General features: G+C 43.3%; 1 protein-coding gene and 1 long non-coding RNA gene across 4 annotated transcripts; one reads left to right on the top strand and one right to left on the bottom strand.

Moving 5' to 3' along the window:
• Window positions 1–80,506: 80,506 nt before the first annotated feature.
• FGD5 (FYVE, RhoGEF and PH domain containing 5) lies at window positions 80,507–232,616 on the top strand. 3 transcript variants are annotated; one of them, XM_084633330.1, is made up of 22 exons: window positions 80,507–80,713; window positions 95,990–98,996; window positions 116,053–116,136; window positions 148,962–149,091; window positions 161,287–161,345; window positions 161,460–161,490; window positions 180,230–180,381; window positions 182,692–182,848; window positions 188,274–188,358; window positions 192,143–192,193; window positions 194,292–194,350; window positions 202,570–202,641; window positions 204,230–204,298; window positions 211,490–211,573; window positions 212,703–212,782; window positions 221,245–221,344; window positions 222,761–222,898; window positions 224,819–224,921; window positions 226,181–226,311; window positions 228,470–228,598; window positions 231,001–231,149; window positions 232,112–232,616. In XM_084633330.1, the coding sequence occupies exons 1-22, from the start codon at window positions 80,701–80,703 to the stop codon at window positions 232,146–232,148; spliced, it is 4,920 nt and encodes a 1,639-aa protein (XP_084489456.1). In that variant the 5' UTR covers window positions 80,507–80,700; the 3' UTR covers window positions 232,149–232,616. The 3 variants fall into 3 exon arrangements, with proteins under 3 accessions (XP_084489456.1, XP_084489455.1, XP_084489457.1); XM_084633329.1 differs by having other exon boundaries at window positions 188,271–188,358; XM_084633331.1 differs by lacking the exon at window positions 116,053–116,136 and having other exon boundaries at window positions 80,508–80,713; window positions 188,271–188,358.
• Window positions 149,145–161,436, bottom strand: LOC311523407. Its single transcript, XR_014712330.1, has 5 exons — window positions 161,311–161,436; window positions 160,337–160,373; window positions 152,567–152,672; window positions 151,489–151,607; window positions 149,145–150,785 (listed from the first exon to the last, which is right to left on the bottom strand). It is a non-coding gene; the product is annotated as an uncharacterized lncRNA (long non-coding RNA).
• Window positions 232,617–237,634: the final 5,018 nt, after the last annotated feature.

Genomic DNA, 237,634 nt, shown 5'->3' with positions numbered 1-237,634 from the left:
CACTGCCGTCGGAAATGCGATAGCAGCTTAGGTAGGCATACCAGAACAGGCACAAAGACACAGCAGCACAGATCCCTGGGCGGGCTAGGAATTTGAGAGCTTGCTAAGGGTTATACAGCCTGCCCGGAAGCCCACACTGACATGTTTTCACTGCTATTGGAACTCATCCTAGCTAGATTGAAGCTAGCACAGGTTGCCTACATGTGCTGCAATCACATAGAATCATAGAATCGTAGAATATCAGGGTTGGAAGGGACCTCAGGAGGTCATCTAGTCCAACCCCCTGCTCAAGGCAGGACCAATCCCCAATTAAATCATCCCAGCCAGGGCTTTGTCAAGCCTGACCTTAAAAACTTCTAGGGAAGGAGATTCTACCACCCCCCTAGGTAACGCATTCCAGTGTTTCACCACCCTCCTAGTGAAAAAGTTTTTCCTAATATCCAACCTAAACCTCCCCCACTGCAACTTGAGACCATTACTCCTTGTACTGTCATCTGCTACCACTGAGAATAGTCTAGAACCATCCTCTCTGGAACCACCTCTCAGGTAGTTGAAAGCAGCTATCAAATCCCCCCTCATTCTTCTCTTCTGCAGACTAAACAATCCCAGTTCCCTCAGCCTCTCCTCATAAGTATGTGTTCCAGACCCCTAATAATTTTTGTTGCCCTTCGCTGGACTCGTTCCAATTTATCCACATCCTTCTTGTAGTGTGGGGCCCAAAACTGGACACAGTACTCCAGATGAGGCCTCACCAATGTCGAATAGAGGGGGACGATCACGTCCCTCGATCTGCTCGCTATGCCCCTACTTATACATCCCAAAATGCTGTTGGCCTTCTTGGCAACAAGGGCACACTGCTGACTCATATCCAGCTTCTTGTCCACTGTCACCCCTAGGACCTTTTCCGCAGAAATGCTGCCTAGCCATTCGGTCCCTAGTCTGTAGCTGTGCATTGGGTTCTTCCGTCCTAAGTGCAGGACCCTGCACTTATCCTTATTGAACCTCATCAGATTTCTTTTGGCCCAATCCTCCAATTTGTCTAGGTCCCTCTGTATCCTATCCCTGTCCTCCAGCGTATCTACCACTCCTCCCAGTTTAGTATCATCCGCAAATTTGCTAAGAGTGCAATCCACACCATCCTCCAGATAATTTATGAAGATATTGAACAAAACCGGCCCCAGGACCGACCCCTGGGGCACTCCACTTGACACCGGCTGCCAACTAGACATGGAGCCATTGATCACTACCCTTTGAGCCCAACAATCTAGCCAACTTTCTACCCACCGTATAGTGCATTCATCCAGCTCATACTTCTTTAACTTGCTGACAAGAATACTGTGGGAGACCGTGTCAAAAGCTTTGCTAAAGTCAAGAAACAATACATCCACTGCTTTCCCTTCATCCACAGAACCAGTAATCTCATCATAGAAGGAGATTAGATTAGTCAGGCATGACCTTCCCTTGGTGAATCCATGCTGACTGTTCCTGATCACTTTCCTCTCATGTAAGTGCTTCAGGATTGATTCTTTGAGGACCTGCTCCATGATTTTTCTGGGGACTGAGGTGAGGCTGACTGGCCTGTAGTTTCCAGGATCCTTCTTCTTCCCTTCCTAAATCTACAACTGCCATACAGATGTGCCTTACATTTGCTAGAAAAATGAAAACAGCTGTTCAGTTGATTTGCTGGGTATGTATGCAACAGAAAAGGGGGAAATCAATGGTGCTTTTATTTTTGCAAAACCCAAGGCAGTGCAGATCTCAGTCCAATTTGATCTGATCTCCCAGATTTGAAGGATTAATTGTTCTGGATTTCCCTGTTTCCAGTGTAGAGCAAAGATTAGAAAAGCCAGGGAAGGGTTTTTCTAACATGAAATGAAGCGCTGGAAGCAGTCATGCAAATCTCATAATATAAATTGTAGCCAACCGTATTATTATAGCACGATTACAAAAAACAAACAAATATTCCACCTCAAACCATAACAAAAACAACATTAATTCTGAAGTCAGGTTATTTCATTTGGAGGTTTGCGCTAATGCATGAAACAATTAATTGCTCTGTCTGTCTAATGATAATCACATCAAGGCTCTTTTATTTTTCATCACCCATAAACATTGTAACAACGGGCACAAGATCCTTCCAGGCCTCAGCCACACTTCACGCCTAGTGACATCTTATAGCACATTTCAAAAATTCATACAGTACATACGACAAGAGGGGAAATTAATCAGTGACACGTCTTTGGTTTATGAGTCACAGTGGTTCTTCTGATCGTATGGGAAATGCGAAGCAAAGGTGGAATTGCTCATATCTAACAAAAGCAATGGTTAATATTCATAACCATCTGGGCAAAATACACACTATCTGATTGCTTTGCAGGAAATAAACTCCACGCTCAAATCTTTTGATCTGCATTTGGAGTATTTTTTCTCTCCTTCCCCAGCAATGTTATGATGCTCGCTAACAGAAACAAAGCCCCCAAGGTCATCTCCATATGTGAGAATAAATGTTGAGATCATCTACTGGCTCCTCTTCCTCTAGCTGAGACTGGGTGCCGCCCCCACAGCCCACTGCTGGTTTTGATTGTGTTTACAAGTAGTAGCGCTATGTCACTCAATGGCTACTATATAGTTTAAGGTCACCATAGAGAAGCCAGATGAAAAGTCCATCCTCTACTGGGCTTATAAATATTATTACTGGCCAATTTCAGAGTGCCCTGCATCCAAGGATCTCAAAGTGCTTTCCAAACAAGACTAAATTAAGTCTTACAGCTCCCCCCACCTCTATCGAGAGAGAGAGATTTTTATTCCCATTTCACAGATAGGAAAGCTGAGGCACAGAGGTCCTGCCAACAGTCACACAGGAAGTCTATGGAAGAGCCAGGGGCCTGATCATATAACCTTTATCCACTTGAGTAGTCCTATTGATTGCTCAGTGGAACTAAACACCCTAGCAAGGAAGATAAGTGTGAGTAAGGGTTGCAGAACTGGGCCTCACATGTTCTGAAACCCACTCCTGCACTTTAACCTGACCACCTTCCCATCCACCATTGATTAGCCGTCTGTATCTGGATTTACTTCCCATAAGGTAGTATTTGCCTTCTTGAGATGAGTTACCACACATCTCATTATTGCCATGAGCAGGGTGAAGCTCGGCAAGGACTGAGACCATTAAAAAGAGAGTATAACGCAATGGTGGGAAACCGTTCTGGTTCACAGATAGTGTTGCACATTGGTTATTGGGAGCTTTGAATAAATACACTAATTTGCAGCATATAGGGAAAGAAGTTGCAGGTCCACCAAGTACAAGCAGTAGAGCTGGATGTCACCATCAAATGGACTAAACTCTTGCAAACAGTCCATCCCCACCCACTTGCAATGGATCTTGTGTGAAACCTGGGATAGATTCTTCAAGGAGAAGGCTCTATTTTTTAAACATGATAAGTGCAAAATGATATAACCTATTCCTGTCTTCTGACATAGAAATTAAGATGACCAAGAAACTGAAAATTACATAGTAGTACTGAAACTACTTAGGGACTTTGTGTATCAATCTCAAGTCATCTCCTGGACATACAATGGTCAAGGTAATAACCATAGCAGTTTTGCATTTGATAACTAGGTAATGTCACAGAGGTTCAGCATCTGACTCCAGACCATCTTTCAGCAATCACCCACCTCAGTTTGCCCTATCTATTAATTACAATGCATGATGGAATGTCATGTCACTGGAAAATAATAAGTAATTCATTTAGAAAATAATATCCACATTCTCTCTGTTCCTCCATTTCTGCCAATTCCAGTGTGTGTCTCCAGTGGGTGGGGCACTGGACTGGAGCTCAAAAGCACTAGGAACTATTCCCAGCTCTGCCATTGGCCTGCTGGATGACCTGTAGCAAGTCACATCACCTGTGTGCCTCAGTTTCTCCCTCTTTTGAAAAGTGCTTGGAGATCAATGGATGAAAAGCATCATGCAAGAACTAGGTATTATTTATTATGTTTTCCCAGCTCTTGCCATCCTCACCAAGGGTTAAAGTGCTCAGCCCTGGCTCTGCTTCATATGGAGCATTTAAAACAACCAAGGTGTCAGCATGTTTCTCTATCTGTTGATAATCACCTCATCTCCCAGTAGATCAGGCGGTAGGAAATGAAACAGCCCCAACAGCAGCAGTATATATATAATGATGATGAAGGCCACATGAAATTGGCTGTGAGGTGTCTGTGAATTTTAATGACTCCTGGTCCTTCACCCTTTCATTCCGCAAAGGCTATTGCTTTTCCTAGATCTTATTTTTTGGGGCCGTACTGGCAGATCATTGTAAAGTGCATCTTGGTGGAGGACGCTTTTGCAGCTAAGCCAGTTTAGTTGGTTAACAATAGCTGTCAAATCTAATGTCCTAGAGGGATTAGGCTACAGTTTCGAGAAGAGTAAAATACTTATGTCTCCAGCCTCCTCTGCTAGGCAAGATCAAAGCGACATGGGGATTTCTTGGTTGGGGCAGGGAGAGGTCTTCAGTGAGGACTGGGATAGTGAAGTAGCAAACTGCATAATTCTCTCTTCCTGCTGAGTTTTTTGTGCCATTTTTTTTTCTTGCTCAAAAATCTCCTTTGTACATTCTTAACACGATGCATCTTTCCTCAGTGAACATAGCTGCTGCATTATCCCCCTCATAAATATCAGATCAGAAATGAAAGGCTCAAGATGTCTTGCAGAAGCTGCAGCACATTGCAGGGGCAAAATCTAGGCTGACCCTTTCCTGCTGGAAGATAAAACAGAGCAACAAATCAGTGAAAAATTTAAGCTGCTATAATAATTCTAGGAGCTGTGGCAGGAGTTCCCTTTAACTTGATGTCATGTGTGTGTATTTCTGAGCCAGAAGTCCAAACTTTCATATGTGACTCAATTCTCTCCTTTCATTTTGTTTTTTAAGAACCTGACCAATGTTGGGACACAAAGGTGGAGGGTGTGGTGAAAAATTCTGTAGGGAGTAGATCTGGTACATATCTCCAGGGACTGAGGAGGGTCAAGTATGACGCATTGCCTGAGTAGCACTCGGTGGGACCAATCACGTGTCCTTGAAGTCACACCTGTCAGGTCACCTAGTTTAAAGGGCCGAGTTTACCTGCAGCCCACAGAAATCCAATATACACTGACATTTTTCTTGTCATTTTTTTAATAAATAAGAAGCTTTGGCAATTTCTGTAGAACTTTTCAAGTTATCAGTATGCTTCCTGGCCCTTAGTTAATAGAGCCTCACAACATCCTGCAAGATAGAACTTCTGGTTTCTATCCCTGCCTTTGAAACTCACTTGCTCTATAATACTGGGCAAGTCACATGGACCAAAATTCTCAAAAGCAGGGGGTGCTTTGGGGCATTGTGGCAGGGCAGGGGTAAAACCCCTTGAATGCCCTGCCAAAATGCTGGCTAAGCCCTGCTTTCTGGTAGGGAAGCCAGGTGCAGGGGCCCAGGCAGCCAGCAGAGAGCCTAGCTGCAGGCCCTAACAAGGGCCAGCTCACAGCAATGACTTGAGCTGAGTCCCAGCAGCTGGGCTGAGGAAGGGAAGGGCTATAAAATCCCTAGAGAAAGCTCAGTCAGGAGGCTAGCCTGGGAGGGGATACGAGGCTTACAGCTCTGTCTCCTCACCAAAGGCAAGGAGCCTCACGGGCCAGGAGACCCTAGGAAGGGTCTAATGGGGAAAGCTTTTGGGGGAATAAAAAGGTCTACACGGTTGCACTGTAAATAAAGACACAAGGGTGAAGCACCAAAGAAGGTGTTGGGACTCTTTATTTGGCCAGCCGGCACAGGCATGAGGAAGTGGAAGCCTGTGCGGACCCTGTGACAGGCATCCATTCCGAGACACCTTGGAGTCTAACTTGGGCACTCAAAAATGGAGATACCCCAGATCAGTAGACATTTGTGAAACTTTGGGGTTTAGCATCTCTATGCCTCAGTTTGCCCAGCTGCAAAACAGGTATAATGTCTATCTCACAAGGGTGTGGTGAGGTTTAATTAGTATTTTTAAAATGCTTTGACATCTTCAGACCTAGGTGCTGCATACATGAAAAGTGTTATTAATGTGTGATCTGAGCTCAGAGAGCCATATAAACCATTTGAGAGATGAAAATAGCATCCACATTAGGGCATATTCTTTGAAGGGATAAACACAACCAGGATGAGGACAGGACTGGAATCACAGCTTTTGACAGGCATATTGAATTCCTTGGCATAACAGCATGCTTATGAATATGAAATTCCACATCGGGGCGGGACCTTCACATTACTGGGTAAGGAGTCACAAGAAGTGGGCCTTATTATGCAAACATTTCCACCTTAGTTGCACAGTTAGTGCAGTGTAATTAGAGCTTTCTTATGTGTCGACAATTGTTCCAAATTCATTAACATCCTGGATCATCCTCCAAAGGTTAGAAGACTATTGATTTGAGATCTATTTTCTGAAAGATGGATGCCTCCAGCCCAGGCGAAGGCTACAGAGAGTAAGCAAGATGCACCTTTGACATGCCCTACGAAAATCAACTTTGCAACAAACAAGCTGTCCTCCAACAAAGTATCATTCTACACTTGTATTTGTTATAACCACGTTATTATGCCAGTCTTCAAACAGCAGCATCCTGAATCTGGCTTTGGCTCTGTCCTTCCCCTCTCTTTGAGGCTGTCTCTAGTTCCCTGCTGCTGACCCCCCTTCCCCTGACATCAGGACATCCACAGGGACACTGTGGGACTGTACCTGACTCTTGTGCATGCCACTTTCCCCTATTGCTGTCCCTGCCTCTCCTGAAGCCTGGGAAACCATCCTTGGCACATTCCTACGCAGTTAGCATTGTGTGCTACTGTGCATGCCATAGTGTCATGTCTAATGGTAGCTGAATAGCGCAAAAGTAAATGTGATACAAATCTGTGCATCCTTTAGGGAACCCAGGGAGGGAATGTAGATTCCACTGTGGAATGCATCCCAAAAGTACAAGGGATGGCCATGGGATTAGAACTCAGAAGGCCATGGCGTATCCGGCAGATAGACTGCATGAGAGAGGGTAAGGAAGAAGATAAGAAACTAGCAAGCTGCTGGAAGAGAAACATGTTTGTGAGTTTCCTTGAATGAAGAATCCAGTTTCGTTCTGTTGACTGCTCATTCACTTCAGTCAAAACATGAAGCAGGGTGAGATGCTCAGCTGATGCCAATAGTTCCTCTCCATTGGAGCCATGCCAGTTTACACCAGGTGGGGGTGTAGCCTTTAGTCTCCTCCCCCGCACTTTGCTAGGCAGTGGCCCCATCCTGGTGCCCTGGTTTCCCGGAAGAGGATAACTTCTTCACAAAGATGCTGCAGAAATGAGTAAATAGAATTGATTCAATTTCTACAAAAGCTGCCTTGGGAATCATTGGCGTGGCTGATGATCAACTCCACAAGAACTCTGACCTATATTAAGTCTAATGCAGGAAGTAGAAATCTATAGTCCACAATGCTGGATTTGCTATTCATTCTTATTGACAACCCTGTCCTGGAGCAAACAAAGCTTTCATCCTACTTAGGGTTCTACTCAGGGGAGAATGATGCAAAAGGTCCCATCTGTTTTACCCTATTATTCTTGCATGCGCACTGCCCTCTCCCCAGAATCCTCATGGTTGGGAACCTGCTACATACACCATATATCACCTGTGTGGCAGGAAATTTACAATGTAAATTAACTCATCAGTCAGTTTGGTTTCCTGGACAAAGAGGTGTAAGACACATAGCAACATCCAGGTCAGACAAGCTCAGCACAGCTGCCACCACGTCAGCTAGGCAGAGGCTCACTTGTGGCTTGGCCATCTGGTAGAGTTGCTCTCAATAGTTTGTGAAGGTCCTGGTTCAAGTCTCAGCAGCAGTAACATGTCGGATGGACACATGGTAAAGTGTGATCACCAAATATAGGGCTGTTAATTGTCTATGTCTCTTCTAGTGTCTCACCCACTGGTGACCAAAAAAACCGAATATCTCTATATATGGTGTGAGTAGCGAGGAGACTCTGCCTGTGAGTGGTGAGAGGCCATGCTCCCTATTTAGCAATGAGAAGAGTACATATCTGTAACACCCATTGAGAGCTGTGATATTTCCTTTCCCCCCTGGTTTGGTCCTTCCCCATTAGAAAAGCACTGAGTGGTTTTTCCTGTCCTGTTTCTCACTGAGCATAAGCCAACATGGCTTTATTTCCATACAGTCTCACCTTCTAGGATGTCTTCTACATAGCTCTGAGAATCAGGCTCATTAATAGGTTCATGTTCCCTGCACAGAGTAAACTCTGTGAATGGCTCCAGCTTTGAGGCAAGATTCTCCATCACCGCAGAGAGAAGCAAGTGGGCTAGTCACCATGCAAAATGGCTGAATTGGCATAACAGAAGGAGAAAATCGGGACAAGTCCCTGAAGCATGGAAAGCTGAGCTACTGTACCACTGTATTATTTCCTCCCTCTCCTCCACTCCAACAGTGTGCTGTTCACTGATTATCCATTCAGCGGCTGCCTTCCAACCCAGAGCTGGCTGCATTTCAGTGGTGTATATGTGATATACAGCTGGTGAAGTGCCATGGGAAATGTAGGGATAGAAAGTGCTCTATAAATGTAGGATGTATTATTAATTAATTATTTGTTATTACTACCATCACCTCTGTGCATCTGAAAGCCAAGGGTAGAAGAGAGTAGCATAGCAAGACAAAGGAATAAGTGCCTTTGGTGATTGTGATTGTTAGCAAGAAAGATGGATGCAAACCCACATCCTGGATCTGAAACTCCCCACCCAAAACTTTGAAGTTGAGAGCTGAGGCCCATCTCAAGTTAAAGGTTAACCAATAGCATCAGCAATGGAGGGGGAATTAAATGAATACAAGCTTCGGATTGCACTCCAGGGCCCTCATGAATGTCTCTTTTGATATGGGAACTGAATCTGTGCATACACCCAATCAGCCCCAGTGTGGATGGGTTTTTTGGCATCTCCGAACCACAACAGCAGAAGGGAGAGGAAAGAAAAGAAAACCACCAGCGAGGGAGAATCCCGGTTTATTTCTGCACCACTACCACTATGTGCCAGTGGTTCATGCTCATTCAAATTTTGTAGGAGGCTGTGTGTGTTCTGGTTGAAGACAGCATCTGGTCAGTGTGTATGTTAGCGGCGGTGCGGGAGGGCTGGCGATCACCCAATAGATCCAGAGAAGTAAGCAGTTATGCAGCAAATGACCTTTCCAGGGACAGCTCAGAAGGAAGTTAACTATTCAGCTACTGAATTTTTTATGCCTCGGCCAGAGTCTGCACAGGGCAAAATTATTACAAAGAAACCCAATAAGAGCACTCGATGCAAAGCTCAAGGGTGCCTCTGGCTCTCTCCCTCAATGCCCCGCCTTCCCTGTCCCAGCCTTGCAATCTCTGAAGTAGCCCCACTAGGCCGCAAGATGCCTGCACATGGGGCTACTGTTTCTAGGATGACACAAGCCTCGCAAGAGCACGAGTGAATATTTAAAGATAAATTTAAAGGCTGTTTGCCGAAAGCTACTGTTCACACAGTTCTCCCCTCCATGCAAACAGCTCATTCAGACAAACTAATTACAGAGAACACTTCAATCTCTCTGGTCATGCAATTACAGACATGAAGGTCGCTATCTTAAAACAAAAAAACTTCAAATCCAGACTCCAGTGAGAAACTGCTGAATTGGAATTCATTTGCAAATTGGATACTATTAATTTAGGCTTAAATAGATACTGGGAGTGGCTAAGTCATTATGCAAGGTAGCCTATTTCCCCTTGTTTTTTCCTAACCCCCCCCCCCCCCCCCCGGCGTTCTGGTTAAACTTGAAGTTATGCTGGAAATGGCCATGATTATCATACACATTGTAAGGAGAGTGGTCAGTTTGGATGAGCTATTACCAGCAGCAGAGTGAGTTGGGAGGGGGGTGAGAAAACCTGGATTTGTGCTGGAAATGGCCCATCTTGATTATCATGCACATTGTAGGGAGAGTGGTCAGTTTGGATGAACTATTACCAGCAGGAGAGTGAGTTTGTGTGTGTATGGGGTGGGGGGTGAGAAAACCTGGATTTGTGATGGAAATGGCCCACCTTGATTATCATACACATTGTAAAGAGAGTGGTCACTTTGGATGAGCTATTACCAGCAGGAGAGTGAGTTTGTGTGTGTGTGGGGGGGGGGGGGCGGAGGGTGAGAAAACCTGGATTTGTGCTGGAAATGGCCCAGCTTGATTATCATACACATTGTAAGGAGAGTGATCACTTTAGATAAGCTATTACCAGCAGGAGAGTGGGGTGGGAGGAGGTATTGTTTCATGGTCTCTGTGTATATAATGTCTTCTGCAGTTTCCACGGTATGCATCCGATGAAGTGAGCTGTAGCTCACGAAAGCTTATGCTCAAATAAATTGGTTAGTCTCTAAGGTGCCACAAGTCCTCCTTTTCTTTTTGTAATTACAGCCATGTTAGCTTTTTATCACTCAGATGTGGTACTTAAAAATGCAGACAAACCTAACTTAAAGCATGTCATAAATCCACCCAGACAGAGAGTCAAGGCTGTGAAAAAATGGCTTTGCTGATGCATGAAATATCAACTGTAAATGAGCTAGTTTGTAGCTGATGTTAGTGTCGGCTTTTACGTGGACGAGGACATGGAGGAAAGCCAATAATACACACCTCACTGTGAGCTAGGTGGGAGCCAGAAGATTTGATGTCTTTTGGAAGAAGAACCGGGATTTAATTTAAAGACTGCTAGGCAGTTTTTGTGAAGAAGCAATTACACAAGCCTCAGTAATTCATGGCAATGCAGATATTTATTTCCATTCTTGTTGTTCTGGGAGGAAGGGAAGAGTTGTTTGTTTTTCTTACAATCCTATGATTTAAAAAAAAATATATTTTTTTGCAAATGGCTCTGAAATATTGCATCTTGGCAGGGGGTTAGACTAGAGGACTCTTGCGGTCCATTCTAACCCTATGATTCTATAATATTGCTTTAACAAATAGAACTGCAGTTGCACCAGCTCAAGCTGTGAACTCATCCAGACTCAAACTCACACTCACACAGGGCGTCTTGTGGTCCATACAGAAACTGCTCTGCCAGGTGAGCAAGAAGGAACCCTCTCTCTGGCTGAGCAGATAGTAGCCATGCAGTGCTGGCAGTTGCTCTTGGTACAATGTCATTTTACATGTGATCAAAGTTTATTGACATTTGGTGAATAACTATAAACAGGAACAAATCCTTATTCAATGAACAGTTGTGAGTTAAGTTATAGTTATACTAAGGAATTCAATATGCCGGTGATAAACTGTGATTCCAGTATTGAGACACGTATTGCAGATGCAAACACTCCTGCACTCAAGAATGTTCAAAATGTAAAGCGGGATCAGTATCTATATTTTGCAAATGACCCTTTATCTTTATAATTGACCAAAAACCCATCATCTGAACAGCCCTCTAGAGCTGGGATTAAAATGAGAAAGTCCTGGACCCTGATCCTGTGTGCTGCCCACACTTAACTTGATATACAAATACTAAAGAGAGTTTTCCTTATAGCAGAAGTTATGTCCTGCAGTAATAAAGTGTCACATTTCTTCAGGGGAAAGATGATGCCACAACTCAAAAGAGCTTGTGTCTGGCCTTGTTAGTATAGGTCAGAATTCTTTTTTCACCAGTTGAGGTGCAATAATTGTAGGAATCCAGACCCTGGAAGTACTGTCACTTTCAAATCATTGATCAAAAAATAATCTGATTTAATGGACTCTGCGGGAACTTTTATCTAGATTTTGCTTTACTTAAATATTTTGATCCTTTAATCATGTTGAATCTTGTGGGCTTTACATCCTCATTCTATGTAGTCTGCTGACTGTCGACTAGTAAAAGGCTAATAAAGAGGAGCTTTGTCCCCAGCAGCACTGTGCAGACATGCTCCTCATTACATTGCTTTTTCACCACCGTCTAGTTGCTGGAAGGACAAAAGCTGTGCTGAAATGCCTTCACGCACTGGGAAGTCCTGGTACCAGTGTCACTTTGCAGAACCTTTAAGAGGCACCTACTTATTTCTTAATGAACTCAGGAAATTTCCAAAAGATGACCAGATCTGCCTGGTACAACTGCCTGGTAGCTGATGGTTCATGCTGCTTAACTGGCATCCAGAGAGTCAAACATAGCGATAGAGAAACTCCCATTTATAGACAAAACTGTACAGTTTCAAGTACTATCTCTCCATCTATATATCAGTCTATAATATTTGTAACCCACTGTTCACTGTAGTATCAGTTACTAGACTGCCATAGGTTCGTATTTTGATCCGTTTGGATAGAGTGAAATAATACAAATTAAGAACATAATAGCTCAATAATTAACATTCTTGCTCCTGAGGAATTGCCTGATACATTTTACTTAATAGCTAAGGCATGTGAAAAGGCAAAGGTTAGTTTTTGCTGCTTTAATACATCAAAAATGGCGCTTACTGAATCTTTTTGTTTAAAAACGTTTGTATCTGAAGAGACACATTGGCCTAGAGCCTACTCTCAGTTACTCTGGTGTAATCTGGAGTCAAACCACTGAGCTCAATGAATCCAGCTCACTCAGTGTGGGCCTCACGGTACCCTACCACAAGAAAGAAGCAGTTTACTTTGTGGAGTTTCCTTCAAATTCTTCCTTGGAGGGATGTGGACAGCTGTGGTTATAGAGGGAGACCCACCAGACTCTAGGGCTGTTCTTGGGCCTCCACCTTGGCTGGTTCCCCCCTGCATCTCTCCCCTGGCCCTGAGAACATGGCCCTAATGGAAGCTTGCTTCCAACGCTCCTTCTGCCAGTCACTGCCTTTGGAATTCCACTTCAACGCAGGGCGTGGGGAGGAGGGGCTCCCAGTTCAGAGAAGACTCCACAAGAAAGTTAATGAAACCTTTGGCAAGATTTTTTTACTTCAGTGTTCTCTGCCAAGTTGGTGGGGGAACAATTCAGATCCCACACACAGCCAGCCCACCCCCAATCCCAGTCTCTCCCAACATGTGGAGTCCCAGGCTTGTGGAGGGTCACAAGCAGCATCTATGACTGATGGGGACAATGCCATGGGGACAGATGAACTCCTCCTGCATCTGGAAGGGATGAGATCAGCATGTGGAGGTTCCTCTCTGCGTCCAGAGCTCGAAGATACAGTCCTCTCCCCATACCCAATCATTAGGGTCCTACCAAATTCATGACCATGAAAAACATGTCTCCCCCCGTGAAATCTGTATAGTATAGGGTAAAAAGCACACAAAAGACCAGATTTCATGGGGAAGACCAGCCTTTCTCAAATTGGGGTCCTGACCCAAAAGAGAGTTGCTGGGGGTCACAAGGTTATTTTAGGGGGGGTCGCAGTATTGCCACCCTTACTCCCCAGCTGCCCCGCTCAAAGGCAGCAGTGCAGAAGGAAGGCTAACAGTATCACAACCCCCACTACAATAACCTTGAGACCCCCCCCCCCACAACTCCTTTTTGAGTCAGGACCTCTACAGTTACAACACCATGAAATTTCAGATTTAAATAGAAATCATGAAATTTACTATTTTTAAAATCCTATGGTCACGAAATTGACTAAAATGGACCCTGAATTTGGTAGGGCCCTACCAATCATTATTTGGTCCTGATCCAATGCCCATTGACCTCTATAAGTGTCTTTCCATTGACTTCATCAGGCACTCGATCCGGATCTAAACCTGTAAACCCTTCCAGGCAGGGACCGATCATTTTCAATATGTCGGCAAATTGCCTTCCATACCTATGGTGCAATCATCATCATCATCATCATGCACTATGATTGCTATGATTCCTTGACCAATGCAAACTGAAAGGGCTGAGCTAGCAAACCCAGAAATCTATGCTTTGATACTGGAGACAGTTGCTGACTCTGCATTATGAATAGGTAGGAATGAGACTGTAAAAGACCTTTATGTAAACAGACGGGGCAAATGAGGAGTATGAAATGTAATTGTCATTTCTAAGTGTGTGATTTGCATAGTGATTAAACAATAGACATTCTGGGAGGGCTTACTAAATAAATGTCAATTACCAGGATATACCATCCTTGGCTAATTTGCAAAGCAAAAGGAATTCATTTGTCCTGCTATGCAAAATGATAGCAGGATTTATGTTACTGTCTGGTGCACTAGCAGCCTTCCCAGAAACACTAAGCGACCTTTACAGTCTGAGTTACGTTGGAATTTATTGACGATACACGGCATAGCAGACACTCCTCTACAAAGTGCCTTTATTAAATGTGCCTTATGGTAGAAGCTGGCATTGGAGGAGGAATAGTTTGGTTGTCACAAGCTAAGAAAAATTGTCTGTTCAGGAAGGGGCCCTGAGGAAGGAGATTAGCTTAAGAAAAATAATTGGGGATAATGGAGGAAATATTGGGAATAGAGAAAAGTAATGATACAAGAAGGATCATCCAGCATTGAAATGCAGGGACCCCTGAGGTGGAACACAGAAGATGTTTAACACTGCACATAGGACAGGAAGTGAAGAAGAATACTGTATCCAATGGAAATGGCAAGGGGGAAGGGAATTAGGCATAATTAGGTGAAAATTTGGACAAGAGACTGTCATTAACATGCCAATCTTTGCAGAACCCGCAGTGAGATCTTTAATGGCCCCAGGCTGTCAGCGGCTTGGCTATAAATTGTATCTAATACTTGGCCCCTCCAGCAGCAGTGTGCTCTGGGGCATTACTCAAGTATTGACTTAGAAATAGCCCACCTATGGAACTGCCAAGACTGTACAAAAAATTCAAGCCATAGGATTTTGGAGGCTCTTAATTTAACCTCAACCATTATTTTCCTTACGCAGGATTTCTTTGCATTTGCAAAAAGGTTTTGGTCCTGCGTTTAAAAAAATTATGTATCATAATGGCCACTTTTCTGGGAATGCCACCAGTTAGGCTTGTAAGAAAGCGATTTTAATTTTCCAGACTCAAGGCATTCACAACTGCATCCAGATTTTTGGATGCTTATTTGAACTGAACCTTGGGAGGTTCACATATCACTAATCTGAGCAAGCCCATAGTAAGTAGGTTGCATCACCAAAGTAACACCTCTTTGGTCCTAAGTATCACATGGAACATTTAAGAGACTCATCAGGTTTGGATCTGACTTCTTTTAGAGAAGAGCCTGTCACCACATACTCAGATACCCCCAAATCTGAACAATTGAACTTTGTGAACTTTTGGGAATCAAATCTGCTTCCAGATCTAATTTTCCAGCTGGTTCCCATCTTCATAATGAGTCAAGATAAAACCCTTGATGCAAACCCCCCACAAACTCAGATTTGGATCTGGAATTTTTAGCTTTGCCTGCATCTATGAACACAGCTCTGCCTCTTTAATTCATATTCATTTTGATCTCTCGGAGCAAAGCACAACATTATGTGGAGGCCTCTTCAATCTTGTAGATTTCTGGGAATTTCATTCAAACTTTTCAGATTTATTTACAATGCCCCTTTATTATTTATAATGCTTGGCTATATTATTATTGTCTTTCAAGGCCTTCAGCCATTATTCAAAGGCATAAACACATTCATATGTCAATGCTAACCCATTACATGATGAAAACTGAGTTCAGCTCACAGGGAACAAACTAACTGCTACTGGCCCTGACTATTAAAAGTCTCTCCTTCATTAGAGAATGTTCAAGGAAAGTTTATATTTTATGCTCTAGGCTACATGACTTTTCCCCTGCAAGAAAGGACAAATGAAAATTGCTGTTTGTTATGTAAAGCAAGGAAAGATCCACATCTATGTTCAGGATCAGCACATTGGGCTGACTGAAGAAGAGCCCTCACATAATTCACCCCACGATTAAAATGAAAACCAGTGCATGCATGGGTGACCATCTGGGGGACTGTGGCTAGTTCCAGGTAGGTGGCCAGCCTGATACTGAGCTATAGTAACAATATGGGACCAGACCATAGGGCCACAAACTTTTAAGGTCTGTGAAATCCAGATCAAGCTCCACATTTTGTTGCTTGAACCCAACTCAGAACTAACGGTTCTCAGTAATCTGGAACACAGTGGAACACACAAGAAGCCAAATTCTGCCCTAGCTAATATGTGCATTACCCCATTGCCACTAATGGTGTTACATTGTTGTAACAGGGTAAAATGGATCCCTGATTTTTCTAAGACCTGGAACACTGTCTAATTCTTGCCACTAATGATGAGTGTTAAAGCCAAACAAAGTATCTTTTCACCAAGCCTCCCAAACTCACAGGGCATTTCAAGGTCATTCACTGACTAATTCTGGGTGGTGTAAAACTCATGGTCTGACTTCTCTCCTTCTGCTTTCCTTCCCAGCCAGCAACCTTTGGTCATTGCTGGTAGCTCCTGGATTTGAACTGGAATCCTATGCCCGACGGGCTCTGAGTTGTATGATCACTCCGTTTTCTCTGTGCTATACTTCCTGCTCTAATCCTTCCAACCCAGACTGCATACTACTTTTCTATTTCTTCCCATCCCTTTGCTAATCTTTTGCACAGAAACATTGTGGGTCCACACGTTTATCCTCATTACATTAGGAGTTTGGTACAGGCAGGCAGCTGGCCAATTAAACTGAGCAGTGGCTTAAATGCTGGCTGTAAAAACTGCCACAGTCATTATTTAGTTTATCAGTTTTATTGGGTCACATGTGTTTAGTTGAGGGTCAAAAATCATAAACCCCCTCTACTTAATATGCCAACTAATCATCGCAAGTGTTACAGTATGAGAAGAAAATTAAAACAAGCTGATGATAATTTTTATGGCCTCCTCTGTCACATCTGTGGCTAAAATAAATCACCCAAATAAAGGCTTTAATTCCATGGTAGTGCACGCAGCAGTTTATCGAGTTTATGGCTGACGGTTAAGCTTTGCAAAAGCACTGCAGTATTTCAGGGCTACAAGGAAGGAAGTGCTGAGTGCAGACTGTTTGCAAGGAGTGATAATAGGATAATAAATTACTGCAAGGTAAAGAAACTCTCAGCTCCATAGACTTATCGCTCTTATTTATGAAGCAACAATATCTTCATACGTGGTGTAATAAGTTGTCAACAATGCCCGGCTGGTGTTGAGAGATGCATAGATGCAGGACACTGCTTGGTGCTTAGGGGATGGGGTTTGGGCTTGTTCCAATCAGTGTGACTGCGGTGTTCCCTGTCTCTATTTCTTTGAGTCCTCATTTGATGGTACGGGCTGAGTAGGTAACCCATACTGAAATTCAAGGATGCAGTTCCAGAGCTTTTGAGACTGCCAGAGGGGCACTGGGGAGGTTCCACTGGAGGAGAAGACAGTCTATCGCTTGGGTCACCAACAAAGGGGGAGTGACTAGTGATTCCACATTTGTCCAGGTGAAGTCTAAATGGTGTTCTTCACAGTCTGAAGGGTTCGAACTTAAGAGGAGTGCCCAGAGCCCTGGATCTGAACCCATTAGACTTGGAGAAAGGTAATTCACACCTGGCTTCTATCTGTCTAATCAGCTGACTCTCTGCATAACATACCTTCTTTATACAGCCTATACTGGTAATGTTCCCAAACCAGAATCCCAAATCCAAATACTGTTGAGCTAGAGACAAGGGCAGATCTGGGTCTGAATTTCATAGCAGGGGCTCAGCTTCGCTTAACATACGAGTGATCACAGTGCAGTCTGAAGAATTTTGCCCTATCTCCTCAAGGGCCAAATCCGGTTCCTACTGAAGTCAATGGAGACACTCCCATTGAGCTAGTGGGAGTTGGATCCTACATTATTGGGGTGCATATCAGCATGGGGCTGCACACCCCAGTATGGTATCAGGGACTTGGCCTTTAAGGGCCGAGTTTCCGAGACAGAGCCTGCGTGGAAGGCTATGAAGCGCTAGTTGCTGGTATGCCCAGGCATTTGTACCCAGGCAGGCACAGAATACAGCACAGCTCTTGCAAGCACCTTAAGTGCTGAGTGATCACTGAACCCCGCATCCAAGATGTCTTGTTTTGTTCGATTGTACCACCGCTCAACATCATGTGAAAAATGTAAGATAAAATTCACTTCTATTAAAAACTCACTGTTCAATAGAGGTTAAAATGGTTGTAACTTTGGTGTTTGCAGAGTTGTTGTAACTGTTGTCCGCAGGATATTATAGACACAGGGTGGGTGAGGTCATATCTTTTATTGGATCAACTTCTGCTGGGGAAAGAGTCACCAGCAGAAGTTGGTCCAATAAAAGATATGACCTCACCCACCTTGTCTCTCTATTACACTGCGAACATCAAATCTACAACCATTATAACCTTCAGGAGCTGAAGAAGAGCTTTGTGTAGAAGAAGAGCTCAAAAACTTTTCTCTTCCATCAACAGAATTTGCTCCCCTCACCCTTGTTGTCTCTGTCGATTTTATGACTTTATGCTTTTATATCCAGACACAATTTTGCAAAACAGGTGGCTCATGGGGAGGTGCCACAGTGGCCTTTGATGGAACAAAATCTGGCCAGCTGTGACTTAACTTTTAATTGCCTTGTTTCTACTAGCATATGTGATTATCCTCTATATGATCAGAGTAGGAACTGGGGTAGATCAGGTAGCAGACAAATTCTTGCGTATGCCACCTAGCCACATTCCTTCGCATGTGTATCAAAATTGTCACCACTTGAAATTCCTCAAAGCTCACAAGTCTGTGGGAGTCTCTTTTTCTCGCTTCTTCCAGGTAGATCATAAGTGAACCCAGTGGAGCAGGACGAATGCACCTTCCTGGGCACTATCTGTGTTTGGGGCATGGGTTATGTGTTTCAATTAATTTCAGTTCAACACGCTTGCTTTTATTCCCCCTGGTGCCAGCAGATGATGTGCAAAGGGCTGTGGTAGGCTGGAATCACTAATTAAACTTCCTCTCTCATTTAGAAGACAGAAACTCCCTGTGAGGCAATTGTGCTTAACAGGCAGGGGGAAAAATACATTACGGCAGATCAATAAGTAAAATGTTCTCCTTCTTTTCTGCCAGCTTTGCTGCTTTTCCAATCCCTATTTAAACAAGTCACTTTCTATTACCCAGGGATAAAGAATGTGAGAGAAGTAGGGACTTTGCTTACATCCTGTACAGAGGTGCAGGATAAACTTGTGAATAGACATTGGACTGGTGTCTGGGAGCCCTTCCTGTGGGACCATAGACACGTCACTTAGAAGCGCTGCACCTTAGTTTCCCATCGATAAAATCTCCCAACCTCTCGGGGGGCGGAGCTCAGATAAAATGGTGAAGGAGGCAAGGTGCACACCCGTCCATCTCATCTATACACTCTCCCGTTTGGACTATGAGGCCACTACAAGTTTACCAAAAAGTTGAGCTCAGTGAACATGGGGGCAGGGCGGGGGGGGGGGGGTGTCAATTCTGACATGTTTTCAGCCCCCCCCCAGTCTCTAAGTGCCAGTAATTTATCTGCGACTCATTCACTGGGTGGGAGCCACTGGCTCTGGCATGCACTGGCTTCAGATTGCAGGCATTATTCACATTTATTATTCAAGAAGGCATATGTAAATTTCAGAAGGGGAATGTATGGGGAGACAAATGTTTGTGAACAGTGCCTGCCTCCAACACCAGCACGGGTCTGGCTGGAAGACGACGGGTTTGCACAGGGTGCAAGTGCCGCAGACTCTCTGCACTTTTATCTCATTAATACTGTCTTGCACTTTACAATCTACAAGCCCCATTCCCCCCTCCAGGGATTATTCCCACCTGGGCAGGGCAAATTTCTCAGGGTTTGCTTTTAATTCTTCCATGAATGGGGAAAGGAGATGTAGTTTTCTCTTCCCTTCACTTCATCCCAGGGCAGTGACAGGGAGTCAACCTCCCTCACTGCCCTGCAGACCTCAGGGGATCTGGTATGGGCAAGAGGCATCTGCAAGGAGGCAGCTTACCTCCACATTGCTGCCTGGCTCCTTCAGATCCCTGAGGCCCCAGCACAGCCCCTGCCCTCAGGGACAGAGGGTGCACCATGGCACAGAGGGAAGAGCAATGTAAGTTAGTGCAGAGTTAGGACTTGATTGTGCTCTCATTCTATGTTCATGTAAGTCAGAGGAAGTCCAAGGCAGCCTGGCCAAGTGACACCAGTGTAAAGCTTTTGTGGGCTGAGAATCAGACCTGAGTCTGCCATAACTTATTCTGCTTTTCCCTGCATGTTTACAGATGGGGAGAATCCATCAGACACCACACCCCCTCATACCCTCTCTTGACAGAGCAAGAAGCAATGGTCTCAAGTAGCAGTGGGGGAGGTCTAGATTGGATATTAGGAAACACTATTTCACTAGGAGAGTGGTGATGCACTGCAATAGATTACCTAGGGAGGTGGTGGAATCTCCATTCTTAGAGGTTTTTAAGGCCCTGGCAGGGATGATTTAGTTGGTGTTAGTCCTGCTTTGAGCAGGGGATTGGACTAGATGACCTCCTGAAGTCTCTTCCAACCCTAATATTCTCTGATTCTATATATGAGACCTCCTAAAATTGCCTCTCTGTTGTCTCTCTATGTGGTCTTGAACAAGAGGCAACATGAACTAAGGACTGAATAAAATATTTGCAATGAAATTTGAAAACCTTGACATTTGGGATTTTTGTGTTTTGTTTCCATTTTGCGAAACTGACAACCTCAGGGAAAAGTGTGAAATGCTGAGATTTTTCAGTCCAAAACAGGCCCATTTCCAAGTGAAAATGAGCCAGTTCTCATACCAAAATGGTCCTGGTTTTGAGAGAAATCTTCAAAATTCAATGCTGATGAAATTCCATCCTAATGCTGAAACACGGGAAAGTTTCAAGAGTGGCAAAACTGAGGAGGCACCAAATGAAACGATGAATATTGTGAAAGAACAAACGGCTATTTTCAGACCTGAAAAAGACTGAAAGGGATGCTGGAATGGCAACCTTACCTAATATGTAACATGCTGCTGATCAAGCATTTTTCTCTACTGACTTCTTTTTTTCATATCTCTGTACTTGCCTCTGTACCTGCTAAGGCCCAAATATGGGGTGCAAGGCAGGACAAACACCCCAAACAGAGGAAACAAAAAAATATCTCACGCAGGAAATTTACAATGCTGTGCGATTCCTACCATTGGTGTGGACAGCTCCTTCTAGAACCTCAGCTCCATGATTCTTTCTGTCCGATATAAACAATTTCCAGCATTAAAACTGAGGAGAAACCACATCTGTGCAGAAGCTAGGAACAGTTGGGACTGAAAAGGGGACATTTGAGAGGTAAGCCTGCACTTGTCCTTTTCTTTAATTACTAGCCTTGCACTTTGCAATGTCACCTTAACTCAGACCCGTTAATAATACTAGTCTTGTGTACTAAAGGAGAAAAAAATGCTCAGCTATCGAGTGCTGAGAACAGCACCCCCCCGTGGCCATGCTTTGCTATACATAGTGCTGAAGGCTAATGAAAGATGTGGTAGCATATTGAATTGGCTGTGTGAGTGGCAAGAACACGCTGCGTTTAGTCTGCATCTTTAATGCATTGACTAGAAAGATATTTTGAGTACACAGAGCCAGCACACTCCATTATCCGTTTTATTTTTTGATCAATATGATCACTCTATTAGTCTATTGGAAAAGACGGCTCATTGACGTAGATTTCAGAACCCATCACGTGAGTCGGGCTCTATCTACAAGGTGATCAGCCTTGACTGTGCAGGTCTGTGGTACAGAAAGCAGTGGTGGAAAGTTGCCGAATGACCTACACTGTGACACTGCAAAACCACAGCTCAGTGGAAGACTGAGCATCCGAGCAAAGCAAAGGGGGTGGGGCGTAGTATCTTCCAAGTCTTCAGAATTCTGGATCTATAAGCTGTGCAGCCACCACCAAAAATTGTCCATAAATATTCACACTCTGTCCATGTTTGTGCCCCTTTCATGTGTGCTTCCCATGAGCATTCAAGTGACCAGCTCACAAAAAGCTAGCACTTCGGAGTACTTGTGAAAAGAACGGTTTGGAAAACATTGATATTTTGAAATTTTCCCACACATACAAAATTAATTTGGGATCAGTCAAAATGTTTTTCTTCTTTTTAAAATATTTTACATAAAATACATTTAAAAATGAAGGTTGTTTCAAAAGGAAAAAAATCTAAATTTTCATGGTTCAGACAATGTCAAAATGTTACATTTAGACATTTTCAAAACTTTTTCCCCAGTGCTTTTCTCAGCAAAGTGTTGTTGAACTCTATACAATTTCACAAAAAGAATTCATTTTTGTTGAATGGTATTTTCCAATAGAAAACTCTTTCAACAATTTTTTTCCTGCCAGCTCTCCTTTTGAATGGGATTCTGGTTAACAAGGCATGAGGAGAAACCCCACAATAGAGTCCTGGTACAGAAGCCATTAGATGACAAGGATCGTAGCACTAAGTTCACACAATAACACACAGCTGGCTTTGTGTGGGCAACTGTGATGAGACAGTTACATATCTGGAATATGCTTTCTGGGCTGTGATGCTGCTTGACAAGACAGAGGGGTGTGTGGGTTTTTGGAACACTGTTCCAGAGCCTTGGCACACAGGCAATTAAATGAGGATCTTAACCTTTGCAGCTAGGACAGCACGTGTGTGTGCAATTATTTTCTGTGCATCTAACTAATACATTTTACACCAGCGGAATTTTTCTAGGGATGATGTCTCTTCAGTCCAAAGCAGTGTGGCACAGACAGGAAAAGTTTTTAAAATGTCTAATTATCCATAACCCTGTTTATCTTCCCCCTTTTCCTGAGAGATTCAAGGGCCCAATGGCTGATTAAAACAGTTATGCTCATCCAGTCAGGGATATAAAACAGCTAACCATAAAACCTAGGGAGCATGAGGAAGAGGCAGAAATGGAATCCCGTTCTCCTGGCCCCAATCTTTGACTTAACTAGGAGACCATCCATCTTCCCCTCCCATGGTGTACCTCATTATTTAGCTCATAAATTCATTATTTACACTGTAATCTCTTTGGGTCAGGGCACTCGTCTAGAAAGCCCCATGCTCAGCAACGCCACTAAATAAATAAAAGAGTAATCACGCTAACCAATGCTATCACCATGGAGGACACTTCCTAGTGCTCTCTGCTGACCTAAGGCACACGCTTCTATTCCTTTATTAGGCCTCCTGGGAGAGCGAGAGGGTTTAGAAGCGTCGTTAATATTCATCTTCCTCTGATATGATTTGGTTTCAGAGCCTCCATGGGAACCAGACAGATTAGAATAATAAAATAATAGCAAATTGCCCGCGGCAGAATTTGTATATAAAGTCTCTCTAATACATTCAGTCTCTGGACAGCAACAAGAACATGATAACTGAATTATACTTTTAACGAGATTTCAACGATTGATGAAACAAATACTGCCTTAAAAAGAAAAAAGGATTCCCTCCTCCTAGCCATGTCTGAACTGTCAAGCGGGGACATCTTCATGAATTAGTCATTGTATTTATGTATTGCCTCTCTCACGCTCTCATAATTCCCATTTGCTGTGAAACAGCCCAACCCAGCTTATTTTGTCCAGGCATTATTAAAATTACTATTACCATTGCAAATGCTTCCAGGGGAGATAGTATTAATAACAGTCTGTTCCATCAGATCCTGTCAGTTCCCAGGGTGATTAATATTCCTGTCTGCAAGAAGCATTATATCGTTTAGAGAGAGCATATTGCTTGGCTGGTAGGCCATTCTTCATCGGCTGTGATAAGTGCATTGTGAGCTGCCATTATTGCATTACTGTTTACACAGCTTGAGATGCCTCATAAAGCAGTTAGGAATGAGACCAAATGCAGATAGATTCAGATCTGCAAAATGAGAAAACCCATCACAGTTATTGTCGCTTGGACTGTTTGGCTCCCCTTCCCCCTGTAATTGTCATGTGTGTTTTATCTTTCCTCTTATGTTTGGTGAGTAGGACACATGAATTCCCAAGAACATGAACAGTGAAGGAATTCTTACAGAACACAAGTGGCTAAAGGCAGCCTGCAAACTATGTAGTTCCACAAGACAGACTGCAGCTACCCTACACTGATGCCAGCCTGTAGCTCACAGTGACTACAGGTCCTAGTATACAAGGTTCCATTGTGATTCAAGTTATCTCCATTCAAGCATTTGGCATATGTTGGCTCAGGTTAGCTGAAATCCTGCTTTTATTTATGTGAGAGGCATCCAAACTTTGAGTCAGCTGGGATTCCTGAAGACTGTCTCTTATTTGTATAATAAAGTAGGTTTCAATAGTCCTCATCTTCAATCAACAGGTATGGCCCACAGATACTATAGGGCCCACCATATAACACTCCACCCAGAGATATAGAAAAGACCAAGGATAATGCACTCTGTTCTCTTTTGTATAAATTACGTATAGCCCTCAGGTTCCATAGCAAGTTGCCAGAGCAGTCCTCGTCTGGGTAAAGTCTGAAGGCTCCTGCCATAAATGAACTAGGTTCTGACTGCCTTAGGCACTTGGTTTTCCTGTCTGGCCTAACGCAAATCCCCAGGAATGTTCATCTTCACAATGTTAAAGCCATCTGATACCTTCAGTGCTTAGGCTGCAGATTATGTAGATGGACTCACCCCTTGAGTGGTTGCCTCGAGAGATCTTTACAGAGTCAGTCAAACCCCGTTAACATCACAAGGCTGGACAGGAAGGGCTACATGGAGTCTGGGAAGCTGGCCAGATTGTCTTTGTCTTGAAAACAGCATGGAGAAATGGGGATGGATCCAATATTTAAGTTAGGTGAGAGCATCTTCAGTGACTGAAGTCTCCACAGCACCTTTTGTTCAGAAGAGAAAGGGATGGATGCAGCAGCCACCGATGCATACAGCAGAGGACTAATTAATTGCCGTTTTCAGCTATACCTTTCTACCCATATAGACAAACAGGAATGCAAACGAGCTAACTTCCCACCTAGCCCTAGAACAAAGTAGGAGAAAGGAATAGGCCACCACCATTTCAGTGACCTCCAGGGTAAGTAGGAGGGTCCAGGAATTGGAGAGAGAGAGTTTATGACAGGGGTAGGGAGATCTGAGTGAGCGTTGTCAGCCTCTCTCTGTGTAATCCATGCCAGAATGTGGCACTCTGTCCCTCTCTAATGGTGGCTGGGCCACATTGAGCTCAATGAGCCCGCTAGTGCCTGGACCGACAGACACTGCTCTTTTAGCTCAAGCAGTAGAAGCCTGTGTGCTAAAATCCCAAGATCCCAAGTTCAATCTCTCTTGCCAACGACCCACTCTGAACTGAGCCATGGATTCAGCGTTCCACCTGTTAGGGAACCTCGGGACTATCAGGTTTGAGGTTCAAAGTTAGTATTTCCCATGGCACTGCTAGGAGTGGGTTGGGGCAGAGGGATAGCCAATCTGTCTTCCCTTACGTCTTTCCTTTTGTCTCGTAGGGACAGCCAAGGTGCCTTTATGAAATGTTTTCACAGCTCTCTGCTGCTGTAACCGTAACCGTACATTCCAAGTTGCAGCCTGGAGCACATTTTTATAACTAAATTATAAACTCTTGCAAAACAGAGTTTACAATGGAAATGCTGACAGACCTTTAAACCCAAGCAGATGCTACTCAGTGCTGCTCGAACACCCCATAAAGATTAAAAACTGTATCTCCAGCTCTGATGGGCCATTCACTGGGACAGGCCATCCACCAACTGGCACACAGAGAGGATTCCAAAGAAAGTACCGTAGACAATACAGAGCTCTAGAGACAACTAGGGGGTAAATTGTAGCTACAATGTCACAGCCCCTGTGCCAGGAAGGGAGCACTCTATCGGTACATGACCCCAGCGTAAGCGCCCAGAGTCACTGGGCCTGACTTGGGGGCATCTGAGGGGAAGCATGGGCCAAAGCAGCCCTGCTACCTGCTTTGAGAAGGTGTAGCATATAGTTCCCTAGCCTGCACACCTTAGCTCCACTGCCTGGTGCAAAGGAACAGCCATAGCCATAGCCCAGCCTCCTCTGCAAGGGGTTCAAAGGCTGGGATTGTGACTAGTGCCCAGGAGCACAAAGCTGGGAAAACCCACACTCCCTCTCTCACCCATGCAGGTTTAAGCACAATCTAGCCCTTAATGTTTGGGCAGGTATATCCATTAGGAAAGAGATTTTGTTAAGACGTAAGTTGCTTGTACATTTCCCTGATAAATCATTTTATTTGCATTCCTCTGTGTGCTGTCTCCATCAGGTCACAACCTGAACATCTGACTCAGGGACCACAAATCCTTACTTCCGAACTATTCACCTCGCCAGAGCACACCCACAGGAACCAAACATGTTGAATCTCTGGCACACAAACACACACACGCACAATGAATCACTCTGTTCAATTTCTGTGCCTCCCGGCCAATGCACAATGAAACCAGACTCTAAAATGATCCTTACAATTTCTCTAACTAGAGAAAACATTGCTGGTATCCCCAGCATTATTATAATAGATACCAATCCCATCTGACTCGCAATCCTGATGTATAGTATCAGAGGGGTAGCCATGTTAGTCTGGATCTGTAAACGTGGCAAAGAGTCCTGTGGCACCTTATAGACTAACAGATGTATTAGAGCATAAGCTTTCGTGGGTGAATATCTACTTCGTCGGATGCATGTCGTGGAAATTTCCAGAGGCAGGTATAAATATGCAATCAAGAATCAGGCTAGGGATAACAAGGTTAGTTCAATCAGGGAGGGTGAGGCCCTCTTCTAGCAGTTGAGCTGTGAACACTAAGGGAGGAGAAACTGCTTTTGCAGTTGGCGAGCCATTCACAGTCTTTGTTTAATCCTGAGCTGATGGTGTCCAATTTGCAAATGAACAGAAGCTCAGCAGTTTCTCTTTGAAGTCTGGTCCTGAAGTTTTTTTGCTGCAGGATGGCCACCTTTACATCTGCTATTGTGTGTCCAGGGAGGTTCTACTACAGGTTGTTGTATTGTATTGCCAAGACAAAAACCTGTAGGAGAACACTTCAGACTTCAAAGAGAAACTGCTGAGCTTCAGTTCATTTGCAAATTTGACACCATCAGCTCAGGATTAAACAATAGCAGACTGTGAACAGCTCGCCAACTACAAAAGCAGTTTCTCCTCCCTTGGTGTTCACCCCTCAAATGCTAGAAGAGGGCCTCATACTCCCTGATTGAACCAACCTCGTTATCCCTAGCCTGATTCTTGCTTGCATATTTATACCTGCCTCTGGAAATTTCCACGACATGCATCCACAGAAGTGGGTATTCACCCACGAAAGCTTATGCTCCAATACATCTGTTAGTCTATAAGGTGCCACAATCCTGATGTAGGAATGTGTTATGGGTGTGTTTCTAGTGTAGCTGCACAGGGCGTTCCTTCTGATATCCAGTAAATATCAACATCTAGAATACATTTTAGGACACACAAATTTCTACTATCAGTGGGTTTCAAGTGAAACAGCTTAATTTGGCTGTGGACTTCCAGAAATAGAATTGCCACTGCTCAGAAAGAGTGGATGGGAGCTGGAAATGTACATCGTTGCTGCTGAGACACACATGCATTCATCTTCCCTCGCTGACGCTTATAGCTTACTAATATACGCATAGCCTTGGCAGTCATGATAATTATGTTCAAGCTGGTAATTTGTGAGCATAACATACCATTGCGCCCACTGGTTTATATAGTGCATGGCCCTGACATTCAGAAAAATGGGAGCACAGTTGCATGCTCAAAAGTGCACTCAAATTATGTGCAAGCAGCTGAGCTGTGGGCCACTGGCACATGCAATGACCTTGCTTGCATGCTTTGGCTTTTCTGAACATTCAATTCTGAAAATCTGGGACTGGTTTTTTTTAATGGTTGAGAGCTATATGTGGCATAGTGAGTTAACAAAATATTTTGCCCTTCTATGGCATTGCCATCCAAGAGTTCCAATGCACTTTGCAAACCTTCTTAAGCCTTCCAGGCCCTTTGTGAGACTGTCGGTGTTAGTCCCATTTTACAGATGAGGAAACTGAGACACAGAGCTGGTTCCATAGTCAGACAGGAAATCAGTGGCAAAGCTAGAATAGAACCTACCTCTTCCACCCTGTGTTTTAACCAGTAATCCCTGCACAAGCCCTGCACATCTAGAGAGCTGTGCTCCAAGTGTAGATCTCAAATGACAATAATTGGTCTACATTTGTACACATCACAAAACCACCATATTTTTCGAGACAGTCTGAAGTCTCTATTCACCCCAGATTAGAGCAGTCGGGGTGCTGTAGGTCAGAATGGAGAAACACTGACAAAGCTGGGTGTGGGGTCGGTTTGGGCGGGAAGGCTGCGCTGCAGGTCAGAGTTGAGGTGCATTGGCAGAATGAAGTGCAGGATGTTTTCACAGCTCAGCTCCACTCCATGCTATTAATTCCTCATTTTTGGAAATATGAAAATGACAGATTCAGGGACAAATCCCGAAGTCCTTGTTCAGGCAAAACTCATACAAGACCAAACTCTGATTGCAACCCCATTAAGTCTCTGGGAATTACAAATCTCAGGTGTTGACCCATTGACTTTAAGGGGAGTTTTGCCTGGGTGAGGCCCTCAGTATGTGGCCTTTAGAAAGTGTTTTCAGGAGCAAGTGCTGGGGTCGGGGGTATATTTCCACGACATGCCCGCCCATGTCTGCAGGTATGTTGTGCTGAGAGGGTTGGGAACAGACGCAGGGAAGATTAAAGGCAATAAGGTCAAAAAGAGGGGGTGTTGGAATATTTAGTACAAATAACGAGGATTTCCTTGCTGGTAATGGACAGTGTAGGAGTGACCGGCTGCCTGTAAATTAAACAACGGCTGCTGAAGTGTGCTCATGTGGGTTCAGATGGGAGATATGATAGGTATGGCAGCTTGCCAATGCCAGGGATTTACAGCAGAGTGCTGTTGAAGAAACTATGCTTTATTGTGAGATTGTTACATTGCCCCATCACTTGATGGCTGTATGGTATTTCAACCTGGCAATAGACCCCAGTGTTTGGAGCCTTATTTGATTGAACAACTTACTCTGTGCCTTTGTAATCACCTTAGTGCCTGGTCTAGCCTAAAACAATGGTACTCTGGAGTGTAGTTGACTTCCACAGCTGCCTGTTAAATCACCTGTACAGGGAACTCTCTTAGCAAAGGTATCTGGACATTTGGACCTTGGTAATGGAGTTGCTGCTCTGTAATTATTGTGATAGGCTACTCCATGTGGTGAGACCACAGCACAGGGCATCTGGAAGGTAGATTCACTAGCGTGCTGTGTTCATGCTTAGCGTGCTGCATACCATAGATGGCATCCCCCCAAAGTACATTAAATCTGTTTATTAAGCAAGCAATCCACATGGTAACTGAATTTCAATTTGTTGGCCTTGCTAATGCAGGACTGCTTACTGATAGGGCCAAAATGCAACTGGTTTATGTACTTGATCTAATCAGGCTCTCCCTTTCTGTTCCTTCTTGTCATTTTAAGCTTTCAGGTGCCCTGTAGAAAATTGGTCTAGTGCCGGGAAAGCACCTTGTACTCTCTCTACCACCTTTTTCTGGCCAACTTTGCCTTTCTGTAACAGACTAGGACGTCTGGTCGTGAAAGTGGAATAATAGTGTATCTTCATCAGTCACAAATAACTGTCCTCAGCAGTCCCTGGTCACTGCCCTGAGCACTTCTTATGATGGATGGTCCTGAACCAAACCCCTAAATCTTAGTGACCACAGACTTCAGGGAGGTTCAGCTTTGGCTCTGAACTTTGTAGCTGGTTTCTACATTGGGCTAAAACAAGGCCTTCTCAGCCCTCCACTAGTTATTAGCCTGATGCGCACAGGCCAATGATCTGCGGTTTTATAGCTATACTAGTAATCCGCTATCAGTACTGTCTGTAAAGAAAAACTCATGAAGTGTCTGCTTATCAGGCAATCTATATCTCTGACAGCTTAGGCCAGGGTGGTATATGACTTGTCAAGAAGGAGGCAATGACAGGCACACAGAAATCTATCTCTCCAAAGATAACCACTGGCAAAGCTAGTGACTATAGAGGCACATAGGAGCAAAAGTCACACTTTGTGGCTGTGCGGAAGCAACAGCATCTGAGTACCTGGCGGTGTGTCAAGGTGACATTTAAGTTGCCATTCACAAATAAACCCACTGGTTGTCACCTGGGGAACCCTTTCGCCTTTAGACAAAGAACAGAGGCTCCCCTTTCATTCCTTGAAAAAGGGCAGAAAGCATTTTGCTGCTTGCATGGTTAAAAGGAATCTGATGTCATATTTGGGGGACGGGAAGCAATGGCTGTATTTTTAATTCGCAGGTCCTTGGATGTCACTAATATCCACAATGGGAAACTAGAAGACAGAGCATGTGCCTTTGAGGGCCTTTAAATCATCACATTTAATTTTGCCATGGTATTTGCAGCATTCCTGGTGCTTAGAACGGGGATGCCAGAAGAAATGTCAAGACTGCCACTAGTAATTGCCAAGCTCTTAGTAGTGCTCGACGTAGCTATGCTGCGTTGATGACAGAAATAAGAAAAGGCTAAGATACGACTATGTTACCAGTGGAGCTCCCTATTTAAGCAACAGGGATACATTCAGCCCTGGTGTAAGCAGATGGAACTAATACGAATTCCTTCACTTTGGTGCCCAGTGGAAATGCAGATGGCTTGTTCTACTCCACTGCCTTCACAATGCAATAATTGATCCTTTGTGGTTGCTAATATGCTTTAATAATAACCTTTCTTATCCCTCTTTTTCTGAAGGAAACTTCCCTGAGGATCACTAGTGCAGTTTATTTGAGCATAGAGAACTAATGGGGTAAAAGCTAGGCTAGTGATGTGGAGTCTTAATGGTTTCCAAAGTGTCCTATTAAGTGTCCATAGAATGACTTTGTTTTGCAAGCGCACTTCTTCAGCTGAGCGCTGCTAACAGCACAAGAAATGCATCTACCAAATGTGACACTGTAATAAAATTCCGAAACTATTGCTAAGGCCGCGTGATAGTTTGCATACACTTTTCACTTTGACTTTTTGGAGTCTTCACTAGAGCTGGGCAAATAACTGATTTTTTAGTTCGCTGGCAGTTATGAAAAAAAATCAGTTTGGCTTGAATGAAACATTTGGTTTTGAGTAGAGCTAGCTTCACAGGCTACAACAAGAGGAGACGCCCATGCAAACACACCTTTAAATCCTGTGGTTAGGGCACACATTTGCAATACGGGAGACCCGAGTTCAAATTCCCTTTCTGGAGCAGGGACTTGAACCAAGGACCCTGCCCTACCCACCAGGTTATAGAGTGCTCTGGGGTGAGGTGCTCTCATTCTATCCACTTTGCTGACCTGTTACTGGATCTAAAGGATCATTTTACCTAATCTGAACTAGAGATTCTGAGTTGCATAGAAAGTTTAGGGTGGAGAGAACCACCTATCTTCCAAAATGCATCCTCATGCTCTTAGCAGGTAATCCTACCTATATCAATACAGTATACCCTGAAATACTCGGGGGGAGTCTGGCAAATCACCATTTTCTTAAGCACCTTTGCATTAACTGCTTCTGCTACTCCTTGGACAGATTGTTCCAAACTCCAGTAACCAGCTGAGAGTAAAAGCTCTTCCTGACATCTAGCCTAAGCCTTCTCCTCCTCAAGTTTCCAGTCATGACCATGTGTGATGCTCTCTCTCTCTCTGAAAGCTGGCAAAGTCTTTTCCTTAATCCTTATATAACCTCTGACGGTATTTACTGATGTAAGACTTTGTTATATCTCTCCTCTCTGTCTCCAAAAGCTGTTATGTTGGAGTCAATACCTACACAGAGGTGGATACAATGGAAAGTTTCTGGGGCAACTGAAATGAACTAAGTGTTTCCTAAGCAAATCTCTTCAGTAGTTGAGCAGCTATGTAGTTTCGATTAACTATTCACTCACCTGGTTCAAAAACCAGATACTTTTAACAGCTATCGGTGAACATGTGAGAAACAAACCAACCCCACTCATATGAGTTCTGCAGTCAGGCTGCAGTTTCACATATAATATCTTGTTTCTCAACCTGTAGGTCACAACCCAAAATAGGGTCGGCAGAAAGTGTCAAAGGGTTGGGAGTGGGAAGGAGAGGAGCCAGGTCCTACCCTCTGGGGGAATGGGATGCCCTGGGAGGCAGTATAATGACCACCCTGCACACACCCCGCAGTGGCGACTCCAGCTGAACAGGGCTGGCTGGGCTTGGCTCCCCACTTCAAGCACTGAGACCTTGTGCGCCTGATCACAGTGGGCTCCTCTGTCATGATGATGGGGGCAGGCCAGGCCAAATTTGTGAGAGAGATCTTGCAACCTGGCAGATGATATTGTGACCTGGCTAGCCCTGGGTGGTGCTGCAACCCAGTGTGACAGATCATAGTGCCCGCAGCAGGTAGCCAGGCCCATGGCACCAGTGCTACAGGAGCCACCCCTGTGGAGTGAGTGTGGGACTGGTTCTGTAATAGCCCCTACCCAGGGCCTCCCACATGACCCTTTAACACATTCTGACAGGCCACAAGGCCTGGAGCTTGGCTCAGCCAGCCCTGCAGGAGCTACCACTATGGTAGACATGGTGTACTTATTTATTACTTATGTTAATGGGTATATTATATTGTGATGCTCTGTACCTTGGGGGAACACCTAGCACCTCCATGTTCATCCTTGTAAGATGATTGTGTGGTATCCAATGCAAAATTTGTCATGTTGGGTGTCTTCGGAAGGTTCATGAAGCACTGAGCATTGTTATTATAGTGATATTATAGTAATTGTTGTTACTGTAATGTTATTGGTTATAATTTCATGTGTATAGTTATGAGGCTGAAAATGTATCTTCATGGCTTAAAATAAGCCCAGACAAAAACTCTCCAAGAGCAGAGAGGCAGTTCACACCTCATCAGGGCATGTATGGGACAAACCCAGCCCAGCCTCTCAGGAACAAAGGACGCTGGCCTAGGTAGCAACAAAAGGATCTGTTAGACTCTCGAATGAGTCACCCCCTCTTCCTTTGGTCAGTTTGGGACTGCGATGAGGTAATGCTCACCTGACTCTGAAAGAGGGGGGACAAAGCCAAGAGGAAAGAAAGAACATGATAAAAGGGAGAGATGCTCTTCCTCTCTCTTCCACCTAAATGTACAGACACCACCACCACACCAAGCGACTGAAGCGCTGATCAAAGGGGAGAGCCTGGCTGAAGGGCAACCTGCCAGCCAGTGGTGAGAAGCATCTAAGTTTGTAAGGGCACTGAAAGTGTCAAGATCAGTTTAGAATGTGTTTTGCTTTTATTTCATTTGCCCAAATCTGACTTGTTATGCTTTGACTTATAATTACTTAAAATTTATCTTTGTGGTTAATAAATCTGTTTGTTTATTCTACCTGAAGCAGTGCGTTTGGTTTGAAGCGTGTCAGAGTCTCCCCTTGGGATAACAAGCCTGGTACGTATCAATTTCTTTGCTAAATTGACGAACTCATATAAGCTTGCAGCGTCCAGCAAGCATATCTGGACACTGCAAGACGGAGGTTCCTAGGGTTTTGTCTGGGACCAGAGATATTGGCTAGTGTCATTCAGTTGCAAGTAGCTGGGAGCAGCTTACATGCCAGAGGCTTTGTGTGAATAGCCCAGAAGTGGGGGTTCTCACAGCAGAGCAGGGTAAGCCTGGCTCCCAGAGTCAAGGATTGGAGTGATCTAGCAGATCACCGGTCCGGATAACACCAGCAGGGAACGTCATATATATATCGTAGGTAAGAAATAGAAAGCTAGATTTTTTTTTTGCCTGGGTCACCACAGGCCATCCAGGTTTACAGATGGGTCCCAAAAAGGTTGAGTACCACTGCTCTGGCTATTTTCCCCCACCACTACAGCATATAATATATAACATATATAATAATAATAGCAATAATAACATATATAACATATATAATAATAATAGCAATAATAATAACATTCTACACATTTACTTAATACCTTGCATTTGAAGGTTCCCCAAAGTGCTTTACAAACTAATTTTGCACACTGCCCAGGAATCTCTTCATTTACCACTGAAATACAGCAGCTTTTTAACAAAGTGCTGTCACGTGATGGTTCAGGGACTTCAGGACAGCAAGTGCATAAGGTTGTTGTAGCCAATTAAAGGTGCAGGGGCACTGTTTGCTATGTGGAAAGTAATTACCTGAATGATGTTTGGGCAGGGCATGGGGGTTAACATATGAGAGTTGACTGAACTCTTGTTTTGAGTAGGCAATACCCGGAGGGATGAGCTGGAGTGCCAATGAGAAGCGCAGCCAGGAAAGTAACTCAAATACTTTCCTGAGGGACTGTTTTTTTTCTTTAAATGAACACCCTATCCTAAATTCTGAATTACTGAAGGACAATCTCTGTATAACTTTTTTCATGAGTAATGTACCCGAATACATGGATGCTAAATATCTAAACTGTATTCTTAAATTCATTCACCTAAGTTTGGGTTATCGCTGATTATATGTATCTTAATGACTTTAAAAACAAACTTTGTATTTGTGGATAATCTAAGCACTATACTCAGATGTACAGACACTCTTTTAACAACCTATATATTATATATGTACTTTTAATATTAGCATTAATAAATTTTTTAATCTATTATGAATCTAGGCTCCTGTTTTGGTTAGTCAATCATTCATGGATTGAGCTGGGTTTTTTTAATGTTTTCATTACTCTTAAATACAGTTGCAATTAATAAGTTTCAGTTTATGTGTTATTTGTGAGCTGATTGCTTACACTGTTCAGTACTGATGTGATCTAATTGGCAGGGGTGGAGTGATAGTGGTATCTAAGTCACATGGTTTTTTTCAGCTCTCTGATTGGATGGTTGAAATTTTTTTTAAAAGGAGAACAATGAACTTTATTACAAAACTTTAAACAATTTGTGCTAAAATCCATGAAGCTTCAAGATCCACAAACATTTTCCCAGCTATCCACCAGTCATGAATGACCAAGAACATCCTCACAATGTTCACAACATCCTCACAAACCACAGTGACCCAAACTTGGCACCTTGATTCACAAAGTTTTCATGTAGCAGTTGTTTAATTACTAAAACAGTTATAGTGAGTACCCGTCCTCTTATAAAAAAAGTAATGGGACCTTTCATGACCACAAGTCATGAGGTGTGGACAGGACATTGACTTTATATTTCAATGGTGAAGAGGTTAGAATTTGTTAAGCCAGATACCTATTGGGTAAAAAGTAAAAATTGAACAAATGCCCTTTATATAAATATTTAGAAGTCAAGGTGGTGCTCTATAATCTGAAAAAGAATAGAAAGACTTTGCAAGATACACGGCTTCACACTTTGACTTTCAAGGAGTACCTTAGTAAGGCCTCCCTGAAAATAAAGACAAGAAACAACCTTATCAGCAAATTAGCTGGTTCCCTGGGGAACCAATGCACAGACACTAAGGGTATGACTAAACTACAATAAGACACCCACAGCTGGCCCATGTCCCCTTACTCAGGCTACAGGGCTACAAAATTACTATGTACACATCTTGGCTCCAGCTGGAGCCCAGGCTTTGGGAACCTGTACTGCTCACTCCAAGCCTTCCCTGCTATTTCCCTGAACCTATTCCTGCCAAACCCTTTTATCTTGAGCCCTATCTGAGGGCCAACATCCTCAGATTCTCTCTGCAATCCCAGCCATGTAACTTCAGCCAGCCATAAACTCTGTCTGGTTGTTGGGCTTCTTTGGCTGGAGAGGCACACCCTTCTTCACTCTGATCCCAGCCAGGGATTGAACTGCTAAGGCCAGGCAGCTCCATTTATCTGGGCCAGAAAGGCCCTGATTGGCTGTTGCTAGCCCCTCTAGCCCTTGGATGACTAGGTCTCTGTGGTTTCCAAAATGGTTGCTCTGGAGCAACCTCTCTAGGGAAGCTTGGGAGGACTCACATTCACTGCTTATTTCCTTCCACCTTGTTGCTTCTGGGATGGGGGTGGGGTGTAGTAGGACCATGGAGCCTCCTGTAGGGAGCCACAGAGGCTACGTACACCCCTTCACACCTTCCCTCAGCTACCGAGTGGTTAAGACAGTTAGGCCATATCTACACTACTCCAGCTGTGCCATTGTAGGACTGTAATACAGACGCTTCCTACATCAGTGGAAGGAGTTTTCCATTCAGTGTAGTTAATCCACCTTTCCAAGTACCAATAGCTAGGTCAACAGAAGAATTCTTCCATCAGCCTAGGTGCATCTACAGTGGGGGTTAGGTCGACCTAACTACATCACAGAGGGAGCAAAAATTTTTACAGCCTTGAGTTAGGTCAGTCTAATTTATAGGTGTAGATGAACAATAACATGCTTGACTTGATCATCTATGTAGATGCAATCACTATATATATATACACACACACAAACACCTCTGTCAAATTTCTTTCTACTAAAAAGGAGGTCCAACAATCATCTTTACCATCTTCACATAGACACCTTCTCCCTCAGTAACACCCCTCAATATAAGGTCTCAGTGGAAGAGGGCAGCAATCTATTTTGTGTACAGCAAGGCAGGAGGTATCATTGAGCCAAGGTGATAGCTGCTTACTATTGTTTATATGGCAATGATGAGCATGTCATATTAACAGCATAGAAGAATACAAGCTCCCTATCCCAAGGAGCTTGCAGTCTAAATTAAATATCTAACCTAAAAGGTAATAATATACAAGGTAGGCAGACAAGGAGCAAAGAGTAAAAAGGAGAATGGAATACTGCCTACAGAAGAGATCAAGGACATTAGATCATCAGAGTTGTTTTGTTTAATATATTGCATGTTCATTAATATATGAACCTGGTCCAAGGGCAGAGCAGGAGTGGATAGTGCAGGAATGGAGATTAACAGTGGAATGTTGCCCAAAAGATATACCTTTGGAGGAGGGACGGCAGACAATTTAGTGTATAGTCCTTGGTAGGCTGTGATCTAACCCAGTGGTTCCCAAACTTGTTCCGCTGCTTGTGCAGGGAAAGCCCATGGCGGGCCGGGCCAGTTTGTTTACCTTCTGCATCCACAAGTTTGGCCGATCACAGCTCCCAGTGGCTGCGGTTCGCTGCTCCAGGCCAATGGGAGCTGCTGGAAGCGGCGCGGGCCAAGGGACGTACTGGCCGCCACTTCCAGCAGCTCCCATTGGCCTGGAGCAGCGAACCGCGGCCACTGGGAGCCGCGATCAGCCAAACCTGCGAATGAGGCAGGTAAACAAACCGGCCCGCCGAGGGCTTTCACTGCACAACATTTGTTTCCCTGAGGAACAAGTCTGGGAACAACTGATCTAACCCAATGTGGATATATCATCAGTTCTAAAACTTGGGAAATCCACTAGACACCAAGTGATCCCCATTCCCAGAAGTATCTTTAAATGTCCACAGTGAAATTCAACTCAAACTCATAGATAGATTCATACATATTTAGGTCAGAAGGGACCATTATGATCATCTAGTCTGACCTCCTGCACAATGCAGGCCATAGATTTTCACCCACCACTCCTGCAAAAAACCTCACACCTATATCTGTGCTATTGAAGTCCTCAAATCGTAGTTTAAAGACTTCAAGGAGCAGAGAATCCTCCAGCAAGTGACCCGTGCCCCATGCTACAGAGGAAGGCGATGGTGTCTTCTTGGTCACTTAAAACAGTATTGGTTTTCTTCTTCTTCAGACAGAGGTATTATCATAGAGTGTAAGGCCTGAATTTTCACCTCTCTTAGAATAGTCTATTACAATCTGATAGAGTGATAGAGTGTCCTTCAGGCCATAAAGATTGTGTGTATGTGTGTGTGTGTACACCATATAAAATCAGCTTTTTCAGAGACACACAAGAATATCATCTATTTTCTTAAACTTCTGGGTGTAAGCATTTTTGCTTTAGAACCTCTGGGCTGTATGGCCAGCTGCTGAGGTTTTGGTTGGTTGGTTTTTATGTAGGGATGTATGACTGAAAACCTGCTCCCAATGCCCCAGTCTCTGACCTTTTGCTGAAATGGATCATTTCATATATTTTACAATCTATCTGTTTATCCAAGTAAAGCATTCACTTTGCACTCATTACCATAGTGTCTAAGTCCCTTCCAGAAATCATTAAACACATTGTATAAAGTCCTTCATATAATCTAATATAGTTTCCTCCTTAATTTCCCGGAAGTAAGCACCTGGAAACTAATGCAAAGGATTCTGAGAGACAGCATGCATTTGAATTTGAGGCTGTGAAATGAAAAAAGAAGAGGAAACTTATTTAGATCAAGGGCTGTGATGTCAATTTTATCCTCTTCCTTACTCTGTTTGAATAAAATGCAATGTGTTTTATATCTGTTTTTAAAAGCCATTGGCTCTCTCTGTAAACCTCCTTTTGCCCTGTAATTGTAATGATGTGCTTTTGCAGTTGGCTTGCTAAGGTCAGTAAATGTAACCAGTAAAATAGCTGCTTTGCCCAAGACTTGATTTAATTAGCTCCAAGGAGCCAGTTTGTGAGGCTGAAAATGTAGCAAAATTCCATTCAGGTGCTAGTTTGAATAAATTACTCCAATCATTGAAGTTGGCATGCCAAGGAATGCCAAGGGATGCCAAGGAATTCCCAGCTGCACAATGACACATACACACTCTTCTGGCACCTGAAAGCAAGAGCTTGCTCCTGGGTAGCTGCTTGTTGCATTGGCAGGGCAACAACATCCATCCATCTCAATTTCACAAGACACTGCTGATTACAAACACAGATTTTCTCATTCCAGACAGTCGCCAGCTAATTTTAGTGTCCCCAAAATTGTGGCCATCATGAAGGCAACGTTGGGAGACCCCTGTTGCCTCACCACAAAAATTTACTCCTTGCTTCCTCGGAGTTCTCTTACTCCAAGGGGGCTGTAATAGCTCGTATCGCTTCCAGCTGTAGTTATTAGCTCCTTCTAACATTCTATTGGGCATGAGTAATCCACAATTAAATTCGAGGCGCAAAATCTACTGATCATTCACCTCCAGGAGGTTGCACGATATTTGACTGGCAACAGCTCAGTGTGGAAAGCAATTTCAGTTTAATGGGAACTAATTATATAGGAGAAAAATCAATTTCCACAAAGCCCGTGTGTGTGTGTGTGTATTTCAAATCCTTGCAGCACCTCCCATCTTCTAGTCTTCTAGCAGTAGGAAACACTTCTGTAATGAGCTGCTCCTTTTCCGGCTGCACACTCTGATAACACGCAGGGGGAAGTGGCAAGGCTAAGATACCATTATCTAAAGGGAGCGCAGTCAAGTGGCAAGGTAGAGGAAGTGATGGAGGCAGTAGGATAACTGGACTATGGAGAAAGGCCTTGAGCGGAAACAGAGATGCCTTGAAGGACCAAAGGGGACTTACAGGAGTGGCATTGAGTAGAGAGAGAAGCCAAACTGCATTAGAGAGGGGAAAAAGGCTCACAACCAGAGCGTGGGAGGAAAAGGGAGATGTTACCACCTGCAGAGATGGAGAGAAAGGTCCAACTGGAACGTATCAGACCCAGCAAGACACATTTTTGCTAAGATAGGATCTATGGGCCCGATCTGCAGGTGGAGTAAATCAACATCTTTCCATTGATGTTAATGCCACAACCAGTTGAGGATCTGATCCTATATATTTGCTTTCAGATATTTTTGCTTTTCATTCCATATAATGGTGATTATTCTCCTGTTTAGTAAGAAATAAACACTTGGTGATGCACTGAGGAATTTCCAGTTGCAGTCAGAGTTTTGGGGATTACTTTAAAGTAATCCAGACTGAAGAAATAAAGTCTCCTCCCTCCCCTCTACACACACACACACACACACAGCTCTAGGTGAATGCAGTCCATACTTTATGACACTGGACATCCAACACTTGAAACTCACCAGATGCCCAACGGCTGCACTTGACTTGAGTTGTGTCTGAGTGTTCCTGTAGATTGGAGATGAAACTGAGGTGCAAAATCTGGATCTGGATTTTGAATACCCCCTAGTTCAGGAGTGTTTGGATCCAGGGTTCTGGTTCAACCCATTATAGAAAGAAGAGCGTCCTGCACAATTCGAATCCAGATCTCAGATCAGATTCCAAAACTCCCTTCTTTCAAGTGAGTTCAGGTCCAGGGTCTAGGTTTGGGGCCATCTCTGTGGAAGATTAGATAGAGATTATAAATACAATCCTCCTATTTACTTTCATATTGTTTAAGAATTTCTACTGGGAGGAGGGGTAGAGGAGAAAAGGAAACTTTTCAAAAGCTTTTTCAGAATGTTTCCCCCCTTTTCTGACCAGATCTGATTTGCCCATACTTATATTTTCTTTAATAGATAGCTAGGAATTGCTACTTTTGCAGCAAGAAACTCCTGCATTTGATCTGCTGTGTTGCCACCATGAACATACAGAAAGAGGACAGCTCTTCAGAACACTGTGCCCATCCTTTTGGGCTCAGATTATTCACACACAGAGTGTGTGGCATTCAGTGGCAAATGATTTCCCATTTCTCTTCCCTAGTTTCTGGAAAGCGTCTCTTCTTCATCAAAAATTAGATCTCTGTTGCCAGACAGCAGCTCTCTTCCCATGGCACAGTATGCCTTCAGTTCCAGCAAATCCCCGCTCACTAGGCTGATGATGGTTTCCTGGAGTCTCCCCTGGCAATGGTATCAGGCCATTGTGCTGTTGTATTGCTAATTGATACATAATACATGTACCTTGTCTCACATGGGGGCACTTTCAAGCGATGTTTTTTTTCACCGTGTTGTTTCCGTTTATTGTAGCTCTGGAGAAGAGCTAAGCCATAAAAACTGGAAACAGGCCCCGGCTACAAAGCTCAAACCCAAAGAGTGAAAATGTTTGGATTCCGGTGTCAGTCTGTGCCCATTTCTAATAAAAACATGTCTTTCGGACAGTAGCAGTGTGCACACTTCAAAAGCTGTTCATACAAATGAAATCCTAAGTGATAGTCCACCTAATTAGCATATATGCAAAGTGACCTGCAAGTTCAGAGAATGAGTCACAGCCATATCTCTGGCCTTAAACCCATACACACCCACAAGCCCCATGGAAAAACCTGCCCACTAATAATAAACACTTTGGATTTCTACAACTTCTTTATATCTGAGAAGCTCTAAGCATTTTATTAACGTTTATTAAGCAAGCCTCAACACCTCTCTTATATACGTATTATCTCTGTTGTAAAGCTGACTCCACAGCCCAGAGAGATTAAGTTACTTGCTTGAAGTCACACAAGTCAGTGGCAGAACTGGGAATGGCCCGATAAATGCTGGCTCTCAGTCCCAAGCTGCAGCCACTAGGCCACATTTCCTCCTAGAAGGTTAGTAATTAACCATTTTCTGAAGTCCTCTGAACTGCAGTGGCTGCTGCTGGTATTAACCTGCTAGCCAGGTCTTGACTCTGCAGCAGTAGCAGCACCTACGCCTAGTCAGCGAGAGAGAAAGGACTCCACTTCCAGATACACCAGGCCACCCTGACAGCATCAGAGCAATTCAAGCAAGAGAAGTTAAGCACCCAATGTCCAATGGAACAGACGGCACAGGAGGAAGGGATAGAGAAAGGCAGGAGTGAGAATGCCACCCACCTGCCTCAACATGTGGAAAACTTGAGGGAACCAGTGGTGACTGCAATAGCCCCGTAGGAAGTCGGAGGTGAGCATTCAGTTAGTTGAAGCCCCAATTTTCCACCAAAAAAGAGTTTCAATGGAAAATTTTCAACTGGCCCTAGAAGACATAGATGGAATAGTGGTCTGGCCACTGCTATAATCCTCTGTTTCTCTGTGGAACATCAAACCCACAAAGTTCACCACTGGTGGTAAAATTCACTCTCTCTCACACCCACCCTCAAGACAATTCATTGAAAAGCCAGCAGCAAAAAGTGGCTGAATAACTAGTCTCTAGATCTGAGAACCAGGCACATGCTCTCCCTGTGTGTTGAAGGAGAAAGATACATAGCCACAAGCCTCCTGCGGAAGAGAGGAAATTGCAGAAAAGGTTAACAGACAAGAAGAATGATACCCATACCCATCCTGTATGATACTGTGCATCCTACTGACTTTTAGTGGGGAGTGAAAGTATTCTGGACCTTGCAGACCTAGAAGACCGAAAGACCCCAGCAACTAATGGGTCTTTATAAACCGACGATGTCTCTTATCTCATAGTCTGGCCTTGTGACATGATTATAAAAAGCAAAATCTGGCTTACACCCTCATTTTCCACTGCCCTAAATGCTTCCATTGTTTGAGAAGGACCAGCTTGCAGAAACCTTTAAAGAGGAACATGTTTGAAGGGTGAATTCCCTCTCCTCACTAAACTGTGTGAAGCAGGAGCCTTCCTACAATGGATCACCCTTGCTACAAGTCCTACAAGTGCCACAACAGCGAGCTCTCAAGTTAGTCAAGAAACATGAAATGCTTTTAACAGAGCAGTCAGGAAGCTGGTGAGCAACCCAAACACTGTTGCTGGGGAAAATACATTCCAGACCTTCACACATCTGGATTTTGCAGCTGACAAGGTCACCTTGTGTGCAGGGATTCTGGCAAGATGCTTCGGAAGTGCACTGCTATCTTTAAAAGGTCAAGCTGCATGCAGCATGGTCAAATCAAAATAGAAAATGCAAATGGAGAGAACTGTAGCAAACGGGAACATTTAATTGTTTCTGCTTCTGCACGGCTCCTATATTTAGACCTTCTTGCCAAAGTGTTGAGTGGAAAAGACAGTTTTTGAATCTTAGTTGTAAACATTAATCTCACTTAAGAGCTTTTTTTATTTTATTTTTTTAAAATTGTGTTCCACAGAAACATGACTCACGTCTCACACAATACATGCAAACGAGCGTGTGCACACACACACACATACACACACACACACACAGAGCAATTTTTATTCTAGGCTGAAATTCATTTTCTTTTTCATTTTAAAGCTATTTTTGTAGCTTTTTTTGCCCCTACAAACATTGTTCTGCAAAATCGAAGATTATTACTGCATACATTTCCCAATAATAATCATAGTAGCATTTGGGTGCTCTACAGCTCAATGACACTTGCAAGTCCCGTGAACTCCAATGCACTTGCAAGTCCCATTAACTCAGTATCCCTTAGGATCAGGCCCTTAACTAGCAAACCGAACTCAATGAGAGCTTGCACATGTTGGCAGACGGTATCACCTTGGTGTTAGCAGAACAATTGACTCTAATACAATAACCAATGTATTAGACAATCAATTGACCAATTCAGTTTAATTCAATGAACTGAGGTTGACTATGTGACACTCAAAATTATTCAATTATAGAAGCACTGAGCTGAAAGGGGATGCAAGATCAGACACGGGGACAAATTAATTCCTGGTGTAACTTCACTGAAGCCATTGGAGTTACACCAAGGATGAATGTGTCTTATTATAACAGATGAGCCAACTATTGCTTTGGCTAAGGGTCACCTGGTGAGTCAGTCAGACCCTCGGGGTAGCAAAATGAATTTATCTTTACATTCTTTCTATTGTATTTCAGTAATGAGAAGGGAGGTTTATGGGGGACTTCTGCAAAGAGCAGGGTTGATATTATTACCCAATGTAGCAATGTCAATTACTCTTGAATCCACAGACCTTAGGGCAGGTGCCCTGGCCCATCTTTTGTCACAGGAATACTAGTAGCGTTACATAGTACTGGGAATGGCTCAGCAAATCTCTCCATCTTAATGCAGAAGGTGATCAGAGTCAGAGCCTTTTGTATAAATTTCCCCACTCCCTATCTGTTTTTCTGCGCTGCCCCTTATTCACAGAATCCATTCCACCTTATGGTCCACCAACACACCACTTCTCCTTCTGCGTTGCCCACAAGAATGAGTCAATAACAACAATGACATAAATAAAACATCCAAGTCAAGGCTGCCTCTGGGCTTCCCCTCACCTCCTGTCTGCTCTGCGTCTGTCTTGGGTAGACTGTAAACTCTGTGGGGCAGAAGCTGTCTGTTTTTCATGTGCTCTACAGTGCTGAGCACATTGAGGGTGCGTGCTTAACAAATACTAGTAGAAACTCCAGCTAAGAGCTCCTTAATGCACAGACTATGTCCACTAGTGTGCATGTAAAATGTCCAGGTGGATCTTGATCCTGATTAGGGTTTTTGGGTGCTAAAGCTCACTGAGTAATTTCACAGAAGGCACCTTTATACTACTGATTAGTGTTACTATGGATTACACTGTCCTTGGTTTCTTGTACACATAACAATACTGCTTTTTATACTATGTTTGTAACAGAGTAGATTATTTGTTCGATTAATCTAGATTATGCATAGGCAATTAGGGATTTAGATATGATAAGGATGAGGCAGACAGACATTTTCCTTGACAGACGATAATCCTTGAAAATGAAATATCCATTCTGTGTTTAAGTGATTAAAGAAAATTAAGAAAAGGGCTAATTATTATCAATAGATTAAGTACATTCCCGCTGATCCTATCTGCCCATCAAGCCATCATTGACTGGCTGGTTTCTTATAGGCCTGTGGCAGACGTGGGTCTTGAAGAGGGCTATAAAGGAGAAGAAAGTAATGACCCTGGGGATCGGTTCAGGACTAAGTACAGAGCCCTGGCCATGAGGGCCCTGCATGATGACTTTGGGCATTTAGGGATGGAGAGGACCCTGGAACTTATTCGTAGTAGGTTCTATTGGCCCCGAATGGCTGAAGATGTTCGCAGGAAATGTGAGACTTGCGCTCGATGTGTTCAAAGGAAAACTCTGCCCACGAGGGCTGCATATCTCAAGAACATCACCAGCAACAAACCTTTGGAGTTGGTATGCATTGATTTCTTGTCTGTAGAGGTAGACAAGAGGAATGTTGGAAACATTCTAGTAGTGACTGACCATTTTACACGGTATGCACAAGCATATCCCACACGTGATCAGAGGGCCACCACCGTTGCTCGAGTATTGTGGGACAAATATTTCTCAGTCTATGGATTCCCGGCTCGGATACACTCTGATCAGGGGCGGGATTTTGAGAGTCACCTTCTGAAAGAGGTGCTGAAGATATCAGGAATTAAAAAGTCTAGGACAACGCCTTATCACCCCCAAGGTGATCCTCAGCCAGAGAGGTTCAATCGAACCCTATTAGATATGTTGGGAACTTTGCGACCAGAGCAGAAGGCAACCTGGAGCCAGCATGTCGCATTTCTGGTGCATGCCTACAATGCCACAAAGAACGATGCTACGGGAGTCACCCCATATCTCTTGATGTTTGGGCGAGAACCAAGATTACCCATAGACTTGTGCTTTGGTGTATCAGAGGATGGAGATAGCTATGAAACTCATCAGCAATATGTATCCCGACTAAGAGAAAAGCTGCGGGATGCTTATCGCTTAGCTACCGCTGCGGCTCGGAAGAACGCAGACCGCAACAAACATCGATATGATGCTAGAGTGCGTTCGCAGGAGCTCCAGCCGGGGGACAGAGTCCTGCTGCGAAATTTGGGTATTGCTGGCAAACACAAGATAGCTGACAGATGGAAGGCAATACCTTACCTGGTGATGGAAAAGCTGGGAGATCTGCCGGTCTACAAGATCAAACCTGAAGACGGTCCAGGGCAAATAAAGACGGTGCATAGAAACCTTTTGCTCCCTGTGGGGGAATTGGTAAGCACCCCTTGTGAGATGGGCCACGGCAGGGCCGCCGGGCAGAATAGAGGTGCTAGACCAAAGCCGCCATCCAACACAGACAGTGGGCCCCCTGCAGCTAACTTACCCCTATTCTGCACATCTGAGAGTGAGTCTGAGGAGGAAGACACAACCCTGGTGTATCCTGGGATGGAGACAAGATTTCAGTCTCGATCAGCTGAACCAAACGAGAGTTTTCCCTCTTCCGCCCTAAACCCAATGGCGGAACTATTTAGGCCCCTTTCTGATACCCCGGTGCTGCTGATGAGACCCCCCTGTGATGACACACACAGGTTATTGGACAATGGGGACAGACAGGTAGAGGATGTCCTGGGCACCTTGGACCCTCCAGCGTTAGAACTAGGAGTGCAGGGGCCTACGCCAGTAGCCGAGGGACCCTCCAGGGAAGCCTCTCCATCCGTCACTCAAGAGGATGTTCCCCCTACCTCGGCAACAGAGATTCTCAATAGACGAGACAGGGTGATAAGACCAGTGAAACAGTTAACTTATGATGCACCTGGGGTGACTAGTGAGGAGCCAATACATTTAGCACACAGGCTTGTGGAAGCTAAAGTGGGCTTCCTGAGGCCCTTTGGAGGAAACCAATGAGTTGGTATAAAGGGAGTGTGATTTGTCGGGACGACAAAGTCTCGGCTGGGGGGAGGATGTAAGCAGTGTCAGGATGAGCTCCACCCTGACATCTGGTGGTGAGGTGTGGCAAGTTGTGGAAAAGAACTTCAGGGGCCGATCTCATTTGCATAGGCACACCCACCACGCCTAGAATGAGACCATAGCTGCCCAAATGGTCACTTTGGCTGCTGTGGGATCCCCAGTGTCTCTGTTATTGGGGCAGGAAGAATAAATTGTTATTACCCTGATTATGGGAACTGTGCTTGGAACTGTACGTGGCCTTTTGTTATGATGGAGGGATTCACCATCAACTAAGTAGCACTCGCTAGGCAAGGGTCATGGGTTCCAAAACTGTGTGAATGGAGAGAGGCTGGGGACAAGTATTAATACTTGGTGGCATGGGCCCCTTGGTGAGGGCCTTACATGCTGATTGCACTTCCTCCTCTCTCCACTGTGGAATATCAGAGCTAATTTTGATTTCATTAGAAGTCTAGTTATAGGCTGCTGAGCTCACTTTGGGCTGACAGTGCACCAGCACTGGGACTCCCCTACTATAAGCTGAATTCACCTAAGAGCTGAAATCACTGAGTGTTGTGTTAAGTAGTGGGGGAGCCTGAAGATATATTGTGGAGCAGTTTGCGGGACGGCTGGTGAAGCAGTTCGATGCGGAGCAGTGTGTGGATGGCAGGAGCTGCTTGTGGGCCGTGGAGCTGAGCGAAGGAGTTCGTGGGGTGGCTGGCGCAGCGGAGCGCAGCTGAGCGAAGGAGTTCGTGGGGCGGCTGGTGGAGTGGAGTGCAGCTGAGCGAAGGAGTTCGTGGGGCGGCTGGCGGAGTGGAGCGCTGCTATGGAGCTATGGGGCGGTCAGCTTCAGATCACGTAAGGTGCCTCTTACCCCCGTCCCATTTCCACCCAGGTTGGGAGGTAAAGCTCCGCCGATAAACTTTCGAACTCTGGGGCTGCCCTGACCAGGGACAGAGACTTTTGGGGCATTGGACTTTTGGGACTTTGGGTGATTTGGGGTTGCTGGACTCAAGAACCAAAGGGAAAAGGGCGTGCCCCAATTTGCCTGGGGTGGGTTTTTTGCTCATGGGTTGTGTTATGAATCCTGTTGGTGGTGCTTCCCCAACATAATGCCACATTGTTTCTCTCTGTTATTAAAAGACTTTTGCTACACTCAGACTATGTGCTTGCGAGAGGGGAAGTATTGCCTCTTGGAGGCGCCCAGCGGGGGTGGTATATATTGGTCCCAGGTCACTGGGTGGGGGCTCGAGCCGGTTTGCATTGTGTTATTGGAATGGATCCCCTAGATATTGAACCCGGCCCTTGTTGCTGCCAACTCTGATGGGCAGAAGGGTTACATAAGAAAAGGGCTAATTATTATCAATAGATTAAGTACATTCCCGCTGATCCTATCTGCCCATCAAGCCATCATTGACTGGCTGGTTTCTTATAGGCCTGTGGCAGACGTGGGTCTTGAAGAGGGCTATAAAGGAGAAGAAAGTAATGACCCTGGGGATCGGTTCAGGACTGGCATTCCATGTTAGGAGCAGGAGGAGATCATGTGGAGCTGTTTGGAAGGGAAACTGCAGGGCAGATGGGACTTGCAGGTGGAGTTGAAGATGCAGGGGGGCTGTGTGATAACAGACAAGCAGAGCTGTGAAGGATCATGAAGGTGAGGACCAGAAGGTTGAATTGGGTGTGATGAAACAGGGAAATATGGAGGAAGTCAAAGGGGCAAGGAGTAGTTTGGCCAGAATGGCAAGTAAGGAAGATGATTATCAACTGTGTTTTGTATGGAGCAGAGAGGGGTGATGTGGGTGTCAGTGAATCTGGAGAGGAAAAGGTTACAGAAATCAAGAAAGAAGATGTTGAGGGTCTGGAGAAGAATTTTGGAAAGAACATACAGATCTTAGAAAAGTCATGGAGGAAGAAGTTATCCTGTATAGTCAAATTATCAGTTCCCCTGTGGCACTTACAGATTTCCCAGGATCTTGTTTACCCTTCTAATTTCTATTTGGTGGCGTTATTGTCAAAGCGCTTTCGAAAGCCATGTAAATTTAGTAGCAGGAAAAAAGTTTGTTGAGTGTAGAATCCACCCCTGTTGCTCCAAAACAATCAGAGACAGGAAAAAGTAATCAAAGGGGAGTTTAATGAGTTATAGAGCCATTGTTTACTGGGGAGGGCTGAAAGACTGAAGCCCAAGCCTGCAGGACCTCCATGACCCTGCACTGCCTCTTGGTGGCAAAATATTTGCTTGAAATTCCATCAAAACAAACACAATGTGTATGTCTGAAGGCCAAGAGGGGAAAAAAATTGAGAAAAATAGTGGAAATTCCCTAAGTCTCTGAATGTACTGGAGGCTGTTCCTGAAAAACAAGGAGGTAAACAGCAGCTGTATTTACATGTTGAGCTTAGAGTGGGCAGTTTCTTTTTCAACAAATGTGAAGGTGCAGGCTTTATCTGACTAGCACCTCCAAAAATATTTGTAAACCTTTGTTCCTCTCACCTATTAGCAAACCTAACCCACTTGGGGTGTCAACAGGGGGGCAGAGAGAGAGTGTGTGTGTGTGTGTGTTCTGAATCAGGAAGTAAAGAAAAACACTGGTAGTAATCCAGAGTCTGTCATGTGTGCAACAGTTCCAGCTGGGAGCTTGCCCACAACCTTTCTTTGATCTGGAAAGCCCAGGTTCCCTCTACTATAGCTCAAGAAGGACATTTGGGGGTTCAGCAGCTTTGTTAGTTTGTGAAACAAATCACCCCAAGACAAGACTCATAGTCAAAGTGGAAGCGTCAATCAGTCTAGAGCAAGTTCTTGTGGAGAGGTTCTGAGAATAGGAAATTCATTTTCTTAGGAAATAAATGTATGAAAGGCTTTTTTTGGTTCTTTTGTTCAGTACCACAGCAATTCCCTCTGAGGCATATCAACAGTTACTGCTAAATGGTAATATTTACCCAAAGGAGAAACAGGAAAATTTCCATGATGGAATAGAGCAAAGGTTCATTTGATCAAGAATCATGCGTCTTTCAGTGGAGAGTGCCAAATGCTTTTGGGTAAGATATATCAACACCAACAGCACCCCATGATGCATTTCATTTTGGATGTAAGGATTTCTTCCTGAACCCCGAAGTCATGATAAATCTATGTCCAGAAGAATAAAGATTCAGTAATCTTTGCCAGAAATACTGCAGATGCTATGTCTAGTCCTTAAACTTACAAATATATTTGACACAATAATTTCCTGAAAGAAAAGGAGTACTTGTGGCACCTTAGAGACTAACCAATTTATTTGAGCATGAGCTTTCGTGAGCTACAGCTCACTTCATCGGATGCATACCATGGAAACTGCAGCAGACTTTATATACACACAGAGAATATAAAACAATACCTCCTCCCACCCCACTGTCCTGCTGGTAATAGCTTATCTAAAGTGATCATCAGGTTGGGCCATTTCCAGCACAAATCCAGGTTTTCTCACCCTCCACCCCCCCACACAAATTCACTCTCCTGCTGGTGATAGCCCATCCAAAGTGACAACTCTTTACACAATGTGCATGACAATCAAGTTGGGCTATTTCCTGCACAAATCCAGGTTTTCTCACATCCCCCCCACCCCCATACACACACAAACTCACTCTCCTGCTGGTAATAGCTCATCCAAACTGACCACTCTTCAAGTTTAAATCCAAGTTAAACCAGAACATCGGGGGGGGGGGGTAGGAAAAAACAAGAGGAAACAGGCTACCTTGCATAATGACTTAGCCACTCCCAGTCTCTATTTAAGCCTAAATTAATAGTATCCAATTTGCAAATGAATTCCAATTCAGCAGTTTCTCGCTGGAGTCTGGATTTGAAGTTTTTTTGTTTTAAGATAGCGACCTTCATGTCTGTGATTGCGTGACCAGAGAGATCCAAAATACCTCTGAACAGCATACTAATCCACAGAGGTCTCCCTACCAACACTACAGAAAGAGGGATTCTAGGTGGACTCCTCCTGAAGGTCGAAACAGCAGACTGGACTTCTACATAGAGTGCTTCCGCCGACGTGCACGGGCTGAAATTGTGGAAAAGCAGCATCACTTGCCCCATAACCTCAGCCATGCGGAACGCAATGCCATCCACAGCCTCAGAAACAACTCTGACATCATAATCAAAAAGGCTGACAAAGGAGGTGCTGTTGTCATCATGAATAGGTCGGAATATGAACAAGAGGCTGCTCGGCAGCTCTCCAACACGAGTTTCTACAAGCCATTACCCTCTGATCCCACTGAGAGTTACCAAAAGCAACTACAGCATTTGCTCAAGAAACTTCCTGAAAAAGCACAAGATCAAATCCGCACAGACACACCCCTGGAACCCCGACCTGGGATATTCTATCTACTACCCAAGATCCATAAACCTGGAAATCCTGGGCGCCCCATCATCTCAGGCATTGGCACCCTGACAGCAGGATTGTCTGGCTATGTAGACTCCCTCCTCAGGCCCTACGCTACCAGCACTCCCAGCTACCTTCGAGACACCACTGACTTCCTGAGGAAACTTCAATCCATCGGTGATCTTCCTGATAACACCATCCTGGCCACTATGGATGTAGAAGCCCTCTACGCCAACATTCCACATAAAGATGGACTACAAGCCGTCAAGAACACTATCCCCGATAATGTCACGGCTAACCTGGTGGCTGAACTTTGTGACTTTGTCCTTAGCCATAACTACTTCACATTTGGGGACAATGTATACCTTCAGATCAGCGGCACTGCTATGGGTACCCGCATGGCCCCACAGTATGCCAACATTTTTATGGCTGATTTAGAACAACGCTTCCTCAGCTCTCGTCCCCTAAAGCCCCTACTCTACTTGCGCTATATTGATGACATCTTCATCATCTGGACCCATGGAAAAGAAGCCCTTGAGGAATTCCACCATGATTTCAACAATTTCCATCCCACCACCAACCTCAGCCTGGTCCAGTCCACACAAGAGATCCACTTCCTGGACACTACAGTGCTAATAAACAATGGTCACATAAACACCACCCTATACCGGAAACCTACTGACCGCTATTCCTACCTGCATGCCTCCAGCTTTCACCCTGACCACACCACACGATCCATCGTCTACAGCCAAGCTCTGCAATACAACCGCATTTGCTCCAACCCCTCAGACAGAGACAAACACCTACAAGATCTCTGTCAAGCTTTCTTACAACTACAATACCCACCTGCAGAAGTGAAGAAACAGATTGATAGAGCCAGAAGAGTTCCCAGAAGTTACCTACTACAGGACAGGCCTAACAAAGAAAATAACAGAACGCCACTAGCCGTCACCTTCAGCCCCCAACTAAAACCCCTCCAACACATTATTAAGGATCTACAACCTATCCTAAAGGATGACCCAACACTCTCACAAATCTTGGGAGACAGGCCAGTCCTTGCCTACAGACAGCCCCGCAACCTGAAGCAAATACTCACCAACAACCACATACCACACAACAGAACCACTAACCCAGGAACTTATCCTTGCAACAAAGCCCGTTGCCAATTGTGCCCACATATCTATTCAGGGGACACCATCACAGGGCCTAATAACATCAGCCACACTATCAGAGGCTCGTTCACCTGCACATCCACCAATGTGATATATGCCATCATGTGCCAGCAATGCCCCTCTGCCATGTACATTGGTCAAACTGGACAGTCTCTACGTAAAAGAATAAATGGACACAAATCAGATGTCAAGAATTATAACATTCATAAGCCAGTCGGAGAACACTTCAATCTCTCTGGTCACGCAATCACAGACATGAAGGTCGCTATCTTAAAACAAAAAAACTTCAAATCCAGACTCCAGCGAGAAACTGCTGAATTGGAATTCATTTGCAAATTGGATACTATTAATTTAGGCTTAAATAGAGACTGGGAGTGGCTAAGTCATTATGCAAGGTAGCCTGTTTCCTCTTGTTTTTTCCTACCCCCCCCCCCCCGATGTTCTGGTTTAACTTGGATTTAAACTTGAAGAGTGGTCAGTTTGGATGAGCTATTACCAGCAGGAGAGTGAGTTTGTGTGTGTATGGGGGTGGGGGGGATGTGAGAAAACCTGGATTTGTGCAGGAAATAGCCCAACTTGATTGTCATGCACATTGTGTAAAGAGTTGTCACTTTGGATGGGCTATCACCAGCAGGAGAGTGAATTTGTGTGGGGGGGTGGAGGGTGAGAAAACCTGGATTTGTGCTGGAAATGGCCCACCTGATGATCACTTTAGATAAGCTATTACCAGCAGGACAGTGGGGTGGGAGGAGGTATTGTTTCATATTCTCTGTGTATATATAAAGCCTGCTGCAGTTTCCACGATATGCATCTGATGAAGTGAGCTGTAGCTCACGAAAGCTTATGCTCTAATAAATTGGTTAGTCTCTAAGGTGCCACAAGTACTCCTTTTCTTTTTGCAAATACAGACTAACACGGCTGTTACTCTGAATAATTTCCTGCAGCAGCGAGTTCCACATATTAATAATACATTCCCTATTAATTCCATTTTCTCCTATGGGAAATCCAGTTCAAGGTACATGATCTGAGGAGTAATAACATTGGTTGTTTTGTTGTCACTAATACAAACTTAATTACATGCTAGAGTTAGTTAGAAATAAACTTGAGACAGGAGATGTCAATATTTTATTGAGAACTCTCTGTAAGCTCTCTCTCAAAGCCACTCCACCCTGCACTTGAAGGCAAAGACTAAATATTATATTTGTGCTGTGTGTGTTAAAGAGCCTGATCCTGGATCTTCAAAAGAAACTATCACAGAAGTAAGTAGGAGCGCTTCACATTGAAGGCTGGACAGATTGAGCTTCTAGCCTTTATTGCAGCCTGCAGGACCTACCATACAAATGCAGACCATTGTTCTATCCTGTCCCATATCCTGCCTACAGAGTGGCCAGTGCCTGATGAAAGCTAAATCTTCTACCCACAGTTGCACAATTGTGCAAAGCTTTATCAAAGGGAAAGGGGAGAATCAATTCTTTGCACATTTGATCATTTATGCCCTGAAGCATGTGGGGTTATCCTTTGTGTTCCAAGCTGTATCTAGCTTCCTTAGTTCTATGTAGCTAGATGTCTCTATCATGCCTCCTTATATCTGGTCCTTCTGAAAATCCTGTTTGACAAATGGTGCAACTAGCGACTCAACAGGATAGCTGATTTTAATATTCTACTGAACTGCTCCAACTGCATGAGAGCCTCCCTCTACAGTTAGCACAGCTGCATTTTTAATACAATATATTGATTTTATACAAATTTGAGCTGGGATTCTGCTGACGGGGCATTCTCAGCGACCGGAATTCTCGTTTGCAACAAATGATTATAGAAATCCTTTTTGATCAAAATTCAGACAGGGAGAGGAAAAAAGAACAATGGATTTACTGGGACACAACAAATAAATAGGCCTGCTGCCTCTGCTGCCACAGCATGATCGTGGTTTTCTTCGTGTGTTCTCTAAGAAGGCATGTTATAAGGACCCATTGCATTTGCCCAACATCACAACCAACAGGCAGGTTTACGAGGGTAGCTCTCTGCAGAATTAGACCAGTGTATGTTGCAGAGCTAATGCAATGATCAGTTAATGGCGTAGCATTAGTCAGCACTAATGAGAATCGATGAAAACAAAGGTGCCAGAGTGGGAGAAAAGTCAATGGGGACAAAGATAACAAAGAATGTTAAAATGTTTGCAGAAGAAGTGCCCTGTTTAAACCACAGTAGACCTGCTATTAAAGAAGCTAGCTCAGAGAACTATTAAAGACCCAGTGAGTTGAGCGGGCTAGTGATTACACTGGCAGCATGAGAGCAGATGGATTATGGCATAAAATCACAGAATCACAGGGTTCGAAGATACCACAAGGGTCACCTAATCTAACCCGCTGCCAGGATAGGCAGGATTTGTTGTGCCTAAACCATCCAAGCCAGATGGCTATCCAGCCTCCTTTTGAAAACCTCCAGTGAAGGAGCTTCCACAACCTCCCTAGGCCGTCTGTTCCATTGTCCTACTGTTCTTACCATTAGGAATTTTTTTCTGAGATTTAATCTAAATCTGCTATTCTACAGTTTGAACCCACTGCTTCTTGTCCTGCCCTCTGTGGCCAGAGAAGACAACTTTTCTCCATCTTTTTTATGCAGCCTTTCAAGTATTTTAAGACCGCCATCAAGTCCCCTCTTAATCTCCTCTTTTCAAACTAAACATACCCAGTTCCTTCAGAAATGGCTTGCATTCCATCCCTGTGATCAGCTTCGACTTGCTTATTCTTACCATAAGCATAGCAGTGGAAAAAATAATATTTTGCTTGCCCATCAAATTAATTTTCTCACCCCAAATCCTATTCATGTTCAATATAGCATGGCTGGACATCCATGGAGCTTTGCTAATTTATCTTAACTGAGCATATCATCCCACATCTATATTGATTATTCCAATTATTCCATTTGCAATGGTGCTGCCTGTGCATGGATTTAGGATATTAACACCTGGACTGAGACCACCAAACAGTTAGCAAAGATTATACTTTTGCTCACTGCTGACCACGTAGTGGTCTAGAAGTGAAGAGCTTCCTATCCCCTGATCCATCCAGTTTCCTTGCAAATGTAAATTCTTTCAGTAACCATCTAGGAAGAAAGCCTTCCTTTGGCATATATAACTCCAGCTGGCTTTATTTTACTAACAACCTCTAAACACTGTAGTTATTGCAATAAATAAAGAGTCAGCTGAAAGAGATATATCTTCATACTGTCCATTAATGGCAATAGGGATGAAAGCCAGCAGCTCAAGTGGTGAAGGGAGGAGATGCATGCTAGTTTTTATAGACTTTGTGAATTATGGGAACTGGGAATTGCATTTGCCACAACATTTGCAATGTTAACTCTAACTTAGCTCTAAATGTTATTATCCCCATTGATCTTCTACATCAGACAGAACTCCAAGCTGGCCCATATCTTTTTATTTAGCCATACAATTGCTATAATGTATTACTAATAAACTTGCTTTCCTGGATCACTACAATGGTGCAGGTACCTATACATTATCTTGGTTTGCCTGTACGAAACCTATATTTTGCTATATAATATAAGAGGATTATTTGCTGGAGTACCTCATCATAAATGGGCATGGTATTTCCAGGCAAATATATGGTCATGTCACACTCACATGTGTAATTCCATCAGCAAGGGAATTTGCATGAGAACAAGAGTGTAGAATCAAGGTCCAAGTTTAACAGAGTATTTAGTGACGGAACACACCTGCAAGATCAGGAACATAGATTTTCAAAAGCCTCCATTTCTGGGAGTCCATTTTGAGACATTTGGGTCTGCTGAACTTTCACAGCCTCACTGTCTTCAACTAGAATATCACATGCTCAGCACCACCAAAAATCGAGCACAAAGGGTTTCAGGTTGGACTCCACAAAATTAAAGCACCCATCGTCAGTGATTGTATTTGAAACTTCACATCGACTATCTATAATACATACACATATGAATCTGAGTCACTATTACTTTACACCAGTGCAAAGTGCATGTAAAACACTACCGAGAAAGCTATACACTAGTGTAAATAACTACAAAAGGTACAGGACAATGGAAACTCAGCCCCATATAGCTGTATACATACATAAAGTAATCCACACATCTGCTACCTACAAATATGTACCTATATACTGTAATGTTTTTGATTAATACTTAAGCTATTAAAAGTTTACCTAAATATATACAGCATGTCCAGTGTAAACAAGCTAACGTTACTATGAGAATCTTAACTCTTGTATTGCAGATGTTTTGGGTCTGTCTAATTCTGCTCTCAGTTCTGCCAGTTAAAATCCAGGATAATTCCAATGAAGCCTGTGGATTTACTCCAGATATACACTGGTGTGAATGAAAGCAGAAGCTGGGAATTTCTGTTTAAATATGTAAAGTTAAGTCTCATGAACACGGGGCTTTTTTCGCATTTACAAGTCATCACAAGCACTCATATGGTTGTCAGTATGGAAAGCGCCAGCATATTGCAAAATATTTACAAATGAGATGTGGGTCATAAAGGTAATCTCTAGGGCGGAAGAAGGGGTTGGGGGGCTTTTTGTTTGTTTTTTGTTGTGGGGTTTTTTTTTTAAGCTCTCAGAAAAAGTAGCTGTAATTTCCTTTCTTGGTGAAGGAAAACATGTTTTGCCTTGTCTTATGTCTGTAAGAAGAATTGGATTAGGGGAATAAAAACCTAAAGGTAAAAGGCGTGATTACCCCCTGCACTTTTCCTAGTTGCTCTTTTAGAATTCTGGTGTAAAAATGAGGAAGTAAAAGGCTCAGACTGACTGCAAAACTGTTTTCCTGTTTTCCTTTGAGACTCCATCTGTAGAAATATTTATAAGTTGTTGGGAAAACACCAAAAAAACTAAAAAGTCAAAAACAAAAGTGCCCCCTTTCTCTGAAAAACAGAGGATGTTTGAAATATTTGCGATGAAAACATGTTTTTCAGTTGCTGTTTTTTCTGTTTCTTGTCCATTAGAGGTTGCTGAAGTCGCTTGGCCTGCCTCTCGACTGGTTTTCCCAGGCTGAAATATTATTAACCCCACAATAGATTGGGTTGTTCTCACCAGACATGTCTTCACCCTCTAGGTATGTCTACAGCACAGTGCAGCTCCGGTCGACATACACACTCTAGCTTCCACTGAGCTGGCATTGCTAAAGACAGCAGGGTCGATGTGGTGGTGTGGGCATCAGTGGAAGCTGTACCAGTGTGCTGGGACTCCTAGGTACATACTCATGTTGCTAGCCCTGGCTGAAGTGAAACCTGTGCAGCTGCCTATCCATGGCTATTTGTAGCCATACTATTGCAAATAAAGATAGCACAGGCATGATAGAAATAGTGCCTAGGAGCAGCTCCAGCCATGGACCAGGTAAGTACTGTGCAAACACAGAACAGTTATGCCAGGGATGTTAAGAATCCCTTTGATGCCCCTGTATGGTCCACCCAGATCTTGGGTCTAGGTGTGCAACAGAAAGTGTGCATGCCCCATAAAGCCAGTGGACAAGCACTGAAAGGGGCTAGGTGAAGCCTTAGCTACACTCAAAACCTCCCTCTGCATGAGCTGGTCAGCTCAGCTGAGAAGGCAGATGGAGTGCTATACTTCCCTGTTGCCCCAAGCCAGCAGCAAATTATTAGACGTACACTCCCAGAGCAAGGGGAAAGCAAGACATGAATGGTTCCTCAGAGGTGTCTTTCTGGGCCACACTGCCTCCCAAGGAGGGGTGCAGTTTACCCATCACCCTTTGACCAGGGTTGTGCCAGGCGTGATCTAGCCCATGGTAAAAAGCCATCCAAGAGCTTTTATTAATGTATGCATTAATTTATTACATGCCTATCCCACAGTATGTGAGTGAAAACATGGCAGCTGATAGAACAAAACACTACACAAAATGGACACTAAATGAAGCCATTCCCCACTCCCCACCAACCGATATTAACACACACACAAGTGACTGAAAAGCCATATTGAATGGATGTATCTTGCACCATTCTCTAAAAGTTGCTGAACTTAAGACTTCATAGTCTGCCAGAGGGAATGAACTCCAGAGCTAAGAGTCATGTTTCCGTTATGAGAGCATCATGCTGTCCAGCCCCAAAAGTCCTGTCCCTGAAACAAATCACAACTTCTATGCTGGGGCAAAGAGAGATGAGCTGGGAGAGAATTATAATGGATTGCTTTTAAGGAAGTGGAAAAGAAGGCTAAGGGCCAGATTCATTTAGGATACTTCAGATCTATATGGATGTGATTAAGTTCGGAGTCTGGTTCTAAATAATAAACAGTAGGTAACATGACTACTTTGTAGGGGGCTGGACTTATGGAAAACCTGGGTCAAAATCAGAGGTGATGTGTATGTGGGGATAAATGAGGCCTAAGGATATTTATCATTTATATGCTGGGGTGGGGGTTGTAATCAGAAAAAAATAATTAGCAAAAGGGTGTGAGATGGCATAAGGTGCAATAAACCCCCCACATACACACTGGAATGTATACCTATTTCCAGCTCCTCACCATGTAAATTACATCTACTCAGACTCCCTTCTAACTACTTGACACTCACATGCCAATCCTCCCTCCATGTGGGGACAGCTAGGCACTCTGGATGGTGCTAGCCAGTTTGTGAGTGGAGCCAACAAGAACTATGGAGGTCTCAGTATCTTTCAGGTTTTACTTTTATATAAATAAAACTAATTATGATGTCTGGCTTGGAACATTCTGTTGCAGCATGAGCAAAGCAACCTGACAGTTCATGAGAGTCAGAGAGCAAAACTGGTTGGGAACTGACTGTACGAAACCAACTACTTTATTTTCAGCAGCGAAGCAAAGAGCAAAACCAATGAACACTCAGCACTAATGCAGAAAATATATTTTAAAACATTTGCCCATTTTTAATAATCTCAAGGGTTATGACATGAAGGAGAAATGTGTCTGGATTTAACCTGAGCTGCCAAATTCAGTATAAAGACATATGTAGACACTCCCAGTGACTTTATTAATTAATATCAATGGCAGTCTGATTTGCATATCCAAGGAAAGAATCTGAACCAATGTGTTTTAACAAAGGACCGAGCATTTATAGGGCTTATACAATATGCAATATCTGAACTTGACTGGGGCCTCTGAAGGGACCCAGATTATGAATATTAAATAATAATAATGATGATACAATAATTAATGAGCAAAACAGATTTGACTAAAATAAGAATCATCCCAAATCAAATTTTCTTTTGAGGTTTAAAATGGCTGCATTTCAATGGTAGTTAAAGCCATTCATTCATATTATTACAGCAAACTGATGTCCACTTAGTTAGTCACAGCATTGTATACCATGTGCTGTATACCATGGGAATTCAGAGCTGCTGGATTAATTAAAAAAAAAGTGAATATCAGCTCTTCCTGCTTCAAGAGCACAGATCCTTAGTGACTGCCCTAACGGGGCTATGACACAGTAGATTAATTAAGACTCTCCTGAAAAGGGTGGTGGTGTGCATACACACTAGACCGTTCATTACACTATCCTGTCTACACAGATTCTAAAGTGCTTTCGGAATCCTTTAGACTAAGAAGTATGGTACAGATGCAAAGTATAATTATCACCAGTACTACATATGGATGAAATGCAATTTGATCCTGTGCCAAAGTAGCAATTTACAGGTGGTTTCTTCAGAAACTCAACACCTGACCATCCTTTTTCAGGAGGCTGTTGTTTCTGATTTTGAAACCATGGGTGTTCTGGGTATTTCCACGTTAGTTTAAGAGGGTTGGGATTATCTCAAATTCCATCTCCTTTGTTTTCCTTTATAAATTGATGATCAGGGAGACTATTCCCTGCTTCGCTGCACGCTGTTGATCAGCAGCTTGGCTAATGGCAGCTCTCAGCATCTGGTATGGTTTTTGTCTTGGAAAAGAGCAACACAAAGTAGGAGCCACTTTCCTACCGCACCCCGCTGCCCAAGTAAGAGTCTTAAAAAATGTGCTCTCCTTATGTTGGGAAAGTTGTTTCTGACACCAAAGAAAACAAAAATTTTGAATGTTCCCTAAAGAGAGCTCAGTGTTACCCTCCAAATTGGACTTAAACTCTCCTTCCTGGTGCCCTGAAAAAGGAATTTGGAACAATGTTCTTTTCTTCTTTTCCCACTCTATTTCCTAAGTGTCCATTATGCTGAAATTGCAGCTGTTCTCGAGACTTTGTAGAGCGCTTCACTATGGAACAGAGAAGGCCTCTTAGAAATGTGGAGAGCTTTCAGGGCTTAAATCTCCGAGGACTGCCATGCCCAGAATCCTAATGACTTCAATAAAAAGATGTGTAGAGCACTAGAAGAGATAAAAAGAAACCAGTGTATCTGCTGGCTGGAATTATCTGGAGGTAATAGGCCAAATCCACTCCTTGTTTAGGCTGGCTCCTTCCTGCTATCTCCCTTTTGCTGAGCCACCAGTAAAAGTTGGCAGAGATGTCCAGGGAGGGGTCATGGCTAACAACGCCGGGACATACACTGATTCAGTGCATCCACTCAGCGCTCTCCTGCAGAGGAAACTGAAGCTATCCTGTGCTGGCATAACCCCAAGGGATGGCAGTGAAAACACTGCCTGCCTCAGGCTGAGCAAATCCCCCCTGGAAGTGAAAATCCTGGTTTTTCTGAGGTGCGGACATTAAACAAAGCCCCCTGACTTCCAGGGGAGTTGGCAGGTACTTGGCAGTTCTGAAAATCAGCCCGTAAAGGGTGAAGCTCAGAACACTCAAACACACTGCTGTCACCAGGTAGCTCATACTGAGGGAGGATGCAGAGAGAGGAGACACCAGCCCCATTATTAGACTCAATTAATTATATTAATGGGTATCTGAAAAGAGGAAATAAAGAGAACCCCAAAGTGGCGCAGGCACATCAATATCACATTGATTTGTCATATCCCTGCTTGTAAATTGAAACACTTAAGCAAATTAAATGGCCTCTAACAATGTTCCTTGATTTAATGGCATCCCCTTTTTTCCAGTTACATTTGGTGTGGAACCTCTGGCTCAAGATTAGAAAGCAATAAATAATTAAACCGCAGGATGAATGATGATAGTTTCTCTCCGGGTTTCTTCCACTCCCTCGTATTCAGATCCCTTAGGCTTGTTTCCTCTCAATTCGTCCACTAACTCACCTCTTCTTCTCTGGGGTGGAAGGAGAAACCTGGGATTGAGAGTGTAAAGGTGGGGAGCACGGTGGGTAGGTGGTTTCTCAGGCTGATCCTGAACTAATCATAGGCGTTAGGGATGGGGAAAGGAACATGTGAGTTCATCTAGTTGACCTCCCCGCCAGCTGGCATTGGTACCGCTGGCCTTTGCCGGTTAGGTCACTTGTACAGTAGAGTATTTATACCACCAATCTACTTGACCATATTCTTTCACCTTGGCCTGAACCTGAGCAGCCTCAAGCAAATCCCCCATTAGGGGCACCACACACATAAAATCACACAGTACATCGCATCACCCTGAGCAGACAGACCACCCAGCAACTAATGAGATGACCTGGACTAAGCCATCTGAGCCCCAGGAAGATAAATAACAACGCACACCACTGCAGATGGCCTTTCAAGACAATCAGAACATATTGGGTCATTTTAATAACAGTTCAGCTTTGAAAGGCTGCAGCATTTTGGAAAAACTTCTTGTGAAATGCTCCGTGAGGCAATATCATTCCGTATGGAACAAGCCCACCTCACTCTGCTCGTGCTCCAGAGGAGGAGCTTATCAGAGGCGCAGAGAGCGCGGTTGGTTCCGTGCAATAGGTTTCATTTCCTCTGTGTTGTTTACCCTGCAAACCCAGATCAATGCTCAGATGCTTTAATTAATGATCAATGCCCTAGAGCAATCTGAAAAAACTATCACAGAGTGCAGTGAGGAGTGAGTCAACATTCTTGGAATGCCTCACGCCCTTCCTCAGAAGCGCACCCACTTGAAGTGCATTGGGCTGCGTTGCAACACAGCAATATATTAACCCACATGCAACCAAGAAAGCACAGGGTTGGGTCTAAACACACTGGAATCAAAAACAAATGGTCTTGCTGATAAGGACAGGAGAATCATATAAGATGAAATAAACACAGATATGAATCATCAGCCAGAGCTCACAATAAAGCCAAAATTAATATTTTGGGGTTCAGAATTGTGGAGCCAACTTTTCTTTTTTGTTTCATACTTCTGGGTCCTGGCAGGACTGGAAGCAGATTGGAAATACCAAATGAAAGGCAGTTCTTGCAGTATTTCCAGCTTACTCTGAAATATGGGGTATAGATCTGTAACTGTTATGGCTCTTTTCTGAGTACTGCTCTTTAAATTTCTAAGGAATAAGCCTGCCTGCATGCTATGAGGCCCTCTATTTTAGACAAGTTTCATTTTCAAGATGGCTACTCTTATGGAATAAGTCACACATACTCTGATAGAACAAATGTAATGTCTCTAGTTTTTCTTCTCTCATTGCTTTCCTTAATTTAAATTCAAAGTCATTCATACTAAAAGGGCATATTTGCTTCTGTGTATATGGAAGATGCATCCGATGAAGTGAGCTGTAGCTCACGAAAGCTCATGCTCAAATAAATTGGTTAGTCTCTAAGGTGCCACAAATACTCCTTTTCTTTTTGTTTTACTTGTTTGTTCCCTACTCATACTTTGTCTACCCATGTTTCAGATTTATCTGATCTGTGTGTCTTTAAAGGAAATGTGTTATACAGCTAGGTGGGTAAAATTTTCTATTCAAATGTGACCGTTTATATTAATCTGAAATTACCAAATTTAATCCATATCCAAATTTTGACCAACCTCTAATAGATATGGTAGATGTAGATATAGCCTCAGACCCTGATCCTTTAAAGACACATATACTTATCTTTATGCGTGTGTACAAATTTTTGCAGGATTAGGGGCCTACAATTTTCAAAAGTTGCTAGTGATTTTTTTGAATGCCCAATTTAAGAGTTCTTAAAAGGGTCTGATTTTCTTAGGGCAGGTGCTCGAAGTCTGAAGCATCAGATATATTTAATTATATTGACAACATATAAATGTATAGTATATGGCCGAGTCACTTTTGAAAATGTAGACTGCGCAATAAATATGCAAAAATCTTCACAGATTGTGACTATATTGCTATTCAATATTATATCTTGCCCATAAGGTTTGATGTACAGCATTATAAAATTATTTCCAGAGATATTTGGGTCAGCACTTAGACACTAAGGTGAAAGGTGTCTTTAAAATGCTTCATATAGTTAACTAGGATAGTCATTCTCTAATCAGCCTCCAGCAAATTGAATGATGCAGCAAATTATATAGAAAAGGACGTTGCGCAGTGATGATGAGATAGGGACTACACAGTAAAGGCTCGTTCCACCCTTCAGGGCAGGATTGTGGTTTAAATTATTACCTCCTACGGTATCCGTAATGGCACCCCAGTGGTTAATAGGAGTCCTCTTTGTCCAGCAGTTGCTAGGGGAACAGTTCCTGGACTTCAGGAAGCAGGGAGAGCAGTTTCCTGTTTTGAAGAAGGTTTAAGGACTGTTTTCCTCCAATCAGACAGCAGCTGCCTGAGCAGGAAATGGAGAACACAGCTGCCAACACCAGTTTGGGTTTTTTAACTGTTATACTAGGCAAAGTTTACAACACCTACACCCAGCCCCATAAGATAAGCGGGGTACTGAGTTAAGGGGAGGACTTGCTGTGGAAGGAGGCCTGGTCTGAGAATGACACTGGATGAAGACCAAAACAAATCCAAATGCTCCAAGGAAGTGGGCGTTTAGTTTCCTCCGTCTACGTACCTCACACACGGTACATCACACCCATTGTATAGCCACGATAAAAGTGCTACAGGAGCTAGCAGGAGTTCAGATAACTGCATCTGACTCAAAACAAGTGTGATTGCCATCAGTGTAGTCACTTTCTCTCTTGTAAACGATTCCTCCCCAAGAAGGACTTGTGTATGGTGAGGACTTGTGTATGTGTCTGTGTATGTGCCAAATGCAGGAAACAAAACAATTACTCTAGATGCATTCCTTTCTCTTTAAGATCAAGTTAAGTGCACATTTGTTTGCCCCCAAAATTAAAGTTCAGCTCCTGGCCCCACTGAAGTTAAAGATCCTGTTGATTTCAGTTGTAACAAGATTCAGCTCTTACGACTCAGGGCCTGTTTTTCACTTATATCCGTTTTATACGTATGTAATGCTGTTCCCTTCACTGGTGGCATTCCTGATTTTCACCAGGTCACATTTAGTAGTGTCTGAGGCTCAGTTCTGCATTCCTTCAGCGCGCAAAACTCCACGGGAGTCTATAAAAAATTAGTCCTTCTCATTGTTGTTTATATAGCATACACAGGGCGCCAGCTAGGGAGTGCAAGGTTTGTGTAGCGTTGTGGGTTTGCAGGAAGTGCAAGACCAAGGCCTGAGTAAGTGCAAGTAAGCAGAGTTATAAAGGACGCAATGCTCCAGTTACTTTACGAACACTGAGTAAATACACACACACAGTTCTGAAGTGTGGAATCCTTAAGTCCCATTTAGTAGAGACAATCTGTGGGATACATCCTGAAGCCCTTGCTCAAGCTAAACTCTCAATGATTTCAATGGGAGTTTTGCCTGGATACGAATGTAGTAAAACCTGAACAAAGACTTGAGAATTTGGCCTTGTGGAAGCTATGAAGGCAAGAACACCTCCATGACTTCTAGTCAGAGCTCAGCAATGACTTGGTCATGAGTCCCCTGCATGGGGCTGTGCATAGATGTGTTGCCCCAGGGGCAGAGTGAGAAGCAGATTATGTTCAGTCACCACTTGCCTGGGATGATCCCTATACCTGGAGCATGGTAGGTCTCCCAAGGAAGATGTGCTAACTGGGGTGGGGGGAGAGCAGAGCCCAGGTTCCACCCATTCCTGGGGTGGTCCCACAGAGATGACCCTTCCTCCTTGCACAGCTACACATAGTAGGGGTAACTGGTTCAAATGACTAAAGGGCACCTTACACATCAGTACTCTGCTGTGTAGGCACATAAAACAGACCACAGTCTGGCCCTTAATAAAATCCCTTATGTTAAAAAAACCTGCCACAATCTAGAGTAATAATACAATAATCTGAAGTAATCTTATTTGAAGTTTCCATGTTTTGCACCATTAGTGCAAAATATTGCTGTAATTTTTTTTTAAATAAGGTGCCAAAGATCCTGAGAGTGGAGTATAGAGCTGAGAACTTTAATGTTAAAATGGAATGAAACCATATAATGGTTTCAATTATTGTATTTATTTTTTGCAAGTTGTTCCTCGTATAACTTCCCAGGAGTGATGTACCTGCGTGTTTGAATCCTGATATTCAAATTGTACTGTTAAATGTCTTAACCCTAATTTGGGATATTGCAGATTATATACTATATGCATATTAAGACTTTTTAAACCAAACTTGCTACTTTTGGATAATGTAAGCATTATGCCCAGATATGCTCACCCATTGCTGGGTTTTGGAGTAAAGACCCCAATCTTACCCAATTACCATGTTTGCAATTCATCAGTTACTTTAGTAAGTGCAGGTACAGTCAAGGACATGTCTGGTGACTCAGCTGTCAGCCCTTTTGTGCATGGTGAGTACTCTTTGCCAATGTGGAAGTCTGCTAAGAAATTCAAAAGGGAGAAAACCAGTTTTCTGAGAACTAATGCTTACATCCTTCTAGGCTTCCCTGCAGTGCTAATTGTCTTTATATTTCAAACTTCCTTAGAAATCTAGTGACCTCCTAGGGTATGTCTATAAAGCCATTAAACAACTGTGGTTGGCCCACATTCACTGATTTGGTCTTACAGGGTTAAGGTGAAGAGGCTGTTTAACTGGAGCATAGACATTCGGGCTCAAGCTGGAACCCAAGCTCAGGGATCCACATGGGGAGAGGGGGTGCGGAGGGAAGATACCAAAGCTCAGGCTCCAGTCCAAACCCAGACATTTACACCACAATTTTACAGCCCTGCAGCCCAAAGTCTTCTGACATGGGCTGGCCTCGGTTGTTTAATTGCTGTGCAGGTATACCCACACTGTTTACAACAAACTCCCTTTGCACCTAATAGCATGGTTTCATTGTTATTCATGAGTAACTGGTCATCATAATTCTGTTTACAAAAGAATTTAAAAAGCCTACAACAAATCAAAATAACTAACTGCCAAGATGCATGTGGAATCACCAAAGAAAATTCATCATCTTGTCATTGTAACCCTCTTCTTCCTCTCTCCCTACCCAGTTCCTTTGTGTACGGCTTCACTTGTCTTTTCTTGTCTTTGTTTAGAATGTGACTGAGAATGTGACTTATTTGTCTGTTGAGCTCCTAGCTCTCATCTTGGGTAGAAGGAGAAGAGTCTAAAACAGAACAAAGGCACTGAGTAAGCTGTCTATAATGAAAAGCATGTTGACTCACAGGGGGAAAAAAGATGAATTTTGCATTCAAGAATTGAAGTATTGAAAAGAATTTCACTGAGCTGAGGAACTAACTCCGTTACCTTCAGCAAAAACAAGCACAGAATATCTGATAAAACACAGCGGTAACTCAGGACTGTCTTTCTAAATAGTCTTTGGCATGACTGCAGAAAGTCAATGATCTCAGCTCAACACCCAAGTGACTTAGAATGATTCTTTGGCAGGTATTTGCATTAATTTATTTCTTTCAGTAAAATAAGGGATCAATCACCTGATTTCAGTCAGTCCAAGTGTAACTAAGTGCCCTGCGAGCCTCAACTCTACCTACACATAAACAAAGTTCTGCTAATGAACCACAGTCCTGAACTGCAACATCCCACCTGGTATTTCAATCCTAGGTCACGTGTGCATTCCTCCCAACACTCCTCAAATCTTAATACAGAGCATCCCTTGCTATTGGTCTCCTGGATCCCTATGAAACTCTGCCAATGCCGCTCAGTCCTGATTTACAACACTCCCTTCTATTCTGGTTTTGAGCCTCTTATGAAAAGAAAGACTTTTGTGGAGTAGGGAAGAGGGCTGGAGAGGTTTACATCCTCCCCCCGCCCCCCCCCCACACACACCCAATTCATCTGATAACAAAAAAGGAACAGTAGCAACTGCCGTGAAATAAGAAAAAATATAAAGGTAATGTCAGTATCAAGCCATGTTAATCATTCCACACAAAACTGTTTTCCATTTGTCCACTGCTTTATGTTGGGAGAAAATTTAGGGAAAAGGAACCAAAGCCAAGAACAAGAAGAAACAAGGGATAGGAAATGAGGGAAAGATGACACATCAAACATTGTAGGGCAGACAAAATACCAGGAACACACAGAAGTTGTCATCATGCAGCAATGACATCAACTTACAACTGTCTCCAGCATTGTCATAAAAACAAAGATATGTCCTGAAACACAAAGTCACCAGCTGTTGTGGCCTCAGGGGAATTACTATATGCAGCTGGCCAAAGTCACCCAAACTTTTAACGTATGTTTTATCTCCAGTCATTCAGAATGAAAGTGATCATTATTCTTATAGTAGTGCCTAGGGACTCCAGCTGAGATCAGGGCCCCATACAGACATAAAATATGAAACAGACCTTTTCTCAAAGAATTTACCATTAAGTAGACAAAACAGACAAAGGGTTGGGTGCAGGGGAAGGATTCTCACAGCAACCTCCCCTTGATCAAAAGGTTTTTCCTTTTGCAGATTCTGTAGCAGGATGTCTGCACAGGGAGGCCATGCCGTATATTCCCAGATAGCCTTCTTCAGCCTCCATGGATATAGATTTACTCAATCAGATGATGAACTACACTAATATCATGAGCTGACATATCCAATATTTAGTCTTCTGGGTGATCTGTATGGTGGATGGGAAAATGAGGAAGTGTGTCAAGATTTACATTCAGTAGGTGCCTATAGGACCCTGTGATTCATGTATTATAAGCCATTTAGGAATGTGCAAGATGGAGAACACACCTGAATGTTTTCTAACAGCCTCTTTTTAAGAGATGACATACTGACTTGTACAGTGAATAGCAACAGGCTTTTGGATTATCACTCTTTTGAGGAAAGAGTTCTTTAAACTGTTTCTGAACCCTGCATTTTTCTTCTGTTTCAAAAACTCAACTGTGAGTGAATTAACACGCTAGAGTCAGATTCATCACAAAGGTTGATATAGGTTTAAACTCTCATTTATTACAGTTTGAATACTACAGCAGCACCTCTAGGAGGTGCCATTAACATCCATGTCTCCCACTGGCACTTTATATGATATATTCTACCAATAAAATCAAATCTGAGTAACGTGGTTCCATAAAAAGTGTGATCACATTCACCCAGTGATGTATGAATGCCATTCAGAGCTGGCCAGAAAACAACAATTCCATTTTGCAGCAATTTTCAAAGTTTTAATTTTGCATTGGAATGAAAACAAAACCTCTCAAAAGATTTTCCAAATTGGAATTGCATTAAAATGTATGGTTTTGGATTGCAGAGATCAGGGTTTTGATTTGGGTCTCTCTCTTTTTCTCTGGAAATGACCAAAGAGTCCGTCATGGACTTCAGAAACCATCCCACTGAAATGGATATGTATCTGCAAAATGTTTTGGCTTTGACAAAAAAAGTTTCATCAAAAAATGTTCCAACCAGCTCTAGTGACATTTATTCAGCTTATTTTGAATTTATGAAATGCATCCATCAGTTATCCCTGAACAATTAAAATATCAAAGTGCAATATTTAATAAATTGGTCGATACCAGCCTAATGGATTCACCTCACAAATTAACCCATTTATATAACCCAATTGCCCCTTTAAGGAAAAACCTGAAAGATTAAATGCACCTTACAATGTACCCTAAAGATCAACAGACTCGGGCTTGTCAGGACACTGATGGAAGTAAATGTCAAAGTCAAGAGCTCCTCCCACTGATTACACCCAATGCGTAGATTTTCCAGTTGATGGATTGTTAATAAGCATGCCCCCAAATGATCTGAAATAGTATGATGCATGGCTGCACTTACAGAGAAAGTTTCATAGGCAGCCAGGACCTGATCCATGCAGAGATTTATAGAACAATGTTAGTTTCTTAAATTGCACCCAGAAGGAAGGAGGACGTTCAGTGTTGTCTTTGGAGAATTCATTGTATTATCAGTCCAGTGCCACTGAGTTTATTTTGGCCTTTTCTATGGCTGTTTACACCCTAACAGTGGAAAGGATGCTATTGGATGTAGCCCCATCTCAAAAAAGATATATTGGAATTGGAAAAGGTTCAGAAAAGGGCAACAAAAATGATTAGGGTATGGAACGGATTCTGTATGAGGAGAGATTAATAAGACAGGGACTTTTCAGCCTGGAAAAGAGACGGCTCAGGGGAGATATGATTGAGGTCTATAAAATCATGACTGGTGTAGAGAAAGTAGATAAGGAAGTGTTACTTACTACTTCTCATAACACAAAAACTAGGGGTCACCAAATGAAATTAATAGGCAGCAGGTTTAAAACAAATAAAAGGAAGTATTTCTTCACACAATGCATAGTCAACCTGTGGAACTCCTTGCCAGAGGATGTTGTGAAGGCCGAGACCATAACAGGGTTAAAAAAAGAACTAGATAAATTCATGGAGGATAGATCCATCAATAGCTATTAGCCAGGATGGGCCGGAATGGTGTCCCTAGCCTCTGTTTGCCAGAAGCTGGGAATGAGCGACAGGGGATGGATCACTTGATGATTACCTGTTCTGTTCATTCCCTCTGGGGCACCTGGCACTGGACACTGTCAGAAGACAGCATACTGGGCTAGATGGACCTTTGGTCTGACCCAGTAGGGCCATTCTTATGTTCTTTAATGAAGTGCAAGCATCAGGGTGAAAGACAATGAAAAATGCCATGTGAGTCTGCTTATAATGAAATAGACCTCGTCCTAAGTGACCCCATCTGTAATAGCACAGAGGAGCTTTAAAAATAGCAATTAGGAAGCATAGTTAGGGTAGTATGATGGATGAAGGTCCTGGAACTTCATTAAAATGGCAAGAACAGTGGTAGTCTATGATAATGTGACAATGGTAGAAAATAACAGAACTCCACATTGCTATAGAGCCCTGATCCAGCAGAGTACTTGAGCATGTGAGTAACCTTGCTGAAGTAAATAAGACTGCTCATATGTTTAAAGTTAAGTATTTGTTCAACTGCTTGGCTGGTTTGAGGCCTGTGAGCCTAAAACATTGATTTAATAAATTTAAAGCTAGTCAGACTTACCAAAAGGACCCTTAGATTACAGAGTGCTTTAATAGAATTTTAGATTATTAAACCGAAAATTATTATAAAAATCTCATTTAGTTTCCACTGTTACTTCATTTGTTTACCTTTTGCATTGCTTTCCCTTGGGCAATGAAAATGGATTAGTCAATTTCACCTTTGTTTCTAGTCTGTTTCTAGTCAATTTCACCTCAGGTACCCACTAACACCAGGCTAGAATGGCTGGATTACAAATCCTGCAGGGGAATGTTTACTACTACTTTTCACACACCCACACACACCCACACACCATCTCTTTTCATTGTAATTTAAGGGGGGAAAGTAAAAAAAAGGTTTTTGGTGGTTTTAAAAGCTTTTTATGACCCATTGTTGTTCCTTGAACATGTTCTTATTACAGTCCTTTTATTTTTAACAGGAAAAGCTAATCCAGTTAATTCTCTTCTACTCTTCTGCATTTGCTTGTTGATATGGGGCCAAAAAAATAAATAAACACACAGACAAATGTAAGCAGTTTTATGGTTCTTATTTGCATTTAGCTATAAAGCTCTTAAATCTTTTCATTGTCTTTGGTATAGGTAATTATACCCTAGATTATCTTTTAAACTGACAATAAAAAGACTGTGGGCCTTTTGCTTGCTGCAACAGTTTCAGATCTTTTAAGGTGGCAACCGCTACATAGAGTATTTTTTCCCCTCCTAAATTGTAGCCCGATTTCCCATTGAATTGAGTTCTTTGATTCAAGCCTTAGATTGAACTGATCAAAAATAAATTCTTTGGTAAATTAGTAAATACTGCATTACCTATTAGTAGCAATTTTAACTCAATATGAACCAACAGGGATCCAAGTTCAAAAACAACTGGATTGATTGCTACCCAAGAGCCCAGTCTATGGGGTTCTGAGTGCCTTCTGTGAGATGCCCAGGGTCCTGGAGCTCTCACAGTAGTGCATGAAAGTTGAGGACATTCAGCACCTTGTTCAAAGCACTCAGCATCTCCAAGGATCAGCTTTCAAAGGCGCTGTTAAATAAGGCCTATGTTCAGCAAAGCTCTAAGGCATGCGTCAGTTTAAGCATGGGAAGAATCATATTGTATTAAAGTTAAGCATATGCTTAAATGCTTTGCTGGATTGGGGTCAAAGTGCTGAGCACCTTCTGGAACTGAGTCCCAAAGTATTTCATGCAATTTAAGCACATGCTTGACTGCAGAGAGATTTAACAACTTGCTTAAGTGTTCCTCTGAATCAGTCCTAGACCACTGAGCCTTATTCTCCGTTGTCTTGCACCTTTCGTAGTCATTTACATCGGTGCAAATTGGGTGTAAACCACTACCATTCTGATGTGGTAGCATTTTACACCCACTTTTCACTGGTGTAAAATAACAACCTAGGTGTCAGGGCATCAAAGAACCAGACCTATTGCTTTTATAATAGGAAACACTGTTTTCTGTCTAAAGCGAAAAAGCGGAAGAGAGGAGTTCCTTGTTCAGCATTAGAAGAAAGCAGGTCTTTCTGTTTTGCTTTATAATTGTCACACAGCATCTTCCCTCCTAATGTAATGTAAGTTAATGTAAGTTAAATTAAAATATATGAGAGAAACTGACATATTAGTGAGATGGAACCTGACTTTGTATTATAAGTCTCTTATTCTGCACTCTACTCTTGCAAAAACAGGCAAACACACCTATTGTTTGAAGCGAGCTGGACTGTATGTTCATCTTTTCTTATAAAAAGAAAAACATATATTTTTGTAACTTTTAAAATTGTTTCTTCTCTCACTGTTATTTAGAATTAGCCCCCAAGAAGCTTGAAATTAATGTGTTGATTCTTATTGGATTCCAGTGGGTGCTGTGCGGCATAGCAGAACAGATGTCTTGAGCTCCAGAGACATCTGGTAATATCCATTTCCATTCAGAGTCCAGGGCCCTGACCAATCCCCCCCCGCAATAAAGGAATACGTACCCCAAAATCTCTCAAATGTCAGCAGGCAAAGGTTTGTCCAGTGGGAGCTCTACGAGTAGCTAAAAAACAAGGAGAACAGAGACCATTCACCCCCTGAGCAAGATGGCTGCTCCTGAGGGCACTGTGTCTATGATGGCCATGCTGGAGAAAGTTGCTGCAGACACAGTAGATATCAAGGCCACAATACAACTGGCTGTTACCTTGATTTACTCTTTTCTGCAAGCACTGACAGATGGGTGAATGAATCAGAAGAAAGAATATAATGGGGGGAAGATCAGGTACAAGGGCTCTCTGCCCAGGTGCAGAGAAGCCTCACAAACTTAGCTTCTCTTAAATCAAAAGTAGCAGACCTTGAGGGAAGGTCTCGACACAATAATCTGAGAATTATAGGAGTATGTGAAGGAACAAAGGAAGATAACCCTCTATAATTAGTTCACCAGATCCTTTCAGAAGTGCTTAGTCTGCCAAATTATTTTAAATTTGATTTAGAGAGAGCTCCTAGATCCCTGGCTCCTAACCCAGCCTCAAATGCCAAACCTTGTGCACTGATTGTCAATTTTTTTAAGATTTACTGTAAAAGGAAAAAATAATGCAATAATGTTTTGGGGGATGCCACAAAATAAGATAATGATTTTTCAAGACTTTGCAAAGTATGTGATTAAACTGAGATCAGCCTTTAAATGATCAAGGAAACTTGCCAAGCTGCAAGGGCTCAAATATTTTATAAAGTTTCCAGGTGAGGGAGTGCATCTGGTCCAAAAGCCACAAGATGCAGAATGTTTTTTAAATAGCCTATTTTTTAAATAGCTTCAGTACCTGTTCTGTTTTATACCAAGTTTATTTCCCAGTTGTTATGTCTGCCCCATCTGCACTGATGAAGTTAGCCAGTTACTGTTACTAACTTACTTACAGATTTAGGTTATCTCTGGTGCTCCAAGCTTATACTTTATTAACTTTGGGGACATGCAGATCAATTCTCATCAAATGGCAACTTACTGAAATTTTATCAGTGACATATGATGAACCTGAATATTAGCCTTAGAGACAGAAAAGCCGCTTGATAGCGTGGGCTGGATATGTAGGGTATATGGGTATATGTTTCATACCCTACAAGAATTTGGATTTTGACTTGTATTTAGCTCCTAATCCAATGGTTATAGTCTCACTTATCCTTTTGCATTACAATCAACAATGTGACCTGGGATACCTCCAGCATCTTCTGGGCACCAGGCAAGGATGCCTGTTGTCTCCATCACTTTTTGATTTGGCTCTAGAGCCCCGGCAATAGCTATCCAGACATCTGAGGCATTCAACTTGGTTCCATGGAGCACGAACTGATGTTGTGTGCAGACACCCTTTTGTGCATATGTCATAAATATAAAGGGAAGGGTAAACCCCTTTGAAATCCCTCCTGGCCAGGGGAAAGCTCCTCTCACCTGTAAAGGGTTAAGAAGCTAAAGGTAACCTCGCTGGCACCTGACCAAAATGACCAATGAGGAGACAAGATACTTTCAAAAGCTGGGAGGAGGGAGAGAAACAAAGGGTCTGTGTCTGTCTGTAGTCGTCTTGGCCGGGGATAGACCAGGAATGGAGTCTTAGAACTTTTAGTAAGTAATCTAGCTAGGTATGTGTTCGATTATGATTTCTTTAAATGGCTGAGAAAAGAATTGTGCTGAATAGAATAACTATTTCTGTCTGTGTATCTTTTTTGTAACTTAAGGTTTTGCCTAGAGGGGTTCTCTATGTTTTTGAATCTAATTACCCTGTAAGATATCTACCATCCTGATTTTACAGGGGGGATTTCTTTATTTCTATTTACTTCTATTTTTTATTAAAAGTCTTCTTGTAAAACACTGAATGCTTTTTCATTGTTCTCAGATCCAAGGGTTTGGGTCTGTGGTCACCTATGCAGATTGGTGAGGCTTTTTATCCAACATTTCCCAGGAAAGGGGGGGTGCAAGTGTTGGGAGGATTGTTCATTGTTCTTAAGATCCAAGGGTCTGGATCTGTAGTCACCTAAGCAAATTGGTGAGGCTTTTTACCAAACCTTGTCCAGGAAGTGGGGTGCAAGGTTTTGGGAAGTATTTTGGGGGGAAGGACGCGTCCAAACAGCTCTTCCCCAGTAACCAGTATTAGTTTGGTGGTGGTAGCGGCCAGTCCAAGGATAACGGGTGTAATATTTGTACCTTGGGGAAGTTTTGACCTAAGCTGGTAAAGACAAGCTTAGGAGGTTTTTCATGCAGGTCCCCACATCTGTACCCTAGAGTTCAGAGTGGGGGAGGAACCTTGACAGCATACGCAAACCAGAAGCCACTATTCCAACCCTCCTATTGCTCATTCAAAAATTCAGAACAATATCTGGTTACAAAATACATTAGAAAAAATTGACAGGTTTCAGAGTAGCAGCCGTGTTAGTCTGTATTCGCAAAAAGAAAAGGAGTACTTGTGGCACCTTAGAGACTAACCAATTTATTTGAGCATGAGCTTTCGTTGGAAATCTCCCATTGTCATGTAGTGGGGCTTCTTCTTAATGTGATTTCCATAGGCAAACTGATGCAAATAAGTCCCTAGGTATATAAGTATCAAGAAACATTAATAAACTAGTGAAGATAAACTCAGATCCTATATTCTCTCAAATAACTAGCGATACAAATAGGTGGCAGTATATGTGTGTGTGTATATCTCTCTCTCTCTCTCTCCCTCTGTCTTAATTTAGAAAATGTAACATTATAAGAGCCTTTCTGTGCGGCCCTGGTCAATGTCCACGCCTAGCACTTAAAAAACACACCAGCTCCCTGTAGTCAAGGGACTTACAAAATTACTATTATGGTTTTATCATGTCACAAATGTCAAATTGGTTCCAGCATGCTAACGCTCTTATTCCCACATGGGTGGGAATTGAACGGGTATTAATGCGTCCAATCCCCCTGTGGGTCTGCTTGGTTCCTATTTTTCTCCATCAGACAAAAAGAAGGTGCCTACAGTGGTGGCTGCGCAAAGGGTCTGGGTACCAGTTTCATTCTCACCACCATGAAAAAGCACCTAACTGGAGTAACGCAGCCTTGTAAATTTGGAAACAGCCTGATTTGGAAGAACTGACTGAGCAACAGCCTCATATGGCTTTCCCAGTTAGTCAGGGATAAGGGCTTTGTTTCTTTTCTCACGCTGACGCAGTGATTCTCAACCCATTTACCACTGTGGGCCGCATATGTGTTATGTGGGCCGCATGCACACAATATATACACTACCTGTATGGCCCTGAGGATGTCATATGGGCTGCAACGGTGTGCTGATTGGGCCCCTGAACGTGGCCCGCGGGCCGTGGGTTGAGAACCGCTGCACTAAAGCAATGACATGACCTTCCACCCTCAGTGGAGAGGCAGTACTTACAACTAAAACACTTGCTAACGTTATCAATTTGGTCCAGATGCCCTAGGATTGCCAGAGGGAAATTTGGAAATGCTTCATAAACTCCCCGGGCCCGTGTCCACTATGTATACTTCTCTAAGGAAGAGGACCTCCATTTGTCTGGAGTTCTTTGTGAAAATGTGGGAAGGGGAGTTATCCCAGCCCTTAAAAGAACTCCAGTGGCAGAGCATATTGTGGAATGTTAAAAACACGTCTGCCGATCTCAAGTTATACCTCATCCAGCAAAAGATTCTACTGAAAATGCAGTGGACGCTACAGAGGTTGTGCGAGACAGAGGCCCCGTCCTCTGGTGTTTGTTGGCGCTGCAGTAAAGAAAAAGGAACCCTGATGTATGTGCTGTGGGGCTGTCCAACAGTCAGACAGCTGTGGAAAGAGGTGGACACAGGGCTGAAAGTTGTGCGTGGCTTCAGCCATGGCAATACATGGAGAGGGGGGAATGTGGGGTCAGGTGCCGCTCCAGGTTGCTGCTCGGCCTGCCAGTGCAGTCTGGGGAGAGAGGCTCTGTCCTTCTTCTGCTGGACCTGCTCCCCAACACCCTCAGCCCATCCCTGTCAGCCGGGCATGGGCAGGGAGCCGAAGGAGTGGAATTAGTCACTTCTCCCTCCGGCTGCTCTGGGTTGATGCTGGGGAGGTGGCAGTGGCAGGGGCCACTGCCTGGGCCCAGCTGCTGGGGATGGGGATCGTGCGAGCAGGAGGCCACTCTCCCCTCTGGCACATTTCTAGCTCACTCATTCCTTGTCCCCAGCAGCCGAGACCTGGCATGGAGCAGGCCACTGCTACCACCTCCCCAGCCAGGCTGTCTCAGGCAGATGCTATGCTGCACAGAGCAATGACCTGGAGCAGCGGCCTTCAGCTGTGTGAGAAGTGGCTTCATTCCACTCCCCACCCAGGCCTGGCTGCCAGGGAGAGTGGCTGAGCATGCCGGGGCTGAGGCACAGAGGGAGAAGGACAGAGCCCTCCCTGCGCCCCAGCAGGTAACATTGGTTGGGGAGAGTGTAGCAGCCCCAGCCTGGGCACAGGGCAGGGGATCGCTGGGCCGAGGAGACATGTGGAGCAGTCATGTGTCCTCCCCTTTAGATTGTGCCCCACAAATATAGGGAGGCACAAGTCATCTATGGTCAGCAATCAAACCTCAGCTGAAAATTATACCCTGGTTTATGTACCTACTACACCGGGTTTACCCCACCACAAAGACTTTGGTGCTTGAGGGCCCCAATGATGCCCCAATGATTTTACAAAAATAGACGAGTACGCTTATGCCCAGAATAGAGCAGCAGTATTCCGACCTGTCTGCATTCTCAGCAAAAGAAAGAACAGCTTATCAATGTAGAGAGCAATTATGTAATTCAGAGAAATTTGGACCCTGTTCCTTGATACATTTGAATAAAGAATGCAGGGATAGCTCAAATAAAGCCAAACTTCCCATTCCATCTGATCTCTCCGCTTTTCCCTCTTCCCACCTTTCTAGTCCCGAACTTCCTATTGGTGCTTATTTGTGTATGTCTTTTATTGCTGTTGTTGTTACCCTCACCCCAACATATTGTGGCTGTGCAAAATTGCCTGATTTTGTACTATCCGGTCTTACAGCTTTGACAAGTTGTAAAGTTGTGTAATTGCATAACTTTCTTGGATATCCTGAGAAGTGTGTGGTATCTCGTAACATAGACAAGCTGTAAGTCATTTATCTTTTTGTATGTCATTATTTGTTTATGAAAAGTAATAAATTAATCACCTCCTCCCCCACCCGCCCTCCAAAAGAAATCTGTAGTCACTTTTAACCTGGACAGGATCCTTTCAGATTCTAAAAAACAGGGCTTTGTGGCTGGAGGACATGTTTGGTGGCCCTCTTGAACCAACTGCAGAGTTAAAACAGATTGAAGAGACTCATATGTATGTGAGAAATATCCAATCTGGCTCCACAAACAGAGGAGAGGGGAAAAGCTCAATCACGCTGTCCATGAAAAGACTGTTGAGATTTGGGACACAGATCTGTGAATTTTCCTGGCTTCTTTTTACCCTGTAGAAAACTGCAAATCATTATGTGTGAAGAGAACTTTGGACAAGCTGTGTTGGAGAAGCTTCTATGAGACCTGGTGATCTCACATTTGTGACACTAATCATTCTATTAACTTTGCAATACTGTTCAAATAAAATATCTGTCAAATATTTTCTTTCTAGCTCTAGTTAGGAAACCCTTTGCTGCTCAGAATTAGTTATGCACAGTATAACCACACCCAAGCTTGCTTCAGTGGACATCTCCTATAAAAACAGGATAAGAAAAACTCCATTAGTGTGTTACAATATGTAGAAACTGCCTGTTTCCCTTTGAACAAGTTCCCTTTGCTTGAATACTGGAAAAATAATAATGAGCACAGCTCCTAAATTTACTAAAAATATGCCAAACAAATGAAATCTGATAAGCAAGCTAATGACATGAATTCATCTTGATTTGGACTAAATCTGCTGCAAAACATTTGGTTGACATTGCTCAATATTAAGAAACTTTTTTTTAAAGAGCTGATCAGGAACCAGTTATTTTTCCCATGAAACATTTTGAGAAGAACACTTTCTTATTTGTTTTCAGCAAAAATTTTCAGTCACTGAAAACCTAAAGAAATTTGGTGCTCGTTTTCCATTTTTTCCAACAAAAAAACCACTTTTTCACAAAAGTTGAGCTTTTTAATTATATTTGTTATTGAATCAAAAAGTCATTTTCCTTCAAAAATGTGTTTTAGTTGACATTTCTCAAATCATTTCTGCTTTGAATACCTAATAACTGCAGTCTCTGGCTGTCCATCACGTCCCTGACCTTAATTTCCATGCCCAGTTTCTTGTTATGTAGGTTCATATTTAGAATTTTTCTGACATTTTTAGTTTCTTGCAAAAATGCCAAACCTTCTGTTCTGTAACCCACCTGAGTGCTACTTGAAAAGCAAGTATTAAATTTGCTCTTTTTCAGATTCCATATTATGCCCTAGATGATCAGGCACTTTGGATTCACACAAACTGGTGGTTCCGGAAACATTTCTTAGATTGATTTGATTTGACTAAGTGGATTAGGGCCTGATCTGGTCAGATGCCATAGTGATGAATGCAATGCAGGAACAGATTAGCCACAGTGGCTGAGAAGCAGCCAACACAAATCTAGTCCTCTTTTGCTCCTCAGATTAGTGAATTTGCTTCCGTTACCTGTACCTCTTTAGAATGAAATCTATTTAATATCAGTCACAAGGAAACAACAGTGAAGAAGGCTTTTGAACGTCTTTGGTCGCTCTCTTTTCAGCTGTGTCTTATAAATTGGCAGATAATGACGATGTTTGTTATTAGATGCTTTATAATAAAATCAACATGAAACAATGCTCCATGAAATAAAGCTTACCTTTATTAATGCTACTTGTCTTTTAACATAAACCACCAAACACAAATAATCCTTTCGGTGCATAAAATATTTATGTCACTTGTAAGCTATCCTGGGGCCAGGTATTCGGGAGCTTCTCACTTTCTAATCTTACATCTGAATATTCTGCTGCTCAGTAAAATCAAGTTAGACCCAGCCGTCTTGGGGACCAAACAGATTGCTCTGTGATGCACGAGTGCAGAGACCCGTAGGTGTGAACGGGGCTGTAGACTATAGCAAACATCTGCACACCAAACCCCTTGGCTCATGGAGTTGCAGCCTATAATGATCCTACCTTTACAAGGGGAACAAGAGCCCAGCGTTTCCTCTCTTATTCCGCCCCCTCCTCCTCCCCCCCCCCCATAAATTCATAATAGTGAGTTTGCCAAATTAGGGGATGGAGTGGAGGGGGGGAGATCTCTCACCTTTGGAGAATGGACATTTTCTAGCCTCCCGGATTTATTTTTGAAATTCCTGAGCACAGTGGGGAACCACACCAAGGTCTTGAAGCTTTGGACTGAAGCTAAGAGCACACAAGAACAGCGGGCCTGAGCTGACAGCACTGACTCGCACGAGTAATCCTTACTCTCCCGAGTAAAGACGGCAGGATCAGGGCTCTATTTCGCACAGTCTACTGCAAGCCGCACAACCATTGAGCGGGGGGGGGAGACGGGTTCCTTTTCTGGGTCAGCCCCGGCGTGTTTCGAGCCAGAAGGTAGACACACCTTTGGTGGGAAGGGAGGAAGGAAGAAGAAGGAGAATTTCTGTCTCCCCAGTTATTTCTGCGCAGAAAAGGCTGATCACAGAGACCAAGGCAGGGCTAGCTAAAAAGAGGGGGAGAACAGAAGGAGACAAGGCAAACCTTTCCTTTAACTTGCTTTCTCCCTCCTCCCCGCCGTGTCGGGGCAGGGGCTGCTTTTGTGCAAGGAGAGGCACTCCTCTCTAGTCTTCACGCCCTTTCACTTGCCCGTTGTCCACACACTCTACCTGTGGCTACCGATCGTTTCATACAGACACTCCAGTGCCTTTGGTCCCCTCTGCAGGGACTTGCCGGGCGGGAAGCGGGCGGAGAGAGCTAACCCCGGCCACGCCGGGCAGAAAGGCTCTGCTCTCGGCTCCGGGGGACTGGTGCGAGCTGCCCTGCCTGCCCGCGGGGGGAAGGCACATCCCGGGCTCGTCTGTGAAACAATCAGTGCTTTGCAACGCTCGTTCAATCCTCTGCGGCTGCAGGATCTGGGGACGAAACGGTCCCGAGTGTCTCCTGAGAGCCGGTTTCCCTGGACTTTCAGCTCCACGCACAAACTTCCACATTCATCATTTCTTTTTCCAAACGCTACCAGGGGAGGAGAAGCCTCTCTCCCCATTCCCCTCCCCCCACTGCTTGTGCAAGCCCCATTCACACTCCTTGAGCTTATGCAAGATCCTGAAGTGTGTGTGTGGGGGGGGGGGGACATAAAGGGGGTGAGGGAGAGAACAGCTGCTGTCCCTTTAAATCTGTTTGTTTGGCATCCGTGCCCCCCTCCCTTGTTTCACTGCAGCTTTCAATCCCTGAGCGAGCCAAAGGGCTTCCTCTGCAGGAAAGGAAGGGAAATGCCAGTGAGGAGGAGGCGGTGGCGAGCCCTGGCCAGTGCGCTGCGATCAGGGAGGGCCCCTACAAGCTCCCTGCAACCAGTCTGCCTTGCCAGGCTAAGCATGGGGCAGGACGAGGGCTGCCAGCGGCAGTGATCGCCCCTCCTGAGCCGACACCCTCCCCACGCAACCCCCCCCCCTCTCCCCAGCCAAAGAGGCTCCGGCCACTGCTGACTACTTATCCCCTCCCTTCTCAGCCCCGTGGGCTGGCCACACCGACCCCCCGCTCCAACTTCGTCCCTGGCTGCCGGGGGTTAAGGAGGTGCGACCGACCCAGGCGCGCAGGACCATGATCTGAGGGCGTGAGACCTGAAAGTTGGGGGAGATGAGCAACGCAGGTGAGTGCCGGCTCCTGGGGGCCTGATTTGGGAAGCGGGTGGGGAAAGTCTGGGGCGGCGAAGGGCTCGCTCCCGGGGAGAGCGGCGGAAACTGACCCACGGGTGCACTGGTGCTGTAGCCTGGCGGAGGCTCCTGGAGACATCAGCGATCTCCTCTCTCTCGCCAACACAAGTTGCTCGGATAAGAGATTATTACCTGGCCCGCCTTGTCTCTCTGAAGTTGAGTGCCCCTCTTGTGTAACCGGGCTGTGCGCAGCCTGGTCCTGAGCAACTAAAGGGGAGAGCGGCGCCTTCCCCCTCTCACCTCTCTCTCTTTCCTTTTCTTTTGCCCTTCACCCCCATTTCTTTCTTGGGTTCGTTTATTCTCTGCCAAATCCGAAGCCAGGGAAAGGGGCTGGTGGCGGGGAGAGGCACGCCTTGGCTTCCACTCCGGAATAATGGCACGGTCCTGATCTGGTCAAGATGCGGTTTATAAAGGGTGCCTAGGTCCAGTGAAACCTGCAACACAGTGCTTGGGGCTTCAGGGGCCAGAGGTGGCGAACCAGTTTGTACAGTGGGGGTGCTGAGAACCATTGAATCCTGTAAACCCTGGGTACCAGGGAAAGCACTTCAAGCCAGCGGAGGCGGCACCCCCCCCCCCCCAGACTTCTAGCACCTATGTCAGGGACTAGAAAAGTGAGTGGTTTGGAGGTAGGTTTTATTAATCACTAGAAGGGAACTGCCGGACACAGGGAGAGAGAGAGCGAGCTAAAGGCGCTGTATGTTGGGGGGGTGGATGGGTGATGTGAGAAACTCTTAGGCCGGCTGGCAAGTTGACACATGGATGCTGGAGCCCTAAGGGGTGTTTTAGCTCCTGGCTGATTTGGTGGCAACTTGGAGATGCCCAACTTTTCACCCCCTCCCTGCCCCGTTTGCTCCTCGGCGCGAAGCCGGGCTGGGAGAGGCGAGGAGCGGGGCTTTACTGCGGAGTTTGTTACCCCGATCCTGTCTGTCTGCGGTTTATTTTGCGGTTGACTTTGTGAACAGATTTGCGGTTTGGGGTAACGGGGGGGGGGCGGTGCCTTTCTCTTCTCCCTCGGCGGCGAAGTGCTGGCTGCCGGGGCGTGGGGAGGCTGGGCATATGTGAAACAAACGAGACAGTTTTAACCTGCAAAATCACAGCGTCATTTGCCACACGCATCGATTTCCCACCTAGAACGCACCCGGTGCGAGCAAAGGACGCTCCCGAACTCTGCGCCTCAGAGCGGGCAGATTTTTAGACCCACTAGAGAGTCATTTATTGTCCCACGCGAGTTTTCACCGCCTGTCTCTGGCCTTTTCTCCCCTCCATTCTCCTGCCCTGAGTTCCCAAATGCCAGGTCCTAAAGAGACCCTTGCCGGTAGAGGGCACAAGCATTATTACACGGGTTGAACCCGGCGGAATCTCTTTGCCCAGCGTTGGGGGACAGATTTCAAAATTGCTCCTCTCCCCTTGAGAACGAAGAGGTCGGATTTTGAGAAGTTCTCGGGACCTAGCAGCTCCCATTCAGAATAACAGGAGCTACCGGGTGCTGCTTAGAGGTGGCGAAAAGGGGAGTGTTTACTGTGAACATTTTGGAAAGACAACTTTTTTTAAAAGGGCAGAAATTTCCCCCCTTTTTTGGCCACACTTTTTTTGTTATTGAGTTTTCCCCTCTATTGGTCTTCCTTTTCCCCCCTACTGGGGGGGGGAGGATACTAACCTCCAAATGTTTAAAAATAAAAAATGTTTTGTTTTTCATTGAACGATAGGAATGTTTTGGCCAAAATGAAAATGTCTTAGGGACCCTTTTGTTTCTTGGGGGGGGGGGCCGCGGAAGAGGGGGAGTTGATGAAAAATTGCAATCAGCTCTAATGGTGAGCTCTCTGGAAAATACAATGCCACAGCCGGTGGCTTGGTGGAGTAGAAATAGGTCCCCTGCCCCAACCCCCCAACTCTTCCATTTAGTTTCATTCCCCCAGACGATGAAGACTATTCAGTGCCCTGCTTGAGATGACGCATCATGGAGCCCAGAGGTTTTCCTGCCATAGTCACACTCACTTTCAGACCCACGTGTGTTGGGAACTGTGAATCAGTGTTTACCAAACTAAAGGCTCTCTCGACAGGTGGGTGGGGTGGGGTTGTATCCTCTTTGCCCACTCAAAAAGTAACATTTTAATTATTTTTTCCTAACCCTCCCTGGCCAGCTTGGACTCCTTTCTGCTTTGTGCCAAAGAAACTTATTCCAAGTGTAGCCATCTGGTAGAGAGTGGCTTTTTGGCGTTGGTTTAAAAACTTCATCTTGACATAATTTAATACACAGGGACTCCAGCCTGATCCCAGTCTCAGAACAATGTGTACTGTCAGCACTATCAGGCTTGTTTCTTTATAAGACCATAAGTTTTATTTGCAATAATTGTTATTTGATCCACAGCAACATAAAGAATGTATCCATCAGTGTGAAGCACAACTCTCCATTGAATTCAGAGGAGAGTTTTGCTTATTAATTGATGCAATATATTGTCCATGTGCTCCATTATTTATATGACAGTAGCAATTCGTGGACCCATCCAAGATCAGAGTGCCATGGTGCTAGGCACTGTACTATGCATATTAGGGCATTGTAAATTCTTTGGAGGCATAGACTATCTTCATAGACAAGGGAGAAAGGAAATATGATTATCCCCATAGATGAGAAGTTAAGGCAGACCAAGATTAAGTGACTTGTTCAAGGTCACAAAGGAAGTCCATGGAGGAGCCAAAAATTGGAACCAGCTCGCCTCAGATCCAATCCAATCCTTAACCACAAGACCATCCTTCCTCTAATTATTCAATTGCTTGAAATTGTGGCACACAAAAGGAAAATTGCAATTAACACTGCCAGTTGTTAAAAAATGTAAACCACCTGGTATCATTTTAAAAATGGTTATCGAATATAATAAACATGAAACTACTTTAAGAAATCTGCAGGAAGCTACCATCATACCTGCTCTTTAAACTGAAGCCATATCCTACTGCCATAGACTTTCATGAAACACTCCTATTGATTTCAATGGGACCTCAGCATGTGAAATGATAGGAGGGTATAAGCTCTCTATTTTTGCAGACAGGGCTTCCTGTTGGGAAGTAACTGTAAAATTGTAGCATTCGTTGAGGCACCAGAGCCATTTCACAGTTATTGGGATATTAAACTAATGGCATATATTAAGTTTTGATCATTTGGATGTTGTATGTATATTTTTTTCTAGATATCCAGTCTAAGCCCACAATCCTGCAAATATCCTCAGGTGCATAACTTTTCAACCCATTGAAGCAATGAGACCACTCACATGAGTAAAGTTCCATACATGTTTAAGGATCAGAGCTTTTGGTATTAGAATTAATCATTTCCCTTTAAAAGCAGGCTTTCCACTCAGTTTGGTACACATGGAATTTAGGTTGTATCTTTCCCCAGTAATGCTTCTCTGTAGGATGGTATATGATTGTATTATAGTTATGAATGGTGGCCATGAAGTTCTATAGTAAGAGAAAGTTGGAACCTACTGATGTGATATCCCAAAGTCATAAACCATTGATCCTATCTCAGAATGACAGAGTCCAATAATTGTATTAGAATGCATTTTATCTTTGCAGAGTGGTATCTGCTCTGAAACCCTGGGTGCTAACATTCCAATTAAAATCATTTAAAAAGACAAAATGCATAAGAGAATTATGGCCTTTTTCTGAAAATTCAGTTCTGCCACTTAAATGGGTATTCAGGAGACCTTATTTCAAAACCAGTCAGGTAGGGCCTGATCTAAGCCCATGGAAGTCTGCTGAATTCCGACAGACCCTTAAAGCACAGACGCTAATAAGTGTGAGTAAAAATTCTGAATGACTTAGGATTCTCAGTCCCACTGAAAATTTTACCTCTAGGCTCCTAAATCATTTAGGTTCTTTTGAAAACCCCATCCTATGTCACTTTCACTTATTTCAAATGGTTTGAAACACACAGTGCGGGAACCATATATCATAAATATAAAACAACAAAAGATCTGCAGTCAGCGGTGTGAAATTAATGACATCTTGGAGTTATTTACTGTACATCCTGGAGTCCTGGTGATGACAACTCCAGTGGTTTATAACACAAGTGGAGTCCCCTCAATAGAATTACACTTTCCTTGTAAATCACTCTAGCTCATCTAATTTCATCTCGGTAACATATCAGAGCAGGTTCCATAGCATATGCTACGTATTTATCTAAAGTCTGAATGATGGTAAAATGGCTTATCTACGAAGGACTATTAAACACTGGTTTATTGGCTGGTTAGGGTAGCCTGCAGAAGGATAATTGCCATTTTGGACCTAGCGCTTCAGAGTGGAGATGAAATAAATGAGGTTTAGGACTCTGCTCTCCGATTACTTTATACACCACATAGCACACAGCATTACTGGGGGGTTGACAATAGGCTGACCAGCTGAGAAGCTAACTCTGATTTTAGAACGTTAATAGTTTGCTGTCCCCCCCACCCCCTGCATATTCAGGATGACCTTTGTGTGTGTTATTTCAATAGCAGGTTCAGTCTGGGCTCCACCATTCTCACTGCCAAACAAAGTCTTCTTAAGCTGTGTGCACGCCATGCTCATAATTCAGATACCCGCCAGTTAGCTAACTGGACAGAGATACAGGAACAGAACATTTCTATGGAAGCATTATTCTGAGTGAGAGCATCACTTTACCATACGCACATGGGGCCAAATTCATTCCTGGTTTTGCTCCATTAAAAGCAAATGGAGGTAAGCCAGGGATGTTGTTAGCCCCTTAATACAATCCATTATTGGTAGAAACCTTTTCTTCAGTTGTGATCACAGCTGTATAACTGAGGAGCTTGATCAATCCACCAGTAAACACAGGTATGAGGAGCAAATTACAGCTGTGCAGTTGAGCATTTTGGCTGGTTTTGGTAACTCCAGAGGGAAGGAGCAGACCAGAGAAAGAACGTGCCCAGTGATTAGGACACCCCTATTAGTTCTATGGCCAGCTGGAGAGTAGGAAAAGACACATCCATTCTGCCTTTCATGCTAATGGATAGTACTCTGAGGTTTCCAAGCTAGGCTTTGGGACCTGTCTGTAGTCCGACGTTTTATTCAGGTCCAGAATGTTATGATGTGACAGATTCAAAGCATGGCCCAGTTTTCATTGCTCCACCATAGCGTAGAGAAAATAAAGGAATGAGTCCATGTCATTACTTCTTTCACCCTGCATTTGGGGAGTGATTGACTATGCTCAGATTTCCACTGTGTGAAGCTAGCAAAGAATGCTTTGACTATGTCAGCCCTCTCTTTGCATCCTTCTACTGGCTCCGCCTTCTCCAACACATCAAACAGGAGTTATTTGTTTTCATTTTCAAGGCCCTCCATTGCCTATCCCACCCTACCCATCATCTCTCATTCACTATTAAGATGTTAGGTCCCTCCTCTGTTAGGCCGCTGGTGTCAGGCTCCGTTGCCCACTTGTTAAATTTTCAAACAAACACCTTTGTGCTTTTTCCCATGCTTGGCCCTCACACTTGGGCCCTGCAAACATCCTCAAAGCTACCTCACTATCCTTCAAATCCCTGCTTCAGACTCTCCTCTTCCACGATGCCTACACAAACCGTGACAACAGTTAGACCACTAGTCAACTCATACCATCGCCTATCAAACTGAATATTGTATCATTGTTTCCTTGTACTCCCCCATCTGTCTGTGTCTCTTGTCTTAGATTTAGATTGTAAGCTCTCTGGGCCACAGACTGCCTTTTTGTTCTGTGTTTGTACGCACCTAGGACAAATGGGATCCTGGTCCATGCTTGGGGCGTCCTACGTACAATGGTCATACAAATAAATAAATAATAATCGTGCTGAGAGATAAGAGAATATTTCAGCAACGTGAACATGCAGAGAGTCTGAATTGCCTAGAAGGCTGGTCCTCACACTGTTTCTTCATTTCCTTCCCTGAATCCTCTGTATTCCTTACAGCAGTTACAGTGTTTGGCTACAAGAGATGAAAATGAGTTTGCTTTGGATGATTCTGGCCCCTCCATTCAGTTTATATTTGTGCTACTTATTCCCTGTCCCTCTGGGAAGGGATTTGTTCATGTGGAAGCTGCCCAGGTCACAAGCCTGATTTAATTCTTTGAAAAGATTACAGGTTTGGTTTGTAAAGGTAACTGAGTAGATATAACATACTTAGACTTCTGTAAGGCATTTGACTCAGTACCACCTGACATTCTGATTTAAAAATTAGCACTCTACAATATCGCTAAAGCACGCATTGAATGGATTAGGAACTGGCTCACTGATGGATCTCAAAGTAGTCGTCCATGGGAAATCATCACTGAATGGGGATGCGTCTAGTAGGGTTCTGCGAGGATCAGTATTGTGCCTGACGCTATTTGACATTTTCATCCGGCAGAAAATATAAAATCATTGCTGGTCAAATTTATGGATGACACAAAGATTGGCGGAGTGGTAAATAATGATGCGATCAGGGCAGTCATACAGAGAGCTCTGAACCACTTGGTAAGCCAGGCCCATTCAAACAAAATGAGTTTTAATACAGCCAAGTGCAAAGCTATACATCTAGTAGCGATGAATGCTTGCTGTACCGACATAATTGGGGACTGTGTCTTGGAAAGCAATGACTCTGAAAAGGATTTAAGTTTAATAGTGGACAAGCAGCTCAACATGAGCTCCCAAGTTCACTGCTGTGGGGAAGAGGGCTAATGAAATCCTTGGTTGTATAAACAGGGGAGTAATGAATAGGAGCATGGGGGTGATTTTGCCTCTGTATATGGCAGGGATTGGCAACTTTTCAGAAGTGGTGTGCCGAGTCTTCATTTATTCACTCTAATTTAAGGTTTCGTGGGCCAGTAATACATGTTAACGTTTTTAGAAGGTCTCTTTCTATATATATATAACTAAACAATTGTTGTATGTAAAGTAAATAAGGTTTTTAAAGCTTAATTTAAAATTAAATTAAAATGCAGAGCCCCCTGGACCGGTGGCCAGGACCTGGGCAGTGTGAGTACCACTGAAAATCCACTCGCGTGCCGCCTTTGGCACGCATGCCATAGGTTGCCTACCCCGGTATATGGCATTGGTGAGACTGATCCTGGAATACAGTTCTGGTGTCCTCATTTTTAAAAAGCTGTTGAAAAATTAGAGAGTGCAGAAAAGATCCACAAAAATGATTCAAGGACTGGAGAAAATGCCTTATAATTGACAGCTACCTGATTACAGTGTATAAGCATCTTCCTGGGGAGAAACTACCTGGTACTAAAGAGCTATTTAATCTAGTGGGAAAAGGTGTAACAAGAACCAATAGCTGGAAGCTGAAGCCAGACAAATTAAAGTTGGACATCGGGCACCCATTTTTAATAGTGAGAGTGATTAACCACTGGAACAGAACACAAAGGGGCATGGTGGATTCTCCATCTCTTGTTCAGATCAAGACTGGATGCCTCTCTGGAAAGTATGCTTTCGTCAAACACACGTTATTGGGCTCAATACAGGAATAAGTGGATAAAATTTCGTGGCCTGTGATAAACAGGAGGTCAGACTAGATGTTCTAATGCTCCCTTCTGGCCTTAAACTTTGTGAATCAATGAACTATGCAGTTTGGACTGTCTTCCTCTGTGCTAACTATCTCTCCAGTTGTAGGTTGTCTGAATATTTGCTCATGATTGAGTTTATGCCAAAGAAACATCCAACACAAAAGGAGGAGCCACTAAACAGGCTACACAGAGGTGCTGGAATTTCTGTGGTACACAAAAAGCCTTTTGGAACTCTAAACGACTCCTGAACGGAATCCTAGCTACCAACAACCTGGACTGTTGCTAACAACATCTTGAAGACTCATAGAATCATAGAATATCAGGGTTGGAAGGGACCCCTGAAGGTCATCTAGTCCAACCCCCTGCTCAAAGCAGGACCAATTCCCAGTTAAATCATCCCAGCCAGGGCTTTGTCAAGCCTGACCTTAAAAACCTCTAAGGAAGGAGATTCTACCACCTCCCTAGGTAACGCATTCCAGTGTTTCACCACCCTCCTAGTGAAAAAGTTTTTCCTAATATCCAATCTAAACCTCCCCCACTGCAACTTGAGACCATTACTCCTCGTTCTGTCATCTGCTACCATTGAGAACAGTCTAGAGCTATCCTCTTTGGAACCCCCTTTCAGGTAGTTGAAAGCAGCTATCAAATCCCCCCTCATTCTTCTCTTCTGCAGGCTAAACAATCCCAGCTCCCTCAGCCTCTCCTCATAACTCATGTGTTCTAGACCCCTAATCATTTTTGTTGCCCTTCGCTGGACTCTCTCCAATTTATCCACATCCTTCTTGTAGTATGGGGCCCAAAACTGGACACAGTACTCCAGATGAGGCCTCACCAATGTCGAATTGAGGGGAACGATCACGTCCCTCGATCTGCTCGCTATGCCCCTACTTATACATCCCAAAATGCCATTGGCCTTCTTGGCAACAAGGGCACACTGCTGACTCATATCCAGCTTCTCGTCCACTGTCACCCCTAGGTCCTTTTCCGCAGAACTGCTGCCTAGCCATTCGGTCCCTAGTCTGTAGCGGTGCATGGGGTTCTTCCGTCCTAAGTGCAGGACCCTGCACTTATCCTTATTGAACCATCAGATTTCTTTTGGCCCAATCCTCCAATTTGTCTAGGTCCTTCTGTATCCTATCCCTCCCCTCCAGCGTATCTACCTCTCCTCCCAGTTTAGTATCATCCGCAAATTTGCTGAGAGTGCAATCCACACCATCCTCCAGATCATTTATGAAGATATTGAACAAAACCGGCCCCAGGACCGGCCTCATGGATGCTTCACCCTTGTAGCCAAAGCAGCACTACAGACCACAGCTCAGAACATTGACTAGAACATATTTACAAACATGCCTGCTTTGCTTGAAATATCAGCATTCAACTAGATGTTCAAACCAAGTCCACCAAGTCCCTGATGGCTTTACTTAAACCTTCAATAAATACAAAACCATATTAATTTTGACGAATGACCAGGTTTGGAGAATATTAGTAAACGGACATTTTGCAATGTTTCAGGTGATAACAGCTGCATATTGAAGAGCACTTTCCCTCTCTTTTCTTGCCTTCAAGCTCCAGCACAAAAGATATCTAAAGGGGCTCATGAGCAAATCTATGTATCATTAAAAGGACCTTTAGGATGATGGCAGTGTGGTTTGGATGCCATTACAGGACGGGTAATGAGCTGCCGTTCACTCCCTGATGACTCAGCTGGTGGTCAGGGATTGCCATTTAATGTGCATTGTGAAAGGGATGCAGCCCTGCTGGAATTCATGCTCACCAAGAGGAAGGTAGTCAAGGAGAGGAGGAAGCAGTGGCTAACTAGGAAGCTTCAAACAATAAGGGGAGGAGAAGACTAAAAGAGCATCTGGTCCCAAACAGCTTCCCTTAGGCACAGGGTGTTTCTCTCTCCTGAACACAAAGATTCACAACTTGAAATAAACATGCCATATTTATTATTTATAAACAAGCACATTTCTTATGGGGTGGTGTTATTTTTGCCCTTTAATAAGTTATGTTAGAATCTTCTTAAGTCCAACGGAAGCAGAAGCAAACATACCCAAAGTGAAATTGCCCTGATCATCAAAGGCTCATAGGGATCCATTGTGCTGGGACAGATTTGCTTTTATTTCATGATTTAAAAAAAAAAGAAAAGAAAAATAAACATTTGTATATAAAAAAGAAGTAAACAAACAATTTCACAAGCTCTGTGAAGGGCAAGAGCAACATGGTGAGCAGTTATAACAGAAAGAGGAAGCATCCTGAAGTGAACAAAGGCTGGCACAGTGGGAAAATTAGGCCACTGATCGCTAATTCATACCAGCAAGCTACTGTGAACAAGGCTACATACAGACTGTACCAGTCATACCACTGAAGGGCTGTTCTGGTAATCACTAAATCCACACAATTTTTTAAACAATTGAAGTTTGTGTATATGAAAATTATTTGAGAATAACTAAATACTCCTTAAATACTTTACATAAAATGATGCACATAGAGTTGGAGAAAATTTGGGACCTATGTATGTACTTCTAGAAATGCATTTTTTAAAAATGCAGGAGATGGATAGATAGAAAAATCCTGGTTCCCTGGCCAGATTCAAATACATTCTGTCCCACTTCATTTTCAGCTGGATACAGTATTCGTTACTTCCTGTGCAGAAACGATGCATGGAATGGTTGCTTTGTTATTTCATTCCAAAAAATTTTTAAAGTGCTTTGGAGTGAACAGCTGTATATAAAATTTAAGACATTATTAGTCCTACAACCTGATTAGTAGCAGCAGAAGATGGTGTGGAGAGGAAGAAAACAACTGTATTGGAGACTGTGAGATTATATAGCTTTCTCTTCTTACTGCACACCTGCTTTAAGCCTCTCTTATTTCCCTCCATTCCCCCATACATTGGTATTTCTCTTCAAATCCACTGAGGAAAGATATCTCCTTCAATGTGTGTGCTTTGTACTTGGCCTTGAATGTCTAGCTCCTTCAGAACAACTGGGCACACAGTTGACTGCTACCTTTTGAGCCGCAGACATCTCAAATGAAAACTAAGGAGGTAGAGGACCGGAAGAAAGGTCTCAGGAACAGTTGAGAGGCAGAGAAGTTGTCTCTCTCTTGTTTTTTGAGCTGTCATCTCTCACTCTGCACCCAAGTCCCCAGCCCAGCTAATGATGGAGGAGCAATCAAGATGAACAGTGATTTCCTCTGTCTGCTGATGGACCTTCAACATGCTGGTATTCTCCAGAGACCATTTGATTTGTGGAAAGAAAAAGTTCTCTGGAAGTATTAATGGAATCACTCGTGTCGCAGATTCCTAAAGTGAACAAAGTGATCACCATTTAGCTGAAATAATCCAGTCAGTGGATATTTATTTTTACAGACTCATTTAAAGATACCACTTGCCAGTTGCAGAACATGTTGATTTAATTCATTTCTGGAGCTTGAAGAGGTAAGCACCAGCAGGATGCTATACTCTGACTACTAAGCAGAGGAGCATCTCTGATGCAGATACTGAAGACAAAGATGGAAATAACAGAAGCCCAGCTCCCTTTGTCCTCAGAACTGTCTGATTTGGTCTTAAGGAATCTTCATAGAGATTGGACACTGGAAGCTACAAATACTACAATAAATTATCTGATAAGGATGTGCTCATATTGTCATTTTACCTTTGCTACATGTGATATTTCTAGAGCTAACATATATGTTATCAGAGCATTGTTATACATTTAGCTGCACTTTGTGGCATGTTAAAAGTACATGAAATGCCCAACGTTGATAGTTAAGTGAGATTAGACTTTCTTTCTTTCCTTCTTAGCATCCAGTAACTGTACTCTTCCTCCCTTATCGTGCGTGGTTTTAGTGGTGAGTGCCTTTGCAGCTTGCTCAACTGAAGCAAGTTGAATGTGTTGAATGACCTCCAGTAGTTGCCCATGCAGAATGCAGGGGTTCCTCATCTTCCTTTTACTCAACCATCAGAGACCTTGCCCCTTACATTTGCATTTTCCCCAATTAAAAGCCAATGTAAAGAGCTGCCAGAAGAAGCTATTTGCATTGTACAAGTTTGATTAGTCCTACAAGATTCAGGATCTATGCTACATATTCCTGAGTGCCATCTAGTGGCACCTTATCTATTAACTATTTACCTATATACAGTTATAGAGCACTCCTGTAACATCCACCCAGTTCATCTTAAAGTAGCCAGAACTATTGGCAGTCTAGACCCTGCTGCTGTACACATGACTTCTAGATAGGATTTCTCCTCTATCTTCCTGATCAGGAGATGTGTGTCTGATGACCTTCAGCAGCAGCAGTTTTGTTTGAACAGGGTTTCCTCCTTGGGAAATAGGAAACTAGATAGGACACATCATTAGATAATGTACTGTAATAATTTTTCATTGGCTTCTGTGAGATTGGGATGGATGACCTAATGAACAAATTTATTCTAATTTTAATTTCTATGAGGCATATTCTGAAATCCTTTGCTCAGTTTTAACTCAGTTCTTAAATCCCACTGGCTTCAAGATGTGGCTTTATGATTCTGTGAAGATTGTTTTCTGAGTAAAACAAAGAATGCAAATCTACAGCATCAACCCGCATATTAGAAGCAATTGCATCAAGGGTAGGAATTTCAGAAAAACCCTCCAGTCATGTCTCTGAAAATCCAATAAGCCAAATATACCTTTTAGCCAATAACAATATTTACTTATGCATGTGTCTCAGCATTTTCATTTATTTATTTTAAAAAACAGAAACTTGGTTGCAGACATTGGGGAGTAGTGCCATATAAAATCTTACTTGTGAGCAAAACATTATTTTGTTGAATGGAGTTATCAGTGTATTCTGAGTTAGTAAATCATACAACTTTTGATTGAAAATGAGGTACCAGGGAGGCTATGGTATAAGGAGCCTTTCCGTTCCAGGCTGTTGGGTCAAATCCAGGCCAGGATGGTTGTGAGGTAAAGTTGTCACCATCTGTTGGCTATTCAGTGGCCCAGGTTGGGGTCTCAAGTCCAGTAGCAGAGGGCAGGTATGTCTACATCACGGGGATGATGACCGTCACCACACCTGGCACATATTGACCACCTTATTTGCTGTCACAGGGGAGCAGTGTGAATGGGAACAGATGCTCTCCTACCCTCTCCCTCACTGAGGTGGCTCCTCCATTACAGAAATGAGGCATCTTGCCAGGACTATATAGCAACTTTCACTAATGCTCTCCATGCTAAACCTGTTCCAGGGATGAACAGGGCATCTGTAAAAAGAAAAAGAGTACTTGTGGCACCTTAGAGACTAACAAATTAATTAGAGCATAAGCTTTCGTGGGCTACAGCTCACTCCATCTGTAAGTCTCTGGCTTGTGTTCCTGACATGTCCACATACTGGCATTAATGATATATCTGCTGTTCATTAACAGACTTGAACCACCATCCTTGAGTCACTTTATTCTGGTGCTTATCTAGATGACCAGCATAGTTAAATGCAGACCTAGAGAGTGCAAGAAACTGAAATTTCACCTCAGAAGACTGCAGTATGAGTGATACTGTAGAAAACTTCCAGAAAAATCACATAGCTTGCCACAAATTGTATCAAAGAGACCTAATGCTTTGTAGCCTACATAGGCCATTAACACTAATATAGAAAAAGTCTTGGTGAATCCAAAATATTGCAGGATAATATTTGACAATTTTAATATTGCAGCCCTGCAGTTTTGCTTCTGAATATCTTTGGGTTTGGTGGGAATCCCAATAGAAAGATAATTTTAATCAGGATGGTTTTCTTGGCTCTGATTAAGGTGTTTCAAAATAATGCTTTTAACATTCTAAAAATCATCACCAAAAGATTGCATTTGGTAAAACTTCTTTTGTCACAAAATGTTGCAAGTGTCCATGAAATGCTTGAGGTGCAGGGTGTTACGAAACTGCAGTACATTGCTAACTTGCTGGGCAGTTCCACAAGGGACGGCAGCTTTAAGCTCTGGTGCTAGGAAAAGGAATCAGTGCAGCTGCTAGTTACACTGGCCATGAACCCTGGCATGGTCAATGGCACCCATCTGGGGGCTCTGATACACAAATTCAGGCCCCACCCAAAAAGAGACTGGAGGTTGCAGACACCCTGAACTGCTCCAACCCCTCTCTGAATAAAGAAAAGGATTACTTGTGGCACCTTAGAGACTAACCAACTTTCTGTCACCAGGGATACATGTGTATATGCTGGAATGAATACAGCCTAACAATGGGCTTTTAAAGTACCAATAGGACCTTAGTACTGGACAAATTTTCCCTCCAGATAAGGAACTAGTAAATTAAATTGTTTGAGAAAGGTGATTGGACAGCTCATATGAATGGTGATGAGATATTGAGCCTTTCATCTCAACCTCACTGCTTCATGCCTTGCCCAGGTCATCTGATGGCTATTCTGTGGCCTGCATGACCTGAACTGAGGGTCTGTCTAGTTTGTAGTGGATGAGTCTCTACATCACAAAACTCACCACAAATTGGCATTAAATGGCTCTCTTGTTGGCAGTGTACCACCTGAGGGCTGAATGTACAGGGATAATTAAATACCACCTCACCCTATAGGTGGGTGGCCAGGAAAGCCCAGGTTGACATAATGGAGTCAATGTTGGTGGTGTGGAAAAAGCTTGCAGTCTCCTATGCTCTTCTTCAGCTAAAACATGGCTTTCAGTTTCCAGGGCCATCCATGTTCAACTTTTAGGAGTACCAAAATGTACTCTAAATAAAAGAGAATTGCTTGCCAAGTGGGATTGTCGTTTACGTTGTTGTTGTGTCTTCTGAACAGTGAAGCAACTGAAGAAGTTATACATTTTGAAAACTGAACTTAAGTTGACACCAATTACCTCTCCTCATTTTAGGGTACAAGGATTTCATTCAGTGTGTTGTAGCTCAGCTACATAATTAATGTAAAGACTTAACCAAGCCTTCAGAAATTCTTTTCGCCCTGGGTGAATAAATTAGTTGACCAGCAAGTAACATATCATTGAGTTTTTCATTATCAGTCACCATAGTAAAAGTGGGAGAATAGATTTTGTGCTTTGGGCTGGTAAACATTCATGTCAGTTTTACAAGTCTGAATTAACCATTTAAATTGCTGGCAGAACAAACTGAGTGTTGGATTTGTTTTGCAGTCTACAATACAGATTAAAACATTGCTACAAATTGCTTGCACTGCATTTTTATGGATTAAAACTAGAACTGGTCAAAATTTTTCTGTTGAAAGACTGTTTTATGATGGAACTGGGTGTTCCAATAAAGATTTCTAAGTGTCTTCTTTCCACTGAAACTTTTGATTTTTAATTGAAAATCTGAACATAAAAAACTGAAAACATTTGGTCAAAACCCCAAAATTTCATTTTGGGAATATTGAAACATTGTTTCAACATTTCTGATTGAAATGAAAAATTTTGACATTCCTGTATTGATAGGTTTCTGTTTGGCTCAGTCTGATATTAAGCTGTGTCCGCCTAAGTGGCCACAGTGCTTCATGGGAGTTGTAGTTCAGTGCTTCCTGCCACCATTCTCCTCTATGGCCCAGCTGCACTACAATTCTAGTCAAAATTACTATAAACAAATTGCAGTGGATTCTCTGGTGGCTTCACTGCCACTATATTTCTATTAAACCAGTGAATAGATATTTGTTGAAACCAGGATGGCAAACTGCTAATATGGCTTTTTTGTTGTTTCTTTTCCAGACTTCACAAAACCACCACTAGCACCAAAACCAAAGATTATCAGTCATCTTTCTTCCGTGGCTGTCTCCAAATTTCCTTCTTCATTGTCAAGGCCTGATATTCTTCATAATCCAAACTCTATGTCTAGGGGTCCAAAACCACCCATTGCTCCCAAGCCAAAACTCTCAGCTGACACCGAGGGCAGATCCAGTGTTTATACCAACAATAACTTAAATAAATTCACAAATGGAAAACTGATATGTCCTGATGGAGAGCTGTATGAAGTAAATCAATGCAACATTGAGTGCTTAGAATCTGAGGCTGGTGATGAATACATCGTAGTTCCTGAAGCTCAGCTGACTGATAAAGACTGTGATGACTTTGAACATGCACATGACCAGTGTTTAGAGTCATCACCAGAGAATGAGGTCTTAGAAACTCCAGAAGCAGCAGGGGAGGTAGAGGATCACAGCATAGCTGATGAAGAGGAGATCTGTAATCCAGAAATAACTGAAGCCAAGGACAATGACTGTTCAGATGCTGTGGAACATGTGGAACTGGAGTCAGATGGATCAACAGAAATGAGAGACTGTGACAGGTCTGAAGCACTTAGTCAAGTGTCTTCAGGAGCCCCTGAAGTAGAAGATGTTGCTTCTAAGAATATGGATGAAGAAATGGACTGTGTAGATGATCCGAAAAACTATTTCAAAGGTGAGGCTGAGGAAACGTTTAATAACCTCGATCTGGTAAAGGACAATAATGAGTATAACCTGGAAAACTGTAAGATTTTGAATGGAGATGAGGACTTGACGGGCAATATCTGTGAAGACATTATTCTAACACATTTACCTGTAGATGATGAGCCAACACCAGAAGAGAATGATGAACTGCCCCAAACTTTAGAAGATGAGCTATCAAATGATGACACGGAAGTGAGTCCAGCAAATAATGGTGACCTGGATGATAATGCAGAGTTTGTATTGAGTACAGAAACGGAATTAGTAAATTATGATTGTGCAAATGCCGATGATGTTGATGAAGAAGAAACAGACATTGGGTTAGGACTGAAAGAAAATGAACCTGATGCAGAAGAGGATTTGGGAGGTTCCATCAATGAAGCTGCAGCTGAAGAAGAGGAAGTAGGTCCAGATAGCGACAAAGAAACAAATGTGGAAAGGGAAGACTATATAGATGATGGGTACCAAACCATTGAGATGAAGAGTGAGGAGGAAACATCAGAGACAACATGTGAGCCTAGAGAAGACTCTGAAAAAGAGGAAGAAGTGGTGAAGGCAGAAAATATAGATGATAGTTGTCAAATTGTTCCTTTTGAGAGTGAATGCAATGAAGAGGTCATTGACTCACCCCAAGAAAACTTAGATGAGAATTTGCAACTGGAAAGGACTTTGAGTAATGATAGCCAGCTCTCTAGCCCTCAAACTGTTAGTGAGCCAGAGCTGGAAGTGGAATCTAAACCAAATGTGTTTGTTGAAGATTGTGGTGACAATGAATGTGTCTTGGGAGAATCTGAATCAGATGAACAAGTGTTTGAAGGCAACAAGGTCCGTCATAGTAGCTTTGAAGAAAGCTCCCCAAATCCATCCGAACAAGCATCAATTGAGGATAAATACCATACAGCGGAAGAATTAGCTAGATGTGATCACAGTAAATTTAAAGCAGACTGTGCTAGTGAACATGAGTCTAGTGAGTATTTAGAAGTCCCTGAAGCAGTTGTTGTACATGAGGAAGGAGAAACAACCAGTGATTCTCTAGATGATCCTTATGTGATGCCCTCAGAGAATGCAATCCCTCATGTTAGAGAAGTGGTGCAGACTGAATTAGAAGATATTCCATGTGATTACAGCATAAGAGAAGAACTAATTGTAGACACTGAAAACAACCTGCTATCCATTGATCGAAAAAGTATGGTCACTAGAACAAGGTCACTCTCTGGGAAAGTGCCTGGCTATGTGCCAGAAACTGTTCCAGAAGAAACTGGACCAGAAACGGATGTACAGTCCTCAAATGATGATTCTATGACTGAATATTTAACCAATAACTTAGTGCCATTGGAAGGAAAACCAATGGAAATCAATAGGGCCTTACCAGCCACATCAAGACGCTTTATTTTATACCCACGGTCTTACTCGGTAGAAGGGAGAGATATGCCAGTCTCTGTTTACAGAGAAACCGATGGCTCTACATTGGATGACAATAGAATAAAGAGGACAGAAGACAACCTCTCTTTGCCCTGTGTAATTGGTTCTTCAGGTAGCTTTTCGCAGAGGAATCACCTTTCATCAAGTGGTGTGTCCACCCCATCCTCAGTTGTTGATATACCACCTCCTTTTGAACTAGCCTGTATCACCAAAAAGCCAATCACTAAAAGTTCCCCCTCACTTTTAATAGAGAATGAATCTCCTGATAAGTACACTAAGAAAAAGAAATCATCTTTTAAGAGGTTCCTCACCCTAAAATTCAAGAAGAAGACAGAAAATAAGGTCCATGTGGATGTTAATGTTTCCTCTTCAAGGTCCTCTTCAGAGTCTAGCTATCACGGGCCTTCTAGGATTATGGAACTGGACAGAAGGAGCTTGAGTAGTTCACCTCAGCTAAAGTCCCATCCTGGGAAGCTGCGAGCTTCTGAGTCTCCCTCTACTGTTCTTTTCTACAAGGATGGTAAAAGAAAAGGGACACCCAAAACCTTTAGCAGGAGTGTGTCAAGAGTGGAGTCCTTTGAGGATCGATCCAGACCTCCTTTCATGCCACTTCCCTTAACTAAACCTAGGTCTATTTCGTTCCCTAATGCTGATACTTCTGACTATGAGAACATTCCAGCTGTGAGCTCTGATTATGAAAATATACAAATTCCGCCTCGAAGACCAACTAGAGCAGGAACTTTTACAGAATTTTTTGAAGATCCCAGTAGGGCATTGTCTGCTGCTAATGAGAATGACGGCTATGTGGATATGAGCAGCTTCACAACCTTTGAGAACAAGCAGCAAACCACAGACCAGGAAACAGAAAGGTACTGTAGTAAATTATTATGTAAGACCTGCTAGCCTTGACCAATCAAGACTTCCTCTGTTAGGTGTCATAGGCAGATCCTCCGTTTTGCTTGGCTTATTCTCCTTGTTCAGGCAATGCTTTCAAGAAAGAGTTTGGAAGAATACAAGATAAACCATTATCAGTGAAAAGAGACTAAATTAAGATGTATTGAAACTCTTTTTGTAAACACATACTAACAAACCCAGTGGAATTGGATGATCATATCTGGGTAGAGGACATAAGTCAAACAAAGTGCATTTAAAAATAATCATTTTACTCTGGTGGACCTATTTTTTTTATGAGCAATATTTCTGAATTCTTGTTTGAATGGAATTTATTACAGATACAAACTATCTTACTGGGTCCTGGAATCTCGGCTTTCATTTCATCATTCTTGCCAATTTCCATATGCAACATTGTGTACTTAATTTATCCTTCAAAGTACAGCAATTAAATATGGACCCAAAAATGCCAAGCAAACCAGGACCTAATCTGAACAGTCTATTAATTTATTAAATTGCTTAAAAATCTTTCATTATGGAGTTTTGGCAGCTTCTGACTTCTGAATGAATTACATAAATGTTTTTTCTGAAACTGCATGTGTTGCATTTTGTGATTTTTCAGCTTCACTTTAACTATTTGTTCTGGTGCAACTCTATTTGGGACCGTTTGTCTTCTCCTTGATATGCCACTATAACCTCCCTATTTCATTTTATAATCATATCATAGCTTGAAGCCAATGGGGTGAGATTAGTGTAAAGGAGAAGGGAATTTAGCCCACTGCTTCCAGTTAGAACAGCTAACAGGGAAACAAAGGAAAGGCACCTGAATGAAAAATCTGGGGTAAGTTACATGAATTAAAGTCTTCCAGCCACATTTTAAATGCATCTTTTGTTCTTTCCCACCTGAGCTGTTTCACACTCATGTTTCACTTTTTCATGAAATGTGTGTTTTCAAATATCCTCCTCCTATGCATTTTGCATAGGGCAGGAAATCAAAATATTAATTGCTTGGGGAAGCTCACATTAGTCAGATCTCACTAATGGTCCACTGTCATTTTCCTTTCAGCAGCTCTGTTTCCATTGAGAAAACTCACATTTGCTTTGAAACTGGGCCATTTGTTTGTATCAGAGACATACCACCCATTTTGGGTTGTTCTTTAAGGTAAAAATATTGAACTATGTAAATTGTTATGACTTAGACATATGGGGAAAAGCCAATCAGAACTGGTTCAAGGAAGTCTCGAGGTCAAGGTTTGAACATGGTATTTCAGGTTGTTTGTTGTGTATGCTGTTTCTGCTGCTAAGGGAAAAATGAAAATTGGGCATTCCTAAATAACCCCTTTCTTGGCAGAAGGCTGTTTGGGGAGCAGAGATGTGCATGTTACTAACAAGTTTTTATTGAGCTTCATTCATGTATTCAATGCTGTACAAAACAGAAAAAGACCATGCACAAAATGGATTATCAAAATGGATAAACAATATAGTTCTGTTCTAATCCAGCGCATTATGTAACTGAATAGTCTAATCTCAAAATAGGGTAATTGTACATAGTGTGTGTGTGTGTGTGTACTAACTATATATATATATATATATATATATATATATACACATATACACACACACACATATATATAGTTAGTATATTTATTGTTAAAATGGTGCTTCTTAAAACGGACTTCAAGGGCCCTAACTTTAGAGTATGGAATCATAGGAGAAGTAACCCTGCCACAGAAAGCCTCATGATGATATTAACTTAAAATTCCTGGCCTACTTTTATTATGATGCTTTTTTTACTCATCTGAGACCCTGACTGCTTTGAAACAGCACATATGTAACACATATGGCACCTCACTATATTCACCTAGTGTTGGTAGCTAGCATCTGTCTGTATATTGGTGAAAGGCTACATAGTTGATGAATGAACCAGTGCAAATCTTCATTAAAGTTTCAATGAACAGAATTTGAAAAGGATATAGAATTATAATGATCCAGAAACCACCACGTTCTGAATGCTTGTGATTGGGTGGGGGGCATTGAAACTGACAGATGAGAAGATTCACTTTTTAATTTTCATACGTAAAAGAAAAGCCATATGGAGTAGATTTAAACCAATAATTTTTAATTAAATGCAATCAAATTTCTAGAAAGAGCTCAATAATGCAAGTCTGCTAGAAATACATCTTATCTTACAATTACCATTGCTAGGCTAGTGTTTGCAATATTGTCCCCTGATGGGCAGTTACTGTAGATCCCCCAAATTTAGCTATGTGGTATGCATAATTAAAATCCGATTCAGAAATGCAACAATAAAGATGGTCATTAGCAGGCTGCGCTGTGGGGAAAAGAGTTAGCCGTATGTGGAACCAGTCTTTAGGCCCCTCAAAACTCCTTAACCATGAACCCTTCCTGATTTGGGCAGCCAAGAAATGTAAATTTCAGCTTTCACTTAATTGTTTAGAAAGGAAGAGTCTATCCCTTTTCTTTTGCAGAGATGGCCCTGAAAATGTAAATGGATGTAAAACGACTGCTAGCATTGAAAGGAACAAACAGCTGGGCTCCACATCTGCAGTAGGAAGCTGCTCTGGCCTAAGCATCCCCTTGCCACCTACACACACATTTTGGGCTAGATCACTGATGCTAATAGAGCTATGCCTATTTACAACTAGCGGAAGATAGGGCCTGTTAAGGAAAACGAATTAATTACATTTGGGGTGTATCCCAAAGAACCATTTCATTTGCCCTCCCCAGAACCCTTAGTCCGCCTACACCATGTGGCGTGATAATGGTCAAAAAGAAGCTGTTATTTTGGGGAAGGGAAACAGGCGCAGCAAACACTTGTTTCATAGGCTGTCTCTGGTCACAAAACTTCAGGAGAAATAGAAGGGCGCCTTTTCCACAGTTTTTAGAGTGATGGCAGGAAAATGATGCAGTTAAGCATCTGCCAGAACTGCATTTCTATCATAACCTTCCTGTTACCTTGGTTTATCACTTGGCTCCAAGAAATTTGCTAGGCCCAAATAGTCCTTTCTGTTTCTCTGCTCAAAAAGTTAGAGGGAAGCAAAAGGAAGATAGCAGCAGCCCCACACAGTGTGCTCTCACCTGGGAGTTCAGACTTCCTGGGAGGGGATGAGCTGGGAAGACACTCCTGTCCCTCCTGGGCATTGTCCACCCAAAAGTCCACAGGGTTCCCATCCACAATGGTGATCCATTCTGCACACAGTGAGCCATAGTCAGAGGACTCAGGGTAGCCAGCAGCAGGGACTATATGGGATGGGAGTCCTGATGTTGTGGTGCTAAGTGGTCCGAGGAGTGATGTGGAGACCCTGTGCCTCTGTGCAGATGGTCCAAGGCCCACGGCATTTCCCAGTAGGTCTCACAATATATGAGGGTTTAGAAGGTCAAGCACCAATCCTCTGATGGGACAGTTTGGAATAAAGTCCAGGTTTCCTTTCCACAGATGTCTTTATGGAAGTGGACAATCTGGGCATCCATTTGCTCAGCTAGTGGCACGTGAGCTGTAGCTCACGAAAGCTTCTGCTCAAATAACTTTGTTAGTCTCTAAGGTGCCACAAGTACTCCTGTTCCTATTCTTCTCTCAGTGAACATATGCATCCCTCTCACATACATGGTGTCGGGAGCCCACAGAGTTTGAGCCTGGGAGCAAATCTATCTACAGATCTTTAGGAGAAAGATGGGGCCACAGGATGGTTTACATGAATAAGGCAAGTGGGATTTGGCCTTTGATTTGCCTGATCCAGACTGGGCATTCGCTCAGTGATCAGTGAGCAACATGGCTGAGCTAAAATCTGAAACATTTAAACTGGATACGATATTTAACATTGCCAAGCACCCACAACCCATGTGCAGTCACCGCCTGGGAAAGAAATTTCACGTGGATTTTCCCCACAAATACTGACTGCACATACATGCTGTATTTGTGCCACAATAAGTACAGATACAAGGGCTCTGTCAGCTCAAGTAGATCCAAAAATCTAAAATGTATAAAGTGCCAGATTCCAGAGTTCCACGCTAGATAGTGCTGTTAAGGTCTACCCAGCACTTAAATTACATTAAAAAAACCCAGATCTAAGTTACATTGGAACAATTGGTTTTAACAGCTAAAAAGAACATGTCGTTTTTAATTTCCTCAACACTTGTTCACTTCCATGGGAGATTCCCCCGACACACACACGCTTTTTTTTTTTTTAAATTATAAAGTGGATTTAGTGGCGGTGACAGGTACAGGACTGATAGCCCTGCAGAGTTAAGTCCTCTAGCAAGAGACATAGGACACAATGGGCAGTGGAAAGGCACATATGCCCCACTCCACGAGGATAGGAATAGGGATCAACAATGGGGTGAGAGAGTACTTTAATCTCCAGAATATGTTTATTCCTCTGTCTTCATGATGAATCTACCAACAGAGGGTCTAACCAACCAGTGCCACTAGTGATGGTGGCTTTGTGGTACAGACACTTGCCGCTAGGAAGTGGACTGAAACCATCATCTCCATTTCACATAGGTCACCAAAGAGCTATCAAATGGTACAAACAAATGGTTAGTCACTGCTGTCTGGGGGAAGATTCAAACCCACGAGCTAGGGGTGATAGACTCCAGATCTCATTGGTGAGGCCCCAAACCATCCTATCACCTTTTTCCCCTTTCCCTTTTGAAAGGAACACTAAAAAGGCTTAAAGAAAAGTCACACAAAAATATACTTAGAAGGTGAAATTCACTCCATTGAAGAGGGCCTGGTTAACAGCCTGTGTACCTTAAAATGCATTTAAAATAGGGGAGATTAATCAAAGCCACAGTGGTGAATTTCACCCAAGCATTCAGCATTCAAAACCTAGTTCTGACCAGTAATCGGGAAGCTGTATCCTCAGCTCTCTGTGTTGTTCCTTGAAATTGCCAGCACATATGTTATATAAGATAAAAATCACTCTCACTTCGGAGACTGAGTACGATGTCCAAGTGCAGTATGCTAAGGCTAAAGTGCAGGTAGAGAGATAATACATGCCATGGATGTTCCAGTGTGAGCGATCTACATTTTGAAACAGCCAAACCAAGGAAAGGATGATCAGTGTTTGTGTATTCAAGTGGAGCAAGAAACATACTGGAATTTTATAGATCATTTGCCTAATAATAAATCCAGTGAATCACTATTGTTGATATAGCAGAGAGGTGCACCATATGTTAATGTAGGTAACACACCAGCTAGCTTGTAAACAGAATGTTTTTAGAAAACGTTTCAAAGGGACACTGTTGAGGCTGCCAGGCCAAAAATGTGCCATGCCTGCAACTAGAGAGATGAGGGATAGATGTGGCGGACTCTGGGAGGCAGCCATGAAAGTAACTGGAATGGGCATCTCAATGCTTTTATTCACACTTTTACTATCAGCTCTTTATCTGATATATAGCCAGGCCTCCAATTCAGCTCTACTCTCTGCAATTATCATTAATCACATTTATTATGGCAGTGCCTCAGGGCCAGCCAAAAATGAGGCTCCATTGAGCAAGGCACTGTACATAAGAACATATGAATGGCCATACTGGGTTAGACCAAAGGTCCATCTAGCCCAGTATTCTGTCTGCCGACAGTGATCAATACCAGGAGTCCCAGAGGGAATGAACAGAACAGGTAATCACCAAGTGATCCACCCCCTGTCGCCCATTCCCAGCTTCTGGCAAACAGAGGCTAGGGATACCATCCCTGTCCATCCTGGCTAATGGCCATTGATGGACCTATCCTCCATGAATTTCTCTAGTTCTTTTTTTAACCCTGTTATAGTCTTGGCCTTCATAACATCCTTTGGCAAGGTTGACTGTGTGTTGTGTGGAAAAAATATTTCCTTTTGTTTGTTTGAAATCTGCAGTCTATTAGTTTCATTTGATGCCCCCTAGTTCTTGTGTTATGTACAACCATAGTCGACAGTCCCTGCCCCCAAAGAGCTTATAACATAAATAGACAAGACAGACACAGGCTGGGGGGAAAGGTAGAACTCACAAGCACAGTGAACAATGTGGTAGCAGCAAATGTCATGTTAACTCCACAGGGTTGTGGGTTTGGATGGGTTACTTATGAAGATTTCAGCTAAAAGGGAAGGGAAGGGAAAGGAAAGGAAAGGAAAGGAGGGGAGGGGAGGGGAGGGGAGGAGGGCAGAAGAGAATAAGAGGGGCTGATGTGGAGTGAACTGTCAACTTGGACTAGTCATATACTAAAAGTTAGACAAGTACATTGCCTAACTGGAGCGTCAGTAAAATCCAAGTACGGATGAGAATTTTGCCTGGTGATCAGAGCAGGAGGGTCCCGCAAGAGGAAACCTTCAGTGTATACCAGTACACATGCCCCTTTGAATATGCAGCACCGAGCTTTGGTTTGTTACTATAGGGCTGTTGAAATCCAGCAAAGAGTAGGCCACTTGCGTAAAGCAAGTAAAGTGGAGCTAGACGCAGGGTCACTGCATTTTTTTTTTAATTAATCTAATAAAGCAGATTTACAGCTGTAATTTTGTCACTTTCTTCTCTTTCTTTTTTCATTAGCAACACATTTGAAACAAATTCATTTAACTTTTAAGATAGATCAAAACCCCTTAACACAGATTTAATCCCCAAGCATGACAGTCTAAAGCTTTTGGATACATGCACCACATCTATAGTATGCATGCTCTTTCCTCATTACTGGCATCTGAAATGTTGTCTATTTGGCAGCCTACTGCTTGTACATTCAGGCTGTTGGGCAAGTAAATGTAGCTCCAACAGTGGCCCATAAACAGCTTTCTTCCCTAGAAAAAGGGACAAGAGCTGTTTACAGGCGTGAGGTCTGTTTTACTGCTTTTGTGAACAGACACAGTTCAGCTGAACTTCTTCCAAAAGAATATAACAGAACTGGAAAAGGTTTCCACGGAGTGTAGTTTGGAAATGTTGGAAAGCTCCTCTTTATGATTTGTAGGTTAAAGATCCCTCCTATTTAAATACTATGGGGAAAAATTCTGATCTTAGTATAAATCCACTCAGACAACATTGATTTCAGTGGAGTTTACATCAGCATCACAGAGATCAGAATCTCTCCGTGTTTCTTCAGAAAGAGGCGCTCTCTTCTGATTATAGACAAAAGCACATTTTTGCTTTAAAAATATAACTGCGTTTTAATCTTTAAACATTTTTGTCTTTCAATAACATTTTAAGAAGATAGAACTTCCCTCCAGTCCACTCCTGTGCTTTCTGGCCAACCCGCTTATGCTTGGGCCACCTCCTCCTCTGCTGCATTTGTTTTAACTGATTGGATTTGTAGTAGCAGGTGGATGGGTTTGTAAAAGCTGGCCTAAACTATTGGGTGGGGAAGCAGAGTGGTTACACACTGCAAAGCAGCAGATATTCCATCTGGCTGCACTATGTAGCCCTAGAGGTCACTAACTTCAGAGGCGATGGTTCTAAGCAAGTTGTTATTAAAGGTGAATGTGAAGAGGAAGGCAAAAGGTCTCTACTACAGAGGCAATTGTTAATAACTGAGATTGTATCATGGGGAAAATGGAATGGCTTGCAACCACAGATTTGTTGTTTTAAAAGATTAATCATGCGGATCCTTCCTTGCGCATACAGGGTAAAGATGTTAATCAAATAGGTTTAGGGGGGATTTTTCACCCATGGTTCAGTTACAGGAGCGGAGGCTGTTAGCATTAAGTGAGCATATCTTGGGTTCTCCTAACGGTTGCCCTGTGCATGAATATCCCATATCCATACGGTCTTTCTTTTCTTATTACAAGGTGCAAACATAGAGTCGCTGCCCTAAAGAATTGACAGCATAAACAGACAAGATAGACAGGGGACAGGAGGAGAAAGAGAGGAGCAGTGATCTGCCCAAGGCCACATACAGCCAGTCCATGGCCCAGCTGGGACTTGAACCCCAGCCTCTGTATTTTAAAATGGAATTAGTGCTGGTGACAGGTGCAGGATTGGTAGCCCTGGAGAACGAAGCCCTGAGCCATAGAACAAGGGAACATAGCCTATCTACTAGACCACCGTGCCTCCTCTTAGGTATGCTTTTGCCAGATACTGCTATTGTCTTGGATGTAGTGCACAAATTAATTTTAAGGTCAAAATCCTGGATCCCAGCACCAAGCCTCGTGTCTGGGCTGTTTCATGGGGGTGGAAGGGAAAAAAGCCTTTCCCCTCTATGACAGCACCATTGATGTCCAGCCACCACTACTGCCAGATGATCCCTCACCAAGGGGAGACTAGCTAGTGGATCTATATAGCTGTGCACTGGGACCAGCCACCCTTACCCCCACTGCACCCCGGTGCGGTGCAGTGCAAGAATTCTCCAGGGAACAGTGCTCTGTGGTGCACAAAGGGTGTGGACTACCCAAGGCCATCCTGGCTCCTGTCGCCAGCTTTCTGCAACAGTTTCCCTGAGCAAGGGCTCTCTGTGACTATGGAGGAGGGGCAGGATTTGGCCCAACAGAAATGATCACTAGTTGGTAATGTATTGCTGACCACAGAGGGTCAAGTCAGGGTAGGCTCCTCAGTAAATTAGAGGAAGGACTAAGCAGGTAATGCAATAGTCTAGCATGTGAAGGCGGCTTGTATGTGATTAGCAGAAGGAGAAAGTCCCATCAGCCACAGGTGACTCGAGGGATCAGTCCTGACTCAACAAAGAAGGGTGCGGCTGTGCAACATGCTGCCGTTTCCCGCCTCATACTTAGATTGTTAGCTCTTTAGGCTATTTGTTCTGTAGTCATACAGCACCTAGCACAGTGTGGTCCTGGGTCCATGACTGCGGTCCTAGGTGCTAGAGCAATACAAATAAATACTACTCCTATCACTACACAGGGGAACGGAGCTGGAGCGTCACTTGGGGCTTCTATTCCCTGGACTAGCGGAGATCGAGTATGGCTGGAACATGATCTCTGTCACTGAAGGTGCAAACTGCCCGAGCCTGGACTGTGCAGATAATGGAAGAGCAGAAGCTCTGATCTTAAAGGAAACCACCTGCCTTTTTTATTGCTATGGTTCACAACTCTGGTGAGAGCAAAGAGGGCAGGAATGGCAAATGAGAGGGGTAATATCAGAGCTACATACGGAGAAGTCCCAGCACAAAGAGCTGGGCCTGCTACACACTCAGGAGCCCAGGGCCAACCTTCCAGCAAAGAGAGAGAAATAGAGCTTGGGATTTGTTTTTGGATGAGTCACTTCCCCAGGAAGAGTCAGCTCTGATAGAGCAGCTGGTTTCCAGGGTGGTCTCAGGTTTTCCAGCTGGTCAGGCTGAAGCACAAGGGAGCCAAGTGACTTGCTAAAGTTACATAAGGAAATAGGGAGCCCAGCTAGAGCTTAAAGAAGATTTGGTTGGTTTCTGCCTTCCTTATTTTCCTATGTGTATTCTTTTCTGATTTTAGGGCAGGGGCTGGACACATGATGCACCCTCAGCTCATGCTCACCCCATCTCCTCCCTTCACCACCATTTAAAATGTGAACAGAGAAATTAAGCAGACATTTTGGGAGAAAAGAGTCCCATATAGTCCTCCCTCCTTTCTTAGGAGCAGTGTTACCAGTAGGACAGTCTACCTATAAATAAGCATAAACTAAGCCTATTTCTCTGCCTCTAGTCACCTGCTCTACCATGAAGCTAGCTACTGTGTGTCCTTGAAGTGAGAGAGAGAGCTTCCCAAGATGGAGGATGTTTTTTTACAGGGTAAGCCCCGCCCATGGGTAGGGACTATGTTAATTAGGGAGTGGATTGGGTTGCCTCGGAGAGGAATGGAGCTGGGATGCCCTAAGGAAGTTCCAGCCCTTAAATCAAAGTAGCTCATGTCAGGTTCTGCAGAAGGTTAAGCAAGGGAGAAACAAGGCATTTTAGGTTTCTCTATGCTGTTTTTAAAAATATATATTGAGCTTTTCCTGCATTCTTTCTTTCTGTGATTTTTATAGCATGCTGCACCTATAGCACCGTGCTGTGGATAGTCCAATGGGCCATTTTACATTTGTCCAGCAGAGAAACCACCACCTCCAACACTTACTGTTTTCCAGCTCCCAGGAAGATATTTTTAGTAGGCATTTTTGGGGTGACTGTCCAGCTCCTCAGTGGGTCAGCCACGCTGTCCTGGTGCTGATCTTGGGATGATGATTGTGCTCAAATCTCCCCCATTCTGTGCTGCATTAAGACTTCTCCAGGGCCAGTGCTCACATTCCCTTCTGGGATGTCTTGGAGCAGGATGCTCCATACTGACAAGAGCACAAGGGCTGGTCATGTACAATGCAGATCATGCAAGGATCAATTTGGTGAAAGGAAGGATAGTTAGAAGGGCCGGGTGCTACTCTAGGAGTTAGGAGACTTTGGTTTAATCCCTGCCATACTACTGGCTCCCTCTGTGACCTTAGGCAAGTTTCTTAGTCTCTCTGTGCTGCACTTCCTAGCTGTAAAATGCAGATAATGTTTCCATAGCTCTCAGGGGTATTGACAGTCTAAATAAATTATAGTTCAGAAGGTGCCCAGATGCTAGGGTAATAGAAGACCAGTATCCTAGACAGACTTATGTCAGGTGTGATGGGGATAGTCTTATAGTTGGGACTCAAAGGATCTGTGTTCAGTTCCTCCCTCTACATCGAACTTCCTATGTGACCTTAGACAAGTCAGGAGATCTCTCTGTGCCTCAGTTTCCCTTCTGTAAAACCTCCATTGAGATGGTGGGAATGGACAAGTTCATTAGCGTTTGTGAGGTGCTCAGATACTAAGCTGATAGGAGTGCTATAAATACCTGATAGATGCAAGGGTGATTCCTAATGAAGACACTCTTGTGCCATTCATATGTGACCCTTGCTATTTTGCTAGTTTGGAACCCCAAAACATACAAAATATGGACAGGAAAACCAGCCTGGACCTTGCAAACCCGTTAGGACCTTAGGATGCAAAGATCACCAAAGTTGGGCCTATTGGGGGTCTGGAAATGGAAAAAAGCTCTGTAAACAGAGATTGTAGCTTTGTACTTCAAGGAAGGGAAGCAGGGTTTGGGGTTAGGTCCAGAGAGGGGTGGAGAAAGACAGATTTCCATTTGGAGTCAGTGGAGAGAGAGAGGACGCAAAGCAGTGCAAGAAGGAGACCTCAGAAGATTTAGATCAGCTGCTGAACTTCTTGGGGTTCATCTGAACCAAACTTTGAGGTTCACCCATTGCAAATTAGAACTCAGGTTCCCAGAGCTTTACGCTGACCATCAGACCACACACAGCCTCCTATTTAAACCCCTGACAATAGATATGGTCAGATCAGAGATGAGTCACATCTTTCCTTCTGTTTACTTTAAAGTTGTTTGAAATGCCATTGGGAGTTAGAAGGTGATGGCATTAACACAGGATTTCCAGCTGCTCAGCATGGAGAGCAGTCTGCATGGAAAAAGCATCCTTCCATACTCAGAGATGGGCAGAAATTGTGCCTCTGCCTTGTATTGTTAGGCCTCGGAGGGGTGGGGAATTGTTCTTCAGAGAAAACAAGGACAAAGGCAAGTCTGAAAGCTGGTTGATGCTGTGGATTCATAAGCAGTTTCATAAAAGTTCCCATCAACCCAATTTATGCTAGAAATGTTACTGTTGTCAGGGCTTCTGGAGGGCTATGGGCAGTTTTAACAAGATGACTGCTGCTCACTTCCTGCTCTAAAATGCCTGGCACTTCTTTTGACTCCCTCTGTAAAGTTCTCAATGCACCTGAGACAGCAGTTAGAAGTCAACAGGAGACGCGAATATGACCCTGAGTACAAAGCAATGAAGAAAGTGTGGAGGTCAGGGTTTCCTTTCCATTCTGTCTTCTATAATAAAATTCAGCTTCATTTTGCATGTCTGCGTTATAAACTTTAGCCCCAAATCCTACCCAGTTAAAAAAAATGCCCGTAGAGATTTATGTAACAGCAGGAAAGATGAAATTAGGTAGAATAGCCATTTTGTTCACATAAGGCTGTGATTCTGCCCAGCGCAAATGTGGAACATTGTGCCTATAATACCCAGCTCTCATACAGGACCTTTCATCAGCAGATCTTAAAGCACTTTACAAGAGAGATCAACTTCATAATCCCTGCTTTACAAAAGGAGAAACTGAGGCACAGCAACATACTCCATTTACTCTGCAGGCTAGTACCAGATTTAGGACTAGAACCCAGGTCTCCCCCACCCAAGGTTGGTGGCTAAGCCAATGGGCCACACAACCTCTTGCAGAAATGTGATAAAAAGTGAAGCCCATGACAGAGAGACCAGGGCACCTTTAGGCTGCAGCACTGAGAATGCAGCTGCATGGACACCACATTGCCCCTACCTAGCAGCTAGAAGTCCAAGAGGGGTGCAAATAACTAAGTGTCTGGCACTGTCAGCATGAGTGGGGGTTCCTAAACCCCAGTCTCCTCAGATGCCTCTGTGCTCCACTCACACTCTGCCTTCTTTTTTAAAAATTCCCTACTTTTGAGAGTAAGGCAGGGGCTTGAGGCTTACCAGATCTTCAAGGTGCGGAGCACCATTAATTTCAGTGCAATTTCTTGGTGCCGCTAATGCTTAACCTTACTTTCATCCACCTCAGCCTTGAGCACCCTGCTGCTCAAGGCTTTTGTTACAGACGTATGGCAATTAAAGGCTATGGGAGTTTGTGTCTGGTAGGTGTCTTGACCCAGCTGAAGTCTTTTAATCTCCAGTCTGGATTTATAAGGAAAATAGTTAATTTCCACTGTGCACAGCAGCAAGTGACAGCATTTAAATCATTGCAGAAGGCAAATACAGAGTAAGAAGGTAGAAGGTAGTAAGAAGATTGCTCAGGGAAGCCGCAATCTTGGATGGTTGGAGGGAGTATACACGAGTTAGCTGTGTGCAAAATCATGGGTGAAACATACACACACCCCACTTTTATATTATTGTTCTTGGGAGCCTGTACACTTGAGTCATATTCAAGCAATTTGTGTGCAATAATGATGATCATTTTAATGGGGAAAAAGGGAAACCGAGAAGGTAATGAGGAAGAAATATAAAGCTGAGAACATTTGCTTTCTCTAGTCTGTAAGGCTTCTTATATGCTTTAAAATTGACAGGATGTGTAAGTGTGTGGGTGTCATTAAAAAGATACAGCCTCCCACATGTGTGCTCTGATGGCTGCTATTGCCAGGAAATACTTATTTTCCTATCAGACTAATTAGGAGACAGGCAAACCACATAACTCATTTAGTGGATTAAAAATAATAAAATAATGCATTCATTCATTTCCCTCCCACACCCCAAAAAATGGGTCAAGAAGAGTACTAGAGCCAAGCACTATGTGGAGAAGTGCTGTGCAAGCTTCCCATATGCAGCCAACGCATCTCACTCCTGCCTGGCAGCATCCTCTGCTATTCCAATCTGGGGCTCCTCACATGTAGCTACGCGGATGTATCTCAATTCTCCTTTGCAGCACTGCCTACTGTTCCAGTCCTGGCCTCCTACTACAGCTATGCTAATCTATCTTAGTCCTGACCCATAGCCTCCCCCCTGCAGATATGCCAGACTTGGGCTTCTCACACACATCTCTGTCAAGGCATCATAATGCTACTATGTGGCATTCCCTACTATTCCAGTCCTGGACTCCCCACACACAGTTTAACCAATGCCCCTGAATAGTATCCCCTACTATTCCAGCCTTGTACGCTGATTTCCAATGTGAAAAAGGGCCCATTAGGAAATACAGTAGAAACCAAGCCATCTAGGACAGGACTTATATTGAGATGGTAAAGAGCTGGGAAAATGCTAAATGTTGGCTCTCACATCTAGCCTGACTCTATTCAAAGCTTTCTGAGGTTTGGGTAAAAAATTAAAATACCTTTTAGGGCTGAGATTTTCAAAGCTGTCTTGAGTTTTGAATATCCAGGGGTGTTGGACACCCAGACCCCATTCATTTTCACCAAAGTATCCGCATGCAGAATGCCTCATACACAGTAATGAATCTATTCTCACACATGCCCCTGTGAGGTAGGGAACTGAAGCACAAAGGGATCATGTGTCATGCCCAAGGTCATCCAGGAAGTAGGTGACAGAGGCCGGATCCTGCATCATTAAGGTTAATGGGAATTTCACCATTGATTTCAATAGGCATAGGATTTCCCAGGCAGTGAACAGGGGTGGCAGAAGTAATTGGTCCGAGTGGTGAGGTTTCGAGGCCGTGAACTTCTGCAGCATACTTTTCATGGTCTGATTAAATCTCTCTACCAGCCCATCGGATTGGGGATGGCACCGTTTTTCTGAAGGCTTTTATTTTCAACAGTTCCTTCCTAAATTGGGACATAAGCTTGCTGCCCTGATCTGTGATTATTTCCCAAGGGCCATCGCCTTCATGGGGTGGAGCAGAAACTCCTTGGGGTTCGTAGGCTCATCTCATTGGGTCATTTCTTTGTTCTTCCACAAAATCCATGTTGTCGGACAACATGTCGATCACTGCTGGCTCACTTTATTGTCTCCATTGGGGCAAGTCTCTCCCGCCCCCATCGAGCCGTCGTCCGCGGGAGGCGATATTCCTTCTCCTGGGTCTTCCTCCTTGCCTTTGCCTGGTAAGGCTTGCATCTCGGTTGTCTCCCCATCTCCAGCATCACTGTCTGTCCCTTTCAGAGGCTCCCCATTCTCAGACCTCATCAGGTCTCTAAAAGATCTCCAATCTCTCCCAGTTATCACTGGATACACAAGGTTTAAGGCTATGCCCACCCAGATATCCTCATTGTGGTCTTGCACCCTCAATTGCAACTTCTTTGTGGGGTAAGGGCACATATCCCCATCGATGCACGGCAGATAGATGGTGCCCATGGCAACTGTTACTAGGAACAGCTCCAGGTCATCCTCCAGCCCCATTTTTGTTAGCTTTAGTGGAGGACTCGGGGATGGGTCTGGGATAGCGTTGCCCACTGCTGACCTCCCTGGTGCACTCTGGGGATGAAACAGTGTGGCCATCTGCTGCACCAGTTGTTGCTGCTGATCTGTTTGCTGGGCTGCTAATTCCCTGATAAGCTGCTGCTGCTGCAAGGCTTGGGGGTGTTGCTGGGCAGCCAGCTGCTGGAGCAATGGGGTCTGCTGCTGCTGTTGGTGGTGCTGCAGATCCACAGCCCATCTTTAGCTCACTCTCCTTTTTCCAGGTTGCCCGCATTCACCAACGCTTCGTAACAGGCTTCACTCTGGGGCCAGCAGGCCTAGTGGTCAAACCACAGGCAAACAGTCTCTCTTGAGTCTGGGACAGTTGTTCCGGGCAGTGCAGGGGCCCAGCATCCAAGGCACAGTTCATTGCCGCTCCAGCGGAGTCCTCCGGAATCTCTCAGGCAGCCAGGGGGAAGAGTAGAGGGATCCAGGCTCTCCCTCTCCACTGGGTCCCGGCCCAGGGAGAGAGATGAGGAGTGGCTCAGTCCCTTCTGACTGCTATTCCAGATCAGCCTCTCCTGGCCACTTCCTACCTTCCCTGTTTTCCCTTCAGTCTGGGGCATGGCCCAGCCTTCGCCTTGCAGTCACAGTAATTCAGAGCCTCAGCTGGGGAGCACGGGGGCTTTCCAGTTCACTCTCAGACTCCATTTGTGCACCCTGGTCAGGGAGAAGGGGGAAAAGAAGCAGGGTCAGGCCCCCGCCCTCCTGGCTGAGTCTTACTCACAGCCCTAGTCCTTCCCCTGTAGATCACTCTACTTCAGCGGCGTCTGCTTTCTTACAGCCAGTCCCTCCATTACTCTCCCACTGGCTAACTGCTGGAGCTCCCTTTTAAGCAGGTCCTCTGAAGGGAGCATGTGTTTCAGCTGCTGAGGGACAATGCCTCCTTGGCCCAGTACTGTTCCACCACTCCATTAACCTTAGTGCGGGGTCTGTAATCCCCATTGCACCGCCACAGAAGGGCAGTCAAACCTGTGTGATCATTAATCTGAATTGCAGCCAGGAAACCCTGACTGATGCATGCATGCTGAGTCATTACTGAGGTTCACTGTAGGTATGTCTACATTGCACAGTTAGCTTGGGTCCTTACTCAGGTTTTAGTCTTAACCCCCCTGTTGTACACACACAAAGCTTCTGGCCCAGTTTTGGAGGTGCTTTAAGCCTTACAGGGCTGGGGAGGTTGGAGCCCTAGCTCTGCTTTATCTCACACTGGAACCCACCCACTTTGCACAATCCAGACTAAACCACTTGAGTGCTGACAGCCCTCCAATGCCTTCCCATAATTTCCCCTGAATGACAGACAGGTTGTTCTCCAACTGTCTGTGAAAGACTCCTAGAGCATCTCAGCAAAAAGAATCATGGGATTATGCTCCCCCACACACAAGTGAGTGCATAAACAGTAAGGACACAGTAATGTGGGTATGGCTTTGTCCTGGGAACACTCACACCTGGGCTAAGCTGTCCCAGGTGTTCAGACTCAAGTGCCAATCATCTGGGCGAACTAGGTAGCTAAATTCCCTCTAAGTTGCACAGCCATGCAGCAGACTATCAAGGGACGCACCTGCATGCAGAGAGGTGTGCCTCTCCCCAGCCCTGGGTTGCTGCAGTGAGAGAGGGCTGTGGGGGAGTCCTCCCCAACGCTTGCACCCCAAATCCCTCATCCCCAGCCCCACCCCAGAGCCTGCACCCCCAGCCAGAGCCCTCACCCCTCCACAACCCACCCCTCTGCCCCAGCCCTGAGCCCCCTCAATCCCTCGTTCCCAACCCCACCCCAGAGCTCACACTCCATCCAGAGCCTTCATACCCCCCATACCTCAACCTTCTGCCCCAGCCCTGACCCCCCTCCCATACTTCAAACCCCTCAGCCCTACCCCCCGCCACACATCACCTCCATATTGGTGCATATAACAAAATTCATTCCACACATGGATGTAAAAAATTAAAGGGAACATTGCTATGTGGTGTAGATATAGCCATAGACTTTGCCAATACAAACTATGTATGGTACTGTAGGTGAAATTTATACCTACCCAATGTGACAGGGTGTCTTTGATTAATGTCATCACAAAGAACCTCTTTCAGGGTGTTACTTTTCAAAACATGATGCCCTTTAAGATGTTATAAATGTCATTCTTTGCATAGGCCAGGAGACCGCAAGTGGGAAATGCAAAACCCAGAGCAAGGTGAATTTGAAGCAACTAAGCAACTACTTGGATGCAATAGCAGGTGAGCTTTGCAGATGAAATGCAAAACTGGCATATTGCATTGCAAGGTTTTAAAGGTGTAAAATCCAGCACATTGCAGAGAGCCAGCACAAGTCCCACACACCACTTAAGTCTTCATTTGAGCCCTTAAGTGCTCATTAGCCCTTCAGAGAGCACCTTGAGTTTATCTATAAATGTACAAATTAATAGAAGGCACATTGGATTTATGTAAGCTGATTTCTTAGTGAGTGAAGCTTTGTTGTTTGGTACTTCTACTCGTGGGTAACCCTGGTTCCTCATCCCTCACAGTACATCCTCCCAGCAATTTGATGAGTTGTAAACACATTTTAATTTGATATCATTTTTCTTATCAATTGGACTTGTTTCAGAGAGTGACTTTGTAATCAGAATAAGAGTGCTGAAGGGTGTCTACCACATACTTGGGGCCCTTCATTTGGGGGTTTTAGTTTAATTTTCCCCTGGAAGTTATCAGGGTTTATTACTCCAACAACAAAAACAGGTGAAAATTGGTGGAAAAAACTATTAATATTTTTTCTGGGTAAATACTGGAGTTTATTTTTGTGGGTGGCAGAACAAGGGGAAAAAGTATTCAGTAGATTAATGCTTTGATGAATGGAATTCAGTGTGGTTTGCTGCAGAATTAGAACAGAACTCAAAACAAAATGTCACCTCGGAGTTTAAGAAAACAATAAATCTCTAATCCCCAAATAAAACTTTTCATTCGAATAAACAGTTTCCTGTTGTTGACTTAGAATTATTAGCCTATAAATATTTACATTTAATAATCAGGCCATACCATCTGCAGCGCACACTCTCAACTTCATCCTTTCCTCCTGTTTTTTTTTTAAATTTTTGAATACTTCCTTGTGTTCTGAAATGTATTCTGATACAGATTTTCGTTTTCTTCCTGTAACGGGGTTCACTCACCACTGTGGTGCCTCCTGCTGGCTGTCTTGGGAATTAGCTCTGCCTGTAAACGTGCCCTCTTTGGGTGGTGCCTCGCCACCATCGCTCCTGCTCTAGGACCCATGCCCCTCCAAGGATCGTGGCATCCTCTTCAGTGACACAGCCCTCCAGCCATGACACACACTGTGCTCCTCCCTTCCGGGAGACCTGCAGTCCACTGTTCAGCCACTTCCATTAATGGCTACCACAGCAAACTGTCTGGTCACTTTCTTGTGGCCCCTGCCTTTTTGCCCTCGCCTCAGGGCCCCACCCTGCAAACCCTAGCAACCAGCCAGGAGCAGTCTCTCACTCCCCCGGTCCCTGCTAGCAGCACTGCTCTGTCCAGGGTGCTGGCAGTTCTCTAAGGCCTCCAGAGACACAGTCCTTCCCCCCTGGGCTCCCACCACAGAACTGCCCTCCTCTGCCCTGCAGCTCTCTTTTTATATGGGTCTGCTTGGTCCTGACTGGCTGCTCTCCTCAGCCCTTCTCTGATTGGCTGCCTCCTGCACAGCCTCACTAGGGCTCTATTAATCCCTTAGAGCTCAATGTGGGACAGGTGCCCCATCACATTTCCCATTTTAGTGTATCAGATCTTTAAACTGTTATCTGCTAACAGCTTGAAATGTGTACATGGTCAGATTCATCAGTACGTTCAGATGCACACGCATTTCAGAGCCTGTTTATTGTGTGTATCTTCTAGACTAATACATAGCCTTACTTCAACAGGCAGCTTTGCATCTAAGCACAGACTAATGTATTATCGTAATACATATATCTCATGCAATGTATTATATTTTCCTAATAAAACAAATTATTTTTTTATATATTTGAAGAATACAAAAGTAGGGTGAAAATCAGAAAAAAATTAATAATTCCTTTTGTAAAACCTGAGACTTTTTGTATAAAAATTGCTTTAAACTGAAAACATGCTGTATCACTTGAAGCATGGATGTAAGAATGCATATGCCATTTATTCCACAAGGTACAATTCTAAATTTCCTGGAAGTAATGTTTCTGATTACCATGACCGGCAGGGTTGAGTTTACGATTATTCCTTTATTTGGCACATGCCCAGATTTCCTTGAGCTAATCTGTTCACAATCATATGGGCCAAAAGTCAATTTCAATGGAGTTAAACCAGGGTTGAACTGGGCCCCTTGTGCATAGCAGCAGATTTACCTTGGGTGGTGATTATAGGACATAGGATGAAGTCCGTGAGATGTAATGGTACTCAACACCTTGTGGAAGGAGCTCAGCTCCAAATAGAGGCAGGGAGATGAGGTGTGAGAGACTGGCCAGTGCATGTACAGATTTCAAATTACCAGGTCCATCCTTGATGCAGAATATGCCAGGAATGTGTTATCTCCCACATACACCCTGGTTGATCTTATATTTATATTTGAGATTTATAGAGTGAGAGATTGGTATCACAATTCTGAGGCCGTTCCAGAATCCTCTTTCCTTCACTGCTAAATAATACAGTGTATATATACCATACCATTAAAAATGCAATTGCTTTTTTGTTGTTGTTACAAATCTAATCCAATAGTTTATGGTTTGTTGTTCAGGCCGACAAAGTTATTTATAGCTGATAGTACACTTTTAATTATCCTGCAAGAACTCTGCTTTCATGGGACCCATGGGGGTTTAATGTAAAGCGGCCTTAATATAGGCTTTTCAGTGGCACACAACAATTAGTTTTATCTTAATGGACCAATTAGAGTTAATGGATGGGAGAATGTATTTAAGAGGCACTGTCTCTTTTGCCAGGACCCCCCCTTTAAAGAGCTAATAAAGGACCCTTTCACTTGAGTAATTGGTTGGCTTAATTAGATGATATCTCTTCAAAGGCCTGAAGGTAGCAGATTGAGGCCTATCAGCAGTGAACACCTTTTTGTGCTCTGTCCACATATGCTAAACCTACTTCACCTTTGGTTTATCGGTAGCAACACAGGGGTTCTTCTGGCTTATCCTCTGCCTCAAAGGGAGCATAATTAGGCTACCAGTACCTGCCAGACTGTTAATTTTTAGATCCTTATTTCTCTGGCAGTCTTCATCCATCTGCTCAACCATTCCTTCTTAGCCCTCTGATAGTAAAGGCCTCTTCATTTATTCTTCATCTTGCTGAAGGATTTGGACCCATCTATTGGACACAGTTAGCCAGTTTGGGCCAGCAAATCACGTCTTAGCCCGCTACATCTCCTTGCCAACTTCACCTTGACTGACTGACCTTCTGACCTCCCCACCCAGACTATCACTCCAGTTTCTGGAATGGAACTTGAATTCCAAGAAATTAAAGCAAAGCTGTGGATCAGAAGAGCACAGAAATTTCTTCCTCCTCAGCTAATTTGACTTCGGAAGCAATGGCTTGTAAATTATATGACACCTCCTTAGGCCTGATCTTGTAGTCCTTACACGGGTAAAACTGCCATTGAAACCAACAGGAATTATGCCTGAGTACGTACTGTAGGATTGGCCACTATAATTTTTTTCCTATAAACTTGAACCCCAAATGCTTCACAGACTTAAATAATACAAGATAGTATATGGCAGTGATGTAAAGAAATTACAGGGTGAATAAACTCAGGCCAATGATTGAAAATGAGATAGATGCATAATGAAACAAGGGAAGAAAAAGACATTTTAAGCTGACAGCTAAAAAGGGGGATGGAGGACTGATGAGGTGAAGTGTTAGCAATGCTAGCCTGGGATTTCTGTGAATATTATGCAAGGTTGGGAGACTTAGGAAACACATTCATTGTGCCTTCAGAACTCACTGTGCAACCACTTCACTGTCCATATTTCTTGCTTTGAGACATGACAGCAGATAATTGGAGGCCCAATTTCTTACACCACACACGTTAGCAAATCTGCCTTTCAGAGACTGAGGGTAAAAGGGAAAGATGAGGGGATGGGAGGAAGTGTTCAGAGTCACACAGCTTCTTGTAGAGTCCCAGATGTTAAGCATTCAGCTTTGCTTCTCTGCTTTGGAGAATTTTGCAGCTCCTCTACTATTACAGAGACGGTTACTGCAATACAGGGAAATTAATGTTACTACATGTTGCCCCCTAGTCTTTGGGAGATATAAGCCAGTTAGTAAGGCCCCAATTACCTGTATTCATGTACTTGCAGAAGAGACCACTGAGCAGCTTCAACATTCCAGAAGCTCAGTTTATTTTCACGGTACAATTGCTGAGTATCCAATCTTAAATCTGCCATGTGCTTTCATATCCAAAGGGAACCCCGGCCAAAAGGACATCCTTGAAGATAACAGCTTTCTGACTAGGGCCAGCAGTTTACTCCATTCCTATGTCCTCCCCTCCCTCTGAGCTTGATAGGAAAGGCTGCCACACCTTCCCCTTCTTCTGATATGGACACCCTCACATCACTTACAGGTAAAGTGGCCTGATCACACTGAAGCATAGGAGCCATGTCATGTTTTCAGTTTTTGGAGGAGCTAGTTGCAGACAGGTGCAAGGGAAATGGATGGCAATCTCATCAAAATCTCTACATTTTCTTGAGCTTATTTCCCCACCATGATGGCATTCAGAAACCACTATTATATATGGATGTCAGAATAAGACAGTTAATGAACAATTAAAACATTCTCCTGCCTCATGCCCAAATATCAGGGCAACAGCACGCTGGGCTGAGAACGACATTGGGACTCACATTTGCTTGTGCTGCCCTGCAATCTAAACCTTCAAAGGTATTCTCTTGGTAACAAAAGGACATTGCCATTCATAGCATTGGGTTTTCAAAAGCACTCAGCACTGGTCTAACTTTGTTCGCATTGAATTCAATGGTAAAATTCCCAATTGATTTCAATGAGAGCAGAGTTAGGCCTTGCTGAATGCTTACAAAAGTACCACTCACAACACTTAGTAGACTTTCAGTCAAGAACAAGCAAGATTGTGTAAACTGTACAGATCTTTTTCCATTGACAATGCAAACAGCTGGAAGGTTCATGCTGTGGGCTATGATAGATGCACTGCTTAATCTCTCACTCCAGTCACAAACAGGTTTGTTTGTTTGTTTTACTAGGCGAAATACTTTTGTGATCTTTACAGGTTTCCATGTGAGCCCACCACAATACATTTCCCTCTCCCTGTTCTGCCTGTTCCCAAGCTGGCTGCACACAGTTAATAAAGTAGCTGATCCTGTTAAGTCTGTACTGCTCCAGGGAATGACAGTTCCTCTTCCATCTTAGAGTCCTCCAGAGCAGAATGGAGCTGATTAGGTTGAACTTGTGGTGAGTGTTTTCCATGGAAAGTATGGAATAGAAAACTGGCAATAAAACCAAAATAAAATGTAAAGCGTCTTGTTCCAAGTTTTAGTTACTAAGTTATGGTGCCAAAAGTAAACAAAGGAAGATTAATCGTTTGGCTAAAAAAGGAAAGAAAGGGAGGAAAAAAATAATCAGGGCCATGCTCTCGGTCCCAGCTCTACAGTATGTGCCATGTTATCAGTGAGTTACTTTGTGTGATATGTTCTGTCTTCTTCCTAGTGAATCCAGAGCACAGAGTCAGAAAAACAGGGAGAAGCCTTTGTTATAGTCAGAAAAAGGACCACAAAAATGAATCCAGATGAAAAAAGAATGAGCTAGATGCTCATTCCAAGTAAAGTAAATTGGTGCTGCACTAAATAGCGCTATGCCATTTTATACCACCTGGAGAGCTGACCTGATATTTCTAATTGTCAGCCATGCTAATTCAGTGTAGAACCTGCAAACTAAAGCTGGTCTGAACAGTCGTGACTAAAGGACATGTTGATGATGGTAAATGTTGCTCAGAGTCATATTGGTTTCGACTCTCAGATGCTATAGCATGGGGGTTGGTGTGCTAGCCTGGTTCTAATACCTACTCTCCTATGGCAGTGTGACCTGGGATGAAAAACTTCGCTCTAAATCAGACAGCGCACGGCCTGGGTCTCAGACCCATTTCCGTGGAAACATTAAGGTTTTGGAGAAAACCAAATTTTGAAACCTTGAAAGTGCCTGCGAAATGGAATTGCCATCCTCTGGCCAGCTCTACTGAACGCCACGCTGGATTCTTTCTGCCCCTTATATGATCACTAGTAACAAAGATCCTGCAATCCGAGTTTACCATTCTGTTGGTTATGCAAGAAGCAGAATAGAATGCAGCTTCCTCTCCCGTCGCAGCATTGATTCTGCAGTGCTTACGGAAGTTAAATCTTATGCTGTCAACAAAGCAGGTATGCGACTGCATACACACGGGGTTGCAGATCTGTTGAGTGAGAAAGTACATTTCTTAGACACTAACTTGAATGACTGAGGCCCTGGAGTTTTTGATTGTTGGCATGCAGGAGCTAAGGCAGAGCTTGAAATGATTCTGTTAAAACAATTACCATTCTCTTTTTTTTCTCTTAACCTCTTCGTGTGAATTTAAGGTGATATGGGGACTTCTTTTTACCCAGAGAAAAGCATGGGCACCAGGAATACAAATATCCCCAATTCAGCCCCAACAATAAGCCTCAATTTAGACATATGAGGACCACAGCTAGGTGTTAGAGGGTAGTTCCATCTCCATGGCCTCTTGGCCTCTTTATTGAGGCCTGGTCTACACCTAAAATTTAGGTTGCCCTAGCTGTATCACTCGGGGTGTGGAAAATTAACAGCATGTGAGACATAGTAAAACTGACCAAAACCCTGGTGTAGACACCACTGGTTGGCAGAAGAATTATTCCAATGACCTAGCTACTGCTTCTCGAAGGAGTGGATTTACCTCAGAGAAGAAATAAAAACTTTCCATCGCTGCAGCAAAAGTCTACACTGCAGTAGTATAGCTGTAGTGCTTGTCGTATAGACATACCCTGAGATTGCCAACAAGGGGACCAATTAGAGCCAGCTGTGCTGATGGGTTTTGTGGTATAAACACTGAATCACTAGGAACTATGCTGAGGAGCCACCAATTCCTTTAACATCGGTCAACAAGCACCCATCAAATGATAAGAAAAGGAGGACTTGTGGCACCTTAGAGACTAACCAATTTATTTGAGCATAAAATTTCATGAGCTACAGCTCACTTCGTCGGATGCTGTAGCTCACGAAAGCTTATGCTCAAATAAATTGGTTAGTCTCTAAGGTGCCACAAGTCCTCCTTTTCTTTTTGCGGATACTGACTAACATGGCTGCTACCCTGAAACCCATCAAATGATAGTAACTTGCAGTCAGTTTTCCTTTCTTGTAGGGTTTCCTCCCCTTTCTTCCAACATTTTACAGGATCCACGGCATAACTGTCAGGTGACATTTTGTCAGTGACAACAATATCACATCAGGCCACAAGCTGCCGCAGTACCTCTCAAGGCATGACACTTAATTATGGGATACCTCATTGCCCCATTGTAACATGTTACAGAGAGACCCATCTCATAGGGGAGCTACTCAGAGAAGTAAGAGAATATCCAGGCTCTGCATGAGATGAAATGTCTCTGATGAAAAGTCAAGAGAATGGGATGATAACCCTCCTCCCAGTATGCTACAGGACTAAAGAAAAACAACAGGATGTTTGAGGGAGAGTCTGGAATGCATCTTCCACAGATGATGGTGGTATCACCTGAGCCATGGCAAAGATGTGTGAGTGGATTCTTTTGGAGGAGGGACTGAAGGAGAGTAGAAAAGAAAGGTTTTGGGATATGGGAGGAAGCATGTTAGGTAAGGAGTGATTTCCTGGGAATTCGTTGAGTGGTGTCCGATAAAAGATGCCTATATTTGCAGTGTGTTTCATTTCAACAGATGATTAAACAGATTGTTTCTGATCTCCCACAATTTTGTTTCCCAGCTTCACCTCATGTGATTTGGTATGGAGCTGGGACAAGCTCTTTCTCTTGCTATCTGGAGCTACCCCTTTGTCTGTTTGTAGCCTTTCTGCCAATGGCTTCAGCATTATTGTTTGTGCCTGACTTCATATACACAAAGATATTCTTGAATTGGGCAGCATTTTTCCTTTTTCAGGCATGTACTTTATGTGTAGGACTAATTGGTATCTGTGAAGAGCAGAGATGGCTGGGCCACTGATTATACTGGTATGCTTCCATCCCTGGAGAAAGAGAAAACAAATAATTCACTATATTGCTCCCACAGGGTTTAGGGATAAGTGTTATCAATCAGTGTAGAGCGTTGCTGTAGAGAACCACAGAACAGAATTATAGCAGAGTATACTGGGACGCTTTCCGAACCTGTGATGAGATTAGACAACTTCAGTCCATTTATCCAGGCTCTCACAGATCGCATCTTCCAGGGCAAAATTCACCTTTCGGATTCACCCTATGGATCTGAGCTGAGGATTCCACACTGGTCAGTTTGCAGAGCTTTCAGTAAGATCAGTGGACATACCACTCACACAATGATGGCAAAAAACATTGCAGAGGCAGGCACGGTCACTCAAAGATGAGAATTTTGCCCCCTGGCAGGTAAAACAATAAATACTGAGTAAAACCAAAATTAATCTGCATCCAGAGCATTTTGTCAAATAAGCAGAATCAAGTTTAAGAAATAGAAGAACGCCTGGCTCTTGCTAGCTTTTGTCTTTTGTTTTCCTGCCTAAAGTGGTTATAACTGGGCCATGGCTTCTGGCCATGTAACAACACAGGCTCCATGAACTGACACTTCTGAGGCTGCTTGTATTGCTGGATCAGTTGTTTGTGGGTTGGAAGGAGTGATATGTGGTGTGGTAGAGCACTGCTGATCTCTTTCTTGGAGTTACCAATCTGTATTTAAAATTCTCCTTAGATTTGTTTCTCTGTCCCAATAGCACTTATTGCAGCAGGTTCTGTGTTATACCTCTGCTTATTTCCCCTCTGATCTTGTTCCTTTATAATGCAAGTATTTTTTGTCTTTGAAACCTGTTGCTGTAAGTCCTTGGAAGGCTGCCACAAATCATCTATCTGTCTATCTATCTAGGCATTTATACTAGCTCATCACTGTATCATATACATCTGATGGGGGCTTTGGTCTCCATCTTAAGAAATGACCAGGCAGATTCCTGGTATTTCATCCTAACATAAATATGTCCATTAAGTTCTGTCTGTGTCTGTGTCTCCCATTCTTCCCTCCTCCAACACTTTGTGTCAACATTCCAGTTCTGGATCTGGGCAATAAAGATACGGGATTCAATGATTGTATGTATGAGCAGCATCACGTGTATTAGAACTGCCCATCATCTGGATGTCATGAAAAGTTCTCAGTTCCCTATCCCTACAACAGCTGATGATATCAAACAATCACCTAAAATTAAGCAGTTAGCATTTTCCTGAAGTGCCCACTCTTCTTTAAGTGTTTTTCAGTGTCCTTATTTGTTGCATGGGAACCACAGAATCCTGGCCTTAGGACTTAGTAGCTAAGTGGAGGGGACACTGAATTCAAATATTCCATCTTCAAATGTCACATGTAGATCTGGGCCTGAACCAAAACCCTGGATTTGAACCCCATGATACAGGACTTGAAATCAGCATCTGAATGTTGCAGCTTATGTCTGTCTCTGATATCTACAGAGTTTTAAAACCAGCATTTGGGGTCTGCTAATAATTTGGGACCTTAAACCCTTTGTTTAGTTAGATTCTCCAAAGCCCATGGAAGTCCATGTGAGTTTTACTGTTGGTTTCAATGGAAGCAGAAGGGGTCCTCTTTATACTCACACAAAGCCTGGGTGGTAGCTGCCTATTACTAGATTTCCTTCCTGCAGCATTCTTGTTGCTTTCACCTTTAGGGCCAATTTGACTCTTCAGCAGAGTCACATTCTTCTTGAACACCTCACTTTTCCCACACAGTTCTGGAGGTGATTGTTTAAGATTCTCCAAAACATACCAGAAGTCATTGGTTTCTGCCTGGTTACTAGAAGGGGTTAACCCTTTGATGACTGGAATTGGATCTTCCAGGTATAATGCAACAATATGAAATGCATTGTGGGAGATCCCCACCAGCTAACTCCAAAGCTTAATAATTTTGAGTGGCACTCTCAACCTTCTCTCCCTTAGGGATAGCCCTTGGACCTTAGACATTGGTGTTGTTACTGCCCTGAAGAAAATACCCTTAACCGGCCTAACAGAGAGGTTGTCTCCACTCTATAAGTGGTAAAAAAAGACTACGGATTTCTCCATATCTGTAGTATTGCTTTTGAAATTCCAGATTCTGTTGTCCATTGTCTTTCCCTACCTGCACATATCCAGCTGTTGACCTATTTTATGCATGGATGAAAGTGAACTGAAATCAATAATGCTGTAAATGTTTAGAGGTCATTCTCTGATTTGGGCTCAGTTACATACAAGTTGTTTGTAATGCCAGTTCGAAGCAGGTTGATTCTTTTAAGGAATCTTCATATTCACTTGTGCTTGTTGACTCAGCCCTTGATACACCCAGCAACCTTTCCTGATTTGAAAAAGATCATTCCTATGTTACAAAAACTCTTGAAAAAAGATGAAGTATGGAAATTCATCATCTGCTATGGAAAGATAACTGGCTCTATTATTGTAAACACTTTAGGAGCACTAAATTTTATCCTCTCTCCTGGCATTATTCCCAACAGTTGTAGAAATTCAAGAACTCATCTGACTGTAAAATTGTGCCCTCCATCTTCAGCCAACTCTGTTGCCACCTCAGGCCTGTTGAGTTAGATGCCAAACACTTAGGGCTGTCTATTAATAAGGAGATTATTAAAAATGTTGGCTACTGCAAGAGGTGTTTGAATCTGGTACAGCGTGTTGTTTGCATCCCATTGAGTCTCTTTCTAAGGTGGCATCTTTCTTTTTATGATTTCACTCTTCTTAACTCTAAGGGAATTGTGCCAAATTGTGTTTTCTGTGAGGACTATAATGTGTTGCCTTACTCCATTCCCCTGTTTAATGATCTGATTTACCTAATCTGTTAAACTGAGTTCCTCATATCAAACTCCAGAGTAGATGAATCAATGGTCTGATCCAGAAGGGCATATCAAAGCCTAGAGTGTTAGAATTGCATATGCAAATATACATGTGTAATTGCCATATTGTTTACACCAAAAGCCACCCAGAGAACAGAGCTTTGGAAAGCAACACTTGATCCACACAAGGCAAAATTCTCCTTTCCGACCCACAGGGCACTGGTACATTGTACATTCTTTAAGAGTCAATTGCATGCACGGAGCAAGACAGCAGAATATCCGACTCAAGATCTATTGTGTGGATTTACTCTACAAGCACTGAGCAGTTCAAACAAACTCCACTGCATGCCATTATTATGTCTCCACTCTGTCTAGCCTCATAGCCTTGTGCAACTTCCTCAGGATGACATGATTTTAATGTTCTCTAAGATGCCTTACTGCATTTTTCTTTTTTAAATTGCAATTCTATGGGCAACAGCAGTAGATAAATCTTCCGTCGTTTGGCGCTCTTGTCCTCCATGAGTATATGTACAGAAAGCATCATGCCAACTGTCTGATCGAAAGGAACTCAGCGCCCATAACTCAAGACAACCCCCGGCAAGAAATGACGAGATGAGCAAACACACATGCTAAATACTTCCAGATACATTTCTGCATCCCTGACTGACTACAGGAATGTTATCGTTAATCCACAAAGCATTTAAATAAACATGGCTCTGCCATATCAGGATAGGGCTCTGAGGGATGAATCCTTCTCACCTTGGAATAAATGGCAGTTTTGTTACTGGCTTCACTGGAGCAGGACTGTGCCCCAAGTTAAACAGCCAGTACAGTTCTCTGTTAGATACTGTCGTATCTGAGCACTTCAGAACACCCCCGTGAAGCAGGGCATTGCTTTTATCCCCCTGGGGAACTGAGGAAAAGAGCGGCTAAGTATCTTGCCCACAGTCACACAGGATGTTGGTGGTGGAACAGGGACTTGAACCAAGTCCTTGGCTAGTACCCTAGCCATTGGGCCATCCTTCCTCTCAAACATAAATATCCACCGAACGACAGGCTGATGGCCGGATCTCCCAGAGGTGTAAATAACCCTTTTCTTTTTTCTTGTAATATTATGCACTACTTTCTTTGCTGGTTAGCACTGTCAGGGTTTATGGGAGAAATGATTGTCAAAAGGATATGACCGGAGACAGAGGGGACCATATTCTGTTCTCAATTCACTAGTGTAAAGACCATAGAGTTACTCCAGATTTACATCAGTGTATCAGAGACCAGAATATGACCCAGAGTGGTCATCTGAAACAGAAGAATGGGAAGAAAATGCCATATGATTTCATTGTCAGTGGCAGTTTGTACTTGAGTTGAAGGTGCAGGATCAATTCATGCATGTCCTTCTGAATAGTGGGCATTTTCCCTATTTTCCTCTAGCTCTCTCTAGATGAGGTACGAGGAATATTCAGACATGATACAGATAAATGGCCCGTACTATCTGAAGAAGGCAGAGAGGTTTCACATTAACAAAATGGAGATTTCACGAAAGCTTATGCTCAAATAAATTGGTTAGTCTCTAAGGTGCCACAAGTCCTCCTTTTCTTTTTGCGAATACAGACTAACACGGCTGTTACTCTGAAACCTGAGATTCCTATTGTTACTAGCTTGTAAGATCTTCATTTTACTTACGCTAGCTAAGACTTCCAAGTGATACTGGGGTGCTTGTGCCTCAGCATTGTCTATGGGTAAATACTGGAACTGTTCAAGTGTGAGACCCATCCACAAAGAAAGGGAGGAGAAAAAAGGGAGAATTGACAAAGTATAAATAGTTGTGTTGATCCCTTAGAAGAGGCTTTGCCAACTGTGTCCCTTGCTATTGTCTTTTGATAGAAAAAGCTCTTTACATGGAAAGCTAACGATTTAATGAAAGTAAAAGCGCTGCAGTTGCCAACACTCAATGTAAATAATGCATACTGAGGAGTCTATAAAGGGCACAGCAGATTTTAATAACCTATTATGTATTATCAGCCTCCCATTGTACCTTCTGGCACAGCAGGGCTTTGGGTGTGGTGCATCCTAACGTCAGCCATTGCTAGTTCATTGCCAGGTCATCTCTAGGGAGGAAGTGTTCCCTGTTTACAGGAAATGCAGGACAAGGGCCTGTGAGCCAGGCTGAGCTGCAGGCAGAGGTCTGAGGCGGCTGAAAGCCTTGTCCAAGTGCGTGGTGGAACTGTGGGTGTGTGCAGCTTGTCGGAGTCCCAAGGACGCTGTGGTTGTTTTCCAAAATTTCCTAAATTTTACTGGTGCTTTTGTTTTTCTCAGAAGCTTTAGGTTTCCCCTCCTTAACTGTGGGGGGGGGGAGGGAGGAGAGGAGGATGGTCTCTTTTTAAATCAAAATCCAGATCCTGATCATGTGCCAAGCCCAATAAATAGGTTCAGTACAGGGGTTCCTGCTGAGAACAGGCTTCTCCTCACAGACCTCTGCAGCCATTGGAGCCTCAAGGCTCCAGTAACTTTAGCAGTTGGTATGCACCTCCTTTCTGAACATGTGGGGCTCTGGCTGGTGAATTCACACAGTCAGAGATCCAACAAATATGCCCTTATCTCTCCTCTACCCCCATACTCCCTGCAGGCTGGAGTAGAAGCAACACACACATATGGAATGGAGACCTCCCCTGAGTGCTCCTTGCATCCTGCCCTACCTCATAGAGTGGAAAACTGCCCAGTTGGCAGCACGTACACCTGGGATGGGCATGGGGGCAGGGGAGGAGAAGGGGAAAGATTTTACCCCAAGGCAGGTCACATGGGAGCATAGGTTTTGCCATATCTGATCAGACAATTCATCTACCAAATCTTGTAATGCTCCACATCAAGACTAAAAAAAACCAAACAAACAAAAGTGAAATGTACCTAATCAGCTGCACCATTTTGTGATCTGGGAGAAACAATGCCTTCCTGACCCCTGCAGGCACAGAGTTAATGCCCTGAAGCATGAACTTTGATTATCGTCTCGTTACCTTGGCTTCCACAGCTGCAGATATTATTAGCAATCATAAAATTATTTTGGCATCTTTCAAAACCCAGCTGCAAATTTGTCCTGATGATCTGCCTTGGCAGTGGGTTGGTTGGTGGAATACATGCTACATTAATAAGTATTTCCTTTGATTGGCCTTTAATGTCCTCAGATAATGAATCACTGGGTTTTTTTCCCAAAAAAATATTCCAAACCAATTTACAAATTGGGTCAAAAAGAGAAAAGATATATGCAGTTTTTCTAAAACAAGGAAATTCCACGGCTGTTCATTTCTGTCCATTACCATTGGTATATTAAGTTGGTATCTATTTAAGATATTACAAAAGGAGAAGTCACTGTCTGAAAAAAGATGGAGTCTGAGATATTAACTGCTGGGCCTTTAAAAATAAGGTAGTGGACTTGCCTTTACAACAAGAGATGAAGTTAGTCCTTGTTCTCTTTGAATTTGTTGATAAAGGGCTAACTGGAAATTTCCCACCAGCTTCAGTGCGATCTGGCTCACAGCATTTTATGTGTGTTGGCCCATACAGGTATAGGTGAGGGAGCTGGAGTTTATTCTGATGCATTGTCAGATTCATGCTGACTGGATAATCTTGTGATGGAGGATGTAGAAAGGGCACAGCTGGGTTCTCCAACCCCAAGGAAAGTTTGCAGCAATGGCAGCTAGAACAACTGCCTTTTGACAAGTGAATCAAACACATTTGATTTTAAACCAATGCATCAAAGCCATCCTTGGTACAAATCTATCCACTTCAGTGGAGCTGCACCCACTTCCACTGAATTTGGCCCACTGATGAAGAGAATAAATAGTTGCATCTGACAAGGCAATTTCTACAGTCACTGCTGACTATGGGTCCAATCCCAATTCTAATGTGGTCTCTACTGATCTCAGTGGGAGGGCTTCATAATTTCACTTTAACAGAGACTTGGACTTCCATCATTTGTTCAGAGCCCTGGCTTCCCTAATGGGCAGACAAAACATATATTAGACGAAGGAACATTATATTCCCTGATGACAGCACGGAACATACAGTGGTAGCCATTAAAAATCAACATTTATCAACAGATACCTCACACAGAGCACAATTACTTCCTATTTTAAAGTACAGTGGAAATGTGGGTATCATATATACATATTGATAACTGTTGGCCAATACTGACTTTTTAAAGGTAATTGTACTGTAGAAATGGGTCCATGGATGTGCTTGCTTGCTTGCTTTCCTTCCTTCTTACATAACCAGATTCTGCCCTGATTTACACGCATCCAAGCCCCTTTGAAGCCAATGGTAATGCAAAGGAAATAAATCACTGGATTATTTGGCCCTTTAAGTGTTTTGATGATGGTGGGAATAATTAAATTGCATCATCCACTCTGCAGTTTTCTGTGAATACAAAAAAGGGGGGGGGAAATGGGGTTGGGGGAGAGAGAATCTCTTGAAAATGTTGGTTGTGGTGTTTGGGGGGAGGGGTTGTTGTTTTTTGTTTTTTAAGAATTCCTGTTAATAAACAATTGAAGACATTTCTCTTTTTTTCTGTCCTGGAAACGCCAACTGACTTTGGGGTTTTTTGTTTTTTTTTTTGTAATTAAATGAATACTGCCACAATATTAAAACCCAAGCATACGTTTTAGATCATGTTTCTGGGAAAAGTTACAGGCGGTATCCTTTGGCTGACCTCTGAACGTTGTTAGCTAGTGGTGTCCTTTTCACTGTATATAGGTCATAATGACAAGTTATGGGTTTGGTCCAAGTGTGAACGAAACAGAGATTCCTTAAGTACTACACCTTTTTATACCCATAAGGCCTTCTAATCCATCTTCCAGAATAACTGATTCAGTTACAGGAAGCTAACTTAACTTAGCTGAAGTTGGTGTGTAATGTTCCAACATGTTCTTTGATTAGGAATAGGGTATCAACAATCCATATCTGTTTCTCCAGACACTGCATTCTATAATACTTGTAAGACAACTTCCAAGGGTCCAAATTTTATAAACAGAAAACCTGGGCCCATCTGTCTCTGAGAGGTAGGCAAGAATGAGGGAGGGGTTTGGCAGCTGGAATGTGAGCAGTTAGGCTGTCTTTTTGGACTTCATCCTCTGGCCATGCCATGCCCCTCTGGTCCTGCAGACTGGAGGCATGGGACCAGAATGTGTAGACTCTATGGATCTAGTACAGCCACAGAATTGTCCCTTTGTTTTGTTCCCCTCCACAGGGTTCATGCAGGAAGGGTCACCAATGCCAGAATGACAAAATATATGAATTCTGCAGAAACGATTACTAGTTCCACCTTATGCAGCTTCCTGGAGGTGTCAAATCACCTCTATTCACCTCCAGAAGATACTGAATCAGTCCTCACCCCCTGTCTGGCCAGTCAATTTCCTTCACATTTAGACTATCAGTGCACAGTCCGCTGCAAGAGAGAAATGTCTTGTAAACGTCTTCTGGTGTTCTGAGGTCATGCGCCTATGCACAGCCTGTAGATATCCTTTCTTATGAAGCTGCGGTGTTGGAGTCTGCAGGTACATTGACTGCGCTGAGCATCCTTTAACAGCCAACATTTAGATAACATAGGCTAATAGGTCTTTTCCATCTTGGTAGCTAGCTGCCTTCCAGGCTTCTAAGGAGCTATCTGATGGAGAGGTGCATGCTTCAAATGTGTCATAAAGCATAACTAAGAGCCCAAGGGGGACATTAATACAGACACCTTATCAGACAGGCATGTTACCACAGGAGCATCTGAGGAGCAAGAACCATGAAGCAGAAGGCAAACAATATGAACTCTCTTTCCTAGCTGATCAGACATGTCATTGCTGTAAAAACTCATTTAAAGCAAATCACAGTGTGCCAATCCTGAGAGGTGCAGAGCACCCTCAAATCCCCCTGACACCAATGGGAGTTGCACCCCTCAGGTTTTGGCCCTCTGTTTCCTTTTCCATTTATCTTTGAGACAGCTGGTGACTCCAGAGCAAGACAGTTGGGAACCTGCTTTCCATCCCCAATATCATGCATGTACGTGGCTAGACAGATGTGCAGTTAGCCGTGCGTGTGCAGTTACGGATTTGCATGCACACTTCCAATGTGTGAACACAAATGTGTGGCCTCCTTGGGCACTGAAATGTGGGCCCCTCATTACTGAAGTCCTCTTTGATTCCCTTCTACCCTTCCAACACCTCCAGTCAAATTCATATTTTTCGCTAGTGTTGGGTGAATTAAAAAAATAAAGTTTAAAAAAATTATTTGCTCATTGATGGGGCGAAAGTCTGCAAGCAAGTTATTTGATGAACCATATTTGGCCATCCATAGAAATGCTTCAACAACAAAAACATTTATTTGGGAATCGTTTATTTGGGGATAGTTTATTTTGTTTCTTTATGAATAGCATTTGGCCAGCTCTTCCCTCTGCAGTGTATACCAGCACTCAGTGCATTTCCTGTCCACTGATTGCATGGGTTCAGATACCTTTCCCAACCTGCTGTACCGACATAGAGCACACACTATGCAGAGTCCACACTTGGCCCCTTCTGGGGTTTCACTTTAGTAACAAAATAATAATATAATGATCAGCTCAGACCTTCTCCTGCTCCTATAGTTTCCCTCTTGCTTTGGATTACTGAGGCCATGTGTTAGATCCTTTCTCCCCTGAGAGCTACGCTCCTCTCCCTTATATCTAATGAGCAGGTTACTTTAACTCTTGTTCAGCAGCATCAATACCTGCTAATGGAGGAAGGTGTTTCAGGCAAACACTGCCGGCCTGTTATGCTGCAGTACAAGTTATGCTGTTATGTACCTGTTATGCCGGCCTGTTATGCTGTTATGTACCTGTTATGCTGTACAAGTTCTCCTATCCTGTAGGTATCAACTCTTCAACTACTTATGATGTAAGTGCTGCTGAACAAAACGACTTTTGTTGCAAAGCCTCCTTTTGTACTGATTCAGTCAGTTAAGGTTAGCCTGTCCCAGTAGGCCCATTGCTTCGTCTGTTGTACTGGCTAACTCTTGGAATGATTACAGGCCATTGCTGGAGGAGCAGCAGATAATGTGTCTGCAATCTGCTCTCATTCAGCCATATCATTGCTACAAGCAAGAGAATTAGTTGGGGATTACAGTGTCTGTTGAGATATTGTCAGCCATGGAACTTTTTGTCCACCCTCTTTTATTAGCATCTTTTGCTGCATTCAAGTTGATTGCTTATATTAAGTTTTACTTTGCAGAAATTTTAATGATCTAAAGAAGAGTATCATTTAGCTGACTTAAGAAATGCACATCTCCTTTTACAGAGGCTTTGAACATTTATGACTCTATAATGGTTAATTTTATAGAAAATCTTAGCCTCATTGCAGGGTAGTTTAAGATAATAAATTGAGGGGCACACTTTACATACTGGAAGCATGTGCTATTTAAGTTGCCCGAAGTACTAGAGTACATTTGAACGCAATGTGAGAAAGGTAACACAACTAGAGTAAGTGATGAACATTAGGTTTCAGAGTAACAGCCATGTTAGTCTGTATTCGCAAAAAGAAAAGGAGTACTTGTGGCACCTTAGAGACTTGAAGTGAGCTGTAGCTCACGAAAGCTCATGCTCAAATAAATTGGTTAGTCTCTAAGGTGCCACAAATACTCCTTTTCTTTTTGATGAACATTAGTATCTTAAAAGATAGCAGTCTCATCATGCAAATTCCTGATGACTTTAGAGGTACTGGGTTTTGAGCTGAAATAACAGGGAAAGTGAAGATAAATTTCCTATTGTAGCGTATTTTTCCCTCCAACCCCACTAAAGGGACATTTACTTTGAAGGAGGCTGGCAAACAAACACAAACCCCATTGCTGTTCTTTTTGTCTGCACTGCAGTACAATCAAAGCTGGTTGCTTTCTAGAAAGAGATCCAAGTTCACCCAGCCATGTATGCCCGAACTGGGGTAATCTGATGCTGATCATCTGCAAGGGTCAGGAAGGATTTTTCCCCTACCACATATAACATTGGTAAAATGCATTATGCAGGATTTTTGCCTCCCTCTGAAATACTGGCCTTTTTTAGAGATAAGATTCTGGACGTGATAGACTTTAGGGCTGATCTGGTGTGGCAAGCCCTATATCCCTATGCTGGGGAGTGTTAGGGAAGAAATCATGAAGACCTTTTCTTCACAAGGTACAAGGGAACACCAGATGGCAGTTGAGATGAGAAATGCCCGAGCAAAGATAGTTCAAGCTACAGCATTTTAGTTGGGGCAGCTGCTACTAGGTCTGAATAGGCTGCTTGGCAAAAGATTGTAACTAATAACAAGTTGCTAATCAGCTGTTAGTCAGCGGTACTGTCCGTCTTGATCAAGATTAAAGACAAAAGAAATAGGAAGCTGCTGGGGATAATGTGTAACTATCGTTGTGCCCCACTTTATTGGAAGCTTCTTAATTCAAAGCACTGAGACTGGATAGTGAGGTGCATAACTATGAGCTTTATTGATCATGTCTGGACCACTTGGGTATTCACACTGCACTTGACTCACCAAACTCCCAAAGTCCTGTCTAAGCATGTCCTGGGCTCATTGTGAAACCTGGCATGGATTCCCTGGCAGTGTGGAGAGAAGGGGGTGGGGGTCTCATCTTCACCTGTTCCAAAGATCCAGTCAGGGTCTATTATCTACTTTATCTTTTCAGAATAATTTCTAAACAGATTTGCTATTGAAATATCAAGAGTAGCACCAGTTCCCTTATCAGAAGAGATTCAAACCACCTTGGAATAGAAAGCAAAGGCCAGGTTGCTTTTAAAATCTTCTAGTGCCTATTGAATGCTCAGCCTTACCCTGTCTTCCTAATGACACTGACCTTTGCAGAAGACATTTGGCCATGAAGATATTAAAAGGGAGCTATCTCATGGGACCCACTCAAGGGGTTCAGTGAGAGCATCTCAGAGTAAACTCAGCATTGATGCTTTTCCAGCAGAGTTGCAGCCTTAACTGGTCACTGTTCCAAGGGTGGAAGCCAGGGGAAAGGCATAAGCATGCATGAGCCTAAATACCTTTGGAGATCTGGGCCAGAGCGCTTTATTAAAAACAAATTGGATGCACAATTCCACATGAAAAATGCACGTGTGATTTCATGCCCAGGCCATGTGTGCAATTGCCAAGACTGTGTGTGAAAAGTAGCTGCATGTTAATCATGGCTGTTTGGGTACTCAGTTACCCCATTTGCACACATAATATAGGGCTAGTTGCATGCACAAATAGAGCATGTAATTGCTCCAACATTTTATATACACTGTTGCATGCCTCATTGCTTTAATAAAATATTCAGGCCCATTGAATAAAATTGGAGTGGATGATCTGAGGCCCTTGGAACATTTGAAGTGTGAGGTTTTATGGGCTACGCTCCCTGGCAGAGGAAAAGTCTGCTCACTAGATGGGTTCTCCTGAAGTCCCACAGTTCAAATGGAGCACATGGTACCAGAGAAACTCCTGCTGAAGTAAAAGGAATGATCAGCTCTCAGATTCAGCATCTCAAGGAATTCTTTCTTATGCTGCTTTTCAAAAATCTAACATAGCATGGAGGAATCCCATTTCTCTCGGCCAGATGCACAGAGGAAATTGTATGCAGGTATATGGCATACAGAACATGAGCTACTAGAGTGAATGCACTCCAACCCAGGTCCATTTCTTAACAGTCTGAAGCAGGCCTATTGCAGATCTCAGCTTCCCAGATTTGTGGATATCAGAGAGTGAAGCTCTGTATTGTGGTGCAGAGAAACCAGCATGAGAACCAAAACAAAAAGACCACAGTGCACAGCAACCCGCAGTGTGTTCTCAGAGATGATGAGAACATGTGCTCTTTCCATGCATGGAAAGGGCCAACATGTGAGTGGACTGGAAAGAAAATAATCACTGGAGAGTAAATGTTAATCAGCTTTGATTCTGGACTGCAACCTTTCCAATGTTGCCAAAGGCAGTAACAAAACGTGTAATTAAGAAAAGTAGAGAGCCATTTGGATCCCCAAAAAAGGAGTTTTCTTCATGCCTCGGGTCAGCTGAATAGCTGGATGGATTTAACGTGAGCAGCTGCAACAGCCAGCTAGTTCTCTGTGAGTCCCAGGGCTTCCAGAGGCAAAGAGAAAAGTTTAAGGATGAGTTTTTCAGTGTCATCTGAGGGAGTTGACATTCAATGGGAGTTGGGTGCCCCATGCACCTTTGAAAATCCCACCCACAAACTGGACGTTACCCATGAAATTGAAATGAATGCACTTCTGTGCTGAAGAAGCAGCATTGCAATCTATTGCTCATGGCTCTTTTTCCTATTTACCTGTAATGAAAATAACACTTTCTTGTAATTGAACAAACCATGAGACTTCCAAAGCATAGTATGGGGGGCTGATGTGAAAGTAAAAGGGCAGCCCCAAGTCAGTCAATGATGAGGTCATTAGTAGGACAGAATAGTGTAGATCACAAACCCTGGCTTCTCCTCAACATGGTTATTTTCCTATTTGGCAACCAAGATGGTCTGTGCTCCTCATTACATAATAATTCCTTACACTTGTACAGCACGTCATCCTAGATCTCAAAGTTCCTTCTAAAGGTGGGCAAGCGTTATTATCCCCATTTTTCTGAATGCCTAACAGAGGTTAATTGACTTGCCCAAGATCACACAGTGAGTCAGTGTCAGGGATGGGATTAGAATTTAGCTGTCAAATTCCCTGCTGGCATAACTGCACTGATCTCAGTGCAATCAGCACAATTTATAGCATCCCACAGGCTGCTGTAAGCAGCCCCAGGCAACTGGACCCAGTGCAGAGACACACAAGAATGAGGGAGTGGAAAGATGACTTAAAGACACATTTGCACAACACATCCATTGCCAAGTGTTCCTCAGCTGTAGCTCAGGATCCACGCTCCAGGAGGGAGACATTTTTAGCATAGCATAAGAACGTGGGAACATAACTAGGGATAATGGTATGTAGTTAAGCAAAGGAAAATGGATGCTGAATGTCAGGATGGACTTTCTGACACTGAGGTTTATTAGACTATGTCTCCCTAAATTGATGGAAGATGCCCCAGGACCTCAGTCAGACTGGTCAGGAGAAGGTGCTGGAGAATATATTGTAAGGAACAATCCTGCATTGGTTCTGGAGCCGGACAAGAGGACCTACTAATTTCATAACAGTGCAATCCACTATCATCCCTTTAAAAATAAACCAGTGCTGCTGGAGTGAAGTGCTCCAGTAAATGAGGTCCCGTGCCACAGGAAGGCAATATTGCAAGGTTTGCTAGTGTACTAGCCTTTAATAGCCTCATTCATAATGATTACCACAGTAATATACTCAGGCATTCTTACCAAATTATAATGTGCTCTTACATGAGCATAATGTAGTCATTTATCTTTGGGAGAGAGCGGGAAACTTAATTCTGCGTCTGCTGGGACAAACAATTACAAATTGCAGAAAGGCAGTTTCAGAGAGGCGGGAGAGAGAAACAGGCTAAGCTGTTCATAAGCCTCCCCATGTATTCCTCTATCTGCTTTGCTGGTGCTTTGGCTTGTGCTGAGCTAGCAGCCTCTTTACCACTTCATAGCTCATCTCTTTTGTGAGTTTTTAATAAAGAAAGATACAGGCCCACTTAAATATCATCAGCAAGTTAACAAGACAATCTACCATAGGTTGCACGCTGGCTTCACAGCTATCATCGTGCTATTAGGTACCCTTCTTTGGTAGCAGGTAAAACTGTCCCCCTACATAGCCAAGTATTCTGTTTAAATCATTCACCTATGAGAGAAGGGGACCATGACCCTGGAATTTCGCTGTTGGGATGTAGGAGAGCTGGTCTAAACAAATGCCAATTGTTTTTCACTGGAAATATCAAAATATTTTCATTTTTGGTTTGTTTTTTGGTGAAAAACCATAACCAAGCATTTTTAGGTTTTCAAAAACTTGTTAGCTAAAAAAGTTTTACTGAAAATTTAAAATTTTTACTTTTTTTTTATTTTGGGGCTTTCATTAAAACCCCAGAATGTGTCAGCCATAAGGAACATTTTCCATAAACATTTTTATTTTGATGAAAAAGCCATTTCTCATCAGAAAAGTTTCAAACAATCAGCTCTCCACTGAAGAAAGAGGACAAGGAGGCACCTCCATCTCTTTACAAGTGAAGCTAGGTGAAATAATAGAATCAAACATGCTCCAAATCTGTTGGTGAGCTTTGGGAACTAATGAAATAGATGGGGTAAATTTTTCTTCTCTGATCTGAACTGCTGATCTCTATACCTTTGATGGATCTTCTGACTTCTCTATGGACTAGAAAAGATAATTTTGCCCCACCCATTTTCAGAGGTAGACTTTCACCTCCCCCTAAGTAGCCCCAGGAAGCAGTCTGTCTCACATATACCCACTGAGTCACCATTCCTCACCCCTTCCTTTGCTCCAGGTAGTGCTAATTTTCCTCTGGGCTATATCAGCAGTGAATGACAACATTCAAACAAGAACGGGGGTGAGGCTAAAGTTCTACCCTTTCCCAACACCCTCCTGATCCACCTGCTCCAGGATGAGAATAAGTGGGCGTGCCGCAACTGGTTACTCCAACATGCATGCAGCATGATGCTGATAGCCTGCACGGGGGCATAAAGGGGTTTTACTCTCCGTTACTCCCTGCATGGACATGTGGGGCAAGTCTCAGTCTCTATCCCTTAAAACACCAAACAGAGCATTTCAGAACAATTCACCAGTCCGCAATGCATCTCTAATGAGCATGGAAACCTCATTGCAGGCAAGTCTTCATTCCGTCTAATGGGAGTTTTTGCCGAAATAAAGTTTCCAGGATCAGGCCCCCATATCTAGGGAGCGGGACACAGAATGAAAAGGAAATTCGGTCAACTTTAGCAGTTGAGATTGGCATTTCTGTTACTGAAACTGCATTTCAGCTGTGCCTTCCCTCCGAGACTTCACAAATTGCTCTCCTTTCCCCATGGCTGTCCTGTTCTCCTCCGTTGAATTCTGCTGACTTCTGCTCTGTGTTCCAGCGTTTCCTCTGGATGCTCATTCTCCCCACGCTGCAGTGTTGATTCCTCATGCTTAGCCCAGAGTTTGGGGGATGGGGGAGAAGCCAACAAAACGATAAGTGAAATGGTCTTGAGTTTGCAGCACTGCTTGCCTCCCAGGATGGCTATAAAAGCAATTGTTCTGGAGTTACTCTCTGAATGAAGCACTTGCACAAACAGAGTAGCCATCAGAGTCCTTGAGCAAGATTGCAATTGACATAGTTCTGTCTCCTTTAGCATAAAGAGAGCTTTGCAGAGTTAACCAGGCTTTGCACATTGAGTCTGAGAATCAAAAGATCCCACTGACATGCAAACATCTTCTGTCCTAGTTAGGTAAAGCTAAAGTAATGAGCTATTTACAAGTGATAATAAATGGTCTGTTTGGGATGAAAAAATGAGATGGAATCAGAGCTCAAGGCTGAGCATGTTCCTTTGTAATTTGGACAGAGATTGAGACATGATCTGCTTAGCTCCTGCTTGGCAGGGAACACCCTATATCAGCATCCTGTGGTTCTCTGCACATAGGACAAGAGCAGTGGTATGAGTTGTAGAGAACCACGTCCATCCTTCTTTGGTTGGAGCAAGTATCATTTTTATGTAGGATCTGTGGAGCAGGAAAGCGTAGATGGCAAGGGTGTGCAGTCAATGAGACCAGGTTTGGGTTTTGCATATTTGGGTTCCAAGTTATCTGAACCACCTACATTCACGGGGAAGGAGGGAAGTTGTCAGGTGAAGGGTCCAGTTATGCCCAATCTCTATAATGGTTTGCGTTTTTCAAAAGCAAAATGAAAATGAGGTGTGATTCCAACCTGGGCTTCTTTTTATCCGGATCATTGAAGTTCAAGGGGCTGGAGCAAAAAGTTCTAGTTTTACGCCCTCTAGTCAATGGGAGAAGAAAATGGAGGGAATCCAGAATGGTTCACGTCCCCCTGCACTATACAGTGGCCAGGAGAAAGTTTGAGTTCTGAGACTCTTGTAGTGAATATTAGGAAACAAGGGCAATAATACATATTTAATAAAAAGTAACAAGTACAGCTCCCGGCAGGTATAACTCCAGGGCTTGGATTGCAAACTCGAAACCATGAGCAGTAAATAGGATTAAAACATGATTAGCTTTTCCCTCAACACATTCAGTGGATGAATTACCTAACAGGCTAAGCAAAATATCATCCATTGTCATTTTAAAGGTCTAAATCCACAGATGCTTTGTCTGAACGAAGGAACAGTTAGTTTCTTTAGCTTCTTCCCCACACGAGCACATAATTCTATCAGTGGTCAGAGAGCAGTTAAGGGGACCTGGGCATGAAGCAGAATGAAAACATTTGCTACTAGAACCGTGTGAAAAGTTTATGGAAAAACTAGACCTAGGCCTGTGTCTCCAAGTTTGAATTCAGATTTGAATCCAAACGTGTCTAAAGATCAAGAGGGTTCAGATTTGTGGGATGGGGGTGCAGTTTGGATTGGTTCATTGTATAAACAGAGGGCCAGCTGCTAAATTAATATCTAATCTGATTTTCCCCCAAGTTTGTGGTGTTCTGAGATGCGGGGTTGATTGAATACCTTAAACTAGAGGAAATACAGAGGGCAGTTGTTGCCAGTCCAAAGCTCACTCTAAATTTACCCAGATCTAGAAACCTTTTGGCAAACTTGGAGCTGAGTTTCAAGCAAAGTTGGAGTCACATTTCAGGTGAATCCTAAGGATTTGAGGTTTCGGGGGTAAATGGCAAGAAAGCTGATTGTTTTGCCTCGTATGAACTTAACATCAGGCAAACCTCTTTAGTCTGAGTTTATCCTTGGGACTTGCATGCAAATCCATATGAAGCAAAACTGGGGAGACAATGTACACAAAATCTCTGTGAACCAAACCCGTCTGAGTTTCACACACTCTGGTCACCTCTGTCCCCAAACATATAGGACATCTGTGATTTTCCTAGGACCTATATCTTGCCATCCTAGCACTCCCACAGCAGATAATCTGGAATATTAACGTTGAACATTGCAAAGCAGCTCCTAAATGCGATGGTATTGTACCTTCACACTGTGATTCCATCAGTACATGATACCTTTGTACATCATCATTAAGCTACCGGGGGTGGGGGAGGGTGCACCCTGGTGTATTTCATCTTGTTGATATAAATTTCATAAGAACTGCCACACTGGATCAGACCAATGGGCCATCTAGTCCACTATCCTGTTTCCACTGGCGGCCAATACTGGCTGCTCTAGAGTTAGTAATATGCAAGAAACCCTGCAGTTATGAGTTAGCAGTAGGCAGTTGTTGGGATATCATGGCACAACAGCATCCTGAGCAATTTTCCCCCTGAGCAAATATGAATATAAGACAATCCTTGGTGTGTGTGAGATGTATTTTGATTTCTAGACTCAATGATCCAAGATATTACTATCATAGCAAGTCCATTGCTCTTTATTTTACCATCAAGAATCTGGCGTGTCATGTGAAGCAAGATGGCTTTGCAACTTTGTTTATTTCTTTTATTGTGCCCCCCCCCAGCAGTATCCAAGATCTATTAGGCAAACAGATAAACTTGTCAGAATGACAAAATATAAAATATAATATAAAATATAAAAATAAAGGGAGAATTCCCAATATCTCAAACCCATATACTTTCTGATCTCTGACATGGGACTAAGGGGGATTTTAGAAGCACTTATTTCTCTATTACTGCCCTATCGCCCCCTCGTTCATATCCCTGAGCAGGAAAGAACACTTAGCCCAGCTCCTCTGCCTTCTTCCACTGCCCTTTCTGAGATTCTTTCTGCTTAAAATTCTTACACTGTAGAGAATAATAGCTTCTGAGAAGGAGAACATATTGCCCACCATAAATAATCAGGATCGAATATGAATGATTGCAGAAGGGATACATTTGTAATTGTGCAGGTTGTGTGCCCTGAATATCTATGGCACAAAAACCCATCTCTCATTCATATTTCTTTGCAGCCCCATTCAGAAGATAATGCCACTAAATCACTTGTCATTTTAAAAATGCATGATAGAATTAATGAGAGATTATTAAATTATTAATTATTATTTTTATTATTATTATTATTATTATTATTATTATAATCCTTTGGGAAGAAACTTTAGGTTACCAGGTCTTTCCTCATCCCCATGATATTGGATAACATGTCATGGTGGATCCTAAGTGAAATAATCTTTAATCTTTTAAACAGGCAAATTTCAAACCAACACTGGCAGAAGGAGATGGAATTCAAGAGCCTTTTTGTTCTGTGTGTTTAACTCATGGATGTTTATAACGAGAGATGAGTGAACCAGTTCAGATAAAATATGACCTTTCAGCCAAACTCAAATTGCACGTTTTTTGGGGGAAGGGAGGTAGAGGAAGAGAGAGGAGTTGTCTTAACTTTTCTTTTGATCACTATTCACCTTTGCCTGGTCTCAGAAATTTCTGCCCCCTTCCTCTCCCCCTCCCCCGCCCCGCCCCTGGGATCAGAAGCTGAAGTACTAAAGTATCAATCATCATCATGCATTGTCAGGACACCCATCCCCATAGTACATTGATACAACTTGCACAGCTTAGATTCTCAACAAAAATATTTTCCAAGTATACGGAACTTGTACCCCATGGCTTTATCTTGCCCTCAGTCCTGTAATTGTAAAGAGAGGAGGAAAACTTTGTGGGTATTTCAATACTTTCTGTGTCACCAGCTTCAGGGGATTGAGACTGCACTCTAGCATAATTATCATCCAAGTTTATCGATGGTGCATTACATAGAAGCAAATCTAGACAGGTCAGGAAGTGAAGGATTCAGAATCTACAAAGATCCTGAAGGGAACCCTGCCTTACAGCATATTACATTCCAGTACACAGTATTTCCCTTGATTCATGGAATCAGGGGTCCTGCAAGGCTGGAGGATCTAGCCAGAACAATTCTGCATTTTCCAGGCATCTTCACTATACATCATTATAGGACAAAGTTCATTATCTTTGCCCTTTCCACAGCTAATGAGGCAAAATAACTTTTAAGAGGCTGTAGTGGCCAAACTTCCTTCTCGTCTCCCTTACAATAGTTTTCCATTGATCGCAGCGGGGTTACACCCTCTGTATGCTGGTGTGAGTGAGATCAGACTTAGGCAGGTTTTGGCTCGAGCCACTTCTGTAGGTGATTGTCGCATATTTTTATTTCTTATACTTAGTCTTCTGTCACTTTGTTCACCTGAGGACTGACCAGGATCAGAATGTGTCGTTCTATCAGAGGGCAGAGTCACCAACGGGGCTAGAGAAGTGGGGGAATCCTTGTCTAGCCACATGAGTGGGAGGAGGAATTGAAAAATAAAAGCCTCACTCTTTTCACTAGTGACTCATGTGCCAACAATTAACAGAGGTTTTCAGCTACCCTGTGCTGTGGTATCGCACAAAAAGCCCACGCAGTCATTAGAGCACTTATTACTTAGCACATGTCATTCACCAACCAACATGCACTCTGCTCTTGGTAGTGTGTCCTGAGAATAAACAGATGTCGTTACACAACAAAGAGATGGACACTCTATTCCCAAACTGTATGTTATTTCAGGCTCTTTGGCCAGTGTGGCCCATTTTTAATTCCCAATAGCCATAGTCAGTTCCTTGCTTAGAGTGCCCAGCTCAGTAGGGTATATCTGCCCTCTGCAAAGAAGGCTTCCGCACATGGTGGCTCCATGGTCCCCTTTCCCTGTCCTTTCCCTATTGCAGATAGGTTCACCAGGCGTCTGGTTTTCGATCGGAATGCCCGGTCGAAAAGGGACCCTGGCAGCTCTGGTCAGCACTGCTGACTGGGCTCTTAAAAGTCCAGTTGGCAGCGCTGCGGGTCTAAGGCAAGCTAGTCCCTACCTGTCCTGGCACTGCACTGTGCCCCCAAAACAGCCAGCAGCTCTGGCTGCTAGGTTGGGGGGGCCACAGGGATCCACTTGCTGTCCCTGCCCCGAGCACCGGCTCTGCACTCCCATTGGCTGGGAACCATGGCCTGTGGGAGCTGGGGGGACGGTGCCTGTGGGCAAGAGCAAAGTGTGGAGCCTCCTGCCCCCCCCCCCACACACACACACCTAGGAGCCATACCTGCTAGAGGTAGGGTGACCAGATGTCCCGATTTTATAGGGACAGTCCCGATACTTGGGACTTTTTTTTATATGGGCTCCTATTACCCCCCACCCCCTGTCCCAATTTTTCACACTGGCTATCTGGTCACCCTAGCTGGCTGCTTCCAGGCACAGTGTGGAGCCAGGACAGGCAGGGAGCCTGCCTTAGCCCTGCTGCGCCGCTGCCCAGGAGCCACCCGAGGTAAGCCCATGCCTCAACCCCTTGCCCCAGCCCTGACCCCCCCAATCCTGGAACCCCCTCCTGCACCCCAAAGCCCTCATCCCAGGGCCCACCCCAGAGCCTGCACCCCCAGCTGGAGCCATCACTCCCCCCTGCACCACAACCCCATGCCCCAGTCCAGACCCCACTCCCACACCCTGAACTCCCTCATCCCCGGCCCCACCCCAGAGCCCACACCCCCAGCCCAGAGTCCGTACAGAGTCTCACATCCCACCCCCCTGCCTCACCAGCAGCCCCCTCTCACATTCAGAAGCCCTCAGCCCCACCCCCCCAGCCTGGAGCCCCCTCCTACACCCCAAACCTCTCATCCTCAGCCCCACCCCAGAGCCTGCACCCTCAGCAGAGCCCTTACCCCCCCCGCACCCCAACTCCCTCCCCCAGCCTGGAGCCCCTTCCCACACCCTCAACTCCTCATTTTGGCCCCACCCCAAAGCCTGTGCCCCCAGTTAGAGCCCTCACCCTGTCCCACACCACAACCCCCTGCCCCAGCCCAGTGAAAGTGAGCGAGGGTGGGGGACAGCGAACAACCGAGGGAAGGGAAATGTAGTGAGCGGGGGCAGGGCCTCGGGGAAGGGACGGGGCTAGGGTGTTTGGTTTTGTGAGATTAGAAAGTTGGAAACTCTAATTGCAGGCCTTCAGGCTCCTCGTGTTGGTCAGCTGCCATGCCTGCATTCTCCACCAAATTGTGATAGGATCTACTCATCACTGGGCCTCCCCCTTGTGGCTGCATCTGGGGATTAGCTCTGCCTGGACTGAGGCCCCGTTCTGTCACTCGCTGGTGCTGCAGCCCCTCTTGCTGTGTAGGAGTCGCAGTGCTTCCTCTCCGAGGCCTGGCTCTGTGGCCAGGACACTATACAGTTTTCCCCTCCTGGAGTAAAAATGTCTCATCAGATCCTCTGTCTGGTACCGTTCCACACAGTCTTCACAATCAAGACTGTGCCACTTCCGCAATAGCTGGTAGGGAAACCTGGGCCTGTCCACTACTCTGTGTTCCAACCCAGGGACCTTACAATCAGCAGCCAAGGTCTGCACCATCTCAACCCTTGCTGCCATTTCCATGGGCTTCTTTCTACTCTGCCCTCTGCTGGCTTTCTTCTCCAACACCCTTCTGGGTAACTTCTTCCCTCAGGGTGTGGATCCCCAGGCGTCTGCTGTGCCCCTGGGTTTCCTCCTTCACTCCTCCCTAGACCGAGAGAGTGACTGCAGACCTCCACTCTGTCACCCCCTTCTGCTCTGACTTCCTGGCTTTATTCAAGCCTCCACCTACTCCTGCACAGATGGGCTACATCTTCAATTAGTGCTTGTCATCAAGCCTTAGTCTCCCCCAAGGTGCAGCCTAGCCAGCTAATTAGTCCTTCTGAGCCACTTTAACCCCTCCATTGTAGTGTGGGGTGAGCATCCCATCACAGAGGACTTATGGCTTTTAGGAACAGCTGGGCTTTCATAAGGATTTTGAAGGAAATGAGAGAGGGCATGAGGTTTATATTGGGTTGGGAGGCTGAAGCATAGGTAGGTGAGGGAGCAAGAAGGGGACAGAAAAGTCAAAGAGAACAATGAGGAGAGAAGCTCGGGGGAGTGTAGGGAGTAGGACAGGGTGTAGGATGAAGTGAGGCAGAGCTGGTGGAGCAGAGTTAGTACATGAGAAGGAGATACTTTTATTTAGGGCCTGATCCAAAGCCCGCTGAAGTCAATGGAAAGCCCACCACTGATTTTGATGAGTTTTGGATCTTGGTATTAGGATGGGAGAAGAGTTTAAGACAATCAGAGATTCAAGAAAAGAGTTACGCCTTGAAGCCTGACTCAGCCTGAGGACAGACCATAGGTAGCAGAACCAGAGGAGGATGGGAGATCAGTAGAAATATAGCCCCCTAACACTAATAGAATTTGTCTAGACACACCTTAAAATGATATGCATTGGGAGCATCTGCCCCTAGCGTTCTGCTGCCAATGCCACCCACATACATCACTTATAAAACAGCAGCCTGTGACTCCACAGTGTCAGACTCCCTGATGGATGAGAGGGTTAGTGAAGATAAGCTGGCCTTAGAGTTGTATATATTTCAGGCACTAGGAGTGAGGAAAGTAAAGTAATAAAGCAATTACCATCAATAAAAGCTTGGAAGTGAGGGGTGGAGCTGATCCACAGAGGCTCCTTTGTTGTTGCATCTAGGCAGGGTTTAGGAAGTGCAGTGATGCCACCCACACTGAAAAACCACAGACACTAATAATAAACAAGTGAAGACAATGCTTAGGAACAGAACTGGCTCAACCTCTCTACCTACAACCATCCTCTTGCCGCAGAGTATGCAGAGCAGCTCCCCGAAGCTTCTCTCCCCTCTGAACCATTGGAGCGATCTCCACTGCACTCCGGCAATGAGGATCTCGGAGGAGCTGTGACAGAGCTAACTGTTTATAAATAAATGTAAAAATCAAATAATTTCTCCTCAGCGGGGAGCTGCATTCCTGAAAGAAAAATCAGGCCTGGTCCACAGTCATTCTCTTCAGCAGGTTTTGGATTGGGCCCTCAGAGCATAGGGACTAAGGGCTAGATTCATACTCTACCTTTGGCAAAAAAACCTTTTTCTGTGTCAGTGGGTGTCCAGTCACTGCAGTGCTGATTCATACTGAGGACGGGCAGGTGATGTTTCCACCAGCAGCCATTCCTTGGGGGATTATACCTTGGTAGGACAGCTTTAGTTTCCTCTGGGAAATGAAGCCCCCACCATAGATACTCCCCAAGAGATCAGTGATTTCTCTGGCCATGGCTTCTCCCTAGCCTGTGCTCTCCACATTTCGGGTTGTGGAGGTCTCCTCTGCCCCATTCACCTTTACCCCAGTGCCAGTGAAATTGCAGCCTATATGTACTGTTGTAAACTCCCTTCCTAGTGGACTTTCTAGGTGAAATCCAGGGCAAATCCAGCCCTTAGTCACACTAACTCACCCATGGCCACCTTCATAGTACTCTGTGACTGGCATTCAGGCTCATGATTCATCCACATTGGCAAAATGATTTGAGATCCTCAGGTGGAAGGTGCGATCAAATACAGAGATGAGCCAAAGCTGCGGAATCTGGATCTGCGTTCAGATTCCACTGAAACAATTCACAAATATTTAGATCTGAGGATTTGGTTTGAGCCCATGCCTAGCACTTTATCTATGGTTATTGGTGTTACTATTGTGCTGTTTTATTGATCTGAAGTATCCCTAGAGAACCAAGCATCTCAGTATCTAAGCTCTATTATTAATTAGCATTGTTAGTTATTATTTTATTATATTCATTTTGGGGTGGTTGTATCTAGCAAAGGGCAAACCAGTTCGAATTGTGGCCCTAAAATATGAACCTGGTCAAACTACTGCCCCAAGCTTGGCCTGAACCAAAACACCATACTTTTTGGGAGGTTTAAAGAGTTTTGTTAACTTTCCTTCTATGATGTTTCACATTCATGGTAGCCTCTGAACTTACTGTCAAAAAGCAGGAAGTTCCAGGAATCCTGCTCCCCAAGTCTAACAGACCTACATGGTTTACCTGCCACTAGCTGTGTCTGGGCTGCCTATGGAACACTTATGTCTGAGTAACAGTGACGAGGAGTGCAAGGTGAGAATGCAATGGGCTGATCTGTTCCTTTTGCTTACAGTGCCTATACCGAGCCTTACAAGGTGTGCCCTGTCTCTGTGGTACCCGTGGAGGACGTCACATCGGATGAGGAACAGAAGAGTTCAGAAGACGAGGAGAGTAGCCAGGGGGATCCCAGCCTCGTTCATAAAGTAAGAGATCTGGAACAATCTGGGGAATATAGGAAACACTCAAGGGGGAAGGGAAGAAAAACAAGGATGAAAACATCCTTGACTTTTGGATATGTCTACACAGCCCATGGCAGCGAGCCTCCCAGCCCAGGTCAACAGACACAGGGTTGCGGGGCTCACAGTAGCACTCTGGAAATAGCTGTGTAGACAATGCTTTGAAATTGCTGCTCAGGCTGGAGATCAGGCTCGGATACCCACCCCCTCTCCAGGCGTCGGAGCCCGAGCTCTAGCCCACCCTGCAATGTCTCCACAAGTATTTTTAGCATGGTAGTGCAAGCCGCATGAGTCTGTCCACCTGGGCTGGGAGGCGCATTGCCGTGGGCTGTGCAGGTGTACCCTCAAGTAGCCATCTCTCCCCGCTCTGTGCTTACAGCTAGCCCAGGAGTATCAGAGCTATGAGCATTGCATTTCTTCAGTACTATGGTAAGGAGTTACTTCTGTTGAATATGGCAGAGCCCACAGACCTAAGAAGGGAAGCTGAGGCAACCAGCCAGCAGGCCAGGTAGGTCCTGATCCAATGCCCACTAATGACAATGGAAGACTTTCTAGTGGATACAGCACCAGATCCACAGACCTGGAGTCTCTTGGAGGTTGAGGGATGACATGCGTGATCAATGCAATGAGATCTGATCTGAAAAGTTGTGAGCCTCTTTCTTAGTCCTGCACTCTGGGGATTGGAGGTGGGGAGAAATTGCTGACAGATGGCCAGTAGAGAGCCCATGCCATAGAACTTAATCTGCAGAAGGAAGAGAGGGGTCACAGCACTGAGCCCTCCACTTACGATGGAGAATTCCACCTCCAGAATTGCAGGATTATGGAATTCCACCTGTGGCCCTGCATACCCAGCTTTCCAGACTCTTCACAAAAACCTTGGGCCATTATTGGCTCATTGTGATTGATGGTGAATAGAATAAATTCCAACCCTCTGTTGTCCTTCCCTCAGAAAGTGCTGATATAGTTAAAGAATACTGACAGTGGATTGTATTTCCTACCCCCACCATTCCCACCTCCTTTTGTTGTCTTCTCACACAAATCTTCTGGGTGCCAAGGGAGCATTAGCTGCCCTGTAAAAACACAGCCGTGCAATGATGAAGTGCAGAAAAATTGTCCAACTACCCAATGAAGTGATGTCTTCTCCCGCTTGTAGCAAAATCCTCAGACAACACAGAGCAGTTGTAAAACATGAAAGAGTTCAGAAGTACTGTCGCTTGGGGAGAGTTGGCAGAGGTACACATGTCTGGATGCCAAAAATAGTACCATGAATTTGGAAATGAGCTAATCTTGCTAAAACAACTGTTTTGGGGCTGGCCTAGCAGAGCTGAATTTGGATTAAAAAAAAAATCCAACAACTGGAGTTTGTTGTTTTGGTTTATGGTTTCTCACTCCCGAGGGAAAATTAGCCTGAATAAAGGCATGAAATCACCTAGCTGATAAGATCTTCTTGCTGTATCCAGAACATGTGATTCTGACTGGTGTCTAGCTGGGATATACTTATTTCACTCTGCTGAAATGTGGATTGTCAATCCCCAAGTATTATGATTTGCTTTGCTTCTTTGCTTTTTGCCTGTTCATTGGAGATTTCCAAGGCTTCCAGTTTGCGGATTGGGGTGTGGGAGGTGTTGTTTTCTGTTGTTTCTTTTTTTAAGGCTCATTTTCTGAAGAGAAAAAAAAAGTCAGATTTGTACACAGGTTTCCTGGAATTGTTTGAACAGCTGGCCCCCTTTGAATCCCTGCTCTCCTGGGGATGAGCTCTGTGTGAGTATGAAGGAACCTTTAGGACTTGCCGGCACCTCCATTCTGCAAACAATTTAAATGAAGGACAAAATGATACGTTTGGGGTGTTTTGGTGTATCAGTTTTATAAAAAAACCTAGGGCTTTGATTTCCACTGGGTTGCATAATTTTTACACCAATCTAACTCCATTGGACTGCACTGGAATTGGACTGGCATAAAAATGATGTAAAGAAGTAGAAAAGCAAGCCTGTCTTCTCCAAGTTTTGTTTTGGTCAGGGTTCTAGAAGTGTACCCTCAATCCAGAAACCCTGGGTAACAGCACTTGGTACTTTTGATTATTTTAGTTAAAGCTGATTTTGAGAATGTGCTCTTTTTGGTTAATTGTGCACTTGAATCCCTTTCTTTAAATCTCTGGCAGATGGTACCAGGTTAGAAAAATAGGATGAAAATGCTGTAGTTTTTTTAACCTCTGTGATTCTATTTGGTTAAAACCATCAAAAGGGGGGCACTTCTCTTACATAACTGACGGAGATTCTCTCTTTTATCCCCTGCACTTAGCTAATTTACAGGAGCTCTGGAGTCATCCCCCATGTACGTGCCTGCTACATATGCTTATTTACTTACATCCATCCAACTGGTAGGAAGGTGACACTTGACTTTTCAGTCACAGACTCTGAAGTCACCCTGACATCCATAAACAATGGAAGTCATCCATAAACAATGGATTTTGGAGTCTTCTTTGCCTGCATAGAGGAAAGCATCAGATTAGGGATGGCAAATGGCAAATGTGGGTTCCAGGGAGGTGTAGGCATGTACAGGTTCAAGTGAAATAAGGGATCTTTTCATCTCCAAAGCCTTCACTTCGTACTAGAAAAACATCCAAACCAAATCCATCCCACCCTTTGAACTTGATCCAGACCTAAACTTGGTGCTGGTCCTTTGTTCTACACTGAGATGAACTAACCGCATAGCTGTGAACTTTAGGGGTGCTCAGATCTGGATCTGAACTTGCAGTTCAGACCCCACTAGCCCGCAAATTCAGACTGCCCTCTCACTTTGCCTATGCTAATACCTTTTGGAGCTTTCTCTGAAATTCCTACTTCCAGCCAGGACCAGAAATAGAAACAAGAAGATGCCCTCAGAAGGGCTGCTCTTGTGAGACAACCAGCCCAGTGTTGTTCTCTAGAGATTCAGAGAAGGTTTAGAGACACACAAGCCTTTGGGCTTCTCCCAAGCTAGCTGTGCTTCGAATGCTTCAGAGCATCCCAAAAAGCTTGGGAAGGATCCTGCACTTAGAAGGCCTGAACCACACCCCCGATTTAAATTTAACTACTCTACCAGAGATAAGGCCTCAGACTTTAGTGTCAGGACTCTGGGAGTCCAAGCAGGAGTATTCAGTCAGATCACCCCTCCTGGCTGCCTCTTAAGACAACTGCCCTCCCTGACTTGACCCCATTCCCAGCTACATCTTTATCTCCTCAGCAATCTTCACCCTGAAACTGAAGTGACTCCAAGGACAATTCCTTTGCTAGGCCTGACACTTTGCCCATGAAGACAAGAGACTCTGTGTGGTAGGGAGTCACTTCCACATTGGGTCACGAAAAGAGCAAGTCAGAAGATGCTGTAGATCAGGGGCCACATTTTAAGCTCTAATAGCTGGTGGCGAATTGGAAGGGGTTGTGGGGCCAGTGTTGGGGTTCACCTGGGTAACTTCAAATCCTATGGAGTTTGCTGGATAGTTTCAGTTCCCTGGCCCCTGAAACACCTCCATCCTTCTTCTGCATTGTAGTGCCATCATGTTGAGAGCTCTGTCAGGAACAAACAAAAGCCCAGTAAAGGAGAAGCACTTTTTGGAGGGTTCAATGGGGATGCACGCATAAATGTGTGCACCTTCAACGCACCCACAACAATGCATGCACTCTCACTGCATCCACAAAACTCCAATATCAAGCAATATAAGACTGTGAAGCAAAGGTTGCGGGGTGTGAGCTTGTCGGAAGTGGAGATGCAGCCCCTGAACTGGGAGTTAACTTCTCCAGCCTCCTTTGTTGGGAAGCCAGGCCAAGGGAAATATGACAGCTGCAAGGCATGAGGGTGCCTCAGGCTGCATTTTGTGATGTCTGGCTGCCTGACCTAGCCTGGGTGTCACACACAAGGGTGTTGGTCACAAGAATAGGCAATGGGCTTAAAAATAGCCCCAGTAGTCAATGGAAGGCATTTAGACTCAGACTGACAAGTTGCACCATTGCTGATAAGGAGCCAACCTTCTATACAATGGTGGCTTTGGAAGGGTACAGTAGTAACAGGGTAAATATCAGCTCACTAGGGAATATTGCATCAGCATCAGCTATTTCAGTGTTCCTGTTATACTCAAGGGTGGTATACAGTGAATCGTACATTAAAACACCACTCAGGGAAGAAGGGTCTGTTAATAAACATGGCTGGGTGTTTGACATGAAGAGTTGAAGGGATTCCCAGGAAAGATTCAATTAGACTAGTTTGATCCTGCAATAATGTGATTGTTTATAAAGCATCAGGTGCTTTTAGTGTAATACAAATAAAGCCATATTTTAAATGCAGAGTTTATTTCCTCACACTGAGGGAAATCAAGAGGCACTCCACTGAAGCCTACAGCTGTGTACAAATGGTGTAAATGAGAGTAGAATCAGGCTGTGTCTTATGGCCGTAGACATCCCAGATAATTTTAGCTGCTCACCTTGGACAGGGTGCTGTTATATGTGGATCCAATACTGGTCATGCTGGAGAAGTGGTCACCCAATACAGGTAACTTACCTTTGTGTAATGCTAGTGGATACCTTGGTGTAGTGGAGACTTAATAAAGGAGTTTAGTAAATTATTTGATCCTGAGGGCAGCGTTGAAGATAAACTACCATGACCCTCTCTGAGGTGCCAGGAATGTAAGGCAGCAGTGGGACAGGGAAGGCAGTGAACCATCACAGCACACAGAGGAGACCTGTGTTGTGTGCAATGAAGGAAATATCAGGCTAGAATACAAAGGTTTTGCAAAGACCAAGGCAGCAACCATCTCACTATTACTGCATGTCAAATTGCCTTTGCTGTTCCTTATCTTTCCACTGGGTGGGGTCGGTTTCCAGGCTCCATTAATCACTCTGTTTTGCAAACCTTTAACTTTCATACACTGAAACACACCCACGCCCTCAAAACCAAAACATAAGCTGTACTTGGGAGCAATGGATTTGTGCCCCTTAAGGAAGTGACACATTTAGACAGCTCTTAATGGGCCACATTGGGCCTTGTATAATTGAACAGATTCCCCAGGACAGGTTGCAATCTAGCCCCGAGAGCAAGCCATTGGAAGTTGACTCTCCTGGGTTCCATCTCCAACTGTGTCACTAATTCATTATGAAACCTCGAACAAGGCCCCCTGCTATTTCAGTGCCTTAGTTTATCTATCTATAAAATTAATAATAAGAATAAACCTATATTATAGAGGTGTTAGGAGGGTTATTTAATATTTATAAATCCCTTTAAAGTCCTCTGATCATTCTGACAGCAGCATTGTGCTAGGTGTGGTACAGACACACAGTCCCTGCCACAAAGAGTTTATAATCTAAAGCAGTTAGACAGACAAATCGTAGGAGGGGAAGCAGAGGGACAAAGCGACTTGGCTAGAGATATGCAGCCGGCCGGTGGCACAGTTAAGAATGAAACCTAGCTTTCCTGACTCCTAGTTTTATGCACTACACCACGCTGCCTCTGATGAAACACAAAGCATTATTATTACTCCTCTGTTTCTTGGAGCACTGAGAACTTCAAGCTACTTGAATCTCCCTATCCTTGTGTCATGTATGAAATGTGCGATCAGCTGTCCAGCTCTATGCTATGCAGTAGCACTTGGGCAAGTGACACGTTAAGCATGCAGATGAGTGGTAGGCAATGGGTATTGACTGGTCCAGTTGCTGTCTTAGGCTTGGTATTGCTCAGCACAGGTGCAGAGTACATAAATACAAAGTCAAATGTGATGCTCTGGAGGGACAACCCCGTCCTGCCTCAGTGAGTTTACTGCTTTGTCTCTGCCATGCCACTGCTGTCTAACTGGAGCAGTGAAGCCTGTCAGGATGCTTAAGTGCTGTATCAGCATGCTAAGAATGGTACCTTCCCTGCCCCCTTCCCCGGCTTTCTCCTCAGACATGCTCATACTCTGCTCACCCCAGCCCCACCCTCATCCTTTTTTTTACCCTGAACCCTGGATATTAAGGAAGTAGATGCAGAAGGGACATGAGACCTAAGACCGCTCAGTGCAGAGCACTTAGCCTAGCACTTAACCTCAGCTGGGCTCACACGTGACCTCTGCTCGCCCCTGTATATGAGTGCCACAGTCTTGCGCTCCCTGCTTGTGCACTCCATGGAGATCTAGACCTTAGTCTGCAAAAGTGGAAGAACTGATTGGCCACCACTGATCTGATCTCTAGACCTTTTCCACAACACTGGTAACCTTTGGTTTGGCCCATTCCTAGTTTGTCTGTCTTGTAAGCAGGCAGCTGAGACTCTCCTAACAATAACTGTCTCCTCTGAAACAGGACTTTAATCATCAAGTTTAGTTTACGACTACCTGGAAAGAGGTTATCCTGCAGGAAAATAGGAAGCATGGTCGCTGGAAAGCAAAGACCCTACCACCCCACCCCCACCAAGAGTAACACGATGGGATGGGAGGATGTGAGCAATAAACCATACACTCCATGTGCCATAAGCATGTTAAGACCCCGTGAAAGTGCAGCTATATTGTGAAGCATTCATGGGCTCCTGATGTGTATGGGCTTTTGATAGCCTGCAATGCTGAGCATCAGCAACTGGCCTTTGTTTCCTCATTATTCATCATTTTATTCAGCTCCCTCGAAGACAATGAAATAATATCAATAATACATGTCTATTCCATCAAAGGCAGAAAATTGCTGTTTTTAGCCAGGCTGTCTGTGACTTTTCCTGTCTTTATCTATGTGATGCCACCTGAGCACACATTGTCTCAATCAAGCTAATTGCACTCTGAGAGCAGCGAAAGAGAAAATAACAATGTAGAGAATGTCAAGAGAGGACACAGTTAGGGTTGCCAAGTTTGGTATTCCTGGAGGTTTCATCACATGGCATAATCTTTAATTAAAGATTAATCTTTAATTCCTGGGGGACTCCCAGACGATCCTGGAGGGTTGGCAACCCCCATTGGAGTCTCCAGTCTCAGCAGGCAAGGTCTACCTCTCCAGCACTCTTGCCACCCTCCTTTTACTGGTCTACTGAAGGCCATTAGAGCTTTGATGTGAAGTTCTACACAAATTGTGAATCAAGCTGTTTGCTAGAGTTTGCTTAGAGACAGAAACTGACCTTGGGCAAGTCACATAGCATCTCTGTGCCTTAGTTTTCCCATCTGTAAAATGCTTAGCCACATCATGTGGGGATTGTGAGGCACAGTTCATTAATCTTTGTAAAAGCAGTTTGAGATCCTTGATTAAAGCAGCTACGTATGGTATGTGTTGTTATTTTTATTTGAGGTAATAAATATAGTAATTGTGTTAGAGTATGTTCAAAAGCATTAACACTTGACAGTCCATGCCTGAAGAAAGAAGTTGATTTTAGTTTTCTTAATATTGTAATGAATCATGTTGTGTGTGTTTATGGCCATGTGTGTGCACACACCACTGCGCTCCTCAGGATGGAATCAGAATTGCTGAACTGTGTGTCATAAAACCTACACTGCTAACAGCTGATAGGAGAGTTCCCATTGATTCAAGGCCTATGCTTTTGGAGCAGGATGTAATCTGAATTCTGTATATTTTGTTGCTGTGAAGATTTGGGTGGCCATGGTATATAGCATAGTGACAAATGTGTTGTTCTAGGTGGCCATGGTTTTGTTATAGTACAATATCTATTTTTCTTTTCTTTCTCTTTCATTTAATCCTTTTTATTATTTCATTTTATCTTTTTCCCATTTCATATTGTGAGACCTTGATTCTCAGTCAGGAGGACATTCCTCTGGAGCTGCTTTGTGAACCAAATCAGGGCACTAGGGTGCCATGAATTGAAAATGGGTCATGTGGAGAATATCCAGGTCATCATCATTCCCCTGTGACCAGACCATGCTGTTGTAATCCTTGAGAGCTTGGAGACTGAGATGAGAAATGCAAGGAGGTCGAGGAGTTCTTAGAACAAGGCACTGAAGCACTAACAGAGCAGGGAGATGGGATAGACATACACCAAAACTAGCTGCTGTGTGGGTCAAGTAGTCTTTTTCCTGTCCAGCAAGACCTTCAATCTTTAAGAAATAATCCACTGATGAGGCTTTATACTTTTCTAAATGAAGGACAACGACTAGGCTGAGCAAACTCAACATTCCCAAGTCTGGTACAGTGAGCTCTCAGTTACACAAAGCTCTGTGTCTTACTGAAGTCAGTGGGAGCTCTGTATGCCAAAGGCTTGCAAAATCAGGGCCATTCGAGTTTTAGGTTCCCATCCTGCTTCCATTGACTGTTCTGGAAGAAGACTGGGCCCTAAGTTTCAGGTTGATATCCCACCATGCAGAGTGTGTAACCAATTAATCTGCGGATTCTTTATCCTAATACGAGTCTCTGTGTGTTAATTAGATGTTTCTGGTAATTTGAGACACATCATCTGCCCCTGCTGTCTATTATGCCATTCATGAACAGGAATAGGTTATGTCAAGTGACTTGCAATCAGCTGTTAGTATTCATATATGATAGTTAGAGCACAGTGTTTGATATACAAACTAAAGACTGCCATTGAATGAGGAATATTGTGGCTGACTATTTGGGTGCAATTTTGGAAGAGTCACAAAAGCATATTCTTTGGGTAGGCGTTAGATATGAGTGTTGTTTAGGAAAACGTGCAAGACAGCTTGATGATTACATTTCCTGCTTTGCACTATCTCTCAAGAGATGGTTCAAATCCAGAGAGTCTGATTTTATTCCCCTAGGCCCATGGGAGTTGGAAGCAGCATGGAAATCATGTGCTTAACTAACAGGGCACTCCATGGCCCTCCCCAGACCAGTAAGAGTTCATAGTATTTAGAGATGGAAAAGGCCTTTAGAGTACTTTGTCTAGTCAGTGCTCCCCAGCATATTCTCCAGTGCTCTGTTCAATCCAGTTTTAAATGAACTAGCAATGAGGCTTCCACCACATCCCTCAAGAGACCATTCCCCAAAGTAAGAGATCTCACTGTCAGGAAGTTATACCTGATATAGAAGCAGCTTCATTAGCAGATGAAAACTCCATTGACTGTTGAGGGCAGGCAATCTGAGGGGCCATTTTGCTTGTCTATAGCATATATTTTAGATTGTGGGACAGATAAGGCTAATAAAGACAACAAGACTCAGTTAGGCACAGAGCCAGAATCCTCTGTCTAGATCCATCGCTTCCATCTGCTGAGTACAGACAAACAGCAGGGATTGGAGTACACAGCTACTGAAGCAGCAGCCTGGGGAGGAAGCGTACAAAAGTGCTTACTGCTGGGCTGAAGAGCACACAGTAAAGATCACTACAAATGTGGTAGCTCAGTCATGTTTTAATAATCACTTGGGCTTTGTTTTAGAAGGTTGATAGTTGAAGGACCCGCACCCCCTGCCTCCCGCTATTCCCAGAAGTCCGCCTCCTGACACTGTCGTCAATCTCAGAGTTCATTTCCTGGTTAAGCAAACAGTAATTAAATAACACAAGACGGGCAACGCCTAGAGACACTGTCTCAAAACTCACCCTAGACTGGTCATGTGACACCAGGGGTCCCAGTGTTTTGTCTCTCAACTAAGACATATTAATCACAAGTAGAATTACAGACCGTGACAATCTGTATACATGAAAGGCGAGTGGGCCCACACCAATGGTGAAATATACTTCGCTTCTTGGCCAAGCCTGTCAAAAGAGGACGTGCAAACTGGCCAGTATTAGGTTTGGTAATCCAGAAATAAAATTGCCATTCAATTGATTTATGTCTGCAAGTCAAAAGGGTGGGGAAGAAAAAGAGCTCAGAATATCCTGATGCTGACCAGCGACACGTGATAGCTCCTGTGTGCCGACAGTAGTGTATGCCATGTATCATCACTGGTGACAAAAAGAGAGAAACAGGGTAACCCTTTAGAAATGATTGTAAAGTGTAAACACAAATAGATAGTGTAGTACAAGGAGTATACTGCAAATAGTGGAATGAAATTAACAAAGGGAAAAGATGACTTTCAGGGAAAAATGCCTATACTACCATCTGTCCCACGGCAGTAGAACAGTGTCCCAAAAAAAAGTGGGAGAAGCACCCCTCTTTGGACCATTTAAACAAGAATCAATAAAGCCCTAGGTAACAGACCGTAGGGAACAATCTTGTATTGGCAGAGAGATGGATTAGATGACTGAATCTAATGAATGATTAGATGATCACTGGGTATGTCTACACTACGAAATTAGGTCGATCTTTAGAGACTCAAGGGACCAGACCTTTCCTTCACTCATTTGTACAGTAAAAAGAGATTTACTTGCAGCGTGTTTTGAATAACCCTGCGTCGCTCTGTTATAGACAGTTTTAGGACTCATTTGTTGCTGCTGAACGTTTTTATATTAAAGGGGCACTGACAAAATAAAATGCACTACTTTTTTTAAAAAAAATCCTTACTTGTGTAGGGAACAGCACCTTAAAACTGAAAGAATTTTTAAAATGTAAGTTTGCTTTTCATTACTTATTCCGATTATTTTCTTTCTGTGATTTATTAATGATGGGCATGGAAACGAGATTGGTTGATTTCATTTCAGTCAGTTTTGCATCTGGGTTTTCATGGTCCAGCTATCATGCTTCTGGATTTCAGTTTCCAGCACTTTTAGGGAATGCTTAAATCTTCCCTAAGCTGTTTTCAACCTTTCTTATTACCAGCCTGAGTGGAAGCAGGAAGGAGCAGAAACTTTGGGTAAAAAAAACCTGATGTCACAAGATTACTAGTCCAGAGTCGAAAAAGGCTTGGGGAATTTGGAGAATTACTGTTCAGATTTCTATTACTACAGTGTTTAAACACTGGAGATGAACTGCCAAGCTTGAATGTGCTCTAAACTTTAGCAAGGTTGATGGAGTTTGAATCTGGGAGTTTGGTCCGGGGCCCTACAAATGCTTTTCATTGAGGGGCTGAATTAAATGATTGCACCATGATCCCTAACAACCCAAGCACCTAAATTACAATAACCAGCTTAGTGCACGACAGCTCAGCATCTCCCGGCTGCTTGATTGTACACCTTCTAAAGGAGGCTCTTTAAGCAATGAATTAATGACACACCTGGTCCCTTTAAACAATATACTTGATGCTGCCTCCTGCCTTTTAAGAATAAATGGCATGTTGTATGGCCTCTTGTAAGGCTGCTTCCTTGCTTTAGTATCGCTGCTGTGTAAGTCAAACTTACTTTAGTATAAGATTTCTTTCTCAATAAAGGTTTCAACACTTTGTCCATTTCTTACCTTGGTAAAGAGGCTCACTCTGTAATATGGTAACAACCTGTTAAATAGAGGGATCTGCTGATTATATCACTATATAATTATTCTCTAAACAAAAGCTCATTCTTGTAATGATTAGCATTTTGTCTCTGATATTTATATGGCAATGGTTTATAAACCTGTTAAAAATGTCCTAAATAAATAGACTAAATAAGTAAATCAATTTAAAACAAATGATTCATGAAACCAGAGCAAAGCATCATAATTAGCCTCTTGAGCCTTGAAGAACCACTGCCATTGCATTCTATGGCAGATTTCTGCATCCTCTGAGATCTCTGCCGATTTAAATGCATTCCACTGTGATCTCAAAATGATGTTATTTGCTTTAATACTGCACTGTTTGCTTTCAGGATATATCTATCACAGTTTAATTTCATCAAATGTGCTTAGCATGCAATAAAGCCCTTTGAACTTGTTTTCTTCTGTAGCTTGCACTGGAGTAGGAACAGTTTGGAATATAACTATTTAAAAAACAAAACACTTTTCCTTGCACATGAGCGGCCTGAACAAAGTTGATGAGCTTCGCCTCCTGCAGTCATGAAATTACCCTTCTAGAGTTAGAATCTGTCTGCCTTTCTTTCTGATGAATTTTTGCCCTATTGAAATCAATGGGAATTTTCTCTCTGACATCATTATGGTCAGGAGTCAGTCCATAGCCACCAAAACAACGGCCTGAATCTTGAGAGCATGACCCCATTTCAGGCTGTATGTTATTTATTTATTTCTATTGCAGCAGCAGAGCTGCAGTTGTGGATCAGGACCCCGTTCTGCTAGGCAGTGTACAAACTCAGAATAGAAAGACAGTCCCTGCCTCAAATTCAAGGATCATGCAGATTGCGGGCATTCTCTGGCTCTTCCTGTTTTCTGTTTGGGGAGGGGAGATTTCTTAACACCTGTGGTTTCCTTTTCAACAGAAAGAAGGCCAGTCCAGAGCTTACCTCATAGCCCAGGAGCTGGTGTCTTCGGAGAAAGTGTGAGTTCATTGTTAAAATCTGGCTGCTATCTTTTAAATGAAGCTGCACATTCCACCCTGATTCATTCAGTGCTAGCTTGATGGCAATTAATATAATTCTGTCTCTTTCTGCAGATATGTGGAGATGCTCCGGCTGTTACGTGCAGTAAGTAAATCATTTTAATTGTTGAACCTAATTGCCCTCTTACTTAGCTGTAATTTAGGAGACAGAAAAAGCATTGAAGAGGCTGAGGTGAATTCTGTTAGGAGTGGCTTACAGTGGGGAGGTGCTTGCTGAGGCATTGCAAAGAAATCTGTCTTCTGATAAACTACTCTTTCTGTGTGTGCCAAAAATCTGGAGTTTCTCATCCATAAGAAAGAACTACGGGCAACAAACCTCACCAGGCTTTTATTTGTGGAGAGTATTTTTCTTTAGAAAATAACATTTCATAGGTAGAAGAGAGAAGAAGAGTGAGTCAGAGAAGGAGATCGTGATTGAGATAGAGAGATGAGAATTCTATCTTAGGGAAAAGCAGTGTAGGTGAAGAAGACTTGCAGAGGGTCCATGTGAACTTGTTTGAGTGGATTCATTTTGCTCCCATTAAGTTGTGCTTTCTGTTTGGGGTACAGCCAATCATGCCATGGGCATGGCTAGGCCCACACCAAGCCAGAGACAGCTAGTGGAGAGCAGGCTGGGTGGGCAGTGCAGGGGTGAAAGTAACTTAAGGGACTTACCGGTACACAGGGCCGGGGTCCTGATCAAGGGAGGTGGGGGACCTCGGGGGGAAGGGGCGGGGCCTTTAAATCCTGGAGCCCTTTAAATCACCACCGGAGCCCAAGGGCTCCCGCCCGCCGCTGCTACCCCGGGGCTCTGGCGGTGGGGCTCTAGCGGGTATTTAAAGGGCCAGGGGCTTCAGACGCTGCCAGGGCCCAGGGCCGTTTTAAATTGTCAGCCTGGGGAAGCTGCCTCCTGTCGGTACGACCAGCTGTGTACCGACTCTTTCTGGTACACCGTATCAGACTGGCTTATTTTCACCTCTGAGGCAGTGCTTGAGGTTTGCTCACAGAATCATAGAAATTAGGTACAGAAAAGACCTAATAAATCATTCCGTTCATCTCCTGGACAATGCAGGCCTGTTTCCTAGGTCTTCTAATGCTTTGTCCATACTGGTTCTAAGTGTCCCAATCCACATTTCTTCCCTAGAGACTGTGACACAGCTTACTAGATCTCATTCCAAAAGTCTTGCATGGCTGTGATAGCGAAAGAACAGAGCTTACCCACCCCTGCTGAGGAATAAACTCTGTGACAATGCAAAAGATAGTACTGGGGTGTCCTTGGAAGATTCCCCAATCCTTAACAGTGGGGAGCGTCTTTCACAAAGAACAAAATAAGGAAAATAGGAAATCAACAGGGCATTTCTGCCTCCTCCTTGTGCCTCTCTCAGGCCAATTGCCAAAGCTGAAAAGCCTGCCCAAGCTGGGACAGCGGTCTCCAGTATGATGAACACCTTGCAGACAATTGCTTTTTAGCGAACAAACTGGAGATTGCTGAACCTGCCAACTGGTAGCCAGTCATTAAAAGAGACTTCACCAGTTAGTGGAGTCTCTCATGCATTGGACCAGTTGGTAAAAACAGCACCTGCTGCCAGTTTTGTCTACACGGGCGCTCCCACCAGTACTAACCCAGTTCAGCCAAACTGGTGGTAGCACGTTTTTTTATCGAATTCCCTGCCTAGACATGGCTAGTGGGTGTGTAGCCTCCGTGCTACTGCAGCTGGGACTTCCATGAGGAGCTTCATGATCTGGAGGGAACAATTCTGTGAGGTAACCCAAAGGGAAGCTTCCCATTGGCTAAACTGACTGGAATCATGCTAAAGTTCACCTCAACTGGAAGCTAGATAGCACCTAATCTTACAGGGTGTTTGATTCTGGGATTATGTGCAGGTTATAAGAGCATTTACTGCCTGGGAAAACCATTTGGAAAGAACAGGAAATGTCTTTTTTGCTCTCATTTCCAAGCTGACAGCTGTATCCAGGGGATGGGGCCTTTGTTTTATGCCTGTGCTTAGAAGGTTTTAGCTTAGAAACATTCATGTGAGAGAGTATGCGCCACTCCATTCCAGCTGGAAAAAATCCTAAACTGCTGGTAATCCATAATAGAAAGAACTCCCAAAAAATTACAGCTCGTAGACTAGTTACGGGAAAACTCTGCTTTGACACTAATTTTATCTACTTAGCGCCACAAAGTTGGCTTGAAGGTACAAGTGAATGAAAACAAAGAGGGCTTTCCTGGTCTGACCCCAAAATGTAAACCACACACTGCTATCCCTTGGGGGAAGTTGTATAGTTTCCACACAGCCAATGTGTATTGCAGAAACTGCGTAGCATTAGCTGTAGGTTTGTTAGCCAATATTGAAATGCTGTTTTAAGACAGGAGGGAAATCAGCCCAGTTTTCATGATGATTAAGACATATGGCTTAGATCAGCCGGTTAGCCTCATTAGAGCGGGGAAAGAATACCTGTGATAGCTATGTTACTATGTTGGGTGATTCTCTGTGTTCTTGTTAGTCATCAATTTCATGCAGAACAGTTGGTGTTTTGCTTTCAGTGTAAGTGTTTGGGTCCATAACTGAATATTCCACTAAATAATCTTCAGCTAGGGATTTCATTATCTTCCTTGCCATTCATTCATTCCCTCCTGGAGAAAGCAGCATAGTTGTTTCCCTTTGCACTTTATTACATTAATTTTTAAAAATTTAGGGAAACAAAGGAAGAATTTTAAATTTAAAAGGAGAGTTGGGACCATGCCAATCCATTGCATTTGAACACCCCAAACTCTGAAGGACTTCAGATCCATACTTCACAGCTCTTTCTCCCTGCACCCTTTCCATTTCCTTGATGAGCCAAACCTCAGGATCCAAACCACCCCAAACTTTGGTCTTGAACCTTGCAGCTGGGGTTCATCTGTGGGGTACTGAGAAGCTTCTGCTTCAAGTGGGTTTATTTTGTTAGCCATATTTCATTTTAATATTATTACACACAAAAAAAACAATGTTACTAATGTTAAAAGAACATTAAGGTTGCAAAGCCAGACACTCAAAAATTAGAAAATACCACAATTAATATTGGCTGTTCACTCCTCTTCTAACCAGTCACAATTTCTACCTTCCAGGTTCTTCATCCCAGTCAGACGCCATTTTTAAGATAAGGTTCCAGCTGCACAACTTTAGTTAGATCATGTTTCCATTCTGGAAATATACCCCTCCATCTTCCCAAAAATATACAGTGGCTGAAAGAACACAAAGACTCTGGAGGACTGTTGTCCATAAAAATGATCAGCAAGTTTGTTTTTTCAGATTAATCTTGATTGTTTCCATTCATTAACTATCCCACTTCTTGTGAAGAGATAAGGCATAAATGGTTCCTTGGAAATAACATAATGAGAAGGATGAATTCATCAGAAAACTTTCACCTCTTGGTCACTGGTTCAAATCCACCTCAGGTTAGCAGAGATGGAGATCCTTGTGAAATGAATTTGGTGGTCTCATTCCTATCCTTAGTGCACAGGTGCCTACCTCACAAGCAAACTTCATCACACGTGGCAGCAACTGGTACCCTTGCTGGCTACCGCATCACAGTGGCACTCAATATGCTGTGACTGCTGCTTGTTATACTAAATGTGATCATGTCATTATTACCGAGTCTTCTCTCACTGCCATTCATTTGTTGTATCCACCTATTGCCCCTCATCATATGCTGAAATTGTAAGCTCTTTGGAGAAGGGATTGTCTTTTTTATTGCATGTGTGTGCTGTCCTCAGTCCAATGGGTCCTTGACCCCAGATTGGAGCTTTGAGATGCTATTTTACTAAAAATAAATAATAATAATTAATAAAGAGGTCGCTTTGTGCATTTGCATAGTATTGGGGGTGAGTAATACAAAATATTACTCCTCTTTGCACCCCAGGTTGATGTAAGTACCACATTGTATCACTGAAACTGGCACAAATACCCCATTGTGCACCCCAAACTCCCACAAATGTCCCAAGAAAAGCAGTCGCTCCTTATCCACAACAAAAGTGGCATTGAGAGTGCCCCCGGGAAAACTGAGCTTGGACAAACTATTATTTCTGGTTTATTATCATCTCTCTCAACAAAACCTTTTGAAAGTGCTATTTTTAATGTCTCATCTTCTTTTACAAATCCACATCTCAATAATGAAGACTGAGAACTAAACCACACCCTGACTGGTTTTGGGGGTGGGGGGGAAGTCTTTTCTTAAGACAGCCGCAGGAGCTGCATTTTCCATCAATCTGTTTGGCCTTTCTGCAGAGACTTTAATAGTTTGATTGATTGCCAAAATGATGACATTTCCATACACCCACTCTGCTATTGAGCTGAAAGAGTGGAAACATTGTGTTAACTCAGAAACTCTGTATCAGTTGGAGTGGTAGTTGTGATAATAATCTGGAGGGTTAGATGTTATTTGCCGTACTCTAAGGGTATGTTATTTGCCGTTCTCTGGGGTATGTTCTTTACAGGACTCAGACCAGGTGAACAAATCAGGCAGTCTGGACCTTGCAAAGATTCCCCAAACTCTTGGTAATGGGGCAGTCTTTCCCAGCATCTGTTCTGGCTTCCTCATGCCTTCCAGGGTTGCTTCTCCCTCACTTTTCATTTTTTTAAATTTAGGCCATAATTAGCCTCAATCCATCCTTCACTCCAATGTGTGTGCATAATTCCCATTGAAATTATCATCACTTATCTCTTCAAGTCAAGGAGTGAATGAAATTATCCCAAGAGATTTGTCTGCACTGAAAAACTGACACCCTAAATTTCCCAAAGTTTAAGGAGATCTGATCTTCTATTCTGGTTCAGGTTCTTTTCATAAAGATGGGCCAGAACTTCTATGCTCATATTAGGATCCAAATATGAGTTTCATCAACATTCAAGGTGGTTTGGGTCTTCTGTTGCAGTTTGGACTCACCTCTAATTTTAACATGTGACCAAGGTTTGCTAAAGGCATCCCTCCATCTTACACAAAGAATTTCTCCCTGGGTAGCAAGGAGTTGCACAGCATGGAGCAGATTGCACAAAGGGCAGTGTACTAATAGACGCAAAATATACCAGGCTCTGCACAAGCTGGGAACCCAGACTTGGGCTGGACTCCATAGCTTCTCCAAGGCTATTAACAGAGAAGTAACATTGAGGAAACAACTGAGCGCAAAAATATATCAATATGCTCTCGCTGTTTACTTGAAAATGTAGCATACCTGAGTTTTCAAGATCTAAATATGGCTTACCTTAAAAGTTCGTCTTGCTGATTGAGTTTAATTTCCAGAACTCCTCTGAGGTAGCACTATCTCACCAACATTCTTTCATGCACAAGAAAATAAGCGGCACCTGATTTAATTCCTTGATACAAACAGAGCTATGACTGTACATTATCAAATATAGCATGCAGTGCACTATATCTATTCAGGTTTCAGAGTAGCAGCCGTGTTAGTCTGTATCCGCAAAAAGAAAAGGAGGACTTGTGGCACCCTAGAGACTAACAAATTTATTTGAGCATAAGCTTTCGTGAGCTATAGCTCACTTCATCAATTCAGTACTATTTAGATGGACATCATGTAAAGACCTAAACAGGCATGCTAGATAACATAGCATGCAATCTTCCCTCTACTCTCAGCACACTATTACGTTGGGACCAACTCTTACAGAAAGTAACCTTTTTGGCCCTAAAGCCTTGATAGACCAAAGATATCTTAATCACTACTTAAATGGAAAAGGCTGGAAGAGATCATCTGGTGAGTGATTGGCTGAGGCATATTTTTGTTTCTGCTGTGGATTCCTTGGGTACTGTTCAAAGTTTGGTTGGACCAATCAAGTGATTATTTTCCCAATGAAATGCTTTAGTGAATGGAGAAGCCTGGCCAAAGGAAGAGCTTGTTTGGCTGATACACTGTCTGAAACGCTTGACAAAAGCCTAAAAACAAATTGTGTCAGAGAACAATAGCCCATCTTCAATTTCGTTAGGCTGAATTTATTTTCTTTCTTTATTTATTCATTGTTCTCTTCATCTGCAGTGGGAAAATAGCTCTGCATGCACTAGAGGGATTTTACAGTGTGAACCCTGAGCCAAAATGGCTGTCAGACCATTCTGTACATCTCTTAAAAGGAAAAAAAATCACGCTTGGCGTCGGGTCAAGTTCCTTGTAACAAGCCCTATTGATACAGTATTCAAAATGTGCACACTACAGTTTGCCAGTTCTTAAACTCATTTGCAGTGTTTTGGATTTGTTTGTGTGTGTGTGTTCGTGCTGAGGTCAGGGTCCCTGACCTAGATTGTACCCAGCAATAGCAGGATAAGAGACTAATTGTGTCTGCCGCGATAGTTAGAATTTCCTGCCGTTCATCTGGCATTGTTTCTGCTGGGCTCAGTAATGAGAAATTTGGGAAGATCACTGTTCAGTGTAGTGCGTGGGCCACTCACTCTGCCACCGTAGAGGTGCCACTTTTTAATTAGAGGTGCCATTTCCTCTTTCAAGACCAGGAGAGAGGTTGAAGGTGATAATGAGGATGCCCCAAAGAGCAACACGCAAGGCAAACATGGCTCACAAAATATTAAAAGGCATAGCTCCTTCAGCTTTAATATGGAGGTGCAGAAATCAAAGACTACAGGTCCCCCTAGAATATAATGCTGGGACAGTCGGAGAAGACTGGAGCATTGCATCCTGGGGCATGTAGTCTCTATGGGCCACTCCACCATATCAGAGGAGAGGGTGGCTCTAGAAGTCTGCTCCATTTTATGCAAATTGTTATGTTCAATGAAGACTTTGTACTCCCCTACAATTCTACTCCCCCACCATCTCTCATACTTCCCCAATGGGCTGACACTACTGGCCTCCCGGTACTGGTATATATCATGTAGATTATCAGTTTGGTTTTTTTAGACAATGAAAACTCTACATAGACACACAAGGCAATTTCCATTAATATGTAGGTCTTTATCAACTGAAAAGTGTAGAAGTCTGAGAACTGGACAGGTGTTTTGCTGTGATAAGGATAAACACTCTGTGTACAGACATAATTTCTCCAGCTGAAATATTAATGTCTCCACCTGGGAACAGAGTCCTGAAAAACAGCTGAGGTTTTTCATTAATATATCCGGTCAGTTCATTCCCATCCCACAGTTTCTCTGTTATTGTTATTTTTTTTAAGTTTCCTTCTTTATTTGAAAGCTCACAAATCTCATCCTAAACCAAAATAGTCCTTGAGACTTGTTGAAATGCTCTAGGTGAAATTCTACTGGGCTTGCTTCCGTTAGAATGTTTTCTGGCCATTATGGCTTATAGGGTCAGATCTTCAGCTATTGTATATCAGCATAGCTTCATTTTAATAGATATAAATAAAACTGTGTCCATTTACACCAGCTAAAGATCTGGTGTCATCTGATTCATGCAGTTCCCTTGAAGTAAATGGGCTACACTGATTTACCCCAGCTGAGGGAGGATTTTAAGCCAAGATGTGTCATTACTTAAAGTACTGTTCTACTCCAAAAAGTGATTGCAAAAATGGCATTGTGGCCATGTTTATTTTCTCTCAATACCTCCACATCAGATATGCTCTATTGATAAGTAAGAAGATGTGTTTTTCCTCATTGCCAGCACCACAAACACATTCTGCGATCTGAAAGTCAAGTTGTTGTTTTTTCCTGGTTTGTCCATCACCACCAGTGATAAGATTCCACAGGCCACATTCTACCCTCAGTTACACTCATCATGGCAAGGATCATGACTTCCATTATGACTGAATAGTACCTTGTACACTGTGGGCTCTTCCAGAAGAAATAATAATAATAATAATATGATGATGATGCTTTAACTGATTGCTTATAGGTTATAACCTATTTAGGAAGGATAAAGTGGGCAAAAGGGGAGGGGGAGTGGCACTCTATGTCAAAAATGGCATTACCTGTTTCCGAGTCACTGATAACTCGGAAGAAAATTATTTTGAGTGCTTATGGATCAATGTCCTAACAGATAAAGCACAAAATGGGGTAATAGCTGGTGTCTGCTACAGACCACAAAATCACAGTAGGGAACAGGATCTTTACACACCTATCTGAAATGTGTAGGGGAAAAAAGCTGCGTAATCAAGAGGGACTTATAAACCAAATCAACCGGGAGGAAAAATTAATCATAAAAATGTGAATGATAATTGGGAATTATTTAAGAACACCAAACACTTGCTAGATGCCGAAAAAGCCACAATCCCACAATTGAGGAAGAAGGATGTATTGGTTAAAAAAAGACTTGCTTTAGAGGGGAAGTGAAGGCAGCTATAAAAAATTATAGAGAAGGGTATAATACAATCCAATGGCTGGAAGTAGAAGCTAGAAAAATTCAGACTGGAAATAAGGCATACATTTTTAAGTTAGAATAGTTAACCACTGGAACCATTTACCAAGGGTCATGGTGGATTCTCCATCACTGGCAATTTTAAAAACTATATCATATGTTTTTCTAAAAGATCTGCTCTAGGAATGATTCTAGGGAAGTTCTAAGGCCTGTGTTATATGGGCAATCAGTCTAGATGATCACAATGGTTCTTCTGGCCATGGAATCTATGAATCTATTAATCAGTCTCTGCCTAACTTTGGGAGTGAAGATGTAAAATCACTTTTGTTTTTTGCTTCATCTTCAGGCTCTTTCTTTTTCTCTCTCTCCACTTTCGTCCACCCAACTTTCTTTCTAATCTAACCCAATTTATTCTGTCTATGCATGAGACAAGCAGACAGGTATCAGGAATCCTATGCAAAATTGCTCTATACTGTATTATTTTTAAGTAGAAATGAGAAATTAGGGCAGAACACATTCCCACTAATGCCAAAGTAGCTGTTCAAGTTTACTTGAGAATCTACTAGTATCTCCACATAGTTTTGCCTGCTGGGCACTTGCCTTGCCTGAAGTTGTTGCTTAGTGCAATGGAGAAAACAACTTAGCCTGATCTGATTGAGGTCATGCAAGGTTAAACATTCTAAGGCCTATGGGGCTGGAAGGAACAAACCTGAGGAGAAAAAAAGCATCACAAAAATGTATGAGCTGCATGAAACTTGCAAATTGACCTTTGACACTTACATGGAATCGCTGCACCTGACTGTTTACAGCCGGACAAGGAAGCAGACTTACTGTATTATTGGAGGGAATCTCCTCCCAACCAATGCGTGGATTTGATGTGCACACATGCTAAGTGAACAAACGATGGGGCATTGTAGAAAAGCAAATGGGGGCAGGGTGGGACAGCAAAGAAAAAGTTTCTTCCAATCTTTAATGCTTTCACTATATTGGACATAAAAAAGCCATGTGGCCAGGATAAAGAAATGGCATCTAGAAGATATCAGAATCACAGCTTCTACTACTAACACTAATAATTATTAATAATAATACATTGCATATCTAGACGACCTTTTCATATGCAGAGCTCAGATAACTTTGTATATAAAGAGAGTCAACTTTTGATACTCTTCCTCTCCCTGAGTTGTACCTTTTCTCACAAATCATCCCACTGAAGTCAGTGGGACTACTCAAGGTATAAAGTGCTACTCAGTGTGAGTAAGGATGTAAGAAGCAGGCTCCAACTCCTTAAGCTTCACAACAGATTTGTTGGAGAGGTAAAGAACACAGAGAACACCTCTCCTGCCACGGAAATGCAGCTTTCTTTAGGGTGGAACACATAGTATTTGTTCACAGGGCACAGCAACACTACACAATGGTCTGACAAGTTGTGAAGGAGAACAGACTATCCCTTGGAAAATGCAAGGGGAATTTAGTGAGGCAGAATAGAACTACCTGAATAGGAACATAGCCAGCACATGACGGTTGACTAGTCTGATGGAAAGAGTCATGGAATCTGTAATGGCCACAGGTGGTCAGCCTCATCTGCCACATGCCACCCCTTGCAGAGTGTCCCTTAACATTGTGCTGGATATTGGTTCAGTGTAAAGAGGGGACTTAAACCTGAACACCAGATCTGAACACCCCAGATCATTAGGGTGTTTGAAATCCAAACACACTTCTGGCTCTGGATCAGAATTTTAACTCTGGAGCCAGTATTCACTTCAATGCTTACTCAGAGAGAAGAGTGCCATATACTGACATCCCAGCACCACTTACTATGAACATTCGTCTCACTGTCTATGTCTACATAGCAATTAAACACCTGTGGCTGGCCTGTGTCAGCTGACTTGGGCTCGCTGGGATTGGGCTGTGGGGCTGTAAAATTGCTGTGTAGATGTTTTGGTTCAGGCTGCAATCTGAGCTCTGGGACCCAGCAAGTGGGCAGGGTCCCAAAGCCCATGTTCCAGCCTGAGCCCAACAGTCTACACAGCAATATTACAGCCCCGCAGCCCAAGCCCTGTGAGCCTATGTCAGCTGACACAGGCCAGCCGCAGGTGTTTAATTGCTGTGTAGACATAGCTTTAGTCTCTCTGAGCTCCATGACTTTCACAAGATCCAAGTTATATGCAGTTTCCAGTGGCAGTCGAGGCTCAGAGATTCTCTTGGGTGCTGTCCTTAGGCAAATATCTCATGACAAGTAGCCGTGTGCACAGATGAAAAAGCAAAACATTCTCTTTGCTTTAATGATAGTTGTGAACATCTGTGTGCCTCCTTTTCCTCAATTTCCAAATCTATACAACTTAGTTTTCTAGGGCTTCCAGCTGTGTAGTATCTGAGCAATGCTGGAGGTAAGAACACCATATCCAAAGGGAGATGGGAGATTTAGTTCATGAATGTTTGTCAAGTACTTCGAGAGCCTCACGTAGAAGGTGCGATATGTGCATTATGTTTTTATATATACACTTGTTTGTGTACACCAAAAATTAATACAAGACTTATGTTTCAATAATTTAGTCTTTTAAACCCTTGCGCCTACCCTGTTATAAGTGAATGTGGGTCACCTATCCAGTTTGTCAACTTACATGCATACGCAAACACTAGAGCAGATTTTACAATGTAGTGTAGTACTGTGCGCCCACGTATCAGAGTGCAAGACTGAGTCCTTTTGGGGATCGATTGCTATGAGCAGAGGCTGAAATGGAATGGTTTTGGTTCATGCCTCTGTTTTAAGGAAATTTTGATCCAGCAGGAAATTATATGGACTCAGTGTTTGGTACCTTCTATGTTTGGCTGGGTTGTTCAGATAATGAATTTGGAGACCTTCAGGTGCCATAATGGATTGGAGTTGGACTGCACAAGAATTTTACCTTTGATTAATGGCTTCCCAGGCACTCAGCACTTTCAGCAATGGCATAATAGCAATAAACATCCATTTCCAAAAAATTACTATTATATTTCAGGATTTGATACTAATTATTGTGAGGCTGGCTATCCAGGCAATTGGAATTCAATAATTTCTCAGAGAGTTAATTATAATCACAAGGCTGGGCAATTAATGATTAATTAAATTTGCTGACATTGAGTGGAAAAGAGGTGCTAGTCTTTTCATTCCTTTATGGTATAAAATGGGCAGTTATTTGTTCTGTGGATGTTCATTTGGAATGGGTGGCAACTCCTTAACATTCTAATCAGTTACTTAAGCAGATTTGGGGTGAACTTGCTACAGCTGCTAAACTTCTCTTTTCTAAACCCTGAGTTAATTGCAATGACTGAGGAACTTCAAAATGATTAGTAGATTCATTTCAATTAGGACAGGCACCCAGAAGGGGGATTGGTTGCTACAAAGAATGGGAAAAAAGAATATGAAAGTCTTCCACCTCTGTATGAACAGTTTAAATTCAGCTGGGGTCTTCATTGTCTGAAATTGTAACCAGCTGAGCATGTTTAAACGAGGAAAACTTGGACCTGTAATGGGATAGCCATGATGGAGGCATCGGTGGTGGAGTGATGTAGATATGGCACAGACTTGACAACTAGAACTGGACAATTTTTGAAATTTTGAAGGAAAAATGCGATTAAATTCTTTATGAAAATTTTCATGAGACTTGCATCCTGTTTGGGGCCAGCCATAGAGTTGATCAAAACATTTCAAAATTCAGAAATATAGGTGGAAATGTTCATGATTTTTGGTCCTCTTTTTTTACCAACTGTAGTAACACAGTGATAAAAACACTTGCCCCCGTCTACGCTACAGCTTCTACCATTCGTCCGCCAGTGGAGAATTACAGATCCAAATGTTCCCAGTGTAGATACAGCTTCTGAGCACCTTTTGGTGGTTTAAATTAAATAAGTCCCATTCTGGTTCCCAGTGAACTAGCATGTTCACCACACCTGGCACTAATTGGCTGTTGCAAAAGAGAATCCAAAGAATGAATGGACCATCTTCACTCTTACCCATAGTCAGTTCTTCCAGGTAAGGTGGAGGATTACATTAGGACATAGGACTGGAAAAGACCTCCTGGATCACTGAGTTCAGTCCCCTGCTATCACAGACAATCCCATCATATAGTTCTGTTCATAAGCTTATCAAGTTGCATCCTTAAATTAGTTAGGTTGTTTGCCCTCACTGCTCCTATTGGGAGGCTGTTCCAGAACCTCACTCCTCTGAGGGTTAGAAACCTTCAACTAATCTCCAGCCTAAATTTATTCATGGCCACTTTATACCCATTTTTTCTTGGACCAGTGTTGTCCTTTAGCTCAGAATAGCTCTTTTCCCCAGCTCTGTCTCTGTCTGTGCTGTGCTTGTTCTGCAGATAGAGACAGCAGTTCAGACCCCAGTACTGTTAACCTAGCACCTTTCACCAGCACTAAAATCACATCTACATAGCCCTCAGCTGGGGTAAATCCAGATAGCACACTGAAGTCAATGGAGCTACCATGATTTACATGAGCTGAAGGGCTGGCCTTCACAATTATTGGAGATGCGGCCCAAGGTAAAATTTGGATCCACGTTGGAACAGCCTCAGAGTTCGTGGGTATTTGTACCTGTCGGTTACCAGATTTCATGGAGGTTTGTACTTCCAAGCCTATTTCTAACACTTAGGTGAACTATCCAGACCTCTTGGATGGGCAAAGTTAAGCTGTCTCAGGACAGATTCTTGGCAGCATCTCAGCAATTCTCATTACCGGCAAGCTGTGAAATTAAAAATGGAAAGGGAATGAAAAAAAAAAATTTTTTTCAATCCCTAAAAGTTTGACATGTTGGAAGGCTCCTAGATCATGTCTACTAGATCTAGTGGGAGAAGATTCTTAGCTTCTCCAAACTGATCTACTCATCCTTGTTCATGGCTGGATGTAAGAAGCAGTGCATCATTGAACGAGATATATGGCCGTAGCGGTTTCTTTTTATTGAGCCTTTGCTTCCTTTCTCAGCACATTCAACCACACTACACACAGTGCGGCAGGAGGCCAGGAAATTGTCTCTGAGTGGAAAAAACTTGCTACCATTTCTATTAACTCACCCAGCAGAATCAGCTTCCCATGGAGTGTTAAAACAACTGCATTTTTTCCCGTCGGATGAATAAGCTGATGTGGGCAGACAGTGTATGTGGTTAATAGATCATTTTAAAAAAAAAAAGGGAAGGTTGTTTTTAATAATAACTTGCGGTTTTCACAGTAGTGTGTGAAGAAATACAGTCACAGCATGGGGTCACCCAGACCATTAGGATACTGAATCTGTCTGTCTCAAGCCAGAGAGTTCAGGCTAAAGCAGAATTCAGCTTGTTTGAACCTGTTGGAATAGTGACCCCTGATACTCTTTGGTCTTTTGGCTAAAGCCCTGGACTAGGAGAATGCAGACTTGGGTTCTATTTTGAGCTCTACTATGACTTGTTGTGTAATCCCGGGCAAGTCACTTACACTTCTCAGGGCTTTAATTCTATCAATGGGGTTGTGCTCACTTGATCCTTGGTCTCCTCATGTGCAGAGTCAACAGAATCCTCACTGGAATACTTCATGCTTTAAAAGGTTCTTCCTGCGTATTCTATACGTCACTGTCAGGATAGAGTGGAGCAGAGTCTTCATATCGGGTGCAAACATTCACCCTGAGCTAGATTTAGCAGCTAAATCCCAGTATATTTTTAATAGCAAATTTGAAAACAAATAGAACTGTGGCTGTTTTTTCAGGACCTCTAAAAGAGTTGCAATCAAATAATTACATAAGACACCAGACCCTTTTTAATGGGATGCACTAGGGCAGTGGTTCCTAAACTTGTTCCGCAGCTTGTGCAGGGAAAAGACCTACCACGTCCGCAGGTTCGGCCGATTGCAGCTCCCACTGGTCGCAGTTCGCTGCTCCAGGTCAATGGGAGCTGCTGGAAGTGGCGTGGGCCGAGGGACATACTGGCCGCCGCTTCCAGCAGCCCCTGGAGCAGCGAACCGCAGCCAGTGGGAGCCACAATTGGCTGAACCTGCAGACGCGGCAGGTAAACAAACCGGCCCAGCCCGCCAGCGGCTTTCCCTGCACAAGCGGCGGAACAAGTTTGGGAACCACTGCACTAGGGGATATAGATTAACCTTTATCTGTAAACTGTTAAAACATAAGTGATGTTATATGCTACATCTGCACAAGGGCTTTGATGGCCTTACGAGATGCATGCACTAAACTTCCTCTTTGGGGGCTTGAGTTCAAAACCTAAACTTAGATTAGCATTGAAATTAAGTTCCCATCCCCTGTGCACCTTTGTCTCCACTGCCATATCAGTACACTATAACTTAACACACTTCTCAGACCCTACAGAAAATCTGATCAGGACCATTCAGACAGGGTGGCTCAGGTTGAGAAGATTCGGGTGCTTTAGCGCAGCCTTATAAAGAAGCCCACACTAATGGGGTCCCTGCTCTTTTTGATGCATTCATGTTAGTGCTAATTGTGCATTGATGGAGCCTAAGTATTTGTACCTAATATTTTCAGTCCTCCACTGTCATTAGTTTCCAGTGCACAAAATGTGCCTCCACCCTAAACCTGAAATATTGACTTCTATGGGTGAGAAGTTAATTCATTCTCTATGGCCCATTTAATCCATGGCTTCTCTGCTGAGACTTCCAACCAGATTAGCCCATGAGCGCCACTTGGGGTGACAGCTTTTGCTATGTGGACACAACTCAGCTTTTAAAAGTCACCACTGAAGTAGTCTTAGTCCAGTTCCCTGGGGACAGATATCCACATCACAAAAACCAGATTGGCTCTGATTGGCAATTCCCCATTGGCTCTGATTGGCAACACTGCACTCAGCAGAGAAACTAAGTGGACCATGGAGGCTAAACTCCCCTCTTGTTTCTAGAGGTGGTTGCTATGGTCAGATAAGAGGCACGTTCATGAGGCAGTGTGTGAGGAAGCTACCTCTGCTGATACCTATTCTGTAGACACTGAGTTTCAGTGACCAGGGCAACCAATCTGGTGTCTCATGATTCTAAGCCTCCCTGGGATCTCTCACACAGCAGTAGACCCGCCTGCCAACCCCACCTGGTAGGTGACAGCACATCATCAAGGCCTACATAGACACATACACACAGAGAGTAAAATATTTCTACAGATTAAAACAATGCTGGAATGGGAGCAGGAGAGAAGGGGGAGATCATGAGAATCGTAATAAAAGAAACAGGCTATCCTGTGGTCAACTGCATCTTTTTCCAGGATCTGCTTATGTGACTGACCAGGCTATGTCCTTCCTGGTGCTGTCTTCAGACTCCTGCAAGGGTCTGGCTAGCTTTACCTTTAGCAAGAGCTAATGGAGCGCCCCCTTGCTTTATAGTCTCGCACTCAAAAAGCAAAGGAAGGTCAGATAAGGACAGATAATTTTTTTATGAAACAGGAAGTTTTATAATCTCCACACCTGCCACTGCTGCTCTGTGCGTAATCATTGGGAGCTTTCAAACTCTACAATTAATAGGCCTCACTTTCAAGCTGGCTTTGCAATTAATTGTGCTCCCTTTCTCTCTTTCTTTCCCTTTCTCTCTCCTCCCACCTCTCCTTCTGCAATAAAACTCCAGACACTTCCTAGTTTATTAGGATGCAAAGGAAGGATTGGGAAAAGTTCTGAATAACTTTTTAAGTGATTCCGTATGACTCTCCAGCACCTGCCCTCATCACAAGTTGGAATGTGCTTCCAGTTTCCCAAATGCTCATTTATTTTCATAAACCTTGTGGAATCCAGTTATTTCACCTATAAAGATCCCACTGGCGAAAAACAGGAAATTTGACCACAAGAGCCCTACCTGGTCCAGACTAAGGAACACCCAGCTGCCTGGCTCAGACTCATCTCCTAACATCCGTTTCAGGGGAATAAAAAGGAGAATTTATATCCATTAACAGTTCTGCATGATGCTCTCCAGGCATATTTCTGAATTGCCTAATATCCTCTCTGTTCATTCCAATAATGCTTTGTTGTTGCAGTGATACTGAAGAATTAGGTGCTGGAGTGTTATGTGTCACAGCAATACCCCTAGTTTTGTTCTTTAGAATTTTCTTGAGCTAGGATTGCCGCTCTCTAATAATCTGCACTGCTGTATAGGAGACCTGACGTCTAGCCCCTGAGCTGGCAAGACACAACAGTAGCACTAGTTTAGGATAAAGATTCACCCCAATCAACAACAAACTATTCACCTTTTGAGTACAGAATGTGATTTTGCTGCTGTGCATTCTTAGAAGGACACACTGTTCCAATGGAATATCAGCATTTTAGTTCAGAAAGCTCATAACTGGATAGATTATCAGTTCTGAAGCCATTAAGATGGCTTCTGAAGGAAGTTCCATCCAGTCGACCTTGAGCAAAAGAGATAATACACTACATTTTTTCCTGATGTTCCTTGTTTCCACTGAGTCTAGTGGATGAATTTAATCCAATACCACCACCTTTAATTTATATAGTACTTTGCATAACAATGTACTTCCAAAACTATATGCATACACAATGGAATTACTTTCCTACCATGGAAAGGCAGTCACCTCTGATGTTGCGCACCACCCAGCAAAACAACCCAACCCCTCAGGAGAGGTAGTATAGATTATGATGTTTTTGAGACTTCAGGCTGAAAAAAAATGTGGGCTGCAAAGTGGTATTAAAGTAAAGAAAAATTGGGGGAAGCATTAGGGATCTTTAATGGTCCCATGAGAAAATTAGTCACTTCATTAAAACCTTGCCCCAAATGTATCCCTTGTGTAATTACATCATTCTGTAGTTACAGTAGAATGATTGTGGACTGCTCTATTTTCTCTGACTTCCCATACCTTGTTTCGCAGGGTTTCATAAAATAATGATGTTTAGGTGCTTTACCTGCAGTTTCAGCAGTGTTGGTGATTTACCTCCTATTTTTAGTCTGACGTAAATTCTCTAGAAATGGACCCTCCGACTATGCCCGCTGCATTGCCCTGATATATGTGCAGTTAGATTCTTTGGGAATGCAAAAGAGATGAATAGATATCAACAAATTTCTGAATTACAGAAGAAAACAAAGAACAATGGGAATTTGATTTACAATACCAACAAAGAGATAAGAATTACTGTGTAAAAGACCTTTTCGAAGTTCTCCCTGGAAAACTCCCTAGTAAGAGGTTTTATTTTATTTTCTCATCCCACTTAAAATCCTGCTACGCATATATTACATGTCCTGATGAGCTGCATGTTAACTGTATTCTTGTGAATGTAACATATGGGATGCCCCCACCTTTCTTGAAAAATAAGAGCCTCCAGTACAATATATTTCTTTCATCTAATTCATTCTTTTATCTCTTTTCATGTCATGATCGTATTTCAGGCATATATGTATTTTCTATCATGATGTTTGTATTAACTAAAATATGATCAAGCACCCTGATGTCAGTGTTAATTGGGAAGAGTGGATGCCATAATGATATTGTACTAATAGGTACCGTCGTGACGCTGTAGGATTATATTTTCTTCATTTTCTGAACAGACTCTGACCTGGATATATTTTAAAGTCAATTTCTGTATGAAGGTAGCTCTAACTGATTCTGTGCCATATTTTGCAAGAATATAAATTTGTTAGCACCACTGTTTTGACCATCTTTTAATCGGCACACCTACTGTAAATTCCCCCTGCTGTTTCAGTTGGATGTGTGATTCTTCACTTCCAGTGCTAAACTGTTGGATGATTTTGCAGGATGCTGTTAAACAGCTGTCACATACCACACTAGAATGGCTGCTTTTGAGTTCTGGAGAAATTATTCCTATGTGCATATAGTATTTAAATCACATTGAGATTAAAGGTATTTTCCAAATATATTATCATTATTTATTATTATATTATATTATTATTATTATTATTGAAAAGTGGGTCTCAATTACACTGGATTTCAAATTGGAAATGATTGGTTCGGTTGTTTAATTTATATCTCCTCCATCCTTCCCTCGGTAAATTAGGAATTTGATTCAGTGTTGCCAATTCTTGCAATTTTTATGACAAGCCTTGCAATATTTGATGTTTTCCATAAAGCCCCAGCTGCTGGACTGATGGAGTTATGCAAGACTCACATCTTTCTTTTTTTTCTTTTTCTTTTTTAAAAAGGAAGTTTCTAGCTGACAAATGCTTGAAAATGTGACCCCACTGCAACCTAAAGGCTCAAAACCCAGAAAGCAAAAAGTACCCAAATTTATTTTTTAAAATAATCTGATGGGATTGGAGGGGGGGGCGCTATCTTTTTTTTAATTTTACATGTTTTGGGTTCTCAGTATGTGGACTTTAACCTGGAATTTACAGTAACTGTGAAACTAATGGGTGAAAGAAAATGTATCCTATGTTCTCCTTCCTCTTTTGCCCACGATATGCTAGTACAGTATTTATAGTGTATCTTGTAATTCCCATAAAGTTTCCTGACTGTTTGTAAATGAATTTTGGAATTTAAAGGAAAAATAGTAATGGTTTAAATGCGATAAGGAACCTTTGATCTGTTGCCTTAGCCGCTGTGTAACAGGTGATGTATTCACAGGATTTCCATGAAGAGGTCTTGAAAGTGCTGGGGGATGAGGATGAAAATGAGAGGGAGGAGGTGAAGCTCAAGCAGGGCTTGAGTGAGATCCCTGAAATCTACAAACTACACCAGGAGATACTGGGAGAGCTGGAGGAAAGAGTCCTCAATTGGTAAGTGACAACTTAATGGCTTCATCTCATCCTCAATATATTCAAAATATTTTGATTTTCCTTTATTCCAGGAACCATGGGCAACAGGGTTAAGATTCAAACAGAAGAAAGAAAAGATGCTAAACATCTTTAATAGGGTTTACATATAGGTTGACCAGGATGGGTAAGGAATGGTGTCCCTAACCTCTGTTTGTCAGAGGGTGGAGATGGATGGCAGGAGAGAGATCACTTGATCATTACCTGTTAGGTTCACTCCCTCTGGGGCACCTGGCATTGGCCACTGTCCTCAGACAGGATACTGGGCTGGATGGACCTTTGGTCTGACCCAGTATGGCCATTCTTGTGTTCTTATGTTGAGGGAGGTAAACTTACAGGGACACTGTAAGGTTGGGAGACTGAATTTTCTTGTCTATGCCATGTTTCTGTATTGTTATTTTACCTACCAAAAAATACAAACATCTCAGTGCTCCTGCGCTACCCTACAATGATAAACCATTGTATACAGCCCCATACTCCTAAGCAGCCCCATAAATCAGTGTGTGTGCAGCCCATCTCACGTGAACTGTCATTTGCTATCTGTTTGTACAGTGCCTAGCCCACTGGGGCCCCAATCTGGTTGAGTCCCCTAGGTGATTGTCAAAAAACAGTCTAATGTGTATGGACTGTGATAGACTCAAATACCAGGAAGGGGGAACAGGCAGAAAAAAACCCTCAGAGGCATTAAAAATATAGGAAAATATCTTTTCTTAAATTTTAGATCTCATAGAAATTGAAATAAATTAGAGCAATTCTCATGGCAACTTCCTAATATTATAGCTCCCGGATAAAAGAAACCCACTCAGAGTTTGAACAAGCCTTTGCTGGGGTGAGCTTTCAGGCTAAACACAATCTTTCAGGGTTGCTGAGGGTCTCTGCCTAAACCAAACTGTCCTAGCTGGACTAAATCTTACCAGGATAAAGCACGTCTCTGTCTTGCCTAGACAAAGTCTTTCAGTGCTAGAGCAAATCTTTTAAGCTGGATAGGTCCCTGTCTGAGCCATGCTTCCAAACTAAAATGTATCAACTAGCTGGGACAAGCCTCTGACTAAGTAAGACTAACTTCACTCCCAAACTGGCTAAATCAATGAAATCCACGGAAGTCCTCTGTCTAATCCAAACTCCCTGGCTAATCTGACTCTTTCAGAAGCTGGGGCAAGCTTTATAGCTCCTTAACTCCACCCCCACTGAACTCCAGCCAATCAGCAGTCACCTTCAATGACAGACCACTCTATCCCAGGGCGTCCACAAAATAGATTATAAATAAATAATAGTAACAAGCAGTGCAGGCAGCACTCCTGAACAGCTCTACAGCAAGAAATCAGAGTGCACAACAGAGGAAAAGTTAATGGGATATCATATGTGGGTTTCCATCTTCCAAGGGAATTGTTGTAAACAACAGTGAGGTTGAAAACAATTCTGTAAATGGTTATGCTAAATATGCTATTAAGAAAGGTGGGTTCCCGATCCTTTTTGCTGCTGTAGATGTTCCAGGGGCCTAAAATAAATGTGCAGTGAAAAATCTGAAAATGTGCACTGGCTTTAGACTTTAAATACTAAGCAGGCCCCTGAATCCCCAGTACCCCTCCCCACATCTGGCACTGCATTCTCTGTTACTCCCAGGGCTGCTGGCCAGTCCCTCTGCTGTATTCTCGATCATTCTGAAATTCACGAGGCCACTGTTTAAAACCAGCCCCACAATCTCCATTACCCTGACGTCTCCTTGGCCTCTGTTCATTAGCAGCCCTGTACCCTCTGTTACGGCCCTTTTTGGCTGGCTCTGTCTCCTGTAGATAATTCACCCTCGGTAAATAATTAAATTGTGTGCCCAGATGAGGAATTGTAACATGGGTAAGGAGAGGGAGCTGTGAGTGAAGGGGATCCAACGATGGAGCTATTCTCACACTAACGCCAGCACTCAGAGCAAAGGTTCTCGTTCACTCTGGTGGAACTGGAAAGCTTGCTTGGAGAAATGTGAGCTATGTGAGCCCATAAAGAGGACATTCTGCCCAGCATGTACATATATAGCTGCGGTAGGTAGAGTTACAGAAAGGGGACTGGCCCCAGACAAGGCCCATTCTTCCACAGCCCATTCTGTTGCCCAGCACTTCGGTGCAGTGTTGTCCATTTCCTGACAGTTAAACCCAGGCCTTAACTTAGATCTCCTAATGGCATTAGCAGGTATGGGGCTGATTAATAGAATTTGTGTAACCAGAATGAAGTGGGGCATTTTTTGTTACTTATTGGCTTGTTCTTCTCTTTCTGTGGCTTTAGGGAGGAACACCAAAAAGTGGCCGATGTTTTTCTCTCAAGAGAATCAAGGTTCAAACACCACACAGCATACATTATGCAGTTTGATAGGAATTTGGCTTTGCTCGATGAAACCTGCCTTAAATCTTCCCAGCTGGCTACTGTCATCCAGGCTTTTGAGGTGAGGCCCCTCTCACTTCTCTATTTGCATTAATTTATGGTTGCTCCGCATTGCTTTCTCAAAGATATTCCCGCCTGCAACTTCACTAGCCTTCAGACAGGGTGTGGAGGAAGAATCTTAATGATCACTTGCAGAACACCCTCTGGAGAGACACATGGAGTGAAATGTCTGTTTCTGTTGTAATATCACAACTTTCATGTCTGTAATCGCGTGACCAGAGAGATTGAAGTGTTCTCCGACTGGTTTATGAATGTTATAATTCTTGACATCTGATTTGTGTCCATTTATTCTTTTACGTAGAGACTGTCCAGTTTGACCAATGTACATGGCAGAGGGGCATTGCTGGCACATGATGGCATATATCACATTGGTAGATGTGTAGGTGAACAAGCCTCTGATAGTTTCTAATGTGATGGATATGCCCTCTCTCCCCTGCCACAGCAGTGCCCAAACTGGGGCTGGGAAGGAGAGGGGGGGGTCTCTCCCTCTCTCCCTGGCCGCGGCAGCCCCCGAGCTGGGGCTGGGAAGGCAGGGGGTCTCTCCCCCACCACAGCAGCCACAGAGCTGAGGCTGGGAAGGAGGGCTGTCTCTCCACAGCAGCCACAGCCCAGGAGCTGGGGAAAGTCGCCTCTTTCTCTGGCTGCTGCAGTCCTGCACATCCCAAATTCCCCCCACCCCCTCTTCTAATCCCACTGCCCCCTCCCACCTACCCCCCCATTCCTCCCAAGGCCACCACCTCACCTTACCCGTGCGTTGTCTCCACGGCCCAGGCACCTAATTAGTGGAGCCACGCCTGCACGGCTCCACTAATTAGGTGGGTGGCCCTTCATTCTTTTGTGTGCTACCGCCCAGGCGTGCACCTTAGAGGGAACTATCCGCGGACCACCTGAATGGAGCTTGTGGACCACTGGTGGTCCACAGATCACAGTTTGAGAATCTCTGGTCTAGGGCATCAATCAGTTAAATTGTTTTCTTCTCAAACTGCCTTTGGTGTTTTCCAAATGATTCTGACTGTCCCCTTTGCCGTCCGCCCAATGCCCCTGAGGCAGAGCAATCTCAGAGGTGCACCTTGGCCCTGGTACACAGCAAGGGATAAGGGCTCCAGTGTTAATGCTTTTCATCAGTGTGTTGCTTTGAAGTTCAGCTACAATCAGAGTTAATAGGATTTTGATTTGAGTCATAAATCCAAGCTCAGGAGTGAACTGTGCTTTTGCTATCCTGGGGTTTCTGTTCACTCACAACTGTGTAAAGAAAGGAGTAAATAATCGTAAAATTAATGATGCATTTAAAAAAGAAAGGAAGAAAGGTTAGGGTTCCCCCCTCCCCCGATTTTTAAGCTGGCACAGCTGTTTGCAGTTTTCACTACTTTAGGTGCTAAGGGCCAATTTTTCAAAAAACAGGATTGGGGTAGCAATTGCAAAATAGGTGCAGAAATATTTGTACCTCTGTGGTGGGTTTTAAGAGTGAAATTACAGGGGAGAGAGGTGGTGATCTTATTTCTGAAGTTCTAGCCAGAACCAAAGCAGCCTGAGTTACCCAAGCCATTAAACAGCCCTTCAATGCCAGATGATCCTTATGAACCTTTAGAGTTGGCCTAGATCAGGGGTGGGCAAACTTTTTGGCCTAAGGGCCAAATCGGGGAATAGAAATTGTATGGCAGGCCATGAAAGCTCACAAAATTGGGGTTGGGGTGCGGGCTCTGGGGTGGGACTGGGGGTGAGAGGTTTGGGGTGTAGGAGGGTGCTCTGGGCTGGGACCGAGGGGTTCAGAGGGCGGGAGGGGGATCAGGGCTGGGGCAAGGGGTTGGGGCATGGGAAGAGGCTCAGGGGATGCAGGCATGGAAGCAGTGGCATGTCCCATCTCTGGCTCCTATGCCGAGGGCAGCCCGGTGGCTCTGCACACTACCCCATCCACAGGCACCGCCCCTGCAGCTCCCATTGGAGCATGTAGGAACCAAAGTGGGGCCATGCCACAGCTTCTGGGAGCTGCACGGTGTGGCCTCAACCCAGTGCCCTGGCCGGAGCAGGGACTGACCCAGCGCCCTGGCTGAAGTGCTGGAGCGGGGCCAAGCCGCATGGTCCAGTGCCCCAGCTGAAGCGACCCCCAACCCAGCGCCCTGGCTGGAGCACTGGGGTGGGGCTGAGCCATGTGGTGTGGCCCCGACCCAGCGCCCCAGCTGGAGTGGGGCCGAGCTGCTGGTGCGGCCCCCAACCCAGCGCCCCAGCTGGAGCGGGGCTGAGCCGCATGGTGTGGCTCACAGGCCGGCTTAAAACATCTCATGGGCTGGATCCGGACATGGACAGTAGTTTGCCCACCCCTGGCCTAGATACATCGGTGCACTTGACCAGGTTTCCTTGGTTGAAAGATTGCTGGACCATTAATGTTGATTTTCAATAAGTCTTGGAGCACTGGGGAAGTTCCAGAAGATTGGGAAAAAACTAATGTTCTGCCAATTTTTAAAAAGGGTAAATGGAATGACCTGGGTAATTATAAGCCTGCCAGTCCGACATAAATCCCAGGCAAGATGATGGAGCAGCTGATATATAATTCGATTAATAAAGAATTAAAGGAGGGTAATGTAATTAATGCAAATTAACATGGGTTTATGGAAAATAGATCCTGTCAAAGTAACTTGTTATCTTTTTTTGATGAGATTACAAGTTTGGTTGATAAAGGTAATAGTGTTAACATAATATACTTAGACTTCTGTAAAGCATTTGATTTGGTACCGCACAACATTTTGATTAAAAAAACTAGAACAATATAAAATGAACATGGCACACATTAAGTGGATTAAAAGCTGGCTAACTGATTGGTCTCAAAATGTCATTGTAAAAGGGGAATCATCACTGAGCAGGTGTGTTTCCAGTGGGGTCCCTCAGAGATCGGTTCTTGGTTCTATGCTTTTTAACATTTTTATCAATGACCTGGAAGAAAACATAAAATCCTCACTGATAAAGTTAGCAGATGACACAAAAATTAGGGGAGTGGTAAATAATGAAGAGGACAGGTCACTGATTCAGAGGATAAACTGGGCACAAGCAAACAATGTGTGTTTTAATACAGCTAAATGTAAACATATGCAACTAAAAACAAAGAATGCAGGCCATATTTACAGAATGAGGGACTCTAGCCTGGGAAACAGTGATTCTGAGAAAGATCTGGGGGGCATGGTGAGTAATTGGCTTAATATGAGCTCCCAGTGGCCAAAAGAGCTAATGCAATCCTAGGAAGCATAAACAGAGGAATCTCAAGTTGGAGCGCAGAGGTTATTTTACCTCTATTTGGCACTGGTTCAACCACTGCTGGAATACTTGTCCAGTTCTGGTGCCCACAATTCAAGAAGCATACTGATAAATTGGAGAGGGTTCAGAGAAGAGGCACAAGAATGACTAAAGGATTAGAAAATGTGTCTTACAGTGATAGACTCAAAAGAGCTTAATTTATTTGCGACATGCTTTAAAGGTTATTTAGAATGACATGCTCCCCTTTTGCTGATAGATGGAATGATTCTTAATTGCAGACAACACGCATATCTTAAAGGTTGATTGCCTGCTGGGTGGCCAGTGCTATGTGCTGATCCTTTCCCGTGTCTCCCCACAGTTAAGAGAAAGGTTGATCCCTCATCTGTACACGTCCATTTATCTAGAACTTGCTGTAGCATGGGACGGTGGGCAGAGCTAGTAGACTGAACACAACATTAGGTGCCAAGAACACAAGAGTTCTGATCCTGTCTTTCCCACTGGGTCAGCGTGTAACCTTGGGCAAGTCATGTATTAACCTGATTGCAGTTCAGTTTCTGAAGATGCTAATAATTACCCTCTTCAGAGAGGTGTGGTGAGGGTCTGATAAGCTACTGTTTACACAGCATTTTGAATCTATAAGACTGTCAGAAAGTGTTCCCCATCTGTGGCACCCTCTGGCATCAGCACAACCAGTATGCCAGCCTCAGTTTCCCCTTGAAGGGTTCCAGAAATAGTCCAAGCTGTCTTTCTGAGAATAAATAGCCCTTACTGGGTTAATTTATTACAAAAGAAAACCCCATGCATATAAGCTATAAAAAAAACCAGGTCCACCAACATACAGCCCTGGCATTTCTCACCATGCTCAGGCTCTCTGCAGCTCCAGCATCTCTCCCCACAAAGTGAGAGCCCTCACCCCAGCCCTCTCTGATCCTCCAGATTCAGCTCTCTGGCTCACATAGCTAGCAGGCATCTCCCTCTGCTGCTCTCTGCCTTCAGTCCCGTCCCCCCCAACCTTCTCTGGCCAGAGCTCTCTGGCTCAGGAAAGCCAGCAGGTAACTCTCTCTGCTAGCTACCTGGCAATTCCTCCCTCTTTCCAGTGAGGACCTGAGGAGCTTTCTGATTGCTGCAGGTTTCCCCAAGCAACTCTCTACAGCTTCTTCTGTCTATTCTCTGCTCAAGGAGTTCTCACCTGCCCCTTCCCATCTTTCTTCAAGGACCTCCTCCCTCTAGAGCCCAGCTGCCCTCTTTTAAGCCTACCTGGGGAGTCAGGTGCACTGGCCTCTTCCTCTTAAAGGGCCAGTGTCACCCTGTGACAAAGACATTAAAGTGTCATATCTCTCTCTCCATCTATACTACCGTATTTCCAGAGTGCTCATCGCCAGCAGCTAAATATAGCAATAACATAAAGCATCATTGCTCTCTGAAACCAGACCTTCTTCTGTCTGCCTTCTTTGATTAGGTCATATTCCTATCGCTATTAACATTGTCCCCCTTCCTCTCTTTCCAAGTCACTGCTAGAGCTGTGCAAACATTGAACAACGAAAGCTGAAGCCATATGAAACTCAGCTAGTTTGGGGAGTTGGACATGGAAATCAAACCAACTGAGGAGTTGTTGATTTTTGTTTTGTTTTGTTTTTTGTTGGAGGACTTTGGCAAGGTGTTTGGAGGATCACCTTTCCTAATTCAGTCTCATTGGGGTATTTTGCTGTATTTGGCCCACACAAGCCTGTTACTTAAAGTGAAACCCAATGGATATAAAATTTGAAAAATAGCAAAAAGGCTTATGCGAACCCAGCAAGCTTCATGCTGATTTGATTGCTTTGGCTCCTTGGATATCATGCTAAAATCTCTTTCTGACCTTAGCTTCTGATTGGTTCTCTGCTTCTCTTTTTCTTATTTCCTCCATCTTGGCCTGAACTATTTTGTGATATTGAATATGAATGGTGCTATCAAATGATAAATTTTCCTGTATTGGTTCTTTATAGAGATGAAGATGAGGATCTAAGCTCTGATATATATGCAGCTAGGCAAATAAATGGGAAACAGCTCAGTAGCACTTGTGTATGTAGTCACCACGGCAGATTCCCCAGGGGGTGCAATAGGCATGTGAGGTCATAATCCAGGACTCAGACTACAGAGCACTGACTGTTCTGTTTTTCCCCTTCTCTTGAGGACAGCAGAATCCTGGCAGCAGCCCCCTGAATGTGAAACACCAGTTTTTGAAAGTGGTGCAGCGCATATTCCAGTACCGCGTGCTACTCACAGGTCAGCAATATTAAAGCACTTCTAAACTTGCTATAGCAGAGACACGTCTTTCCTGTCCATATGTCGACGGCAGGCCAGGGTTGGGGAGGACAGAATGCGGTCAGAACAATGGGCTGGAATCTCCAGGGAGGAACAATGTGTTTAATATATAATAGAGAAATTACCATGTATTAATAGAGATAGGCCTGAGCTACAAATGTTTATCTAGGTCTGGAGAATGATTGAATTGCACACTGGACAGGCCACTGGGGGTTAATAGCAGCTATGGGCATTGTGAAGGGAGAAAGACCCCTATTTAGTGAGATCATGCTGAAGTGTAACTGTAGGATTGGAGTGTGCAAAGTCAGACTCTTGTAAGCCTCATTTTCCTGGATTTACCCATATTGGTATCCATGGATAGGGAAGGAAGCATGCCCAGACACTTATTGTCAGCACATATGTTTGATTTTACTTATGATGCCATTCATAGCTTAGCCCATTCCTGGGTCACTTAAAGCTAGAGATGATCCCAAACCAAAATCCTGGAGCCAACACCTCTGAACTCTGGAAAAACTCCACTCTAAACTTTGCCACACCACAAAATCTCTCTTTATGCTCCCCCCTATCCCTGACATATGTCACACTCTGTAGAATGCTCTTTTTCTCCTCAAGAATGTCCCCTGAGGTTCTGGCTCCTTGTGGCTGCTCCTTCTCATCCTGCCCACTGCTAATCCACTCCAGCCAAAGCTGCAGTTTGTGGGAGGAGCAGCCTTTCATACATGGATACGTCATGAACACTCAGTGCGCTGGATTAGGATATTGAGGCTTCCTATAAGGGAACAGTAGTGAATTAGTTGGGGAGGGAAGTGGTGAAATGTAACAGCACAGCAGAAGTGGTGGAAGGTCAGTGCATCAGATGGAATCACAGGAAACCAGAGATCATTAGATGTAAAGATAAAGAACCATATTGGGTGTATGTATGTGTCTGGGTGGGGAAAGATGGGAGATGACCTAAGTGTGGGACAGGGAGAAGGAAACAGTAAATCCGTCCCATACTCAACAGCTGATAAAAGGAAGAGCATATTAGAGGGACTCCTATAAATGCACCAGAACAAAGGGATTGTCTGAAATTATATTCACAGCACAGATTAGCAGCAGTTTCATCTTGCTCCAAACACATTGATCAAAGATGCAACTCATTTTTCACAGCTGTTTCTGCTTTTTTAGTAACAGTGACTCAAGTGAGCACTACATACCAGTAGGAGGATATTTTGGACTGACTTGCTTCCCTCTCTGGGTATATCTACACTAGGCAAGGGAGCCTTTCAAGAAACAGCAGTTGCGTGTGACATTTAGCTGTCTTGCTTTGTCCTTATAGAGGTTTAGTGCATCCATACAGCAACACTATTCTGATAGAATGGATTTAGTGTGTCCGCACACACAGTGCCCCTTACCACCACAGTATATTCTGGGACTTCAGGTGCACTTAACCCTATGGGAGCCAGCACTATTGCTGAGAGTTTTAGGGCAGTTATCAAACACAAGGAACTGCATTGTCAGACAAAGTTAGAAGAAGCAGTGCAGCCGCAATGCTTGTGGCTTCCCATTCACACTTGGGAGAAACTATTGTAGATAGTATTGTAGATATCTACTGTAGATAGCACTGGTTCACGCAAACATGAGATAGTCTTTGTTCCGGGCATTGCAGCCAACTGGTATAACCAATGCTTGTAAATCACCGAGGATGGCTGTTGCATGCAGATACAAGGTATTGTATAGGCATTGCAAGACATTCTAAACACTGGAAAAAGGCTAATGTAGTGCCCATCTTTAAAAAAGGGAAGAAGGAGGATCCTGGGAACTACAGGCCAGTCAGCCTCACCTCAGTACCTGGAAAAATCATGGAGCAGGTCCTCAAGGAATCAAGCACTTAGAGGAGAGGAAAGTGATCAGGAACAGTCAGCATGGATTCACCAAGGGCAATTCATGCCTCACTAATCTAATTGCCTTCTATGATGAGATAACTAGTTCTGTGGATGAAGGGAAAGCAGTGGACGTGTTGTTCCTTGACTTTAGCAAAGCTTTTGACACTGTGTCCCACAGTATTCTTGCCAGCAAGTTAAAGAAGTATGGGCTGGATGAATGGACTATAAGATGGATAGAAAGCTGGCTAGATTTTTGGGCTCAACGGGTAGTGATTAATGGCTCCATGTCTAGTTGGCAGCCGGTATCAAGTGGAGTGCCCCAAGGGTCGGTTGCAGTGGGGGAGATTTAGGTGGGATATTAGGAAAAACTTTTTCACTAGGAGGGCGGTGAAGCACTGGAATGTGTTACCTAGGGAGGTGGTGGAATCTCCTTCCTTAGAAGTTTTTAAGGTCAGGCTTGACAAAGCCCTGGCTGGGATGATTTAATTGGGGATCGGCCCTGCTTTGAGCAGGGGGTTGGACTAGATGACCTCCTGAGGTCCCTTCCAACCCTGATATTCTATGATTCTATGAATGGGTGGCTGCAACAGTTCATCTAATTTAGAGAAGTCATGGATGCTAGCAGATGCCCTCGGATGATAGGACAAGCAGGGTTTGTTAAGGTACAGTCATTCAATTTCTCTGCACAGTGTGAAAAATAAAATACACCGGCTCTTATGTTCACAACTAGCTGTTTCTACCCAGATAAGGAAAGGTATTTAATCTCAACACTGGTTACCAATTACTGTGCTACCGCCAAAAGGAGTTGCCCACATTAAATGTCTCTAGCCAAGTGCAGAGCATGCAGCTGGGAAAGGGAAACCTAAATACGGCATGCCAACACAGCACATTACCTCCCTGCCAGATTAGGCATTGAAAGGCACAATAGCAGACGCCTCTTAACCTTCCAGAATCCAGATGAGAGACCAGTACAGTTAAGAGGTGTGGGAGGGTCTGGAAGAAGTTGAACTCACATGAGCGGGGGAGACTGAGGACGGGGGGGGGGGGCAAAGGGGGGGATATAGATCTGATTCTCAAATGTGAAATTTGGGGGCTTGCATGAATCAAAGAGCTAATTTAAAAGAGTAGATGTTTTCAGGATTGGGATTTTATAAATAAAAGCACCCAGATACTACAGTGATGAGGGTCACATAAGGAACTAGAGAGAGAGAGAGAGAGAGAGAAATACCCTGACTCACACCAGTAGCCCTACCAAAGCCAATGGAACTACCTGAGTGAGTAAAGGTTTGCAAGATTGGCGTTTAAGTAAGATTTCTATTATATATAGTTTACAGAATCTATTTTCAAATTTTAATTTAGCTCCAGTGATCATTACTGAAATTCTCTATGTCCAGAACACTGGAACGTTGAGAAATATTGAATTGTACTACTATGTCCACATAGTCCATTTTCCTATGAATATAGGAAATCAGTAATTATATCTAGTACCATGCTTTCAAATGGGAAAATAGAAAACATTCATCAGAAGATCATTTGTTATCAAACTGTGTCATACTCAGCAGCTTCTCTTGGCTGAGAAACAGGGAAGCATTTTTGTTAGTTCCAGTTATGAGGTTTTACACCTGCCATGTTTTGCTTTGAATCTCAGATTTGAATGAGTCCAAAAATATCAAAAACAAAACTTGGTAAAAAAAAAAGCCAGGTTTAAATTTGGAAGGAAATTAAATCTGTCCAGACCTCCCTTTGTTTTCTATATAAGTGATTTCATAAAAGAGTAAAGGGTTATGGGATATTATGTTTGTGTGTTTCAGCTAGTCAAACCAAACTCTTTAATTATCTGGGAATTTACTGGGTGTTCTATATCTGATTGTTTCCTACAGATTACTTGAATAACCTTTGTCCTGACTCTGCAGAGTATGAAGACACACAAGGTAATTTCAAATGGCTAGAAGAGAAACTTTTATTTAGTATGATAAATAACTAGCAATGAGATCTGTCCCAGGAATATGTGAATGAAGCCCAGACTGCAATGGCATAGGTCTGATCTGAGGTCTCACTGCTAATTTAGGGGAGATTGCCTCTCTAGTATAAACTCTTTGAGCAGAGACCATACCTTTTTGTGTTTGTACAGGGCCATATATTCATGACCGTCAACTCCCAATGGTATCAGAGCAGGCTGTGTCTGACCAGTCATACATTCAGAATGACCAAACTATATTATGAAAAAATCTGCTAAGAAAATCTGAAACTTCTGGATAAAAAATGAAGAGGTCTGATTTTTCTAATAGGAAAAAATATTGGCCAGAGTGATGCCGTGTTCATTCGTACAGTGTGATCTCACGTTGCATGGACACAACTGTTCTCTTACACAAGTGTAAATCAGGAGTAACTCCACTGGAGTGAATGGAGTTTATAGCAGTGTATAAATGGTGTAAGTAAGATCAGACTCAGGCACAATGAGTTTGAAAGGCACAATATAAAGCTGCATTCTGTCCTGTTTCCGTATTTCATGTGGAATGGCCTGAGGCAGGGTCTTCTCACAGAAATGGAAATTCAAATTCAAATTCAGCGGCCGGTCAGGTCGTTTCTGGTCATTGTCAGAGGCCTATGGTCACATTAACAAGGAAACTTGACCCACCTTCTAATACTGTGAGGAAGAAGGAGGAGGCAACCTTTCAAAGCAGGTTTGAGGTCATGTGCAGGGCAAGTGAGAGGGAGGTCAGATTGCTGTTGTCTGCCTCCTACCTTGCCTCCTCAGCTTGTGAATAAATAAAGGCAAGCATGAGCCACAGAACTGGGATCCAATCCCATATTTCAAAAACTCAAAGTTCTGAATTGTTTGGGCTCAGCACATTGGGCTAGCCAGAGAATTTTAATCCAGATCTGTATTTAGGGATTCTGGAAACCACCTCCACCTGCCCAAAATTCAAGGTTGATGAAGGATTGGTTCATATCCAGCTCTAGAACAGAAAGCAGAGCAAAGTCTCTGACAGTCCCTTGCTACTTCACAAGCACAAGCAGTAAGGATCTGGAGATTAAGATTTGGGGCATTCCTATAGCTCCAGCATGTAGAGCCTACAGAAAGAGAACTGAGTGAACATAAGCATAGCTCAGACTTTTTGGTTCATTCCCAGAGCTCAGCCACCAGCTAAATCCTAGTCCAGTCTTGGCATACCCATGCTGGGTATGATATTTCTGAAGTGAAGTGGGATGGCCTGATGTGTTTATTTGCATGCTATTACCCAGAATGAACTTGCAGCTCACCATTGTTTTGCACTGGTGCTGATGCTGCAGAGGTCTGGAATCAGCAAGAAGGCTTGGTCTATACTTGTTCCTTGAGCTCTGACCAGCACACGTACACTTGCGAGACAACGTATCAAAATCAGCTTGTTCAAAATACAGAACAAATGAGGTGCTCAGCACCTATCAGGATATGGTCTTCTAGTTGCCTTGGAATAATCTTCATGGGCTACTCCCATTGAAGTCAATGGGAGTAGTATGAGGTCACAGGGGGATCAAGGCTAATGTTATATTAATCAAGCAAATACTGTTCTCGGCCCATCCAGTGTGAACCTGGAGTAACTAAATTGAAATGAATTGGGTTACTCGTGATTGACCTTATATATAACTGAGAGCAGAACTTGGCCCACCATTTAAAGCACTAGCCATAAGCTAAAGGTAAACTGTCATGCTTACAAAAAACTGCTACTGGAAGATATGTCACAAGATGATTTGGTGAAATTCAAAAGCACTTAAAGATGGTCCCATGAGCTTTCTTGTCTGGGGCAAGCTTGGCTCATGGTATTATAGCAAGAGGGAGACAAAGGGAAGGAAAGAGGGGACCCGATGTGGAAAGCAAGTAGGACTGTTTGGGATCCTAGTTATTAAGGGCAGCTTGCCCCTGAAGGTGCCAATGCAGCTTAGCCAATGCATTTCTTTAAAAGATGTATTTATAACAAGGTGGGATATAGGTTGCTTTTTCTAACCTCTCATGTGCTTTGTGCCTTTCTGTGTTGCTTCACCCCTCAGCTGCCTTACTCATTGTCTCTGAAATTACGGACCGAGCCAACGACAGCATGCAGCAAGGGGTGAGTTGTGATTTGATGATTGGTACTGTCTTCTCTGTGAGTTTGCTGAGGAGTGTGTCACCCCACTGTACTATCCCAGAAAACCAGATCCTTTAGCCGAGGTAAGTACTCCACGGTTTGCTCCAGATCTAGGCTCCATGGGTTAAATTCTGCTCTTGTTTATACTGGAGTAAATCTAGAGCAACTCCACTGACTTCAGTATATTTTGCAAGATGTAAGTCAGTGCACAATTCAGCCCAAAGTCTTTGTTTTCTCTTTGGCTGTGGGTGTGTTAATATTGCACACTGAGGAATGAGTGAGTGGGACACTGTAAATTTCATGGACTCTGCTTCCAATCTGGGATGTATACAGGTATGTAACCTTAGTTGAAGACATCATAGGTCCGATCTTGCTCCCACTGATGTTAACAACCCTGATTCTGAACTCACTAAGGGTATGTCTACACAGCAGAAGCTGTGCATGGGCTAACCTACCAGCGCTAGCTTGAACCAGGCAGCGTGGGTAACAACAGCCGTGACGATACCACAGTGTGGGCTTCAGTGCAGGTCGTAGAAGCCTGGCATGGACCCTGGGTATATATTCGGCTTGCTAGCCAGATCTGAAACCCATGTTATGCTGTCTTTACTGCTATTGTTGCTTGCGCTAGCTGGATTCATGCTAGTTTGAGCAGGTTACCCTGTATACAGCTTTTACTGTGTAGACATACCCTTATGTGGGTTATAGGTTTTTACTAACGTATAATTCCATTGACTTCAGAGGAGTTACTCCTGATTTACTCTCATGTAGATCACAATCCAGTACAGTTGGACAAGATTTTCAAATATAGGATCCTATTAGATTAGGTGTCTAAATACAGATTTAGATATCTTAAATAAATTATCTGATCTTCAAAAGTGCAGAGCACTCAGCAGCTCCCATTGAGGTCAGTGTGTGTTACTAGCACCCTGTGGCTGGAGATTAGAGCCCCAGGATGTTAGCAAATATAGTCTGCAGATAACTGTTCTTCTAGCCATTTGCTCACAGAGCAAAATCCTGTTTCCATGTAAGTCAATAGGAGTTTTGCTATTTACATTAGTAAGAAGCAATATCAAGTTCAGAATACAGGAGGTACTGGGCTTGATCCTGATCTTACATATATTGGTTTTATATCAATGGAACAAGTTCCACTTGAGTTATTGGTAACTAGTACTTTCCCATTGGTTCCAGTGGAGTTCTTCCTGATTTACATTGGAGCGGCAACATGATCAGGGCCACTGTGGTTCTCTATACTGCATTATACCAGCCATTTTTATCTTATATAATTTGATCGGGGGCTCAATGCTGTCCTTGGATGCATGTTCTCAATTTCATTGACTTTAGCTAAAGCACAAGAGACAAAATTGAACCCAAAGAGACAATTAAGAGCACCACAGGTCTGTACAGTGCCTTGAAACACTGCCTTAGAAATACCTTCACAAACCAACATAAAATATTAATAATACTATTTGTGAAGCACATTCTCCTCCTCTTACCAAGGCACTCTGGCCTCTACACTAACCATTCAATTATTATTATTATTTTATTATAAATAATATGTAGATTTTAAGGTCAGTGACCTTCTGTTTACCTTGTGGCTGAAATGAAGCATTTCTTTTAGGAGGCCTCTAATCTGAATTTAAAGACTTCAAGGGACAGGGAATAGATCATATCTAGGGTCTTCCCAAATTCACGGCCATGAAAAACTCATCACAGACCATGATATTTGGTCTCCTCCTGTGATATCTGGTCTTCTGTGTGCTTTTACCCTATACTATACATATTTCACGGGGGAGACCAGCGTTTCTCAAATTGGGGGTCCTGACCCAAAAGGGAGTTACAGGGGGGTTGCGGCATTGCCACCCTTATTTCTGTGTTGCCTTCAGAGCTGGGCGGCCAGAGAGTGGCAGCTGTTGGCCAAGTGCCCAGCTCTGAAGGCAGCGCCCCACCAGCAGCAGCACGGAAGTAAAGGTAGCAATACCAGACCATGCCACCCTTACTTCTGCGCTGCTGCCTTCAAAGCCGGGTGGCTGGAGAGCGGCAGCTGCTGACTGAGGGTCCAGCTCTGCAGGCAACAGCATAGAAGTAAGAGTGGCAATACCACACCATGCCATCCTTACTTCTGCGCTGCTGCAGGCAGTGGCTCTGCCTTCAGAGCCGGGCTCCCGGCCAGCAGCCACCATCTCTAACTGCCCAGCTCTGAAGGCAGCGCCACCACCAGCAGCAGCGCAGAAGTAAGGGTAGCAGTACTGCAACCCCCCCTACAATAACCTTGTGACTCCCCCCATAACTCCTTTATGGGTCAGGATCCCTACAATTACAACACTGTGAAATTCCAGATTTCAATAGCTGAAATCATGAAATTTATGATTTTTAAAATTCTGTGGCCGTGAAATTCACCAAAATGGACCGTGAATTTGGTAGGGCCCTAATCATATCCCTGGGGAAGCTGTTCCAATGCATATTTACCCTCCCTGTAAAAATTCACATTTTATGTCCCGTTTGAACTTCGCTGACTTTAAATTTCCAGCCTTGGGATCTTGTTATGCCTTTGTCTGCTAGACAAAGAACCCATTAGTACCAGATACCTTTTCCCTGTGTAGGTAATTATATACTGCCATCTAATCACCTCTTGCCCGTCTCTTCAGTAAGCTAAATAATAATAATTATGATGATGACAATCATTCATACTTCATAAAATGAACAATGCAAAAGATGAGCAAAATAGACAAACATCCTGGCATCAATATGGAAAGGAAGAGGAGAATGATGTGAATTAAAGTATCAAACAAGTGCTTTTGAGAAAGGTTTTATTTTCAGACATGATTTTAAAAGCCCGTGATTTTAAAGGTGACAAAATGGATGGATTTAGGCAGAAGCTATGGGGCACGAAATCCACCCCTTTGGGGCTGCCACAGCAACATACTTGTCACCTGCTGTCCTAGGGATTCTCTACGTGCCCTGCCAGCATGAGGAATGAGAGCCTTTGGTAAGAAGTGGAACCCCAAGTGTTCAGCATGTAAATCCACATTGTCTTTCATCTTTTAAAAATGAAACCTTCATGTTTTGTTCAGACGAAAACTGCAAGCAGCTGTTTGCAGCAGATGAGTCCTTGGAGCCAAGAATGTCAACTTTTGCTCACATCTGGCAAGCTCTGATGCTCAGGTTTAAAAGTCATGTCTCTGATATGCGCACCAAGGCCATAAACACGCCAGCATTTTCACGAGCTGTTTAACAGCACAGATTTCAGTGACACTCTCCTCACGGATCGAGACCAATCCTCCGCCGCAACTTTTAATGTTTGTACAGCAGAGAGATAGGCAGCAGGTAAAACTGTTCCTATGTTTCTGAAGGGGAGAAAACTGCTTTAGCAGAACTACTGTGAGCAGTGCTAGGGGAAGAGACTGAAACTCTAATCCAGCTCCCCTTGAAGCCAATATTAAAACCTCCGTAGAGTTCCAGAGGATCAGGACTGATCCCAACATTTTTTGCCATATGACCTGAGCAGGTTTCTCTGTTCATGCAGAGATGGACTCCAGCCACGAGAATTGGATCGGTAGTTTTAGGACCTAGGGTTTTGGTTTGCCCTGATAACGTGCACCACAGATAGAGGCCATTTGCAAAATTCTGATCTCGTTCTGAACATCCCAAAGTTCAGGGATGTTTGGATATGTGATTTTTGGTGTAAATCCATTTCCACTTCTTTGTTTTAAAGTTTATTCCTTTTTCTTTGCCATCTATCTGGGAACAAATCTCTGTTATCCCTTAGTACAACAGTGTCACACATCTGGCCCAATTAGTGTATGTATGTGACCTCCCATGACATATTCAAATTCTGCAGAAGCTAAACCTTCATCTTAAAAATAGCACCAGAAAGATGAACTCTTCCATACTTGGAAGCATAGATTCAGTTCCTATACAACTGGCTCCCTAATGCCTCCCCTCCCCCATTTCCTCCCCTGGAGGACACATCAGAGAATCTGGGCCATAGTTTGCACAGCATTTGGAGATTCTTTGGGCATTATAGAAGTGGTGGACTGTATAATTTTTGCTGATTAGGAGTTTATTTCAGAACCATTTCCTCTAAACTTCTATATTGACTTTTGCACTTTATTTTTATCATATTATTAGCACAATAATAATATCGTATTATTAAACCAGTGACATGGAAGAGATTAAACACAATTTCCTCCTTCCCCAACTTCTGTAAATGCACTTGGTTTTTTTGAGGGGCAAGTTTCTTGAGAGTCAAATTGTTGGTCTTGGAAGCTGTATTCCCACTATCGTAACCCACTCATATACAAGCAAACACAAATCCGCAGCTCCTTCTTCTCTTATTCATAGATTATCAATGCAAAGCAATTAACAGCTGACTCTAACTACAGAACAGACTCAACAGAGTCATTCCGAATACAATATTAATAACTTGATGTGTACCTGGATGAATTCCTAGACTATAATTTAGACTTGGGATAGGAGAGAGAGTCCTGTTGGTACTAACACATTATACTACACTTCCAAATCTAACAGGAGCATTGAATTACAGACAGTGTTTTCTATGGCACACCAAGCATTAATTTATTAGCTTTTTCTTTAATGGTAACAATACTCTAGCACCTTTTCCCCTAGCAACTTTTATCCCAGGAGTTCAAAACACTTTACAAATATTAATTAGCCCCACAGCACTCATGTGAGGTAGGAAAATATTTGCATTTTACACATGCACGAATAGAAGCTCAAAGTAGACCACTGTCACACAATATTAGAGGCACCTATTGTTCTAAGTAAGAGGCATTCAGGACTTTGAGCTAAGAAAGGGATGTATTACCCGTTAAACCTCTACAGTCTATTACAGGTCCTGAGGCACTAAGAGTTATACATCATAGTTGCTGTTAACTACTGGTAAATTCCTAAGGAAATTTGTCCACATAGACAAAATGATGATAACTTCATTGCCTTATGGAAGCTGTAGTTCATGGTTAAGCTAGCCAGATATGAATTTCCTACATCTGCAGTATTAATTGGGTGGTGCTGTTTTTTGACTCCTGGGTCCTAGCTTGTAAATGTGAACTGGAATAGGGAGAGTTATTAGCATTGTTTAATGTAGGTTGAATGGGATGGGTCAGAGTATTGGTAATAGTCTATGAAGTCTTTCACTTCTGGGTCACTAGTTTGATTCTTGACAGAATAAGCACTAAAAGTAATTATCATTTATGGCTGTTTGGTTGAAATAAGATTTTGAATTTTAAAATATTAACAGCTTGATTTGTCTTGCTTGAAATTAGGAATGCTTGTTCATGAAAATAGAATGATATCCTGATACTTTGCAGGCTTGTGTGCAAATAAAATCCTTGGAATACTACTCACAGTCTTGAGTGTGTTGCTGATCTGGGCTGTTACACGGTCTTTTGGAAAAACAAAGCTTTTCAGTTTAGTTTTTAGTCTCAGTTTAGGACTGTAACTTTTAACAGGAAGGTAAACCCATTGCATTGGGCAGGACAAAAACAAGCCATCGTGAGCTGCAGCACATCATGTCCTGTCTCAGCATTGAGACATGAAGACATCACACTGGCCTGAAATATTTTCAGGACACTTTGAAGGTCCTGAAAGACGAGACTGCAGGATGCATAATGAATAGTGCCTTCTGAATCTGTATCGACAAGATCATAGACATACCTACTTTACCCAACTGCTCTCTTTGTCAATGATCCTAAAAGAATATAAAATGCACTGGAATCATCACTAGGGGGACATATAAGAGATCTCAGTTATACCCATGCAATCTCATTGACTCTGATATTTAGGGAATATCCTGATGTAGATCAATGAAGGGTGGGGGGAGCAGCCCATTGTCTACCAGAGCAGAAAACTGCAGTCAAGACAGAAAAGCTGTTAGACAATGGAGCATTTTCCCGTCTTTGCAGTGACGTGCATCAGGATGGTCCGAAGGCGGATGTCGGACTCTGTGGCTTGCACAGGTATATAGCTGAAAATTTAGCCCAAAAGCAGTTAGTTTGGGCAGCACAGTCCTAATGTTTAGCCCTGAATGTACCCCAGTGAGGTCCCATTGCTGTAGCGGGGCAGCTGCTTTTGGTCTCCTACTGCAATAGTGATGAGAAGAAATCCTAACTAAATCGCCTGAACTTGTCATCCAGATCCCTTGGTATCCAGGATTTCAACAGTACCATCTGCCAAGTAAAAAGGGGCTGGGGAGGGTGGAGTGTCACCCGTAACAGAGAGGAGACCTGAGATGCTGATAGAGGCTCTTTACCAAAGTTTTCAAAGCATGACAATAATTAAAACCTCTTCCCTTCCCCCAGCACAAATAAGTGCCTTCTGATTGATACCATTCCTTTAATGGGAGCATCGGTTTGCTTAGATTCATTTTACATGCCGAGTGCTAAGTGGATACAATTTGCCCCTGCTCGTTTATTGTGCCTGCGCTGCTCAGGCCAGGTAAGCAGGGAACAGTATCAGACTTTGGTAATGAGCTCCCTGATCTTTGCAAGGCTTTTGAAAGGAAGGACTGTGCTCTCTAGTTAACCTTTCAGACCCCTGGTACAAATCTATTAATCCTGAATGCAAAAACCCCAGATAATCCTAGCAATGGTTCTAAAGTATAAAGACGTGCTTTCAATTACCCTTGTCACCTCAGCAAGAGCAGCTATTTGGTAAAAGGAGACAGCAGTGAGTGGGCCCTTAGGGGGTGTATTTACGGGAGAGGGGAGCAGCATACTTTGCCTCCAGCTCCTGGCTTCCTGGGTTGTGGAGGAAGAATGTCACTACAGAGCATAATGTATCCATGTATTTATGGACTATAAGGTGGATAGAAAGCTGGCTGGATCGTCGGGCTCAGTGGGCGGTGATCAATGGCTTGATGTCTAGTCGACAGCTGGTATCAAGTGGAGTGCCCCAGGGGTCGATCCTGGGGACGGTTTTGTTCAACATCTTCAGTAATGATCTGGGTGATGGGATGGATTGCACCCTCAGCAAGTTCACGGCTGACACTAAGCTGTGGGGAGAGGTAGATATGCTGGAGGGTAGGGATAGGGTCCAGAGTGACCTAGATAAATTGGAGGATTGGGCCAAAAGAAATCGGATGAGGTTCAACAAGGACAAGTGCAGAGTCCTGCACTTAGGATGGAAGAATCCCATGCACCGCTGCAGGCTGCGGACTGACTGGCTAAGCGGCAGTTCTGCAGAAAAGGACCTGGGCATTACAGTGGACGAGAAGCTGGGTATGAGTCAGCAGTGTGCCCTTGCTGCCAAGAAGGCTAATGGCATTTTGGGCTCCATTAGTAGGAGCATTGCCAGCAGATCAAGGGAAATGATTATTCCCCTCTATTCGGCACTGGTGAGGCCACATCTGAAGTATTGCATCCAATTTTGGGCCCCCCAGTACAGAAAGGAGGTGGACAAATTGGAGACAGTCCAGCGGAGGGCAACAAAAATTATTAGGGGGCTGGGGCACATGACTTATGAGTAGAGGCTGAGGGAACTGGCTTATTTTGTCTGCAGAAGAGTGAGAGGGGATTTGATAGCAGCTTTCAGCTACCTAAAGGGGGGGTCCAAAGAGGATGGAGCTAGGCCAGTGGAACGACTGAGCTAGGCTGTTCTCAGTGGTGGCAGATAACAGAACAAGAAGCAATGGTCTCAAGTTGCAGTGGGGGAGGTCTAGGTTGGATATTTCGAAAAACTATTTCACTAGGAGGGTGGTGAAGCACTGGAATGGGTTACCTAAGGAAGTGGTGGAATCTTCATTCTTAGAGGTTTTTAAGGCCCGGGTTCACAAAGCCCTGGCTGGGATGATTTAGTTGGTGTTGATCCTGCTTTGAGCAGGGGGTTGGACTAGATGACCTCCTGAGGTCTCTTCCAGCCCTAATCTTCTATGATTCTATGATCAGTAATGGGCACTGTGTTGGGATAGGAAGTGGCAAGTGGGAGTGTCATGGGCAGACAGATGTATGGTAACCCAACCACAGGTGGGGAAGCATCTCAATAAAGCCCCACAAAACTGTTAGGCCCCAGTAGGTCAATCTGGTCCTAAAATCCCATTTGGCCCTACCCTGTCTGGGTGTCTCTGCTTTGACTCCAAACTGCTTAATGTCAATGTTATCTCTTGGTGGGGAGTGAAGGGAGGGTATGTCTGCTTATCTAAAGAACAATCACCATCCCACCTCCTAAACTCTCTTTTTCTCCCTCAGGAAAACTTGCAGAAGCTGGTACACATTGAGCACAGTGTCAGGGGGCAAAGCAACCTCCTCCAGCCAGGAAGGGTGAGTGCTGCAGTCAGACCTCCTGTGATAAGGACATTGTTTTCCACCAGCTTTATTTCTGTCTGTATGGATGGCAAGCTTTCAGACCTCATGTTTACAGGTGTTGTTTACTGGGCCGTTCCGATAAGAGTTGAAGCCCTGTTTTATGTAAAAGGCCTTCACTCTGCCAGCACTCAGACAGACATGCCAAGTGTCTCTTGTTAGGAGCGACAGGAGCAGCCCCTATTTTCTAAGCAAAGTAGCAATCAGTTTCCCAATGTAGCTGTCCCCAAAGCTCACCAATACAGTGTATTTTATTAGAGTCACTATCGTTTTCCCCATAATGTCCATGTTGAAAGTTCTCAAGTGCTAGCAAGTACAGACCGTTGGCCTCGGAGCTTTGCAGTTGTATTTGGCTGGGTGAAGAGCATGGAGTGAGGGAAAATGATGTGTTTTCATTATTGTTATTCTTCTAATTCCCCAGAGGTATTTTTCATGTAATATATAATTTATAAATGATACAGAAATAGAAGTATCACATACAGACACACATACACACACACTGTACCTAAGTATCTCTTCACTAGCTTTGCCTTGTCTTCCACATTGGATTCAAGCTGCTTGTCCTCACTTTCAAGCCCTCACAGTTCAGCTCCCCTCCCCGCATCCCTCTGCTTAATCTTCCTTTCTTGAGCCCTACAAAACATGAAACTTCCCTTCAGTATAACAACATCTTAAAACAAAAACTTTAGGTAACTCTCAAAACGTGCATACCACTAATCTAAGGAACTGAAGAATCTCACTATTGCAGCCCTCATCTACCTTTTCCTCTACCACGCTAGGTAATGTTTTAACTTGGGGCCTGATTTTACCATCCCTAACTCATGAGAATTGCTAGATTGGGCCCTTCAATTGTAAACTATTCTGGAAGGGAACACTAGGTCAGATCCTGATCTCATTTACAGCAGTGTAAATCTATACTAATTCCATTTACTTCAACGGAGTGACTCTGGATCTACTCTTGGGTTACTGAGATCAGAATCTAGTCCATTGTCTTGGCTGGTGTGAAAAGGAGCCTATGTATCTGTGGTACTGTATAAATAATAATAATTATATGGGGAGAGAGATTGTTTTTTATACACACACACATATGTGCATATATGCTGTGATTCTAATACTCTTACAGCCCATGTTCAGCTGGTGTTTGTTGGTTCATTCTCATTGTAGGGAATATTTAAAAGATGAATGTCCTTTTCTCGGAGTCCGTTAAATGTTGGCTCCACTACCCTTGACAGAGTCTTTTCTGTATAAACACAGCTGATAGTGGGGAAGCGAAGTAAGCAAGAAACTGCCCTGTCCCTGACAAATGTATAGTATTGGTATGAAAGTAAATGGTAAAAAGGAGCAACACTGACACTTGGCTGACCCAGGACAGATAGGACTGATCTGAATAATGAATAGACCTCATTGTCATGAGGAGGATCGGGCTAGCAGAGACAGGAGTGTTAGAATCTCCTCCCGTAAAGGCAAAAGCATTTAATGCCCTCCTTTCACTTTGAGGGGTGTTCGGTGTTCACAATAATGATACTGATAATGTTTCCTCCCTCAGGAGTTTCTGAAAGAGGGAACACTGATGAAAGTGTCCGGGAAAAACAGGCATCCCCGGCATTTGTTCTTGGTAAGGATATTTCATTGGTTTGTTGCCTTTCTCATATCGTATCATGGGTTTCCATGACTACTAAGGAGACTGGATATGACCCTGAACTACAGCTGAGCTTGTGCACATTGGGGCTGCCCGGTAATTTACATAGTACTGGTGATATAACGTATTGGCCTGTGTGAATGAGTGAGAGATGTTGACTTCTAGGATGTAATTTTCAGAAGGGCTCAGCACCTACAACTGGCAACAGAATTTCAGAACAGCTCAGCACAATGGAAATGGCTGTGTTGCAGGGCAGCATTTCCTCTCTGACTTTGGACTAACAATTAACTCAGTTTCTCCTCAGCTTGAATATCCCAACCTTCCAGCCTAGTTTGGTTGCTCCAGTGACTTGGCCTTCCAGCTGTTTCATTAAAGAAAAAAATTCACCCCTTTCAGGGTATCCGAGTCGAAAACACACACACATGAGTCTTCCACCCCCAATCCCAAGCTGGGCACAGCCTTTCCTGCCTGAGGGTCCATCTGTCTTCGCTCTGGGGAACTTCAGACACTCTTCAACCTATGCTTTGGGCTTTGCTCTCACCCCTCAGGCCCTCCTGGGCTCCTCTGAGACTCTCCCTGCTCTCTACCAAGCAGTGACTCTCAGGCCTTCCTACTTAGAGTCTCCCTTCTCTCCACAAGTTTCTGTCTTATCTCCATACCAGAAGGCTGGACTTAGCAACATGATCTGTCTGCCCCATGACTGTTCATTTTCTCCACCGAGGAAGGTGAGCTAAGGATGTCATAGATGGAGCTGGACCAGTCTCCCCTTAAAGGGCCAATCACCCTGTGACAGGCTGGGTGCTGAAAACCAGACTCTAATTGGGGGAACTGAGAACTTGAAAATCTGCCCCTGAGCTCTTCTGAAAATTTGGTCCCTAGTGTCTGACCAACAGAGAGGATAAGGAAGCCACTACTAGCAAGAGCTAAAAAAAATTATTTTGGCTCAAGCCGTAGTTTTCGGAGCTCAAGGATATGAGTTCTAGTCCCAGTTCCCCATTTGTGCATGAGCATATGGTATCTAGTTATTATATCTGTTGTCTGTGGCGCATTCTTTCTTTCTGGAAACATAGCATCTCTTCACATTTGGCTCGAGGAACTGCTGCCCCAACATCTTTTCTAATGTGTTTCTTCTTCTTGTGTTTTTTTAACATTCATGATTTTCCTTTGTATTAGACAGTATTGGCTAATGGCTAGAGCAGAGATCTGGGGATCAAGACTTCTGGGTTCTATTCTCAGCTCTGCAGATATTTCACTCCATAACTATAGGCAAATAATTTTGCCTTTCTGCATCTGATTTCCCACCTCTATACCCTGGGGATAATGATACTTACTTGCTTTCTCAGGGCTTGTGATGCTTAATTTATTGATGACTGAAAAGTCCTTTGAGATCCTCAAAGGAAATGTGCCATGGAAATACTGAGTAGTGTTATTACAATACAGTGTTGCAAAATTTAATTTAAAGTCATAAGATAAATGCCTAGGATACTGTATTTTCTGCAGATTTTCTAAATATTGAACAGGGAAATTTAAACTGGGGCAAACATGAAAATGGGAGAATATTTATACCAAAGTCACATACTTTGCCATGGATTCTTCATATTTTCTTTTCAGATTATTATTTCATAGTTTTGTGAAAAAGCTTCCTTGCTTACTGCTCAGCTTCTCTGCCGGCTTCATCATGAGAGGCTTGATTGATTTTGTGTGGGACACTATGCTGCCCTTCTGCTTCTTAGATGGCCTCATTGATTTCTGCAAAACTCAAACTTTTATGTATTAGAAGTAATGGGTCTAGCCAAAATCTTCATGATGTGATATCACTCCGATGCTCTTTTGTTGAATCTGCCTGGACAACCTTAAACCATAGCACTACTGTGCAAACCATAACCAGTTTTAAGTCTGTGGCAAAATTGCCATTGATTTCAAATGGACCAAGATTTGACCTGAAGAGAGAGACCCATTCAGCTCTTTGGTAGTTAACTCTGAAACCTGCTGATGCCAGTGTGAATGTTGATATTGTTAACTGTTTTACTGCTGATTATTTTAGCAGAAATAACCAGCTGTTTTGGTTCTGTGGATGGATTTGGGAATTGTGGACAGAATTTGAGCAGAATGCCATGATGTTCATATGGTCATAATTTCACTATAGGGACATCATAATCTGTAGCCGTTACTATTACGGCAGAACCACAGGACCAAACAGGAGGAGCAGGAATCAGACAGAGAGAAAATCTAGTTTAAGTAATAAACAGGGATAGCAGAGTAATTTAAACTCGGGTGAAAGGTAAACTGAGCCAAGTTTCAAATAAGATATACTTGAAAGTTTATCCTCAGCTTGAAAGTCACAGAGGCAGAAAATACTACCAAAATGAACCAAGCACTGAAATAAGTGTAAAGTTGTTATTAGTGGGCTTTGAGGTGGCAACTTCCAGTTGAGGAACAATATCACGCTTCAGCTAAAGATTCTGCTGCTCGAAACTGGGTGTCAGCTACAGGGAGTGAAATAATCCCTTGGCAGATGGAGAGATTACATTAAGTGTAGCCCAGTGATTCTCAACCTGTGGCCCATGGGCCACTTGCAGCCCAATCAGCACATAGCTGAGGCTGACGTGACATCCTCAGGGCCATACAGGTAGTATATACACTGTGTGATTGCAGCCCATATAACACATAGAGAACTGCATATGCAGCCCACGATGATAAATAGGTTGAGAACCACTGCTGTAGCCCATGAAAAAGGGGGGAATGATTGCAAAATAAAATAACTCATGTTAAACTCTGAATGTGTTTTCATTATCTCCCTGTCCCCAGTAATACTGCAGAATCTGTCATGTTACAATCACTCAGTGGGTGTGTTTACTGGACTATTTGTCCTGTTAAACTATCAAGAAGACTGCTGCACAGCTCTGGCACTTATCTCATTCTTGATATATAGCACACCTCCTATATGAGCCCTGAACCCGTACTGTACATCTCTGCCAACGCAAGCAATCCTGGCCTGCAGCACCTCATTCAAACACCAGCGTGGGACATGTATCCATATCACATTTGGCTCTGCCAATGCACTTCATCCCCTGAGCTGCAGGGCCCTGCAATACCAGTCCTGAGGCCCTGGCTCAGGGGTCCATCTCAATTCTGACCTCCAGCAGCCCCTGCTATTCCAGCTTCGGAATCCTCTGGATTTGACTTCTAACGGTACTAGCAAAAATAACGTAATACTCTCCCAAAGGAGGGGAAAGTCTAGATTTTAAAATCATCATTCATTCAAAACCCTGAAAATTTTCTAAAGGCGATATCCTAATCCAATTGAAGTCACTGGCAAAACTCCAGGGGGACCAGGATTTGGCCTGACATGTTTTGTAAAATGTAATTTTCAGATCCTTTGTGGATTTTTTTATGGTCCCTAGTGTGTCAATTGCTATGCCAAAAAAGTGCATTAAAATGGGATACGTGTGATTGGGTTTTGCTTTGTTTTTGTTTGGATTAAATAAGTAAATATGCCTGAATAGACCTAAAAAAAAAAAAAAAGATTGGATTTCAGATGTCAATTCTGTTCCCATTGACATCAAGTTAGGCCAAATCTGAGTGCTTTGCAGAACCTCACCCAGAAAGCACATGCTAGAGCAAAAGCCTAAGAAGGGATTTTATCCCCCAATTTACTGTAAGAATAAATCAAACTAAAGTTGTGGTTAGAACACGCTGTTAAAATGATGTGTGTATGTGTGCCATGCCTTATGTGTTTGCAACCACACTTTGTGCAAGTCTTTGTGCTGTGTGTATTTGTGTTCACATGTGGGGCATAGGACTGTAATGTGCATTTTTGTGTGTGTGTATAAGCATGTGTGTGGCATGTACATGCATGTATTTTATGCAGGTATGTAAATGTGCATAAGTTGATGAATGTCTGTTGTGCGTATTGCAAGGGTACTGAAGCTGGCTGTCTTGTGTAGGCTGATGGTATTGTTGAATCTGGTGTTTCCTGGCAGGATGTTTGGTGTGTTTTGCTGGGCGCCTGTTTCCTGAGTCCAGTCTCTGTTTACACGGATGTTGGAGCCTCTTTGCAGAGAGCACAGAATGGGCCGCTGAAGCTGGCAGGCCTCCTAATCGCCCCCCGACTACGGGACTCTTCAACTCAGACACTATCTCTTATCTCACACTTCCAAGAATTTCTCTACAAAAGCTGCTTGTGTTGGACGTGAGGCGGGGGAAGCTGCCATTGACTGGGAGTTTTGTTCAACACTCCAGACAACCAGGCTGGAGTTTAGCAGAATTCTGAGAAGTGCAATGCCATCCCAACTTCAGGCTCAGTCTTGCACCCTTGAAGTTCATAGGAGTTTTATCATTGACTTAATTGGGAGCAGTATAGGGCTCTTAGAGAACAAACTTAAGGACAAGCAAATGTGTGGCAGAAGTTTCTGGAGAATCAATGCACTGGATGTAGTTAGTACTAGGGGTGTGTGAACTTGTTTGACCTAATTTTGAATCCACTTGAACATCATAGGTTTGGAAATTCAATGTGAACTCTAATGTTATTGGGTTCACATCACACTTAGAAGGGACTGTTATGAAAGGAACCGAGGGAGAAGAGTTAGAGCAGGGAATATGTTCGCAGACAGCAGCCAGGATTTTCCAAGGGATTGGGGCCGTTTGATCTCCTCTACCGCAAGACAGCCAGGGAAAGCAGCAGGCAGGGCAGCGCCTCTGTACCCCTTTTACACGGCATCCCTCTCCTGGCAAACAATGAAATATTCGTCCTAATTTCATTGCAAGGAGTCATTGCTAGTGGGACCTTATGAGAGATTGGAGCCACATTTCTCCTCTGTATGCAGCGTGGCAAAACAAACTCCACCTCCAGTGGGCAATTACAAAACAAAGCCATCGTCAATTATTAATAAAATCTTGGGATACTAATCAGAGCTGCCATGGCAACAGTATGCACTTGGGTTTTTTAAAAATATTTTTTTATAAATAAAATAAACAGGGTTTGCTGCCAAAGAAGCACAGCAGTGCAGGCTACAAAGATCCTACGTTTTTTATGAGATTTTTGTGTTTGTGTGATTTAGTGCCCTTCATTCGCTGCCTTTTCTGTGGTTTGGAATGACCCCGAAGTATGTGGCACTGTTAACTGGCAAAGGAGAGGACTGCTTTCTTCTGTAATCCAGTAACCTTTGAAAATTCACGGGATGCTTTCACCCCCAACTCTCTGGCAGAATCTGCAGGTGGAGGTGAAAGTAAACAGAAGAGAATCAAGGTCATTTTCAGATGATAATAAAAAAAAACAAATCTTTCTTTTTTTAGCAATTGCTGCCATCCCAGCTGATACTAACTTCCATGAAAAAGCTCATCCCTCCAGTGAGATCATGCAAACAATAGTTTATTCCAACTGCTTTTCAATGAACAGTTTATGATAGGTTTACCTCCCTTAACCTCTCTGATCCCCAGTTTCCAATAGGCTGTGATGAATTCCATTCCGTCGCTAGCACAGCCCTGGTTAAACTGAGAATCATAATATGATCAGTACAGTGCAGGTGTCACTGCGCTGATTAGATTAATGTTAGCACAGATGGTAATTTATGAAGCAATAAGTAAATGGTATAAAAACTCCATGACAAGCCATTTGTCACCCAGCTCTATGGAAATTCTCTTGTTATGCCATTAGAGGAGTAAACACTTCACTTCAAAATAGAGAGACTACAGCTTGAGACTTTTCTTCCTCCTCAGAGTTATAGTTTCAATGTGATAATAATACTTTTCGTCTGAGGATCTCAAAGAGCTTTACAAATACTCATGAATTAAGCCTCATGACTGAGACGTAGGCACCCCCATTTTAAAGATGAGCAACTGAGGCACAGACTTGCCCAAAGTCAGACAGTGGCAGCGCCAAGAACAGAACCCACAGGTGAACTCCTAACCCTATTGAAGTCAATGGGCACTTTGCTATTGACTTCAGTGTGGCCAGGATTTCACCTACGAGTCCTAATTCCAAGTCTCCCTTCTCTAGCCACTAGAAACTGTTCCATCTCTGCAGGAAAGCTGAACCACGACCTTCTAAGAAAATATTTAGAGGGTCCCAAAGGTTCCATTTTTTCAGGCAAGGGCATTGGTGGGAGCAGAGGAGGACAGAAAAACATTTAGGGCCCAGCAAAGGAAATGACCAGGCAACAGCTCAACTTCTCGTGACGTTCAGTGCCGATGACATTCTCGTGATCGGGAAGGGGGTCAGCAGGGTTCAAATCTAGATCCATTGAGCCCAGCAGAGTTACACCAAGGATGAATTTGTCCCTTTGTGTGTGAAGCTATTTTATAAACAAACAAGTCCAGGTAGGAAGAAGGGACTTTAAGTAGCAGATGGATTTTTCTCATAAATGAAACAGAGCTCTCTCAGCCCTTTGGTGTCTATCAGATGAAGCACAAGCACTCAGTGATATGGTGGTCTGTTGAGGATAACCCAACAAGCATTAAGTCAGACCACACTAGGGCCTTGGAAAACATCACAAAAGGGCTCCTGGCACCTTCCCTGAGATCATTGCAACTTATACCCACATTTCACTCTGTTTTCACTGACGGTCCACAGCGAATGGAAGACCATCTGATTCTGTGGGGTCTGTACATGCCAAGGCCCAGCCCTAATCACATTTCATTGGCATTTTCATTGGGGAGATAATGCAAGGTAGTTTACGGCTCAGTGTGAAGGATAACATTTTCAATACTAGGGGATGGCATCTCCACTGCCTTTCCCGAGCCTCTTGCACCCAGTCTCTCAAGATTTCTCTGATGGTGGATGCCAGAGTTTCTCTAAGTTCTGAGTACTAATGTGTATGTGCAATGGCAAGAGCTCCAGAGCCGCAGGTTTGAAGGGGGTTAGCCGGGATGTGGATGTGCTGAGATGGTGCAATCAAATCATCTGTAGCCTTTCCCTTAACACAAATAGCCATTCCACCTGCACTGAGCACTTAGTAATTAACAACAGTCGAAATGTGCCTGAACCAAAATCCAAACACTCTTGAGCTTTGAGAAGTTTGGATCTGGGTCTGAACTTTGTGGCTTTAGTAACAATTCATGCAATACGTTAAGTCACTGCTGGCTCTGGGCATCCCTCCCACCCAAGAATAATAGTTAGGCTTGCAAGACATATTGCAAATTATTGATTTTGCCTTTCTCTTCATATAGATGAATGATATTCTGCTGTACACGTATCCCCAGAAGGATGGCAAATACCGACTGAAGAACACCTTGGCTGTGTCCGGCATGAGGGTAATGCTTAGTTCAGACCACAGCCTGGCATTAAAGTTTATTTGGGGCTTATTGGCTGCCTTGTTAATGCTTTGCCAGTTTATGTCTCCTTTCCAGTTGACTGAAAGGAACAAGCGCATTTTATCTAACGAGTCCCTTGCCTGTTCCAGGAATTAAAGAGGAAAATATAAAGTACACAAATAAAAGAATATCTAAAAGGTTGCAGATTAGCATGACTGCCTCATTTGGGCTGGTGATGAATAAAGCAAACCAAACTCAGAGTTACTATCTAATCATAGTTACTATCCAATCATATCACAGAAGCTAAAGAGGGAAAAGACATCCCATCTAGTCCTTTCCCCTCTCCCTGTTCCCAACCAATGCATGATTGTTCCCTACAATATACTAACCAGGGTTTTAGCACCTCCTAAAAATTCACACTCATGTCATTCCCTTCTCTGGGAGCTTTCATGTCCATCTCCTTCAGCCTATGGGGCAGACCACCCTGTTACACCAAGGCTGAAATGATTAGTTGGAGATACCCTACGTTTTCTGGATTCCACCTGGCATGTTGAAGGCTGAGTTTGGAATCATGCTGGAGAGCTGGCGGTTGGGTGTGGGTTCTGTATTTGAGATGGAATGAGATCAGGATGTTCATCTAGGGAAACAGTTGCGAGAAGGTGCCACAGCTGAGAGGAAAGAAGGCCCAGACTGGGGACCTGTCAGCGGTAACAGGGCATCAGACCTGAACACCCCTTAAGTTTGGATTGTTTTAAATCTAAATCCTAATACACATTTTGTCCCCTATCTTTATAATGGGCCAAACACAAACTCTGGCTATACCTGTCTCTATATCCAAGACATCACCATAGTATCTATATGTGGAACACCCCTCAAATTGGCAATAATATGGACCCACCTCGATCAGCCCAACTGACCCTGCACCCCGTTGTCACATTGTGCTGAGCTGCCCACTACCTTGTCCCCACTAGCCTCTTAGCGACTGAGAACACTGTGAGTACTAGACTTTGATGGTTAACACTCAAACTGTTGGAGCTTCACAGATCCCTGTGCATCAAGAGTTTTACCATGTGCTGACCATAGATGGTTTAAATCACTCGTCCTTCATTTACATGTCATTTGTTTCTAGGTCAACCGCCCAGTGACAGAAAAAGCCCAAAACATCCTGAAGATTGAATATGCTGAACACTGCCTGAACCTGTCAGCAAGGTATTGTCTTATACCAGCCATGGCAGAGGGTGTTTATTTTAGCTATATCTCTAGACCAATCCAACTACTGTCCAAGACTTAATTGGTGCCCCACTGTTTTTAAACTCCATTTCAGTCCATGCAATTGTGACAGATAATGGCCAAGTGCTTGATTATAAAGAGGGCATTCATTTCAATGTAAGACTCATAAGACACAACTAATTCAACACTTATAATGAGTAAAAAGCTGGGACTTAGCACTTGATAAGATTTGAGCAGAGTAGAAAATCCATTTCTAATCAGTCTGAGCCTTCTTCCTTGATCTTTTACAACTTTTTCCCTGTCACACTGAGAATCCAGTTTTGTCTACCTCCCCTTTATAATTTGACTTGTCAGCTCACATCACTGGGGTTACCCAAGGGCTAATGAAAAATAGTAATTAGCTAATTCCACGCCATAGATTTAAAGGCATTTAAAAGTACTTAAATGACACTTAAAACAGAAATTAAACTTTACCGACGATGTAATGAGGTCTTTTTGTTAAAAGGAATTTTCCTAATGAGTTTGGACAAAGTTGGTACTGATCACAATCAGGGAGGGTGTTGTGTCTTGTGATCACATGCTGACAGCAGCAAGAATTTGTACATCAATTTCTGAGCTGGAGGATAGAGTATACCGTGTTCTTCTTGGTTTTAATTCCAAAGATGTCTTGCAAATTTGGTGCAGAGGAACAACAACAAAAAAGGGGAAGTATATGATTTTCAGATACATTGTTTAAAATTAAAATAATTTAGTCTCAGTGACAGTTGATCATATTGATGGGGTTATCAACGTTTTAAGAACTGAAGTTCCCATCTCAAGTCTCCACCTACAGTATGGCTGGAAGCACAGCAGGCTTCCCCGAATGGCATGCAGACTGGAACCAACCTAATAGACTGGGAGGGTGTTTTCTTTTCAACACACTTTGAAATCTAAATCCTTCTCTTACAAGGAACATATGTCATCTGCGCCCACCGCTCAGAACCCTGCCAAAGCCCTTGAATTTGGTACCTTTTCACACTAAGTAATAACATTTTTGATACTTTTATTATCAGTATTGGATGCCCATCCAGTGCCCCAGAGGGTCCAAACTATGCATCTGCGCTACCCACTGTCAGTTAAAAAAATAGGTGGTATATGGATTTGTGTTGGCTGGGACAGTAAATAACTAGACACCAACCGCCTTAGTGTAGAGAAGTTCTAGTGCAGATGAAGCCCACGTGTCAAGGCAGAGAGTTACTTTGCAGCATACTGGGAGCTGTGCCTGGAATTAACATCCAGTCGAACAGGACCCTGGTGGCTCTGGTCAGCAATGCTGATCAGGCCCTTAAAAGTCCAGTTGGTGGCACAGCAGGGCTAAGGCAGGCTCCCTGCCTGCTGTGGCTCTGCGCCGTTCTCAGAAGCAGCAGCATGTCTCCCCTCCAGCTGCCTGGCCGTGCCTCCACATAGGAGCTGGAGGGGGGACATGCCACTGCTTCCGGGAGCTGCCTCAAATAAGCGCTGCCCAGAGCCTGCAGTCCTGACACCCTCCCACACCGCAACCCCCTGCCCCAGCCCTGATTCCCTCCCATCCTCTGAACCTCTCAGTCCCAGCCAAGAGCACCCTCCTACACTCCAACCCCTCATCCCCAGCCCCACCCCAGAGCCAGCACCCCCAGATGGAGCCCTCACACACCCCTGCATCCCAACCCACTGCCTGAGCCCAGAGCCCCCTCCCACCCTCTGAACCCCTCAGCCCCAGCCCGGAGCCCCCTCCTGCACCCCAAACCCCTCATCCCTGGCCCCACCCCAGAGCCTGCACCCCCAGCCGGAGCCCTCACCCCTTCCCACATCCCAACCCCCTGAGCCAGCCCGGTGAAAATGAGTGAGTGAGTGAGTGAGGGTGGGGAGAGAGAGCGACAGAGGGAGGGGAGATGGAGTGAGTGCAGGCGGGGCCTCGGAGAATGGGTGGGCCTCAGAGAATGGATGGGGCAAGGGTGTTCAGTTTTGTGCAAATAGAAATTTGGAAACCCTAGCCTGGATTCTCCATTGGTCTTTTTGTGCGGACATGCAGCTGATGCTCTGTTAAAGGCTGAGCAGTGACTCCTGTGGGAGTCATTGTGAAATTAGGGCTTGAAGCAGAGAGGTTGCCCTTTGGGTACTAGAGGTAGATAGTGCTCTTTCACAGGGGCCAGCCACAAGTACAAGGAGCCTCCCGCTCCTTGTGCTGTTCATTCAAGGGCCAACCATAAGTGAAGTCCCTGATAACACACCCTAGGGCACAAGTCACCTCTAGGGGCCAGAGAGGAGGCCTGACTATTGCTCCACTTCCTCTCTGCTCTGGCTGGCAGAACTGACCAGTCACAGATGGGAGAACATGCTACACTCTCCTAAAAGATGGCACCATGGATGCACTCCACGGGGCACTAGGGAATGCCAGGAGGCTTTGGTCCTCACTGAGGTATCATGTCTTCCATTGCTTCTGGGTTGATACAAGCCCCCAACAAGGTCCAGTTACCAGCTGCCAGCCCTTAAGGCCTTTGCACTTGGATGAGGCAAGAAATACACATAGAGGAGCAGAGGACATGGCATAAGCAGCAAAGACCAAGACCACAGAAAAGGCACTAAAATGATAATAAGCAGAACCTGTGGTTCTGGTTCATACAGCAATGCTGTATGAAAATATGGCAGTGTCAAGCACTTGCATCTACCACTGAAAATGTCCCACTCAGAGAGCATAATTATTTGGCTTGCAGGGAGCAGGTGATGGTACTGAGCACGCAGCCCTTACAAAGAAGAGTTGGATGCTGCTATACCTTTACACACATTTCAGAATTCTCTTCTTCAGAGACAATCGTAAGCAGATGGTACCCATATGAAACCTAATTAAGGTTAAAAGGAAAGGAGTACTTGTGGCACCTTAGAGACTAAGGTGCCACAAGTACTCCTTTTCTTTTTGCGGATACAGACTAACACGGCTGCTACTCTGAAAACTAATTAAGGTTATGTCTACACTGCCATTGAGGGGAAGGAACTGCAGCACATGTAGACATATCCATGCTAGTTTTAATCTAGCTAGCTCACGTTCTGATAGCAATGAAGCAGCTGTACAAGCCCACCCAGGACCTTGGGTACTCATTCATGCAGCTAGCCTGTGTGGCCACGGCTTCCTGGATATTGGTACTCATGCATGTTGCAATCACACTTCAATTGCAGTGTTGACATACCCTCAGAAAGCCAAGTGAGAATGCAGTCAATCAGTACGACGATACAGAAAGGCTGCAGTGGCATTATGATCAGTAACAGAATCCTATTCCAGACCAAGTCAAGTTTTTATTAATAGTGACTTAGCCATAAGCCAATCGAGAGAAAACAAAAGTATATTACAATAAAACTGAAAATTAAATCCATAATTATAAAATACAAAAATACATGTAAATAAAGATTTAAAAATACATAAACCATATATAATCACTGTGCCATTTTCCTTATTTTAGCGGCTGACTATGCAAATAGGGCAACCTCTTGGATCACAGGTACTATGTCTGTTCCTAATAATACTCTATTTTCTGAGACATCATAGAAAAAGGCATCTGGGATAAAAACACAGAAAGTCCTTTTGACCTCAAGTGGCAACACAAATTATAGTGTAATAAATCCTGGGGTAGGTCATCCACCTGCCCTGAGCCACATGGACAAAGGCAGTGGCTTTCTCGATGCCAGCATATCAACCTTCTAGGAAAACTGTCTGCATGGATTGAAAATGGAGAGCTACAAAGGCCCTCCTTAACATGTTATTACAACAAACTATCTAAATATCTGGCATACCCTTTTTAACAAGGGGAATGAAGGTGATGTGTTTAACATAGAAACAACTGTCATATCCATTTGCTTGCTAATATCCTCTATTCTTGATTTAATTACACATTAATTTCACATTTTTAAATTTATATCAAATCATTTCCAAATCTGAGAAACTTAACAAATGCAAACAATATTGAATAGACTCTAACCAAGGAAATTACATGAGAAAGCCCTACTGAGCTGTTTCTCTAAGCATAACCTTGACAAACACTGTGGATGCATGCTGAATGCAAAGCCAAAAGTTAATATTACTGTACTGCACTTTGGACAGACTAGAATTCATGCCTGTCCTGCTCTAAGAAGAGCAACTGGAGTATTATTTGAAAGACCAAGAATCTTTATGAAAAATTAGTTTTGAATCACTTCCAATCCTATGGGATCATTCCATCCCCATATTTTCATACCAAACAAATTTGAATGCATACCTTGTCCATTCCAGGCCAGTTTCTGTGGTGCACAGATATCCCCTGCAGTCAGTGACAGTGTAGTGACATTTGACCTTCTGTTTTCTGTTAGACTAAGCTTACTGTAAAAGTAAATGATGTGTCACCTTGGCTAGACCCCAAAAATCTTTTCCGATGCCTAGTGTGGCAATACAGAAGTTTGTGGGTTGTGCACTCTGAGCTGTTCACAGCCTCCAAAACTTCAGCAAAAATCCCTTTGATCCTTCATACAACCAGTGAGCTAGTTAACTGGGATCAGGTCAGTGCCAATTGACATAATTCATTTTACAAGCCAGCAGCTATGTGTTATCCTCACACTTAGACACTATAACAGTCTGTGATTATTGCCTAGAGATGTTTAATGGAGTGAAGAGTAGGTGAAAAGGGCCTGTTGGAGATTAGGCTTTTATTGATAGATCATCCCTGATCAGCTGTCCTTGCCAAAATGACTTTAATTCACACCATGCTTTTATATTTTTTTTTTCAAAGCCAGGTCTTGAACCTCAAGTGGTTAGAATTTTGTGTCAAATGAGAGGTTGATAGAGCTGGGGGGAAATTTTCATCCACAACAATTTTTGATGAAAAATGCAGATTAAGCAACATCAAAACATTTTTCAATTTTGTGTCAGTTTCACCAAATTGTTTGTTTAAAAAAATTGAAATATTTTGTGCAAATCCTTTAATTTTATTTTTTAAATGCAAACACTTAACAAATTGGTCAAATTGAAACAAAATGTTTTAATGTTGAAATAAAGCATTTTGTTTGACCCAACACAAATGTTTTAGGGACTTCTCAAAATTGCCAAGGAACTGACAAATCCATTATTTACCCAGCTCAAGAGGTTAACCTATGTTGGTGCCACTTCCACTAACCCTTTGGAGACATAACTACAGACCTGTGAGTCTTCATGTGGCTCGTACAGTCATTTCAAATGTGTTTGATTATGTCCCCCTTCTTTGTGTCTGTAGTCTTTTAGCCCCGCCCCCCCCCCCGGCCACACAAGTACACATAGCATTGTCCAGCTCTGAAGGCGGAGCGGAGAGCAACAGCTGCTGGCCCGGCGCAGAAGCAAGGGTGGCAATGTGAAAAGTGGTCTGTGTCAATATCACTTTTCACAGCAGACTCAACGCCCCATTGCCACCTTTACTTCTGTGCTGCTGCTGCCACCCCGGGCTGACAGCTGAAACCCTGCCACTTCCAGGTGAGAGCCTGGGAGAGAGGGGAGGAAGGAGGGCCTGAGCCCAGGCTGCCTCCTGGTGGAGGATTGGGAGGGTGGAAGACAGCCCAAACTCAGGTGGCAGGGCTCCAGCTATCCCCTTTATCCTCTCCCCCCACCTCCTGGGTGTGCATGGCCTTTCTCCCCAAGCCCCAGCCACTGGGCATGGACACTCAGAGCTCTTTTAAAAAAAGGCACACAGCTCACGCCTCCCTTGACACATTCCTGTGCCTCCATAGTTTGAGAACTGCTGGGCTCGTAGGTTGGGAATTATAGGCATCTTAGGCTTAATATGCTTTCCATTCAAACCAGTCATATTTCCCATAAAATCTGTACTGGAGGTGGAATTGGGGGGGGGGAGGGAAAGGAGCAGAGTTGGCTTTGACTAGTGGAAGGGATTGAATAGTCCTGTAAATCTTGGCAATGAGGTGATGTACAGTATTGCAATTCTTTGTCATGCAGCAACTAATACAAAACCAGAGTGTATTATACACCTGTCCTGGACCCTCTTTGTTCCAATAGGGTCATTAAGTTTTACAGAGGCTGGTGTTTTTCACAGATGAGTGCTTGCTCACAGGGTGCAGGGATTCTAAGCCAGGGGTCATTGACCAAGTCATGTACTTCCCTGTTTGTTTGGTTTTTTAAGATTATAAAAGACAAATTGTTCTCATATGTCTTGTTTGTTGGCCTTCTTGTGCAATCAGAGGAAATCACAGCTCAGCAGCAGCTGGCATTGATGCCACTACTAATTTTACAGGGAGCCCTAGAGGGAAGAGTGCTTAGCTTTAATGTGAATGCCTGGTACACCTTGTGGAGGACAGAACGCTCTGATCCACGTTCACACTTGGAATTTACATCTGATGTAACTGGAACGTGGCACCATTTACAATGGAGAATGAAATACAGCATTCCTTTGCCTGACCCTGAACCTGCATGGAACTGTTGGCCTCCCTGTTGGCTTTGGAAATTAATTAGATGTTTATAGAATTTAGAAAGAGTGGTCCAAACTGGGAAGCCATAGTACAGACAGGATTCAGGGAGAGGTTCACACACAAAGCTGCCACGTAGCCTGGCACAGTGTTATTCTTCCCTGCACACACTGGTGTATACCAGTGCACCCCAGTCAAGCAGCTACTCCTATCTCAGCCTGAGACGGTGAGTAATTTTGATCCCTGCAGAAAAACTAACTGACACAGGGAAGGTGGCTAAATGGGGATTTTGTGTATGCAAGACAACACACATTGCGCACGAAGTTTCATTTCTGGAATCAGCAGAATCTCAGTCCAGGACCTGGGAGATTGGCAGGAGAGCTGGAGTGGCGGATAAATGCACTACTGGCTAGTTTTGATGGTGAAAGGGTGACATCTAGTGGCCACTTTAAAGAATCACAGGATTGTATTTTCTGTAGTTTCTCCAATCCTATTGGGATCCGGGAAGTGGGCGGGCAAAGCCCATCCACTGCTAAAGGATATTCCCCCCCCTCCCCCCAGCCTAAGAGGGGGTCCACAGGACCTGGACACCAAATAAATACGGGGGACAATTAATGAAATAACAGGGACAGGAGTGTGGTCAAAGGGTCAAACAAAGGGAACTGGACAGGGACACCAAGCAGAGAACCCCCGACAGCGCCCACTGCTCCTCAAAGGCGTCAAGGGAGTCAGTGGACGTCGCCCAGAGGAACTCTGCTCGGATACGTGAACAGACCGAGGATCGGAAATATGCCCCACAGTCACAGGAGACTCCATCGGCCAACTTCCTCACGCTGTTTTTATAGATGGCCATTTTAGCTAGGGCCAGGAGGAGGTTGACCAGGAGATCCCGTGACTTTGTGGGGCTGCGGATAGGGAATGCATAAATAAGAAGGTGAGGGGAAAAGTGCAACCAAAAACGTAACAAAATATTGGTGAGGAGCCGGAATAGGGACTGCAGCCTGGTACACTCCAGATATATGTATGCCAGGGTTTCACTCACACCGCAAAAGGGGCAGGTGTCTGGGATAGAGGTGAACCGTGCCAAGAACACACCCGTGCTCACGGCTCCGTGAAGGAGCCGCCAACTGATATCCCCGGTGGGCCTCGGGACCAAGGTGGAATATAGGCTGGCCCACCATAGCTTCTCCAATCCAGGGGAATGCAAAATTTCCCTAACAAAATGTCACATCGGCATCTTGCCAGTATGTTGAGGGCAGTATCTAATTTGCCTGAAATGGAATAAACTGAAACCAGTCGTGCGTGCGTGTGTGTGTCTGTCCGTCCCAGCATGCAATTCTCCCTCTTTACCTGAGCAGCTAACACAGAGGTGACAAGTATCAACATGCAATACTTTACCATGATCTGAGCAACCCAGGCAGAGGCTACATGCCCTGGAATGCAGTTCTCTTGCTTTCTGAGTGGCAAGCACAGAGATGAAAGAAGCAGCATTGCATGCTGCCACATGTGGTTTACGTTGGAATCTCCACATTACAGTAAGAGTGGCCTTGAGCCACATTGGAAAATCCATGGGCCAGAAATGGCCAGACTGCATTTTGGCCGTCCCAGTCATGTTCATAAAGTCTCAAGCATCCTAGGTATCAATCCAATCAGAAATATCAGAAGTCCAACATTTAATTTTGTTTTTAGCCAAAGAATTAATGTGGGCGAGAGGGAGAGATAACTCAGTGGTTTGAGCATTGGCCTGCTAAACCCAGGGTTGTGAGTTCAGTCCTTGAGGGGGCCATTTAGGGATCTGGGGCAAAAATTGGGGATTGGTCCTGCTTTGAGCAGGGGGTTGAACTAGATAACCCCCTGAGGTCCCTGCCAACCCTGTGATTCTATGATTAATAATTCAACATGAGAGAAGCAAAATGTCAGTAGATTGGAGCCTTCTCCCTTGATCCAGAAGCTTCTTGATTCAGTCACTGCAGGTCATGGCATTGATTGTGTTGCTGTATTTCATTCCACAGTTCATGCTCTGAAAGGGACGAGTGGTATAGCTGCATCAGCAGAACCATTCCAGATGACTACAAAGCTCACAATGCATCTACCTTTCACAACAGTATTGAGGTAAGAATGAGTCCTGGCATTGCCTAAGAGGATGCAAAGCCATCTGAATAGTTAAAAAAAGGAAAAGGAAAAAGTCCCTAATGGCAGAGTATTCTAATTATTTTTATATAAATCACCATGCTAGGGCTAAATGACAAAGGTCATCACAGCACTTGTGTTTAATATTCAGCCTGCTGTGGCCACTACTGGAATTTTAAACGTTGCAATTCCACTTCATACTGTGGGTTTCATTTAAGTCAATTGGAGTTTTGATGTAGTAACACTAATCAGATTTAGCCCTGTATGGCTACCATCCTAGATGCTATCAAAAATAAGTATATTCCTTGCAGACGACTGTAAAAAAGCAAAACTAGCCATCAGTAAGCCTTTTGTCACAATTTTATCACAAAGGATCATTAACTCACGACCACTAAAGCCCTCAGCAAAAGGGCCTGATTGAAACCTAACAGTCAGTTTATACTGGTGCAACTCCATTGACTTCAATAGTTATTCCTGTCTACACCAGCATGAGAGGAGAATCAGATCCAAAAGAGTTTTGCTAAGGCTGAATTCTCTTTTCCTTCTTCCTGCATGAGTCTAATTCTCTCCATAGCAAACCTACCTGGGTGGGGTAACAGATGTGTGCAAATATGGGTAAACAGCAAAGGAGTTTATGAGTGCCGAACAGTGATAGAAAATGTGGGCCAGATTTGGATCCCATTCATTCAGAGTAACTCCACTGTCTTCCGTGGAGATCTGGGTCCAAATCATGGTCTGAGTTACAAGTGAAAGGAGTTTGGTGACTTCTAAACAGCCCCTTCCACTGGTCATAAAACCATCCCAAAAGATAGTGGCCTGCACAATAGTCAACGTAGCCTTCTTCATTCTGAGGTTGATACATTGAGTGCCAGGCAGCTTATGGAGGGGATGCGAGATTTTTTGATTGAGACCTAAAAACCATCTTCTCTTTCTGGATATTAAAGTGTTCATGAATACCGTAATAAGAATATGAATATGCCCAGGTGGTGTCAGCCAAAATTGCACATAGATGCTATATTCTCACCTAGTGTAAACCAGTACAGCTCCATTGACTTCAGTGGATCTGAACCAATTTACACCAGCTGCACATGGGGGCTCTGCTATTATATCACATGCGGTGTACTAGTTGGTATCACCTTCCACCCCAGAATTGACTGCATCTCAGTGCTGCTATGTGTAAAGTGTTTGTGGAACACTTTGGGATCCTTCAGAATAAAAGAGGGGCCCAGAACTTGAAGAACAGGGATTGTGTGCCAAGAATGAGGTGGACTGGCAGAAATGGGGGTGGGGAAAAGCGAGCGCAGTTCAGCAGATGTTGCTGCAGGTAAGGTGGGAGTTGCATTAGCAGAACTGGGTATGCTTTGGAAGTCTGGGTATTTCTTCGCTTTCTGTTTTAAGCTAAGGGAAAGGCTGGGAATATCCTTGGGTGAGAGGCCTCCAACTTTGGTACCTGTGTCCCACGTCATGATGTGCATGAACTGCGGCTGTGATTTTACCCTCACTCTGAGACGCCATCATTGCCATGCATGTGGGAAGGTAAGTGTCACGTAAATTCAGCTTCATTCAGACTCATCAACAGTAGGGAAAGCCTCTGGGACAAGTTCTCCTCTTCATTACACTAGCTGCAACTGCACTGACTTCAGCACAATTGCACCTGCGTACAGAGAGGAGAATCTGACTCCTCAGAAAGACTGCCAGTAGAGCTTTGCAAATGAGAATTAAGCATTCAGTGGTTAGTGACTTTGGTTGGAACAATATTAAGATTCTGCTGAGTGGCAAACTAATTCCTAAAGACTGGGTACTCAACCTAATGAAAGGGTCATGAGACATACATTGCCGAGCAGAGCTTTCAAATGGGACATGCCAGTAGCACTGGGGCAATGCAGCAATCAGACTACCAGTTTTCCAGTTGCTGGTTTACATTTTAGATATGGAAAGCTGCAAAGCTTTTGGGAATGTAGATGCACAAAGCTCCTATTCTCTATGGCCATTGTTCTTAAATCACTTCACAAGCGAGTGATGCACAGGAACTGCCAGACTGGATCAGACCAGTGGTCCATCTAATCCAGTATCCTGTCTCTGACAGTGGCCAGCACCAGCTACTTCAGAGGAAAGTACAAGAAACTCTGCAGTGGCTCTTATTTGATAATCTGCCCCCAGAGATCATTTCCTCCTAAGCCCAATTAGTTAATGGTTGGTTGATGCCCTGAAACATGCAGGTTTATATCCCTTTCAGTGTTCTTGGTTCTTGTGTTAATTCTTTCTATTATAAGTCTGGATAGCCACATAAAGCCTCCAATCCTATTCTGAATCCAGTTTAGCTCTTAGCCTCAGTGATGGTTTCTGGCATTGAGCTTCACAGGCTACTTATACCTTGTGTGAAAAAGCATTTCTTTTTATCAGTTTTAAATTTGCCACCTTTCAATTTCAGTTAATGTTCCACTATGTCAGTTTTAATCTGGATTTTAATTTTAAAATCCTGCCCCACTAAAAGTCTAATCCTAGTTCAATGATTCTTCAATTTCACAAACAAAATACTTCTCTGCCTCTGCCAGCAGAGTGGTAGTATGACATGCCAATCCACTTCTGAAAATGATACTATTAACAGCATGATCAATTCCAGTTTAGTGGTACCATTGCCAGCATGAATTTTTATATCAGGGAATGTATAATCCCCATGGAGAGGACCATAAAACTATTGTACAATTATGCTTACTAATTTTTATATTATTGTAGCAGCTAGGACACCCAGTCATGGACTAGGCCCTCATTGTGCTAAGCGCCATGTAAACGTAGAACAAAAAGACAGGTTTCAGAGTAGCAGCCGTGTTAGTCTGTATCCGTAAAAAGAAAAAGAGGACTTGTGGCACCTTAGAGACTAACAAATTTATTAGAGCATAAGCTTTCATGAGCTACAGCTCACTTCATCGGATGCATGAAATGGATGTAGCTCACGATAGCTTATGCTCTAATAAAGTTATTAATCTCTAAGGTGCCACAAGTACTCCTTTTCTTAGAACAAAAAGACAGTCTCTGTGCCAAAGAACTTACACTCTAAGTATAAGACAAGACACAACAGATGAATACTGACAAACCGGCAGGGGATTATATATTGGTCAGCATGACAGACAGTGGTCTTGCCACATCAGCAGCCTAACCGTTGTCAAGATTTTTGTAGACATCATGCTAAAGAAGAATTTTAAAGGTGAGAACTGAAGAACAATGAAGTGGCAATTAAATGTACCAGGCTAAATTTTGCTCTGAGTTTACAATGATGGAAATCTAGAGTAATTACAATTAAGTTAAGGGAGTAATCCTTATTTATACTGGTCTAGTCAAGAGCCAAATTTAGCCCATTCTGCCTCTACCCTGCCAACCAGCCCAGAGGATCTGTTTGGTAATGTATACTGGTATGGAGAAATGTACATAGATACATATCTATTTTTTCTGTGGCAGATCATATGTCGAAATTGTTCAAGAAATAAGCATCCCCTGACGTACCTCAAAGACCGACTAGCAAAAGTCTGTGATGGCTGCTACTCAGAACTGAGAAAGAGAGGTGAGTCCTCTTCATTCCTTGAGGAGTGGAATAAAAATGCTACCTGCACATGAAGAGAGAAGGTTCTGCTTCATTAGAAGGAATTTCTCCTTCAGATATAGGTATGAGCTATATTAAGAGTGATACAAATGCAAGGTCTGGGGAAATAGCAGACTGCATGGTGGGTGAGAAGCTTTTAGCGAGCTGGAACCTCAAATTCTTCCTGTGACTTCTTGATGAACTAGAATAATAAGCAATAATACGTGGTACTATCTTCCTGTTTACAACTAACAGCGCTTCCCTGTAATTTCCAATGAAGTGCTAATGAAAGCAAAGCACTTACTTAAAATTAAAGAAGCTATTGACACCTATCTGCCTCAGTGCAAGGAGTTAGCATTTCCCATGGTGAGGGGCTAAGGTCAAATGTATGGACAACTTATAGGCAAGAGCTTTTTCGTTAAGGGCTTAGGCTTAGGGCACTAGGGACAGGTGCAATTTAGTATTTTCTGCTTGGTTAAAGAGATCCACACATCAGCTTTAACAGCATAGCGGACATGCACTGTTATTGCTTAGTGAAGGAAGACATGCACTGACCCTGTCATAGTGGTCTGAGCCAAGGGACAACTCAAGGCTGTACTGACCCAGGGCTGTGCTCCATTCAGGTTTTCCAGGTGACATGTATTGACACAGGTGAGACTCAGAAGAACTGTAACTCAGGTGATGGTACTGACTGGTACAATAGTGTCTTTGTTGATAGGGCTATAGGGTTTGTTGATAGGGTATGTCCTGGAGGTGGAATAAATTGTCTCCTGTGCTCAAAACACAGTGGAGAGAAGTTCAGGCTTGAAAGAACATCGCCAAAATGAAGCTATTTATTTGCCATGGAGGTGCCCCAGGAAGCAATCAGAATAAGTAGAGTGAGCAGATGGCAGAGACACATAGTCAATGCTCTTGAACAGTCATTAAGTATGAGAACACAACATAACAATTATTTTCCTTGTCATCTTCCATACAAGCCGTGTGTGTTTGTAGGGGATGCGTCCACCATGGCATGCCATAAAGTTCATTGAACAGTAATTCTGCTAACCAGCCTTACAAGGGGAGTTTGATAGAAAATAGCTAAAGGAAGATGAAGCAACTATAGGTTAGGGCCAGCATTGCATTTTCTTATCCCTATTTGCATTCGCCTGGAGTTTAAAATCTCCTGTTGTAGACTTAACTTAAGGATTTGCACCAGTTAATCCATTCTTTCCTACTTCCTATTTTTCCTAATATTGTAGAGCGGCCAGTAAGTGTGAGCTTCCCTCCAACTTCATCCAGGTTTTCAGGCAGTGCCTTCTCCTCCGTCTTCCACAATATTCACTACTCATCCTTCAAGAAACAAAAGAAGATCCCTTCTGCTCTTATGGAGGTAGGACCAACGCTGCCTGAGAAAAGGCAAGGAAACTAGCCTGAGGGGACTGTGCGTTAGCACTACAGTAGCTTTCAATCTCATTGTTTATAATTTGTTCTATTTGCTGCGGGATCAGCCCACTCTAGGTCCTCTGTATCATGAGATTACATTTTACTCAGTGTAATAGGGCAAAATACAAAACACTCCAAGATCGGATGCTGTCACTATAGTTTCCGCTTCCTGTTAAGACCAAGTCAGCTGAGCCTTTAACCTTCATTTTCCCTATATTTAAATTAAATCTTAACATCTACATCAACCCCAGAAGCTTTTTAAAGGTCTAATAACAAGTTCAGAGGAAGCATCAGAATGATGGGTTACAGAAGTCACTAGTTTGAATACAGGAGTTTGGTAATGACCAGAAACCACTGCCATCCAGCTGTTCTGTGGCCTTACTCCAATCTTTATTTCCAGCGTGGCCCCATGCATTTCAATCGCACTACCTTCGAATCCAGGCAGTGAGAGTTGTGGACGAGGAAAGTAAAAGCTAGCCCTTTCAAAGCAATTGATGAATGCAGCTGTTTAATTGTGTTGCCTGTAGCTCATCCTGGCCTATCTGAAATAAATGGATGAAATCCTGACCCCACTGAAGTCAATGACAAAACTCCCACTGACTTCAGTGGGGCCATGATTTCACCCAAATATATTGTTTTCCCTTCTAGAACTAAGCATCAGATTCAAAATCTGACTACATTAATAACCTCTGACTATCCATGCTGTCTCCTCAACTAAACATGTAGGGCCCTATCCTGGGAATTTAACTTTAGTTAACTGATTGCAGTGAGATCATGATCTGGACCTTGTGATGTGCATGTAATTACCTTCCATGAAAGGAAGGTACTCTCCTAGGACTCTCTTAACTTTGTTTGTGATGAATTGAAACAAGGATCAATGTACAAACACAAAAACAACAACGAGTCTAGTGGCACCTTGAAGAATAACAGATTTATTTGGGCATAAGCTTTTGTGGGTAAAACACCACTTCTTCTGCATCTGAAGAAGTGGTGTTTTTCCACATGAAAGCTTATGCCCAAATAAATGTTAGTCTTTAAAGGTGCCACCAGACTCCTTGTTGTTTTTGTGGATACAGACTAACACAGCTACCCCCTGATACTGTACAAACACAGTATGTAAAACATTCCTGGAAGATACTGCAGAAACCAACATGACTATCAGGGTTAACCAAGTTAGAGAAGTAACATTTCAGCTCCATTTATTTATGAAAAATAGAAATTGCCTCTTTAACCACAAGGTGGCAGCACACATTTATTAAAAGGAAGCTTTCTATCACAATCTTGATCCCAAAGCCATTCCCAGATGACTTACATGGGGTCTGGTGGACTTTCTCATGCTCCAGAACAATAGTATAAATACAGTTAATTCCCCTATTGTGTCTTTGTTATCAAAGGCTGATTTTCAAGTCCCTTCCCTCAGTTCACTCTTTGCTTTTATTCAGGTATCAGAATTATTATAATTAATCATGCATACTATGTTGCAGTTATATACCACCTTTCACCCAAGGATCTCAAAAATCTTTACGAGCACTAATGAATTAAGTTTCAACACTCCTTCCCTCCCTCCAGGGCGGCAATTATTTAATAATACTGAAGAAAGGAGTACTCACAGATGAAACTGAGCCATAGAGAGGTGGCTTACCCAAGTTCACACCACAAATCCATTGCCAAGCCAACAGAATCCATCTCTCTTCTGCTTTAGACATAACACTATCCTTCCCCTCTTGAAACATGCACCTTTGAATATATAAAAACAAGACAAGGAAAAGGAGACCCATTCAGTTCCTCAACTGCACTAGTAACAATCAAATGGCTTCAATGACTTGGCTTCCAGAATGATTTAATGGTCTTCTTTGGTGTCCGTGAGAACAGTATTTGGCCTAAGATAAATACTGCAATGCTCTTATGCAGAATAGCATTCTTGTGTTACATTACTCTCAGATTTATGCCATCTCAGTATTTTTGATTCACTCCTTGATTATATTCTTAAGTAAACAGGAATATGTGTAGTTTTTTTTTAAATGGGCCTTGTTTATGGCATGCTTTCTGCTTTGGAGGGGAAAAAGGATTTGATGTCATGAATCCCTTGATTATCCCCTATGCAGGTGGCAGCTTCAGGAGAGGGATCTTCTATCAGTGGCTATCTCAGCAGGTGTAAGAGAGGCAAAAGGCACTGGAAGAAGCTCTGGTTTGTTATCAAAGGCAAAGTCCTCTACACTTACACAGCAAGTGAGGTACTGCCTGTCCTGATATGACAGAATTTCCCAGTCCTGTTGTCAAATTCATTTTCCCACTCCTTACCTGTGACAAATGCAATTTGAGAAGTGTACCTGCTAGTTCGAGGGTTCTCAAATTGGGGGTCAGGACCCCCCAGGGGGGTCGCAAGGTTATTACATCGGGGATCACGTGCCGTCAGCCTCCACTCCAAACCCCTCTTTGCCTCCAGCATTTATAATGGTGTTAAATATATTCAAATGTTTTTAATTTATAAGAGGGGGGTCACACTCAGAGGCTTGCTCTGTGAAAGGGGTCACCAGTACAAAAGTTTGAGAACCACTGTACTAGTTCTTGTGTAATAGTTCTTTATGAAAATACTTTGTATTGATGCAGTGGCATTATATCACCTCAATATGTTATGGTGTCCCAGGCCTGGAATCCCATCCCATCCTCACCCCTGGTTGGCCTGCTTTCCAAATTCCTTTTCCTCAGTACATTTGTTACATTTCATGCTGATTGAAAATTTCAGTTAAAAGAGGCCTGGTTTAATCTGTCAGGAAGCTATTGCAGATCAATATATAAAGACTTAAAATCCTCTTTGACTTTTCTCTGGTGCAGTACCTATATGTTGTGAGACAGTAGCTGAGAACTGACTGTTACATAAATAAGAGTTCTTTCTAAAGAAAGGAAGTCCCAAGCTTTGTCCAATCAAAGTTCAAAATGGCAGCTTTCCAGGAACTAAAGGACTGCCCCAATTTCACCGGAGTAGACTGGATATGCCCATGGGATAGATTGCAGCTATGAACTTCAATATGGAGGAGCAGCTGGTGAAGAATAGAGGGGGAAGCATGCCATTCTCCATATTTATCTGAGCAGCCTCCGCAGGCCCCTCCTTCATGTGAAAAGGAAGGGTGGCCACCAGCTGCACCTCTATTGTAGAAAAAGAAGATGCAAGGGTGATCTGACTAATGGGCTTCATAACTGAAAGCCCTGAAACAGGGCCACTTTTGCTGAACGAAAGACACAGGGCTCAGAGCACAAGCGACTGTAGTACTACCACTTGGCATGTTAAATATTCAAAGTGCTTTGCAAACATTAACTTTTACACTTTTCGTACCATTAGAAGTAGGGAAGTATCATCATCCCCTATAAATAGATGACGCTGAGACATGAAGAGGTTGCATTACTTGACCAAGGTCACAAACCAAGTCAGGGCAGATCAAGGATAAGAACTATAGTAACGTTGACACCCATTCTTCTGTTTTATCTGTTGGCCTAGAGTTCCTCTAGAGTTAAAATAAAACATCTCGAGTCTGATTTTCAGAGGTGCAGGCAACCGATAGCTCCCACTGACAACAGTTAGAGCTGTCAGAGCTTAGCTCATCAGAAAAATCAGGCCCTGAGAACGAAGTCCTGCCCCTCATGGAGTGGACGCCTCCACTGTCCTTAAAAGGTTGCACATGGTGTTAGCGATAACCCCTCCTGAGATGTGAAAGAGCTGTGGGTGCCTAACTGCATTGTATGCTTCACCTTGGCTATATCTTAAACAGAAAAACTAAAATCTAAAAAGACAAAGAACAAAACCCCAACATTACCTTAATAGAGGTATAGGGACCAAAATTGCAGCCATCAGTAACAGTTAAACTGCAACTCAATTAAGGCTTATTGTTTTTCTTTATTCCACTTGTATAGTAAACTCTCTGGCAAGTGAAATTCATGGAGGTTTCTTGGGAGTAAATTAACAATGAATTGCATTACCAGCTCATAAATTGTAAAGTGGTGTCATTAGAAGCAAGCATGTGGTGTGAGACAGTGAAAATGAGTCTGTTAAAAAACCGTGGGGGGCTGTGGAGGGAGCGGGAGCCAGAGCTGGATGCCACCAAACACAGGTGACACTCAGTAAATAATGGTTTAGGGGACTGGTAATAACATATAGGATCTTTCATCCCTCTACCCTTGATACAAACCTAGCCAAAAGATAATAGTAACCAGATATTGTTCCCATCAGATCTTCAGTGGCCCATAGATTGGTGAACTAAGTCTGAGCCACATAAACCACTGGTACTAAATTGGAACCTCTTGTTAGTAGTCTAAACAGGGCTGAATGAATATGGAGAATTCCATCCCAGCGGCAGTTCTCCGAGTTCAGGGTTTTGGAAGAGCAATGTGTGAAGGATACTTCCACTGCTGCTGCCAAGGCTGCACCTAGTAACTGGACAACATAATTCTCTAGGATTTTCAATCCAGCACCAGATTATTCATTTTTAATATTATTGTTGCAGAAGCTCCTGGAAGCCCTATCAAGAAGCAGGAATCAGATACTGTAGATACTGGAAAGACATCCGTTGCCCCAAGTAGACTGCAGCCTATTTTGAAGTGTTCCTTCTAAAGTGTGTTTCCCCCTCCACATTGATTTTAGGATAAAGTCGCCACAGAGAGTCTGCCTTTGCTGGGTTTCACAGTTGCCCCAGAAAAGGAGGAAGGAAGTACAGATGCAGTTTTCCATCTTTACCACAAGCAAACATTGTTTTATAGCTTCCGTGCGGAGGATAACAATTCAGCACAGAGGTACTGCGCATGGAATTGCAATTACATACTAACCCATGAAGGAACAAAGTGTGAGCAGCGCTCTTCACTCTAACATGCCTCTTCCCATTTCCTTTCCTTTTGAACGCAACTCAGCTACAGATCAAACTGAAAAATGCTAATTAGAGCCAATTATAATACAACTGCCTGGATGGCATTAAAGCATCAGGTAGAAATTACTCCATCTTGGCAAGATGGAGATTTTGCTTCTTTGTATAGGTGCAACTGCAGAAGCTCAGATTCATAGATCAACATGTAGCAATCTGTCAGATGTCATTATAAGGATAGCCATATAAATCCACTGTATTTGACTCATAATTTGATCTTTAATGAACATTTTCTGTATTTCACATGCTTTGTTACTAGTGCTGCATGACAAAATCATGGAACTAATGATAAAATGATGCCTTAAAATATACAAAAAGAAAAGGAGTACTTGTGGCACCTTCGAGACTAACCAATTTATTAGAGCATAAGCTTTCGTGAGCTACAGCTGATGAAGTGAGCTGTAGCTCACGAAAGCTTATGCTCTAATAAATTGGTTAGTCTCGAAGGTGCCACAAGTACTCCTTTTCTTTTTGCGAATACAGACTAACACGGCTGTTACTCTGAAACTTAAAATATACAGGCGGCAGAGTGGGTGGTTATGGAGGTTTGTTTCCCCTCCCTCCTCCCCCCAGTTTCCAGGGTCTCCTCTCTCTCAACACCCACCCTCAGACAGCCCACGTAATTTTCACAAGATTACACAGTAGGTCAGTGGCAAAGCTGAGAGTGAAATCTAGGAGTCCTGGCTCTCAGGACCCTGTTCTAATCACCCATCTAAATTTCTTCTTTAGACAGAGCTATTATATGCAATACAGTCTTCTCTGAGCCCTTTGTTTTAACATATGTGTTGGCTTGATCCACAAAATAAAATCTGGCTCCTCTATTTTTTTCTTTTTCAGGTGGATTGAAGCCATGGAAAAAGCAACCATATTATAGCAGTAATCAATCAAGAGGACTTGGAATAAACTCTCAGATTTCTCTACATTCCCAACAGCCCGTTTCTATTTCAAGAAGCTGAGTAGTGTATTTCAAACCACCTGGCTATACGCACTGGATATGAACTGTTTCCAGGTTGCTATCTTTCTTTTGCTTCCTTCGTTTTAAATCTACATTTTTTGCAAGTTGAAAACTTTAAAATAGAGAATATTCATGGTCCTCTTTATGTCTGTGCAAGTTCAACCTGCGCTATAACTCACTCCCATAATCCCACAGTAAATTAAGTTTTAACATCAAGACAAGAAATAGATACAAATTATTTCTGAACTCACATGGAAGTACTGGCTAACAGTAAGTAACAGGCTCAGTTTTACTTACCCTAGAGAACTATCAACTTTCATTTTGTTGGTTTTGGTGTCTATCATGAAATAAGAAACAATGCAGTAAACCACAGATTCTCATTTAAAGCACTTTATTGTTTTATTGTATTACAGCTTCATTTTTTTCCAGTGTTTCCAAGGAATTTTGTGGACTGATTTACCACCAGTCCATTAACAAGTACCAGCATGAAGTCGTGCACTGCATACATTAAATTGCTTTCACAGACAATGAATGAATAAATGCAATGCACTACGTATGGTCTGCCAGTACTCCAATAGCTAGGAACCAGGGTGATTACTTACCAATTTATAATTTTACATAAATCACTGTATAATTTATTTAATAAGTTTCATTCTTACCACTACAATACTTTAAAATGCACTATGATCTCTCTCCAAACCCACATGCTGAATACAGTTTTCCCCTGTAGATTGTATCTGACTGAAATCCAAAGGATATTTTAATTTATTGTAAGCCTTAAGACAGTTTTCATTTGACACCAATCGACTTATTAGTGTTAGATTATTTAAATATCTGATAGAATCTTTTTATTTTAAAAAGCCATGTTGTTACTGCTTTGATGACTTATGATAAATGTCATCAAAAATTTAATTCCTGTTACCAGCATATAGTAATAGATATGCTGGCTGGCTGAAGAACACTTGTCCGAACATGGTCTGTCAAAGTGATTTGGAATTCCTGTGGCTAAATGCTGCTGTGCATCAGCATAGCTCCACTGAAGTCAATGGAGCTATGTTGATTTACACCAGCTGAAGATTTAGCCCTATACGTTGGGTTTTGTTTTGGGGTTTTTTTATATAAAGAGAAAAAAGCAATGTTATAAATATTGTAATAAAATGATTTAATGTCATACATTTCTGATACTACTAGACTGAGGAATAGAATGGCAATTATGGTTAAAGTAGATCTTTGTATAAAATACAACAGTCAAAGATTTACTTACATTAAAATACGTTTTCAGGGGAATTTTTTTTATTACTATTCATTTTTAATATTTTTCTTCTATAATTTGCATCAAAACCTGAATTTCTGGTTCAAATGGTGACTGGTTAGAATTGTCCATATTTTTTAAAAGTTTACAAAATGTATTCAGGTGAAACTAAATAGACAGTTCTGTTCATCATTTGAAAAAAATAATTACAAGTTTAAAAAAATCAAATATGGACCTAATCTAACAGTGAAATGCAGTTGTATAGTTTTGTTGATACATTTCAGTCTCTGATACTCTGTTGCATAAAGCACAATCATATGCAAAGAGGAATTAATTATAAAAAGAATAAAGCTTTTGTATTATCTTAAAAGTGGGTAAACTCCAATGTTAACTCTGTACATTTTGTGTTACAACTATGGCCTTGCTTCCATTGGACTGTAAATGTTTTCTTTTGGTTTGTTTGTTGTTTTTTAATTCCCCCTGCCCTTTAAAAAAAATCATTTGTTGGATTTGCACTGACAAAAACAAAGAATGTTAACGACAAAGTATAACAGATTTAAATCACTAACCAAGATTTCAAACAAAACTGTGCTACAAATAACAGTATTATGAACATTTAGGTGCTGACATTTAGGTCCAGATCCTCAAAAGGTATTTAGGCACCTAACTCTCCCACTGAAATCAATGGGAGTTAGGCCCTTAACTACCTTAAACGATCTGGGCCTTGGTGACTTGTATGAAGTTTTCAGTAACTGACAGGAAATGAATACATGAAAATATTTTGTTGTAAAAAATAAATACAGTGCTATTAAACTTCTTGTTTTAAGTAATGTGGAAAAATTAAAAAACATAATTCCACTTTCACGGGTTTTTCCTTTACATTTTTATTAATACATTCTCTCCCCCCACCCCCCGCATTTCATACGCTATGGTATTAACTAGCACTTACTTTGAGGCTGTCGTGTCCAAATCTCTAAAAATGGGAATCTTCAATATCACAAATTTTGAAAAGCAGAGAATGAAGGATGGGTCTAACAGTTAGGATGTTAGTTAGGACTAGGGTTACCAGATGTTCCGATTTTATTCGGGACAGTCCCGATAATTGGGGATTTTTCTTATATAGAGGCCTATCACCCCTCACCCTGTCCCAATTTTTCACACTTGCTATCTGGTCACCCTAGTTAGGGCATGGGAGAGAACTGGGTTCAAGTTCCTGCTTTGCAATAGACGTCCTATGTTACCTTAGGCAAGTCACATTAGCCTCTGACTCCATTTTCCATCTGTAAAATGAGGATTACAGCACTTCCCTACCTCACAGGTAGGGCGCTACCAAATCCATGGCTGTGAAAAATGCATCCTGGACTGTGAAATCAAATCTCCCCCATGAGATCTAGCTATTGTAGGGAAGTAGGAGGGGCAGAGCTGGGGGTGCCCCAGCCAGGGGCTCCTACCATGCACTGGGCTCCAATTACTAGTCCTAGTGGGTCTGGGGAGGGACGGGACTTCCTCTTTCCCTGCACGGCCACTCTAGGTGGGGGAAGTCAGACCCACCTCTGGGTACCTTCCCTGGCTGCTGCCGTCAAAGCCCAGCTCTGAAAGCAGTGCAGAAGTGAGGGTGGCAATCCCACAATCCTCCTACGGTGGCGTTCCAACCCCCTTTTGGGTTGGGACCCCCACAGTTACAACACTGAAATTTCAGATATAAACATATGAAACTATTTTTAAAATCCCATTACCATGAAATTGAGCAAAATGGACCATGAATTTGGTAGGACCTTACTCAGGGGTGTTGTGAGGATAAACACATTAAAGATTGTGAAGTGTTCTCATACTATCATAACAGGGAGCCTATACGTACCTACGATAGGATAGCTCAGCTCCAGAACAGTAGTGCTGCTGGGGAACTGAGAAAAGAGAGGCTACCAACAGAGCCTAATTTTTCAAAAGTGATAATGATTTTGCGTGCCTGGAGACACCTTAATATGGCCTAATTTTCAGAAGGCCAGTGCTCCACACTTTCTAAAAAGTAATCATCTTCAGAGCAAAGAGCGTTATTTCTAAGGTAGCCTGCATTACAATTTGCAGCCTGTCTGATTGCACTGAAAGTTATCAGGGAATACATCCATCAGTTTTAAAGCATTTTACTACAACTGACAAAATTATATGTCTAGACACAGTAATCAGAAGGCACATAGTATTTGTTTCTCTGATATGAGATCTTTCCTTTCCTGTAGATTACATAGTAAATTGCTCTTAAAAATCTTATTTCATAAATGCTAAGTGATTTGGCTCAAACTCTGCACCTCAAGCCTGGGTAATCCCTTCATTAGGGAGGGAAGAAATGGAATGAAAATATTCATTTTTGTACTCCTTTGCCCAACACAAACATAACAGAAGTGACAGTTCAGCCTACCAAGGATGGAGCATGGCCACATATTCACAGGCCTACACTGGAATATAATGCTTGAATAAGGGCAATGGGAAGCAAAACAAAAAAAAAGAGCAACAGCTCAAGTCTTAAAATCTAGGGCTTTTATACATTTTTGACAGCTAACTTCAGAGCAGTTTCAGAAAGAAACTGGCACATACCTTCAAGTACATTTCAAAATCATTCAAGCTACAAGGCTGAATTTTTGCTCACAGAGCCAGATCCCTGAATGATCCTGTGAAGGCACTTCCTTTAAAACTCCCAATATCACCTGCATTCCAAAAAGACATGGTTGTATCAAACTGAGAAAATGTAGCACCAGTGTTAGGATGGAGAGTGGTACATCAAGTCTGAAGTTGGTAGGAGAGGCCTTCAAGTAGAAGGAGAACTTGACATAATGCTGTAATCCCGTTTCAGTCTATATTGCACAGGACTCTGTTCCTTCTAGAGGTGTCTGCACGCTGCCCACCTATCACCAGCACTTTGGGCATGGATGTAAAAAAAAAAAAAGACCATTTTTCTCTTTCTGTACTAAAAGGAAGGGAAAGATTTCATTCAATTTCAGTCCAACTCTTTAGCCTACTGAACCAAGTCAAACGCACACTTATACAACAGGCAGAAACTACCTTAGTTTGAGTTAAACCAGTAATCCAGACCTGGATTAATGTTGGTAAATCCCTTTTTTACAAAAGATGAAACATCTCAGAACAGAGGCATTTAAAACCTTGGTTTGGCCTGTGCTGCCTCTATGGGACATACATCTCAGTTATGTCCCTCCTGATTTACTTGTGGATAATAACTGTCACCACTTGTCTTATAATCTCTATCACGTTATTCTCTTTTGTACTTTTTCAAGTGTTGCTATTATAGTCCTTGTAATAAGGCACCCAAAACTGTGCCCAATACATCAGACACTTTGTCAGTAGCATAGTGATCTGATGTTATTCCAGTGATTAGTCCAACATTGTTTGCTTTGCTAACTGCTGACATTTTAACTGCTATAACAACCAGTCTTTTTACCTACATCTTGCACTATATGCCTATTTAAAACATTTAGAAACAAATTTTTTTAAGTCCTCGACAGTTTTTTCCATGCCAAATTATATAAGCCACTTGTGTGTCTAGCTCAGCACTTTTTCTTGTTGCTTTGGAACCATTCTTCCTCCTATTGGCATACTAACACTGTTGATATGTAAATATGTACACCTTCTCATAAATCCTCTCTTAGATCATTATTGGCTACCACTCCCCAGGACTCATGCTATGCCATAAATATTAACATTGGGCCAGATTCTGGTAACTTTGCTCAAGGTGAACAGCACTACTCCACAAGCAGTCCCATTTACATCTCTATTTAAAAAGAGCCCAAATGAAGAACAAATTACAGAGCCATGTGAATTGTATCACAGGAATACCACTAGTATAACTGATTAAGAACCAAGTGGCCTTAAGCTACCTTTGTGGACTGCTCCAGGCATCAGTGCAGCCCTGGGATAAATTACAACAGCTTCAGAGGCTGTTTAATGTATGGCAGACTCCCCACAGCTTTGCAGTCCAATCATTGATATCCCTGATCTGGTACTGGCTTGCCTGTATGATGGGATGTATGGGGAGGGGCCCAGTAGAGCCATGTACACTAAACATATGCTGCTTCTGCCCCAGGGATCCCCCTAGGGGCCACTACAGACCCCACACACAATTGGGGCAGCACACAAAGAGCTAGAA

This window comes from Lepidochelys olivacea, assembly GCF_965140295.1.
Source record: "Lepidochelys olivacea isolate rLepOli2 genome assembly, chromosome: 7".
NCBI classification, from domain to species: Eukaryota; Metazoa; Chordata; order Testudines; family Cheloniidae; genus Lepidochelys; species Lepidochelys olivacea.
This window is presented reverse-complemented; position numbering and strand designations above follow the sequence as displayed.

What these genes read in the sequence shown, in the direction of transcription:
- FGD5 (XM_084633329.1), top strand. An exon ending in ATCCCAGCCTCGTTCATAAA is followed by an intron (nt 149,092 to 161,286) that starts GTAAGAGATCTG and finishes CCTTTTCAACAG; the next exon opens with AAAGAAGGCCAGTCCAGAGC. An exon ending in GTACCGCGTGCTACTCACAG is followed by an intron (nt 188,359 to 192,142) that starts GTCAGCAATATT and finishes TGTTTCCTACAG; the next exon opens with ATTACTTGAATAACCTTTGT.